The sequence below is a fragment of the Nannobrachium achirus genome (genome assembly GCF_963921795.1).
Source record: "Nannobrachium achirus genome assembly, chromosome: 18".
In the NCBI taxonomy this organism is placed as follows: domain Eukaryota; kingdom Metazoa; phylum Chordata; class Actinopteri; order Myctophiformes; family Myctophidae; genus Nannobrachium; species Nannobrachium achirus.
The window spans coordinates 21,688,844-21,935,583 of record NC_137825.1 but is presented as its reverse complement, the minus strand read 5'-3'; the positions used below and the strand labels follow the sequence as shown (position 1 = coordinate 21,935,583).

At 42.8% G+C, this 246,740-nt stretch overlaps 5 protein-coding genes across 5 annotated transcripts; 4 read left to right on the top strand and 1 right to left on the bottom strand.

Moving 5' to 3' along the window:
* Positions 1–44,705: 44,705 nt before the first annotated feature.
* lrrc20 (leucine rich repeat containing 20) lies at positions 44,706–47,758 on the top strand (the record flags this gene model as incomplete). Its single annotated transcript, XM_080747594.1, has 4 exons — positions 44,706–44,775; positions 46,235–46,384; positions 47,131–47,298; positions 47,622–47,758. 4 exons carry the CDS (start codon positions 44,706–44,708, stop codon positions 47,756–47,758), a joined length of 525 nt encoding a protein of 174 aa, XP_080603720.1.
* Positions 47,759–50,920: 3,162 nt separating this feature from the next.
* ppa1a (inorganic pyrophosphatase 1a) lies at positions 50,921–56,144 on the top strand (the record flags this gene model as incomplete). The annotated part of the gene is made up of 11 exons (XM_080747285.1): positions 50,921–50,981; positions 51,248–51,312; positions 52,293–52,346; positions 52,486–52,605; positions 53,318–53,404; positions 53,694–53,820; positions 54,373–54,500; positions 54,742–54,827; positions 55,674–55,743; positions 55,957–55,996; positions 56,116–56,144. The coding sequence occupies 11 exons, from the start codon at positions 50,921–50,923 to the stop codon at positions 56,142–56,144; spliced, it is 867 nt and encodes a 288-aa protein (XP_080603411.1).
* A 4,509-nt stretch (positions 56,145–60,653) lies between these two features.
* On the top strand, positions 60,654–70,115 carry sar1aa (secretion associated, Ras related GTPase 1Aa). The gene is made up of 7 exons (XM_080747097.1): positions 60,654–60,738; positions 65,425–65,487; positions 65,834–65,953; positions 67,189–67,254; positions 67,356–67,459; positions 67,815–67,946; positions 68,644–70,115. The coding sequence occupies exons 2-7, from the start codon at positions 65,430–65,432 to the stop codon at positions 68,758–68,760; spliced, it is 597 nt and encodes a 198-aa protein (XP_080603223.1). The 5' UTR covers positions 60,654–60,738; positions 65,425–65,429; the 3' UTR covers positions 68,761–70,115.
* Positions 70,116–77,682: 7,567 nt separating this feature from the next.
* On the bottom strand, positions 77,683–83,088 carry ndr2 (nodal-related 2; the record flags this gene model as incomplete). Its single annotated transcript, XM_080747644.1, has 3 exons — positions 77,683–77,835; positions 78,420–79,219; positions 82,776–83,088. 3 exons carry the CDS (start codon positions 83,086–83,088, stop codon positions 77,683–77,685), a joined length of 1,266 nt encoding a protein of 421 aa, XP_080603770.1.
* A 31,370-nt stretch (positions 83,089–114,458) lies between these two features.
* pald1a (phosphatase domain containing paladin 1a) lies at positions 114,459–224,832 on the top strand (the record flags this gene model as incomplete). The annotated part of the gene is made up of 19 exons (XM_080747691.1): positions 114,459–114,676; positions 117,670–117,772; positions 119,691–119,870; positions 127,038–127,205; positions 129,569–129,729; positions 133,479–133,554; positions 140,432–140,589; positions 141,225–141,321; positions 141,642–141,746; positions 142,586–142,681; positions 143,848–143,982; positions 145,207–145,323; positions 146,555–146,734; positions 148,366–148,563; positions 150,621–150,761; positions 150,933–151,004; positions 161,996–162,136; positions 203,040–203,195; positions 224,683–224,832. The coding sequence occupies exons 1-19, from the start codon at positions 114,477–114,479 to the stop codon at positions 224,830–224,832; spliced, it is 2,634 nt and encodes an 877-aa protein (XP_080603817.1). The 5' UTR covers positions 114,459–114,476.
* Positions 224,833–246,740: the final 21,908 nt, after the last annotated feature.

The following is a 246,740-nucleotide window of genomic DNA, read 5'->3' as shown; positions in this document are numbered from 1 at the left end:
TTTAATTGTTTAATTCGTTTTTGTATGTATTTTGTAAGATAAACCATGTAAATAACCATATAATAACCAATTCAAGTTAAATGCTGCACTTTGTCAAAAATGACATGACGCGTTGAATTTTTGTGGGACCCATAAAATATCCCTGGGACTCATCCGAAAGACCCTTCTTGGGTCCCGGGACTCATTACATTAAAAACCTATTAACATCACTGCCTCTTCCTCCCCATACACACCCATTGTAACTTCAAACTCCATTTTAACCATGATAGGTTCATTAAAAACACCTATTATTTTTTTCTGTTGACTCATAATACCCTCCTAGCTGGCCATGGTCGATAACTTTTTTCATTTATTTTTAATAATTCTTTGGAAAATGGAAAAAATGTAATACAAAAAAAAATAAAAATAAAATAAAAACACGGCCAGCTCACATAGTAGGAGGGTATATGAGTCACCAGAAAAACACGGTCCCGCCCGTGTATGCCTTAGTTGTTTACAGTATATGAAATTTGCTTTTGACTACTGTAGCTGTCCCAGCAATGGGGGGGCTAGGTTAATATTTTATTTTATTGTTGGTTTAGCTGGTTAAGTGTAAATGGTGAATATATTTTGATTTGGGTGACATTTGAGTTTATTTGGGTGAAATTGTGTAATTCATTGCCATCTGGTGGTTCATAGTGTTGTATGGCACAGGCCTAGAGGTCATGTGACTCAATTAGGAGTGTAAGTGTTTTTTTTTGATTGAAGAATTTATTAGAAGTTTGCAATAGAAAAAAGTACAGTTTCATGACAGTACAAATCACTGGTACAAGGTCAACTAAAAGGAGATCCTAGAAAGCCGAGGCTTATTTCCACAGGAACCACACTTTAAGTATCTCATACCAGTAAGACTCCCTAATCGGGAGATAAGCAACCGTAGGTGGCTTATCTCCACAAATAGGGCAAAAATGTGTTTTTCCAAAATCGTCCTGATCCATGTTGATGACATGAGTGTAGACATGCTGTGTAGTGATATTTGTGATTTTAGGGCAAAAACTGTAGGAGCAGTGTCCAAAAATGTGTTTTAAAAATCGGCCTGAAGGTGGCGCTAGAATAGGGCCATGTGAGAAATGAGGGGTGGGGTCTCCGCGTTGCCTTGGCGGACGAATAGGTACCGGCACCGGCTCTCCCGGACGCTCCTAGCCCGAGTTACGGCATTTTATGTGCGCTGCAGTGGCAGGGGGTCCTCCACTGGGGGCGCCACCACTTTTGCATCCGTTCTGGAGCACCAGGAGTCGGTGGTCCCCGGGAATTCCCCGTGAGCAGCCCCGTTGGGGTGGTCATTTGGTCATTTTTGCACATTTGGTCATTTTTTACATCTGGGGGTCCCCTGGGGCTCCGGGGGTCCTTGGAGGTTGTAGTTTGGCAGGCAAGGAGTGTGTGTGTAAAATCTGGCATGGATCGGGTCAACGGGTGCGGAGATATAAGCAGGGAAAAAGTGTGACGTGTGAGCACATTTGGGCATTTTTTACATCTGGGGGTCCCCCAGGGACCTGGGGGTCCCTGGGGCTCCGGGGGTCCTTGGAGGTTGTAGTTTGGCAGTCAAGGAGTGTGTGTGCAAAATGTGGCATGGATCGGGGCAACGGTTGTGGAGATATGAGCAGGGCAAAAGTGTGACGTGTGACGTGTGACTGACTCACTCACTCACTCACTCACAGACAGCCGGTGGAGGTTTTGGTAGTAAATGCGACCTACGGTCGCAATAACATTGAAAGACAGACGGATAGAACATAATACTTTATCTAGGATAATATCAGTTTCAAAAGCATAACATCAAATACAAAGGCAGAAAAAAGAAAAAAAAAGGGGGAGGGGGGGAGCATGGGGGCTTAATCTATTTACAAGTCACGGGTAGCAGCTGTCTGAAGGTGACTTTTCATACCAATTTTGAAGGAGGCTAGGGATTTGCTCTCCTTTAGGGCTTGAGGAAGGGCGTTCCACATGTTGATGGTGTAGCAGGAGAACGAGTTAGAGCCTTGTTTAGTGTTAAATCTACGTTGATGATGATTAGTGGCGCTGCCTCTGGTGTTGTGATCGTGAACATCCTTGACCTTTAAGAAGTAGTTTGTCAGGTACAGGGAATCTTGGAGGTGTAGTGTATCTTGTACACCAGGCCCATTGCAAGATGCTGTACTCTGTCAGCTACTTTGAGCCATCCCACGCTTTCGTGGTGATGATCGGTAAGGTGGGTCAGAGGAGGGAGACCAAGCACAACCCTAATTAGTTTGTTTTGGGCTGTTTGGAGCTTTAACTTTAAGGCAGCTGGGGCGTCGCGATACCAGACAAGGACTCCGTAATCAATGAGGGGCCCAATAAGAGCACCTCCTAGTGTCTTTAGGGATTTAATATTGATCAGCGGGGCAACCCTTTGCAAGAAGCGAATTCGTTGGTTGACTTTATTGATTACCTTGGTGGTCATTTTTTCACTGGATAGGTTAGCCTCCAGGATGCAACCCAGGTAGCAGATGTAGTTTTTTCTTTCTATCACAGTGTCACCTACTTTAATTGTGAAGTTCTCAACTAGGCTAAGTTTCTGACTAGATCCAAAGAGGATACATTCAGTTTTGCCTAGGTGAATTGAGAGTCTGTTGTCATTGAGCCAGGTGCAGATCTTGTTAAGTTCACAGTTAAGGGCCTTTTCAACCTGCGATATGTCTCTGCCTGAGACTAGGAGAGCAGAGTCATCCGCGAACAGAAACAGATTGCAGTCACAAGCAGATGACATGTCGTTTACGTATATTAAGAACAACAGTGGTCCTAGTATACTCCCTTGAGGTACTCCACAGTTTACTGGGAGGGGGGGGGACAGGGTTCCGTTGACTTCCACCATCTGTTCCCTCCCCACCAAGTAAGAGTGCATCCATCTCACTGCTGTGCTATCAAGACCAATAGCTTTGAGTTTTTCAATCAGAATAGAATGATCGACGGTGTCAAATGCCTTCTGGAGGTCCAGCATGACCATGCCGCAATATTTGCCATCGTGAATTTCACGTTTGATGTAATCATTCAAATAGATGAGGCATGTATCTGTGGAATGGGACTCTCTGAAGCCAGACTGGAACTCGTAGATCAGTTTATTCTCTTCAAGATATTTAGCCACCTGTTCATAGACAATTTTTTCCATTACCTTAGAGATGGAACTAAGGATTGAGATTGGCCTGTAGTTGCCAGGGTCAAGTTTACTGCCTTTTTTGTGCATGGGGGGTTACTTTAGCTAATTTGAAGTCCTGGGGGACATAACCCTGCATGATAGATAGATTAATAATATGGGTAATGATTGGGGCAATGGTGGCAGCTGAGTCTATGAGAAATTTGGGGGCGATTTTATCATGGCCAGCGGCCTTGAATTGAGGTAGGGTGCGCAGTTTTTTAAACACTTCATCAGTTGTCACCGTGGCAAGTTTAAAATTGTCTTTGCGTACCCCAAGGTTCCTGTAGAATTTCAAGATGTGCCTAACACCAAACAGCCCAGATGGAGCGGGCAGTTTATTGACCAGATTTTTGGCCATGGAGGTGAAGTAGATGTTGAGATTTTTGGCTACATCAGTGAGGAGGGTTATGGGAGTTTGGATGGATATGTTGCTGGCTATGGATCTAAGTTTAGCACCACAGCCTAGCTGGGTTTTAAATAGCTTCCATAGGTCTCGTGGTTTGTGGATGTTTTCCTCAACTTTCTCATCCAAGTAGTGTTTTTTGGCAGAAAGGATTAAGGAGGTTGTCCGATTTCTCAGTTTATTAGCCTCTAAACTGACTATTTCTAATTTGGCTTCAAGGTGTTTATTGGGGCCTTTTTTGAGTTTGTGATTATATTTGCGTTTCTCAGAGTATTTTTTGTCTCTGAGTTTCATTGATTCACAGATTTCCGAATTCCACCATGGCTGTGAGCGGGCTTTAACCCTGATCCTACGCAAAGGAGCCACTTCGTCTAGGGTAGTGTTGAAAATGGATTTAAAGCCCAGCCAGGCTTCATCGACCTGAGTGCTAGCTAGTACTGGGGACCAGTCAGATTTCTCCAGTTTGTGATTAAAGGCTTCGCTAGAGTAGGTTTTGAGGTTTCTAGCTTCAACTGTTTTGTGGCCGTCAGCTTTGGACTTATGTATTTTACGGGTGCAGTAAATGATATTATGGTCGCTTAGGCCACCACATTCAATAGTCCCACTCACGGAGACTTTAGATTTGTCTGTGGTTACAATGAGATCTATGGTGGTTTGAGAGTTATCTGTAACCCTAGTTGGCTTGCTGATGAGCGGAGTGAAACCCTGTTGATTACATAGCTTATTGAATTTTTTGAATAGAGGAGCTTCTTTACGAAGCATGTCTATGTTCCAATCTCCAATAATGTATTTTTCAACATTGTCCACCGGTGCAAGGCTCTCCTCCAGTAACTCACAGAAATCATTTTGGTCGGGCGGTCTATAGATGGCACCGATTAGTATGTTTTTAGCTTTCTTAAGAATCACTTCCACCCATACAGTTTCTAAAGAGCTGTGTTGTAGGTCAGGGCGGGGGATATACTTAATACTGTTATGAACATACATGCATACACTACCACCAGATCTGTTTCTATCATTTCTGATGACCGAGTAGTTGTCAATTTCGATCTGAGAGTCAGTGATGGAGGCATCAAGTTTGGTCTCTGAGAAGGTTAGAAAATGAACCTTACTTCGAGAACCATATGCTTGATTTGTTCATATTTAGCAAACAAACTGTTAATGTTTAAGTGCATAATATGAATTCCTCTTTTCACAAAGCAACTGGCAAAGTCCATGGCAAGGTCCATGGAAGTGGTGTTTGCATCGGCGTCGGTGGGGGAGGGGGGGTTGGTTGTAGTCTCTGGTGGCTTCAGAGGGGGACAAAGGGACAAAGGGGTCTCCATGTAAAGTTGGGGGATGGGGTGGTGGGGGGTCGTGGTAACCGATTTAACCCAGGTTGAGAAAAGCGCTCAGGCCTTCTCGGTCAGCCAGCGAGGAGCAGAGTTAATGTAGACTCTGTTCTGGGGTGCTGGGTCCACGAGGGGGTCCGTCGGGTCCATACAGGGGTCCGCCGGGTGCATCTGCAGGTCGGGTGGGTCGGGGGGGGCGCCGGGGTCCGGTGTTGCGTGACTTGCGTCGATGATGCTGGTCTCGTGCTGAGCTAGTCATGCGGGGGCGATCGCAGAGGGTTCTCCGGGGGTCCGTGAGCCAGGGGGTCCTTCGACGATCCTTGAGTCCGCGGAGGCGACTGCCGAGTAATCGTCGGGGATCCGCTGGTCAGGACAGCTGGAGTAGCCCGTTGTAAGTCCCTCGGGATTCATCAGTGAGGGGCTAGCTAAGCTAGCATCGTTAGCTTCGCTGATCACTGACAAAGAAGGATCTGCCGTCGTCAAACCAACTGCAGTAGCGAGAGCAGCTAGTCTTCGGGTCATCTGTCGGGTAGCTACAGGACCCGGATTTAATTCTATATCTCCTGATTGCAGTAATAATAAGAAGATCAAAGATCGACTCATACAACCATTCAGGGGTTTGTCTCTTTTGTTCCGGTTAGCAGCCAACAAAGATTGAATAACATGAGATCCAAAGCTCGGGTGCTTAGCTACCGTTTTGGCAAGAAGATATAACTCACTGTGTTTTTCGTCCGTTTCCCATAAAAGATTCTCGTATTCCAGTGGTGTTAGGATCTGTGGTGATTTATAGCATAAATCCGTGATCCATAGTAGAAATAGAAGAAAATGTGGGATGAACCAAGCCTTTGGTGTTTTGGTTCCGGGGCGAGAGCGAAAAACAATGCGACTTGCCATGGTGAAGTCCGGAAGCGAAAAATGAAAAAGCGAAAAAGTGTACAGTATATAGAGTCCACCTGGTAAGGTGCATTCATGGTGACAGCTGATAGAACAGGAGCTCTGTCTCTGCATGAGAGGAGTCTCAATACAAACGATTAAGAAGGGCCAACAAGGGTCTCTACAAGATAAGATGATAGAATAAGAGAAGCAAGAACATTTAACTCTCCTAAATATTTGGGTCCAGAAGGCGCACACGGTATGTCACATTTTATTGTTTGCAGCTTTTATTGTTTGTCATTTGTTTGTACATGTTTTATTGTTATAATGGTCATTGTATTGTTTGCATTGTCTGTAAATTCATGGTGGCTAAAATGTGTTTATTTGTATGTATTTTCAGTTTTTCACTGTGTTTGGTCAATGAAAAATAAAGATTCCTGTGAACCTCATCAGTCAGAGCGTAGTCCTTATCTGTACCTGAAACCACTGTTTAGGGGGAGTTACAGTGAAAAATGTCCGCCACTCACTGCCAGGCCGAGTCGAAGACCGTGTTGGAAGCCCCAAAACGACGTCAAGGCCAGACGGAGTCTCCTTGCCGGGAGAGCGCCGGCCATTCAACTGGCAGCGGCAGTGAACAAGCGAGACACTGCGGTCCACTTCATATCTACAACAACATGGCCTTGGGAGAGGAGCGTCTTCCAGTGCCACACGCATATGAACTTCACCTAAACAACGGAGCGGAGAGGGCAGAGGAACAATAAGTTGGTGCTGCTGCAGGGGTCGAGTTGGCTACAAGAAGGCAGCATCGTCTCCTCTGGTCCTTTGGTCGCTACTCGCTACAAAAGAAAGTTGGAGGTTCTTTGCAAGAGTCAGAACATTGGCTTGGGATTTCAGGTCAAACTGTGTGTGTAGGAAAAGGAAAAAAAGGCACTTTAACAAGATTAAGTTTTATTGTTGAAGTTTGATTATTTGAGTTGGTAGATCATTTTGTACGTTGATTTTTATTGTTGGTCGAATATTTATTAATTAAAATATTAGATATTCCACTGCAATATTTATTTATAACTAGGAGTCTCATAAAACATTTTGAGGTTCTCTAATAAGGTTTGATAAAGACTGCCTTTGTTAAGAGTCATTCCAAATGTAGGCCTAATACACTTTGATTTAATTCAAGTGTGATGGTTTAAAACTAGCCTTGACTCCAAGTGTTCTGAGTTGTGCAATAATAATCTTGAGCTAGTCACTTTGTTCTGGGGTGTGAATAATACACTTTAAGTTGAGAACTTTAACTTAAACTTAAGCACTCTAAAGCAAGATGGATTGTTTTACCCCAGAACAAATCGTGGCAGCTTTAGGAGAGGAAAAATTATACCTAGAGGAGATTTTGGAAAATTAAACAGATTGTTCAGAAAGACAAATTATTCAAGAAAGAATAATGGAGATAACTGATTACTTTGCACAGTCTGTAACGCAGCCTGGGCCTAAACCTGAAAGCAAAAGGAGTGCACTATCAGAAGTGGAAACCCACCCAACCCAATTGGTAAATCATGAGATACAAAAAAGAGAAAAAGGGTTCTTGTCTTTATACCTTGACTTTAAGACAGAGGTTAAAAATATCAGATTAAAACTAGAAGAAGTGCTCTTCCGAGCACAGGTCTCCACCAGCCACGTGTACTGGTGGTGGTATAATAGGCCAATGTAAAAAGGGTGTTCTTCACCAATCTTAGGCCTTTCATGGTGCCACCATGAGGCTGATTTGAACATTTTGTAGTGTAATTTCTTCCTTGGCCTTTTGCGAATATGCGTGCACAATTTCATTACAATTTCACGCTGTGTTTGATTTGAGGCATTTTGTTTGAAACGGATCAATCCTGCAAAGTTTGTAGGCCAATCTTAGCCAATCAGGATGGAATATTTAATACAGGACAGATCCCGATTTGATGTTAATTGCACTCTGCGCATTTGAGGCATTTTGTCCAAAACTGACCAATCTTACATATGACTGTAAAGATACAGTGTACTGATTTGTGTTCATTTTGGGTAAAATCTGAAGGAGTAATATCAAAAAATGTGTCTTACATAAGTCGGCCTCCAGGCATGGACGGATTAACCCCCGCGAGGGCCCCCCACCCTCCACCATAACCCCTCCTCCCTCCTGACGCACACTATCCAGCTTGGATTTTAAGCCATGATGATCATCAGTGGACCAAGAAAGCGAACAGAGGAGGGGCCCACACATTTGATTTTAGCTTGAAATATAAATTAATTTTTTGTAAATTGTCATTGACCACGCGGGCCAGTTTCCCCAAGGGCCCCTGAGAGCCAAGGGCCCCTGGCAACGGCCCCACCGGCCCAATGGTTAATAAAATGCAAGGAAAGGGTTTTTCCTTGGCCTATAGGGAGTGCGCTTACAAAGTTTGAAACTGATCGGTGGAGTTATAGGTAAAACCACGAATTGGCCGGTTATAGCGCCACCATGAGGCTGATTTTAAAAAATTGAAGTGGCATTTCTTCCTCATCCTAGTGGGAACGTGTGTGCGCGATTTCATGTTAATTGCACTCTGCGCATTTGAGGCATTTTGTCCAAAACGGACCAATCTTACAAACTTTGAAAGCCAATCTCAGCCAATCAGGATGGAATATGGACAATCAGGGAGATCCATGTCGATCACATGACTGTAGAGATGCTGTCTACCGATTTGCGTGATTTTTGGCCAAAATCTGCAGGAGTAGTGTACAGAAATGTGTTTTGCAAACATCGGCCTCATGGTGGCGCTAGAACAGGGCCATTTGAAAAATGTGGGGCAGAGGTTCTGAATTGGCATCCAGGTAGTGTGTGAGCTCATTTTGGCAGCGCCCGGGCCAACGGCGCCGGAGATTAGCTGTAAACAAACTCAGAGGACGGACGCACGGACGCACGCACGGATGCACGGACGCACGGACAGGGGCGAAAACATACTCTCCCCCTGCCTTCTGGCTGGTGGAGACAACTAAAAGAAGTGTGTTCAAAATGTGAACTGGAGGAATGGGTAATTAAGCTGAGGAAGTTGGAGTCAGACCTAAAACTGGACTTTGGCCCAGAGAGAGCCCAGAAAGAAAGGTTGGACAATTTGGAGACACAAAATGAATTGCAAGTAGAATCTGAAGTGATTTTACTAAACGATGCACCCATAACTTTGTCCTCCCAAGTTACGGAGACTGCTAAGGTGTCAGAGTCCCTGGAGGCTAATAAGGTCACCTCCACACATATTCCGGGGCTAGCAGCTCTGGCTAAAGTGAAGGCAGAGGAGGCTTATTTTTGTGCAGTGGAGACCACCACCTCGGGGGGCCCCTGCTACTGTGACAGAGCGGGATCACTTACCGGTTACCATGTTGTGTGAAGGGGGCACTCTTGTGTACCTTTCTTTGGAATTCATTAAGAAACCCTTGACACCTGCACCTGCATTCCAGTATGTCATTACAAAAATGGAGTTTGAAGTTACAATGGGTGTGTATGGGGAGGGGTCCTGGAGGAGGTGGGCCTGATAACATTTACATCAAATATCTAAATATTGAATCAAACCAATTAAAATATGTCCATGGTGTTCATAAAAGCCCGATTAGATGATAAAATGACCAAAAGTTTTTTTGAAAGTTAAATATCCCTTTAAGCCATTATGCTCTTAAGGCATGAATTCTTTTAACTTTTCAGATAAAATGGTTTGAGGAAAAGTACTTAATGTGTTCGTTTCTATAATGATTTCTATAGGCTGGACACACATGTGATCATTTAGATAACTGTATTAACACACTTTTTATCACCAGATGGTTCACATGCTACCACCTCGGCTGCGTAAGCGTTGTAGGCTGAACAAAGGCAAAAACAAATTCGCTGTCTCTGTAATCTGGAGTATCCCACCAAATGCGAAGGTATGCTGCGCACACACACACACACACACGCACGCAACACACCCACACACGCACGCACACGCACGCACACACACACACACACACACACACACACACACACACACACACACACACACACACACACACACACACTGTACACTCCACCACTGTATTGTGTAACACTTCCCGGTATCCCCTAGGAATGGGGAACGCCTCGATTCTGTCGCTCTAGGATACGCTCCCGTGCAAGGCTGAACTACGACGAAGCACAGCGCCTGCTCGATAGCCCAGATGGACAGCTGCCTCTCGAGAAGTCCCGCATCCATAGACGCATCCAACGGGCGCTGCAATCCATCATCAAGGTCCTCCAACCTGAAATACCAAATATCAACATGAGGCGGGTGGTGGAGATACTAATGAAGAAGACGAACAAAGCTGTAGCCAAACAGATCTTCCCAGAAAAGGTTCGAAACAGAAAGATTAGAAAAATATGTCTGATAAAAGTAATAGCAAATATCTAAATACTGAACCAAGCAACTTTCTAGGGTGTTCAAAATAGCCTGAGTAGATGATACAATTATTTTAATTAAAGAAATTTAAGAAATTATTATTATCTCACAACCCACGTTCAGCAGTTGTTCAATTGTCTAAATTGTCAAGTTTGTTATTTCCATGTACATAATGCAATGATCAATAACGCATATGCCTTGCTCACCATCTACTTTTCCACCTTCAGTCTCTACTTCTCATAATCCCAAAATTGTTTACAATATTTCCCAAAATTTTGGCCTGTAGGCGGCGCAGGGCCAGGCTGGGGCACCACACAGTACAGGCAGGGCCAGACTGGGCCACCACACAGTATAGGCAGTGCAGGGCCAGAATGGGGCACCACGCAGTATAGGCACTGCAGGGCCAGACTGGGCCACCACACAGTAGGCAGTGCAGGGCGGAACTGGCCCACCACACAGTAGGCCACACAGTAGGCGGTGCAGGGCCAGACTCTGGCACCACACAATAGGCGCACACACACACGCACACACGCACGCACACACACACACACACACACACACACACACACACACACACACACACACACACACACACACATACACACACACAAATGTAAAAATATAGATATAGCACACAGAATCAAAAACATAGATCTAGAACACATAGAACATGTACAGTACAGAACCGGCCGAACTGGGCCCCCACACAGTAGGTGGTGCAGGGCCGGACTGGCAGTGCAGAGCCAGACTGGGCCACCTCACAGTAGGCGTTGCAGGGCCGTACTGGGGCACCACACAGTAGGCGGTGCAGGGACGGACTGGGCCCCCACACAGTAGGCGTTGCAGGACCGGACATGGCCCCCACGCGGTAGGCGTTGCATGGCCGGACTGGGCCCCCACACAGTAGGTGTTGCAGGGCCGTATCAGTTGGATCACTGCTGCAACGTAGCTGTGAGCGCCTGCAGGCGTGATCTCTAGATGTGCGAACTTCTAGTAATTATTATTGACTAGCCCTTACCCGTTCAAAGATATGAGCTCCAAAATGATGTGCAGTGTGTGGGTTATGGGATGTGCACTGTGCACACAGTATATGAGGGATGGAAAGTAACTTTAACTGGTGCTTGCATGATGTAGGAGCATCAATGTAAGAAACCCGTTTCGTTTAATGGCTACAGAGATACTGTTCCCCCCCAGCCCGCCCGCCCACCCGCCTGCACACACACCCGCCTGCCTGCACACACACACACACACACACACACACACACACACACACACACACATACACACACACACACACACACACAGAGCTGGTTAAACATTTTGCCTCAAGCTAGATGCAGAATAGATGTGCCTCATGCTAGATGCAGAATAGATAGTAGATACACCATAAAAATGCTAATATACAGCATACGATTTGTGAAAGTGACAAACGGGCTTCACAGTTATGTCAGGTGTGTTCATATGCTTATGGTGATGCGATTTCAGATCAATTGCTCCAGCCACTGAGGAGAAACGCTGTGACAGACAGACACTCAGACAGACAGACAGACAGACAGACAGACACTCACTCAGACAGACATTCGCAAAATTATAGTATAGATAATATTGATTGATAATAATAATATTTCTTTCATTTTGTTATGAAATTAATAGGATTTCTGCGCTGGTGATCTGAGGGAGAAAACCCTCAGTGAGTTCATTCGCTCCACTCGCTTCACTGCTCCTATGCGCAGATACACTGATGTGATCACCCACAGACAGCTGATTGCCTTCCTATAGTAGGTAGGTTATTTAAGCAATATTATCATTTCTTCCTGCCCCACCTAGTGCTAAAGGCTAGATCCGGCCCTGCATTGTATCCACATAAAACAAATATGCAACCATCTCTGAAGTAGCATCTATTCTACACTGTTCAGAATGATACTGTCACAGATCTACGAGATAACAATGTGTGGCATTGTGACAAGTTGCACCCCACAACTGACACATGCTATGTGGACTATGTCCGCCTTTGTTTGTTTCTGTATTGTTTGTTTGTTTATTTATTTATGTTGCTATGGACCAAGTGTCCTTAATAAAGTTTGATTGATTGATTGACACAACACTGGTGCACACTTTTCCATTCCAGGGTGCATATTATTGCATATTTATTGTTCATCGTTCACTAATGCACTACCACTTTGGCAGTATAGGTTTCTCATCTGATGCAAATAAAACTAATTTGAATTTAAAAAATAATTATTGCATTATTGTAACCCAGGGCCGGCTTCTAGTCCGTTATAATTATAAAATCGCTATGATTTATCACTCGTTTTCCACCGCAGATCACTTCCCCATTTACTTAAAGCGGAGAGCAGCAGGAGTCACCCTCCACGTCATTTTGAGACGCCGGAGGGCCCGGCGAGATCTGCTGGGCAGCATAGAATGTGCCGCATTAGGTTAGACTAATACTTAGGTGACATCACAAAATAAAGCATTAGATAAGTACTAGATAATTGATTGTTTAAATTAAATACATTGCATGTACAGCCCTGACACTACAACACAGAGAGCAGACACAGATAGGCTTATATAGTGGGGCGGTTAACCAAACCAATTGTGCATTTTATGATAGAAGCATGAAACTTTCTAGAGTGTTTCTATATACTATGAAGTTTGTTTTCAGACGTGGAACCACTTCTGAATTGACCTCTGCGGCCCCCAAAATCCAAGATGTCCGTCCAACAAAGTGTTTTTACCTTTATAACTCCAAATGCATTGATTTTAAGACCCATAAATGTATTAAAGTTGAATGTAAAATCAGGCATTGCGGACATTTTGGTACCAGGTACGTGTCTGTATCAATTTCAGTTCTTGAGATACAGCATATAGGTACACCTGAGTCTGTAAAAGTACCTCTATGTTGTATCTCAAAAACTGTAATAGATACAGACACATACTTGGTACCAAAATATCCGCAATGCCCAACTTTATATTCAACTATAATATGTTTATGGGTCTTAAAACCAATGCTTTTGGAGTTATAAAGGAAAAAACACTTTTTTGGACGGACATCTTGGATTTTGGGGGCCGCCATCTTGGATTTTCACGTGGCTCGGCTTCTTAAATCAAAGAGTGGCCTCAAAAGATGATGTGTACCAATTTTCACGCTTGTATCAACGAGTGAATGATTGCTCTTATTATTTCCTGTACTATGAGGCAAGATTCCTGATCAAGATCTAATTCTTCATTGTCAGTTTCTTCATTGTCAAATTAGTTTTTGTAACAAGCTGGCAAGCTGCACAGGCACATCCATATGCTCCACTTCAGTAAAGCCCTCTTTTATGACAGAGACAATGCCCTATACTGCACTGGTTTACACTTGCCTATAAGTGGAAACCAGTGCACAAACTGGTCAATCCAAGCATCTGGCCTGAAGAGGTTCTTAAGTTTAAAGCTGGGGGACCAACCTGCCTTCTACCATGTGCCAGCCACAATTCATTGGTGAGGGCTTTGGATACCCTTGTTGATAGTGGGTCCTCATGATGTGCAGGGCATCACTTGTTGGCGGCATTGTATCAATATTGGCTTTCAGTTTTCAAAACAGGCCACAGAAACTGCATGAATTGATTTGCTGTTGATTTGGGGTCATAGAGTGTGCATACAAACTGCCAATGAGATAGGGGTAATAATAATAATAAGGGTAATAATAATAATAATAATAATAATAATAAGATTAAGATAGTAGCTGTACTTGGTACTTCATCCTCACCAAAGTTATGGAGAAGTTGAGGGCTGGAACAATTTCCAGGCTCTCTTTTTTCCTATAGTGAACTGGCAGTGAGAGCACTCTGCACTGTAGAGGCTTGAGGATGTTTTTGAAGAGGCTGTCGTGGAAGTCTTTTGTGGAAGTCTTTATTCTTTGTGACCAGTTGGTTCCCAACAAATTAAGTGATAATGTTCTTGCCAGACTGCAGCATTTCCAAGGTCCTTCAGTGTATCTTCTGAATCAACATCACCAGTTGTCAGAGACACTAGATCATAAACATTCTCCTATTGGAAGATGTGATATATTTTGATTCTTGGTGTCTTCATCATCATGTGTCAGTCCAAAACATGATCTGGTATCCTCTGCCAAGGTTGCACAAACACCTTCATTGTAGGTGATGGACCAACGGTTTATAACTGTCTCATGTCTGTGATCATAAACAGCAAACCAGGGCATCATGCTCTTGAAATAATATTCACCATTACTCTTGCCAGCATCAACTAATATTAGCTTTGCTACCTGCATTTTCATTACATTACCACATTAGCAGTACATATACATATGCAACTTTGCTCAACATTATTGCAGCACATTTAAAATAAATGGTCAGTACTGATTTGTGAGAATACAACCAGGAGGTGTTATCTTAGGTCAAGTCAATATCAGCTTTGGCCCCCTGACAACCAGGTATGACTGCACACACAGAATCAGCCATATCCTCCATCACACCCAAAGACAATTATATTCATTATCACTTTTGCCAGCATCAACTGATATTTGCTTTGCTACTTGCATTTTCATTTCACTACCACATTAGCAGTAATACGTTTGGAAATTCACTCAACATTATAGCAGCACAATCTGTTTTTACCACTTTTAAGTATACAGTGAGGATCCACTATCAACAAGGGTATCCAAAACCCTCACCAATGAATTGTGGCTGGCACATGGTAGAAGGCAGGTAGGTTGGTCCCCCAGCTTTAAACGTAAGAACCTCTTCAGGCCAGATGCTTGGATTGACCAGTTTGTGCACTGGTTTCCACTTACAGGCAAGTGTAAACCAGTGCAGTATAGGGCATTGTCTCTGTCATAAAAGAGTGCTTTACTGAAGTGGAGCATATGGATGAGCCTGTGCAGCTGGTACAAAAACTAATTTGACAATGAAGAAACTGACAATGAAGAATTAGATCAGGAGTCTTGCCTCATAGTACAGGAAATAATAAGAGCAACCGTTCACTCGGTGATACAAGCGTGAAAATTGGTACACATCATCTTTGGAGGCCACTTTTTGATTTAAGAAGCCGAGCCACGTGAAAATCAAAGATGGCGGCCCCCGAAATCCAAGTTGTCCGTCCAAAAAAGTGTTATTTCCTTTATAACTCCAAAAGCATTGGTTTTAAGACCCATACACATATTTTTTCCAGTCGGCAGCGCCCAATTGTCACTTCCCTGTCCTAACATAATGTTACATCACTGCTTTACAGTAGCAAACAACATTTGTGACCTTATGACTGGTCACTTCCCTGTCCTAACACAATGTTACATCACTGCTTTACAGCAGCAAACAACACTTGTGACTTTGTGACCTCTTCGGTGAACCTGGTTACATCGACTGAAAAGTACAAATACATATACATTATACATATAATATATATATAGAAATCCTGACCTTTAAAGATTTAGAAGGTACAAATACATATAAAGTCTGGACTAACTCAACACACATTTATAACCTCTAGAAATTAGTGCAATAGAATAGTAGCAAAACAACACATCAACTCTGATGAGCCTCCACTTCTCCTATTCCGTTCTCCCTCCAACTCCTCCTCCTCTCTATTCAGAGTCTGGTTTGTACGGTGCTCCCCACATGTCGTCCTCCTGGACCCCTTGCTGTTGACTGTCCTCGTGTGCACCTGCATCGAACACTGCATCGTATACCCCTGCGCCAGTATGCCCCTCGCTATCACTGTCCCTGTCACTGTCAATCAATATTGGTGACCCTCCTATGGGAATCTGCATTCTATCTTGCCCAACCGTTAATGGGCCCTCTCCGGGGTTTAGCGGGGCCGCACCTGCCTGGTTTGTCGAGGGGCCCTCCCCGGGGTCCTGTATATTCTGAGTTTGGTCCGGCGGGGCCATTTGAGACTGTAATTTCGGCCTCACGATCATCATCGGCCTCTCGTATGGGGTATTTGCCTCACGGCACCATTTTATCAACAAATGCCTTCTCAAATCGTCGTCCAGTGGGTCTCCTGCAGTCCAGACTAGCGGAGGCTCCGCGACATAGTTGAAATAAAGTTGGGCATTGCGGATATTTTGGTACCAAGTATGTGTCTGTATCTATTACAGTTTTTGAGATACAACATATAGGTACTTTTACAGACTCAGGTGTACCTATATGCTGTATCTCAAGAACTGAAATGGATACAGACACGTACCTGGTACCAAAATGTCCACAATGCCTGATTTTATATTCAACTTTAATACATTTATGGGTCTTAAAATCAATGCATTTGGAGTTATAAAGGTAAAACACTTTTTTGGACGGACATATTGGATTTCGGGGGCCGCAGAGGTCAATTCAGAAGTGGTTCCACGTCTGAAAACAAACTTCATAGTATATAGAAACACTGTAGAAAGTTTCATGCTTCTATCATAAAATGCACAATACCTTCCATATAATGAGCTTAACAGCCCCACTAATATAGCCTTTTGTCTTTAGGCCAACAGCACACAGCTGTGAAACCAGTTCTACAAATTCAACAACTTCTCAGTCACAAGACAGGAGGGGAGGGGCAAGCAGAGTGGGAAAGGTGTGACACCGAATGTGACATCACCTTTAAAACCCTGTAAGACCCCAAAATCGAAATACTTGAACAAAAAAAAAATTGACCTGTCAGACGTGTGGTAGGAGTATTTTGGAGTGGAAAATGTAATGTTTTTTTTTTTTTGTTATGTTTTTGTAAGGTTTTATAGCCATAAATCATAAATCATTCTCTGTAACGGCCCCGCAGGGAGGTTTTCATGTTTGGAAATGTTAATCTTTGAATCTTTTACTTTGAAGGGCTTCCTGCCCAGAAGTTGGGACTCAGACCTTTAAATTGACATGGTTTACAAGATGCAGGGCTGAGCATGGATTAGATTGTAAATACCATCATTTATCTATTTCACTGCAGATTAGGTTATCATCCTATCCCTTAAATTCAACAAATTCATGTTTTATTGGATGGCCTTCCTGCCCTGGCATTAGGCCTTTGTGCCCTCAAAAAATGGAAGTCTACTTGCCAGCCCATAGAGCCCCATTGTGAACCCGGACATATTGAGTACACCAATGTTTTATGTTAGAAATGTTGAGTATGGGTCCCCAGCATGTAGAAACAGCCGGATGCTAACTTGCATATGTTGAGCAATTTTCATAATTTGCATAATTCGATTTATTTAGCATAATCCCCCATAATAATTTGAACAATATTAGAGTGGTTTTGGGGGTTATTGAGGATGCTGAATCCATTTTCTAAATTCAAAATGACTTTTTTGTTGATTTTCCAGTTGGTATATGGCCTTTTCCGGTTTAAAACGGCCATTTTGAATTTAGAAAATTTCAGAAATGGATTCAGCATCCTCAATAACCCCCAAAACCACTCCAATATTGTTCAAATCGGCCAATCAGTTTTTGACATATTATCCATTATTATGGGGGATTATGCTAAATAAATCGAATTATGCAAATTATGAAAATTGCTCAACATATGCAAGTTAGCATCCGGCAGTTTCTACATGCTGGGGACCCATACTCAACATTTCTAACATAAAACCTTGGTGTACTCAATATGCCAGGGTTCAGATTCTGGCAAGTGGACTCCCTAAAATGACGAAATTCCAGGCCTGGTGGGGGGTATTCAATTCATATGCAAATATCGTGGCCAATGGAATTGTAATACTAAACAATAGGATCCAATGGTGATGTTTAGGTGGTAGGGGGAGCAAAAATAAAATAATTTAAACCTTTTTTTTTGGGATAAAATACAAATGTTGTAATATTACAACAGTGGGTCTTACAGGGTTAATAACTTGCCACTGAAAATGAAAAATAACTATAAGTAAAAAAGGTTCAAGGCTCAAAATGTTATAGTGAGGGAGCCAAATGGTGATTTTTGGCTGAACGTGGAATCGGCTGATAAAGTTTTTTTCTCAACTGATTCTTGTAGCTTGGGGTCACCTCTTAAGGATTCAAGACGATGACCAGCGATATCCATTGAGCATTTTTTATTATTAATAATAAAAATGCTCAATGGATATCACTGGTCATCATCTTGAATCCTTAAGAGGTGACCCCAAGCTACAAGAATCAGTTGAGAAAAAAACTTTATCAGCCGATTCCACGTTCACCCCCACGGCTCCCGGACTATTAATTTACATACATACATACATACATACATACATACATACACATTTTCTAGTTTTATAAACGTAATGGCTATAATTATTGGGTATTAGGCTAAAATTAGTCAAACCTACCTGGCTTGAAATGACGAGTCCGTTAGAAGTCCTTAAGGGGAATGGAGTATAAAAGGAAATCACATGATCACATGACTCTGTTTATTGTACGCCGTGTACGAATGTCAGATGAGCCATAACAGACACCCAGTGACTCATGCTTCCTCTTTTTTTTTCTTATATTAATTTTTATTATGATTTTTTGAAAGACAGGACATCACAGACATCAACAAAACATAACAAGACAAACACACCAGATTATCATGCTTCCTCTTTTAATGGTGCCGAGATCTCACCCATGGACTATTAACCTAAAAACTTAAGCTCACAAAAAGCAAAGCATAAACCTAATCTAGATTGGCTTTTAAAACAATGCTTATATTTCTTTGTAGCTCATTTGTGGTTAATGCAGATACATCTATCATTGAAAAAGGTGTAGCATATTTGTATATGGCACATTAGGAGTTCATTAGTATTTCTGGTATGGTACGGTATGTCTGTGGTAAAAAAATAATATCAATGAAAATGTGTGTGTGTGTGTGTGTGTGTGTGTGTGTGTGTGTGTGTGTGTGTGTGTGTGTGTGTGTGTGTGTGTGTGTGTGTGTGTGTGTGTGTGTGTGTGTGTGTGTGTGTGTGTGTGTGTGTGCATATTTGCTTGCTTTCTGGCTTCAATCTAATACTCAACATGTCTGTGCGCAGGTTTGTAGGCTTTGCACACAGCCTACAAAGGATATGTTACCCGGCATCCCACATCAATGAGATGACAGACCGCAAGAGAGGCCAGGGACAAAGAAGAAAAGCACTTCCGCCACAGGTCTTGCCCAGGGTGCCTGTCTGACTGGTTGGCCCCTCCTCCCATTGGACCATGCATTGGACCTGTGTTATTTAGCCTTGTTTCAGATGATGATTAGCGATATTAATATCAATAAATAACATTTATATTACAATAATGCCAAAACTGTACTTCCTATGCAACCTTCTGATAAATTCTTCAATCAATCAGTCAATTAGTGTCTTTCGAAGTTCCCTTTTTCAGCACCAATTGATATCATCAGCAATTTATTATTCCCAGATTTAATGAGAACATTCTGGAAATGTTCTTGTTTGAAGGTGTTGCTGGTCATGGAATTGGCTTGGATCATTGTGGGCTCGCCTGGAAGGCGAGCACACGTATGTTATCTTCATTATTGTGGGCTCGCCTGGAAGGCGAGCACACGTATGTTATCTTCATTATTGTGGGCTCGCCTGGAAGGCGAGCACACGTATGTTATCTTCATTATTTATTTCTATATATACTAGTCAGTATCTCCTCAAAACTTTGGCGCGCTTCATCTCTTAAACGCTTACACCTTTCAACACCATTCAAATTTTTATGTGTTCAGCTTACTGAGGACACGTGTGCTTGTACTTTTGGTTTTGAAATGTTTTGTAGTATAAATATAAAAAAATAAAAATGTTTAACTTTAAGCACCCAATGCATTTCCAATGGGTTTAGTGAGTGGGGACAGAGTGGAGAGAAGGATAATAGACCCATGTTTATGTTAAGGCGCTGTGGCTGCAGTGTTCACACTTCAGATATGCTATCTATATCATTGCGTTCACACAGGTCTGCTCTCTGATTTGATCCAAATGTCTAAGCTGTGTGATGTATAAAACTATAGTTATAGTTAAAACTATAAATAAATGTCCCTCTCCACTCTACTGATTACACAGCTGTGATCAAGAATCAAGTCCGGGCGATGGGATGTAAATCCCATAGCCATATATCCTAGAGCCCGCAGGGACAGTCAGCCATATTAGTGGTTGTTGTTGGTTGTCAGGGAGATATCAAAACCAATGCATTTCCAAGTCAGATCCACAAACACAATAAAAGCCATGCTCCACTCCTCAGTCTGGAGTGGCCACATAGAAGAACGCCTTGGTTATAGACATAGTGGAGGACAGATGTGATCTGGGATTGTTAGCCTACAGTATATGCACTCAATATACTCCACTACAGTTGGAGTCCATTTGACAGTTGCTGGTTCCCAAACACAGAATCAAAAATGTAGATCTAGAACACATAGAATATGTACAGTACAGTAAGGTTCAGTAGAGTACAGTAAAAGTACAGTAAGGTTCAGTAGAGTACAGTAAAGTACAGTAAGGTACAGAAAGGTACAGTACAGAAAGGTACAGTAGAGTACAGTACAGTAAGGTACAGTAAAGTACAATACAGTACAGTAAGGTACAGTAGAGTACAGTAAAGTACAATAAAGTACAGTAAAGTAGAATAAAGTACAGTAAGGTACAGTGGAGTACAGTAAAGTACAGTAGAGTACAGTAAAGTACAGTATAGTAAGGTACAGTAGAGTACAGTAAAGTACAATAAAGTACAGTAAAGTAGAATAAAGTACAGTAAGGTACAGTGGAGTACAGTAAAGTACAGTAGAGTACAGTAAAGTACAGTATAGTAAGGTACAGTAGAGTACAGTACAGTACAGTAAGGTACAGTACGGTACAGTAGAGTACAGTATAGTATAGTACAGTAAGGTACAGTACAGTACAGTAAGGTACAGTAGAGTACAGTACAGTAAGGTACAGTAGAGTACAGTAAAGTACAGTAAGTTACAGTAGAATACAGTAAAGTACAGTACAGTAGAGTACAGTAAAGTACAGTAAGTTACAGTACAGTACAGTACAGTACAGTACAGTACAGTACAGTAAGGTGCAGTACAGTATAGTAAGGTACAGTACAATACTGTAAGGTACTGTACCTTACAGTACCTTAAAGTATCCTATTTGTTGGGTTGGAATCGAGCCCACACTGTTTCGAAGGAACAGTATTTCTAGTTTATTTCTATATTTATATACTAGTCAGTATCTCCTCAAAACTTTGGCGCGCTTCATCTCTTAAACGCTTACACCTTTCAACACCATTCAAATTTTTATGTGTTCAGCTTACTGAGGACACGTGTGCTTGTACTTTTGGTTTTGAAATGTTTTGTAGTTTAATTATAAAAAAATAAAAATGTTTAACTTTAAGCACCCAATGCATTTCCAATGGGTTTAGTGAGTGGGGAGAGAGTGAGACAGAGGAAAGGGACCCATGTTTATATTAAGTCGCTGTGGCTGCAATATTCACACTTCAGATATGCTATTTATATCAATGCGTTCACACAGGTCTGCTGTCTGATTTGATCCAAATGTCTAAGCTGTGTGATGTATAAAACTATAGTTATAGTTAAAACTATAAATAAATGTCCCTCTCCACTCTACTGATTGACACAGCTGTGATTAAAGGCTTGGCTGTCATTGGCTGTTCTGTGGTGATGTAGCCTTACATAAGTCGACCCTGCAGTGACAATGCGAAAGTCTCGGCAGAAACGTCTTAATGTAAGGCTAGTGGTGCTGCAAAGTAACCAAGTACATTTACTCAAGTATATACAAACAAGTACTTGTACCTACAGTACAATTTTTAGGTACTTTTACTCTAATTTCCATTTTTGTTACTTATACTCTACTATAAATACAGCATTTGACAGCTTCAGTTACTTTTTATTTAGCAGATTTTATTATTAATAATAATAATAATTATTAACACGCACGCACGCACGCACGCACACACGCACACACACACGCATACACACACACTGACACACAAACAACTGTTACTGTGTTACTGTGGAGACGTTTGCTTGTATTTGTCTTTGACACATGTTTTGTAGTGTTTTAGAAATTTAACTTAAAAAGAATAAGGTTCCCGGGCGATGGGCTTTACAGTATATATCCTAGAACCCGCAGGGGCACTCTGTGTGGTTGTTGTTGGTTGTCAGGGAGATATCACAACCAATGCATTTCCAAATCAGACGATCAACCGAAGTGGACCCACCTGGCAAAACCACACCCCAAACACTTTAAAAGCCATGAATTTCAGCCTGTCTGCATTTGAATCCTAGTATATCCCATATGCGGCAACAGTCCGCCATTCCGAAACACCGCTATTCCGAAGCAGGGTTAGGGTTAGGTTTAGGTTTAGGGTTAGGGTTAGGGGTAGGGTTAGGGGTAGGGTTAGGGTTAGTTGGGGTTAGGGTTAGGGTTAGGGTAAGGGTTAGGGTTAGGGTTAGGGTTGTTACTTATACTCCACTGCAATTGCATTTGGCAGCTTTAGTTACTTGTTACTTTGCAGATTTTATTATTAATACAAAACATACGGTAGATGAATCACGTAGAAGCTGATCTACAATGTGACATTGCGACATGTTGTGATCTTGTAGATCTGCTGTTTTTAAAAAGCTTGTCAATATTAGGACCATCTGCGTACTCCATCCATCGTTGGATGTATCACTGACGACAAGGATGAGGAGTACAGAGGTGTGGTGATGGACTTCGTCAGATGGGCTGAGCAGAATCACCTACTGCTGAATATTAGGAAGACAAAAGAGCTGGTGATCGATGCAAGACGGAGCAACAAGAGGACCCCAGTGCCCATCACCATCCAGGGGGAAGAGGTGGAGATTGTGGACTCTTACAAATTCCTAGGTGTCCACCTGAACAAGGAACTGGACTGGAGAGACAATACGGAGGCTGTCTATAAAAAGGGACAGAGCAGACTGTACCTCCTGAGGAGACTAAGGTCCTTTAATGTGTGCAGCAGGCTGCTGCACATGTTTTACCAGTCTGTGTTAGCCAGCATTCTGCTCTATGCAGTAGTTTGCTGGGGAGGTGGCATTAAGGCCTGGGAGCTGAACAAGCTCAACAAAACCATTAAGAAGGCCAGCTCAGTAGTTGGCCTCCAAATGGAAGGGCTGCAGTCAGTAGCAGAGAGGAGGATAAGGGACAAACTAAACGCCATCATGGTTAACCCCTCCCATCCTCTCTATGATGATCTGCAGGACAGGAAGAGCACCTTCAGTCAGAGGCTCACTTTCCCCCCGAAAATGCACACAGAGCGGTATAGACTCTCTTTCCTGCCCACTGCCATTAGACTGCATAACTTACATGTTTAAGAACTTTCTCCCTCGTGCATAGTCATGGGCTGACTCTGGTTGTGTGTGATTGGTGTCCATCAAATGTTTGTCTGTGTCTTTTTTGTCTAGTTGTTTATTTGTTTTGTGTACACTATGCTGCTGTAATGCCTCAATTTCCCCTCGGGGATTAATAAAGTATATCTCATCTCATCTCATCTCATCTCTCATGTACTATTACTTTGATGTGGTTTGCTGGTTTGCAAAGTGTAGTTCAGGGACCCCTAGGACAGACACACACACACACACACACACACACACACACACACACACACACACGCGCGCGCGCGCGCACACACACACACACACACACACACACACACACACACACACACACACACACACACACACACACACACACACAGGTTCCCCATCTTTCTTCCCAGGCTTTAAACAGCCATAACTTCAGTTCCCAACATGCTACTGGTCTCGAACTTTTGTTGTTGGTTACCCGTCCACATTATATTTTAATTTTATTTTGATTTAATTGTCCATACCTTTAAAGGACCAGGTCACCTCTGGGACAACCAGATCTTATTTTATTGTTGTGTGGGACACGATCAACACAATCCTGTAATTTCTTGTGTTCAATCTGTGTTTTTAGATATTTTATTATTTCAGCATGCTACAACTGGTCATATGATGCTTTGTAGCATGATATTGCATCATCTCATGCATCATATGATGCAAAATGCATCATATGACCAGTTGTAGCATACTGAAATACTAAAATATCTAAAAACACAGATTGAACACAAAAAATAACTCAACATTGTGTTGATCGTGTCCCCACACAACAATAAAATAAGATCTGGTTGTCCCAAAGGTGACCTGGTCCTTTAAGTTCATGTAATAACACTGCTTGTCTACATTGTATTTGCCAGTGACGATTTAAGAATCCCCGGGCCCTGGCGCTTCTCCAAATCAAAGGGCCCCCCCGCTGCCGCCGCCCGACCCGACTGACCGACCGACCAAAGATCTAAGCTGTGTGATGTATATATTTTGAGTTAAAACCATAAATATCAACGCATGTCCCTCTCCACTCTACTGATTGTCACACCTGCGACGGCAGGCCTGTCTGTCATTGGCTGTTCTGTGGTGCTGCAAAGTAACCAAGCACATTTACTCAAGTATATACGGTACAAGTACTTGTACCTTCAGTTTTTTAGGTACTTTTACTTTACTTTCCATTTTTGTTACTTATATTTCATTACAATTAGAGTATTTGACAGCTTCAGTTACTTGTTACTTTGCAGATTTTATAATTAATACAAAACATAGATGAACCACTTAATACTAATTGTAAGAAGCTGATCTACAATGTGCAGTGTCTTTTCAGCTTACTGTGGAGATGTGTGCTTGTACTTTTCTTTGAGAAATGTTGTGTAGTTTTTTAGAAATTTTACTTTAAAAGAATCAAGTTTTAGGATCCCGGGCTATGGGATTTACAGTATATCCTAGAGCCCGCAGGGACAGTCAGCCGTATTAGTGGTTGTTGTTGGTTGTCAGGGAGATACCACAACCAATGCATTTCCTACTTTACATTTGTGTTACCATACTTAATATACGCCACTACCATTGCATTTGACAGTTGCTGGTTCCCCAAGTGTGGTTCAGGGAACCCCGGAGGATCCTTGAGGGGTTTACAGGGGGTCAATGGTTTGTTGCCAAAGTGTGGTTTGGGGACCTCTGGGCGTCCCTGAGCTGTTTTCTAGGGGATCCATCCCTGGTTCCCAAAGTGTGGTTCGGGGACCCCCGCAGGGGTCCCTGAGGGGTTTCCGGGGGATCCATTGCTGGTTCCCAAAGTGTGATTCGAGGACCCCTAGGGTCACACAGGACACAAACAGTAACACACACACACACACACACATGTCCGTCTGTTACCAGCTAATCTCCGGCGCCGTTGGCTTGTTCTCTGCCAAACTGTGCACACACACTCCCTGGATGCCAATTCAGAACCTCTGCCCCAAATGTCTCACGTGGCCCTGTTCTAGCGCCACCATGAGGCCGATGTTTTCAAAACACATTTATGTACACTACTTCTAGAGATTTTGTCCACAAATCATGCAAATCGGTAGACAGTATCTCTACAGTCATGTGATCAACATGGATCTGTCCAATTTTCCATATTCCATCATGATTGGCTACAATTAACTTCCAACGTTTGCAGGATTGCTCCATTTTGAACAAAATGCCTCAAATCATGAACACATTATGCAATCTTGGTGAAATTACGCACGCACGTTCCCACGCACGAAATGCCACTTCAAATTTCTCAAATCAGCCACATGGTGGTGCTATAACAGGCCAATTTGTGTTTATACCTTTAACTCCACCGATAAGTGGAAAACTTTGTATGCGCATTCCCTAGAGGCTAAGGATAAACCTTTGCCCTGCATTTTTCACATTTGCCTTTATAGCACCACAAGGAGGCCAACTATTGTAAAACACTTTCTTTGCTAAGACTCCATCAGATTTTCTCCAACAATTACGCACATTTACACAGTATCTCTATAGTCAAGTGATCAAGACCATTCCATCTGCTATTTCATATTTCATCCTAATTGGCTAATATTGGCTTCCAAAGTTCGCAGGATTGCTCAGTTTTTGAACAAAATGCCTCAAATCGTCAACGCAGCTTGCGATACCATGAAATTTGCCACACATATTCCCAATAGGTCAAGGAACAAATGCTACCCTTTTCACATTGGCCTGTTATAGCGCCACCAGCAGGTAAACTTTAGCGAAACACTTTTTTGGAACACAGTGCCTCAAATCATGCATGCAGCGTCCGATTGCCATGAAAGGTCTAAGATTGGCGAAGAACACATGCCACCCTTTTTACATTGGCCTATCATAGCGCCACCAGGACGTCTGGCCTGGTGGAGACCTGTGCTCGGAAGAGCACTGCTTCTAGTTTTATTTTGCTTTAATTGTCCATACTGTTAAGTTCATTTAATAACACTGCTTGTCTGCATTGTAGTTCCATTACCATTTTACGTCAGTAAAATGAAAGAGAGCATTGCCTGGGACCTTGACACTTTACTATTATTTTTTGGGTTGAAGCGAGCCCACACTGTTTCATAGGAACATTATTTCTAGTTAGCATAATGATTAGCAACTTGCCGGGAGTTTATTTTTTTGGGGTGTTTTCACATGCCCTCATTGGCAGCAAAAATGCTGGTATTGCCGTAAAATACATCGTTTTCACTAAACCATTGTGGCGGCATGAATGACCAGTTGCCAGACTTTGCGAGAAAAATAAGCAACCAGGTGTACGAAAATAAGCCCCAAAAAGTGATATTATCTAGGCCACACAAGCTTTAAAACTATATGCATTGCCGCATCAGCTACTTGAAGATTGCCAATCTACAAGCTCACAACAAATAAAAAGCAACCGGCAACTATCAATATTTACAAGAAACTTTACGGAAAACAAGCCCAGAGTCGCGCTTATAATTAACAGACATGGCAGCGGCCCCAAACTGGTCGCTTACTCGAGTCGCTTCGGTTTGGTCTGTCTTTCTCTCTCTCATCCTGAAACCTACAATTGGAGTTTTAACAATTAGTTACAAGACATATTCTTCATGCAACAACACATAAGGTTCAGAAAGGATCACTTATGCAACTTGTTGCACTTTTTTTTCTAACCCTCCGCGATACTCCAGTCTAGGTTAACTGGGGGATAGAGCGCTCGTTTTCACCAGCGTCGGCAGGTTAGCATTCACCAGGTTAGCATTCACTAGCGTTAGTTTTACTGAGGTTAGGGTTAAGGTTAGGGTTAGGGTTAAGGTTAGGGTTAGGGTTAGGGTTAGGGTTAAGGTTAGGTTTAGGTTTTGGTGCACCTCTCCAAGTGACTACAATGGAGAGCTCCCTACCTTTGGTTCAGCCAATCACAAGCTTCAAAAATGAGTCCGGGGCGTGGTTTTCCCCCAGTGCGCCTAGAGTTTCTAAACTTGCCTCCGGTCCCGCCACTGATGAATATCTTAAGGTTTAATAGACCTACATTCGAATGCAATGCAATTCAAACTAGAAGCAGTGCTCTTCCGAGCACAGGTCTCCACCAGGCCAGGCGTTCTGGTGGTGCTACTGTATAATAGGCCAGTGTAAAAAGGGTGGCATATGTTTTTCACCTTAGACCTTTCATGGCAATCGGACGCTGCATGCATGATTTGAAGCATTGTGTTCCAAAAATGTGTTTTGCTTAAGTCTACCTGCTGGTGGCGCTATAACAGGCCAATGTGAAAAGGGTAGCATTTGTTCCTTGACCTAGTGGGAATATGTGTGGCAAATTTCACAGTAATTGCAAGCTGCGTTGATGATTTGAGGCATTTTGTTCAAAAACGGAGCAATCCTGCAAACTTTGGAAGCTAATATTAGCCAATCAGGATGGAATATGAAATATCAGAAGGATCAGACTTGATCAGATGACTATAGAGATACTGTGTACTGATTTGTGTTATTTTTCGAGAAAATCTGAAGGATTAATATCCAAAAATGTGTTTTACATAAGTCGGCCCAAAGGTGGCGCTATAAAAGGCTGATGTGAAAAATGCAGGGCAAAGGTTTATCCTTAGACTCTAGGGAGTGCGCTTACAAAGTTTGAAACTGATCGGTGGAGTTATAGGTAAAACCACAAATTGGCCTGTTATAGCGCCACCATGAGGCTGATTTAAAAAAATGTAAGTGGCATTTCTTCCTCTGCCTAGTGGGAACGTGTGTGTGCGATTTCATGATAATTGCACTTTGCGTTTTTGATTGGAGGCATTTTGTTCAAAACGGCTCAATCCTACAAACTTTGGAAGCCAATGTTAGCCAGTCAGGATGGAATATGCAAAATTGGACAGATCCGTGTCGATCACATGACTGTCGAGATACTGCCTACCAATTTGTAGGATTTTTGGACAAAATCTGTAAGAGTAGTGTACAGAAATGTGTTTTGCGAACATCGGTTACTAGGTGGCGCTAGAACAGGCCCATTTGAAAAATGTGGGGCAGAGGTTCTGAATTGGCATCCAGGGAATGTGTGTGCTCACTTTGGCAGCGACCGGGCCAACGGCGACTGAGATTAGGTGGTCACAAACTGCGAGGACGCACGGACGCACGCACGCACGCACGCACGCACGCACGCACACGCGGACGGACGGACGGACGAAGGGGAAAACATACTCTCCCCCATGCCTTCGGCTGGTGGAGACAATAATGAATCCCCTTATGCAAGGTGAATCTGGATTTTATTTCTCTATTATATATTCCCTTACATTCAGATCGTTTTCAATCCCAAATACAATGCTTTAACTGTTATTTTCGACCAAGTCTTGTGGTCCTATCTTCAGGAAGTACTTAAGCGGTTTGGATTTGGAGAATATTTTTGTAAATGGATTGACATCCTTACTGTTGACTCATCGGCAATGGTGTACTGTGTACAAATGACCTGACCTCCTTGCCGTTTAGCTTTAACTGTTATTATTGGCTCCTTTCATGCACCTGCTTGACAAAAAACTGTCAAAAATCACGGTATGCATTTTCACTGCAGGGAAATTTGTATTATCCCGGTACTTTCAGCAAAAATTACTAGCTAGTTTGTAGTGACATTTCGGACACCGAAACCAAATAAAGAAAAAGGAAGTTTAACTTCATTCCCCTTTCTGTGTTTTTCACTGGGCGAAACGAAACAAAACATAGAAAGGGGAAGTACATTATTTCCTAATAATGCACTTCCCGTGCGGGGAGGGCTTGGGCGATAAAAAAACACTGCTTCCATACAGCACCTCCAAGTTTCTGAGGAACTGCGTGGGAGAAGGGGGGGGGGGGGGGTGAAGGCGGGTGTGTGGTTGTGTGTGTGTGTGCGTGTTAGTCTGAGAGTCATGTTTGTGTTAAGCCCTTTGCACACAGGACAGTTGCGTTTTTTGGAGCTGTGGAACACAAGCTCCCAATAGACAGGTATGTCCGTGGGTATGTGGCTGGGTGGCTGGGTGGCTGGCCGTGTCCGTAGTCTGGCAATACCTTGAGTGGCCACACACAACACACTAGTTAAAGGAGGGGCGCTGTTTTGTGCAGGCCAGGCACACTCACCACTCACTCATAGGAACAGTTTACAGTTCACACACACACACACACACACACACACACACACACACACACACACACACACACACACACACACACACACACACACACACACACACATCATTTATAGATCTAGAACACATAGAATTTATATATAGAACACTTAGAATTCATAGATCTAAAACACATAGAATCAAAAGCATAGATCTGGAACTGCTCAAATTCACAGCTCCACTTCGAACGAGGTTTGATTTTTTCGTTTGCGGCATGAATAAAACGCATTGGATTTGGTGTGCAAGGCTGTGCGGAATCGGCGCTGCGGATCCAAAAAGGAGTCATAAAAGGAGTGATGAGTTTTTCACCGCATGCGACAAGACGCACAAATCGAACTGGGTTCGATCGAGAAAAAAACGCACGGCGGCAGCCACTCGTCGCACGGCTAATTCGGAGCCGGTGTGCATGAGGTCATAGAGAATCATTGTTTTCTTTTCAAAAAATGATATTGTCCGTTTTATCCGTGCGGTTAAACGCGCCTGTGTGCAAAGGGCTTTAGTGTAAGTCTGTGTAGAAGCTTCCAGATGACAGCCTAGGTCAAAATGTATTTTCGCTGGTGTCAGTGCGATAACACAGCAGTGCTGTGTAGACGTCCTTGAGCATGACTAATTTAGAAAGGGAAAGTTAGCCTATTGCTACATCAATCTGAGAACTAAATCTAAATCACTAGCTTTCTTCACAAATGTGTTCATAAAGGTGTATACTATCACCTCTGAACTTTGTCAAACCCAACTCCCTTGACATACTTTGTGGGAGCCAATCAAAGTTGGGGGTATCGGGATACCCAGGGCCTGGGATTAAAGGGGGAAAAATAAAAAATGGCCAATATGAACGCATGAAGTGTGTAATTAGGGTATTATTGGGCTGCTGAATCCATTCCAACCATTAGTTATAATAATAAAAATGACTCCTTGGCCATAAAAAAGGTCTAATTGGCTAAGGCTTAGCCAATCATGTCATTCGAGTTCACCTGTGTCCTGTTAGTCCCTATGTTTTAAACCCTGTGTTTGAATGTTCCTTGTCAGATTGTATCATGTTATCCTGTGTGTGATTACCCACCTGATCTGAATAGTTTTCATGAATTCAAACACTACTCCAACCTTTTTTTTTATTGCCAATATTATATGTCTCATGGACACATGAGACAACATTAGGTGTGGCCTATTTTATGGCCAAGGAGTTGGAATGGATTCAGCAGCCCAAAAATACCCAAATTACACACCTCATACGCTCATATTGGCTATTTTTTATTTTTCCCCCTTTAATCCCAGGCCCTCGGGATACCCAATAACTTTGATTGGCTCCCACAAAGTATGTCAAGGTAGTTGGGTTTGACAAAGTTCAGAGGTGATAGTAGACACCTTTATGAACACATTTGTGAAGAAAGCTAGTGATTTAGATTTAGTTCCCAGATTGATGTAGCAATAGGCTAACTTTCTCTTACTAATTGGGTTGTGCCGGGTTGGGAGAGGCTTGGATGTGTTGAAACTAGCCGCAAATTGCAACACTAAGAGTTTACTAGAGAACACACAGAAGCGTTTCGCTGTTACTACGTGTCAACTGTTAACACACCCAACTCTAACCCTTACCCTAAACCTAACCTCCGTGGGGTGAGTCGCTAACCCTCCCGACGCTCCTTTGTCGAAATGACGGTCGTTCGAAAGAGCGAGATTTCCTCAGAACACACTGCTCTACTTCACCATTCTGAGGTTTGAGGTTTTCACATTGTCAGGCATGTTTAAGAACTTAACGGTATGTGTCTAGTCAGGAGATTTTACTTCTCCAAATGAACTGCACAGAGCTGGCTGAATTTCAATGACGACGTCTGGGTTGTGAGCTGTACAGAATGTTAAGGTTCTATTAAAGGCTACAATGCAAGCGCCATTCACGTTTCTTTATGACAGAATGGAAAGCAGTCTAAGAAATAAGAATATACAGTATGGGGTTGTCACGGTCCACACCGCAGGCCTTGGACAGCCTGTCCGTATTATTATAATTTTTTTGTCATTCATGTTTTTGGACTTTATGATTATGATACGTTTCTGCCGACTGTACATATTATGTGTTGGTCTTGGTATGATATGTTGAATTGATGCAATTCTGTATGTTCTGGACTCTTGACTGTCCTTATTTAGGTTTTGGACTTATTTAAAGGCTAGAAGCTCGTCTAGTCTGCGCCCTGGCCAACTCGGGAACAATGTAAATAGGGAATGAATGCCCCGCCCTTTAATGCAAACCCCATTATACCTGTTGTCATAGGACCCGTTTTGACCAGTTTGCCTGTGTCCATTTATGCCCATTGACTCATGTGGTGTACGTGATGTCAGAGCCTTTTATGAAGTGATGTCACAATAAGTCAGCGCTTGCGCCGATTTCCTCCGGAACAGCCTGATGTCAACAATCAGCTCCGCATAAGGAGATTCCAAACGTTTTGCGCCGGTTCTGGAAAACCGCGCATCGGGTCGGGTCGAGGCCCGGCACTGCACTCCGCGCCGCGGCGGGGAACACGCGTGCCGAATCTGAAGCCGGTGGGACGAACGGTTTTCGAGATACGCGGATTACATACACACACACACACACAGACACGCAGAGATTTCTCGCAATATGTCACAATGAGTCAGCGCTTGCGCCGATTTCCTCCGGAACAGCCTGATGTCAACAATCATCTCTGCAAAAAAGATTGTTACTGTTTTGTTTTGGTGTTCTGTATCTTATTTTGCAGTAGCGTTGTGTGAATTTGTTTCGTGCATAGGGTTGCCCCGCTGATCAATATTAAATCACGAAAGACCCTAGAAGGTGCTCTTATTGGGCCCCTCATTGATTACGCCCAGAACAAACTGATTATGGGTTGTGCTTGGTCTTCCTCCTCGGGCCCACCATAAAGTTCATCATCACGAAAGCGTGGGGTGGCTCAAAGTAGCTGACAGAGTACAGCATCTTGCAATGGGCCTGGTGTACAAGATACACTACCCCTCCAAGATACCCATGTACCTGACAAACTACTTCCTAAAGGTCATAACACCAGAGGCAGCTCCACTAATCATATTCGACCTAGATTTAACATTATAAAAGGCTCTAATTCGTTCTCCAGCTATACCACCAACATGTGGAACGCCCTTCTGCAAGCCTTAAAGGAGTGCAAATCCCTAGTCTCCTTCAAAATTGGTACGAAAAGTCACCTTCAGGTGGCTGCTACTCGAAACTTGTAAATAGACTAAGCCCCCATGTTTCCACCCCCCCCCCCTTTCTCACCCTTTTCTGCTTTTGTAATTGATGTTATCCTATGTAAAGAACTATGTTCTATCCGTCTGTCTTTCAATGTTATATGAGATGCATAAAGTGGTTCCTGTGTAAATAAGCCGTAAAGCATACTAGGATCTCCTTTTAGTTTACCTTGTACCAGTGCTTTGTACTGTCATGAAACTGTCTGTACTTTCTTCTATTGCAAACTGCTAATAAACTCTTCAATCAATAAAACAATTGCCTTTTTCTTTTAAAGGGATATTTCACTTTCAAAATACTTTTGGTCATTTTATGGTCTAATCAGGCTCTTGGGAACACCCAGGACAGTTTTTTAATTTATTCATTCAGTATTTAGATATTTGATAATTCATAATTCAATATGTGAGCAGGCTGAGTTTTTTTCAATAACTTTTTGAGCGGTGCAAACCGCTCCTATATTTCACTTTCGGTTTATTTAGCTAAAACATATTAGCACGGGACGATTCTTTCATTCTTCATCGATTGGCTAGTTGAGTAACTAAACATTAGAATCGACCAATCAGAAACCGTTCTACTCATGACGACATGTGTTAGCCAAACAGAACAGACCAATCAAATGCTGTGTTGTTCATGCTAATTTAGATCTGTCTTGGCCATTACATTTGCACTTGAGACCGGTCTAAAGTTCATGAAAGGTCCAGGCGTAATGGCCAGGTTGTTTCATATCCTGGACTTTTCCTAAACCCCCTATCCGTTCTGCCCTCTGTCTGTTTTGTTTGAGCTTCTGGTCTGGACTGCATTTTATTGAGCGGTGCTAACCGCTCCTATAGACCGCTTAAAAAAAAACATGATGTCACAAATGATGATGACATGAGTCCGCTAGACCAATGAAACACTTCGATTCTGTTGATCTGTCCATGATGTCATAGTCACATAGGCACCCGATTGGTTAACTCTGATTTAGAACGCGTTTAGGCCGCCTAAATTACGTCATAAAAAATTATTGAGCGGTGCTAACCTTGAATTTCAAAATTGTATGAGTCATGTATTTATTATCTATAATACATGAAAACAAACCACACCTTTAGACAGAGCGCTTTAATCACAGGGCCCTGTCTAAAAGTGTGGTTTATTTTCATGTATTATAGAGATATCCAGCTCAAGACAATTTTGAAATTCAAAGAATATAAATAAACAGCTTATAATTATCATGTAGATCGAAGTACGAGCTTTACCATGCCTAACCAACCCTATATCCTGGACACTTCATGGGAGCGAAAATACAGTACAGCCATCATTTTGCAAGAAGACATCAAATATCGTCCCAACAGAAATAACACTCTGCCACATGCCAGACTTGTCATTTCGAATGACTTTGTCTTCAAAGTATCTGAACATGACCTTTCAGGGTCATTAGAATGCACTATCCTCATCTATCATATAATTATCGAGGTCAGTCAGTAGGTCAGTCAGTCAGTCAGTCAGTCAGTCAGTAAATGCTACCACCCACCAACAGGGGGTGGTGATGTGCGGACTGAAGTATCAGACTAACACACACCAATCTCACAGTTAGGAATGTCTCTCTCTCTCTCTCTCTCTCTCTCTCTCTCTCTCTCTCTCTCTCTCTCTCTCTCTCTCTCTCTCTCTCTCTCTCTCTCTCTGCATGCACGGGTCACTAATGCACCGGGTGCATTTGATTATCTTCCATCCCCATACTTCTATTCACCTAATTTTAATATTTGTATCCATCAAAAAATATACACTCCTCCATGGGTTGCTCCTTACATTATGATGCTCCCACATATTCTCACACACGCACCAGTTACAGTTAATTTCTCCATAACCCACACTCTGCACATATCTTCAAACGGGTAAGGTCTAGTGTATTCTAATTGAGCGGTGCTAACCGCTCCTATAGACCGTTTTTCTACCAAAACCATGATGTCACAAATGATGATGACATGAGTCCGCTAGACCAATGAAACACTTCGATTCTGTTGATCTGTCCATGATGTCATAGTCACATAGGCACCCGATTGGTTAACTCTGATTTAGAACGCGTTTAGGCCGCCTAAATACGTCATAAAAAACTATTGAGCGGTGCTAACCTTGAATTTCAAAATTGTATTAGATCAGGACAGGACAGGAGTCAGGTCAGGACGTTCTTTGAATTTCTCTATAATACATGAAAACAAACCACACTTTTAGACAGGGCCCTGTGATTAAAGCGCAAGACAATTTTGAAATTCAAAGAATATAAATAAACAGCTTATGATTATCATGTAGATCGAAGTACGAGCTTTACCACGCCTAACCAACCCCATATCCTGGACACTTCATGGGAGCGAAAATACAGTAGAACCTCCCAGTAGAACCTCCTTCTCCTCTTTGGATCTGCAACTACTGTTGAATTTTGTACAATCGGTCTCTCATCTTGCCGGCCTTCTGGCTAAACTGGGACAGTGATCATGAAGGTGATACCTATAATAATGTAATGCAAATCGTGGTATGAAATTCAAATACTTCGGCTTTGCCGAAATAATTAGTATAGGGTCATAAACAAAATCTAAAGGCAAATAAGGTCCCTGGTTGCCTAACTGGCTCTGGTGGTAGAGCTGGTTCTGTCCAGAGATGGTTCCGTCCTCTATATGGATTCGTCGTTTGATTGCTCTTAGGGCTACTAGCATGGCTCTTACCATTTACCATCTAAGAAAGAGAAAGAAAGAGAGAGTGATATCTTCTAAGACAGTTCGGGCACTTACAGAAGGTCTTCTTGAAAGATTCAGTCAAGTCAGTGGTCTTGAACATAGCTGACAGCTGTTGTACCTGGCTGACAGCTGTTGTACTTGGTTGTACAGCTGTTGCTGCAAGGTCTGTGGTTCCAGAACATACAAGGCCTGCTCCTCTGGAGCCTCCTGACCCAGGTCCTGTTGCTCTGGATCCTCCTCACCCATGCTCTTCTATGGTTCGACCCTCCACCATCTTGAAGAAGGATCTTTTTTCTAGAACATCCTGACTCAAGGTCTGTGGTTCTGGAATCTCCTTGACAAGGGTCTATGGTTCTTTTGTATTCTTGCCCAGTTCTTCGGGCTCTTCGGGCCCAGCTCTTCGGGCCTGCAATTCTGGAGCCTCCTGACCCAGGTTCTGTTGCTCTGGATCCTCCTCATTCTTTTGGGAGTATTCTGGTTACCTCCAACATTGAATGACTTAATAACTCTTAACCTTTAATTGTATCTATTATTTATGTTGTGAATGATGTAAGACCTATGTCATATCTTCTAATATAATATTTTGAAAGCTTTATTAAATGTGTTTCTCAATATATACACCATTAGTATTAACCAATTAAACTTCATCTGAGAGATGACGTTATTGTGATATCACAATAAATGTTATATAATAGGTTAATCATAGAAAAGGATACATTGGTAAATGTTATGGGAATTTGTATTAATGCAGAAGAGGCTATCTATCTATAAATGCGACAAATCTCTGTCTGTCTGTTTGTTTGTTTGTTTGTAATCCGCGTATCTCGAGAACCGTTCGTCCCACCGGCTTCAGATTCGGCACCCGCGTTCCCCGCTGCGGCGCGGAGTGCAGTGCCGGGCCTCGGCCCGACTCGGCATGCGGTTTTCCCGAAGCGGCGCGAAACGTTCGGAATCTCCTTAAGCGGAGCTGATTGTTAACATCAGGCTGTTCCTGAGGAAATCGGCACAATCGCTGACTCATTGTGACATCACTTCATAAAAGGCTCTGACATCACGTACGCCAGGAGTCAACAAAAAATCTCTGTGAATGTGTATGTATGTATGTGAATCTCGAGAACCGTTCTTCCCACCGGCACGCGCGTTCTCCAGATATGGGCATAAAATGAATCCCCGAATACGGAGCTGATGTCTGACATCAGAGTTTTCCGCAACCGGTACTGTGTGTGCAGAGATCTCCATATATTGGGGTTTGCATTAAAGGGTGGGGACAAAGGCTAACAGAAGGCAAACAGATGGTCAAAACGGGTCCTATATGACAACATGACAACAGGTATATTGGGGTTTGCATTAAAGGGTGGGGACAAAGGCTAACAGAAGGCAAACAGATGGTCAAAACGGGTCCTATGACAACAGGTATATTGGGGTTTGCATTAAAGGGTGGGGACAAAGGCTAACAGATGGTCAAAACGGGTCCTATGACAACAGGTATATTGGGGTTTGCATTAAAGGGTGGGGCAGGCATAAAATGGACGCAAATAGACAGATATCTCCATATATGGGCATATGGGCATAAAATGGACCCAGAACTATATCTGCAGTGATCTCCATATATGGACATAAAATGGACGCCGACAGACAGACAGATACAGATATCTCCATATATGGGCATAAATGGACACAGGCAAACAGATGGTCAAAACAGGTCCTATGACAACAGGTATAATGGGGTTTGCATTAAAGGGCGGGGCATTCATTCTCTATTTACATCGTTCCCGAGTTGGCCAGGTCGCCGACTAGACGCTTCTAGTATTATCAAATACACAACGTTCCAAACTGATATTATTTAATATATTCAATTTAAAAGGGAAAAACATTTATGATTATTTAAAGAAAAGGCTTGAAAATCAAAGTCCACAGTATATCATACTCCCTAAATATTTTGCACCGCTCACTTCGCACGGGTGCGATTTTTTTTCTCTTCTATTCACTCTTTGACAGCCACCAGGCTGTTAATGGCCAGGCTGTTTGTCTGACCTCCTGTCTGTTCTCCCTCTGTCTCCCCCTTGCTTTATAACTCACAAGAAGCTCTATTTGGCTCTATCTGGTTTCAGACAGCGACAATTAGGAGTTTCTCCTGCATCTCGGCTACTCAAAATGGAGTTTCTGGTGACACATAAATGTGCACATGAATGTGCACGATAAATTGTTATTAGCCTTTGGTCTGGTCAAGGATACTAACAAACCTGGCTGGTATGTTGCGCATAATATACTCCCGACATAATCTGTTTCCAAGAGGCAACCCAGCACTTGGCCGTCAGTCAAAGTTAGAGGGAAAAAGTCTGACCAACCGCATATCCTGGAACTTTCTGGTGCAAATCTACGACCACCCAGGATTCAAGACAGCGACCACGCTACATTAAACCCTGTAGTCTATGGTTGCTGTTTCGAATCCTGGTTGGTGTTCAATTTGAGCCGGTGTAAAGGTCAGGACACACGAAAACCTTATATAGTCTGAGCAGACCTCCAGACTGACATCATACACAACACAAAGAATATTGCCATGCATGCCTATCAACACTGATTCGCGCAGGCGCCCTTGCAGGAATTAGTTTGCACCGCTCACTTCGCACGGGTGCGATTTTTTCATTTATTTTTTATAATCTTTTTATTGTATTTAATAATTTTCATTTCCCCAAAATATTCTTTGTGAATGTTGGACCTAATTTAGCAAAACAGATACACCTGTTTCAGGAGGCAGTGCTCAAACCGCTTTTGAAAGAAATCCATCCACTATCTTTTTATATAGCACAAACAAAAAGGAGATTATTGACATTGTCCACAAGTTTAAAAATAAAACATCAACTGATGGAAATGGTATAAACATGGCACTCTTAAAAAAGGTTATTACCGAGGTGGCAGAACCATTAACATATATTTGTAATCTGTCACTAAAAACTGTCTCCTTTCCCAAACAAATGAAAATGGCAAAGGTAATTCCAGTTTACAAATCGGGTGACAAACATCTTTTAACAAATTATAGGCCTATCTCATTGTTATCACAGTTTTCAAAAATTCTGGAAAAAGAAGTGTCTATAAGATTGGATAGCTTCATAGAGAAACATAATATACTAACAGATAGTCAGTATGGTTTCAGAACTGGATGGTCTACCAACATGGCACTGGTGGAGCTAGCTGAAAAACTTTGACTTTTATGAAATTATGATATACTACTGGAAAAATGGAAAGATATGGAATTAGAGTGATTGGGCTAAATTGGGTAAAAGGTTACATTGAAAATAGACAGCAATATGTTCAAATTGGCAAACATAAGTCAGCGTACTCGAGCATCACCTGTGGGGTTCCGCAAGGATCAATACTTGGTCCTAAACTATTTATATTATACATAAATGATATTTGTAAGGTATCACGTATTCTAAACTATGTTGTTTTTGCCGACGATACAAACAAAATTGTACTGGGGAGAACATCCAACAACTGTTGGATGAGGCCTCAGTTAAACTAAAGCAGAGGTTTGACTTAAATAAATTTAATCTAAAAAAAAAAGAATTCTCTCCTAACACCCAAGTGGAACTAAAAATTGACGGTGTTAAATTGGAGTTTACGCAAGTATGTTTTTGGGCGTATTAATAGATCATAAATTAAACTGGAAATCCCACATACAGTATGTGCTGGCAAAATTTGCAAAGAGTGCTGGTGTCTTAGGTAAAACAAGAGACATTCTAAACTACACGTCTCTGCTAACCCTGTATAACAGGCTTATACTACCATATCTGACTTACTGTTTGGAAGTGTGGGGAAATGCATACAGTAGTAATCTTCATCCTTTATCCATATTACAAAAGAGGGCAATCAGAATAGTACATAAGGTAGGGTACTATGAACATACAAATAATCTATTTTTGAGGTCTTGTACATTGAAGCTTCCTGACCTAGTTGAATTCAAAACTGCTCAACTAATAATTTCATTATAATTTTCATTGTCATTATCATTATCTCTAGAAGGTAAAATTGTATAGGCCTACTCTTATAACATATTTCTGATTCTTGAATTGCTATTGTTGATGTACATGGGAATTCCAATATGTTTCCTTTATCTCCATTTAAATTTCATTATTTTCTCATAATCTGCTATTAGCCCGATGTATCCTTGAATTTTAAACACTTCTATAACTATCAATGTATTTTACTCCATGAATACGTAGGATAGGCATGCATCCATAAGCTCTCAGCTTCAGCCTATTCCTTGTGATCACCTGTAACAATGACAAAGTGAATGTATGATTTGTATAAATGTATGTGAGTGATCAAATAAACTAAGCTAAACTAAATTAAACTAAACAAAAAAAACTATATTAGGCTATACCAAACACAATAAAGTAAATTGAACATTCTCTTTCACACATGAATGATGCAGAGAAGTAGGGAGGAGGAAGTAGGAACACTAATTCACTTACGTGGCACTGCCCTCTAGTGAGTTTTTCTTTTCTTTTTTGGAACTAGGTCATCTCCACAATTACACACACACACACACACACACACACACACACACACACACACACACACAGACAGACAGACAGACAGACAGACAGACAGACAGACAGACAGACAGACAGACAGACAGACAGACAGACAGACAGACAGACAGACAGACAGACAGACACACACACACACACACACACACACACACACACACACACACACACACACACACACACATACAGAGGTGCCCGCTGGCCTACTGGTCCAGGCCCATACCACTTAGGCGGCGCCGGTTCGATTCCCGATCCGGACTACCTTTGTGCCGTGTCACTCCCCATCTCCCTCTCATTCTCTCTCTCTCTCTCTCTCTCTCTCTCTCTACATTGGGGGAAGAGTGAGGCCTTAGCATTGGGGAGGTGGGCTGGTGGGCTCCCAAAATTACCAGGAGGGCTAAGTTGGAAGAGAGGGGGCATAAAGTATTTGGGTGTGTATATGGGGGATGACGCAACCGTGAACAAGAACTGGGATGGTGTGTTGGAAAAAGTACAAGGTAAACTAAATAAATGGAGATGGTTATTGGATACATTCAAGCTCCTTGGAATACAGCTCTCCACTGACCTGAAATGGGATGCACAAGTTCAGTTTATGCGAAAGAAGGCTCAGCCAAGGGTTCACTATCTGAGCGTGGCCAGACGAGCACAGCTCCCCCCAGATGTGTTGACCCAGGTATACGTGACCTTCATCAGACCAGTGCTGGAATATGCATCACCTGTCTGGGCCGGCCTTCCAAAACACCTGACCCAGGAACTGGAGTGTCTGCAGAGAAGGTGTTGCCGCATTATTGGGATACCAACTAATTCCTTCCCTACTCTGGAGGCGAGGAGAGAGGAGGCCACTCTTAGAGAATTCAATCGTCTACTGCATACATGGGCAACAGGCGGCCCGGGGGCCACATGCGGCCCCCACCTACACTTAATGCGGCCCTCGGGTTAATACTGGAATACTGATATATTATTGATTTCAGCTGTTACAATTCCAAACATGAGCTGCTTTAATTCCTTCAGTCTATATTAGTAGCTTAATGACTAGTTTAGTAGAATTAAAATGTATTTCTTTTTATGTCCAATGTATTTGTATTCAAGTTCATAAAGTTAACATGACTATATAATTAAACGTGTTTGAAATTAAATCAAAATGTTACATTTCAGGATTCCAATTCAAAAATAACAAAAAAATATTCAGGATTCCAATTCAAAAGAAGCAAAAAATAGCTGATCTACAAGCTCAAAACGCATCGCGCTGTTTGAGCTTGTAGATCTGCTATTTTTTGCTTCTTTTGTATGAGATACTAGAATGACAAAGTAGGATGTAGCAATATGAATTGTGGCCCTCTGGAGTGAAGGTGGAAATATAGTGGCCCTCGCCATCATCAAAGTTGCCCACCCCTGGTCTACTGAGAGAAGGGACCAGTCCGATGATACAGAGCCTGTCTGCAAACAAAAGTCGCTACAACCTAAGGAACGGGAGGACACTCACACAACCTGTGAGTCACACACAAAGGCACCAGATGTCATTCCTCCCAAGAGCATACAAGCTTTACCAGAAGTAATATAAATGTTTTTATTGTTGTATTTTCATATTTGATGATTTGTTTTTATTTTTTTAATAGAGCGGTCCTCTTGTTTTATTTTTCTGAACTGTAAGAAACATCAAAATTCATACTGTTATGCTATGATGTTTTCTAATAAAACTTGAACTTGAACTTTCAGGGGGAGAACTCTGGTAATCAATAATCTGGTGGCCTCTACTTTGTGGCACTGTGTATCTTGTATGGAGCCACCCAGGGATCTAGTTAAAAATAAGATACAAGCCATTTTGGTAGATTTCTTCTGGGATAGGTTACATTGGGTACCCCAGGGAGTTTTGTTTTTGCCCAAGGAAGAAGGGGCCGGGGGGCAAGGACTAATCCATATTGAGAGCAGAGTTGCAACCTTTCAAGTACAGTTTGTACAGAGGTATCTCACAACTGGAAGTAAGTATCTGGTCTGGAAGGATGTTGCCAGCACATTCTCAGGAGAGTAATTGGTCTTGGGATTGATGCTGCTTTGTTTTTAATGGACACGAACTTTATTAACTTAACTGAACTGTCACCTTTCTATAAAGGGGTGTTTAAAGCATGGGCTCTGTTTAACAGGACATTAATGGAGCCTATACTAGTACCGCATCCCTGTACTAAAGTTTTTAATAAAAGGGTTTTAAGTGTGTTTTAAGTTAAAAAACTCCTTTTTACATTGTACATGTGTTAAAGATGTGTTAAAGATGCTCCCTTCCCATTAGACCCTGAACTTTGCCTTTTATAAAACCAAAATATTAAAACAAATAAGTGTAATATAGTAGCATAATAGGTGTAATAATGTAATAGGTGTAATAGGTAGGTGTAGTAAGTCAAGTGAAATGGTGTAATAATGTTGTATTAGTGTAATAGGGAGTGGAGGTGTGTGGTGGAGGGTTAAAGTGGGTGCAGACTGCAGATGGGTGAAATTGGCAAGAGGTGGGTGGATGAGGTTTTCTTTCAAGTTCAATCTTCCATATTTCTATGGCTTATAGTGCATATCGCTTATAGTATTTCCCCTGTGTGCCTTAGTTTATAGCTTGCTTGCATCGCTGCTTGCAGCTCTGCTGCCATCTTGTGCTAACAGTACACCAGTAGCCTTGCTTCCTCATGTCAAAACTTTGACATGCTTCTTGAATGCAATTAAACATTTGTATTTGTCAACATATAATGTTCTCTGACCACAGAAAATTGCAAAATCCACATCATCATCATAATGGGCATGTGGATAAGCAAATATACACATTTCCAGAGGCAAATACATTTACTGTATGCGTTATGTACACCTTGTGACAGCAGGTTTCTGGAGGCAGTCAGTGATGCTGTTCTCTCTGTGTCAGGCCCAGAGCCAGTGGCATGCTGAGCCATGTTGTCACCTGCAGTGATGGAATAAGTAGACAAATGTTTTACTTAAGTAAAAGTATCAATTCTGCAATGTAGATAATACTCTGTTACAAGTAAAGTCCCGAATTTACTTGAGTAAAAGTTCAAAAGTATTGGCGTCAAAAGGTTATGTGGTATATTGATATTACTATATGAAAATAAATTTAAAAAAAATCTTTCCACCACTGCAGGTACTCACAGCAAAAATCACTGATGCACCCGATTTAATAATGGAGAATTGTAAAAGGAATATCAATTAATTATAGAAACCGGTTTTGTTCTTTATGAATCTTGGTGAATAGAGGAATTTGCCTGCACAATCCACAGGGCTGGAGCGGATGGTCAGCTGTAGGCAGCCAGAATGCTCACTCTAAAGGCCTTTGAAAACACAATAAAAGGGTGACCAACCAGGCCTTTTCCAGTCAATACCATAGCAATGGTCAAGAGAGAGAGATAGTATATCTATGGGCTTATGTTATTGCATCTGACCAGGACTTAAAGGTAAGACAACATTTGAATTTTGTTTTGAAGAGTTAAGGCAAGGGCTAAAGGAGTAGCTCACCACCAAAATAACTTTTTTTCTATCGATTATTCACCCCATGGAGACTTGAGTTCAATAATAATGTTTTAGTTTTGTGGAATTCCTAAGATAATAATTTGATTATAATAAATGTACCCCCATTGATTCCGTATGGAGACACAAATGCATTTGTGTCCATCCGGAATCAATGGGGGTCAATTTATTATGATCAAATTATTGTCTTAGGAATGTGACGAAAACATATATTTTTAATTGAACTCAAGTCTCCATTGGGCATGGGGTGAGTAATGCTGGTAGACGTGAAGATCACAGGATAGGTGGGCACTGCCACTGGGCACCAAGGAAAGGAAGAGTGGGCACCTCAGTGTTAAAATAGATATTTTTTTCCCAAAATGTAAAAAGAATTGTATAGCCTATACAGTAGTTGATTTTTTTTGGACAAAATAATAATTGTGCCCACGTATCATGTATGTATCTGTGAGGCGGTTGGTGTATTCGACTAATCGTCTGCAACTTCACAGCGCAGGTTTGAGTCATATGAATACAAAGTCAAATGTAGGAAGTGTGTCAAGTCAAGTGTGCGCTGGTTTGCTTCTGCTATCAGCTTAAAGTAGCCAGTACAGTAGCTACTAGTTTATAAAAGACGTGGGATCATTCGGATACATTCTTCTTATGAACTCGGGGTTCCGTGAGGGATCGAGTTGAAAGTAGATCACTGGGATCGAGTCGAGCCGGGGCTGAATTGAACCCGACTCGGTCTAAAAATATACAATCGCCAAATTTGACAGACCCCTGTTTTACTCTAGAATGAATGGATCTGATTGGTCACAGCAGTGAGTTGACCTGGTAACCTAGCCTACCGTTCACTGCAGCTGTTAAACTCTGTAGCCTAGTATTCTGGTGTAAGCGTGGTGGGTGAGTCGTTAACTTCTCTTCTACGGTTTGTTATGAAACATAGATAGATAAATAAAAAACGTTCATTTCAGACGTCGGTGTCCTCCGTGGCAGGACAGCAGGTCATATCAGGTTTGTGTCCATTCATATATTGCATTAATATCCAGCTTACTTGCATATTATGCATTCATTTCACAAAGTTCCTCCCATACCGCTGTTTAAAATGCACGTTTGTTTAGTGACATTATCTAATATCTTCAGGTTTTTCCTCAGGTAAACCATGGCTGAAGCGGTGGCAAAAGTGGCTAGGAGGGTCAATGCTATTGTAGAGGAGGGGACAAATACTTTAGGTAAGTAAGAACATTATTTCCTAAACCGTTCACCACACCAACCACACAACACAAGGCCATCACCACTAGGTGGTGGCAAAGGCCTAACATACAGCAGTCATCACCAGTGTCAGTGAACAGTGCACATTACAGTGATGGAAAAAGTACTAAAATATTTTAGTACTTTTTTTTTTTACTTTTTAGTATTTTTTTGTAAAAGCATCAGTACCTCATTGTATAAAATAGTCTATTACAAGTGCAAGTTCTGTATTAATTTGCTGAGTAAAAGTACAAAAGTATTTGCACAAGTTTTCAAATGTATAAAATGTATACAAATCCTTTGAAAATAGCAGATCTACATGTGAACTTGTAGATCTGTTAGTTTTGAGCTTGTAGATCAGCTATTTTCAAATTGCCAAAGTATATATGTCTATACCGGTAGGTCAGAAGTGTTTTATTTTATTTTATATATAATCAAAATCTACAAAGTCACTAGTAAATTAAGTTTTCAAATAGGCTAAAGGTAGAGTAAAAGTACAACATTTTCCTTTGAGTAAAATTATAGACGATTGGAAGTAAAAATACCTCAAAATTGTTAAAGGAGTAGTTCACCCTCACCATGGGGACTTGAGTTCAATACTATTTCTTTGTATTTGTCACATTCCTAAGACAATAATTTGATTACAATAAATTTACCCCCATTGATTCCGGATGGGGACCCAAATGCATTTGGGGTCAGAATCAATGGGGGTAAATTTACTATAATACATTTTCTTTTGTCTTAGGAATGCGACAAATGCTAAAAAAATATTATTTAACTTGAGTCTCCATGGCATGAGCAATCGATTGAAAAAAATAAGTCATTTTGGGGGTGACTTTTAGTACAGTACTTAAGTAGACTAAATGTATTTCCACCACCAGATTAGCCTGATTTCAGACTCAGCTCACGCTTTAGTCTGAAACTGTGCCCTATTCTGAGCGATTTACAGGGGAGGGACTTTTTTGCAAGCGTGTGAGTGATCGCGACGCACGGTGAACGTGACGCACGGTGAACGTGACGCACCGTCGCGGTGTGTGTGTGTGTGTGATTGTGTGTGTGTCTCTGTGCCAGTGACTGCTTCCACACAGAACTGCGACCAGAAACATGTAATCAACATTAACAGCTCGGTAAAATCAGCGCGCGCGTGTGTGTGTGTGTGTGTGTGTGTGTGTGTGCCTGCCTCAGCCTGCCTGTGTGTGTGTGTGAACTTTGTTTGAATCGTTTCAATTGATTGGATATTCATTAAACCCACCCCCACCCCCACGCTCATTGGATCAGCCGCAGTTTTTGGCTGCTAAACTGCCGATTCATGTACTCAGCTCCAGACCAGAGAAAACAGTCCACTCTGAGAGTGGGCGGGTCTATGGTCTGGAACCAGGCAACCACCAGATGACTAAAACCCTGAATACATACATATTTCCCTCCCTCTGTCTATTCTAGATCTGTCAGACTGCAAGCTGATTAATTTCCCAGACGGTGTGTTCAAGGTGCTGACGAGCGTAACAGAAAACATTCATGTCATCTTATTGGCCGACAACGAGATGAAGGCCGTTTCCGGCAAAATCTTTGCAACATTCAGCCAGCTGAGAGGTACTTTGTGTGTCATGTCTATGATTGTAATATCAGCTCAGTGGCCTTGTGGTTAGAGTGTCTGCCCTGGGACTGGGAGGTTGGCGGTACATATTGAATAACATTGTGTTGGAGATTAAAAATGTTCATAGATTTCTTAGACAGAGTAGACTTGTTTGACAGCGCTATCATCAGTGTAGGACGGTGGTTGGTCTAATGTGTATTTTTAGACATTTAACCACTTGAACCATCAGTACTTAGTCTGACTGCTCCTTTTCCCCTCTACAGTCTACACCAAACCTCTTTGCCAAGAATAGCAGATCTACAAGCTCACAACGCCTCACAGCGCGAGGCGTTGTGAGCTTGTAGATCAGCTATTCTTGCAGATTGGTTATTCTTGGCTAATGTTCCACACATAATAGGGATACTAGGGTTCAAGTGGTAATGTAGAAAAGGGGGTCCTCAGAGTTACTACAGGGGGCGTAGTAACTCTGAGTACCCCCTTGGGGTCCCGGACCCCCTGTTTAAGACCCCTGCCCTGACCCAATGCTTCCTGCTTGGCACTCAGCATCAAGGGCTGGATTGGGGTTAGTCCCTGCAAAATACTAGCGTGATGTCCAAGGTGTGTACTTCAAGTAAGGCAGCTTGTACATCAAGCTGCCTCACGCTAAAGGAAACGGGAGATTCAAAAGACTAATGATGACTACACTAAATCAAAATTTGCTGTCAAAATCGACCTGTGACTCTTGTCTTGAAATGCCTTGCAGAGTTGGACGCGCGAGGCAACGTTCTCAAAAAGCTCCCTGACGCCGTGGCAGAAGCGGAGCATCTGACCAGCATCAACCTGGCTAACAACCGCTTCTCCCTCTTCCCTGAGAAGCTGACTGAAATAAGAACACTAGAGAGCATCGACTTGGAGGGAAACAGCATCACTGGTAAATAATTACACATTCTGTATAAATCTCATATTATGACCTTTTTGTCTGATATTTAGTTTTAATCTCCTTCCTCATCTGCATATGATCCTAATGTCTCTGGGGGAATATGTACAGCACACACCTGCATATGACGCTAATGTTCTAAACATCATGTTTTCTCCTATTTATGTATCCATATGCATCTTTATTTTTTATTTCTTTTGCCATGTTTGTATCTCTTTCCCTTCTGCTCTCACTCTATCCCCTCTCCTCGCAGAATGCTACAAAATGATGTAAACCTGTGAATAAAGCTGATTCTGACTCTTGCTTCTGATCCACAGAAATCCCAATGGAGAAGTTACTTGCTATGCCAGCACTGAAATGGATCAACGTGAAGTCAAATCCTTTGGACCCAGATACTCTGACTGCTATGCAGTCTCCTCACACCTTTGACATCTTGTTCTCTAATGATGCCTAAACAAAGTTCTACGCTTGAACTTTTCATTTTACAAACACCCAGGGATGTGATTGCATGCAGTGTGCCTTCCATAGTATGTTCCGCCTCACAGCTAAAGAAAGAATATACATCACTGTGCCTCTAAACATCCAACTGCTGTCCAAGAACCAGGAAACCGGAGGGCGTGGGACTGTGAACACAGGGTTCTCTTACACATTGTTTGCTCTTGTCTGTCTGAACTGGCAGGAATGGATATTTTGGTTACCAAACGTTTCTGATTCAGGGTCCACTAGAGAATCCTGATAGTGTTCACAGCCCACCCATCTGAACACGATGTAAGGTGGTCAGATGGGTGGGCCAAGTGCATTTTCAGAGCATGTTATTTTTAACGATCAATCAATCCATTGTCTTCTTTTTGGCTTGGATCAATGGAACTAATGTAGTATACTTTAAGTTCATATTTATTGATATCACAATGAAAACTAATTTTCGAGGTTTTAAAGAAGAAGATACCATGTCATTTTTTAAACATCTTTTATGTTATATTATCATTATATAATAGGTTGGGAATGGCATTTACAGATGGTTGGAATATGGACTGTTTGAGTGGTGTACAGAAAGATTAATAACATAAGACCAGATGGAGACCATTTTATATGCACCTGGCCCATTTGACATGCCTTTTATTTATGACTTTTGATAGTATGACAAGTATTTCTTGTATTTAAATATAAACTACTGGCAATGATACAGACTGCATTTTTCTCACACAGAAGGTAGCTATCACTCGTATATTAATCTGTATATCCTAATTTCTTTCAAGAACTAAATCATCAGTCACGGTGGATAAGAACTTATGCTAAATGCCTAAATTGTCAACTACTGTAAGCCTAGTTTACAGAGGCTAATAATTATATAATAGGGGCCGTTCAAGTGAGGGGTCACTAGAGGAAAATAGTGGTAATGCTGTGTTTTCATTTTAGTCCAACTTCATAGATAATTTATTTATCAGATTTTTATTTTTTTACTACAGCTTTTTGGAATTCATCAGAACTACGTTCAGTTGGTCAACGACTCCTGACCAAACAGCCAGACTCGTTCAGCTGCTTGATATGATATATTCTGTCATATAATGTTCCTTCAACAGTCTGAAACCTGATAACAGTCCTCTGCCTATTGCCCATTGAACAATACTTGTAATTAAATCTAACAATCAGACTTTTGTGCTCAGTAATCTCTGGTCAGACTGATGCCATGCAACTTGAGTTCATGGCATTTTGAGTTCAAGGTGTTACATTTGTATTGAATTGTATTGACCATGCCCATGCATTTATTCCAAATGGTTCAAGAACAACAAGCTTTGGGTATGCTGTTTTTAGCCAAAGATTATACAGGATTGTTACTACCAAAGTACCAAAAGTAGTATTTTGGAATAGAGAAGATGGGGCCTAATTTGGATTCAGGGGGACAAAACATTCTTAGGAGTTGAGGGAACATATAGGCATAACCTTTATTCTATGTTTGACGTTTCTTTGCTCCCAGCATTCAACACTACAATAAAACACAATGACCTGCCACAATTACAGGTCAAACTTCGTTAGCGAGCTCTTTGCCTGGAAGTCAAAGAGCTTTAAGTCCAGCTGCATTGGGTTTCTAGCAGAAACAGAGGCTGGACTGGCGTCAGCCAATCACAGGCTCAGCCTACCGCTCCATGGGATTGATGTGAATGCAATGACCCACTGCCCTGTGCCTGCACTGCACCTCACAGGGGGAGAGAGAGAGAGAGAGAGGGGCACTTCACACTGCTAGGCAGAGAGAGAGAGAGGCAGTGAAGCACATTTGTTATTGTATTGCCTACCGTATTTTCAGATGCATATTTTAGTGTATTGTGTATAGGACTGTTGGTAATGCACCGGCCGGACGTCATCCTGGATTAGATTGGGAAGAGAGCTGCAGCAGACCTGGTTCTCCATGATGACAAACAGCTGGAGGAATGGGAATCCCACAGGTAGGTTATGACAACATGCAGGTGAATGATATAATTATCCAAATAATATATCTCCATTGTGATCATGGATGTGCTCTAGACTAGGATTGTGGAAAAACACATTTTTCCGCAAAGTTGTCAATTTAATGCTCATTTGACCCCAAAAGTCTGTCAATTTTGGGGTCAGAGTTCACTCATTTGGGCATTTCATGAATAAAACAGACAGACATCATTGAGGTGAGGGGAAAAATGTTTTCCAATCAAAAGGTAATCGTTTTCTTCCTTGTATAGCTATTATACTTCTATGCTATTAATGTATCTAAACAATTGTATTTGAAAACTGAACTGAGACATCATGTCTGATGGATTTTTATTTTAATAGCTTCAACAACGTGGTCTCATCAACAATTTTATCAAAAGTAAATTTTGGGGCATAGGCCATGGCTTTGCAACGATGCATGCTGTATAGACCATGTTATTTTAGTCAAACCATGAGATATTTTTGTACACAACCATTCTAAACATGGAAACTATAAGTACATTATCAAATGGTTACGGTTTAACTGGAGAGGCAAAAAGTCATGACATGGGCACAGAACCTAATCCTGTCTTTTAATTGGTTTAGTGCTAACCCCCAGGTCAGCTCCATCTGTTTCTGTCTGCATGTTTGAATGAAAGGCGTCTCCATTATTAATACCACTACTACGTACTACTCTAGACCTATACAATATATCCGACATGGATGAAATAAACAATAATGCGTAGTGCAAAGTGGAAAACATAACTTCTCCATCCAGTTTGTCTCTGAACAGAAGGTTGAGTGGAATATAACGGAGAGGGATTAAGTGAGGCTATTGGTGATTACTGCTCTGAACTATCTTGGTAGTCCCACACACAGTCCTGTTTTATAAACAGCAGGTCACAGATGCTGTTACTGTACCTACTGTAGTGAACATACTAAACAACTGCTCCATCCTATGACCATATATGGCAACCAGGGACCTGTCGCATGGTCCTTTCACCCTGGTGTATCTCCCCTGTTGTCATACAAGCAGATCAAGGCTATTAGACACATGTAACCCCCCCATGGCTCCAGAAATGCGCATGCCCACTCCTCACACTGACAGCAGCCTTCTTCCTTTCTGAACCAGTCCACTCACTCGAAGAGCAGCGCAGGGACATCTACACCAGAAAATATGAGCTTCACCATCGAGGAGAGGGGCAGGCCAAACACCCTGGACTACAGAGTATTCTTCAGTAAGTGGCTTCTGTAAATTGACATTGCAAGTTTGTGCTAGATGTTGTGTTAGATTTGTCTACTCAGTGTTCCTGAGTTATTGTCATAGTCCTGTATGCATAGCGATATATTATTGTCATCATACTCATCATTGCCATCAGCTCATTGAAGTTGCATGTAGGATGCAGTGTTTAATTGCTGCAAATCTGTATTGATGACTTATTGACTAATAATGACTTCTGACTAAAGAAGTACTAAATGAAGGATACATTTCTCCCACTGACAGAAAACTCTGAGGGCAAATACGTCTCTCCTTTCCACGACATACCCATCTACGCAGATGAATCTAAGGTAATGACCTCTTAAATCAAAGTCTTAATGCTTTGTATGGGCTTTTACCATGGTGACAAGTTCTCTGATTCAAGATTCACAGTACAAGCATCGAAATGTTGGTGTGGAATGCTCCACAGACTATGTTAAGATGAACTATATACAACAACAAGTCACATATAACACTGTGTGTTTATATACCGTGTGTAGACATATGAGCAAATGGGGATTTTTACAGATTCACAGAAGTTTTTATTTACTATTTATTCTTGTCCTTGTCAGGGCTCTGATATGGGTCCCAAGCCAGTGTTTGGGAAACAGTGCCAACAAATTAACAATATAATCAGTTCTGTAACCTCACTCAACAGTGTTACTTAGGAATAGAAAAGACGCCATAGAAGTAGTGTATTGGTGTCATACGGAGCTTTCAGTTGTTTTTAAAGCAGGGGTCTTCAACAGGGGGTCCATGACCCCTAGGGGGTACTCAGAATAATTACAGGGGGTCCACCAAACCATTGTGTGATGGGGAACGCTGCATGGCGTTGTGAGCTTGTAGATCGGCTATTTTCGGAGAGTGTATAGGGGAAAAAGAGCAGATCAAGTACAGAGCCAACGGTAAAGTTGACTAATATTTGAGAGTTTAAAATGTTAACTGTCTGACACTACATGAATCCAACATAGTAATAGTAAAAATAAATAATTTTCACAACACTATGATGATGTCAAACAATTCTATGAAACTATCTATGAAATCTATGAAAGTTACATCTGCAACACTATTTTGTACACTATAGGGGGGGTCCCTACTTCAGCGCTCTCTCAGCTAAGGGGTCTCTTTGCCTGAAAAACATTGAAGACCGCTGTTCTAAAGAATACTGCGCAGCACTGTGAAAGTATGGCCTTAATTGCTGAGGAAAGGCTCTGTATATTAAGATTATTGACAGATTTTGTAACACAAGAGAATAACAGCAAAGTCTTTGTCTTATGTTTCTTCTGTCTAGAATATCTTTCATGCAGTTGTTGAGGTTCCACGGTGGACAAATGCCAAAATGGAGGTAAATGTCAAATGTGTAAAAAATACAATGTGTTAAATTATAATGATTCATTTGCTTATTCATGCCATATTTATGAATGTGCGCCTGCCTTCACATACAGTATTCCGTCTTTCTTAATACTATGATAATTGTGTCACAGATTGCCACCACAGATCCTATGAATCCACTGAAGCAAGATGTAAAGAAAGGGAATCTTCGTTACGTGGCCAACGTATTTCCTCACAAAGGATATATCTGGAATTATGGGGCGATCCCACAGGCAAGTTCACTTCTACTGTGATAATGCAAACCAATGTTAATTGCAAATTTTGATTTAGTTTTAGTCATAGTCATTTGAATAACATCTAACTATTAATTTACGCTATGACCGTCCGCCGTCTGTCCGCATGCTGACATCACTGATACTAAACAGTGTCGCTGCCATGGTAACATCGGCATGCTGAAACAATGCCCGACATCACTGACTAACATCATGGAACACCATATATGGGCATAAACGGGTGAAACAGTCTGCATGCTGAAACAATGCCCAAATAATGTCTGTCTGACATGATGAAACAACTAACAAGTGACCACATTTGGAGAGATGACTGACATCACTGACTGACATCACTACAGTGCCCAAATTTGGAGATGACATCATAGACTGGCCTGGCTGGAACACCATATATGGGCATAAAGGAGCCAGACAGACAGAGATAAGAGATCTCCATTATAATGTATGGGCATGAAAGGGAGACAGACAGACAGACAGACAGACAGACAGACAGACAGACAGACAGACAGACAGACAGACAGACAGACAGACAGACAGACAGACAGACAGACAGACAGACGGATACAACGGGTATTGAACAACCTCACGTCAATGGTGACCTTGATGCCGTTGTAATGGCTGATTAGTAAAACATTTGAGAACTTTTTCCACCACTGGTCACATGTTTCATTAACCATACATTCTGCACAGACAGACATGGGAGGACCCTGGACACAAGGATGGGGACACAGGCTGCTGCGGTGACAATGACCCAATTGACATATGTGACATCGGAAACAAGGTACTGCTGACAAAAAAAACGACCTGTGTTCTAATGCAGTGGTTACCAAACCTATTTTCACTGTTTCTTAAACGTTTTTTATTCAGTTATGAAATTATTTGTACATTTATTAACAATGTTGAGGAATTACAAGATTTCTGCTTGACAATAACAATTATACTCCTAGTGAGGAAGTGTGTTAGAATCTGACAAAAACTGTCTTGTCTTGAATGTCTTTCCTGTCTTTCTTCTACACTGAACTACAGTATCTGAAAATGAAAAGTATCTGTCTTGTCTCTCCACCTTTCAGGTGTGCTCTCGAGGTGAGGTGATCAAGGTCAAGGTTCTGGGAACCCTTGCTTTGATTGATGAAGGTGAAACGGACTGGAAGGTCATTGTGATCAATGTGGAAGATCCTGAGGCCACTGACTTCAATGGTATACAAGCATGTCTGATTGGGAATAGGGCTGCAACTAATTACCGTATGTCTTAGCGATATAATCGAGAAGTGCGTATTTTTAAAACAAACTCTATATCCATAAGTGTGATTTTATACTTTGTCGCACATCGGTGTTGTTAAAAAATAGTGAAAACAGCCATTCTACAAGCTCATAATGCCATGTGACGCGTTGTAAACTTGTTTTACAACGCCTTGACGTGAATAATGAGACAATAGGGATCAATTACAATTAGTAACCGATTATTTCATTGTATTATCAATAATCGATTATTTTTCATAATCGATTAAATTGATTAGTTCGATTAAATGTTGCACCCCTAATTGGGATCATTGTTAATTTCAGAAATTTCAAAATGCCTGATGAAGACCACATGTGGTCGAAACGTTGCTAACTAAATAAACTTACCTGGGAGCCTATTGAACGGTGTGCGAGCTTCTCCTTCTCTCCTGTACGTACAATTTCAGAAATTGGGCCACAGCTCATTGTGAGGACATAATGGAGTTCTCTGGTCTTGTTGGTTTTATACAGATATTGATGACGTAAGAAGACTCAAACCAGGCTACCTTGAGGCAACATTTGATTGGTTTAAAAGATACAAAGTCCCTGATGGAAAACCTGAAAACCAGTTTGCTTTCAATGGAGAGTTCAAGGACAGGGTAAACCATTTCATCTTTAAATTCATAATATTTTGTTTCCTAATAAGTAAAACGTGTCTATAAAATGCTATTTCACACCATGTTGAGTATTTATTATGTTTAAAGAACCTTAACTTATACATAATTTCATTTTTATTCCTGAATACTAGTATTAAGATATTAAGATGATTGAAAATATTCACACTGTACTTGTAGCCTACTTGCTTGTTGTAATATTGTAAATATAAATTGTATATTGCAGGATTTTGCCATCAGAACTGTGAAGAGCACCCATGAGTTTTGGAAAGCGCTGATGTCTAAGAAGACCGATGCAGGAGGAATAAATTGGTGAGCAACACATATGGACAATAATGCCCTCTTTGCCATTTTGTAGACATAATTTCACTATTTGGAATTTATTATGATCATTCCCTCTAAATATGAAGCACACCTTCCATTATTCAACAAGTGCAAATTAACACAAGTAGTCCAATTTTCTTCCTGTAAAAACCTGAATCTGATGAAAGCAAGAGATCTCTACTGTAGAGTGACCACTTGTCAACCTGAAGGTTCCCAGTTCGATCCCGGGCTCCCCCAGAGTTAGTCTCAAAGTGTCCTTGAGCAAGACACTTGAAGCCCTAATTGCTCCCGATGAGTAGGTTGGTGCCTTGCATGGTTTCCTCTGCCATCAGTGATTGAATGTGTGTGTGCATGGGTGAATATAATGCACAATCTATGTCAAACACCTTGTATAAAGGCGCTATATAAATGCACCATTTACATAGCTAACATTTTGGCTACACACCTTGTACAGTACTGTATGTCCAAAACAGTTACTTTTCGCATAATAGAAAAAATAACCTGTGGATCCTACCCTTGTTCCGGATCCAATGTAGTTTCATTATGTAGTCACAGCTTTAGGTATTCTTTTAATTGGTTAAATATTTATCAAACCCACAGACACACTTAACCACGTTCAAACTGTCCTGCCGTCCCTATTTTGGGCATGTCCAAAGTAACAATGGGAGAAGCTCAAAACGCACCACAATTGTGAGCTTCTAGATCGGATATTACCACTACTTTTATGCAAAAGTATAAAAATCTGGAAATAATTTGAGACAAATGAAAAGATGCAATGTCGACATAGCTTCTTCTTTTGGCTGATGTGGTTGTCTTTGTTTTGTCTTCTATCAGCATGAACACCAGTGTGCCAGATAGCCCTTTCTGCTGCTCTGGCAAGGCTGCGGAGGCTATCGTTGATGCTGTGAGTTCATATCACTTTACTATTTATTTGTCATATCAGCTAGACTGAAAACCTGTGAATATACCTTGTTTAATGAGAAAAGCATCCATCTTTATTCTACATATTTATAGGATGTGTAGCCTCCTGGGTAAAGTATACAGGGAAAGGAAAAAGCATGATAAAATAACTGACTCGATGACCAGATGAACTACATAACTAATTTGTGAATTACAGGCATGTGCTTCTGGACCTGAAGATCCCATTCCAAGTTCAGGTACATAGTATGCATTTGTGCGAGAGCGTTGCATTCTTGTCATTATGCATGTTATTTATTATTGTTCATTTGTGTTATTTTACATATTATTTGTGTATTCCTTCTATTTTCCTTTTCAGTGGACAAGTGGTTCTACTACAAGAAGTAGCTACAGTAAATACCCTGGACAGATTGGAGGATGGAGCTGCTATCTTGTACAACTGAATTGAATACAACTGATTCAGACATTATAGTTGACTATTAGTCTGTGTCTGTAGCATTTAAACACATAAGATTCCTATTCAAAGGCGTTCAAAAAAAATAGCCGATTTACAAGCTTGTGTAGCTTGAAGGCTATTTTTGCTCATTTGTGGAATTGTTGGTAGCCTTTCAAAAATCTTCACCCTTAATAACATACCTGACACACCAGTGTGAAAGTGGTTAACACGTTTCTTACAGTTACCTAGCTCTCATTCAGTGGTTCTCAAAGTGTGATCCTTAGTGGGGTTCCAGAGGGTCTGTAGCAACTCATAATGTAATAACGGCTCATAATGTAATAAGGGCTCATAATGTAATAAGAAAAATGTAATAAAAACTCATAATGTAATAATCAGCTCATAATGTAATAAAAAAAACGAGCGCATAACGTAATAATGGATTTTTCAATAATGTAATAATGTAATAATGTGTTACATTAAGAACCTCCACATAGGAGGCTCATAATGTAATACAACTTCATAATGTAATAATGTATTTGTTATTACATTATGAGCTGATTATTACATTATGAGCTTTTATTACATTTTAATTATTACATTATGCGCTTGTTTTTATTACATTATGAGCTGATTATTACATTGTGAGTTTTTATTACATGTTTTTATTACATTATGAGCCCTTATTACATTATGAGTTGCTACACACCCTGCCAACTTTGTTGATGAAGAATGGAGCAACTATCTGCTAAACATGCAGCAAATGAATACAAATAGGGATCATTTAGCTGTACAAAGCTGTTCAACATACAGTTTGTGATTGTATCGACACTGGGTGTTGATGCAACATCGATAATATCCCCATGTGGTCAGTATGACGACAGCTAGTTCTGGGCCACTTTGCCGAAGGTCATGTGGACCATTATGTAAGCCTTGATGGACCAGTCACACACTTGATTCAAAGAGTCCAGGAAGCAGAGGAGAGCGCACCACTTCGATCTGTCCCTCACTCTGGCCCTAAGTCTAGCCCTCACTCTGGCCCTGACTCGGTACCTCACTTTGGCCCTGACTCGGTCCCTCACTCTGGCCCAGGGCCGGATTTATAATAGGGCTTGACGTGCTGAAGCACAGGGCATCAACAACCACAGGAGGGCACCAGAGGATCAACTGTAAACAAAAGATATTCACATGAGCTAAGCTAAGCTAAGCTAACGTTGCTGTCTGTAATGACTGGTTACACTTAAGGGTTTTGAAGAAACGTTAGGCTCTGCAGCCTCAGTGCGGCTGCAGAGTTAAGGTGCTATCTATCCCTGATTGATTGATTGATTGATTGATTGATTGATTGATTGATTGATTGATAAAAGACTTTATTACAAGTTTGCATAGGAAAAGTTTCATGACAGTACAGTTCACTGTTACAAGGTCAACTAAATGGAGATCTTAGTAAGCTTTTCGGCTTATTTGCACAGGAAACCTTCATGTATCTCATATAACAACTGAGACCACACTATTAAGTAGGGTGACCAGACGTCCTCGTTTTCAAGCTGCATGTCCAGGTGTCCCGACAAATATCTCTAAAACACTAATATGTCCTGCTTTTCAATATTCACTACAAAATTGTGCCAATAATATTATCTCTTTTCAGTGGTTGCATAGACATTTATCATATTCTTTTCAGGAAAACATGCTCACCTAACCAATCAGAAAACATGTACAAATTCATTGCGCGTCTGAATTCAACGCTGAGGCTGTTTGTCAATCACTCACTGCCGCGTGATTATGGATCCCACTGGGAAAGATGGATAACCACGCCCCGGACTCATTTTTGAAGCTTGTGATTGGCTGAACCGGACGTAGGGAGCGCTCCGTTGTAGTCTCTTGGACCGCGCGAGGTGCACCAAACCCCAATTATCATTGCGTTTATCGTGCGCTTGCCCAGGCCTTACGGCCTGGGCATAAATAGAACGATTGCATTCACCACGGCTTCGTAACTGCGGCGCTCGGGGGCGAAGAGCAGGACCAAGGTCCGCTGGCCTTCGCGCCGCTTGCAGTGTCGTGGACAATAACTGTGAAAACGAGCGCTCTATGCCGTTTCCATCCATCTTTCCCAGTGGGATCCATAATCACGCCTCACTGCCTGTTTGCAACCCTGCGGTGTATGTGCGCTTGCATGAACGTTAGAGAATGGGCACACATGTGCGCGATAACGTGCGCATTGCTTTTAGGGTCCCGGTTTTAGGCAACAGTGGTTCGTCCCGGTTTGAGCGGCTGAAAATATGGTCACCCTACAATTAAGTCATTATGCTAATGTATGTACGTCTCTGTTGTTTCATACACCATCTTTGGGCATATTCAACACTATTGTTATTTATAATTTAATTTCAGCTTGACTGTGATACATGTGGCTACCTGTTTGATTGATGTTTTTGTGGGATAGAGAAGCTAGGGCTTGTAGTTACTGGACTGTCCTGATACTGTATGCTGGTTGAGAAGGGGGAAAAAATCAAACCAAGTTTGAAGTGAGAGGTGGTGCGTGTGTGCGTCCTCATAATGACATTATCCGTTCCTATCTATGTCTAAGTGGCCGTGTGTGTGTTTGTGCACCAGCGGCTACCACAGGTCACCAGGGGGAAGATCGAAGTGGTGCGCTCTTTGAATCAAGTGTGTGACTGGTCCATCAAGGCTTACATAATGGTCCCCATGACCTTCGGCAAAGTGGCCCAGAACTAGCAATGGCAGACTGTCGTCATACTGACCACATGGGGATATTATCGATGTTGCATCAACACCCAGTGTCGATACAATCACAAACTATATGTTGAACATTGTAGATGCTCTTTGCAGCTAAATGATCCCCATATGTATTCATTTGCTACATGTTTAGCAGATAGTTGCTCCACTCTTCATCAACAAAGTTGGCAGGGTGTGTAGCAACTCATAATGTAATAAGGGCTCATAATGTAATAAAAACTTGTAATAAAAACTCATAATGTAATAATCAGCTCATAATGTAATAAAAAACAAGCGCATAATGTAATAATTAAAATGTAATAAAAGCTCATAATGTAATAATCAGCTCATAATGTAATAAAAAATACATTATTACATTATGAATTTTTATTACATTATGAGCCTCCTATGTGGAGGTTCTTAATGTAACACATTATTACATTATTACATTATTGAAAAATCCATTATTACGTTATGTGCTCGTTTTTTTATTACATTATGAGCTGATTATTACATTATGAGTTTTTATTACATTTTTCTTATTACATTATGAGCCCTTATTACATTATGAGCCGTTATTACATTATGAGTTGCTACAGGGTCGCTAGTGAAATAACTGGTGATTCAGAGAGCATGCCAATGGAATGGTGGAGTTTATGTGGGTCTGTGGGCCTAATGCATAGTAAACTGGGGGTCCTTGAAATGAAAACATTTGAGAATTACTGCTCTTATGGATATTTTTTGTTGTTAAAACTGCTCTCTGTGATTGTGGTGTCTTCAATAATATTTGATTATCGTATGTGATTTTTTGATCAATAAACTTTGTGTCAAACTTTGAATTCAATTCAATTCAAAGGGGCGTTATTGGCATGAAAAGAAACTATGCTTACATTGCCAAAGCAAGTTTCAAAATATAATAAAAACAGTTGAAACGGGAACATAATACAGTTGGAGGGAGTACAACATTGTGTAAACAGAGCTATGTCACATTAGTGTTGTTTTATATACAGGGTATAAAGATTTTTGGAGAAAATAGCAGCACTCCTTTGCAGTCACTTTGGAACAAATGGCAGCATTTCTTTTTTTGTAAATGCAATATAAATAATATACGCAAAAAATGTCTCATATTTAAAATGTGTTCAGGTCAGCTCTGAGGACACCAGTGGTGGAAGTACTCACATTTATTTAAATAAAATTATCAATAGGCTACTGCAATGTAGAAATAGGCTACTCTGTTACAAGTAAAAGTCCAGAATAGAAAATTGACTTGAGTTAATGTACAAAATGTACTTAAAGTACCAAAAGTAAATGCAGAATATCCCATTTCAAGTTTTCAAATGCATACACATCTTTTGTATATATAGGGCTGAAGTGGTTAATGTATGTTTTGTAATAATAATAAAAAGAAATCTACAAAGTCACTCGTAACTAAAGTTTTCAAATAATTGTACTACAATATTTGCATCCGATTTGGATTGGAGATGTTGTGGAGTTGAAGTAAAACGTATTGGAAATCAGAAATACTCAAGTAGAATACAAATACCTCAAAACGACTTAAGTACAGTACTTAAGTAAATCATAAATGTACTTAGTTACTTTACACCAACACCACTGGCTGTCACTCAACCATAAGAGTTCATGATTCAAGTTACATCACTTGAGGGCCATGGCATGCCATTCCCTTCACATCCGCACGGGGCCGCTACTGCACCTGCACCGCGGCTCTCTACTGTCTGGGATGCAGGCATTATTAAAGGACTGCCCGTTTCCAAGGATACCACAGTTAGCTTGCTAGCGGCTCGTCCATTGCCATCTTAGGTAAGTGAGCATCTCACAGCCAAAAGCTATTGTTTAAAATAAGCCGTGGACTACAAACACGCGTTGGCCGCAATAAACGAGCCCTGTCCCGTCTGCCATTCTCTTGGCAAACACGGTTTGCGGAGCTACAATGTGCTAGAGTCAGGGGCTTTACCTAGCAGCATGCTAATGCTACGTTGCTACTAGTTAGTTAACGTCAGATTAATGTAATGGTAAACTCTGCTCTCATGTACCTTCAACAGTTTTGTGCAGTAATGTATTACTTAGTAATAATGTAATAGTATTACTTTACCCAGTAACGAGTAGTGTGAAGGAAATACTTTGCCAAAACAGTAATTTTATACCATATTACTTTGTAAAAAAAATAAGGTATATATAATATATTACTTACATATTACTTTTGTTGGCTTCCTCTTGAAAACATTTAGTTTAAAGGGTCAAGATAGATTGATGCTTTATGTTGTAGCCTTTTTGTGTAATATGTATTATAATAATTAGGGATGGTCCGATCAGGTTTTTTGGAACCGATCACTGACACTGAGCACCGATCACAAAAGTTTGATCACCCCGATACCGATCAATCACCGATCCGATCAAGTTAATATTTATTTATTATTTATATTTTCTAAATGTTAATGTTTTAACTTTAAATAATTAATTCACTCATGAATTCATTTATATATTTGCCTTATAGTTATTTACCAGCATTACTATGTATTTATTATCATAGCAGTAACTAATTATTCCTTCAGCACTGTGGAAATCAATACCCCAAAATGGCCTCAAGTGGGCATACTGAACGGCTGGTTGATCGGATGCACCGATCCGATCGGATCGGTGAATTTACCTTTTGATCTAAACCACCGATTATCGCCGATCACGCTTTGATCGGCCCGATCCGATCCATTGCCGATTGATCGGTAACATCTCTAATAATAATATGTAATGTAATATTACTCTTGATTCCAAGTAATAAGTAATATTATTACTTTTTAAGGAGTAATATGTAATACCATATTACTCTCCTGATCGAGTAATATTGCCCAACACTGACTGTTAATGCAATTCATTGTCTGCTAACCTAGTCAGGTCCACTATGTATTTGTGTTGGATTTTTTTGGAGATTAGTAAAACTATACATTTCTGGAATCTTCAGACCATGGGGAATCCAAAAATCTTTGTTTGCATTTGCACAGACACCTGCAAAGCTGCCATTTTGGACGTTCAAAATGGCCGACATAAAATACATAATTTGTGCTTTCTTGGCTTCTAGACAACCTAGAAACTTAATTAAACATGCCAATCCTATGTTTTCTGGGTCAAGGAATCGACTGAGTAAATGATGGGTGTAAAATGTTCCGGACCCCCACCCCCTTTCTTGGGGTTATCTATTTTGGGACCTCCCAGAACAGTACGCTAGCCAGTTAATGTCTTTTTCATAATATTAGAGTTTTGTAGGTTTTAAAACATCCTGAGTTGATTCATTAGACTTTTAAAGCAGCCAGAATAACCGTTCTGACTTTTGGTTGGGGTCTTTCCTCACCTGGGACCCCCTAGACAGACCCATGAGCCTATCACAGTAATCGCTCTGCTCCTGCTCCAGAACAGTGTTAAATTAGATCATAATTGAAGCATAAAAGTTGTTGTAGCTGGGCTCTGAAAACAAAAATGAGAAAGCAAAATACCAGAGGTCTTCCTCAGGGGGTCCGGGACCCTTGGGGGGTCCTCATAGTTACTACAGGGGGCCCACCAAATCTTAATGGGAAAGGATTTTCTTTTTTATGTATGTTTTTATGTATCCTGGGTTCATGTATTGTACTTCGATGATTTATTAGTATTCTCAGTATTATTTATACATTTCTTGTGTTAGACAGTTATGGTTGACAGGTGTTACTGCAGGGATTAAGGTATTGCAACTTCTCACTTTGGGTGTGCAGACTAACGTGTCCATTTATTGCACTGCACTCACACTGACAAAACACACACACACACACACACACACACACACACACACACACACACACACACACACACACACACACACACACACACACACACACACACACACACACACCCTCTTTGTTAATCGTCACCCCAAAACCCTCACCCTATCCTCTTAAAGAGCTCATGGTCAATTATGCCCAAAGAGATTCACTAAAATACTGTACATGTCCTCCCTAATTTGCAAGACATATGTGTTGACAGTCTCCACCATAGCATTTGCAGGGAGGAGTGCAACCTGCTTTGCAGCCAAATGTGATGGGCTCAAGTACTGCCTTTGGAGCAGGGAGGGCAAGACACCTGACTGGAACATTCCCTCCACTCTCTAAATGCCATCTATTTTCTTCGATTGATCGAAGCTTGGGGCAACTTGTCAGGTATGACAAAGTAGGCATCATAATACGATACCTTCATCAAGGGACATGATGGAAGTGCACATATTCAAGCAAGTTCAAGTTATTGGATGTCACAAATGTCAAGGGTTCCTTGGCCTACATGATTTTTCTGGTGCTGGCTGGGGAAGAGAATTTTGTTGGAATCTCCAAAAAGTCATGGGTCAATGCCTACTTGAAGCCTGGTGATGATGACCAAGTCATTAACCACTTCAAGGACCTTAAAGGGTTCCATTCCTCCTGAGCTTCTTATTATTGGTGAGCTTCCATCAACATTGCAGTCATTAGAGCATTTTGCATGCCATGTTTACAGTTCAAAAGGTCCAACAACCCTGCGATTACTCAGATGGGAACTATTTCTGTCAAATAACTGAGGGTGAGATGCTACCTCCAACTCGTGCTGCACTGCTACCACATCCGTGCCAACTACGTCACAATGCAGGATAAATCATACCTGACAAATTGCCCTGAGCTTCCACCAATCGAAGAAAATAGATGGAATTCAGAGAGTGGAGGGTATGTTCCAGTCAGGTGTCTTGCCCTCCCTGCTCCAAAGGCAGTACTTGAGCTCATCAAATATGGCTGCAAGGGACGGTGCAGCTGCTCAAGTAACCTGCCTTTCACTCCATGGTGGAGACTGTGTCAACACTATTAGGTTGGACATTAAAGATGACAATGATGAAGACAATAGATCCTGCATGTCTGAAATGACTGCATTGTAGTGAATCCTTTTGGGCATAATTGACCATGGGCTCTTTAAGAGGACAGGGTGAGGGTTTTGGGGTGACAATAACAAAGAAGTGTGTATGTGTGTGTGTTGTGTTGTCAGTGTGAGTGCAGTGCAATAAATGGACACGTTAGTCTGCACAAGTGAGAAGTTGCAATACTTTCATTATGTCAAATTCTGGGTCTGGCCCTTGCCCTTCCCCTGTTCTACCACACTTTGCTCGCACCCTCCCCTCCTGTGAACCTGATTGTCAATCTGAACTCCTCCCGGCTTCACAGCTGTGAGCTGTTGCCGGATGACTACCTAGTTGTCCTTTTATGGTTCCCCTGGCATCACAGGGATCTCCATATATGGGCATAAAGGGGATTTGGTTCCCCTGACATCACAGTGATGTCAGAGCGGGATGCCAGAGTGTGAGAGTTAATCAACAAAAAAGCGTTACCCGTCCAGACAGACAGATAGATAGGGTCAAGATGTGACGGTTCTGATAGTAAACTGTGACCTATGGTTGCAAACTGCGACCTATAAACCCAGGATACATAAAAACATTCAAAGTTTCAGTTTCAAATGTGAAAAAAAAAGATCCCATCAAGATTGGCGGGCCCCCTGTAGTAACTCTGAGGACCCAGCAGGGGTCCCGGACCCCCTGTGGAAGACCCCTGGTATTTGCTACTACTCATTTTTGTTTTCAGAGCCCAGCTACAACAACTTTTATGCTTCAATTATGATCTAATTTAACATTGTTCTGGAGCAGTAGCAGAGCGATTACTGAGACAGACCCCTAGACAGGGGTCTGTCTAGGGGGTCCCAGGTGAGGAAAGACCCCAACCAAAAGTCAGAAAGGTTATTCTGGCTGCTTTAAAAGTCTAATAAATGAACTCGGGATGTTTTAAAACAAAACAACTCTAATATTATGAAAATCGGATATTAACTGGCTAGCGTACTGTTCTGGGAGGTCCCAAAATAGATAACCCCCAGAAAGGGGTGGGGGTCCAGAACATTTTACATCCATAATTCATTCATTCGATTCCTTGACCCAGAAAACATAGGATTGGCATGTTTAATTACGTTTCTAGGTTGTCTAGAAGCCAAGATAGCACAAATTGTGTATTTTATGTCGGCCATTTTGAACGTCCAAAATGGAGGCTTTGCAGGTGTCTGTGCAAATGCAAACAAAGATTTTTGGATTCCCCATGGTCTGAAGATTCCAAAAATGTATAGTTTTACAAATCTCCAAAAAATCCAACGAATAAACCTTTATTAACACAGCGAACCTGACTAACCCGGTGGTTCTCTACGTGAGGTCAAATCTTATATGGGGGGTCCCTGGCACAACATATTTCAGATGGGGTCACTACATTTTAATTTGGGGCAGGGGGTCCTTGACATGAAAAAGTTTGATAACCACATGATGTGTTTGGCAATCAGACAACTTTTTCTATTAAAGTTATCGAATTAATCGTGTCACTATACTCTTGATACTCTAATTAACAGTTAGTAATACCTCATGTTACATTTGTTACTGATATCGCCTTAACCTTCTCATCCATTTTGTCTTTGTTCCAGGCAAAATGTCATTCTTATTTGACTGGATCTACAGGGGTTTTAGTGGTGTTTTACAGTTCTTAGGTAAGCATTGTTGTCTGGCAAGTTTACTAGGCTAATATAAACATGTGTTTCTCAAAGCCTGAGGTTCCATGGGGTCCCTAGCAAAAGTATTTAATAAGCATCAACACAGTATGACCAATTTAGCCCAATATACAATTTGTACAACACTTGTATATATGCTATCTTCAAAAAAGAAGAAATCTTGAGAAATTTAGAATATCTTGAATACAGGGGGTCCCTGGCACCAACTATTTTCAAATAGGGGTTAATTTGGCGATCCTCCTTGGCATGGAAAAAGTGTGAGAACCGCTGCTTATAAACAGTGCTTTAGTTTGTAAGAACACGTTTTTTGAAATCACCATTTCAGGTCTATACAAAAAGTCTGGGAAGCTGGTGTTCCTGGGGCTGGACAACGCTGGCAAAACCACACTCTTACACATGTTGAAAGACGACAGATTGGGACAACATGTACCCACACTGCATCCAAGTAAGGAGCTTCACTGAGTGGGAAGGTGCTTAAACCTCACAAAAGGACAGTTCTGCGTGCACAGATCTTTGAGGTGGTCTTTTTGTGACAGTCCCTCGTGCCATTATACACCAGAAATGTAGCTAGTACATAGACTAGACTTAGCATGATTTCTGTCCCTCTCAAATAAAGTTGTTTGCAGCTGCAAGGCTAACGAGGTGGGAGGGCACTTGACATCTCTGCATCAGGTGAAACTGACTGATGGCAGCCAGCTCATTTAAGTTATAATTATAAATTATTATTATTGTCTTGATATGGGCCACGGATGTTGGACAGGTCGTTTGTCTTTCTTTGCCCAAGTACCCAAAGCCAACCCCCTTCTGCACGTGCCTGGAGCTTCAATTGAAAGGTTGCGGTGCACCTGTTTCGAATGATATAAACGCACTTAATGCGAAATATTCACGTGCTTTCAGACTCTTCAATGCAGAGGTATCCATGGATACTTGGATACTGGGTATCCAAGTATCTCACCAATGCAGAGATATTAGTAGTAAAATGTCGACATCTAGTGGTCAACCTCAGAGGTGCACAACAATAAAACCTGAGCTGAATCCCAGCATCGAACCAGATGCCATGGATTCTCTGTTCCCCGGTGTAACGCTCCACGCCACAGACCCCGACGGAGCGGCGCGGTATTGGGCGCCGATGACCCCCGTGAGTCGCCACCGAGGCGAGCGCTAGCGAGCCGAGTTGCCGCGTCGAGCGGTGGGAACGGCGGCCAATCCCACTCAGCCGCGTTACCGAGATATGTGCCGTTATGGACAGAATAGTAAATATTCAGTCCCTCACTATCCACGTCTACCCCACTGCACGTCTACCCCACTATCCACGTCAAAGATAAATGCACAAAAAAGGAGTCACATTAGCTCAGTCAGTAGAGCACGGATGCAACAAACCCACGGTTTGGGTTCGATTCCCCTGAGGGGAATAATATTCGAGGCGACAGATATCGGCGCATGCGTACATCAAAGTGCACGGAAACGAGTATCCCGTGGATACTCCTCCGTGGATACCCTGTGGATACTCTCTGCATTCAAATGCATGATAAATGGTGAAAAAGTCCGATTGAATGCGAAGAGAGCAGTCGAAGCTGGTGGGAAGAGCGGGCACCTGAGAACTCTGAGAAAATGGGGGGCCAAATACAGTAGTAATATATGAAATTACATATTACTTTTACCTTTTTCTTTTGCTTGAAGCTTCTGAAGAGCTGACCATTGCTGGAATGACCTTCACCACCTTTGATTTGGGGGGCCATGTACAAGGTGAGACTATTTTGCTGTACAGTTTGTCAATTTATTTTGCTGTTCGTCATGAGTCACAACACACCATTTTTAACATATTTCTCCCCTGTGTGTACTTGCAGCAAGAAGAGTTTGGAAGAACTACCTGCCAGCTGTGAATGGAGTCGTCTTTCTCGTAGACTGCGCAGATCATGACAGACTCTCCGAGTCCAAGGTTGAACTTGATGTAAGGTTTCAAATCACCCAAACCTACGTACGCCTCGGCCTCACTGAGTAGTGCCCATTTCCCACAGTAGTAATGCCTCTGGAATGGAAAGTTCTACCAGAGGCGGTGGAACATTTTTTTTTGTGCGACACCGTTGTACGACAACATTTAAAATAAAGCATTAGTGGTTAATCAGATTTTGCGATTTATCACACATTTTCCTAGATTCATTGATGTAACAAAAATATTCAAATTAATTACAAAAATTGGTTCTCGATTGTTCGATTAATCGGAAAACTAAATGATACAATAATCGGTAGTTGCGTCCCAACATTCTACTAAGCTCCACATCTTTTCTTACTTTCCTGGTATCTAGGCTCTACTATCAGACGAGACCATTGTCAACGTGCCAGTGTTGGTGTTGGGGAACAAGATCGACCGTCCCGAGGCCATCAGTGAAGGGGGGTTGAGAGGAGCATTCGCTCTCGACTGTCAGGTCACTGGAAAGGTAAAACTACCGTATCTCTAAAAAGAGCTAAAAACACAGTGAAAGATTGCTGTTGCTGGGGAATTAATGTCCATGGGTTGGAGGGATACAGGAAAAGTGGTGCACCTAAACGGGCGCAATTTCGGTTGTGAGAATCTTTTCTGAAACCTGGTATGGAATGGATTAAAGCTCTCAGTCACCACGACTGATTTCAGTCATTTGGATTCCATAGAAGCCAGCATGTCTTCTATAAAAGCGGGTTGCGCAGCAAAAATAGCCGATCTACAAGCTCTCAGAGACGCACTGAGAGCTTGCAGATGAGCTATTTTTGCTTGATGGTTGGTGTGTGTGTTTTTTTTTTCTTTTTTCCATAAAACCCAAATGGTCTCTGATATCTCATAAAAGAATAGCATAAAGGCTGTGAATTCTGTGAAAAGTGGGAACAATATTACTAAAACATCATCATTTTACGTATTGTGTTAACTGTTTAGGAAACAACGCTAGTGTGTGTGGGGTGAGGCCCCTTTCACACAGTTTTTTCACAAATCAATGCTGGATCAACAATGGACTTGGCCATACAAATTATTTTCCGTCATGAGATTGTACCGGTATTTAGCTTTAATCCATGGAAACACGTTAACATGGCGTGGTACAGTTCACTTATTTCTTATAGTGGGGAAAGAGCCTCACGTTGATTTGTTTCTCATCATGTCTGTAGGGCAGCGTGTCGGCAAAGGACCTGAACAGCCGGCCGCTGGAAGTGTTCATGTGCAGCGTGTTGAAGAGACAGGGCTACGGGGAAGGCTTCCGATGGCTGTCACAGTACATCGACTGACAGCTGGGAAGACACCGTTCATCTGAAGAAACGAGGGCACAGATTGATAGATGGTTATTTTTTAATTTCCCCTTTTTCTCCCAGTTTAGTGGTTCTGTCAATAGGCTCTATGCACAGCAGCCATGTTGGAAAGAAACTGGGCCTCTTCCTTACTTCCTTCACAGGTTTTTACCAATGATACTGATTTGAAGACACAGAGCAGGTTCTCAATAGTGATGTGTCGTTCATGAGTGATTCGTTCACAACAATCGAATCATTAGCAAGACTGGTGAACGATTCGTTCAAATCCCTGAAATGTGTCGTTCATAGTTTTGTTCACACCTCCGCCCCCTCCCCCTAATAGACCCCGGCACACAGGACGCAACGGCGGGCTGTACTCGCGACATAATTAAAAATGCTCCCGCGATAGTGTTTTTCACGCAACGATCGCGCTATGAACGGTGAATGTGAACGAATCTTTTGAACGGATCATTACCGTGAGCGTGAACGAAATGATTCGTTCTCTGAAATGAACGGGAATTGCCCATCACTAGTTCTCAAACTGTTTAATTTCAAGGACCCTCGGGTTCTGAGAACCTTATCTGAAACCTGGTATGTGGAAACTAATCCAAGGTTCTCAGTCGCCACGACTGATTTCACAATAGGGATGGGACAATATGAAACTTTCATATCACCATTATTGTGACAAAAGAAATCGTGATTTACGATATTATCGCGATAATCAAAATCCATTATCCTGGGCGAAACATTTAGCAAAATTATTTTTTTGGAAAAAACATTTGATAGAGTGATAAAAAGAATGTATCAAGTACGTATATTATAAGTACCTTTTGCCAATTATAGAGGGTTTAAGTGGTACCGGATATGCAGCTCAGCAAATAAAAGGTGAATTGATCCCAGTGCATGACGGAGGATGATATCACGCTAAATAAAATCTCCACGATACGATTATCATGAGTGTTTTTTTATCACGATATATGATAATATCGCTTATCGTCCCATCCCTATTTCACAGAAGCCTCGCTGCTGTCTTCTATGAAAGCATGTCGCAGACACATAAGGGGCCATTTGGAACGCCCTCAAGGACATGTTGAGACCTACTGGTGTAGCAGAGTGTTTCCAGTGAGCCAACAACAACATGCACAATATCAGCACCCTGACTCTGTTTGACCAGATTGGCACCGAGCCTCCATTAGTATCATTGGTGAACACCTGTGAAGGAATTAAGGAAGAGGCTCAATTTCCTTCCAGTATGGCTGCTCTGCATAGAGCCTATTCCAAAGGCGTGTGCGGGTTTCCCAACTGGTCTTGGGCCTTAAGCTAGATGCAGAATAGACCCAAATTTAGAGTGAACATCCTTAACTAAAATCTTTGCTTCTGGGGGTCCCCGGAACAAAATATTTTGAGATGGGGGTCCTTGGCCAAATACATACTATTTTGGGGGTCCTTGACATGAAGTTTGAGAACCACTGATATAGCAACAGAAAGCAAATATTTGTGTTAAAAATGTTCACTCTGAATTTGGGTCTTGCCTTAAGCTAGATGCAGAATAGATACACGCAGCTCAGACCCGTTTGAAAGGTTGCATTCCAAAGTCCCCCTTGTGCTGTTCTCCCTTCTCGCTGCTGACCCCTACTGGTTTGTCTCTGCAGTGATGGGCAGGTACTTTACCCCGTTTTAGCCGAACGACACAGATTTTTCTTCTTCTTCTTTTCTCCCCCGTAGGATTACAGTGAAAATGGTCACCCCTCCTTACTTTCACGTGTGGAAAATGAAGGCCTCGATTGACATCGGCGGATCCACACATTTTTTATGTTCTTAGTCAGGTTTTTTAAAGGTTTCTATGCAAACTTTTAAAAGTGGTTCATGGTGAACTATCCTATGTGTATGTTATTAATGTACTGCTATTCAATTAGTTGAGTGTGATTTCCTGGCAAGCTTTTAATCAAGATACATTTGACAGGTTGCATAATATCTGATTTATAGTCAGGGCAGGTGGTACGTTATGCAACAATGTAGAGGCTCTCTGCCGGGCGGAAACCATGTGTGTTTCTTTTCAGGAGATGGAGAACAGAACCTGTGTTCTGATGGATCCATTGTAGTTCTTATTTAGTCACAAGCTTGTTAATACTTTTCATTGGTTAAATATTTTGAATAACCCAGACAGACTTAACCACATTCAATTTAAAAAATGATCAAAAACAGAAGCTCTACAAGCTATTGGCTATTTTTGGCTACGGAAAGTACAATGGCTTTGGTCATTTTACCATCGGCGAGAGTAGAGGGCGATTCAGTTGACCAGATTCTGCGGAAGAAGATCAAGTGCAAACAATGGGTCCATTGTTTTGTTATTACAGTAGGTTCCCTTATGCAGATGTCTACTACACAACACAACACAACACACTCAGCCAAAGATGTGCGCAATCTCTGCTCATGATTTTAAAAGCTATAGGTGGAAGGGAAGTGTGCGTCCGCAACATTCTTTTCTGGAGGAGTGCAAAATACATTACTGTTAAATACACTGTTGAATACACTACTGGATATGAGTGATATTGTGATAGTGATGATCTCCCATATTCAGGATGGAACACACATAATGGAACACTTAAGCACGGATAACATATGGTCGTTGTCATGTATGTCCAAAACCATTACCTTTCAGGGAAATGGAATTCCCTGAAATGGAATTCAAAAATATAGCGAAAATGGCAGGTATACAAGCTCACAATGCTTTGAGATTGTGAGCCCTACTTTTGAAGGGCATTAGTTTATGAGGGGAAAAACATCAAAAGTTGAAATATGGATAATATATAACATTTTGTTTTGGCACATAGAACGACAAATTGTTTACTGGTTTGGCGCACCGAACATAATCGATCTCCACCTGGAAGAATATCTTCGATATTGTAATGTTGATGCTGGGAATAAATTAGAAAGGCTATGAAGATAATAGTCATAAGTATGCAATAACCTAAACATAAATATACAGACCATATAGTATATTGTACCAGAAATGACCTTACTCCACGGCATTTATGAAAGTATTGTTTTAACACTTGATACCCTACTTTGTTACCTTTTCACCAGTTTGGATTTACATTGTTCAGAAATATTTAATCGCAAGGCAGTAGCACTTTGTCCAAGATCTGCATTAATTATCTGTCTTGATTGTTTTAATGTTGTGATCAAAGAGCTTATTGTGGGCAAAATTCACGCCATCTCCTACCATCAAAAAGCTTGAAATGCTGCTAGTTGATGTACTTTTTGACTGTCTGTATAGACATGAGAGTGCACTTGTAAACACTGACTTGGATCACATGCAAACTGTGACTAATATTATTCAGGATACTGAAGTATTCAACTCTTTTTGTTGGAGTTGCACACCATTTTCTGTGACTCGGATAAGCTTATGCATTTATAAAAAATGGAATAGCTGCATATGCATATTAGGCCTGTCACAATGTTTTGAGATATTTGTAATTATTTTTGGCATAATCACCAGAATTGTTTGTAATCTGTATAAATTATTATGTTGGAAAATAGTGAAAATAGCCAATCTATGAGCTCACTGGCTATTTTAGCTATTTTTGAAGATTCCTTTCAAATATAAAATGATTATATATGGCCTGACTGTTTTAAGCCATAATGCGTTATTTATTTTGGTCATTGGCACTGGTCGTTGTCAGTCATTTCTGTGTATTTAATTTATTTGTTATCTCTGCCCTGTGCATTCTCTGTTTACAAAGCCTAAGAATGTAAAAGAAGAAAGAACTGTATGTTTTGTTCATGTGTTCCAATGTTCAATGCCAAAAAACAATTAAATCTTAAAGTTATTGTAGTAATAACAGGCATCTGACTGTATTAGTAAGTCTTATAGGTTTAAATAGAAGATCTACAATCTCACATTGCATCACAAATTTGCTATTTAAAAAATGTTATTTAAGTATAAAATAGTATTTAATTTTAAAGTAGTTTATTTAATTTAAAAGTAGTTAAAGGAAAACTCCTCCCTAAAACACTTTTAGGCCAATTTTCCTACTTATATTGATCCCAAAAGACTGTCCATGGCAGGGGTGGGCAACTTTGATGATGGTGAGGGCCACAAACGCATCGCGCTGCGATGCGTTTTGAGCTTGTAGATCGGCTATTTTTGCTTCTTTTGAATTGGAATCCTGAATAATTTTTTGTTATTTCTTAATTGGAATTCTGAAATGTAACATTTTGATTTAATTTCAAACACATTTAGTTATATACTCATGTTAACTTTATGAACCTAAATACAAATACATTGGACATAAAAAAAAATATATATACTACTATACTAGTCATTAAGCTACTTATATAGACTGACGGAATTAAAGCAGGTCTAACAGCTGAAATCAGTAATATATACAGTATTCCAGTATTAACCTGCGGGCCGCATTAAGTGAAGGTGGGGGGCGCATGTGGCCCCCGGGCCGCCAGTTGCCCATGTATGGTCCATGGGGTCTATTAGGCACAAATGCCCCTGTTGTCCAGTTTCCCCAGCAGAACCTAGCAGCTCTCATAGCATAGAGTGGAGCCTAAATAAGCCTATCGCTTTTACACTATTTGTTGTGTTCAAAAGTGATTTTCTTTTTCATGAATGTGTTACTAGTTGCCATTACAAACACATCCATGCCTTGGTTGTCCAACACAAGCCACCACAATCTCATAAATAATGTTTTGGAGTGAGCATTCGGCACAGGTGCCAATCAAAGTGACTGTACTGGCCAATCACAGGGCATCTTTTCCGGGGCTTGGCAAAACACATAAGAGAACTAGAAATACTGTTCCTTCGAAACAGTGTGGGCTCGATTCCAACCCAAAACAATAATAGTAAAAGTGTCAAGTTCCCAGGCAATGCTCTCTTTCATTTTACTGACGTAAAATGGTAATGCAAATACAATGTAGACAAGCAGTGTTATTACATGAACTTAAAGGACCAGGTCACCTTTGGGACAACCAGATCTTATTTTATTGTTGTGTGGGGACACGATCAACACAATGTTGAGTTATTTTTTGTGTTCAATCTGTGTTTTTAGATATTTTAGTATTTCAGTATGCTACAACTGGTCATATGATGCATTTTGCATCATATGATGCATGAGATGATGCAATATCATGCTACAAAGCATCATATGACCAGTTGTAGCATGCTGAAATAATAAAATATCTAAAAACACAGATTGAACACAAGAAATTACAGGATTGTGTTGATCGTGTCCCACACAACAATAAAATAAGATCTGGTTGTCCCAGAGGTGACCTGGTCCTTTAAAGGTATGGACAATTAAATCAAAATAAAATTAAAATATAATGTGGACGGGTAACCAACAACAAAAGTTCGAGACCAGTAGCATGTTGGGAACTGAAGTTATGGCTGTTTAAAGCCTGGGAAGAAAGATGGGGAACCTGTGTGTGTGTGTGTGTGTGTGTGTGTGTGTGTGTGTGTGTGTGTGTGTGTGTGTGTGTGTGTGTGTGTGTGTGTGTGTGTGTGTGTGTGTGTGTGTGTGTGTGTGTGTCCTAGGGGTCCCTGAACTACACTTTGCAAACCAGCAAACCACATCAAAGTAATAGTACGCAGATGGTCCTAATATTGACAAGCTTTTTAAAAACAGCAGATCTACAAGATCACAACATGTCGCAATGTCACATTGTAGATCAGCTTCTACGTGATTCATCTACCGTATGTTTTGTATTAATAATAAAATCTGCAAAGTAACAAGTAACTAAAGCTGCCAAATGCAATTGCAGTGGAGTATAAGTAACAAAAGTGTAAAGTAAAAGTTGGTATACAGTACGGGACATACTGATCCAAATGCATATGGGATATACTAGGATTCAAATGCAGACAGGCTGAAATTCATGGCTTTTAAAGTGTTTGGGGTGTGGTTTTGCCAGGTGGGTCCACTTCGGTTGATCGTCTGATTTGGAAATGCATTGGTTGTGATATCTCCCTGACAACCAACAACAACCACACAGAGTGCCCCTGCGGGTTCTAGGATATATACTGTAAAGCCCATCGCCCGGGAACCTTATTCTTTTTAAGTTAAATTTCTAAAACACTACAAAACATGTGTCAAAGACAAATACAAGCAAACGTCTCCACAGTAACACAGTAACAGTTGTTTGTGTGTCAGTGTGTGTGTATGCGTGTGTGTGTGTGTGTGTGCGTGTGTGCGTGCGTGCGTGCGTGCGTGTTAATAATTATTATTATTATTAATAATAAAATCTGCTAAATAAAAAGTAACTGAAGCTGTCAAATGCTGTATTTATAGTAGAGTATAAGTAACAAAAATGGAAATTAGAGTAAAAGTACCTAAAAATTGTACTGTAGGTACAAGTACTTGTTTGTATATACTTGAGTAAATGTACTTGGTTACTTTGCAGCACCACTAGCCTTACATTAAGACGTCTCTGCCGAGACTTTCGCATTGTCACTGCAGGGCCGACTTATGTAAGGCTACATCACCACAGAACAGCCAATGACAGCCAAGCCTTTAATCACAGCTGTGTCAATCAGTAGAGTGGAGAGGGACATTTATTTATAGTTTTAACTATAACTATAGTTTTATACATCACACAGCTTAGACATTTGGATCAAATCAGACAGCAGACCTGTGTGAAGTGTGAACGCATTGATATAAATAGCATATCTGAAGTGTGAATATTGCAGCCACAGCGACTTAATATAAACATGGGTCCCTTTCCTCTGTCTCACTCTCTCCCCACTCACTAAACCCATTGGAAATGCATTGGGTGCTTAAAGTTAAACATTTTTATTTTTTTATAATTAAACTACAAAACATTTCAAAACCAAAAGTACAAGCACACGTGTCCTCAGTAAGCTGAACACATAAAAATTTGAATGGTGTTGAAAGGTGTAAGCGTTTAAGAGATGAAGCGCGCCAAAGTTTTGAGGAGATACTGACTGACTGACTGACTGACTGATAGATAAATAATGAAGATAACATACGTGTGCTCGCCTTCCAGGCGAGCCCACAATAACATCTGTTTAGCAGAGTGTGATGGCTTGTGTGGGACAACGATGACATGGATGTGTTTGTAATGACAACTAGTAACACATTCATGAAAAATAAAAACACTTTTTACCACAACAAATAGTGTAAAAGCGATAGGCTTATAGGCTCCACTCTATGCTATGAGAGCTGCTGGGTTCTGCTGGGGAAACTGGACAACATGGGCATTTCTGCCTAATAGACCCCATGGACTGTCTTTTTGGATCAATATAAGTAGGAAAATTAGCCTAGAAGTGTTTTAGGGAGGAGTTGTCCTTTAATTTCCTCTTGCTCACATAGTACATGCATATTGTGTCCACTAGGTGGGGTTAATGTGCCAATAGTCAATGATGAGTGTGCAGGCATGTGTCTCTCTCTCTCCATTCTCTTGAGACAGTCTGTAGCTAGCTACTCAAGGAATAGGGACAAACCGAGTGGGCGTTCCCTTTTCTTTGAAGATGGCTAGCCAGATTGCTCTCTCTCTCTCACACGCACACACATTTCAGTAGTAGTGGAAGTAAGAGTGTGTCAAAGTGTCTCAAAATTGAATGTAAAAGCATTTCAGTTGTAAGCACAAGGCCCCTCATAGTCCAGGGGCCTTCATGGTTCTTTGAGGGGGTTCCAAAGGGCCCCTTGCGGGCGTGTAACTCTGAAAGTGTACAAATGTATACACGCTCAGAGTTATGGGGTCCTTGAAGTTGAAGAACCACTGTGCTACACTAAATAGTACAGAGCCTTCATAGAATCATTGGTAATGGTAACACTTGTTAAGGAAGTAAGGAAGGGGCCCAATTTATTCCCAGTGTCGCAGGCAAACATCCAACCAGACCTGTCAGTGTGGACAGCTGGAGACAGTACAGTGCAACATGTCTTGTTCTCATCATCTCATATTTTCAGACATTTAACTACTTAACAGTATATTTCACTTTCAAACATGTTTTGGGTCATTTTAACCTCTACTCAAGCTCCTGTGAGCACCGTTTGTAAATTGCTGAATTAAGCAACTTAAAAACTGTCTGGGGCGCAAACAAAATCCTCCTGAGTATATGTTAAAAGACCCCAAACATATTTGAAAGTGAAATATCCCTTTGAACCCAAAATATTAGAATGGCTCGGTACTTGGTTTGCTCTTTTTTCCCTCGACACCAAAGCTCTTTAGTCTTTGCCGAAAATAGCCGATCTACAAACTCATAACGCATCGCAGCACGAGGTGTTGTGTGCTTGTAGATCTGCTATTTTCGGTCAGTGTTCCCCTCAGAATAGGGATGCTAGGGTTGAGACCAAGCAAGGGAGTCCCGGACCCCCTGTTGAAGACCCCTGCCCTAAAGGGCCCTTGGTGGTCCCCAGACCTCACATGGAGAACCACTGATATATAAACGGACAATTCAATTTGGAAGAAAAGAAGAAAAAAAAAACAGATACTGTCAAATGTACATAAATAGCCACACATTTTATTATTTACAATATAATCAATTTACATTTATACAAGTAGATATATAATGTACATAGTATACACGAGAAACAGTGCTCATTTAATGAACAATATCACCATTTCATTGTAGCTAGTTTACATAAATTAAATGGCTACATTTAAGCATAAAATAGGAATAGGCCTACCCTCGCTACGCACCATATAGTTCACATAAGAAATCGAAATCACATTTCTGTACATATATCCCCTATAATATTGAACGGTGAAAATCATCAAAGAGCTTTTTTGTCTGTCTAAGTGTTCCCTTTTCTTTCGGTTGTTCTCGAGTTGCTGACACAGAATTTACGCTCCGTCAGACAACGGTCGACGAAATATGAATCAGGTTTAATGTCACACTGAGCACCAAATTCCATTCTCTGCTGTCCACTGGAGAAGAGAGAGTTGCCATCATCACTGGCAGCCACACTCATCCACAATCATGTCTTCATGGTGCCGAAGGAGCATCTCCCCGTTCTCATAGTACAGCATGCTTAAGGGGCTCATTTTGGTCGGGGCGCAGCAGGGCGACAAGACTCTGTCTGGGTGGTAGTGTTTCAGCAGACTCTAGAAGAGGAAGAGATCAAATACATGGAGTTATTATGTTTGTCAAAATGTAGCTTATCATAAAATATTTCATTAATAAAGATAACGTCATCTCGCGCCCCAGGGACACTACGTTTCAAGTAGCCTATAAGTTAAGACAATGGTTCTCAACCTGTGGGTCGGGAAAATTATATATCCCCAGATTTTGGGGGGTCCCCAGATGATTTAACATAATGTGCAATGTTGTTTTCTCACTGAACAGTAAACAAACCAACATAAAGTGACAATTTAAGGACTTTTTACTACCTCTAAAATGAAACATTAAACATTGGCCAAATTGTCAAATATTAGGGGCAGAAATTGTGAAAATATCCGATCTACATGCTCACAACGCCTCGCAACGCGAGGCGTTGTGAGCATGTAGACCTGCTATTTTCAAAATAGAACCATGTTATACAAAATGTAATGGCTCAACTCTTAGTGCTCGTCAGGGTTGGGGGGTCCCCAGTTAAAATATGATTATGTTGGGGGTCGCGGCCTGAAAAGGTTGAGAAGTTAAGATAAGATTAACCATGAGTGTTGTTTGACATTTTGCACGTGCTCACCTGCATATAAGCGTGATTTGTGGGATTCAGGTCCTCTCCGAGAGGACTCGGACAAGTCCCCTCACAGCGGTAGGCGTTATATCTTTTAGGGAAGATGATCCACGATCCCCAGCCGATGTGATTAAAGTCTACCTGCAGATCAACTCTGCGGCAGAGGGATTCTTCGTTCCCTCGCTTGGACACCTGCGGCCCTCGAATCGTGTGTTCCTTCTGGCCCCTTTTGCTTCTGTGCCTTTTTGGACGTCTGGCCTTTTTAACCTCGGTGGGGGACAGGAACTTTGACTGTTCCGCCGTGTGCAGGAGGCTCGCCTTGGCCCTCGAGCTCTCGCTGGACCCCGTGTGCGAGAAGACAACCAGCAGAGCCCTCTCGCTCATACTCGGCTCAGCTCCTCTCATGGAGCTCAGCAGATGAGCCGGCGGATCGGGCAGCGTCAGACCCCTCATCTTTATGCCCATCTTCCTCTTCCTCAACACCCGTTTGCTGCGGCTCCTCGACGCCCGCTTCCCTTCCATCCAGCTCAGCAGAGGGCTCGTGGTGTTGAACACTCTCCAGTTGTGCGACGACGTCGTCATCATGGAGGTGGCGGGGAGTAGTCCGACCAGCTGGCGCTCCTCCTGGCAGGCCCAGCGCGCGCGGCACGGGCGCTCGTGCTGGTGGTAGATCTCCACGGAGAGGTTGGAGGAGGCGCCCGCCGCCCGCGGAAGCCTGATCCTGAGCTCCGCCGCCTGGATCTGCTCGTCGGCCAGCAGCGCGTGGAGGTCGAAGGTTGCGATCCAGCGTCCGTGTCTCCGCGTCAAGCCTATAATGGAGATGGAGAGAGAGAGAGAGAAAAGTTTGCTTTAGAACATGACTGTCAGTGGACTGGTGTAAAGAAACATGTACATGTACACACGTGCTGTAATTAACACATCTGGTGCCAACCCCGGGTTTCCCGAGTTTGAAAAGGTACCACCCCTGTGCCAACCCCGAGTTTCCCGAGTTTGGGCCGTTTTTGAAAAAAAAAAAATTGCATGTTTAACCCCCATACCAACCCATTCTTTCAAACATGGCAGCCATGTTTGTTTACATCTGAAGAAAACATAATGGCTAATAAATCATGAATGCCTAAACGGATTTCCAAGCGGATTTTTTTGTTTGAAAGCTGTGAACAGTGTGCACACACGTGGTGCATCATCTAGGCATGGGCGTGCACGATCCGTGCACTATAAATTACATGGAAGTCTATGGAGACCATGGCATCGCGGGCCATTGAAGAGAAAAAATCATTGCAACTTAAGTGTTAAGTATTTCTATTTACTTTCTTCAGTAAATTTTCCATAGGCCTACTTTTACTTCTACTCCTCTACATCTCAAAGGTAAATAGTGTACTTATACTTCACTACAATGAAAACTTTAGTTACTTTGTAGGTTTTGATTATTATTACAAAACAAACTAACCACTTCAGGCCATGTGAAAATAGCAGATCTGTGAGACACATTGTGAGCTTGTACATCAGCTATTTTCAAATGATTTTTATACATTTTGAACTTGTGAAATTGGACATTCTGCACAATGAGTAGCCTATACTCATACTAGACTTTTACTGTCTTGTAACTTAGTATCTCCAAATGTTGGTAAATAATCTGAGTAGCCTACTTCTCCCACCCCTGCAGACTTTATCCAGATCGCCACTGTTGAAAGCTGACACTTTACATAAGTCTCAAATTAAATCCACTATCAGCATTCTGTACATAATATCCGTTCATTGGACGATAGATGTAGGCCAGGGATCTTCAACAGGGGGTCCGGGACCCCTAGGGGGTCCTCAGAGTTACTACAGGGGGTCCTCCAAATCTTTGTGTGATAGAAACTTTTTTTCCTTTTTTATATTCACCACTTGAACCCTAGCGTCCATATTCTGAGAACTTTAGCCAAAAATAGCAGATCTACAAGCTTTGGTGGTTTGGTGTACAGTAGAGGGGGAAAAGAGCAGACAGAGTGTGTATAGTGTGGTTAAATATCTGACATGAATCCAAAATACAGTGATGCTTGAGCTGTCAAACGATGAACCTAGGAAAAGTTGTGGGGGTCCCTGCTTCATCTCTCTCTCAACCAACTTAGGGGTCCTTTTGGCCTGAAAACGTTGAAGACCACTGATAGGCTATATTCATATTCACTGGTGATAGCCTGATATAATTCAACAATTTTTATTATATTTTGACACTTGCTTTGGCAATGTAAACGTATGTTTTCTCATGCCAATAACGCTCCTTGAATTTAATTGAATTGAATGAACTGATTTTATCTGTGCAGATGTATAAGACCAGACAATCTATTCTATTCTCATCTCATCTCATATAATCTTAACCTGTACATCAGAATTTCCCCACAGGACCAATAAGGCATCATGTCATGTCATATCATATCTAACTTATAACACAAATTGTAAAGTCTATAGCCTATGTTGAATTAGGCTTGACATAAATCCCAATTTACATAACATAATGTGCCTTGGATTATTCATCAAGAATCGTTCATCATAACTCATCATAATAGATACAATTATGGATTAAACTAAACTGCAATGACACCTGGCAGCATACATATAGCAACCGATTTACATAATGACACCAGGTCAGTGTAGCCTAATACTCATTCAAAGAAAGGGTGTGTGGTGGGCTACTTAATTAATGAAAAAAGATTAAAGGCTGTTATAAATACGTTTTTCTACGGCATTGTTCAGTGTATATTGGGGGCTATTCGTTCTCTCTGTTGATCAAAGGTGCAAAGGATGGCCCTATTCACTACAAGGGGAGGGGGGGGGGGGTGCGTTGTTCCTGAGACCCCTCTTGCAAAGCAACTAATCTTCTCATGTCAAACACTGTTGAAAACCAATCGTTTAACACGTTCTTGGCCTTTTTTTCTGGCTTCTGCATATCCTCAGTCAAACAAATAGGTAAGAACTCTAACACCTAGAAGTGATGTGAGATTGGATTCGGCAGGGAGGGAGGCAGTGGTGTAAAGTAACTAAGTAGAGTAGCCTACATTTTACTCAAGTAGGCTACTTAAGTACACTGCAGTTTTGAGATATTTTTACATTAGTGGAATATTTCCAATTGTTAGTATTTTTACATATAGGCTACTCCACTACATATAAGATCCACATATTGTAGGCTTTTACATTTATTTGCAAACTTTAGTTACTTTGTAGGTTTTGATTATTAGCCTAAATAGGCCTACTGCAAAACATAGGCTACATAAAAACTTCGGCCCTATATATGCCCCTACATTTCGGCCAAAAAGATTTGTATACATTTGAAAACTTTTAGTGGGACATTCTGCATAGCTAATGAGTATTGAGTAGGCCAACTTTTACTTTTGGACTCCTACTTGTAACAGAGACAGTGTATTTCTACATTGCAAGTAAAACATGTGCACAGCGCACCATGTTAAATCCCCTTGCCGAGGAGGGGTCCGAGCACTCTAATCTAATCAAGGGACGTGTGAAAAGAAGCGAGGGAAATTGTTTATTTGAGTTAACAAGAGATTTGTATAGGGGATGTCTGGCCACGACATCTAATCAACATCGCCCGTTTAAAGAAGAAGCTGGTTTGCTTTGAGAATTAGTGAATTAGTAAAACCAGTCTTTTCACACCACGTTGATCCCCCTCCTTCACCCACATGGATGTGGATTGGAGGCCGCTGAGGTCGTCTGGACCTTGGGAACGCTGATCTGACAGCACGGCCAGGTCCGACCAGTCTTACAAAACACATCCAACATTTAGCCCAAGACAGTGGTTCTCAAAGTGGATTCTGGCTTCCTTTAAGGAGTTCAAAATTGACCCTTACAAGTCTGTAACGGGTCCATTTGATTCCATGTGTATCCCTACACTGACTGTCAGAGACGAGTTAAGGGGAGACCTTGACGTTTAGGCTAATTAAAGTTTGAGAACCACTGGCCTAAGATATATTCAATGTTATGGGATTTTAAGTGTCTGTCACTGTGGGATGCACATTCTCAGGAATTCTTTCAAATCTTTCAAATCACATTTCAAAACGAGAGTAAACGTGCTATGGAACCGTGGCTCGCAATGTTTTACTCTATGTCCTTCCAAACCTATAGGCCTAGCCTACTAGCCCACTATTCTACATGCAATAGGCCTGGCTACAATCCAGGACCAGATCAACTTGAACAATCTGATAATTAGGCTAAACCAAGCATTTTCTCAAACCTTTAAATGTTCAACGTCTCCTGACTCCTCTTAACTCTGCAGTGCAGTACAAATGGAACCAAATGGACCCGTCCATTTTATACACTGTCAGAGTTCAGTTACTTGCAAGGGTCAATTTAGAGCCCCTAGGCCTAGATACTTACTTTTGGCCATTACACTTTTGACAGTGTCCGCTTGCTTGGTGCTGGTGGTCTGATGCTCCAGTGAATAATCCACGGGTCGAGATAGATTCGACTTGAAATTCCTGTAGAGGTCCATCATGTAGGAGGGTGGCAGCAGGTGGTATCCCGAGGTACGGTGGTCCATCAGGGCGAAGGGATGCAACGACGACCTGGTGCTGGTGCTGCTGTTATAAACTCCTTCGATCCGTGCCCTGTGGACCCCTTGGGCCACAGCGAGCAGAACGAGCAGGGATGCGTGCAGCGCTAAACCCAGGGCTCCTCCGAATGAACGCATCATGTTTCTTGTTCTTTCAGCCACGTTTAATGACAAATTCCAGTCAGGAGAGATTATGTGGTCTTATATATACCTCCCCCCCCACCGCCCGCACCCACCCCTTGCATATTAACAAGTAGCTGAGAACATTAAAGGAAATTGACGTGAGTCCTTCAAGACTTGTGTGACATGACAGGTCCATCGGTCCATTCACTTGCTAATGAGACAGATGCAACTTTTCTTTATAGGCCCGGGCGGCTACGCTTGTTTCTGATGACGATTTCTCCATCCATCTCCCTTAATTCGGCCCGCACTTGTTATCCTTTCCTAAAAAGAAAGAGCCAGGCCACGCCATGCATAATTGTAACATTTTCATGTCAAGGACATGTGCCTATGCATGCCCTATTTGGCCGAAACCCCCATATGACATGATTTTTTGCAAAGCATAGCCTATACCAGGGGCCCCCTGAAAGATGTTTGCAGTGTAGCCTACACTATTTCAAAATAAAAAATAATAATAAAAAATAATAGGCCTATATGTCGATGGTGTGCATTTAATTGCCTTCAAAATTGGGACACATGAGTCCAGTGGTTATGGGTAATTAGCCTATTAATGGTTCTCAAAACGTGGGGTCCTCTGCAGCGATCCTTGAGATGCTTTATTTTGTTGATGGAAAGTGCCACATAAATGGGTCTATAACTTGAGTATGGGAGGATGCTTTGCATAAATACATAAAAAAACATAAATAGCGTTAATTATTATTATTACACTTGTAGATTTTTTAAATAATAATAATGGTTATGGGAAGGGGGATGTGAGGAGAAGAAGAAAGCAAGGGCTTCTATTCTGCCGAGCCAAGTGCGCATGCTCCGCCCGTTCTCTTCATCCAGATAGTGGAAATCCTTTCCTTTCCTTCTAATATTTCTGGAGAGGAAAAGCAGAGAAAAGCCTGCAGTCAGGGGTTCATTGTGGTGGTAACTGAAGGAACAAGCAGCCAGTGCATAGAAAACACCTCTTCTTCTACTGCTGCTGCACACCGGCGACAAACAGTGAAACAATATTCCGTTTAGATTTAGAACACAAGAAGCCACGTTTCTACGCCAGAGCGCTGAAATGGTGAGTACTAGTATAATGATAGTGAAGTTGTTTCCCCCGTGTGTGTGTGTGTGTGTGTGTGTGTGTGTGTGTGCCTGCGACAATGTTTCGGTGAATTTGGTGCGCGCGTGTGTGTGCACGCAGAGAGGCTTTAAGCAGCGAAAATTGTTGTTTTCGTGATTTGTATTCGGTGTGTGTGTGTGTGTGTGCGTGTGTGTGTGTGTGTGTGTGTGTGTGTGTGTGCGCGTGCGTGCGTGCGTGCGTGCGTGTGTGTGTGTGTGTGTGTGTGTGTGTGTGTGTGTGTGCGCGCGCAGCGTGCATGTGCTTGGCAGTGGCACCCCCATCGTTGCCTCCTCCATGAGGTCTTTTTACTGAGGAAACTCAACTGCATGTTCAGAAGATGTCACTGTTGTTGTTGGTCTGTGATTTCCTGGAGTGGTGGGTCTTTAGCGTGGTGGAAAAAAGTACTGAGATGTAGAGGAGAGGAGTAGAAGTAAACGTTTTGGGAAATTGGTAATACTCAAACAAAGTCCAAATAACTCAAAATTGTACCTAAAGTAGGGCACTTGAGTACATGTTCTTAATTATTTTTGCACCACTGGTTGTTGGCCAGTGATTTCCTTGTTGGTCCTTTTTTTGTTGTGGAGGTGGTGAGAGTGGTGGGGGAGTCGTGGGACCCCCTCTCTGTCCCTCACTTGGCACAGAGAAGATGCTGTCATTTTCTGCTATTTCCTATTTTCCTTATAACCCATGGCATACATCAAGAAGTCACATGTGTCGTGTTGTTGTTGTTTTTAGCAAATAGACGGGGAATTAAAAGGATAGTAAAGTAATGTCACGTGTTGGACATTCATGACATATCAAAACAAGCTTCCTTAACCTTGAGAATCCTACAGCATCACAAGACCAGGGTAGTAACCACAAACACACTGTTCCCTTTGATGTTGTCTGTTTTGTGAGGGTTTAGCCTGTTCTGTTCTAAGTTCTTTTTTATTCACATAACTTTTCCTTGCATCTTTAAAGATTGAAACTGAAGCGTATCAACACGTTAAGAGAGATCAATCATTGGACATCACTATTAATCAAGCCCTGATCCCCTGATATCCGACTGATCACTGAATGCAGTCATTGCACCCGCTTTACAACCCACTTGTTCTCCATTTGTATTGATATTAACTACAACAGGGTGTGTTTTTCAAGATGGATCCATTATAGCAGTGTTTCTCCAACATTTCATGTCAAGAAGGACCCCCAAAAAACCCCAAAACCCCCCCAAAAAAAGGTAAATACTTTGATGTTGCTATATCAGTGGTGCTCAAACCTTTTCATGTCAAGGACCACTCAAAATAAGATAAGATAAGATACTTGGTGCCAGGGAAGCTCTTGTTTGAAATTAAAAAAAGAATTCTATGAGGACAGAGAAACCTGTGATTATGAATATTCTCATTCTTATATCCTATAGTATAGTACATTCTCTCAATGGATTCAATTCTAGTGAAATTAAAGCGTAACTATGTAACCTTTTTTATGAATAAAATTTAATTTTGTGTTCATACAATATAACTTATACAATTGGGGTGGTTGTACTTTGTCTCCCTGCTCCTCTATTAAGACATTTAGATCGCAGGCATTGACACTAAAGGCCTGTCCATACTCCGAAACCTAACCTTTCGTCGTAAAGGTCCGGTTCAACTACAAAATGACGCCACTCGGAACTTCTGAAAATCATTACCCCTAATTTAGAGTTCGAAAAGCTGCACATCAGAAAGTCGGAACTCTCAGACGAAAAGTTCAGTTTCTGAGAGAGTATGGACTTGCCTTTAGGCTTGCCCACCTGCCAGGTAAATAAAACTTTTGGGCAGGTGGAGTTTGCTTTCATGTTGCCCGACCGGGCAAGTGCTCGTTTGAGAGAGGGGACGCAACCGTCTATAAAAACAACACGAGATATCTGTCTAAACACCTGAACGTAGCCAGAGCGCTCTGTCTTCTGGTCTGTGGAATGTAAAATAAGAGCATTGTTTACTTATAATGTGCTGTTTTCACTGTTGCTACACTTGGTGTGAACCCATAGTCATATTTAATCATAGCTATGTAGGTATTTGGATACAAATTTAGGTATGACATGTTTTAATCGCACAGCCGCAGAAAGTAAAACCAATTAAGTGTTAAATAGGACCTGTTTTGACCATCTGTTTGCCTGTGTCCATTTATGCCCATTGACTCATGTGGCGTACGTGATGTCAAGTGAGCCTTTTATCAAGTGATGTCACAATGAGTCAGCGCTTGCGCCGATTTCCTCCGGAATGTCAACAATCAGTTCCGCATACGGAGATTCCGAACGTTTCGCACCGGTTCGGGAAAACCGTGCATCGGGTCGAGGCCCGGCACTGCACTCCGCGCCGCGGGGAACGCGCGTGCCGAATCTGAAGCCGGTGGGACGAACGGTTCTCGACATACACGGATTACAGACAGACCGACAGACACGCACGCACGCAGAGACTTCTCACATTTATAGATAGATGTATTACCTGCTTATTGTCTCCACCAGCCGAAGGCTGAGGGAGAGTATGTTTTCCCCTCCGTCCGTCCGTGCGTCCGTGCGTGCGTCCGTCCGTGTGTGCGTCCTCGCAGTTTGTGAACAGCTAATCTCAGTCACCGTTGGCCCGATCGCTGCCAAACTGAGCACACACACTCCCTGGATGCCAATCTAGAACCTCTGCCCCACATTTTTCAAATCAGCCTCATGGTGGCGCTATAACAGGCCGATTTGTGTGGCCTGGTTGTTACCAGCTAATCTCCGGCGCCTTTGGCCCGATCGCTGCCAAACTGAGCACACACACTCCCTGGATGCTAATTCAGAACCTCTGCCCCACATTTTTTAAATCAGCCTCATGGTGGCGCTATAACAGGCCGATTTGTGTGGCCTGGTGGAGACCTGTGCTCGGAAGAGCACTGCTTCTAGTTGTAAATCGCTTTGGTTTAAAAGTGTCTGCTAAATGCCTGAACTGTAAACTGTTGTGGAAACCATTTATAGCCTCCATGGGCAGCAATGGGTCATTTCTACCACAAGGTGTCACGTTCTTCTTCCTTAAAAAATCACTTTAGAGCTGGATTGAATTATAATTAAATTAGATAATTTTGTGACCCAAAGTATGTCAATCTTTCAATCCACTATTTCTCAATTTTGGGTCTGGGGGCCACCAGGGGTCCAAATCATAGGCGTCTAACTCTGAGCAGCACACACACATATGGTTCCATTTGCACACACTCAAATGGTTCCATTTGCACACCATTTGCGCACACCCAGAGTCGAGTAAAGATTGATGATTTTTAAATTGGGGTTGACAACGACAACAGCATGGTACCAAATGGAGGTCAGAGACCTATTATTATTGCATATCAGACGGGTCCTTGAAATAAAAAAGCTTTATAATCACTGCTTTATAATCCCACACTTTTTTACTGATGAATGCGGACCATTAATTTTTATCTGAGGGCCTTGAGGATATCTGGCTTTAGAGAGAAAATATCCACCAGCAGCTGTGAACCCCCCTCCTCCCACACACACACAAAAACACTTTTATACAGTTGTGACACGTTGTTGTCTCCACCAGCCGAAGGCTGAGGGAGAGTATGTTTTCCCGTCCGTCCGTGCGTCCGTCCGTGTGTCCGTGTGTCCGTGTGTCCGTGTGTCCTCGCAGTTTGTGTGCAGCTAATCTCAGTCGCCGTTGGCCCGATCGCTGCCAAACTGAGCACACACACTCCCTGGATGCCAATCTAGAACCTCTGCCCCACATTTTTCAAATCAGCCTCATGGTGGCGCTATAACAGGCCGATTTGTGTGGCCTGGTTGTTACCAGCTAATCTCCGGCGCCGTTGGCCCGATCGCTGCCAAACTGAGCACACACACTCCCTGGATGCTAATTCAGAACCTCTGCCCCACATTTTTTAAATCAGCCTCATGGTGGCGCTATAACAGGCCGATTTGTGTGGCCTGGTGGAGACCTGTGCTCGGAAGAGCACTGCTTCTAGTTTACTCTCAGTTACAGACCTGTAAGTGTCCATTACTCCATTTGGACACCTGGTGGTCCCGAAACTGGTTGATAGACCCCAAGGGGCCCCAGTTCATGAAGTATATGGGGTGTAAGTGGTTAAGCGTGAACTTTTTGCTTGATTGATTGATTGAAAGCATCTGTGTCACATGCGACCTGACGGTCGCTTATCTCCCGATTAGGGAGTCTTACTGGTTGAAAGCATCAGTGTCACTTTTAACCACTTTAACCATTATTTTACACTTTCTCTATTCCACAATAGCAGATATACAACCTCATTTGTAACTCAAATCTTTGCTTCTGGGGGTCCCTGGAGCAAAATATTTTGAGATGGCGGTCCGTGGCCAAATACATACTGTATACCGTAATTCTGAGGGTCCTTGAATTTAAAAACGTATCTAGTATGAAAACCTGCAGATCATGTCCATCCGTCATGCCTCACATCATGCTTAATATTATGGCCAAGATCCCTGAATATTAAGCCCATATCTGGGAACGCCTATATATGGACATATTGTGTGTGTCAGTCCCATGACAACCAGTGTGGTTGTCGCGACGCAAGTCACACTTTTATGCCCATATACTGTATGGAGATCCCTGATGTCATCAATATTAAGCCCATATCTGGGAATGCCCATAAACTATATATGGACATATTGTGTCAATCTCTCTCGTTTCAGCGCGACCTCGCCGTCGCTTCTCGCCCTTAGGGCGTCTTACTGGTATAGCAACATACGTTTTTCAGAAAGCTGTTAGGATTTAGAAGCATGTGCGGGTGACATTACTCTTGTACTCTGTCAACGTTTGAGCATTGAACCGGACAGCAGAGAGGATGTTATTTTCAATCTGTCACACCGAACATATCTCCTTCATCCTCTTCACCACTTTATACTCTGCTTATAATTTGGTCCCCACTCCTTTTGGGGTATTTCTGTCACTTTATATTTGCACGTATGTGAAATTTGTCATCTGCTTTTACCCAACCTAAATATTAGGGGCTGCGGAAGAAATTATATGGCTGCATATGTATAACCCTTTTATATTTACCATCTCTTAAAATACTTCTACAATACATTATGACAGGGGTCTTCAACAGGGGGTCCGGGACCCCTAGGCGGTGCTCAGAGTTACCACAGGGGGTCCTTCAAATCTTTGTGTGATAGAAACTTTCTTCTCCTTTTTTATATTAACCACTTGAACCCTAGCGTCCATATTCTGAGAGCTTTAGCCAAAAATAGCCGATCTACAAGCTCACAAAGCCTTGTGCTGCGAGGCATTGTGAGCTTGTAGATCGGCTATTTTCGGCAAAGAGGTTTGGTGTAGAGGGGAAAAAAGAGCAGACTAAGTACAGAGTGAAAGGTCAAGTTTATTATGTATTGATGGTTCAGTGGGTTAAATACCCTGTATATGAAGATACAAAATGACTTGAATCCAAAATACACTGACGATTGCGCTGTCAAACGATGAAACCATATGGGATCTATGAAAAGTTTGTGGGGGTCCCTGGCTCATCTCTCTCTCAACTAAGGGGTCCTTGGCCTGAAAACGTTGAAGACCCCTGCATTATGATATTTGATAGGATAGGGTTAGGTTGTCCACTATGGCTGATATTGTTTTTGTACAGCCTATCTTGTTGTGGTTCAGCTCGTCCTTGAAGCAGCGACAGTAAAACTGTGATCTCTGACTTGTGCCTCCTGGCAGCACTACCGTACCACCACTGACATGAGTGTACTTCTTCCCATGATATCATGATGTACAGCAGGGGTCTTCATCATTTTCAGGCCAAGGACCCCTTAGTTGAGGGTGAGATGAAGCAGGGATCCCCAGATTCCCCACAACCTGTTCATAGATTCCATATAGTTTCATCGTTTGACAGCATAATCATCAGTATATTCATGTACATTTGTGTTTTCCGATATTTAACCACTTGAACCGTCAAAACCTAATAAACTTGACCTTTCACTCTTTTTGCCCTCTACACCAAACCTTTGCCAAAAATAGCCGATCTACAAGCTCACAACATCTCGCGCTGCAAGGCGTTGTGAGCTTGTAGATCTGCTATTTTTGTCTACAGTTCTCAGAATATGGACATTAGGGTTCAATAGTTAAGTGCCTTGAAAATGTTTGAGAACCACTGGAATAGATTACCTGAGAAAAGCACTTTCCAGGCGTGAATGTTGGTTCATGTGAATCATTGCTTCATTCATGTTTATGTTTCACATTCATGGTGTTGCAAGAACTTCATCAAAGTCTTGCAGTTTGCATGAAGGAAGGAAGGAACAGGTGTGGCTGTTCATTTGATATCATTTTGATATCAGTGCAAACTGCCAGCACTTTAGATTTAGATGTTATGTTCATAGCAGTACAAACCGCGCCTCGTGCCACAACCCTGAAATAGTGGTAAATCAGCCAACAACCCACTCCCTCTCATGGTAAATGGCTTACTTTTCAAATAGCCTAGGTATAAAATAGGGCTGAAGTTGTTTATGTATGTTTTATAATATTATAATTTATATCTGCAAAGTAACTAGTAACTAAAGTAGAGATGTTACCGATCAATCGGCAATGGATCGGATCGGGCCGATCAAAGTGTGATCGGCGATAATCGGTGGTTTAGATCAAAAGGTAAATTCACCGATAGGATCGGATCGGTGCATCCGATCAACCAGCAGTTCAGTATGCCCACTTGAGGCCATTTTGGGGTATTGATTTCCACAGTGCTGAAGGAATAATTAGTTACTGCTATGATAATAAATACATAGTAATGCTGGTAAATAACTATAAGGCAAATATATAAATGAATTAATGAGTGAATGAATGAATTAAAGTTAAAACATTAACATTTAGAAAATATAAATAATAACTTGATCGGATCGGTGATTGATCGGTATCGGGTGATCAAACTTTTGTGATCGGTGATCGGTTCCAAAAAACCTGATCGGACCATCCCTAAACTAAAGTGTTCAAATAAATGTAGCCCACTGGAGTTAGTAAAAGTACAATATTTAGATCCGAGATGTAGTGGAGTAGAAGTAAAAGTATTGCAAATTGGAAATACTCCAGTAAAGTACAAACACCTCAAAACTGTACTTAAGTGGATGTACTTAGTTACTTTACACCACTGCATTGTATGTTGATATGACGTGTTCTTCTTGTCGCGGCTGCTCTGCTATACAAGTCAAAACAGAATCTGTTAGCTTAGGTCAGGCACTGTGAACTGAGAGAGAGGTGGAGCAGTCAGACCTTCTAGCTTAAGTCTGAGGTATTTGCCCAGCTGTAAGTCTATTTGTCCTCTAGCGTGGCATGTGTTAACTGCTAATGAATGAAGTAATTAGGACATCATAGTGAATTAGGCTTTACGCAATGTCACCTGCATGCTGTTTAGTTGCCTTGAAGCTGATTGTCTCGTCTCCTCGAGTGCTCTGATATTGTTTAGATCAGTGGTGTTCAAAGTTGGGTCTGGGGACCCCCCGACCCCACCCCAGGGGTCCTTTGAGGGGATTCCAGGGCGATCCCCAGCTAAATTAGTTAATACATAGCATCAAGATCACTTTAACCACTTTAATCCTTTTTAATACTTGTTTGGCTATTCCGAAATGGAAATATAGCTGATGTACGAGCTCACAACGCGTTGTTAATTAATGCTTTGTGAGTGTGCAGATCTGCTATTTTTGTGTTTATTTTTTCTTTTATTACTTTGACAAAAAAAGAAAAGAAATGTGTATATATAAAAGAATAAATCTCTTATTCAAGTCTGTCACAAAATCTTTTCAGATGGGGGTCCACGGCCAACAAAAATAACAATTTAAGGGTCCTTGGCATAAAAATGTTTGAGGACCACTGGTGTAGCTCTGCATGGTAGCTCTGCATGGTATTGCATTAGTGTGAGCTAGTTGCTTTGGCTCATTCCAGTTGAGCTTGAATTAGCCAGTGTTTTGAGACGGTTGGCACTTAGCAGACTGTGGTATTTATCATGTTTTTTTGGCCATGTGTGAGAGGCATTGTGTCACTGGGGGGGGGGCTCTGATAGTGTTGCCAGATTTTGCGAGAGAGAGATAAGCGACCAGGTCTATGAAAACGAGTCAAAAAGAATACTACAGGCCATATGAGAACACGCGCAAACTATTTGAAAATAGCAGATCTACAAGCTCACAGCGTGGCACGATTGACATGTTGTGAGCTTGTAGATCTGCTATTTTCAAAAGAAATCTAGAATATAATGTCATTGAGACATTTGTAATATATTTGAAATCTTTTATATATGTTCATCACTTGTACAAATTCATATTAATTTGGGGGTCCTTGACATGAAAATGTTGGAAAATCACTGGTTTAAACATATGGCAACAAGTCCAAATGAGCTACATTTTACAAACAAGCCCTCCCCCAAAAGTGAACTACCAATATTTATATTTAAAAAAAAAGCCCAGGCCGAAGCCCAAATCGCTTATTTTATGCAGACCTGGCAACACTGGCCTCTGATAGTGAGAGGGAACTGGTTGATGAGTAAGCCTCACCAGGTCCACCCACACATCCTCTTTTACACACACGCGCGCGCACACACACACACACACACACACACACACACACACACACACACACACACACACACACACACACACACACACACACACACACACACACACACACACACACACCCTCGTTCACCATGCATGTGAGTACATTTGTATTTCTATAATTGTGAGGGCAGCCATACATATCTTTAGAACGCCAATTTTTATGAATGGCATTTTATTTTCTTCTTTGACATTTTCAACCCGGCTAAAGGTCTAAAACATGGTGACACCGGTGTGGAACTAAGTTTAAACCCCAAAGGACGTTTTTTGATTGATTGACTTCTTTATTGACATTTTAGCATATGTGCCTACAAATAGCCATACGTATGAACACAAGAAAGCTTGCAGGCTTATTTCCATTACGGTCCATTAAACTACACAACATTACTACATAAAAGTGACCTCTGTGATATTACAATACAAATAGGGCATAGCTATGAAAAAAAAGTACTGTTTTCATTCAGCCATCTTTTGTGCGCAGATTTAAAATTGTCCTTTGAGACTATGGATTTAAGACTTTTAGGGAGCTCATTCCTCATAACAGCTGCTGAGTATCCACAAGTTTCCAACATCCCATCCTGCATTGCGCAGAAGTTGGAAGGAACTTCCGGCACCGCAGCCGAGTGTGATCTACAAGCTCACAGCGGTTGCATCTGCGACGCGACGTGAGCTTGTATGTCTGCTGTTAACCGGAATTGTGGTGCAAATAATTCTCCAGTAAATTCCCATGGAAAGAGGTGGATATGAACTTTATCCTTACAGCTGTTAAATGTGTGTGGTGCAAAGTCTGTATAGAGCTACCTCTGGTGTTATACCGATGGGTGTAAAAAGTACTTGACTAGATTTGGCCCTCACAAGTGTAATAACACACATGTACACACACACACACACACACACACACACACACACACACACACACACACACACACACACACACACACACACACACACACACAACCACGCTGTCTGCGATCCGTGCCTGATTTCTAAAGTGGAGCTCTGCTTCCCTCTTCTCTCTCTCTCTCTCTCTCTCTCTCTCTCTCTCTCTCTATGTCTCTCTCTCTCTATGTCTCTCTGTCTCTCTCCCCCGCTGGGTCCCGCTGCCAGCCTGCGTGCCGTCCTCCTCCTGCTCGCTGCATGAAGGGCACTTTTCATTGAGTCATTCCGCGCTTTATAAGGACGCGTTAATGATGCGAGACCGCTAGCCTGCCGTACCGTAGCAGAGTGACGCCGGGCGAGAACGGACAGGCAGGCAGACAGACAGACAGACAGACAGACATTAGGGAGAAGCTGGAGAAGGATGTCTGACTAAAGACCGCTGCTGCTGCTGCTGCTGCCGCTGCTGTTTGGAGAGCTGCCGTGCTCCGAATTCTTTTTTTTTTTTTCAACCCAACATATTTTCTTTCGTGGGTTATTTTTTTTCTTCCTGTGTGTGTGTCTGTGTGTGTGTGTGTGGTTGTGTGTTCATCAGAGACAGGAGCACTCCTTTGGATGGTGTGCAGAACAGCAGAGAGTCAGGTACTGTCTGTCGCAGTGATGTGTGTGTTTTTGTTTTTAAATGTACTTTCGGATTTGGGCACGTTGCTGCTTGAACAACATGCAATCTGTATCTCCTTGATGAAGGATGTTGTTGAGCTCTGAGGGCTATCGAGCACATGTTATTTATCTTGGTATTTCTAAGCACCGGCAGCACCTATCGAGATGAGCAGCAAGATGCCTGTGATGATACCATAGCCCCGGTATAAGCCGGAAACCTAAACATTGCACTAGTCCAGACTGCAAAAGACATGATTATTATTACAGTACAGCAGCCTGCACTGTATTTCAGTATCAAAGCACATGGCTTGGATGTGTTCCAATATGGATTGTGGGTGGGTGGATGGGTCTGAGTCTAAATAGTTTACATTTAACATGGCATTCCTGACCTTGTAACTGGGCTGTGTGCACATGGAGATTGGAGACATAATTCCCTTGCTGCAAAAAAGAAATACAACTTCAAATGGGAGAGTTTTCTTTTGCTGTACACACACATTGACATACAGTACCACGTCACTCTGCAATAACAAATGACAACTATTTTTATCCAAGGAAATCAATATTGGCTCAGGGGTGCAACAGTTAAGGGCTTTGCACACAGACACGTTTTTTTTGCACGGAAAAAACAGACTATTTCATTTAAAAAAAAAAAACAATGATTCTCTATGACCTTTTGCACACCGGCTCCAAATTTGCCATGCGACAGGTGGATGCGGCAGTGCGTTCTTTTCCCAATCAAACCCAGTTCGATTAGTGCGTCTTGTCGCATGCGGTAAAAACTCATTGACTCCTTTTATGACTCCTTTCCGGATCCGCAATGTGGATTCTTCACAGCCTTAAGTTGCACACCAAATCCAATGCGTTTTAATCATGCAGCAAACGGAAAAAACGCAACGGTCCTGTGTGCAAAGCCCTTTAGTTGAACTAATTACTTTAATTGATTGTAAAAAATATCGGTTTTAAAAAAAAAGCTTTTTTTCTTTCAAACATTATTGATCGACAGAGTAATCGATAGGATCATCACTGAGAAAATAATTGATGGTTGCAGACCTGATCTCGACCTTGGCTTGGATAGTCATAGCTTCAGTATGACATGTACATGAGTAGAGTGCTGTCAGATTGTCTCATGGCACTGACAGCATGCTGTGGTCAGACACACTGCTCTGGAGAAAAAATGAAAGCCACATTACTTCAGCCTTGAAATCATAGGGGATTAAATTGCCATCCCGAAATGAAATAAATTACAGGCACGGCGTTAAAAATAGATTTGTGCCGTGCACTGCCGTCTCCTTTTTAGCTGCCTGATGTCGAGCCTTCCAGCGGGAAAGGAATGCACTGGTTTAGCTGTTTGTTCAGATATACAGTGGTTCTCAAAGTGGGGTCCAGGGATTCAAATTAAAATGACGCCCAATTTGAATTGGTTAAAGGAGCTATAGTCAACTTTTTCATTTTGGGCCGTTGTCAGGCTGACTTTGTTTACATCCCTCTTCTATTATTTTATACTAGCCCTTACCCGTTCAAAGATATGAGCTCCAAAATGATGTGCAGTGTGTGGGTTATGGGATGTGCACTGTGCACACAGTATATGAGGGATGGAAAGTAACTTTAACTGGTGCTTGCATGATGTACTGTAGGAGCATCAATGTAAGAAACCCGTTTCGTTTAATGGCTACAGAGATACTGTCCCCCCCCCCCCCCCCCCCCCCCCGCCGCCCACCCGCCTGCACACACACCCGCCTGCCTGCCACACACACACACACACACACACACACACACACACACACACACACACACACACACACACACACACACACACACACACACACAGAGCTGGTTAAACATTTTTGCCTCATGCTAGATGCAGAATAGATGTGCCTCAAGCTAGATGCAGAATAGATAGTAGATACACCATAAAAATGCTAATATACAGCATATGATTTGTGAAAGTGACAAACGGGCTTCACAGTTATGTCAGGTGTGTTCATATGCTTATGGTGATGCGATTTCAGATCAATTGCTCCAGCCACTGAGGAGAAACGCTGTGACAGACACTCAGACAGACACTCACTCAGACATTCGCAAAATTATAGTATAGATGGAATCCATATAAAAGAATAGAAGAGGGATGTAAACAAAGTCAGCCTGACAACAGCCAAAATTATTATTTTATCATTATTTTACGCTTTTTGTGGTCATTTTTTGAAAAGAAACACATATGAAGTGTAATTCGTTTTTTAAATATTTTCGAAACATTATTTTTATTTTAGCATACGTTTTTTTCAAGAAAAAGTTGACTATAGCTCCTTTAATATAGCATCAAAATAGGTTTAACCACCTGTACTGCAGTAATTCGCAAACCTTTTTTTGTTTCAAGGACCCCCAAATTGGCCCAGACTGCTAGCTTAGCGGCCCGGATACTTAGGCTCTAATGCAGCCGCGGGTTCGAGTCCCGTTCCCTGAGACCTTTGCTGTGTGTCACTCCTGGTCTCTCTCTGCCTGTTTTCTGTCTCCCCCCCCCCCCCCCCCCCCAAAAAAGCCCCCCCAAATGGATATATATTTGGCCATGGACCCCCACTTGAAAATGTTTTCTGCCATGGATGGACCCCCAGAAGAGAGGATTTGTGTACCCACCTGTCACATTGTGAGCTTGTAGGTCGGGTATTTTCGAATCTATTCTTTCACATTTCAAAAGCACAACCTTTTAGTTGGATGTAAAACATGTCAAGACATAATGGTAATAATTCATAATATTCATAACAGAATCGGTGAGGAACTTTGAGTATGAGGAGATTGAGATTCATCTGATCTCCCATCTGTCCTCTCGATGATAATCAGCTATTTGTGGCAGTATGATATATAGTGTCTTTATTGACCGGCTTATGGATGTTTTCCTTTGGAAAAGCTCCAAAACGCCACATCAAAAACGTAAGCCGACACAATTGCACAATGCGGCCTATGCAGCAGCTCCAAAGTAAAAAATAAAAAGAACAAAAACAAAACGCTTTGGAGGAAGTATACTGAGCTCATTTCCATGTGATCAACACTGTGATATTCAGTTCAGGAACTGGCAGTGTCCTGTGGAGTTACGGAACGTCTCTTAACCCTGTGTCCCCGTCGCTGACAGACTCGTACAGCTGCACAGAGGAAGTTTCAAACACTCACAACGAAGCATTTCCCCCCAAGGTGTGCTTATCCTTCCTGTGTGTGTGTGTATGCGCGTGCGTGCGCGTGTGTGCGTGTGTGACTAGTTCCATTCAACGGTTTTGGACAGAGTATCCTGTGATGATGAATGTGATCTGACTTGACTTGGCCTTTGGTAATCCTCACCATTCTGAACCCATCACATACCACATCATAAGTCAAACAGACTTTCTTTGAGCAGTGCCAGAGAATCTGTGAGATGTCTCCGTAAAAACACATCAACACAGTGCTTTTACGCTCCTGCTTGCCATGTTGTTGGCAGCAAAACCGCTTTTGTGAGCGCCTCGCGCCACTGCCGTGTCAAGGACTTGTTCCATTTGCTTTTTTCAATTTGACCCCTTCCAACCTGGTATCCTGCGACTTTAGGCATGTCCTTATTGTAAAAGAAAATCTAATATGTTCTAAATGTTTAAAAGATAGCAAACTTTAGAACACATGAGCATGAAGATCATTTTCGCTGAAACAAAGTAAAGCAGGGCTTAAGTTGTTAAAAAGGTCTATTAAAGGTCTTATGACATCAAAAAGAAAAAAAATGTGTGTCTTTTTTCATGTTTCCTGACCTCAGTTACACCACAAAAAAATTAACATTCAACATTCAGTGGTTTTTCTGTAATCTGTAGTTTTTGGAATAATTAGGCTCAGAAAAGTGGGTTCATTTGCCTCTGGACTAACGCATCATCATCCATGGGGAGGATGTGGTTGTAGGTGAGGGTGAACGCAACAACTGAACTGGTAAATGGTAAATGGTGCATTGAAACGATACAAACACAATGGAAAGTAACATCAAAGGTGATACACCCTCCCCTACAACCACACCCTCCCCTGGATGATGATGCGTACGTCCAGAGGAAAATTAACTCACTTTTTATAAAAAAAAAACTGAGCCTAATTATTCAAAAAACTACAGATTACAGAAAAAACACTGAATCTTGAATGTTCCGAGTGTAATTGAGGTCAGGAAACCTCACATTTGTTTTTTGTTTTTTTTATGTCATAAGACCTTTAAACAGGGTAATGCTCAGCGATGGCCCAACTCAAAGCAACGGCACTGAAACAAAATTAAACCAATGTTAATTTTACAGTTTTGATCTGGGAAGAGTGTAGCTTTACTTGACATGAATGTGAGAGCACCAGACTTTATAGTGTCTCCTCCTACTTGAGTGCTCTGTTCCCTTGGAGAAGCATTGGCATGACCATGACCAAGACAGGCTGGCATTATCAGACTGAATGATAGGCCTCCATGGAGACTTGCCATGCCCCTTGGGCTCTGTGGATAAAGGAACGCTACGGACAGAGAGCCTGAGACATATTTTGTCCGATATGTCGGTCATTATTACGTGACTTAGTTTCTTTGATTACGTCGGGAATTGGCAATTGTGCAGTCTTGATTTTGTTTATTTTGGGCATGTTTATTAGAGACATTCTTTCACAGGGGTTTTCCTTATTATAATTATATAAGCTTAGGGTTGGAACCAATTTAGAATCAATTACGAGTACAACGTAATCTTGGTCGTGTCGGTTAATTGAATAACCGAGAAGCGGTTTTCTTTCCCTGATTATATCAATGGTCCAATTGTCATGAACCAATTTTGAATAGATTTTTGTATTTGTCTAATCTAATTAACTACTTAACTCTATGCTAGATCATGGGCGGTGTGTGTAAAAAAATTAAAAAAGAAGATCTACCATGGTCACAACAGCGATGCATTGTGAGCTCTTGGATCTGCCAATTTCAATATCTACAAAAAAAATCCATTTAATTTTAATAGTAAGTCTAGTTTTAAACAACTTTATTCAACTAAATCTACAGTTAATTTATTTGACTAAAATATATTTTGCCAGGCCTTAATGACGCCGTAATGCCTGATTTTACACTTGGTTGCATGCTGAATATAGCCGATCTACAAGCTCACAACGTGTCGCAGTGCGACTTGAGATTGTAGATCTGCTGTTTTCAGAGTGCAACGCCAGTGCGCAACCAAACGTAACATGACTTGTCTTTTAGTTTTACTGGATCTCTTCTTCTCGTCTAGTTTTTATTTGTTGACAAAATTGTCAACATATTTATTTCAAAATATGCCCATCTCTGCCTACGTGTAGGCACATGCACACAACATCATCAAAGGGGGCTTGAGCCCCTGCCCTTTTTAGCTGCCTGTAAAAAGTGCCCTCTCCAGACCATGAATGCAGTTTTTGAGCGGTGGTCACAACGCTCCTATACGTGGCCGTGTGTGTGGGTCTGTCTGTCTGCGTGTCTGTCTGTCTGTCTGTCTGTAGCCTGCAGTAACCTTTTCTGACCACACATGTTAAGGGAGGGGCGCTGTTGTTCAGGCCAGGCCAGACCAGGCACACACACACACACACACACACACACACACACACACACACACACACACACACACAAGGGGGGAAGGGGGGGGGGAACCACCGCTCAGTTCACACGGGTGTGATTTTACTATGGTGAAAGAAATGCAAACGCCCTCTTTCCATGTCATACCTGAGGGCAGCATTCAAGAGAATTGCCTTTTCCAAATGCTCCTGAACTTGAATGCAGCATCTTATGTTGAAAGAATTGCCTTCTCTGTCTAGAAATCCATGCCGTTACGCCACATCACCAGTATTCACTTGATTATGCTTAGTTCAGTGTGGTATCAATCAAGCACCGAAAATAGCCGGCCTCCAAGCTCTGCGACGCGTTGTGAGCTTGGAGGTCTGCTATTTTCGATATTTTATATATATGTTATACTTTAGCTATTGAAAAATAGCAGATATACAAGCTCACAGCGCGGCATTTTTGAAAAGTGGTGAAAATGTGTGCAAATCTTTGAATATATGTGTTTTTTAAGCAAACATTTGTAACTCAAATTTTGCTTCTGGGGGGTCCCTGGAATTAAATGTTTTGAGATTGATTATGCTTAGTTCAGTGTGGTATCAAGCACCGAAAATAGCCGGCCTCCAAGCTCTGCGACGAGTTGTGAGCTAGGCGGTCTGCTATTTTCGATATTTTCAAATAGAAATGTCAGCCCCTGCCTCTCTAAAATTCTCTGCACGTCCCTGCCTACACAAACCCATCTCGGAGCCTCCCCGCTGCATCTCTGGTGCGTTGGAGGAGCACATATATCGGCATCCTTCCTCTTGTTCGAAGCGGTTCCACCAACAGATGCATCCTGCAGCTGCAGCGCTACGCCTTCCTGTCTGCATTTAGAAGCCTTTTGTCTGGACAAGTTGCTACGGCAAAGTGGGGACGCTGGCTGAATTTAAATGGGGAAGGGAACGACCCTGAATGGGAGCAGTGCTGGCAATTCGGAATGGAAGTTGCTGTGTGTGTGTGTGTGTGTGTGTGTGTGTGTGTGTGTGTGGGGGGGGGGGGGGGGGTGATGGTAACCAAGTATATCGTCACTGTCGGGCAGAAACCTTGTATCTCCAAGTTTCAAATTTGTACATTTTTTCGCAAAGTACAGCACTGCTTCATCACACAAGGCCGTCGCACAAAAGTAGTGAAAACAGCCGATCTACAAGCACACAACGCCTCTTTGTGCGAGGCGTTGTGTGCTTGTAGATCGGCTGTTTTCACTAGTTTTTCACTAATTTTAAATGATAAATGCAAAACGAACGGTTTTGGACATACACCCGACAATGACGATATTTTACTTTTACTCCACTACAATTATTTGAAAACTTTAGTTACTTTGTATATTTTGGTTATTATCACAAAACATACATTAACCACAGATCTGCTATTTTAAAAGATTTCTTTAGACATTTCATACATTTGAAAACTTTCTACCTTGGGTACTTTTAAGTACATTTTGATACCAATACTTTTGTACTTTTCTTCAGTGTTTTCGTTTGGCCCAAATAAACCCCTATGTAAGGGCTTATTCTTTCTTTTTTTAACACTCCCAGGGCTCAATTAGTGCTGAGGATTTTCCTGTGCTGTTCTGTTCCCCCCTGGTCGTATTATTGTGACTACAGTGATCCCTGATCCCTGATACATGGTTAACGATACGATACATGGACGATAATTGGTTCATTCATGGCGATATGTTACGATTCGATTCAATGATTTAAAATCGATATAGTAACTATTTAGCAAAGAAATGAAATCTGTGTAAAACGTGTAAAAAAATCTATTATTATGGAAGCTGTGATTATCTAGCAAATACATGGACATTATATTTCTACACATATGGACAAACCCACCTTGACATGAACACAGAGATTACACTCATTTATCGGTAGACCAAGAGTAGCTATATGGAATGGAAAGGTAATTAGACCCCTCTTTTTAATTTTCCCTATTAAAATTGCCAAATACAAGGCACAAATACTTAGTTTCTATAAAATCAATTATTTGCATTGCAAAACTATTCGATAGAGATTACCTCATTTTAAAACAATACGATACGATACAAAGCCAAAACGGTACGATATTTTGCTTTTGCAAACGATCTAGTAGATTTTTCGATTCAGTTACTATATCGGTACACCCCTAGCGTCCAGTCAAATATATTATCTTTTTGTCTTTTTGACTTTAAATATGTAACAAAAATAGGCTAATGTGTTCACTTCCGGCAGAAAGCGTGAAAATTTGCACCTAGGGGTATTTTTGTGCGCCGAATTCAAAAATTGACGGTCCCAAGCACTTTTCCCATGGGATCTGGTGGCTCTAATTCACTTACCATACTAGGGAAAAATACGCCCAAAAAATCTTTTAAATAGCATGTGAGGGGTCTATCTAGGGGGTTTTCATGATTCTGAATCCATTATAAGCATTTGTTTTGCACGAAAAACATTCCTTGGGCTAAAAATGGACCCTACACAACTGTGAAAAGTGATGACTCATCACAAAACCATAGTTTTGGGGGGTCTTTTTTCCCTGTATGGTAAGTGAATTAGAGAAAAGTGAATTTGAGAAAAGTGCTTGGGACCGTCAATTTTTGAATTCAGCGCACAAAAATACCCCTAGTTGCAAATTTTCACGCTTTCTGACGGAAGTGAACACCTTTTTCACATATTTCTCCCACTATAGTTTACAGTAGACTGACATGGGAAATGGGGAGAGAGGGAAGGGAAGTGACACGCAGTAAAAGGTCGATCTACTATTTTCAAATAGCCGATATACAGTAGATTTATAGTGCTCGTGTGGCTTGGGCTTGTTTTCATAGACCTGGTTTCTTATTTCTCTCACAAAATCTGGCAACACTGATCCTGGCTGGGCTAATGTTTTAAAAGGCAGTGATTTTTGGCCTGAACTTGGCTAGCTGTGATCGGTGTTCTGCATTCTGCATTATCTTCATGCAGATGGTTTCTGGGAAGCTGCTAAGAAGCCGTTCACAACTTCACATCCATGGTGGTGCAGTTTAGTAGTAGTTCCCAAACCTTTTAGTGCCAAGGCCCCCCCTATATCTGCCATTTTTGAATGGTCACTTAAGCCTCTATCTATCAAGAGTCTGCGGTGAAGAGCTATCACATCAAATTTTAGGTGATAAGCTATCACCTAAAAACGAGATAACAAGTGGAGGCCATCATAGTCTGTCATGGTGAAGGCGTATCACCCTCGCTCGTGCTGCTCCCCATTTTGCGCTTCTGTGGCTCTGAAACCAGGGGGCACACTGATTGGTCTAGATCGACCAATCAGTGAACGGGGTGATGGGGAGATTGTCTGATAGTAAAAACAGAGGAGATGTGTCGGGGTTCGCGGTGAAGGCTCTTCACCGCGGGTAATGACGTAATGTTGTAGTTTTATGACTTAAAAAGACTACACCACGGTGATAGCTTATCACCGCGGTGCCTACTATGATAAGGGCATAACCTCATGGCCTTATCAGAGTGTGCGGTGAAGAGCTATCACCTCAACCTTTAGGTGATAAGCTATCACCTAAAAATGAGAAAACAAGTGGAGGCCATCATAGTCAGTCACGGTGAAGTCCTATCACCGTGACTGGTCTAGATCGACCAGTGAACAGGGTGATATGGGCCGATCTGTCTGAAAGTAAAAACAGAGGAGAGCTGTCTAGGTGATGGCACCACGGCTAATGACGTAATGCAATCGTTTTCTGACTTTAAAAGACTACACCGTGGTGATAACCCATCACCGTGGCCTACACTATGATAAGGCCATTACCCTCCCCCTGACCCTTCTTTGTAAACACCTTTTATTTGCATTGTTGTTTTCTATCTACTGGATAGTACTGTGTTCTATCTGTCTGTCATTCAATGTTCTGAGTTAAAGAGAAGGATCTCAATGGAAATAAACCGCAAGGCTTACCTGAGTTTCCTTTTAGTTGACCTTGTACCAGTGAACCGTGCTGTCATGAAACTGTACCTTTCCCTATGCAAACTTCTAATAAATACTTCAATCAATCAATCAAGTCAACGTATAATTGGATAAAGTGGTTAAAACGATTGTGATGCTATATTAACTACTTTGGCTGGGGACCCCCGGTATCACCACAAGGACCCCTGGGGGTGCCCAGACCCCACTTTTAAGAACCAATGCAGTATGCCAGTGGTCTGCAATGTTTTTAGGCCATGGACCCCTTAGTTGAGAGAGAGATGAAGCAGGGACCCCCCCACAACCTTTTCAGAGATTCCATATCGTTTCATTGTTTGACAGTATTTTGGATTCATGTCAATTTGTGTTTTCAGTGCGAGGTGTTATGAGCTTGTAGATCTGCTATTTTTGGCTACGTTTCTCAGAATATGGACACTAGGGTTTAAGTTGTTAATATAAAAAGGATTGGAAGATTTGGAGGACCCCCTGTAGTAACTCTGAGGACCCCCTAGTTGTCCCGGACCCCCTGTTGAAGACCCCTGCAGTATACAGTAGTAGCTATTACAGGCATTTCACATTTGGTGAGCGGCACCATATAAAGTTAGGTTAAGATGACTCCAAGATGCTCTTATTCTTTTGAATGCAGCACGAGTCGCTCTCATTGTTTTAATTGACATCCCTCCCTGTGTATTTCTTTTTACTAGAGGAAGTCCCAGTTTGTCCCAGTGTTTTATTGGCCACATGAGTGGTGCAGCAGTAGCTGCTCCCCGGGTCGACATGTGGAATAAACAGCTCCCTCTCTGATGAGTTGCCTTTGATTGGCTCCTCCAGGAGGATGTTTATGACTCCAGGGCTATTTCTACTGTATAGGCCTCCGCCCAGGCCGCCCCAGATCCCCGTGCCCGGCCCAGGGATGTCGCACCAAATTCTGGGCCCTGGGTGGGTACAAGGATTCACTGGCGGGCCCCTCATGGATGTTCTTCATAAAGGGAGGGGGTTTAAACCATTTAGACCGGGAACGCATTATAACGCGATATTTTGTGCTTTAACTATTGAAAAATAGCAGATATACAAGCTCGCAGCACGGCACTCGAGTGCCGCGCTGCGAGCTTGTAGATCTGCTATTTTTGAAAAATCGTGAAGATTTGTGCAAGTATTTGAATATTTTTGACACGATTCTATAAACGTCTTCTAAATCCTTCTAAGGTTTAAAAAAAAGAGAAAAATATGTTTCTATGTCAGTGGTGCTCAAACCTTTTCACATGAAGGACCCCCAAAATGATATGCATCAAAATATTTAGTTCCAGCGACCCCACAGAAGCAAAACTTTAGTTACAAATCTTTGCTTAAAAAATACACATATTCAAAGATTTGCACACATTTTCCAGACTTCCAAAAATAGCAGATCTACAAGCTCCCGCTCTGTGAGCTTGTATATCTGCTATTTTTCAATAGCTAAAGTATAAAACAATTAAGGCCCCTCCTTGGGCCCTAGTAACTCAGTCCCACTTCCTCCCCCCCTTGTGACTTCCCTGTGCCCGGCCCATGCTGAAATGGACCTGGGAGAGAGAGCGCATAGAAGGGAGCATGATGTAGCAGGGGATTCATATGAGGCGGTGTTGTTTCGTTTGCTCCTCTGCGTCTCTCAAGAAGAGAGGGAGGCTGAAAACCAAAGGTAAGGCCGTGTCTTACCTTTTGTGATTGTTCAGGTACGGTACAGCCGAGTCCGTCGCACCTGAACAATCGGCACATCCGGTTTACCCGAGTGGTCTTAGCGTTTATCATGCATCAGTGACCGGCCGGCTTAAACCTGGCTCCCTGCTGGCAGTGTGTCCGTTGGCATCACGTTTGGACATTTTTGCAAAGGTTAGTGATGGGAAGTCATTATGACTGAGTGAGCTTTTTTTTCTTTTTGGCTTTTTCTGCCTTTATTGACAGAGAGAGATAGTAGACTGACAGGAAATGGGGAGAGAGAGATGGGGGAGTGGCACGCAGCAAAGGTCGGGATCGGGAGTCGAACCCGCGACACACTGTCAGGCGTCATTAGCACCCTAGGTGCCCGGGCAGTTACGCCAACCGTCCAGCCTGGCTGTGGCAGTTGTTTTTATAGGTGGTTTCAATTTGACAACAACACATCTTTGCACTGACAACAGTTGACTTCGGGTGACCTGTTACGTTGGATCAGAAACGACTTCTTGTTGACTATTGCTGACATGAAAAGATATGACATGGGGAAAACTTAATTTTTTTTATTTTTTTATTTTTTATTTTCTTTCACTGAAAATAGTCGAATTATCGATCTACTGTTTTCCCCACAATGCGGACACTGGGGTTCAAGTGGTTAAGCTTAGAATGGTAGAGTTTTGCCTCTCTATCAAACAGTGATGTAATAATATGAACTGCAAGCTTCTGACTAACAAGTAATGCATTAAGGTTTACCTCATTCTCTGACCAAATTCATTTGATAATTGGCCGACTTACGAGAAATAAAGTTGAAGTCCCCCCCACCGTCTATTAGCACGGGTCCAATATTATATGATGACCTCGTGATTTTCAAGTTTAACATGAGTGGAGGTCATCTGCACTGCAGCTGTCAGCGACAGATCAAACATTCCACTGAAACCTTCTCTAGTCTGGGGAGTTTCCTTAGCAAAGGACAACTTTAGTTTTTTACAACAAAGGTTCATATTTTAGATTGTAATTAGAGAAAAGAAAAGATGAGGGTTAAAATGATTTCATTTACTGCTTTCTATTGTTTTAGCGATTTTAGTATTTTGATTTCAGTGGGTGGGGGCATGCATACAAGTGGCTAAATATGTCTTTTTAGACTCAATAAGCCGGCAATTTCTTTGTTACTATTTACACCAGCCCCCATAAGTCACATCTGCCCTTGACGGATTGTGATGCATCTTGGGAATGGGCTTATTGTGTCTAAAAAGACATATTTAGCCACTTGCATGCATGTCAGGCAAATCGTTAAAATCACTAAAACGATAGAAGTAAATGAAAACATTTAACACTCTTCTTTTCTCTAATGACTGTTCTCAAAGTGGGTGTTCCTTGAGGGGGTTCCAAATGGACCCTTACAGGTCTCTAACTGAGCTTTGGGGGTCCTTGAAATTCAAAGCGTCTGAGACCCACTGTCATAAAGTGATGGATTCATGGTGTTTTGTATGTCGAGTAAGGCTCACTTTACACGGCAACGATCAGAACAGAAAACGGCGCGGCTAGGTGGTGGTGAGGAGAGGCAGAGCGTCTTCAAAGATTTCCACTCTGGAAGGGGTTTCACTTTGTTGCGGATTCAACCTTACGAAAACGCAGTTTGTTGTCTAAACGGACAGACTTATCTCACATTTTATTTTGCAGTCTTCTCTTGAGAACGTCACTGTGAAACGGCGCCTTAGTGTCCTATGCAATGAATGATGTGTGTTCAAATCAAATCACGAGGATGCAACCTGGGATGTACAGTAGATTTGGAGATTCTAGGGAAGCGACTTCATATTTCTCTCGAAAGGCATTACTCCGGTTGCCAACAGAGACATTCATTGGTGGATTCCCATCACAGTGGTCACCTAAACCCTATAAACTTCATTGATAAGGGGTCCATATTTGGTACAATCTTTTCCCAAATGTCTTTGTCGGAAATAGCCGCTGACAATGCCTACGCGTTGTAGGCTTGTAGATATGGCTACTTGTATGCCTATGTTTGCCTAATTGTGCCACGATGCCCCAGGAAGTGGGACTGCTGTAGGGGTTCATGTGGTTTAATCACACTGTCCGTCCATAAAGGGGATGTTTCATCTGCGTTCATAAAGGATCTCTTTTCATGTGGATGTTGCAGAGAGAGAGGAGCACATGACACACTCCTTTGGTTTCAGCAGTCTGTCTCCCTGGTGCTTTTTTCTTTTACTGTATACAAGAGAGCCGACTGTTGTCGTAGTGCGTGGCCTTTTCCCTGCGAAAGAAAGCCCAGTTTAAAAGCCATCTGGCTACCAGATGTACCTCTGTTTTCCCCTCTCTGGCCGCGTCCCCCCTTCGAGACACGAGTTCCTATGAATCTCTCTCTCCCCCTGTGTAAGATAGCAGGACACTGGGGTCTCCACACAGTCGCGTCCCAGGTCAGGGACCCACGGCACTGTTGATTTTGACAGCAAATCCTTTTATTTAGTTTAGTTTATAACTAGTTTAGTCAGTCTTTGGAATAAAATCTAATTTAGCTTTAGTAATCTAAAAGGTTTTAGCCTTGTTTCAGTCAACTAAATATCAAAAGACTTTAGTCGACTAAATGTACAGTTGATTTGTACGACAGAAATGTATGTTAGCGGGCCTTGATGGTGTCCGTAATGCCTGATTTTAAACAATTGGTTGCATACTGAAAATAGCAGATCTACAAGCATGTGGATCTGCTATTTTCAGAGCGCAACACCCAAGCACAACCAAACGTATTTTAGTTCTACTGGATCTCTCCTCCACTAGAGCCCTGCCTAACATTTTACTTCCATTTGTATGCTCCCAAGAGTTAGATTAACATGTGAGGATTTTACAGTAGCTATTGAATGCTTCCGATTGTACACTCCCGGCGTTACAGATCCGTAAGGAGTTAGACATCTGCGACGCTGAGAACCAAGTGAGATAAGGAAGAGGGAACGGTCCCGTGTGGGAGTTTTAAACTTGCACAGGCCGAGTGGGTTTGTCCCTTGCCAACTGCCCAGCGGCGGGACGGGGCACTCTCTAGACTCTGCTGTTGCACAAGGGGTGTTTCCCACAGAGCGGGGGTGGGAGAAGAGAGAGAGAGAGAGAGATTGGGAGGAGGGGGAAGAGATTTTGTTTTCGGGGACGGGAGGTGATGCCAAGTTCACACACTTCCATTTGGACCATGGAGGAGAACAAGCGGCACAGGAAAGGCTCGGGGCATGCAACGGGGCGCTCACCTTCCAAGACGTAAGATCTCCTCCTTATAGTCCTTCACTGGCCGTCAGGGAGGCTGTTGTTGCGGTGTCTTTTTTTTCTTTCTTCCTTTTTTCCTCCTTTTTTTTGAGTCGCGAAAACCACCAGGGAACAGAAATGCCTCTGGCAATGCGGTCCGGACTTAAATAGAATTGGGGCGGCTGGAAGGCACAGAGAACAAACATAACTTTGCTCTCTTTCTTGAAATGTGGGGGAGAGTGTCTCTCTGAATCTCTCTCTCTGCCTATAACTGCTGCCACTCTTATTTCCTTTTTCCTTTAAAACACAACTAAAGACCTTTCTGTTGGCCACTGCTTTTGATTTAGTTGCCTTTCTTTTTTCTTTCTCTCCTGCACCCTTAGTGTTTTTTTGCTTTGTTTTTTTTTTAACTTGTCATTGTACAATCGTTTCCTTTGCTTGATGTTCTGTGTAAAGCATCTTGAATTTCCTTCTTGAAATGTTGCATACAATTAAAGCTGCCATGCCTGCCTATAACGTACATCACTTTTTGAAGAACCAATTCATTTAGGCTTAACCTTTGCCTGTTTTCCCTCTTGTCTCCTGACAGTAAAGTCACTTTTATTATAGCATGACACCAGTGATGGAAAGTACTGTACTTAAGTACACTTTTTGAAGCACTTTGCCTTCATTTGAGTATTCCCATTTGCTTTTAAATACTGTACTTTCATACTTCTACTCCACTCAATACTGCATCTGAGGCGAATGCACTAGAGCTCTTTACTGCACTACAATTATTTGACAGCTTTAGTTACTGTTTACTTAGCAGATTTGGATCATTAACACAAAAATAGTAACTTTTAAGTACCACTTGAACCCCAGCATCCTTTCTTTTTGTGTAGGGGGAAAAAATACTGTAAATAGCATTGTCAGGTCCAGTTTACTACGTCTCTAGAGGGTTTAAGTAGTTGAAGGCAGTTTTGGCAAAAACAAATAGTTTTGCAGCGGTGGTGTGTAGTAGAGAATGCAGAGAAGTAAGGCTGCATTACCTCATCCTTACTTTGATTTTCAGAGGAGAAGCTTTTCAGAGGAGTTCAGCTCTCTGCCTCTCTTGTTAAGCGGCAGGCAGGCTGACCCGCGGCCCACTCACTTCCAGACACAACAAAGGCGAGGAGACGTGGAGTGACTCACTAGTCCCTTCTCTTCCATCCTCTGTAGCTGCACAGTGAGTGGGCAAGATCCAGAGTAGGGACGGGACGATATGAAAATGTCACATCACGATTGTTGTGACAAAAGAAATCGCGATTTACGATATTATCGCGACAATCAAAATCCATTATCCTGGGGCGGAACATTTGCCAAAAAATAGCCGATCTACAAGCTCACAAAGCGTCGCATCGCGATGCGTTGTGAGCTTGTAGATCGGCTATTTTTTGGCAAAGACATTTGATAGAGAGTGAAAAAAAGACAAATCAAGTATCAACTATGTATATTTTAAGTACCTTTTATCAATTATAGAGGGTTTAAGTGGTACCGGATATGCAGCTCGGCAAATAAAAGGTGAATTGATCCCAGTGCATGACGGAGGACAATATCACGATAAATGAAATCTCCACCATACGATTATCGTGAGTGTTTTTTATCCCGATAAACGATAATATTGTGTATTGTCCCATCCCTAATCCAGGGCTGGACATCACTTCAGTGTCAGCTTTGAGCCAGTGTTGATTTCGTTGAATGAAAACTATGACAAAAAATTTCCGTCGACTACCTTTTTTTCACTGACGAGAACTAAATAAAAAGCTATGATGACTATAACTATCGACAAAATATACTGACAGTTTTGTCAACAAATAAAAACTTGACTAAAACGTTAGCGAGGGACTAGTGGAGAAGATATCCATTAGAACTAAAAGACAAGTCATTTTATGTTTGGTTGCACTCTGAAAATGGCAGATCTACAAGCTCGCAACACGTCGTGCCATAGAATATTATGCATCACAACGATCGGTCCGCGGATGGTTTCAAACGACGCACACAGGAGAAAAAATGGTCCGGCCATGATAATCCGTTGTAGAGTTATTATAGCCAGTTGAATGTGGCTTGTTTTTGCCAAAAAGCAGCACAAAGCAGAGAATTTTAATTGTATTTTTTTTTTTTTTTGGGAAACGAAAGTAAACCATCTTTTGGCTGTACTCTTCTTTGGTGATGCTGGGATCATACACAGACTGTGGATAAGAGCCCTCTATCTAGGGTGACCAGACATCCCGGTTTGGCCGGGACTGTCCCGTTTTCAAGCTGCGTGTCCCGGTGTCCTGACAAATCTATACTATAATTTTGCGAATGTCTGAGTGAGTGTCTGTCTGTCTGTCTGTCTGAAACAGCGTTTCTCCTCAGTGGCTGGAGCAATTGATCTGAAATCGCATCACAATTAGCATATGAACACACCTAACATAACTGTGAAGCCCGTTTGTCACTTTCACAAATCGTATGCTGTATATTAGCATTTTTATGGTGTATCTACTATCTATTCTGCATCTAGCTTGAGGCTAATCTATTCTGCATCTAGCATGAGGCAATATGTTTAACCAGCTGTGTGTGTGTGTGTGTGTGTGTGTGTGTGTGTGTGTGTGTGTGTGTGTTAAACGAAACGGGTATTTCTTACATTGATGCTCCTACATATTATCATGCAAGCACCAGTTAAAGTTACTTTCCATCCCTCATATACTGTATGCACAGTGCACATCCCATAACCCACACACTGCACATCATTTTGGAGCTCATATCTTTGAACGGGTAAGGGCTAGTATTTCTAAAACACTAATAGGCCCGGTTTTCAACATTCACTACAAAATTGTCCAGTTTCTTGCCAGAATAAAAATAACTTGGCTGTTTTCAGTGGTTGCGTAGACATTTAACATGCTCTTTTCATGAAAACATGCTCACCTAACCAATCAGAAAACATGAACAAATTCATTGCGTGTCTGAATTCAACGCTGAGGCTGTTTGTCAATCACTCACTGCGTGTATGTGTGGATTGTGCGCATGCACAAACTTTAGAGAATGGGCACGCGTGCGCGTGGTAACGTGCACATTGCTTTTAGGGTCCCGGTTTTAGGCAACAGTGGTTCGCGTCCCGGTTTGAGTTTGACGAGTATACTCGACTTTGGCGGTAAAAGAGTTAGTTAATGTCTGATTTAACATACTCACAATAAATAATGATATATCCTATTTTTTTCAAACCATTTTTTTTAAAGATATGATTTTGGGCTTTTATGCGTTTGTTGATAGGGCAGTAGACTGACAGGAAATGGGGAGTGACATGCAGCAAAGGTAGATGCGATCGGGACTCGAACCAGTGATACGCTGTCAGGCTACACTGAGCCTATGTGGTATGTGCCTGGACCGGTAGGACAGCGGGCGCCCCAAAACCTTTTGTTAATAAATTAAGCTTCCCCCACAGCCCAAATGGAATGATCCTCTATTGCATACATTTCTTTTTATTGTTACTATCAAAACCTCCACCGGCTGTCTCTGTCTGTCTGTCACGCCACACTTTTGCCTCTATCCATGCCAAACTTTGCCCACACACTCCTTGGCTGGCAAACCACAACTTCCAGCCCTGATTTCTCACATGGTCCTCTTCTAGCGCCACCATCAGGCCGATTCTTGCAAAACAATTTTTTTGGACACTGCTCCTACAGATTTTGTCATAAAATCACGCAACGCGGTACACAGTATCTCAACATGGATCTGTCCCATTTCCCATATTCCCTCCTGATTGGCCACGATTGCCTTCAAAAGTTTGTGTATGCGACGTGACGGTCGCTTATCTTCCGATTAGGGAGTCTTACTGGTGTCATCTACTGCCAATCTCTCAGTCAAAACATTTTCAATAGTCTACTGCCAGTCGACTAATTGGCATTAGTCGGGCCAATCAGATTTCACTATAGAAATCCTTTAGTCAGGGACAAGCCTAGTGTGAGTGCATGCATGTCTCTCTCCATCTGTTTGCGGTGGTTTGGGAGTGACAGTTTTGTTGTGTGACGTGTGATGTGGAGGACCGCTGTTGGTGGGCTCCTGACGCTACAGCCGCGTTAGACGCCTCGTTCGTTTGTCTGCAGAGCACGGTGCAAAGACTCTGTTTGTACTGAGGGAGGGAGGGAGGGGCCGGCATACCTGGTTGAATGGCAGTGGTGTGAACTAACTAAGTACATGTACTCAAGTAGCATTTTGAGTTTCTTTTAACTTTCTTCAGTATTCAAAATTTTCAATTATTTTTTTGTTTTGTTTTTACTTCTACCCCACTGTAGGCAAATATTGTACTTTGACTCTGCTACATTGTAATGAAAATATAATTGAGATTTTGATTATTATTACAAAACACACTAACCCCTTTAGCCTTTTTTTTTTCATAACAGACTCATGTGACTGTCTGTGTGTTGTTTTCATTGAATGTGATTTCCCAACCAGCCACAACAAACGGCATGCGATGCCCTCATTCAGTTTTGAACACACCAAAATATAGCCTACGTGTACCCATCACCGCAGTCGGCTATGAATGTGTGTGTGTGTGTGTGTGTGTGTGTGTGTGTGTGTGTGTGTGTGTGTGTGTGTGTGTGTGTGTGTGTGTGTGTGTGTGTGTGTGTGTGTGTGTGTGTGTGTGTGTGTGTGTGTGTGTGTGTGTGTGTGTGTGTGTGTGTGTGTGTGTGTGTGTGTGTGAAAGTGTGTTTGCTTCCTGTGTGTTGAGTGTGATGTCATTCACATGGATTAAAGTTCTCAGTCGCCTCGACTGATTTCAGTCATTTGGATTCCATATAGAAGTCAGCAATATCTTCTATGGAAGCATGTAAAATCTTGTAGATCAGCTATTTTGTTATTATTTTAAGATGATATGAAAGCATTTGAAGTGGTCAAACTAGCAAGATATTTATATATTAATTTGGGGGTCCTTAGAATCGAAAGGTTTGAGAACTACTGGTTTAGAAGGCCTTTGTAGAATCAGCTTTCATCGGTTTCATGTCTAGTGTGTAGCGCCTCCATTCACATTATTTCACAAATCACATTTGGGGCTGCTTGTTTGTCATAAATAAATAAATATTGTTAAAATAGCAGATCCACACTCACTGCCCTGCAGATTGTCTATTTTAACAATTTAAATCTCTTCCTTATATTATTTGTCAATTTGGCCAATGTTTGACCAGTTATTATCTAGGCTAGTATAGTTTGTTCATTACTTTTGATGCGGTAACAAGTCTTTTTTTACTCTTTTTTTTTTTTTTAGGGGGGGGGTCTTAAATGTCATTAAATTGTCACTTTACTGTCATCTAGGGCAGTGTTTACCAAACTTTTCAGGTGGAGACCCGAAAGAACGTAAACGTTTTCCCGGGACCCAAACTAGTGGAAATAGTAGCTCTACTCTACATGCTTGCATCGCGCCCTGTTTGCGAGTTTGTAGATTGGCTATTTTCACTACTTAGATTTTTTGTTTTATGTTTTTAAAATGTATATTATTTAAAAAAAGAAAAGTATGAAATATATTTAAAAAAAAAAATAATGTAGGAAAAGAAAATGGGATTTTTACTCGAGTCGTGACCCATCAAAATCGGTCCGTGACCCACAAATAGGTCCCGACCCACTGTTTGGGAAACAGTGATCTATAGGGACAATCATGTGAGGGACCCCGACCTGCAGGTTGAGAACCAACATGCTTTATATAACCCATGTTTGTGGTTGTCTTCCGTCTGTGCAGCAGCTTGTGGAGCATGGGTACAACCGCCAGTGCCGCACCGCAGCCCCCTGCAGTGTCCCTGGAGCCACAGCCCGCTGAGAGAGTCCATCTCCATGGCAACGGCATGGCGGACAGCCGGCAGTCTCTGAACTCCTCCTTCCAGACGGTCAGCATCCACAGCAACCACAAGACCAAGTCCATCATCACCAACAAGGTGGCACCCGTGGTCATCACGTAAGTCTGTCCGTCCCCGTAGGTTATGACATTTTACATGGCGATTAATTAACACTCAAATAATTGGGTTTTTCTCGTTGACAATAAAATTTCTGTTTGGCTTGTAGGCTTTTTTTTTTAAAGATTTGTTTTGGGCTTATATGCCTTTATTGATAGGACAGTAGACTGACAGGAAATGGGGGTGAGATGGGGTGTAACACTCGGCAAAGGTCGTCCGGATCGGGAATCGGGAACCAGCGACACTGCATGGCATCCATGCCTATGTGGCAATGCCTATTGGTATGCGCCTGGACCAGTAGGCCAGCAGGTGCCCCTGGCTTGTAGGCTTTGAAGTTGCATATGGCAGATATGACACTTAACCTAAATATACAAATAAATGACTGACAACTGATTTGACAATTTTATACTTAAAAAAATAACATTGATAGTGGAAATAGCCGATCTATAGCGACGCGTTGTGAGCTTGTAGATCTGCTATTTCCACTACTTTTGGAAATGTTTGAAAATATATGAACATTTTTCAACATGGAAACGATTATGACAAAAAAAAAATTGCGATTAGACGATTGTGTAATAATTGTGACAGGTTATCACATAAGTCTGTCCGTCCCCGTCCCCCCAATGTTAGTTTTGTCGCCTAAAAACAGTGGTTCTCAACCTTTTTCACATCAAGGTCCATTTTTTATTTGGCATCTGAGCCACGGACCACCATTTGACCTTGAATATTTTGTCGTTGGTTGATGTTGATCAAAACTGAGATGAAATATATTGACAATTTCAATTGAAACTAGACTAAAATGTTAGGGAGGGACTTGTGGAGAAGAGAACCAGTAGAACTAAAAGATGATTCATATTATGTTTGCTTGCACTCGGAGTGATGCACTCTGAAAATAGCAGATCTACAAGCTTGTTAGCTATCTTCTGCATTCACCCAAGTCTAAAATCAGCCATTACGACGCCATCAAGGCCTGCCGAAATATATTTTTTGTCAACAAACTGTAGATTTAGTCGACTGAAACTAGACTAAAACCAAAACCTTTCAGATGACTAAAATATGTCTAAAACTAAATACATTTTCAGTCAAAAGACTGACTCAACTACATAAAAAATAGCTGTCAAAATTAACAGCGCCTCCCCCGCACCACCCTCCCCTCCCCGCCCCCGAATCCACGTTCTCGCAATTGGGTGTTATAATCCTCTTTGATCACTGCAATGACGATGACACCCACCTCCACCCAACACCACCTCCCTGCCAGAGGTTGTTTGCCCCCCGTTATCATCTCATTTGTTAATCCGGGATTGAGGAGATGGAGGATCAGTTCCTGGCAAATAGGATCTGATAATTGATTAGATCAGAGGTCTGTCAGACCACTTTCAATCTGGGCGTCTCTCTCTCTCTCCCTCTATCTATTGGGGCATGTCATAGCATGTCATCGTCAGGGGTCATTGACATGCTGTCTTGTGGTGGACATTTTGGTCAAAATATTTTTTTATCAAAATATGTTTTAGAACAGGCCAATTTCTGTTTTTACCTATAACTCCACCAATCAGTGTAAAAATGTGTATGTACACTCCCTAGAGGCCAAGGAAAAACCTTTGCCCTGCCTTTTTCACATCTGCCTTTTATAGGGCCACCAGGATGCCGACTTATGTAAAACTCATTTTTTGATATTACTCCTTCAGAGTTTATCCCAAAATCATGCAAATTGCCAGACAGTATTGTCATGTGATCAAGACGGATCTGTCCAATATTTCACATTGTATAATTCATTGTGAACGCAGTGTGCGATTTCTGTGAATTATTCCCACAAGGTTGAGGAAAAAATGCTGGCCTTTTCACATTGGCCTGTTATAGCGCCACCAGCTGGTCAACTTTAGCAAAAACTATTTTTTGGAACAAAATGCCTCAAATCATGAATACATCGTCTTTTTGCAATGAAATGCAGAAGAAGACATGGCACCCTTTTCATATTGGCCTATTATAGCGCCACCACAAGGCTACAATAACCTACCTGACCTGGCGGAGACCTGTGCTCGAAAGAACACTGCTTCTAGTTACCCATGTTTTTGACCAATATACCAGACAACAAACAAAAGAAACTAGGTGATGTTGTAGATCTGCTATTTTTCTGTAATAAAATGCCCAAAATAGGGATGCAAGGTTGAAAGTGGTTACAAATCAGCTGCACACCTGCTGATACAGAGGAAGTAAAATAAAGATAAACAATGGGTGATATGTTGGCCAAACCGATGTATTGCTCCCACGATGCAACACATTGTGAGCTCGTAGATATGCTCATGTTTTGCCACATGACACCATTATAATGATGAATTGTAGTGGTTAACTGTTAAATGTTGGATTTCTGCCATTGGAAATGTTTTTTGGTGAAGCCTGGAGAGAATCCTATGGACGCAGTGTTTCCCAAAATATGCTATTTTTTATATATGATTATTTTAACTGCCATGTTAGAATTCTGTCGTCGTAAATGTTTTTTAGTGAAGTGTGGTCGAATCGGATGCAATTTGTTTCCTACAAATGTAAATCATTATTTTAAGATATTTTAGAAATCTTAAAAGAAATCTAAATAAATCCAGTAAACCTTTAAGAATGAGAAAACATTGCTGATCTACAAGCTCACCACATTCCACTGTGAGCTTGTGCTGTAGATCATTTATTTTACAGTTTTTGTCATAGGGCTGAATTTATTAATCGTCTGTCGGGTGCAAATCATACATGACCAGAACTGTTACTTTTAAGGGTTAAAATTCAAAAATAGCAAAAGTAGCAGATTGCTACTTTAAATTATTTTTGTGATGTTAAACAAAAATGGAGATAAGAAGTTTCTGCATGACAGCAACTTAATTCATAATGTATTTCTTAAACTTGTGTCCCAGGGAGACCTAAGAATGATCTTGGAAACGTACAATACGTGAAAAAAGAGTGGATGTGTTGAATGGACCCAGGCTCAGTGTGGATGTGTTGTGCTTTGCAGGTATAATTGCAGACAGGAATTTCAGATCCACGATGACGTCCTCAAGACCAACTACAAAGTTGGACGGATATCTGACAGCATGCCTGAGCACTACTTGGTACAGGTAGGATATTTGACTGATATTAAACCAGTTACCCATATATGGAGATCCATGGATATATGCTGTGAGACCCCAAACATGCCTAATCAGTTATTCGTTATGTGACAATCCTATGACGTCTATCACATCCCCTCTGATGAGTCTGAGTTACAGTGATGTCAGAGCATGAGAAACAATTAGAGAAATGTCTGAAGAAACTTTCTGAAGTCAGAGTTGTTTGAAGTACTGTGGGAAGTTTCCGCAGTCAGTGATGTTTTGGGATGCTATGGCATCTGCTGATTCCAATGCTTTTTACACACACACACACACACACACACACACACACACACACACACACACACACACACACACACACACACACACACATATATATATTGTTTTTTTAGCTGTTTAATGCATTAGGCATATAACCTGTATAATCCTGGTTATAAGAATTCATAAGACCTGACTTATAAGGTCAAGTATTATAATACCTCACTCAGAGACTTTAGTTGTTGTTGCAAGGATCATAGTTTATAATAACTAGAAGCCCTCACATCTAGAGTACAGTACGCGATGCAGCGAAGCAGCCCTCAAAGTTACGATGTACTGTGTAGTTGTGTACATGTAGTGAGTTAGGAAGGTGTTGGTTTGAGCAATGAGTATGAATGATACATGTGGACAATTGGGTATAAATGCATATGGACAGTTGTTGATGGAAACGAGTAAGCGTTTGTTGTTAGATGTCATGGTTTGTCATGTTGTAATATAGGACGGTGTTTGTTGCAACATAATATATACAAATAAGAAAGGAAATGGTACTATAGACACGGGGATGTATGCTTATTGTGCATTATAGACATGGGATGCATAGAAAGTGTTAGCCCTTCTTACACCACTGTATTCAGCCAGTATCACCTTTTTCAAGAATTCCGCTAATGCCGGGTTCCCCAATAGGCGGCCCGCGGGCCATTTGCGGCCCGCGGGGGGCTACTGTCAGGCCCCCACCAACCCCAGTAATAATGGTGGTATAAGAGCAGCAACAACACAAGTATATCGTCGTTGTCGGGTGGAAAACCCGTATCTCAAAATGTGTACGTTCTTTCGCAAAGTAAAGCCCTGCTTCACATCATACTGCCCTGCTTCAAGGCCGTCGCACAAAAGTAGTGAAAACAGCAGATCTACAAGCACACAACGCCTCGCGGTGCGAGGCGTTGTGTGCTTGTAGATCGGCTGTTTTCACTAGTTTTAAGTCATTTTTAAAATGATAAATGCAAAACGGTTTTGGACATACAAGATTTTCACCCCACAACGCCACCGTCGCCCCCTGCAATGTTGTGGCCCTCGGGTAGACATAATTTGGCCCTTGGGGAAAACTAATTGGAGAACTCTGCGCTAATGAATGCCTGGCTGAACGTGGGAAACACGCTTCAACATGTACTGCATGTAGAAAGGTCTATAGTAGCTGCTTAATCCTTGAGCCCAAGTATCTAATCGATTGTCACAAAACAGGTTTACAGGTGTAAAGACGTGGGTGAAATAAATTCTTTTTTTCTCTCTTTTTTTTTTTTGCTCAAAGTCTAGTTGTTGTCTTTCAGATAGTGAATGAGAAAAAAAAGAGTGGGGAGAGTGAGATTGCTGAATTGAATACATAGGACCGCAATGGGAAAACAAGCCCTCAGGGCTTTTAGTGTTATCCTATTATTAGCAACATTGTATAATTGTACCACTGTACTTTTTGAAAACTGTTAATTCATTGACTTCTTTCTTTGCATTTAGACTTCCCTGCCAAGATTTCACTAACCTTTGAAAATTATCGGATTTGGTGTGTACAAATGGAAATGGACCCATTTCATTTGTACTCACCCAAACTTTGGGTTGATAATCACTGATCTGGGATAAACGATCAGCCATAAATGACAGTTGTTCTTCCACGTTGCAGGGGGAGTTCTTCATGGTCCAAGACGTGTACAACAAGGCGGACGTCCTGAACACCACGGCCAGCTACGGGGCCCCCAACTTCCGCCAGGTCAAAGGGTCCTATCCGCTGTACGGCATGGGTCAGGCCAGCCTGGGGGGCTTCAAACGGGTCCTCCAGAGGCTACAGGCACAGGGCCATGAGGTAGGTTATCCTATTAGGGCAATCCTACAATTCCAAACATGTTTCGAGCGAGTGGAATCTGCTGCTTTTTGATGCTTTCGAATTTGAGCCCTGAAATGTACGTTTTGGACATACAAGGTTTCGTTGGTTGTTTACGGGTTTCACTGGGGTGCGTTCTAGGGCAGTGGTTCCCAGACTTTTCAGGTCGAGACCCAAAAGGGAGATTAAACGTTTGCCTGGGACCCAAACTAGTTAAAATAGCTGATCTACAACTACACAACAAGCTTGTAGGCTAGCTATTTTACTTAATTATTATTTATTTTTTATTTATAGAATTTCTTTCTTCTTTTTTTTTAACACATATGGTGCCAACCCCGAGTTTCCCGAGTTTGTATTGGTACCAACGCTGTGCCAACCCCGAGTTTCCCGAGTTTGGGCCGTTTTTGAAGATTTATTTATTTATTTATTTTTCATTTTTTTTTTTTTTCAAAAATGTTTTTTGGACCTCCAGAAATGTGTTAGGCATGATCGCGATCGCGAAATTGCATGTTTAACCCCCATACCAACCCATTCTTTCAAACATGGCAGCCATGTTTGTTTACATCCTCACAACCTAATCAGAATGGGGTAGTGTGTGTGTATGTATGTGCATCTGCAACTCCACGTTCAGCAGTTGTTCAATTGTCTAAAAAACATAATACAAAAATCAATAACGCATATTCCTTGCTGACCATCAACTTTTCCACCTTCAAATGCGTCTCTACTTTTCATAATCACAGAATGTTTGTGTTTGTATGCTTATTTCGCAATACCTATTGCGCAATCCTCTGTAGAGTGAGTTTGTCATTATCATCACGAAAGTATCGGGTTTCAACAGGGAAGGGGGGGTCAGATGGAGAGAGAGAGAGAGAGAGAGAGAGAGAGAGAGAGAGAGAGAGACAGAGAGACAGAGAGAGAGAGAGAGAGATGTACAGTAGGGTACAGTAAAGTACAGTACAGTACAGTAAGTGGATGGATGGATGGATGGATGGATGTGGATGGATGGATGTGGTTCAGGTTCAGGTTTATTAGTCACATGCATATCCATACAGGTACAGACATACAATGAAATGCTTGTGCCAGGAGCACTCTCAGCCTTATTACACACAAAAACATCAACCCACAACAACAAGACAACAACAAGTCACCCAAGACAACCCAAAAACAACAAAAACCATACAGTGTAACAGTGTACAGTTTAAAAAACTGCGTACAGTGCACATGACTACCTACGTCTCGCTTTCATCTCTTCGTTAAGCAACCTGATTGCTTGAACATAAAAACTATTACTGAGACGGGTGGTGTGCGATGAGATGCTCTGGTAACGTTTTTTGGATGGGAGGAGATAGAACAGGGAATGGGCGGGATGACTGCTGTCCTTTAAGATGTTCTCTGTCTTTTTCTTACAGCGTGTGTTATAGATTGTGTGTAGCTGTGGTAATTCTGTGCCAATGATTTTGGCAGCTCTCTTCACAATTCTCTGTAACTGTTTACTGTCTTGAACAGTCACGTTACCAAACCACATCACACTTTCTATGGTACAGCGATAGAAATTTACAAGAGCCTTGGTGCTCAGGCCAAATCTCCTGAGGCGCCTCAGAAAGTACAATCGCTGCTGCGCTTTCTTAAGGATACCTTTGCTGTTTAGAGACCATGTGAGTGAGTTTGTTATGTGAACACCCAGGAATTTGAAACTGTCCACTATGTCTACAGGTGAACCATTTATGGTTAAGGGACTGTGATTGACTTTAGACTTCCTAAAGTCAACGATGATCTCTTTTGTTTTACTAACATTTAGAGAGAGATTGTTATTCTGGCACCATAGGGTTAGCTCTTCAATTTCCCTCCTATAGGCCCTCTCATCATCGTTGGATATTAGTCCTATAACCGTGGTGTCATCTGCAAACTTGAGAATAGAATTATTGCCACACCTGGCAACACAATCATAGGTGAACAGACTATACAACAAGGGACTGAGGCAGCAGCCCTGGGGCGCTCCAGTCCTGGTCAATATCTTAGATGAATGCTTGTTCCCTATTCGTACAGATTGTGGCCTGCCTGTCAAAAAGTCAAACAGCCAGTTGCAGATACTACTGCCAAGACCAAGACCCCTGAGTTTCAACACAAGCTTAGATGGTACAATCGTGTTAAAGGCAGAGCTATAATCTATGAAGAGTAGTCTGACATAAGAGTTCTTTTTCTCCAGATGTTTCAAGGCAATGTGTAGTGCGAGAGAAATAGCATCATCGACTGATCTATTAGCACAGTATGCAAACTGTAGTGGATCAGTATTGGCAGGGATAATGTGCGTTATATGTGATATAACCATTTTTTCCAGACACTTCATAAGAACAGAGGTCAGAGCCACAGGGCGATAATCATTAAGACAGGCGACAGGTTTTTTCTTTGCTATGGGTACAATTATGGTTTCCTTGAAACACAACGGTACCACACACAATGACAGGGACATATTAAAAATGTCAGTAAAGACCCCCGAAAGCTGGTCGTAACACAACTTAAGGACACGTGAGGCTATCCCGTCAGGGCCGGCCGCCTTATGAGTCCCAACGCTTTTAAAAGTTTTACTCACATCTCGTTGTGTCACCTGCAGCTCCACCGCACCGGGTGTTCCCCGCACCGGTGTAACTGGGTCCGTGTTGTGAGTTTCAAAGCGGGCGAAAAAGTTATTCAATTCGTCCGGTAGAGAGTCCGAGGTGTTAATAACAGCCGGCTTCGGTTTGTAATCCGTAATCGCCTGCAGCCCTCTCCACATACGCCGTGCGTCACAGCCACTGTAGTTGTTCTCCAGTTTGTCCCTATATTGTCTCTTAGCGTCTCTGATCGCCTTTCTCAGGTCGTATCTGGATTTTTTATAGTGTTCCTCGTCCCCAGATTGAAAGGCGGCTCAGCGCTCTCTCAACTTCAGACGAGTGTCATAGTTCATCCACGGCTTCTCGTTGGGATAGGAGCGAACGGTTCGCGCTGGAATGCAATTATCCACACAGAATTTAACGTAGCTGGTGACAGTGTCAGCGTAGTCATCCAAACTTGTGGCTGAGTCTTTGAAGATGGACCATTCTGTCGATTTAAAGCAGCCCTGGAGTTTAGATACATTATCTGTGGACCAGCACTGAACAGACCTCACCTTGGGTTGCTCGGACTTCATTCTCTGCTTGTAGGCAGGTAGAAGCAGCACAGCTCGATGGTCAGATTTCCCAAAGTGGGGCCGTTGGATCGCTCTGTAGGCAGCCTTGATGGTGGAATAACAGTGATCGAGCGTCTTGTCTATCCTTGTTGAGCACTTAACGTGCTGGTAGAAGTGTGGCAACACCGATTTCAAGTTGCAGTGATTAAAGTCCCCCGCCACGATTGATATGGCCTCCGGGTGCTTATTCTCCTGCTTGCCGATGACATCGCTCAGCTCGTCCATAGCCTCCGATGCATTCACTTCTGGTGGGATGTATACAGCCGTTAGCAACACACAAGGAAACTCCCTGGGTAAGTAGAACGGTCTACACCGTAGTGTTAGATGTTCCAACACCGGCGAGCAGTGCTGGGAGACTATGTCCACATTAGTACACCAAGAGTCGTTGATGTGAAACAGAACACCGCCCGCTTTTGTCTTCCCTGTGTTTACCATGGAACGGTCCGTGCGGAACACAGAGAAGCCATCTAGCTGTACCGCCCTGTCAGGGACGTCAGCATTCAACCACGTCTCCGTGAAACAAAACACACAGCAGTTCTTTATATCCCTTTGAGAGCGCAACCGGTTTCGGAGGTCGTCCATCTTGTTGTCGATAGATTGGATGTTGGCCAACAATATGCTGGGAATGGGTGGTCGAGAGGGGCGTCCTCGTAGTTTCACTAGGGCAAGACCTCGCTTTCCCCTCTTCCTCCTGTGGCCACGCCATGGTGGAACCGGGTTGTTGTTGTTGTGTAGCTCTCTCGGCAAATCCCGAGGCATCAAAACGTCTGAAGCAACAAATCTCATGTCCAGTAAAGTCTGGCGATCATAGGTCATCGTACAAGACGCGTTTCGTGCAAAGACAGTGACATACAACATTAAGACAAGCAATAAGGCGAGAGCAGCTCTCAGCGTGTCGCCCTGAAACGGTGCCATCTTCGCCCCCCCGACTTATGTGAGCGGCCCAAAGGGCCGCGAACCTCTAGTCTGAAGAAAACATAATGGCTGATAAATCATGAATGCCTGAACGGATTTCCAAGCGGATTTTTTTGTTTGAAAGCTGTGAACAGTGGGCACACACGTGGTGCATCATCTAGGCATGGGCGTGCACGATCCGTGCACTATAAATTACATGGAAGTCTATGGAGACCATGGCATCAAGGGACATTGAAGAGAAAAATCATGGCACCAAAAAAGTTAATATATTTTTTGGGGCTTTTTCTGCCTTTATTGATAGGTGTTCAGTAGGCTGACAGGAAACGGGGTGAGAGATGGGGGGGTGATACGCAGCAAAGGTCATCAGGATCGGGACTCGATCCTGCGACGTTGCAAGTGCTGGATTACCAGCCTAGGTGCCTGCACCACTACCCTGTGGCCCAGGCCATTTATAGAATTTCTTAAATTTCTTCTTATTCTATTAATATATTTTGAAGAAAAAAAAGAAGATATGTATATATTTTAATGTAGGGAAAGAAAATGGGATTTTTACTTGAGACGTGTCACGTGACCCATAAAAGTTGTCTGTGACCCACAAATGGGTCCCGACCCAGTGTTTAGGAAACAGGAGGGCAAGATCTAAACAAAACAAAAAGCAGATCTACAAGCTCGTATGTGGTATTTATGGGCTCTTGTATGGGCAGAGAGTCCTGGAGTTTGTTCCATGTGTCTGCTGGGGCATAGAAAATGAAAGCAGTCTTTCCTTGTTCACCGTTCTTTCTGTGTCATACGTTATCCTCTTTCTTGCAGTGTTGTCAGTAAATATCTGAGAAGTCAAGTCCTCAGTCTGGGTGAAATGCAGAACTGAGCAACAGGGGCGTCGCACCAAATTCTGGGCCCTGGGTACAAGGATTCACTGCGGGTCCCCCATGGGAGGGTGGTTTAAACCATTTAGACTGGGAACGCATTATTACGCATTACTTTGTGCTTTAACTATTGAAAAATAGCAGATATACAAGCTCACAGCGCAGCACCGAGCGCTATGTTTCTATGTCAGTGGTGCTCAAACTTTTTCATGTGAAGGACCCCCAAAATGATATGTATTTGGCCACGGACCCCCATCTCAAAATATTTAATTCCAGGGATCCCCCCCAGAAGTTTTGAGTTACAAATGTTCGCTTAAAAAATACATTATATTCAAAGATTTGCACACATTCCTACGATCTTTCAAAAATAGCAGATCTACAAGCTCGCTGTGAGCTTGTATATACGCTATTTGTCAATAGCTAAAGCATAAAATAATTAACCCATTTAGGCCTAGAATTATTGAATGCTTTAACCAGTGAAAAATAGCAGATATACAAGCTCACAGCGCGGCACCGAGTGCCGCGCTGCGAGCTTGTAGATCTGCTATTTTTGGAAAAAGTCGTTAAAATGTGTGCAAATCTTTGAATATATGTATTTTTAAAGCAAACTTTTGTAATTTATTATTTTAGTATTTTGCTTCTGGGGGGTCCCTGGAACTAAATATTTTGAGACGGGGGTCCGTGGCCAAATAAATATCATTTTGGGGGTCCTTCACATAAAGGTTTGAGCACCACTGACATAGTAGTCTCTCAAGAACAGACTAACTGAGCTCCAGTTGAAGTGAAAAGGACCTTTTGTTTGACGATGGCTCGCCAGATTGCTGACATAGAAACATAGGTTTTACAAAAAACCTTAGAAGGATTCAAAAGGCAAAATTCTAATTTTCACGATTTTGGGCCCAAGATTTTCCTCCTTGGGCCCTGGTAACTCAATCCCACTTTTCCCCCCCTTGTGACGCCCCTGCTGAGCAAACACAAACTCACAGTCATGCGGACGGACGGAAAATAAAAATATCCATCTGCCTTGCAGCAAGACGGAAACTGACCCGTAATCGAAATCAAACTGGAGAAAATTATATAGCTGCTGCTCATTCTGAATTCCTTACCCATGCACCACAAATCACATGACAACTAGAACATTTCCAGTTGCTCGTATGTGGCAGAGATGGTCGAGGGATTAAGCCTTCCATTTACAGAGGCTATTATTTAATCTCCATCACTCATGTTGAAATAGCTGCAGTATTTGATTTGGTTTTGGTAAAAGAAATACGTGATCACAATATAATTTTAATTCAGACACATAAAAGCGTAACGAAACACTTATTTTCCAACGTGGTCCAGTAAGTGATGTTGTTTTGTATTAAATATGTGTCAAGTAGCTTCACATTCCCATAGTATCATTGCAATAGTGTTTGTTCAGTAACACAGGTTTACGTGATGTGACAAGAAAGCTGATAACGGGGCTCTCTCCCCATCTCTCTAGCTCTTTAGTTAACATAACATACATTTAGGTTGGGATACCATTTCTGTCCTATAAGGCAGGGGGTTTCAAAGTGGGTGACGGGGCACCCTGGGGCCCAGTCCAGGGGTGCCGTGAGATAATATTTGGAATTTATTTGGACACTTGAAAAAATATTTAGCATAATAAAGTAATAATAAAGTACAAAGTTATTTTCAGTCAGTTCTAACCAAAATGGCTATTATCTCAATGTTTTCCTCGCAACATAATCACTAAAATATCGTCACTGTCGGGCAGAAACCTTGTATGTCCAAGTTTCAAATGTGTACGTCTTTTGTTAAAGCAAAGCCCTGCTTCATCATACAAGACTGTCGCACAACACTAGTGAAAACAGCCGATCTACAAATGTGTGCTTGTAGATCTGCTGTTTTCACTAGTTTAGTACATTTTATAGATGATAAATACAAAACAGACAGTTTTGGACATACAAGGTTTCCACCCGACAACGACGATATGCTATAAATATAAGTTGCTGGGAGTAAAAATTGTAATGTAGGGGTGCCTCGGATTAAAAAAATATTCATGGTCCTGAGACAAAAAAGTTTGGGAACCCCTGCTCAAGCTGATGAATGATCATAGTACTGGGTTCTCTCTCCTGATGGGGAAAAAAAAATCGGAATACTTTTGTTTTTTGTTGCGACCAGGAGGTGGTGTTCTTCTGCGTCAGGGAGGAGCCGGTGGTGTTCCTGCACAAGGAGGGCGACTTTGTGGCGTACACGCCCAGGAGGAAGGAGAACCTCCACGAGAACCTGCACGGCATGGAGCAGGAGGAGCTGCAGGGGGAGAGCCTGGAGCTCACCATCAGGAAGGAGGTGAGCAAACCGGCCTACTCACAATACAAGTGTCACACAACAGTAGCAACAATGGCCAATCTGCAAAAAATGGAATTGGAACAAAATGAAAAACTGATAAATGATTTTTATGGGTTGCTTGTAAATATTCCTTTATTTTGTTTCCTGAATCTTTTATTAAAGGACAACTTTGTTTTTTTTACAACAAGATTGTAATTAAAGAATATACAAGATAAAATTATTTCATTTACTTCTTTCTATTGTTTTAGAGATTTTTATTTCAGTGGCTGGGGGCATGCGTACAGGTACTAAATATGTCATTTTACACAGAATAAGCCCATTACCAAGATACAACGCAAACTTTCATGGTTGGATGTGACTTATGGGGGCTAGTAGTCTTACTGTAAATAGCAATAAAGAAACTGCTGGCTTATTGTGTCTAAAAAGATATATTTAGACACTTGTACGCATGCCCCCATGCGTACGCATGCCCCACATTTTAGCACGGTAAACGTGATAAAACGATAGAACGAAGCAAATGAAAACATTTTAACACTCACATTTTCTATTCCCTAATTAGAATCTAAAATAAGTACCCTTGTTGTAAAAAAAACAAAGTAGTCCTTTAATTATTATTATTCTAAAAGATCTTCTTAGAATTTCCACCAAAAAAATCACACATTTTCATGAGTTGAAATCAAAAATAATTTCATAAATAAAATAAATTCCCTAAAGTAGAGTAGTTTAAGGAGTAGTGAAAATGGCAGATATGCAAGCTCAAGATTTGCTATTTTCACTTGTTTTGGTCCCGGGCGAAAGGTCTAATTTCCCTTTTGGTCTTGAGCTAAATAGTTTGGGAGCCACTGGCATAGTGTATAGGCCACTCCAGGTCTCACTTGCAAAACAGGTGTCCAACCTCACTGTGACTGTTCTGGTTAAAGACAGCTTAGATACAATAGATGGAAATACTGACATTTGCATTCAATCGCCACCAACAACGACATACTGTAAATAGACTCAAAGTACCTAAGTACTGTCCTGGCACCTGCACTAGGCATAGCCGGATATTACAAATGGAAATGAATATAATGTGCAAGCTGTCACAGTTAAAAGGCATGTAGTAGTGCATGAGTGCAATTAGTAATCATATCTCATACTGTATGTCCAAAACTGTCAACGTCAAATAGATTGACGAGCTCAAAACATGTCGCTTTGCGCAACGTTTTGAGCTTGTGGATCTGCTACTTTTGATGCTATTGTGTGACGCTGCAGTATGATCAAGCAGGGCGTTAGTTTAACAATGTGTTATTTATTATCATTCACATCTTAGTGTTTTGCCAATGATTTGTGGTGGCCCACTAGCAACAGCATCCTCATGGCCCACATACACTGTTGTTGCGACCGTAGGTCGCATTTACTATCAAACCCTGCACAAAGTGTAAGTAACTCCGTCCGTCCCTCCGTCTGTCTGTCACACCTCACACGTCACACTCTTGCCCTGCTCATATCTCCGCAACCGTTGCCCCGATCCATGCCAAATTTTGAACACACGTTCCTTACCTGCCAAACTACAACCTCCAAGGACCCCCGGAGCTCCAGGGACCCCCAGATGTAAAAAATGACCAAATGTGCAAAAATGACCAAATGACCACCCCAACGGGGCTGCTCACGGGGAATTCCCGGGGACCACCGACTCCTGGTGCTCCAGAACGGATGCAAAAGTGGTGGCGCCCCCAGTGGAGGACCCCCTCCACTGCAGCTCACATAAAATGCCGTAACTCGGGCTAGGAGGGTCCGGGAGAGCCGGGGCCGGTACCTATTCGTCCGCCAAGGCAACGCGGACACCCCACCCCTCATTTCTCACATGGCCCTCCTCTAGCGCCACCATGAGGCCGATTTTTAAAACACATTTTTGGACACTGCTCCTACAGTTTTTGCCCTAAAATCACGCAAATCGCTACACAGTATGTCTACACTCATCCCATCACCATGAATCTGTCCCATATAGCGCCACCTTCAGGCCGATTTTTAAAAACACATTTTTGGACACTGCTCCTACAGATTTTGCCCTAAAATCACGAAAATCACTACACAGCATGTCTACACTCATGTCATCAACATGGATCAGGAAGATTTTGGAAAAACAAATTTTTGCCCTATTTGTGGAGATAAGCGACCTACGGTCGCTTATCTCCCGATTAGGGAGTCTTACTGGTGTATTGTATCCTATCCTATCTAGAAATCTAGAAATGGAAGCTTAGTCTTACTGTCGGGACTCATTCTAATCCCCCCCCCTGCTTGATTAACAGCAACGATAACACACACCTAAACCACACAATGTCTCGCTTTTCCTCTCTCTCTCTCTCACACACACACACACACAGCTCCACGACTTCGCCAAGCTCAACGAGAACGTGTTCTTCGTCTACAACGACATCGAATACTTCAAGGACGAGCCGCAGAAGATCAGCATATCGTGCGAGGAGGACATCCACGTGACGGAGGAGGTCTACAAGAGGCCCATGTTCACCTCGCCACTCTACAGGTAAGAGAGAGGCCCCAGATGACAGTGAAGTGACACAATTTAAGGACTTTTAAGGCCTTTTTTAATGCCAAAAAGAAAAGAAGAAAGAATAGAAAAAGATAATTACTGCGTCCTAAAAACTGGTCCAACATTATCAAATAATATAAGAAAGAGGCAAAAAAAATGAAAATAGTAGATCCACAAGCTCGCCTCGCAGTGTGACAAACTCCTAATGCCCGATCATGAACTTGGTTGCATGCTGAAAATAGCCGATCTACAAGTAGTGAGCTCGTAAATCTGCTATTTTCAGAGCAGGATCTCTTCTCCATTAGTCCCTCCACAAAATTTTAGCCTAGTTTTTACTTTGTCAGTATATTTAGTCTTAGTTTAAAGTTGTACCATGTAACTTTTTTTATAAAACAAATCTTAAAATTGTCCTAACTGTTAAATCGCTAAAGTTTTAGAACACCCACTCTGTGAATTTCAGCCTGTAAAGCCTTCTCTATATATGTAAACTGCGATCCTTGCCGTGGACCGGATCTCGCGCCAAAATTGCGTCATCACACTACCGGCCAATCACAGCGAGGGTTATACAACTGCCGGCCAATCACAGCGCATCTTGAAGTGGGGTCGCTATGGCAGCCATATTTGTTGTCGCCCGTTTGTACCATCCCTTCTCTAGGTAATTTCGCCTACCAGGCAGGGTGAAGGAGTCCGTATCTCTGGAATTACTGAACGCACAGGAACAAGGGACCCCTCAAAAGATAGATCTCAGCGAGGTGGAGGCAGACGCGGGGGTCTGAGGGTACGAAAAACGGCCGAAAGACGCGGACGCGACCGCGGTTTGCTATAGGGCTAATGACCACTAGTTGGGCATCTTACACAGTATAGCTTTAAGTCATCATAGCTAGCTTTTATTTCATTTTCGTCAGTGAACAAAGGTTGCCGACGAAATAGTTCGCCAATGTTCGAAATCAACACTGCTGCGTTGCATAGCGGCCGGCTCCACTCAGTCCCCAGCAGCAGCATGTGTTTGCCAGGAGAAGAAAGGCTGGTCGTAAATAGACAGCGGTGGACAGAGTATCTTGTTGCCGTCGGGTGGTAACCTTGTATGTCCACAACCGTTCCCTTTTTATTAGTATTCTTAAAACATCTTAAAGTAGTGAAAATAACCGGCCCACAAGCTCAAGTTGGTGAGCTTGTAGAAAATATAGAGAAAACAGCTGGCATACAATCGTCGCAATTGGATTTGTTCAAAAATTGCATATTTATTTTTGTTTAAGCAAAGCACTCCATTACAGTGACTCAAGTACAAATTTGACTGAGCAACCTTTCACTTATAGTTGAATAATATCAGACCAGTATCTGTACTGTGATTCAAGTTCTGTGGTTGAGTACTTGTTCCACCACTGACTGTAAATGGGGAGTTTTTTATACATTTTCATTTTTTGCTTGTTTGTGCTGAGTTGCACTACTGCTGTGTTTTGCGAGAGAAGAGATCTTGGCATGCTGTCTGCAATCAGATCGGAGCAGAGTCAGTCGCTTGTTTTATTGAGATGTCGGGAGACATTTCTAGGCCAAGAGAATATACGATTCCCCAAGCGGAGCACTGAAGACTTTGCACAGCAGCTCTTTGAAGATCCAATGCACTGTGTAGTTGTTGTTGCTGGATCTCAAAGAGGAATAAAATAAGGCCCGTCCCAAAACACGCCCTCCCCGGTGTCAAATCCGGGCGAACTCTGAACGTGCCTTCCTCAACATAGCCTCAGTATAACTTCCTGCGCAAACTGCACATGTACAATTTATACATTTGAAAACCTGTGAAACGAGACATTCTCGTTCTGAGTCCTTTATACTTTGGGTACTTTTGAGTGCATTTCTATACCAATACTTTTGTACTTTTACTCAAGCAGTGTTGATTTCGTCGACTAAAACTATGACGAAAAATGTTTGTCGACTGCGTTTTTTTCACTGACGAAAACTAAATAAAAACTAAATAAAAACTAAGCTGTGATGACTAAAACTAAGACTAAATATATTGACAATTTCGGCAAACAAAATAAAAACTAGACTAAAACGTTAGAGAGGGACTGGTGGAGAAGAGAGTCATTTTGGTTGCTCTCAGGTTGTTGCATGCTGAAAATAGCCGATCTACAAGCTCACAACCTGCTATTTTCAGCACACAACCAAGTGTAAACCAAGTCATTATGATGTCATCAAGGCCTGCAAAAATACATTTTAGTCGACTAAATCAACTGTAGATTTAGTCAACTAAAATCATATGATATTTAGTCGACTAAAATTAGACTAAAACAAAAACCTTTCACGTGACTAAATTATGACTAAAACTAAATTAAATTTTATTCAAAAGACTATGACTAAAACTAAATCAAAAGTTGCTGTCAAAAACAACACTGTACTCAAGTAAATATTGAATTCCGGACTTTTACTTACAGACTATTTGTACATTGATTGAAGTATTGATACTTTTGCATAAGTAAAAAAAAAAAAAGAGATATGAGTATTTTTCCCACCACTGGTGTTGTGAAGAGGTGTTTTTAATTCAGGTCAGCCTGATACAGCGTGATGTTGTGACCTACATAGAGAGGCTGTTGACACAACACAGATTGAGAACAGTAACAATGTGTCGTCCCTCTTCTTTAGTCAGGGAATATTAATAAAAATCTGGGTATAAATTCCTTACCAAACGATTTCTTCACCAATGTGTTCGTAAAGGTGTCTAGTAACATATCTAACAAAGATTGAAATTCAACATCCCTAGGAAAATCTTTGACAGCTAGGGTAATTCTGGGTCTCATTCACTCACTATACACTATACTATAAGTATAAGGGAACAAATTACTCCCAAAAAATATGCTTTAAGTGGGATGTGAGGGGTCTAACTAGGTGTTTTTAACTCATTGAATGCCCTTTTCAAGATGGCCGCCAAGTACCAGGATGCCACGTTCCTAGATTTCTAGTGCACGGATCAATTTTTAGTGCACGGATCGTGCACGCCCATGCACCATATGCACCATATGTGTAGTACTTTTTAACAGCTTTCAAACAAAAAAATCCGCTTGGAAATCCGTTCAGGCATTCATGAGATAGAAGCCTTCAAAGTCAGACAAAACAAACACTGCCACCTTCCTAAATTTCTAGTGCACGGATCAATTTTTTGTGCACGGATCGTGCACGCCCATGCACCATATATGCACCATATGTGTAGTACTTTTTAACAGCTTTCAAACAAAAAAATCCGCTTGGAAATCCGTTCAGGCATTCATGAGATAGAAGCCTTCAAAGTCAGACAAAACAGCCATTTTTGCCATTTTGAAAGATGTGTTTGTTATGGGGCTAACCATGCAATTTCGCGATTGCAATCATGCCTAATACATTTTAGGCATTTTTAGAAATTCTTTTATAAAAACAAATTTTGAAAAAAAAAAAAAAAAAGTTTTTTTTTTTTCTTTTTCAAAATGGCTTCCAACTCGGGAAACTCGGGCTGTGGCAGCCTGTTACTACTGTAATAACTCGGGAAACTCGGGCCTTGGCAGTCAATGAGTTAATTATTCTGAATCCATTGCAAGCATTTGCTTTGCATCACTAAACCATCATTTTTATGGTCTGTTTTTAGCCCAATGAATGTTTTTCGTGCAAAACAAATGCTTGCACACCTTTACGAACGCATTGGTGAAGAAATTGTTTGGTAAGGAATTTATTCCCAGATTTGACAGGTATTCTGCTCATTTTCCCTGACTATCTTGCAGGTACTACAGGTTACCTCTGCCCATGGAGGGAGCGCCTCTGGAGGAAGACTTTGACGCCTTTGTGAGCATACTTAGGGTAAGTTAGAGTGCAGTGGTTCTCAACCTTTTTACACCAAGTACCACCTCAGAAAAGATCTGTACCACCACCGTAATAACTGATGCTAAAATACAGGTGCGTAGCCCTCCCCCATCCTATTCAGCTACGGTACAGTTAACACAGGAGGCCGATTTATTCCTTGAATTCATTTCATTGTTTTTGTTGCATTCCTAAGCCAATAATTTGATGACCGGGTCATCTGCCAGATTTAGCTACTACTGTACATCTGTATACAGTAATTACTGTTACCCTAGGTGGGGTTGGCGATAGAGCCTTCCTGTGTGGAGTTTGCATGTTCTCCCCGTGTCTCCTAGGGTTGATACCCTCACAAAAACATGCAGTAATCCTGGTCTCAATAATGCCTCCCCCTGGCCAGCAGGGGCGCCTGATGGAGGGGAAAGGAACTGGTTGGAATAACGTGTTCCTTCCACACGCTACGACCAAACTGGGGAAATCTCCACTGTCAGGTGAAAAGAAGCAACTTGGGCTCCTCATGCATAGAAGGAAGCATGAGGTCAGTCCGTTGTCTCCCCAGGCGCAGCATAGGGAGAGCAGAGCCCAGGATTACATAGGCAATTGGCACTGGGTGAAAAATGGGTTACAAAATACAAAATACAAAATAAAAATTATAAAAAAGGAGTAAATACTGTTACTAATTCTAGTCATGCCTTGAGAGTTTGACTTGCACTTTATTAGTGTATATCAGTGGTTCTGAAACCTTTTTAATTTCAAAGACCCCCAGTTTGTTCTGCATATTTGGCCCCCGGACCACCATAACTCTTGACAGTTGGTTCTGTTTTAAATGTGTACATAGTCAAGAGTTGCAGACCTCCAAGGTTCCATATTCTGTTCCTAAATATCAGTCATTTTGCTGGGGACCCACCAGCGCCCTGCCTGAGGAGCTCGCGGTTCGAGCTCCTCCCCTGGACAACCACAGTGTTATTTTATTACCCTGACCTTCACCGTGCTGGACGGAAACCCACCAATCAAAAGCAGCCACTGCTCGGGTTCTGCTGGAGATTAATTTCACCCGGTTGCTGCTTTCACTGGGGGCTTTGTTTTGATGTGCCATAAAATATATTAATGGAAAAAAGATGGCGAAATGGCGAAAAGATAAGCTCCATGTCTCCTTGGATATTTTTCGTATCTCCCTCGCAGCCTATCACAGAGCAGTAAAAACTGCCAAATCAGCATATATTTCCAATCTGGTCACTAAAAATAGCAATAAACCTCAGGTCCTCTTCAACATTTTCAATTCACTCACGAACCCCCGGGATATCCCACCTGTTACCCCATCACTCCCACTCTGCATGAAATTCCAAGAATTTTTTACTAACAGAATCACCGAGCTCAGATCGGTGCACTCCCTCAGGCCTACCGTGCTAGACCCTGCCTCTCCCATGCCCCGGCTCACTCCCACTCTTTCTCTTTTCGTACCGGTCACTCTCTCCTCACTCACTGAAGTGGTCATGCACTTACGGCCCACTAATTGTCAGTCCGACTCCATGCCCTCCCGGCTTCTCAAAGAGGTCTTTGATACAATCGGCCCCACTGTCCTCCAAATTATCAACTCCTCCCTCCTCTCCGGTTCCGTCCCAGTCACCTTAAAACATGCCATCATTCATCCTCTTCTCAAGAAGAAAAACTTAGATGCCACCACCATGTCCAATTTCAGGCCCATTTCACTACTACCGTTTTTGTCAAAAATTCTGGAAAAAGTCATTTATACACAACTTCAATCATTTTTAATTATGCATGGCTTACATGAAAAATTTCAGTCAGGTTTTAAACCCATGCATAGTACTGAATCGGCCCTCCTGCGTGTTTTTAATGACCTACTTTTAACAGCTGACATTGGAAAAACCTCAGTCCTAGTTCTTCTAGATCTCTCAGCCGCCTTTGACACCGTCCATCATGACATACTTCTCTCCCGCCTAGAACACCATGTGGGTATTACTGGCCTTGCCTTAGCTTGGTTTCGATCCTACCTCTCTGGCAGAACCTTTTCTGTCCAGCTAGGGGAGTTCACGTCACCCGCAGCTCCACTTACCTCAGGTGTGCCCCAAGGCTCAATCCTGGGCCCTATTCTCTTCCTCCTATATATGCTTCCCCTAGGTGCCATTTTCAATAAACATAATATCCCCTTCCACTGCTATGCAGATGATGTCCAAATTTATCTTCCCCTTACTGTTAATACAAATGACTCCCTCCAATTATTACTCAACTGCCTAAATGAAGTAAAAGCCTGGATGGCTACTAACTTCCTCAACCTCAATGACAGCAAGACAGAAATCATATTTTTTGGCAATAACACTCCACCTTCCTCCAACATACTCGGTCCCCTAACCTCCAATATCTGTCCCTCTGTTAAAAACCTTGGCGTCATATTAGATAGTAATTTATCCCTCAACAAACACATTAGCTCTGTCATCAAAAGCAGTTTCTTTCAATTAAGACTCCTAGCCAAAGTCAAAGCCTATCTCCCCCCTAAGCAACTTGAAATGGCCATCCATGCCTTTATATCCTCCAGGCTCGACTATTGCAATGCACTTTACATTGGCATTGAACAATCGGCACTAAGGCGTTTGCAGCTAGTGCAAAACGCTGCCGCCCGCCTCCTCACAGGCACTAAAAAGCGAGAACACATCACTCCAGTCTTAGCTGATCTCCACTGGCTTCCAGTCCATTTTAGAATTCATTTTAAAGTTCTTTTATTTGCTTTTAAATCCCTAAATGGGCTGGCCCCGCCCTACATCACTGAGCTCATTGAGCCCTATCGCCCAACCAGGGCTCTGAGGTCTGCTGACCAGTCACTCCTGGTGGCTCCCACAATGAACCTCAGGACCAAGGGTGACCGTGCCTTTTCTGCTGCTGCCCCTGCTCTCTGGAACGCCCTTCCTCTAACTATTCGAAGGGCTCAGTCCATTGGTGTTTTTAAATCTCTTCTTAAGACTCACCTTTTCTCCCTAGCTTTTAATGTTCCTTAAACTAGTCTCATCTTATGCTTTGCTTTTATAATGTGTTTTGCTGTTTTATTAATTATATTACATGTTTTGTTACTTGATGCACCCTGTACAGCACTTTGGGCAATGGTTTTTGTTGTAAATGTGCTATATAAATAAAGGTTGATTTGATTTGATTTGATGGAGCTATAAAAGACACTAAGTGATGGAATCGCCAGCCCAGACTATCACCAGTAGTCTGGGCTGTCTCACGGAGGCTATAGGGAGGACCAAGATGCCTTTTTTGGGCCTCAAATACCTGTTGTTTTGACTCTGAGAGCTGATATGATATGATATAGTACTTTATTGTCAGTTCACAGTGAAATTTGTCTTGTGACACAGCAGCCATGTATGCGAAACATATATACAAACATTTGACACAAGGGAACAAAAACAAGACAGGTTTACATACATAAGGATAATATAGACAAGAGCAATGTCCACCGCCAAGCCTACCTATGGCCAAACTCCTGATTAAGCCTTAAAGTCGACTCATGGACAAAGGACCTTTTTAGTCTGACCTTATTGTATTCTGGAACACTGTATCTCCTTCCTGAAGGCAGCTACTCGGATATCGTTGCTGTCGTGAAGAAACCTCTTGTCTCCATATTTTAAAGCGGCATGTAACTTTATGAATAAAATATAGTTTTGTCCAATCTGTATGATAGAACAAGGGTCTTCAACAAGGGGTCTGGGACCCCTAGGAGAGTTACTACAGGAGGTCCTCCAAATCTTTGTGTGATAGAAACTTTTGTCTCCTCTTTTTAACCACGTGAACCCTAGTGTCCTTATTCTGAGAACTAAGTGCATAGTGAAAGGTCAACTTTATTAAGTATTGACGGTTCAATCAAGTGGTTAAATATCTGAAAACACAAATTGAATCCAAAATACACTAATGATTGTGCTGTCAAATAATGAAACTATATGGAATCTATGAAAAGGTTGTGGGGGTCCCTGCTTCATCTCTCTCTCTCAACTAAGGGGTCCTTGGCCTGAAAACGTTGAAGACCCCTGTGTTTAGAGTATAATTGGATGGATGGTTGTATTTTGTCACAGGATCTGACACGAATTCTGACCTGAAGGTGAAGATACAATTCATCCCCCGAGCAAGCAGGCTGGCTCGTTTTCTTTTAGACGTTTCTATTGAAAATACCTGATGGTCACCGCATGAATGTGATTTTCTAATAGCCGACCTACATGTATATCACAGGGCTTAAGTGGTTAATGTACAGTATGCTTTGTGTTAATAATCTATACCTGCAAAGTTCTGTAACCAGTAGCTAAATGTATCACATAATTGTAGTGGGTAACTGGGGATATAGTGGAGTACAAACATTTACATACAGTACTTGGGTATAAGTTTGTACTTTCTGCACATGTGTGTGCGTGCGCCATCCATCACCAATAACCATAATAGCCATGACAACGAACAGATCTCCTCTCTGTGATCAGTTTATGTCTACTATATGACATATCGTCTGTCTGTCGGTTGGAAACCTTGTATGTCCAAAACGGTTACTTTTTTCAGGATTCAAATTCAAAAGCATCAAACCTAGCCGATCTACAAGCTTTCTTGTGACGCTGTAGTTATGATCAAGTAGGGCTGTTAACCCATTTAGGCCTAGAATTATTGAATGCTTTAACCAGTGAAAAATAGCAGATATACAAGCTCACAGCGCGGCACCGAGTGCCGCGCTGCGAGCTTGTAGATCTGCTATTTTTGATAAAGTCGTGAAAATGTGTGCAAATCTTTGAATATATGTATTTTCAAAGCGAACGTTTGCAACTCAAATTTTGCTTCTGGGGGGGCCCTGGAACTAAATATTTTGAGATGGGGGTCCGTGGCCAAATACATATCATTTTGGGCGTCCTTGACATGAAAAGGTTCGAACACCACTGACATAGTAGTCTCTCAAGAACAGACTAACTGAGCTCCAGTTAAGTGAAAAGGACCGTTTCTTTGACGATGGCGAGCCAGATTGCTGACATAGAAACATGGGTTTTTCAAAAAATCTTTGAAGGATTCAAAAGACACTAATAGAATCGGGTCTAAATTCTAATTTTCACGGTTTTTCAAAAATAGCAGATCTACAAGCTCGCAGCGCTGTGAGCTTGTAGATCTGCTATTTTTCAATAGTTAAAGCATAAAATAATGATACACAATAATGTGTTCCCGTTCTGATTAATTTATGGGGAAAAAAAACACCAAAGGTTAGGATATGGAGATGAGAGGTTTCTGCCATGACAGCATTGATTTGGGAGCAGCCAGGGCTGTCAGAGTCTGGTTTCCATCTGCTCCTTCACTCACACAGGAAGATCCCTTTTCTGTTTTGTTTAGTTTTTATCCTCTGACTTCCATATTTAGCCAGTGGTGGAAACCAACTAAGTAGTAGTATTATCAAGATGGACATTTTAGGCCTAGAATTATTGAATGTTTGAAAAACGCACTCGCGCTGCAAGCTTGTAGATCTGCAATTTAAAACCGTGATATATATCTTTATTTTTATTTTTATTTTTTTTATTTTTTTTGAATATATCTTTTTCAAAGTGAACATTTGTAACTCAAATATTTGCTTCTGGGGGGTCCCTGATGAAATATTTTGAGATGGGGGGGGTCCCTGGAACAACATATTTTGAGATGGGGGTCCGTGGCCAAATACATGTAGTTTTGGGGGTCCTTGGCATGAAACATTTTGAGAACCACTGACAGAAACATAGTTAAAAAAAAAAAAAAAAACTTTGCACAAATTTTCAAGATTTTTCAAAAATAGCAGATCTACAAGCTTGCAGCGCGGCACTCGGTGCCGCGCTGTGAGCTTGTATATCTGCTATTTTTTTTATATTTAAAGCATAAAATATTGCGTAATAATGTGTTCAGGCCTAAATGGGTTAATTTACAAATAAAACCTAAAAGGTTAGAATATGGAGATAAGAGGTTTCTGCTCGACAGCGTCGATATGACTCTGAAATGGGACTTTGAAGTCGATGTATATTTTTTATGCTAATACATTTGTACTTTTACCTAAAGTCTAAACCCGAGTAGTTATTCCAGCATTGCACGCGCACAACCAAGTACATCTTCAGATTGCTGATCCACAGGCTTCTTTAAAAAAATCAAACCTCGGTTCGAAGTGGAGCGGTGAATCTGTGTGTGTGTGTGTGTGTGTGTGTGTGTGTGTGTGTGTGTGTGTGTGTGTGTGTGTGTGCGTGTGCGTGTGTGTTTGTGCCTGCACAACAGCGCCCCTCCTTTAACTTGTGTGGCCACTCAAGGTATTGCCAGGCTACAGACATAGCCAGCCAGCCACAGACATACCTGTCTATTGGGAGCGCTTTCACCGCTCCAAAAAACACCAACCACTTTCCAACCACAGGGAACTGGACAGCCTGCTGCTACTACTAGGGAAGTCAGCAGAACAAAAACAAAGCAGTGTTGGAAGAAGTCATCAGGGTTTTTACTTGAGTACAAGTAGCCAGTGGTGGAAAAGGTTTCTACTTAACTTTACTGGGGACCCCTAGAACCCCTGGGGGTCCCCGGGCCCCACTTTGTGAACCACTGGTGTAAAGGCCTAGTCCACACTAATGCAAACTCCTTGCAACTGCCATTTGGGATAATGGTTGCTAGGAGTTGTGTCGCAGATCATTGTTGTTGACTGGCCTTAAGGCAGCAACACCTGCCATGGTAACACTTGGCCATGTTCTACAGTAGGCATAATTACATGGTTAATCACACAGCCATTACCACATGTGTTGTAAGTAACAGTTGCGTGTGTATGTTTGTGTTATTTTTCCACCCCGCTGTCCCTCTCTCTCTCTTTCTCTATTTTAAGCACCGTTTCCATTCCCATGTCTTCCAGGAGACTCCTGGCCTATCTCTGAGTCAGAGGAACGCGTCCAGAGCGCTGCCCGCCTTGCTCTTCAGCTGCCAGGTGGGCGTGGGCCGCACCAACCTGGCCATGATCCTGGGCACCCTGGTCATGAACCGCCTGACGGAGGCCTCCCAGCCACAGCCACAGTACGAACTCCTGTCCCGTTGCAAAAATCATCCTCACACCAAAGCGCGACAATGATAACTTTAACTATGTTGTTGACTATTATAGACCAGTGGTTTTCAACATCAGATTTTGTTATCAAGGTCCATTATATATTCAGCATTTGATCCGCAGACCACCATTTCTTTTTTTTTTTTAAGATTTGTTTTTGGGCTTTTTATGCCTTTATTTTATAGGATAGTAGACTGACAGGAAATGGCGAGAGAGATGGGGAATGACATGTGGCAAAGGTTGTCTGGATCGGGAATCGAACCGGCGACGCCAGCAGGCATATGTGGTATGCGCCTTGACCACTAGGCCAGCGGGTGCCCCCGCGGACCACCATTTGATGAAATATAGCCTCTCAGACGACCCAAAATGTAGAATATTTTGTTTTTGTTGGATAAGATTTTGTCCACAATTCCATTCCATCAAAATTCAACAATTCTTCAACAGTACATTGTCTAATTGTGTAGAATTCTTATAAATTAAGCAATGCAGATGTGTTTAACAATAACTCTTGAGAGCGTAAAATGAAACCAGGTTTTGGTTTATTCCATTTGGTCTAAACGGGTTGAGACAGAAGAGGTTGACGTGCTTTGTCTTTGTTTTGTTGCAGAGTTGAGGAGACGGCGGCCCCAGAGCCCAGGCCACTGTTCCAGGTCATTCATTCTCTGATCAACAAGCTGACCAATGGACAGCAGCTCATGGAGGAGGTACTGACTGGACACACAGTGGTTCTCTGACTTTTTTTGTGTGTCGATGACCTCCAAATTAATCGTACTATTCCACAGGGGCGTCACAAGAGGGGGGAAAGTGGGACTGAGTTACTAGGGCCCAAGGTGGAGGGGCCTTCATTGTTTTATACTTTAGCTATTGAAAAATAGCAGATCTACAAGCTCACAGCTGTACAATGCTGTACACACAAGATGATGAGCACAGTGTCAGTACAGTGTCACACCTGACATCCTGGCTCGAAAACAAATAGAATCTTTTTGATTCGATTTCACGTCTTCTTCCCTTCCTGACCGTTTAGGTTGACCAAGCTATCTCCCTGTGTTCTGAAATGCACAACATCAAAGAAGCGATCTACGAAAACAAAATCAAGCTGGAGGGGATCGGAGAGGACTATCAAATACAGGTCAGTGATGTTCTACGTTCTTTAAAAAATCAAACCTTGGTTCGAAGTGGAGCCGTGAAATTGAGCACTTCCAGATCTATGTTTTTGATTCTATGTGTTCCCCCCTGTGTGTGTGTGTGTGCGTGTGTGTGCCTGGCCTGAAAACAGCGCCCCTCCCTTAACATGTGTGGTCATAAAAGGTACTGTTCGAACTCAACGGGACATTTCTCACTGGTGAGACAGGACACACAAAGCCACTCAGAGGGAGACCATGGGCTCCGCCCACGGCTCCAAAAAAACACCTTCACAGTCCAAAACTAAGTAAACTATGCCTGTGGCGATGCAACAGTATTATAACTCCACTTGAAAGTTAAAATATCTGAAAAAGTACCTGTTGTAAAAGCTTTAGATCCGGGGCAAAGGACCCCTTAGCTCAGAGAGAGATGAAGCAGCGTCACTTAAACCCTCAATACTTTGTAAACATGACCTTTGTTTCTGTACTTGGTCTGTACACCAAACATCCGATCTCCAATATACAATTTACAATTTAGGCATTTAGCTTTTAATCTTTTAAGCTTTTTAAATAAAAGGCTGGTTGTGGTGTGCTGACAATGCAGAAGAGGAAGTCCCATTTCAAGCTGAACCACATTGGAGAAGTTGCGGAGAGCTCTAAAGCCAATATTTGACGGTTGGATTGTACCATTCATATAAAGGCCAAATTCAGGGTGACAGCGACAGCTAAAATTGAGCAAAACAGTAGTATTCGGAGAAAGACAAACTGTGTGCACTGGGAATATCATTGTATTTCACAACTTGTTATTTGACCGTGCTGTAAATGCTGCTTGTTTTGTTTGTTTCAGGGGAGCAGCACAAAAGACTACTTTCTGCACAGGACCATGCAGAGCTTGGAGCGCTATTTCTACTTGATCGTGTTCAATGCATATCTTCATGAACAGGTTTGATTTCTTACTTGAAATGATAATATTATTTTTTGTTATCTAGTACAGTGGGTCGGAGAACTCTCAGGGGTCTATAAATGTATTGAGAAAAAACAAATAACTGTCACAGCCGTTCCTACTACGGCAGAAGCTACCACGTCTGCTGCATAGACGCGTCACCATGGGAACCAAAGAGTTCAGTGAAAGGGGTGGGAACCCGTCTGCGACGGCTGTTTGCTTAACGATTTTGACTGCTACGGTGATCGCTTCATAGCAGCTGTACTTCCGCCTGACGGAGCCGTCCTGAAAACCGTGCTCCCTATCGTTTCCAGATGGGGGTCCGCAGAGGTGCGGCCAAATAATACGCCCATTCTGAAAAGGTTTCGTGCCAGGGACCCCCAGAGGAGAACATTTGTGTTTAAAAGAAAATCTTTTTGGTCCGTGGTCCATGACCTACAAATGGGTCCCGACCCAGTGTTTTGGAACCTGTGCTCTATTGTTCATATTATAATTATGGTTATGCACATGATTCTGTAATCACATGTAAATCGTTGTTGTCGGGTGGAAACCTTGTATGTCCAAGACCGTTCGTTTTGTATTTATCATTTTAAAAATGAATCAAAGTAGTGAAAATAGCTGATCTTGTGCCTTCCATTAGAAAGAATCACATACACTCTCAAAAACAAACAAGAGCTGTTTGAGAAAATATGGGGGAACTTTATTCAGTATATAAAGGGCAATGACCTTTCTCACTTGATGGAGGAATCGGAGGTGGGGTAATTGCACTCTCTGCAGGCACTTGTTCGGCCTTGTGGCTTGGGACTCTGTAAGTGTTAATTGTATATGTGCTCATTTTTGTTTGTTTTTATTTTTGTAAGCTGATGTTTTTTTTTTGTTTCTCGTTTGTAGTGTCATTCAAGTTATTTTATTGCAGTTTGTATTTTCATTTTCATTGTCATGTATTTGTATTTGTTGTGTGTCTCACAACGCCTTGCACCGCTTGCAGATCAGCTATTTTATTTTCACTAGTTCAGTGCAACAGTCTCGTACGATGAAGCAGGACTTTACTTTACGAAAAAAAAAATGCAAATCTGAAAGTCGGAGATACGAGGTTTCTGCCCGACAGTGACGAAATGCTGCTAGTTTGCCGGGTCAACCGGTGTAAACCAATGTGTGTGTTGCAGTATCCGCTGGCCTTCGCCTCCAACTTCAGCCAGTGGATGTGTTACCATGCCTGGTTGTACAGGCTGCTGGCGCGCATGAACCTCTCTGAGCTGTCTGCCCCGCCCGCCCTGGTCACCAAGGGAGCCCGCGTACTGGTGAGAACACAACACACACACACACACACAAACACACACACACACACACACACACACACACACACACACACACACACACACACACACACACACACACACACACACACACACTCTCTCTCTCTATTAAATAAACCAGTAAGACGCCCTAAGGTCACAGGTCAGCTACAGGTCAGCTATATCCATATCTGGAGTGCGTGAGGTCAGATGTAGAGGTATTGGCCAGCTCTATATATGGAGATCTAGGAGATGATCCAGTCGTCTCCATGTATGGCTATCCAGGGTTTGATGAGGTCGGTGTATGCAGATCCAGGTGATTATAGTCAGCTCCACATATGGAGATCCATGTGTTGTACCAACTTTCTGTCTGGGCCATACAGTATATGGAGCATGACATGAGGCGTGACTGATGCATGGGAGGTTTTCATAGTAAATACAACCTACGGTCGCAAATACAGTATGTGTGTGTATTTGTTTGACAGGGACAATACATAGAACAATGTATAAAGTTATAAGAACAATCAAAATATTATTATTATACTCCTTTTCCCCCATAGAAAATGACTTGTTATTGTCAAAACAGACGCACGCGCGCGCGCGCACACACACACACACACACACACACACACACACACACACACACACACACACACACACACACACACACACACACACACACACACACACACACACACACACACACACACACACGCCTATGAGGTTTAGGCATAAGGGATGGGGCCCTTGAATGTGCTGTTTTTGCTTTTCCGCTCTTGATGAGGTCATGTTTTGGTCCTAAAGAAGCTTTTGATTATATGTTTTTTTTTCTCCAGTAAAGTGAAGAGCATAAGCTGCTACACTGAAGGCACAGCATGTGTGTGTGTGTGTGTGTGTGTGTGTGTGTGTGTGTGTGTGTGTGTGTGTGTGTGTGCACCTACAGTAGCTGTTCCTGTATGTGTCATAAATCAAAATACCAGATATACAAGCTCACAGTGCTGCGCTGTGAGCTTGTATATTTGCACACCGTTTCACAAATCGCATAATAGGACAAACTCTTTCAGTCGAGAGAATTGATTTAGCTGTGTGTGTGTGTGTGTGTGTGTGTGTGTGTGTGTGTGTGTGTGTGTGTGTGTGTGTGTGTGTGTGTGTGTGTGTGTGTGTGTGTGTGTGTGTGTGTGTGTGTGTGTGTGTGTGTGTGTGTGTGTGTGTGTGTGTGTTCGTGCGCAGGTGGCTGACGAGTACTTGGCCCCAGACGTGCTGAGTACAGTTAAGGACATGAAGGTGGCCAACTTCAGGAGAGTTCCGAAGATGCCTATTTATGGAATGGCCCAGCCGACGTCCGAGGTAACTGCAAACGGCCAAAATAATCTTGTAATGTAAAAGGACTTATTTATTGCTGATTCATATTAGGATAATTAGCTCATTTTACCCCAGGCCATTAGGTTCATCTTGCCCCACGGCCACCATTTTGACAAAACCTGGCTAGCTTAATGCTTCAGGCTGATCTTTAGCTAAATGTTTCACATAGTTTCATACATTGGAATGTCAACGATATGCATGATATATAAGTTTAGACCTGGGTACATTTGCTTTAACATAAAACATAATTATACCAGAAAAAGTAAAACATGAACAAAAAACACTTTTTTGTGTAGAAATATGCTTGGCACTTTGCCCATGTGTCTGTCAACTCCACAGCCAGGTGGAAATGATGGTTGTGTCCTTATTTTAAGGTCACATGATAACTCATGTGTATAGTTTTAAAGACACAGGGGGTGGTTCAACTTACCCACAGGTTCATCTTACCCCGTTCTCCCCTATACAGTATGTGCAGTTTTGCGTTTAAAACACATCCTCTAAGAAAGGTGAGTTTATGTCTAAATAAGGTTGGTCAACAGGAAGCATGAGCCTCAGGAATGTTAGTAATTCTGTTTATACTTGGCAATCATAAACACGTCCTTGACATGTATTTACACCTCGGTGTCAAACAACCATTAGATGTGCATATTTCTGGCCTGATGAGTGACTGGACAGCTAAACGGAGAACAATATTTTCCCTCCATTGAGTAATTCATTCCTAAGTACAGGGACAGCCTAGTAGCCTCTGGGGCACGGGGACATTTAGCGAGAATCACAGCATGTCATCGTTCCAAATGCTCTAGATACACTTTCTTAATTATATGAATACTTTTAGCAAAACAAGTCTGACAGCAGGAGTGGCGTAACTGTGTTTTCTGATGTCATAATGATGAGGACCTGATGATGAGGACCTCTACAATTACATGTATTTGGCCGCGGACCCCCCATCTCAAAACATGTTGTTCCAGAGACCCCCAGAGAAGCACATATTTGAGTTACAAATGTTCGCTTTAAAAATACATATATTCAATGATTTGCACCAATTTTCACGACTTTTCAAAAATAGCAGATATACAAGCTCGCAGCGCAGCACTCGGTGCCGTGCTGTGAGCTTGTATATCTGCTATTTTTCAATATATAAAGCATAAAATATTGCTTAAAGTGGTCCCTGGTCTTAATGGGTTTTGCAAACTGTGCATCATTTTGGGGGTGGCAGGCGACCGGTGCAGTGCTGGCCCACCTGACGGACGAGAAGAGGAGACACGGCCACGTGCTGTGGGTCAACCTGCAGGAGGAGCTGGTGCTGGAGGGCAACGGCCAGGTCTTCACCCCCCGAGAGCCCTCCTGTCTGGAGCAACACATCCCCGTGCCTACCAACGACCCACAGACCATAGAGGTACACATTTATACCCACATCTGACCCCCAGACCATAGAGGTACACACAGGGTTCCCACGGTCATGAAATTCCTGGAAATATTTTGATTTTCTTTTTTTTTTCCTTTTTTTCAGTACTGGAAAAGTTTTGGGATTTATCAAGAGTCCGGGAAGGTCCTGGAATAAATAGCTATGCATTGTCTTTGGTTATTGATTTTGTTAATACCTCTGAAATGACAAATTAAACATGGGCCAAATTGTCAAATTAGAGGCAGAAATTGTGAAAATAGCCGATCTACATGCTCACAACGCCTCGCAACACAAGGCGTTGTGAGCATGTAGATCTGCTATTTTCACAATAGAACAGTGTTATACAAAATTCCTCAACTCTTAGTGCTCGTCAGTCGTCAGGGTGCCAGGTCCCCAGTTAAAACATGATTATTTCAGGGGTCACAGCCTGAAAAGCATACACTACCTGTCTTTGGGCATTGCGCATAGGAGTAAGTGACCTGCTATTGAGCTGAATTATATAGTCCTGGAAATTGGGTTAAATATTCTGGAAAGGTTTTGGAAAACTTTTGGAAATTAATTGGTAAAAATGTGTGGGAACCCTGTATACACTAACCCTAACCCCCAGATCATAGAGGTACACACTTATACCCACCTCCGACCCCCAGACCATAGAGGTACACACTTACACCTCCGACCCCCAGACCATAGAGGTACACATTTATACCCACCTCCGACCCCCAGACCATAGAGGTACACACTTACACCTCCGACCCCCAGACCATAGAGGTACACATTTATACCCACCTCCGACCCCCAGACCATAGAGGTACACATTTATACCCACCTCCGACCCCCAGACCATAGAGGTACACATTTATACCCACCTCCGACCCCCAGACCATAGAGGTACACATTTATACCCACCTCCGACCCACAGACCATAGAGGTACACACTTACACCCACCTCCGACCCCCAGACCATAGAGGTACACATTTATACCCACCTCCGACCCCCACACCATAGAGGTACACATTTATACCCACCTCCGACCCCCAGACCATAGAGGTACACACTTACACCTCCGACCCCCAGACCATAGAGGTACACACTTACACCTCCGACCCCCAGACCATAGAGGTACAGTACACACTTACCGGTATACCTTGTCCCCAGCTCATATAGGTACACATTTATATCCTGTCCCCACCTCCAGTGGTGTAAAGTAACTTACTTACTAAAGTACAATTGTGAGGAATTTGTACTTATTTCCAATTTCCGATACTTATACTTCTACTCTGCTACATCTCGGATCCAAATATTGTACTTTTACTCCACTACATTTATTTGAAAACTTTAGTTACTAGTTACTTGGTAAATTTGTATTATTATTATTACAAATCATACATTAACAACTTCAGCCCTGTATACATTTAGTCTTCTTTCGTCCGGGTTTTGTCATTTACTATGGGGTGTATCAGACTCATATTAAACAATGAAACGGACGATGTACGCATTTTGGCATATATGGCGGGCAAGTGCGGTAATATCTAAAAACACGTGTTGGAGTAAACGCCGGCTAAAGTGTTAAGTAAAACATCTGGATGATTCTGGATACTTTTTCTCCCGCCACCGGTTCTAGAAGCTGGAGGTGTCCCTGGCGGAGGAGACGGCGGGCTGTGGGAAGTGGCTGGAGGTGACCCTGGAGCAGGAGAAGCAGATGAGGATGTTTAAGAGCTGCGTCAGCGTGAGGGACACCTTCACCCAGCAGAGGTGCTCCCACCAGGCCCTGCAATACACACGCATCCCCCTGCCCGACTGCAGCGCGCCCACTGAGGAGGTAACACACGTTGTCCCATTAGGACTGAAAGGCCTAACATTATTGAATGCTTTAACTATTGAAAATAGCAGATCTACAAGCTCACAGCGCGGCACCGAGTGCCGCGCTGCGACTTGTAGATCTGCTATTTTTGGAAAAAAGTCGTGAAAATGTGTGCAAATCTTTGAATATATGTATTTTCCAAGTAAACGTTTGTAACTCAAATTTTGCTTCTGGGTGGTCCCTGGAACTAGATATTTTGAGATGCGGGTCCGTGGCCAAATAAATATCAGTTTGGGGGTCCTTCACATGAAAAGTTTTGAGAACCACTAACATAGTAGTCTCTCAAGATCAGACTAACTGAGCTCCAGTTAAGTGAAACCGACTAACTGAGCTCCAGTTAAGTGAAAAGGACCTTTTCTTTGACAACGGCGAGCCAGATTGCTGACATAGAAACATAGGTTTTTTCAAAAAATCTTAGAAGGATTCAAAAGACACTTATAGAATCGGGTCCAAATTAAAATTTTCATGATTTTTCAAAAAATAGCAGATCTACAAGCTCGCAGCGTTTGCTTCTGGGTGGTCCCTGGAACTAGATATTTTGAGATGCGGGTCCGTGGCCAAATAAATATCAGTTTGGGGGTCCTTCACATGAAAAGGTTTGAGAACCACTAACATAGTAGTCTCTCAAGATCAGACTAACTGAGCTCCAGTTAAGTGAAACCGACTAACTGAGCTCCAGTTAAGTGAAAAGGACCTTTTCTTTGACAACGGCGAGCCAGATTGCTGACATAGAAACATAGGTTTCTTAGAAGGATTCAAAAGACACTTATAGAATCGGGTCCAAATTAAAATTTTCATGATTTTTCAAAAAATAGCAGATCTACAAGCTCGCAGCGCGGCACTCGGTGCCGCGCTGTAAGCTTGTATATCTGCCATTTTTTGTTAAAAAGCATTCAATAATCCTAAGCCTAAATGGGTTAAAAAATAAATAATAGATATATTCAAAGCATTAAATAATGGTTTAAATGTTGCTTTCAAAAATATATATTCAAACATTTGGTAACGTTTTCACGATCTTTCAAAAATGGCAGATATACAAGCTCGCTGTGGGCTTGTATATCTGCTATTTTTTATAGTTAAAGCTAAATAATGGTTAAAGTGGGACTAGGACTGAAAAATACATAAAGATGTCTTCTAAATCCTACTGGTTTTCTGAAAGATTTATGTTTCTTAATCTGTGGTGATCAAAGTTTTTAATGTCAAGGACCCCTATAATTATACGTATTTGACCGTGGACCCCCATCTCAAAATATCTTGTTCCAGGGACCCTGAGAGAGAAAGATTTTAGTTTCAAATGTTCACTTTAAATATATATATATATTCAAAGGTTTTTCAAAAATAGCAGATCTACAAGCTTGCCGGTGGTGGTGGTGTGTCATGCAGTTTGTAGACTGAGGCTGTGGCATTGACTATGCTTTTGGCGCCCTCTAGTGGCATATAGTGCCAATTACCAAGCATTCTGAAAATGATGACCAAAATCTTGCACTCATAAGTTGAGCTATAATGATGCTAAAAATTTAGTTTTTCAGTATTTGAGGTACACTTAAGTAAACTTGTTATGCTTATTCACATTTGATTTGTATTGTCAATAACGGGACATCTTTTTATACAACAAGATTTATTTCTATATTTATCTTTCGGGGGTTTGGGTTTTTTCTTCAATCGAATAATCAAGAAGCAAGGTTTTTATATCAACTATTCAACAAATCTACTTGAAAAAAGAATGGATTTTATTTTTATAAAAGAACTTCAAATATTTATTCAGAAATTAAATAAATAGCCTATATATATGTTGTACTGTACATAGCAACAAGAACCCCAAAAGGGATTCCTGTCTTGTAAGCAACCTCCAACATTTACATTTTACAAGCAAGCATTTACAGAAAAAAACAAGCTCATAACTCGCTTAATAAGGGGACATGGTAACACTGGCCTCAACCCTAGTGTGGTGTTTTATGTTCCACTGTTTGACCGCCTGTTTCTTCCCACACACACACACACACACACACACTCAGGACTTTGACCGGCTGATGGAGGCCATGAAGGGAGCCTTGGCCGAAGACTCCCGATCCGCCTTCGTCTTCAACTGCTCCAACGGCAAGGGCCGCACCACCACCGCCATGGTCACCGCCGCCCTCACCCTGTGGCACTTTAACGTACGTACAGGGGCGTCACAACAAGGGGGGGGGAAAGTGGGACTGAGTTACTAGGTCCCAAAGTGGAGGGGCCTTAATTATTTTTTACTTTAGCTATTGAATAATAGCAGATATACAAGCTGTTGTTTGTCTTTTTTGCACATCTGTGAATCATATGTTTTCTCCCTACAGGGGTTTCCTGAGTTTGGGGATGATGAGATTGTGAGCGTTCCAGATGCCAAGTACACAAAGGGAGAATTTGAGGTAGGTACAATAATTATTATTTATTTCCTGCTGTCCAATGTAGCCCTAATTTGTACGACAAATAGCAAAAAAAAAAAAAAAATAGAAGAGCGCTTCGGATATCATGCCGTCCAGAGCGCTACACCTCAAAGTATGACAAGTACAGGGTGTTAATTTATACAAAAACGCCAGCAAAAAAGTTAGAATATGAGATTTCTGCCCGATTACGGCGAGACATGCTTTCGTCACTGTCCACTGGCTGGCCTGATGATGATGTGAGTACATTATGTACAGCACACATAAGGCTAGAGGGAATGGGCCACAGCCCTCTAAAGTGACCTACTTTACAACCGTGTCATGTAACGTCCACATTCACTCACGATTTGTAGGTTACACACACGCACACAAACACAAACAGGTCATCTGTCTATTGAATTGGGTCATTGTCGTGAGACACCTCTGCTCAATATTGTGGGTGTATATAATCTCCAACCCCCTGTGTAGTAGTAGGAGTAGTAGCCTAGTAGTGGCAGCAGCAGCAAATGGAAATGAATGTTATTGGCTGCAACCGCAGCTAGGTAGGGTCTTCCCTCAGCAGAAACCCTAGAAACATACTCTACTTGTTTTTGTTTAGAAAAGAATGGGACTGTAATTTGCTAAACGCATATCATGATGATTTGAAAAGGATTTTAAACTAGCGATTGAAAACATAAAGTGCTTATGAAAATGTAATAAAAGGTAATAGGTAATAAAATAATGAGGTAATAAAATCAAGTGTAGAGTTCACCCAAAACCTCATTGACTTGAGTATTGAGATTGTAATCTATTGCGACCGGTAACAGGTGGAATAGCATCATCTGCTTGGCCTTTAATAGGAACAGCAGGCTGAAAGAGAACCTGGAAGTGAGCTTCAATTCCAGCTGAGGTTCCTTGGGGCTTGGGGTGGAGTGCAAGATCTACTACCATCAGCTCCCAGTACTTAATTAACACACGACTTGCTGCACGCAAACCGTGCTACTCATATGCTGAGTTGGCTTAAAGTGTTTCAAGTGCCGTATTGAATCATGATTCTCAACAGGGTGATTTGTCTCCACAGTCTCCACACGAATGCTAGTGAGATACGTTTTAAAATGTGTGCCCAGATCTGCTAACTAAAGTATATAAACTGTGAACCTGTATTTGGGCCGCAAAGCCATGGGGGGAAAAAAGGAGGAAAAAAACTGGGGACACAGGGGACACTCCAGAAACAGCCAATTGGAAGAAGTCTCTGTACGCGCACGCACGCGCGCACACACAGTGTGTGCTCCGCACAGCGACAATAGGCACATGACATGCCAATCACAGCAACCCTGCAATGGGGGCATTACACAAATGGGGTTGCTATGGAAACCTTTACCGAACGCCAATTCAGCCTTTGAGCGGAGTGGGATGTTGCCTTTCTAACAACAACAACAACAACAACACCACACCACCAACAACACAAAGAGTCACTGTGGCTACCAGTGGTGGAAAGCAACATTTATTGATGTAGGCCTATTATCATTTTACCTCCACTACATCTTGAGGCATATATTGTTACGTTAGTTATTTGAAAACTTTACTTTGTAGATTTTGATTATTATTACAAATCTCTCTCTCTCTCTCTCTCTCCATCATCCATCCCGGTATAAATACTTTGGCAATTCGAAAACTGCAGATCTACAAGCTGACAATGTCAATGTAATTTTCAAAGGATTTTTTTAAAACTTGTGAAACGGTGTGGCCCGTAACTACTTAAACTTCAAAGGGATAGTTCAGCCCCACCATGACAACAGTAACATCAGTTTACTGTCAATATTCCAGGATGACCTCCCACTTGGGTAATGACGCCCCCTGGCGATCATTCAGAGAAACTACTTCAGCTCCCGTACTAACGTAGGTAGGAAGGGCCTGTCACTCAAACCGGAGTGACCCGCCTCCAGGCTATATAAGCCCCCGGAGGCGGAAGTAACATCCTCTTTTCACTCTCTGCGATATCACATTCAGATAAGTTGAAACTCAGCCTTTGTATTATTATTCTTCGCGCATTAGCCTAAAGCGGTGGCATTGGAGTCGCCCACCGGCGAGTGTTGAATTAACCCGTACTTAAGAATACTTATTCTTGTCCCGTCCTAAAACGACGGTTATTTCCTTCTATAACAAAGGGTTATTACTGCTTGTTCAGGCCTCCGCCGAAGCAAGCGTGGCATAGCATTAGCCGTTAGCTTGTTAGCTCGTCTGCTCTTTGTTAACGTTAGCTACACTGCTTACCGCTTGTTCAGGCCCTGCCCGAATCAAGCGTGGCCTAGCCTTAGCCGTTAGCTTGTTAGCTCGTCTGCTTCTTGTTAACTCTAGCTACAGTGCTTCGCCATGGATCCTCTGGCCTTCCTGCCGAGGCAATGTCCAGGCTGTCCAGGACTCATCGACGGACAGGATCTTCACCCTCTCTGTGTCGGCTGCATGGGCGTTGCACACGCCTTCTCTGCACTGAGTCCTCAGGGGAGAGCAGGACCCTTCTGTGACTTCTGCGTGGCCTACGACCACGATGTACTGGTACACCGGTTCTACCTAGCCAGGGCAGGCCTCGGGGCCTGCGCTCCACCAGGTGGGTCCACTGCTCTCAACCCCACAGCCCAGTCTTTCCTTCCCCAGGCGGCCCGCACCGTTGGTCAAGGTGCGGCGCTGCCTTCCGGAGATCCGTTTGGCAAACAGCGCGCCATTCCAAGTCAAGATGGCGCCGTGCTACATGAGACACCGCCTGCCGCGCAACCGACCGCAGCTAGCTCCACTGTCACTGGAGCTGGCGGGTCTGGTGAAGTCGCCGCTAAGAAGGCGACCAAGAAGGCTAACATCCCTCCGGTAGCCTTTTCCCCTTCGGGCGCGGTGCCCAAAAAGAAACGCTCGGATGTGACCGTCGGGGACGTTCCCCTCAACGTGAGCATCGCCAAAACAGTCCAGACTTTCAGGCGAGAGTCGGACCTGAGCTCCTGTCAGAGCGAGGGTTCTGGTTCTGAATACTCTGGATACACGGCCGAGGAGGAGGAGGACTCCGTCGAGGACGATGGTTCTCGACTCACGGTCACAGTGAAAGGTAATGCCCCTGCGGCTCCAGCACGTCAACTGGACGCCGCAGGGAGCTCCCAGTCCTCCTCAGGCACCACTGCCCCTCCACCCGCCAGTCAAGCGGGTGAAGCGGGAGCAGAGGACGTCGATTCTGCAGCAGAAATGCTGGATCATCTCACGGTCTACATGAGAGCTCTTGCCAGAGTTGGAGAGGAGTTGCCACCTCCTCTCCCCTCTGAAGAGGCCGAGGATGATGACGAAATGCCCGGGCAGGAGCCTTCGGTTCCCGCCCCGTATGTCCTCTCCAGGCTGCCGCTGGTGAAAGGATTCACCAAGGCCCTCCATTCCTCATGGAAGACACACAAAGACCCCAGGAAGCTGCCTTTTTCTGTGTTGGATTTGGTTGGCGGTGCGGAGGCAGGCATGTCCACCTGCCCTAACCTGGACCACCTGTTGGCACAATCCTTTCTGGGTTCCGTCAGACCCCAGTACAAGGATGTAGGCACGGCTAAAAACGGGCCGTTTGTCGGCCCCGTCGGCACCAACCCGCCGGGGTTCACTGTCCTGGAGGACAAGCTGCAGTCGGACAGGGCTCGTAACGCCTACCGGTCCGCTGCTCTGGCTGCTAAGGACCTTAATCTTATCCAGCTCTTGCTAGCTTCCACCAAAGACCTGGTCAAAGGTCTGCCCACGGGGGAGCACACTGCGGAGCTAAACACCCTATTCGACATCATGCTGAAGGTCAATTGGCATGCGGTCAAGTGGATGGGCAGGTCCATGGATTATAACCTCCAAGCTGAGAGAGCCCGCTGGCTCGACTATGTCGACCTCGAGCCTAAGAGGGACGTGGGCGAGAAGCCTGTGGGTCCTCGCGGGGAGATGTATAAATCCCTCATCAACATGGAGAACAGTCCCACCACACTCATGGGCGGCGGTTTGGAGCTGCTGCAGGGCAGAGTCACGTTCTTTAAGGCTGCTAAGGACATTGTCGAGTCCACCACAGTGCCACAGGAAGAACCGCAGCAAGCTAGGAGGGCGTCCCGCTCCTCCCGCGTCAAGGAAAGGGGCCGCTCTGCTTCTTTTAAGAAGCACTCGTCTTCCTCCAGGGGAGCCTCTGCAGCCAGGGCGCCTGACAGGCCCCGCAGCAAGGTTGTGGTTCCCGAGCGCGCTCAGCCGCGCCGCCCGTCCAAGGATGGCAGGCAGCAGTCTTCCTACCGCGGTGGCCGCGGTAGGGGACAGCGCAAATGACACTCGGAAGAGGGGGATTGTGCTGGGGCGGGGGTCCGAGGTGTCTCTCGGTCCCCCTCCCCCCAAACGAGGGCGTTTTTCTGTACCCCGTGTCGGGGAAATGAAAATGTTGAATTTGATGCCTCCTGTGTCGGCAATAAATATGTTGAAAGAGCAAAGTCTGTCTCTGTCCAACTCTCTCGCACTAGCACAGACGACCCCATCGTGCATGCCTCCTGTAGTAATGATGAAGTCCTGTCAGGACTCGATAATCAATCACAGGTTTTATCAGCAACCAGTAATGTTATTGTCAAACAATTATGTGGTTCCTCAAGCGCGCGAGTGGGATATCCCTCGCGTCGACAATATGACTCCTTTATGCATGCCTCCTGTAAGAATGATGAAGTCCCGTCAGGACTCTTTAATCAGTCACAGGTTTTATCAGCAACCAGTAATGTTAACGTCAAACAATTATGTGGTTCCTCATGCGCGCGAGTGGATTTTCCCTCGCGTGAGCGATGCTATGAATTTAACCTTGAGTCAGAAATTCTGTCGGCCTACTATGAGCCCGGGTCAAGGGACAAGCATAAAGGCCTTAGAGCAGGTATTAAACGTAAAAGTTCCTCTCCTGTCAGGGGAGAATGCTTTAGTTGTGGGCGAGTCTGTTTATCAGTCGAATCGCTTTGCTCTTCCTGTTGCTCTATCGAGCGAAAACCGAACGCTTCCGGTTTCACCGGATACGGATTCGCTAGCTCCCCGCTTCCGGTCCGGCCGCAAAAAAGCTCCGCTAGTCAAGCGGTACAATCAGAAGGTGTTCCCGCCTTGCGGCCTATTGAACCCCTGCGCTCCGCATCCGGGTGTTCCGGATACGGATACGCAGGTTCCCCACTTCCGGTCCCGCCGCAAAATAGCTCCGCTAGTCAAGCGGTACAACCAGAAGGTGTTTCCGCCATGCGGCCTATTGAACCCTTGCGCTCCGCATCCGGTCGTTCCGGATACGGATACGCAGGTTCCCCACTTCCGGTCCGGCCGCCAAAAAGCTCCGCCGTCACGGAAGCACAGTGGTGGGGTTTCTCTCGCTCAAAACACGCTAGCACGCTGCGCGCGACAGTGGAAGTTATGCAACCCGAGCCATTGGGTATTTCGAATGATAACCAGGGGTTACAGGTTACAGTTCGCAGACATACCCCCGCTTTCGAGCAGGGTTATTCATACCAGGGCGCGTGGTTTAAAAGCAAATCTTTTGAGAGAAGAGATCAGCTCCTTGCTAAGCAAGGGTGCTATAGTGGAGCTGGACAGGACCCAATCCCGCATGGGATTTTGGAGCCGTTATTTCCTGGTGCCCAAAAAGGGGGGGGGCTACGTCCCATCCTGGACCTAAAGGCACTAAACGTGTACCTGAAGAAATACGTTTTCAGGATGCTAACTGTACCCACCATGTTACGGTCGGTCAGGCAAGGGGATTTCCACTGTTCAGTGGATCTGAAGGATGCTTATCAGCACGTCCAGATTTATCCCCCACACAGGAAATTCCTACGGTTCGCCTTCGAGGGTCGCCTGTACGAGTACACAGTACTCCCTTTCGGTCTGTCACTGAGCCCGAGGGTTTTCGTGAAAGTGACCGAAGCAGCCATCGCCCCGCTGAGACAGCAGGGCGTCAGGTTGGCGACGTACATCGACGATTGGATGATTTCAGCGAGCTCCGCCCACGAAGTGGCGCGTCACACACAAGTGGTTTTGGCTCACCTGAAGGCCTTAGGTTTCATAGTCAACCACGGCAAGAGCATGCTGACTCCAGCAAGTCGTCTTACATTCATTGGGGTCCTTCTGGACTCATCCGACATGTCGGCCCGTCTCTCAGAGGAGAGGGTGGACAGGTTTCGGGAATGTCTCGACTCCTTTCAAGTGGGCCAGGAGGTCACTTACAGGAGTTGCATGGTACTGACGGGAATGATGGCTTCCGCAGTACATCTGTTGCGTTTGGGCAGGTTTCATATGAGACCTTTTCAAAGATGGATGTTATCCCTCGGGATCCCGCCCTCCTTGAAGTACAAGAAGGTTACGGTTTCCCCTTCCTGCGCGATCGCCCTGTCTCCGTGGCTGGTGGAGGGGTTCCTCACCAGCGGAGTCTCGATTGGCGAGGTGGTTTCCCGCAAGTCGATCACGACAGACGCCAGTCTCAGTGGATGGGGAGCCACTTTCGAGGGGCGCACAGCGCAGGGGCTTTGGCCTCTGGAGATGAGGGGTCGTCACATCAACTATTTGGAGTTGATGGCTATACTCCTGGCGCTCAAGCATTTCGAGCCTTGGATTTTGCATTGTCACGTCCTGGTCAGGACAGACAATACGACGGCCATGTTTTATGTCAACAAACAGGGGGGCCTGTCGTCGTTGCCACTGGACCGTCTGGCTCGAGAATTGACGGTTTGGTGCCTGTCGCGCCTCAAGTCGATCAGGGCCTTACACGTCCCAGGTCTCCTCAACAGCGGAGCAGATCTCCTGTCCAGGGGAGGTTCTCGCTACGAGGATTGGTCTCTCCACCCCAGGGTGGCGAACCAGATTTTTCGCAAGTTCGGTCAGCCAGTGGCGGACCTGTTTGCGTCAGCGGAGAATACGAAGTGTCCGTTGTTCTTCGCGGTGAAGGGCAGTCCTCCCTTGGGGTTGGACGCCTTAGCGCACACGTGGCCGAGAGGTCTACTGTACGCGTTTCCCCCCTTCGACTTAATCCGACCCACTCTGGAGAGAGTCAGGAGGTTCGGTCTGGAGATGCTCCTGGTGGCTCCCTACAAGGGCACGTGGAGGTCGGCGATCGCCCCTCTCCTTTGCGAACCGGGTTGGCAGCTGCCTCAGTGCAGGGATCTGTTGAGTCAGGCCAGGGGGGAGATCTTCCACCAAGACCTGCAGGTCCTAGACCTGTGGGTTTGGCACGTGAAAGGTTAAACCTGCTGGCGGCTGGTTTTTCTTCTGAAGTGGTTGCTACCATTCAGAGTGCTAAGGCGCCTTCTACGAGGACGTCTTATGATGGAAGGTGGAATGCCTTTGAGGACTGGTGTGAGTCGCGTGTTCCACCGGTGGTGGCCCATGTGGCGTCAGCCCAGGAAATTCTGGAATTTATGCAGGACCGCTTGAGAAGTGGTCTTGCATTTTCTACCCTTAGGGGGTATTTGGCGGCTATTAATGCCTGTCACCTGGGGGTGGCGGGCAAGGCACCTTCTAAAGTCCCGGAGGTCATCAAGTTCATGCAAGGAGTTGAACGTTTGAGGCCGGTGACTAGGTCTTTGTTCCCAGTTTGGGATCTGCAGGTGGTTCTAGGGGGCCTATGTCGGGCTCCCTTTGAGCCGCTTGTAGGGATGCCTTTGAAACTTTTGAGTTTCAAGACGGCTCTTTTGCTGGCTTTGGCCACGGCTAAAAGAGTTGGTGACCTGCAAGCTCTCTCGGTGTCTGCGGAGTGCATGCAGTTTATGAACAATGATCTCAAGGTGTTGCTCAAGCCTCATCTTAAGTTTGTTCCTAAGAACATGGTGGTTCCTAAGGAGCCTGTTGTTCTTCTGGCTTTTCATCCTCCTCCGTTTGTCTCGGTGGAGGATGAACGGCTGAATTGCCTTTGTCCTGTCAGGGCATTGAAGGCCTACTGTGACAGGACTGCTGGTTCTAGAGCTTCTTCTCAGCTCTTCGTGGAAATGGGCAATGTTCTTGTCAGAAAGCCGGTGTCTAGACCCACTCTTTCGAGGTGGATTGTGGATGCTATTAGGCTGGCTTACTCTAGTGCGGGTGTGGAAGTGCCGGCGGCACTTAAAGCCCATAGCACTAGAGGTGTGGCTACTTCGTGGGCACTGGCAAAGGGAGTCTCCGTTCAGGAGATTTGTGTTTCGGCTAATTGGTCTTCGCCTTCTACCTTTGCAGCCTACTATCACCTGGATATCGAATCCTCTTCGCTAGCGCATTCGGTTCTGGGTGTAGTTGCCTCCTCTACGTCATAGAGGAGTCGGATCTTCCCCTCCCACAGGTGGGCATGTAGCCACCTGGGGTATTTTGGGGGGGACCCTGTGTTTTCCTTATATAGTGTGTCTTACTTATAAGGCGGACTTGTCCTTTTCATTTAGTTGAATGAGGCGGACTTCGGTCTGTCAGGGTCTCTCCTTATTTTCTCATGCCTTCACACCCAGGTCCGGTGGGCCTGGGACCTTCTGGGTGATGGGTCACGCCCGTTTGGGCTGTGCTCACCCGTATGAGGGGTGTGTGGGGGTATGAGAGTAGGTTGTGGCTTAGAGGGGAGTTTAAGAATCCCAAGTGGGAGGTCATCCTGGAATATTGACAGTAAACGGTAGGTTCCGTACGGAACCATTGTTTACTTAGATATGGAAGGATGACCTCCCACGTAATGCCCCTCTGTTTCACTGAATGTGGCAGAGAGGGGTATTAAGAGGATGTTACTTCCGCCTCCGGGGGCTTATATAGCCTGGAGGCGGGTCACTCCGGTTTGAGTGACAGGCCCTTCCTACCTACGTTAGTACGGGAGCTGAAGTAGTTTCTCTGAATGATCGCCAGGGGGCGTCATTACCCAAGTGGGAGGTCATCCTTCCATATCTAAGTAAACAATGGTTCCGTACGGAACCTACCGTTACACACAATGGTAACAACATTCCAAATGTCCCCCTTTTTTTCCCCCCAAGATTTCCTTTTTGAAAATAGCATGCGATGCGCTGTGAGCTTGTAGATCAGGGTTCCCCAATTAGTTTTCCCCAAGGGCCGAATTATGTCTAGGGTACCAAGCCGAGGGCCACAACATTGCAGGGGGTGACGGTGGCGTTCCCACTACTCCAGCGACAGTCTTCGTCGTTGTCGGGTGAAAATCTTGTATGTCCAAAACCGTTTGTTTTGAATTTATCATTTTAAAAATGATTTAAACTAGTGAAAACAGACGATCTACAAGCACACAACGCGGTGCGAGGTGTTGTGTGCTTGTAGATCGGCTGTTCTCACTACCTTTGTGCAACGGCCCCAAATTTGGAGATACGAGATTTCCACCCGACAACGACGATATACTAGTGTTGTTGCTGCTCTTATACCACCATTATTACTGGGGTTGGTGTGGGCCAGACAGTAGCCCCCCGTGGGCCGCAAATGGCCCGCAGGCCACCTATTGGGGAACCCTGTTGTAGATCCTCAAAATGCCGATGTTTAATAGGCATATATATAAGTGCCCGTGCTTTGCCTAACGGTCGCTTCTTTAGAGCTTTTGTTTTCATAGACCTGGTTGCCTGTTTGTTCCTCTCGCAAAATCCGGCAACACTTGGCTTATTGCGTCTGCAACATCTGCAGCACAGACCTGCTGACACACATATTAGTGAGTGTAGGGCATGGATGATGGATGGATGGATGGATGGATGGATGGATGGATGGGTGGGTGGATGGATGGATGGATGGATGGATGGATGGATGGGGTGTTGCCTCGAGGCCAGTTGTGTTCCCTGCTGTCCCTTTTCAGCCTCAGTGCCTGGCCAGTCTGTCTGTCTGTCTGTATGTCTGTCTGTCTGTCTGTCTGTCTGTCTGTCTGTCTGTCTGTCTGTCTGTCTGTCTGACTACCTCCTAGTAGAGCTGGGTGCGATTATATGACTTCAAATCAATATCACTTTTATTTTGTTGCTGTCACAGGCAGAAACCTCTAACTATTCTCCTTGTAGATGGGCTATTTTAACTATTTTAAATAGCTTTTTGAGCGGTGGTCACACCGTCTCCATAGCATGGCTGTGTGTGTATGCGTGCGTGTATCTGTGTATGTAGCCTGAGTACTGCTGAGTGACCAGAGAGGTGCTGTTGAGCAGCCTTGAAATGTACATGCATGCATGCATGGATATTACACGCGCACACACACACAGTGACACAGCCTTGAAATGAATGGTGTGAATTTTAAATAATAACAAGAAAAGGAAGGTTTTGGACATACTTACAAGGTTGTCATTGTCCACCGCTGGCTGGCCTGATGATGTGTGTGTAACAGTATGTACAGTACACATAAGGCTGGAGGGAATGGGCCACATCCCTATGAGTGACCTACTGTAGTACATGGACACTAGACCAACGCAGTTTTGTAAACGGCAGCTTACAGCATGTCACGTAACGTCCACGGTGGCACGGTCGCTCATGATTTAAACATAAACAGGTCATCCGTCTATTCAACTGGGTAGTTTTTGTTGCCAACGCGGTCCATCGCTGGATTTAGGCCACAGGAGGATGACCACAAGATGTTTCCTTTGCATGAAAGTTAAAAACTCTGTGTTTGTTTTAATTTAGAGATGTTGTTGACCCGGAAGATGATCTGGCAAGGCATGTTTTACATTAGTTCAACTCAGCGACAACAATCACATTTTGATTCTGTTTTTCTCTCTCTATTTGTTTTTCCTTTTCTTTTCTTTCTTTGAGAGAGTACTTTCGTTATGTTTTGTCTGAAATGTCACATGAAAAGGGTAGGCACAATAAGCCTTTTTGGTCTAATATTTCATAGGAAATGAAATGAATACAGGCCTATTGTCATTTCAAAATGTTAGGACCAAATACATTAGTACTACTACTAACCTCCTCAAAATCCCCATGACCAACCTACGTTACCATGGGCGACCAGGCCTTATTATAGTATTATTAGTTCTATTAAGACAACATGATTTCCAATTGGACAGTAATACAGAGAGTTGAACCATCCACAGGTGGTGATGCGGCTAGTTCGCCTGCTCCCCGACGGCCACCGGATGAAGAGAGAGGTGGACATGGCTCTGGACGCGGTCAGCGAGACCATGACCCCCATGCACTACCACCTGAGAGAGATCATCATCTGCACCTACAGACAGGTAGGACCACCACCCGTCCTGGAACCCATGGGGACACTAGCCTTGCGTAGCCAGACTGTGTGGATATGAGTCTGGTACTAATAATATGGAAACATTTTTGGAGCGGTGATAGCCGCTTCCTACATTTGACTTGTGTGTCCCTATGTCCCTACTGTATGTGTGGTGCAGCACAAGTGTGGTGCAGCACGAACAGCTGCAATACCGCTGGTTGACCAAGTGGCGCTGTTGAGACACACACACACACACACACACACACACACACACACAAATGCAGTTTCACACGTGCTGTCATGAACGGTTCTTTTTTCTATTGCAAAGTGCAAACTGCTAATAAACTCTTCAATCAATCAACACGGTATAGCTGCTCAAATGCACCGCTCCACTTCAAACTGATGTTTTGTTTTTTTAGTTTTTTTCCAAGGGGCGGGTTAAAAAAGGAAAAAAAGGTCTTCGGACACAATTGGTTACGCCAGACCAATACTGATTACCCTGATTAGTTACCAAACTCTTCGTGAGGAGTGAGGAAATGGATACACAATTGAGCGTGGCTGGCGGATTTGTCTGATTCCAGGCTATGGGGATTGGGGACGCCACATTCCTTTTTGTGTTGAAACAGGAACTCTTGTTAGTGTCCTCGTCTTTCTTAGCACCACAGCCTCCCCAGTGCTGTGCTGCGTTTATTCCGACTAACTTAGAGGAGAAATAGAGGGAGGAATGGTCTTCCCAACGACACGCAGTAGGGAGAAGTTCAACTTTTAGCATTTGTGGCAGAAGTGAAAGTTTTTTTGTGCCCCCTGAACATGCAATCCCGATTTCGAGTTTATTTGATGTTGCGTTCATGATTTCCGAAACGTGAGAGGCCGAAACGTTGTGTTTTTTATACCGCTTGGTTAATACAGTTATTTGGGGAGCATTAAGACCTGTGTTTGGATCTATTCTTTTCTTCAGAATTCCATTTTTGATCCAGCACCCGTCGCAATATTGTGGATGTGCGTGTATCTCTTGACCGCTAGCGTTCATGATATGTGCCATTTTGTTTTGTAAGAAATGGGTCCCTCTCGTTAATTGTCTTAGCCAATTAGAGGCAAACTATATGGAATATCAAAAAGATGGTTTGATGCTCATTGCCACAGGACTCCTGAGAAATTAATGTGTGTGTACCCGATTTGGTGGAAAAATCACATGTATTATCTGCAACAAACTGTGACATTTGTTGCATTCGTGTTGCAATCTCCTCGGAAATCGTTATATCCGATGGAAAATAGAAGAGAAAAATATAGAATTTAGACGTTTGCCCTGAGGTGGGACCCAGACGAGACCCATACAAATGTGTCCGCGACCCACTGTTTGGGAAACTGGGACCCCAATCTACATCCTTGTTGTTTATCTAACTCTGAGGCTTTACAAATGGAACAAAACGGAGGGTTCCATTGCACACTCTCAGAGTTACAGACCCATATAAAGGTCAATTTGGACCGCTGGCTTTGACCTGAGATTGAGAATGAGAGAATAATTTTTACTTTGCTCTAACTTTGCAGGCCTGCATTGGCTGCAGTTCCACAGGTGTCCCATAGAGGGCAGCAATAACTTAATTCTGTCATGGCAGACACTGCAGAGACTTGGGGACACATGAATCAAACTGTACAAGTCACTGATCTAAATTACTGTCTGGAGTTGCTGTTGCCAAGGGGGGGGGGGGGGGGGGGGGGGAAGCGCTAAGGTGAAACATACTGTAATTAATGTAACATATTATCATTATAAATCCCATTCTAAGGAAATTCAAGTGGGCAGTAAACGCTCTGGAATGGAAAACAGCAGTGCAGATAGAGAGGATGGAACAACATTGATTGCTTGTGGGATTTTGAGACTTTCACTTTCCAAGCGGAGTCTTGTAAACACATTGGCACTCATGGTACAATGAACAGCGAGTAGTGTGGAGGCGAGGGGGTTCGATTTACCTGCTTTCTTTTGTAATGACTTATGATGGCAAACTGGAGAAAAGCACGTATTTCTCCCGTGTCTGGGGTCCTGATGGAAGTCTGGTGCTATCCCCCCCCCTCCCCCCCTGGGTCACGAGAGTTATTCATTCTATTGAAAATCCATGTAGACAAATCTTAGATCGCGTCATGTAAGAACTCTGAAGTAGAAGTCAGTTTTTTTTCCGTAAATGATGAATGCCTTAATTGATCATATCATCAGTGGTGTAAAGTAACTAAGTACATTTATTTAAGTACTGTACTTAAGTGCAGTTTTGAGGTATTTGTACTTTACTTGAGTATTTCCAGTTTTCAGTACTTTTACTTCTACTCCACTATATCTCAGAGGCAAATATTATACTTTTACTCCACTACATTTATTTGAAAACTTTAGTTACTAGCTACTTTGCAGATATAAATTATGATATTGTAAAAAATACATTAATCCACTATTTCACTATTTTATGCGTATGCTATTTGAAAATAGCCGATCTACAAGCTCACAATGCATCTGTACTTTTACTTTTGGTACTTTAAGGACATTTGGATGCGAATACTTTCATACTTTTTACTCAAGTACATATTGAATTCTGGACTTTTACTTGTAACCGAGTTGTTCTACCCTGCTGTATTGATACTTTAACTTGAGTACTTTTTCCACCACTGCACATCATACTATCCAAAAGTATCCAAAATAGCAGTTCTACGAGCACTAAAGGTAAATAGTGAAAATACCTGCAATGCCCCCCCCCCAACCCTCTCCCCCCACAAGTAATCATTTAAAAATAGTTAAAAAAGGTGGACATTTACACACAACCCATCAAATATAATCCCACAACCCCCACCCCCAAAAGTCAGGTCTTGACGACCCCATTGTTTTGGGAACACCTAACTGCACCACCACCGGTACCATTTGCTCTGTTTTAGCCATTTGTAACAACAGACCATAATACTCAGCTGTGTGTGCGTGCGTGTGTGCGTGCAGCTAGGGGCGTCACACCAAATTCTGGGCCCTGGGTACAAGGATTCACTGCGGGCCCCCCATTAATGTTAACTATTGAAAAATAACAGATATACAAGCTCACAGCACGGCACCGAGTGCCGCGCTGCAAGCTTGTAGATCTGCTATTTTTGAAAAATCGTGAAAATGTGTGCAAGAAACTTATGTTTCTATGTCAGTGGTGCTCAAACTTTTTCATGTGAAGGACCCCCAATATGATATGTATTTGGCCACGGACCCCCATCTCAAAATATTTAGTTCCAGGGACCCCCAGAAGCAAAATTTGAGTTACAAATGTTTGCACACACTTTCACGTCTTTTCAAAAATAGCAGATCTACAAGCTTGCAGCGCGGCACTCGGTGCCGCGCTGTGAGGTTGTATATCTGCTATTTTTCAATAGCTAAAGTTACTAGGGCCCCTCCACCTTGGGCCCTAGTAACTCAGTCCCACTCCCCCCACTCCCCCCACTCCCCCCCCCCCCCTTGTGACGCCCCTGCGTGCAGCAGCCAGCCTAGTCTTACGCGACACGGGTCTGCATGGAGGTACCCAGCCCCGTCTCCACAATATCAATGGACCTCATTGTCCTGAAAACCCTGCTCTGTCTTTCTGCCTTATTTCCTCTTGCCTCTCTCTCTCTCTCTCTTTCTCTCTAGCTCTCTAGCCCCACCTCTCCCCCCTTAAAACCCATTTAGGCCTAGAATCATTGAATGCATTAACCAGTGAAAAATAGCAGATCTACAAGCTCACAGCGCGGCACCAAGTGCCGCGCTGCGAGCTTGTAGATGGGGGTTCCAACTTCATCTCTCTCTCAGCTAAGGGGTCATTGGACTGAAACACATAGAAGACCCCTGCCATAGATAAATAAGAATAATGGCATAGTGAGCTGCTGTAGCCCTAGATATCTGCACTGCACATGTCTCATCATCCCTCTGCCAAAAAGCACTGCCCCTCAGGCCTTCCTTCTCAGTCCCAGGAGTGTCCGCCGTAGAATTTTACTTTTTATTTATTTAAAATAAAAGAGAAACTTTAACGTGCAACCTTCTGATGGCCTGCATCTATCTATAGCATATCCGTGCTGTCATTGGGTGGAAACCTTGTATCTCCACATTGAAAACAAGTCGATCTGTAAGCTCACAACGTGCCAAGCTTGTAGGCCTCCATCTCCCCCTCTACCGCACTTTGTGAAAGTGGTTGTATATGTAGGTTTTATGAATATCGAACCAATGAAATGTATCATCAAGAGCTTGTGACTAAAGAACAACTACATTGGATGCACACAGATATTTTTTTTCCCCATCTCCCTTAAAAGTAAAGTGTTTTGGACATACAAGGTTTCCACACGACGCAATAAAATCACAGATGGCTGTGGTTTCTATTTTGATCTCCCAATGCTGGAGTTGGAAAGGGTGAATTTATTCTGCTCTTCTTCCTTCCCGGTGTCCGCTGTCCGGGTCCTGTGTGCACGGAACAGGAAGACCTCAGGTCGGCACCACGTCCCCTTCCAGCCCGTTTAAGTCCCCGCCTCCTCTGTGGGCTGACCGGCGGGGCCAGGTGGTAAACAGAGACAGATGTTCCCGGGCCCGGCACCATTTCAGGCACCACCAGTTCAGGCTGTGACCCCCAAAATAAAATTATCCTATTTTAACTTGGGACCCAACACCCTGATGACCACTAAGATAACATGGTTCTATTGTGAAAATATTTTCACAATTTCTGCCTCTAATATTTGACAATTTGTCCAATGTTTAATTTGTCATTTTAGAGGTAGTATTAAAAAGTCCTTAAATTGTCACTTTAGAAATGTGCAAATACCTTCTATACACTTAAACTTTATGTTGGTTTGTTTACTGTTGAGTGAGAAAACAATGTTTCACATTAAGTTAATCATTTGGGGGGATCCCGACCCACAGGTTGAGAACCACTGGTTTAAAGCACTGTTTCCAAAACAGTGGGTCGGGGACCCTTTTGTGGGCCACAGACCAATTTGTGTGGGTCACGGCAAAAAAAATCACATAGCCCTGCCCCCCCCCCCTCCAGTCCTGGGTCACGGCTAAAAAAATCACATAGCCCTGCCCCCCCCCCCCCTCCAGTCCTCTAATCAGCAGTTGTGAAAAAGTACTCACATTTGTTTTTAAGTAAAAGTATTAATACTGCAATTTAGAAATACTTAAGTCCAGAAGCTCACAATTCGTTGAAATATAGGGTAATAATCAAAATCTACATAGTAACTAGCAACTAAAGTTTTCAAATAAATGTAGTGGGCTGGGGCACTAACCCATGCTGCTCCCGGGTGCCCTCTACATGATAAACACATGTGGATCTCTGCCGTCATGGTGATGATGTTATATTGATGACATCACTCTTGCCCAAATATGGAGGGGCACACGACTGTCTTGTGAGTGAGGTCAGACCAAAGCTCTGCTCAGCATATATGAGGTGTGAATACAGTCCAGACTTCCACCTCATTCCACTGAGACCAGAGGGGGCTGTGTCCACATAATGTTGTTGTGAGAGAAGGGGGTACAGAGAGGTAGAGAGAGGACAAATTGTCCGGCCTCAACAGAACCTACACCTCTGTCCCCATCACAGTCCATGTATAGCAGCAGCTTTGACAATGAACAGCCAGCTCTCCTGATCTGAGTGCATCTGAGCCACGGCGACCTCAACTGCAAAACGCTGTGGAATGGACAAATCTGTTCAGTCAGCGCCAGTCAGCAAATCGTCCGCTCTGTAACCAGCCGGAAACGAGTAGACACAAAACCTCGACGTCGTCAACGGTTTAAAGAGATTTTGTCTCAACCAACAGGAGACGCAAAGAAACATCAGATCATTTACACAGGAAAGAAAACACACACTTGTGAACAGTGTGAGAAAAGTTTCAGTAGGTTAAGTAACCTGAAGACACACCGGCGTGTGCACACGGGAGAAAAACCTTTCTACTGTAAACTGTGACAAGAGTTTCGGTGAGCTACATATTCTTAAGACTCACAAGTGTATCCACACAGGTGAACAACCTTTCCACATGTGACAAGAGTTTCAATCACTCAAGTAATCTGAGGAGACACCAGTGCGTGTCTACGAGGGAGGAAAACCTCTCCACTGTAAACAGGGTGACAAGAGTTTCAGTAGTTTAGATCAGGGGTCTTCAAGTTTTCAGGCCAAGGACCCCTTAGTTGAGAGAGAGATAAAGCAGCGACCCCCACAACATTTTCATAGATTCCATATAGTTTCATTGTTTGACAGCACGATCATCGTGTATTTTGGATTCATGACAATTTGTGTTTTCAGATATTTAACCACTTGAACCGTCAATACGTAATAAACTTGACCTTGCACTCTGTACATTTTTCCTCTCTACACCAAAACTCTTTGCCGAAAATAGCCGATCTACAAGCTCACAACGCCTTGCAGCGTGAGGCGTTGTGAGCTTGTAGATCTGCTATTTTTGGCTAAAGTTCTCAGTATGGACACTAGGGTTCAAGTGGTTGATATAAAAAAGGAGGAAAAAAAGCTTCTATCACACAAAGATTTGGGGGACCCCCTGTAGTAACTCTAATGACCCCCTAGGGGTCCTGGACAGCCTGTTGAAGACCCCTGGTTTAGATAGTCTCAAGACACACCAGCATTTGTGAAACATGTATGATCCATAATGATCTCCCAGTGCTTTTAAATCCACACTGTAGGCTACTATCTCTCAGTCAGGCTGCTAACTGCATGCTTACAGGGAGTGAAGAGCAATGATCCGGAGTGAGAACGCAACCGTAATGCTTCATTTGTGCACGTGCCGCAGTGCCACACCACTTGTGGATGCAATGCATTGTGAGCTTGTAGATTTGCGGTACTTGCAGATTCTAGTCGACTAAAATGTATTTTGGCGTTGAAATGCCTGATTTATACTCATCTGTATGCCGAAAATACAGATCTACAAGCTCAAAGTTTTTTTCTTTTCTTTCTGCCAAGGAATCCCCAAATGTATATGTAGTTGGACCTCCATCTGAAAAAGTGTTGCGCCAGTGAAGATTTCCCCCAGAATTGAAGATTTGTGTTGAAAAATTCAAAAACATGTTCTTGAAACTTGTAGAGTATTTTCCCAAAAAAAATACAGATGCACAAGCTTCTGTCATCTGCCATTTTTGAAAGTGTTTGCCCTTAATGACATAAGCCAAAACGGGGCCAGGGGGGGGAAGGGGGCTGCAGAACACCCCTGCAGACAACCCCCCCCTGCCCCCGCGGCTGTGCTGGCCGCCATGAAACCAAGGTGAATCATGCTGTGTGTATGCGTGTCCGCGAGAAAGGCCCTCACGGTTTGGACGGGGCAGTGGAAAAATATTTTCAGAAAGCGGAGAATGCAGCGAGCAGTTTTTCTTTTTCTTTTTTTCTTTTTTTTTACAGAGGGGACAACGGTAAGGCAGCAGGTTCTCAGACTGGGGGTCCGGGGGACCGCCTCTTCAGGGGTCCTTGAGGGAGTTCCAGGACCCCCCATCCCGCCAGCTAAATGGAGGTGGGGGTCCATTTGGTTCCATTGGTACGCTCTCAAAGTTAACGCAGGATCCGTACGTGGCCCCCTAATGCGTACCAAACTAGGGGTCCTTGAAATTAAAACTTTTTTTTCCCCCCCTTTTTTTTTAGAGCAGTGGTTCTCAACCTGTGGGCCGGGACTGGGTCCCCAAATTATTTTGGGGGGGTCCCCAGATGATTCACTTAATGTGCAACATTGTTTTCTCACTCAACAGTAAACACAAAGTGTATAGAGGTTATATACACATTTCTAAAGTGACAATCTATGGACTTTTTAATACCTCTAAAATAACAATTTAAATCGTCAAATATTAGAGGCTGAAATTGTGAAAATATCCGATCTACATGCTCACAATGCCTCGGGTTGCGAACATGTAGATCTGCTATTTTCACAACTTTTAGTGCTCGTCAGGGTGATGGGTCATGGCCTGAAAAGGTTGAGAACCACTGTTTTAGAGAACCACTGAGGTATGGGGGACGACCTTGGACAGGCACTGGTGTAGGGGGAGGAAGCGTGGGCTAAAAAGGGGGAGGGTTGAGGAGAGAGAGAGAGAGGCCCGAGGATGAGACAGACGACCACAATGCTGGCAGACCTTTTCTTTATTTTCATTTAACCAAAGAAAAAACTAACAATGAATTTGGGTAAAGAATGGAAGAAACGAGAGAGAAGGAAGACATTGCTGAATAGGCCAGTATGCATCGCCACTGACCGGCGGTGGTCTTGTGCTGTGTATAATGTACGTCCATATCGGTTAACTTGGTCTTTTGAATCAAATTCCATTTAGTTTTTGTCATATTTTAGTCATCTGAAATGTTTTAGTTTCAGTCTAGTTTTGGTTGACTAAATACCCCACGATTCTAGTCGACTGAAATGTATTTTGGCGGGCCTTAGTGGCGTTGAAATGCCTGATTTATACTCATCTGTATGTCGAAAATAGCAGCTCTACAAGCTCGAGCTTGTAGATTGGCTTGACACCTGCACACAACCAAGCATAAAATCAACACCATGAGGCCGATTCTTGCAAGACACATTTTTGGACACTGCTCCGTGCTCCTACAGATTTTGCCCTAAAATCATGCAAACCGGTACACAGTATCTCTACAGTCATTTCATCAAAATGCATCTGTCCCATCTAGCGCCACCATCTGGCTGATTCTTGAAAAACACATTTTTGGACACTGCTCCTACAGATTTTGCCCTAAAATCACGCAAAGCAGCAGTATTTCTGCAGTCATGTCATCAACATGGATCTGTCCCATATTCCCTCCTGATTGGCTACCATTGCCTTCCAAAGTCCTACTAGTCCCTCCCTAATATTTTAGTCTTTTTTTTTTTTTTTTGCGAAAGTCATGGTTTTAGCCATCATAGCTTACGTTTTTAGTTCATTTTTTATGTTGTTTTCGTCATTGGGGAAAAAAAAGCATGTCTAGACAACATTTTTCGTCATAGTCATTTCTTCTTTTTCTTTTTTTTTTTAGGAATAGAAACGCTGGTGGTTTTTGCGTCCTTATGGGGATCATTGAGCGTACTACTCCGTGTTTACACTCCTCTCCTCTCTTTTAGGATGCCTGCTTGACATAAGTGGGCCAATTACAACGTGGAGATCTATGCGCACGGTGGCCAAGGGAAACATTGGCGTAGAAATGAACCCGGCTGAACCAGAGGCAGGTTGTCCTGCGTGCAGGGGCGTCACAAGGGGGGGGGGAGTGGGACTGAGTTACTAGGGCCCAATGTGGAGGGCCTGCCTTAATTATTTTATGCTTTAACTATTGAAAAATAGCAGATATACAAGCTCACAGCCACGCTGCGAGCTTGTAGATCTGCTATTATTGAAAAGTCGTGAAAATTTGTGCAAATCTTTGAATATAAGTATTTTTTTAAGCGAACATTTGTAACAAAAATGTTGCTTCTGGGGGGTCCCTGGAACTAAATATTTTGAGATGGGGGTGGTCTGTGGTCAAATACATATCATTTTGGGGGTCCTTGACATGAAAAGGTTTGAGAACCACTGACCTTAGAAGGATTTGAAATATTTCCAGATTCAAAAATAGCAGATCTACAAGCGCGGTGCCGCGCTGCGAGCTTGTAGATCTGCTATTTTTTCAATAGTTAAAACACAAAATAATGCGTTCCCGGTCTAAATGGGTTAAACCCCCTCCCCTATGAAGAACATTCATGGGGGGCCCACAGTGAATCCTTGTACCCAGGGCCCAGAATTTGGTGTGACACCCCTGCCGGCGTGGACTGAGGCGCGAGGTTAGCCCCTCTGAAAGAGCCCTCTCACACATAGGACAGAGCGCCGCTCAGAGCGCCAGTGGTGGAAAAAGTACTCACTTTTTAACTTGAGTAAAAATATCAATACTGTAAGGTAGAGAGTAGAGACACTCTGTTACAAGTAAAAGTCCCGAATTCAAAATGTACTTGTGTACAAGTAAAAAAGTATTGGTATCAAAATGTACTTAAAGGGGAAGACCACCCATTTTCAATATTGAACTATGTCATTAATATACCTTAGAGGAGTTGTGTGGAAATAGAAAAAAAGTTCCCCCCCTTCTGTGTTGCCTAGAACTGGAGGATTGATTTTGGGGTTTGTATTGTAAATTACAATGTGTGATGTCATCAAGTTGTAATTTACAATACAAACCCCAAAATCAATCCTCCAGTTCTAGGCAACACAGAAGGGGGGGAACTTTTTTTCTATTTCCACACAACTCCTCTAAGGTATATTAATGACATAGTTCAATGTTGAAAATGGGTGGTCTTCCCCTTTAAGTCACCAAAAGTATAAGGCGCTCATTGTGCAGAATGTGCCGTTTCACACGTTTTCAAATATATGAAATGTATAAAGAAAATCTTTTGAAAACAGCAGATCTACATGCTTGTAGATCTGCTATTTTCAAATGGCCAACATTGATATACGGCTGAAGTGGTCACTGTATGTTTTCTCATAATCTAAATCAATAAATTAACTAGTAAATAACGTTTACAAATAATTACAGTGGAGTAAAAGCACAATGTTTGCCTACTGAGATGTAGTGAAGTAGAAGTAAAAGTACTGAAAATTAGTAAAGTAAAGTAGTAAAGTAAAGAAAATACCTCAAAACTGTATGTACTGTACAGTACTTGAGTAAACTTGAGTACATAGTTACTTTACCCCACTGCAGAGTGGTGGAAGGTGGGTGGGTGAGTATGAGGAGAGGAGGGGGGGGTGGTTAGATGTTTTCCTTTCTAATTCCCAGCCTCTCTCATGCCCCTGCCAACTGCAATATTTGCGGCGGTGCCGTCTACGAATCAACATTTTTTATTTTTGCCAGGCTCTTAAATCACATCTTATAAGCAGGTGCAACAACCATGCAGGTGAGCTTATTTGGACGCCCGCCGCTATAACGTTAAGCCCCCTTCCCTTCCCATTTCAAAAACAGACCCAGACAGGGAGGGATTTGTGTGTTTCGTGGCCTGCTGTGCTCCCCTAGCCCCGAGCCTAGTGCAGTCAGTGTGGTGGTGGTGCTGTGTAAGCAGCAGTGGAGAGAGGAGGGGAATACACCGGGATATATTTAAAGAATCCCTAGGGACCTCCAGGGTAGGGGGTTAGGGGGGGGGGAGACTAGGATGCACAGCTGTTAAAAGGCCAAATGTTTATTCAGAAGCATTTTTTATTTTCGTGGACTTTTCCACTACTTTAATTTACATAAAACGATGCTCGGTTAAACCCGTTTAAGTCATCTCGATTCTAAGTGAAACAGGCCCCGAGTTGGCTCTGTACTTTCTTCCCTGTCTACACCAAATGTTTTCGCCAAAAGAAATGCCGATATACAAGCTCTCAACGCGTCGCAATATCGGCTATTTTTTTGGCCGTTGCCTCCCCCCTACCTCTCCCAGAATACAGATCGTCGTTGTCGGGTGAAAACTATGTCCAAGACGGTTTGTTTTGTATTCATCATTTTAAAAATGAACTAAACTTGTGAAAATAGCAGATCTGCAAGCACACAACGCCTCGCGTTTGGGTGCTTGTAGATCGGCTGTTTTCACTGCTTTTGTGCGACAGCCTTGTATGATGAAGCAGGGCTTTACTTGGTGAAAAAAAATACACATTTGAATCTTGGAGATACGAGGCTTCTGCCCGACAGTGACGAGATGCTGGGTTTCAGGTGTTTAATACATCTAGTCCTCGTCGCTATTCCCCATTGATGTCTCCATGACATGACCCATTATGCCATGTTCAGCTGGAGCCATAGAACGCCAGACCGTGTAAACATTAGTCGCAGGAAAATGCTGTCTGAAAAAGACATGGATTTGGTTTGCTTACAGCTATTCCTCCAAAATGCACTTTACTTTTTGACTTGAGGTCTGGTGAAATCCTGCTTGTTTTTTTGTATTGACCAATCTGACCAATCTGATACAATCTGAAGGTTTCTTGTCACAACATAATAGTATGTCAAAAGGATCACATAAACAGCTTGAGAGCAAGTGCAAAAAATTTGTGAGAAAACTGAGCATGGGGGCTGCAGAGACCTACAGAAAACTTGAATCAACCAGTAAGACTCCCTAATCGGGAGATAAGCGCCCGTCAGGTAGGGCTGTCACGATATGACATTTTACATGACGATTAATTGTCACTCAAATAATTGCGATTAACGATTTAATTGTGTTTTTGTCGTTGACAATTACATTTCTGTTTGTCTTTTAGGCTTTGTCGTTGCACATGGTAGATATGACACATAACCTAAATATACAAAGAAATTACTGACATATTTGTCCACTTTATACTTAAAAAAATAACATTGGTAGTGGAAATAGCCGATCTACAAGCTCATCGCGACGCGTTGTGAGCTTGTAGATCGGCTATTTCCGCTATTTTTTACTTAAAAAAAATATATGAACATTTTTTTAACATGGAAACGATTATGACGATTATGAAAAATAATCACGATTATGTCAAATAATTGCGATTAGACGATTATGTAATAATTGTGACAGCCCCACCGTCAGGTCACATACACAAACTTTAGAAGGCAATGGTAGCCAATCAGGAGGGAATATGGGAAATGTTACAGATCCATGTTGATGACATGACTTTAGAGATACTGTGTACCGCTTTGTGTGATTTCGGGGCAAAATCTGTAGGAGCAGTGTCCAAAAATGTTTTTGCAAGAATCGGCCTCATGGTGGCGCTAGAAGAGCCATGTGAGAAATGAGGGGTGGAGGTTGTGGTTTGGCAGCCAAGGAGTGTGTGTGTGCATAGTTTGGCATGGATCGGGGCAACGGTGGCGGAGATATGAGTAGGGGAAAATTGTGACGTGACTGACTGACTGACTGACAGACTGATTGACTGACAGAGAGCTGGTGGAGGTTTTTCAATACATTCATACAATTTCAACATACAGTACTAGACCATCCCTACTCTTAAGTGGTGTCCGGGGACCCCCAAGGTTAATTGGTGTGGTTCCAGGGGGTCCTCCAGGATAATTATTTGATAGCATCACAACCATTTTAACCCGGAACCCCCTCTAGTAGGACCACTGGTCGAGCTCAACGGAAGAGAACGTACAATCCTTTACACTGTAAAGGATTGTCCCTTCTCTTCCGTGAGGCGGGTGGTGCAGGTCAATTAAAGGCTAGATAGGAGCAGATGCCTCGCAGTTAAAACGCTACATCAGGATCACGCACCACCACAGGCCAAAGTCGCCAACCTCTGGCTGTTGCAGCTCTGAATGGAAACTCATGCCGTGTGTGTGTGTGAGGGGTAGGGATGGGACGATACGCGATATTATCGTTTATCGTGATAAAAAACACTCATGATAATCGTATCGAAGAGATTTAATTTATCGTGATATCGTCCTCCGTCATGCACTGGGATCAATTCACCTTTTATTTGCCGAGCTGCAATACCCGCTACCACTTAAACCCTCTATAATTGGTAAAGGTACTTATAATATATGTACTTGATACAGTCTTTTTTTCACTCTCTATCAAATGTCTTTGCCAAAAAATAGCCGATCTACAAGCTCACAACGCGTCACAACAACATGTCACGTTGTGACGCGTTTTTGTGAGCTTGTAGATCTGCTATTTTTTGGCAATTGTTCCGCCCCAGGATAATGGATTTTGATTATCGTGATAATATTGTAAATCGCGATTTCTTTTGTCACAATAATCGTGAATTTTCATACCGTCCCATCCCTAGTGTGTGGCTGTGCAGCTGACGTGGAGAGGCTGCATTACAGTCGGTTAGCATAATGTCACGCGTTCAGTTCACTCTATAAACCCCCCTGTTCTAAATGGGACTGCACTCTCGTGCTCCAAGCCTCTCTCTCTCTCTCTCTCTCTGTGATCACTTTGGAAATCGTTATGGGCCAGCAGCGCGTGTGTTTCCTAGACTATATCCTCCCGTTTGCCCCCCTTCTGTCCAAATAACTGAGCTGCCCTCGCCTGGCCCCTGCAGGGCTTGACCTTACTCACCGTTAACCCCCCACAGCCCCTGGACGGTACTTCCAACCTCACTGGGCACTTGCCATATCCTGCCCCCCACCCCTCACCCCGACAGACAGACACACACACATACACACACGCGCGCGCACGCACGCACGCACGCACGCACGCACGCACGCACGCACGCACGCACGCACGCACGCACGCACGCACGCACGCACGCACGCACGCACGCACGCACGCACGCACGCACGCACGCACGCACGCACGCACGCACGCACGCACGCACGCACGCACACACGCACACACACACACACACACACACTAACACACACACACTAACACACTAACACACTAAACCTATCATTGCCCCCAGAGACCTGGAGACGAGAAAAAAGAACAAAAACATGTGCTTGAGTGTTTACCCACTTTAAACCTCATTATGGTTGAGCGGAGTCCCCCAGGGCTCTATGCTAGTACTGTATATTTTCTGTTATTGTGGGCAAAGCTTTCGCTGAAATTAGGCGGTCCACAAGCTCATCGCATCGTGAGCGTCCAGCCGTCCACTCTTTTGCCACAGCTTTCTCTGTAGACCATGGGTCTTCAACAGGGGGTCCTCAGAGTTACTTCAGGGGGTCCTCCAAATCTTTGAGTGATAGAAACTTTTTTCTTCTTTTTTTATTTTAACCACTTGAACCCAGCGTCCATATTCTGAGAACTTTAGACAACAATAGCAGATCTACAAGCTCACAACGCCTTGCGCGCGAGAGCAGTGCAAGGCTAGAGCAGGCTAGAGCAGACACAGAGTACAGAGTGAAAGGTCAAGTTTATTAAGTATCGACGGTTCAAGTGGTTAAATATCTGAAAACACAAATTGACAAGAATCTAAAATACACTGATGATTGTGCTGTCAGACAATGAAACTATATGGAATGAATCTATGATAAGGTATAGTGGGGATCCCTGCTTCATCTCTTTCTCAAATAAGGGGTCCTTGGCCTGAAAACATTGAAGACCCCTGCTCTAGACACTACCAGAGCTGAACAGAAATGTTTGCCTGTTTGGAATACAGCTGGAATACCAATCATGGCCTAAAGTGGCTGAAATTCCAAGCTAGCATTTGGGATGTTACGCAGAAAGTTGTGACTGGGGCGGAGTTCAGCTCCCAGGAATGACACTTTGACTGTGCATGTCGACTTGTCTGTTAGGGGGGAGGGAGAGCGGAAAGCTGTGTTTGGTAATCGAGGACAGTTGAGCCCCAACAGATGAGTATCTGTTTAATGAGAGCGGAAGCAACGTCTCAGTTTTCGCTCCCTCGAGCAGCACCAAAACCTGCCTCATATCTGCCTTCAGGAAGCCTGAGCTCATTTCATTTTAGAGATGTTTTTCGATACCATTACCGGTATCTGAAAAGCTGTCGATGCTGCCTAGAATACTGGTCTGGGAAGAACACCAGTCTCTGCCGTTCCGTTACCTGCACATCATGTATCAATCACATGATGATAGTTCATTTACAGACACATTTTGATTGCTTCAGTTGATATTGTTCTCCTGTTTTATACTCTAAAGGTCGTTGCACACTGCTATGTTTTTTGGGCCGAATATAGGAGCGAATTTCGGAGCACGTAAATAAAGAAATCGACCTCACGTTATATCATTCACGTTTGCACACTGCCGCCCGTTTCGTATTTATTTTCGGACCACTGGGTCCCTTGCTTTCTCTATCTCTCTCTCTCTCCTTGCCCTGAAAAACGCATTTTGCAACGAAAAAACGCAGCAGTGTGCAACCAGCTTTACTGTACTATTTGCATTATAATTTTACTAACTTGTAGCTATGCATTAATCATCATTAATTCCATCTTTATATATTCCTAGATCAGTGGTTCTCAAACCTTTTAATTTCAAGGACAGCCATAACTCTTGAGCGCGCGCAAATACATTTGTACACTGTCAGAGTTACAGACTCTGTGAGGGTCCATAAGATAACAGCAAATGTCGGAGCAGCTTGGCCTCATGTTGGGGCAGCATGGCCTCTAGGGGGCGCTCACAGGCCTTTTTAGACTCTCGATCGTGCTTTTGTGAACATCCTCGCTCGCGGGGATCCGTGGGGGCGCCGTCTGTGCGTCCGTCCCAACGCGGGACCACTCTGCATCACATTATATAAGAGATTGGGTTTCATTGGTATCACTGACAAACCATGTGCATTCTGAGTCTCGACCGCAAGCTGTATACGACCTCCCCCCCCATTCATTCTTCAGCAATGACATGATAGAAATATTAGTTGAAGGCAGATCTGTGTGTGTGTGTGTGTGTGTGTGTGTGTGTGTGTGTGTGTGTGTGTGTGTGTGTGTGTGTGTGTGTGTGTGTGTGTGTGTGTGTGTGTGTGTGTGTGTGTGTGTGTGTGTGTGTGTGTGTGTGTGTGTGTGTATCTGGATTGACACAGCTGGTCTCCCAAGCCCCCTCCTCCTCCTCGACTTTTTCATGATTTCATCAGCACTGGAAAAAGAGAGACAGAGGGTTGGAATCTGTGAAAACCATTAACGTAAAGGCGTCTCCATCCCCTCTCCTCTCCTCTCTCCTGCCTGCCTGGCTGCCGCTGCATTGGCCCCTGTGTTCCTTTAAAAAAGCTGCGCTGGGCACCACTGTGATCCATAAAGATCAGGCATGCAGCTTGAGGCCAGATGATATATAACTTTGATTACTACAGCTACCGGCTGGCTGGCTGGCTGGCTGGATAGCAGGATAGCTGGATGGCTGGCTGGCTGGCTGGCTGACTGACTGGATATATGGATGGATGACTTGTTAAAACCCGTCTTTTTATGAACCACTTTCAACCCTCTTTTTTAAGCATCGCATCGTGGTGTCGGATCGGCTATTTCTGCTATTCGCCTCGCAGTATGACAAGGTATATACGGCTTAGGTTGTTAAGAAGAAGGCCGATATAAGAATGTGCGCGCTAGCCTCTCGTAAATGTGCGTGCCCGTACATTACTATATTATAAGTTCTTGTCCCTTTTATGGGCATAAATCGAGATCCCTGATGTCATTAGTATCCTACCGCCCGCCTTTCCTCCCTTAAGCCAATTTTGATATAGGATTAGTGTATTGTACTATTAGTGGTAGTTTAACCTTTATTGGAATAATAATTACTAATGAGAATGTGAAATAATAAAACGTTTAACGTATATAATATATCTAGATATATATATATAACTTTAGGTTTTATAATCTGTCATTAACATTTTCAGATTCTTCTAGAATTATGAGTTAACATCCTTTGAAAAGTTACGATTTATTTCCCATTCCAAGTGGCCAAGACTGCCTTACAAAGTGTGCGGGCTACGGGTAGACAACCCTGCTTGGCGGAGATCTGCGCTGAGGAAGATTTGCACCGTTGTAGTTAAGGCTATCAATTGTACAACATGGTTCAGCCCTTCTCTTGCCTTCATTTAGCATACATCTGTGTGTGTGTGTGTGTGTGTGTGTGTGTGTGTGTGTGTGTGTGTGTGTGTGTGTGTGTGTGTGTGTGTGTGTGTGTGTGTGTGTGTGTGTGTGTGTGTGTGTGTGTGTGTGTGTGTGTGTGCGCGTGCGTGCGTGCACGGATGTGCATTTGTAGACTCTCAAGAGTCCTCGGGAACCACCACGGTATTATATTTGCATCTCTGTCTCATTTGCAGACCTCTCTAGGTATGGGGCCTGGACACACTCCCAGCCTGCTGTGGATTAGGTGGAGATAGATCTGACTCGCCTGTCTGTCTCCCTGGCGCGCGCGTGTGTGTGTGCGCGCGCGCATGCACACATAGACATGAAAGGGGGCTTGAGCCCCTGCCCTTTTATCTGTCTGAGTGCCCTCTCTAGACCATGAATGCAGTTTTTACTACAGTGAAAGAAATGCAAATGCCCTCTTTCCATGCAAGAGAATTGCCTGTCCGAACTCTCCTAAACTTGAATCTTGTGTTGCAATAATTGCCCTCTCCAGTATTCACTTGATTATGCTTAGTTCAGTGTGGTATCAAGCACCGAAAATAGCCGACCACCAAGCTTGCGCGACGCGTTGTGAGCTTGGAGGTCTGCTATTTTCGCCATTTTCACCCTAAAGGCCCTTTTAAAAATGTCAGCCCCTGCCTCTCTAACATTCTCTGCATGTGTGTGTGTGTGTGTGTGTGTGTGTGTGTGTGTGTGTGTGTGTGTGTGTGTGTGTGTGTGTGTGTGTGTGTGTGTGTGTGTGTGCGTGCGTGTGCGTGCAGGCACATGCACACATAGACATGAAAGGGGGCTTGAGCCCCTGCCCTTTTATCTGTCTGTAAAAAGTGCCCTCTCTAGACCATGAATGCAGTTTTTACTACGGTGAAAGAAATGCAAATGCCCTCTTTCCATACCATACATGAAGGCAGCATTCAAGAGAATTGCCTTGTCCGAACTCTCCTAAACTTGAATCTTATGTTGCAATAATTGCCCTCTCCAGTATTCACTTGATTATGCTTAGTTCAGTGTGGTATCAAGCACCGGAAATAGCCGACCACCAAGCTTGTGCGACGCGTTGTGAGCTTGGAGGTCTGCTATTTTCGCCATTTTCACCAAAAGGCCCTTTTATAAATGTCAGCCCCTGCCTCGCTAACATTCTCTGCCCGTCCCTGTGTGTGTGTGTGTGTGCGTGCGTGCGTGCGTGCGTGCGTGCGTGCGTGCGTGCGTGCATGCTTATTTTCTGTTGTGGATGGAAGCTGCTTCATTCAATTTCTGACGTTTTTTATGCAGAGTGGGAACAATAGGATGATTAAGGATGAGCTACTGCTGCCTTGCTTCTGTTGGCTGCCTGGCCTACAACTTTACGCTATAAATCACATGGCGCAGTGGTGGACAGTGACGGAGTACATTCACCTCAGTTTTTCCGTAGATATACCTTTACTGCTCCTAGTACTGGTGATTCCTTGTACGTAAGCCCTCTGGGCTTTTTGGGTTATCCTTTTAGCATTATTGTAGCTGTTAATTGTACAAAAAATAGCCAATCTACAAGCGTACAAAATCGCTCATTACTTGTCGTAACCGAGGCAAAGGTTAGAATCAATCGTGATATATTGATTTGAAGTCATTTCGCCCAGCTCCAGTATAGTAGCGGCCGTCAGTCTCGAGAGACCATGGCACAAGCGCACTTGATTAGATCAGGTGGTACTGAGGGAGCATTTCTTAGTGTGGCTGTACAGTCCCACTTGCGAATGACAGTCTCTCTGGCAGTGATTGCACTTGAATGTGCTGCTGTCACCTGCTGACGATAATGACTGAGGTGCCTTTCGCCGTGCTCATACATACTAAATCCCCCAAGACAGTTTGAGAGGGATGAAACAGGGACCCCCACAACCTTTTCCTAGATTCCATATAGTTTCATCGTTTGACAGCACAATCATCAGTTTATTTTGGATTTGTAATTTGTGTTTTCAGATAACACTTATAAAACTTAACCTTTCACTCTGTACTTGGTACTTGCTCTTTTTCCCCTATAAACCAAAACTCTTTGCCGGAAATAGCCGATCTACAAGCTCTGTGAGCTCGTAGATCTGCTATTTTTGGCTAAAGTTCTCAGAATATGGACACTAGGGTTCAAGTGCATGCATAGAAAAGATGCAAGGAGAAAAACATTTTCTATCACACAGAGATTTGTAGGACCCCCCTTAGTAACTCTGAGGACCACCTAGTGTTCCCGGACCCCCCGTTAAAGACCCTTGCCCTAAGATTCTGAAAAGACACTCTAGCAATAATAATGATAGCTGGCCAGGAATACTACTAGTGAGAGACTGGGGTTGTGAGTTGGGGGACAATCGAAAGGGCTTTTGTATGACTTTGCCAAACGCAGAAACCATATCCTGAGCAGAGCTAATAATAAAAATGGCACCGTGAGCCCTGCAGGGGGATCTGGGTTTTCATTACTTGTGAGGCTAGACAGTGCAGAGTCTCAACCACTTAAACCCCAGCTCACAACGGGCCAGCACTGCAACACGTTGTTGTGAGTCTTGTCGATCGGCTATTTTGAGCAAAAGCTTAAAACAGAATAGACACCAGCATAGAGCCCTGAGGGACTCTGTTCTTAACACTTAAGTTGCAATCAATTAAATCTCTTTGAAGGTCCAAGATGCCATAGTCTCCATAGACTTCCATGTAATTCATAGTGCAGGGATCGTGCACGCCCATGCCTAGATCATGCACCATGTGTGTGCACGCTGTTCACAGCTTTCAAACAAAAAAAATCTGCTTGGAAATCCGTTCAGGCATTCATGATATAGCAGCCATTATGTTTTCTTCAGATGTAAACAAACATGGCTGCCATGTTTGAAAGAATGGGTTGGTATGGGGGTTAAACATGCAATTTTGCGATCGCGATCATGCCTATTACATTTCTGGAGGTCCAAAAAGAATAGTAGAAAAAAATATAAAAAAAAAAAAAAACTTGGGAAACTCGGGGTTGGCACAGGTAGGCTACCTATACAAACTCGGGGAACTCAGGGTTGGCAACAGAAGTGTTAAGTGGAAGAAAAGGTGGCTCTGCAAAAATCTGTGTGTTTGTGTCTGAGTGTCTATTACTGTAGAGTTAATCTCGCAAACCCATTGGACTGATCACCGCTAAGCTTTGTATGCACGCACAAACAGCCAGTATAGGCCACAGAAGTACCAACAGTCATTTCTGTTCTCTTGTATTATATACTTTTTGAAATATGTAACCTTTTTTATTGGAGCTCAATGAGGGCTCTCCAGATTTGGAGTCATTCACCATAGATACAGTATTGTGTCTGTCGGGTGGCACATCCAAAGCTGTTTCAAATTCATAAGTATCAAAAGTAGCAGATCCCGCTTGTGGATCTGCTACTTTTGTAACGCTGTAGCATTATCAAGTAGTAAGTAAGGGCATTCATTTGGCCTGGGCAGCTCTAAAGTAGCCTGCATCGCAGCCGTGTGTTCGAGTCTCATTCCCGACGAACTCTACCGCGTTTGTCTCTCCATCTCTCTCCCTGTTTTCTCTGTCCATCTACATTGTAAACGTATCAATTAAAGGCAGAGAAGCCCCCAAAAATATATTTGAAAGAAAAAAGTAGGGCCTTAATTTACAGGGGGGGAAAAAACACACAAAAAGTAAAGAAGTAAAACATTTCTGACACCCTCCTGCTTTTGATATGGTAGGTTGCAAAAGTGCGTCTACTCTATTCTTTGTAATTGAGTCATATCCACAGGTGAAGTGACCTTTTCTTCCTACACAAAATGCTACAACCGCTGGCTACATTCTTCTTCTAGTTATTAGATTCATGCGACATTGACTTCGACATTCAAAAGCGTGGCGCTCACTGTGTGCAGCAGTGCGCATAACCTGCCCTTTTCCACATTTCATGCACTTTCCCTAGGAGTATTACTGTATATCTTCATTCAATAGGAAATGTGTCACGATTTGGTCGCAAAAGAAATTGGGCGATTATGGAAATCTTTTATCTTGAATTCCAGACTTCTGCTTGTAAATAACAGTATTTCTGCATTATTGCCTCTCACAATTTCTCGTTTTCAAACCAAAGTAACAGTGTTGATAAACCTTCCTAAAACATGTGTTAATGGTAATTCTCCGGCTTCACTTTGGAAGCTGTCACCACCACCACCAACAGTCTCCTCTCCACACGGGATTAAAGGAGCCATGGTTCTGGCTTGACTCTCTGCACAAGCAAGACAGGTTGCAGTTTGGGGTTTCTTCTTTTATTTTGTTGGGGGGTCTGTAAAAAGTGCTCCCTCCAGACCATGAATTCAGTTTTTACTATGGTGAAAGAAATGCAAATGCCCCCCCTTTTCCATGCCATACCTGAAGGCAGCATTCAAGAGAATTAACTTTTCCAAACTCTCCTAAACTTGAATGCAGCATCTTATGTTGAAAGAATTGCCCTCTCTGTGTCAAAATCCATGCCGTCACGCCACATCTCCAGTATTCACTTGATTATGGTCAGTTTAGTGAAAATATCCGACCTCCAAGCTCACAACGCGTCGTGCAAGCGGTCTGCTATTTTCAATATTTCCACCAAAAGGCCCCTGCCTCTCTAACGTCTCTCTGCACGTCCCTGTCACGGCCTGATGAATGGCTGCTTGTGCTGAACCTGGGTGGGAAGGGCCAATATGGAGGTACTTGGATTGGCCTTTTTACCTCGACAACCCCTAGCAGCTGGTAATTGGCACCATATGTCAAGCAGACAGACCTCTTCATAGTGTGCAAACGTCTCAGTTCAGCCTTCCCTGAGCCTTATTAGCTCAGAGGGAAAGGGAAGGGAAGGGGTCGCGCTCCCCGCCCCCGCCCCAACCTTTCCCAACGTTTTGGCTGCCTCCATTCAGCCACTAAAGACACTGCTCCCTCTCCAGTCCGGCCCTGTTTAGCTCCTTTAATAGATGAGTCATGCTCCCTCTTTCTCAAAGGGATGTTTTGAAGAAGAGAAATAGCCCGTGTGTACATGAGAAATTATCCAGTACATTAAACTGCGCCGAGACACTATTAAATCCGCAGACACTTAACTCTGCCCCCGAGTAAATACATAAATAATCCAGCCACTGACGCCGATTTTCAGTTTTTCTTACCTTTTCCAAGTCGTCGCAGAATATTTATCTCCTTCACGATCGATACTCCGATTATTGAGGGAGAACAAAAAATTGTTATTTTGACCATCGGTTCTCCAGCGTTTCAAAATAACAGGAAGCCGACAATGATCTCCATGTTGCGATGTTTGGAATTGTAACAGCTGAAATCAATAATATATCAGTATTCCGATATTAACCTGCGGGCCGCATCAAGTGAAGGTGGGGGCCACATGTGGTCCCCGGGCCACCCGTTGCCCATGTATGCTCTAGTTCATATAGCTTAATGAAATGGCGAAGGCACTGCTCACTTCACAATCAATTCTGCAATGAAGAAACACTCTGTTATAAGTTAGTCTGATAATAAAAATGGACTCAAGTAAAAGTACAAAAGTATATATCAAACTATACGTAAAGTACCAAAAGTAAAAGTAGTCACAATGCCAAATGTCCCATTTCACAATGTTATCATACGGGTAAAATGTATTCAAGCACACGACACGTGTTGTGAGCTTGTAGATCTGCTATTTTCAAATAGCCAAAGTTTGAATGGGGCTGAAGTGGTTATTATATGTTTTTAATAATCCAAATCTACAAAGTAACTAGTAACTAAAAGTTTCAAAAAATGTAGTGCAGTAAAAAGTACAATATTTGTGGTGGAGCAGAAGTAAAATCACTGAAACTGGGAAATACTCTAGTAAAGTGAAAGTACCTCACAATTGTACTGAGGTACAGTACTTGAGTTATGTTCAGCTGCCCTCAATGGAAAGCAGAGGTTTGGTTCGGATGAACTATTAACGAAAGAGCACAGGCCCTTAATCACACCTAATAAAATTTAAACAGTTTAAATTGGATTAGCAATTACAGCCAAATAGATTTAACGCTTACTAATTCAAGTGGGCCACTTATTGTTAATCTTTCATCAGGAATTTAATAAGAGTAGAAGAGCAACGGTCTATGAAAGAGACCTTGAAATGTGAACGTTTGAGAAACACTGAATGTGTATGGCATTCATTTGGCCCGGACTGCTGGCCTAGCTGTACGGGCACCTAAGCTCCAAGGTAGCCTGACAGTGCATCGCGGGTTTGAGTCCCGTTCCCGACGATCTTTACAGCATGTCTCTTCCCATCTAAAAAAAGAAAGAAAAACCTTCATACATGTATAATCCCATAAAAGCTTGTTTTGAGTGTTTTCTTTCTGGATGAGATAAACAATGGCTTATTCTATACATGACTGTTGTTTTGGATCTCCATGATTGAGGGGAATCTGCCAAGTATACAGTAGCCTCTCACCAGTGTTGCCATGTGTGCCTATTATAAGCGACTTGGGGCTTAGTTGCTTGTAAATATTGGTGGTTGCGGGTTTGTTTGGGCTTGTTTCTAAATGTAGTTGCTTATTCAGGCTTGCTTCCAATTTCTTCTTTTTTTTTGTCATGGTTGAAACCAGTGGTTGACCAGAGGAGTAGAATATGCACATCCCCACAACTTTGTTTACGGTGCTGGATCCAGGAACAAACAGTGAATAAAAAGGGCAATGTCCGCACACAATATAATTCTCTCCCGTCTTTTCTTTTCTTTCTCAACCAAAAACAGTGGTTCTCACTATATTCCTGTCAAGGACCCCCCAAGATTAATGTAGGTTTAAAGTCTGACCCCGTCGCTTGTTTTCATAGACCTTTGCTCTGGGGCAGACTATCCACGAGTTTCCAACGCCCCATAGTGCATTGCGCAGACGCTGTACCGAGGCTGCATCTGCGATGCGACGTGAGCTTGTATGTCTGCTGTTAAACCGGAAGTGTGGTGCAAACAGGTCCAAATAATCTCCAGTAAACTCCCGTGGAAACAGGTGGATAGCAGTGATGGAAAAAGTACCCCATTGTTTTACCTAAGTAAAAGTATCATTTCTGCAATATAGATACACTCTGTTACAAGTAAAAGTCCGGAATTCAAAATGTAATCGAGTAAAAGTACAAAACTATCTGCATCAAAATGTACTTAAAATACCAAAAGTAGAAAGTATTCAGAATCTCAACATTTCAAATGTCTAAAAATCTTTTGATCCTTTGCTCTAAAACATGATTATCAGGTATTATGGTTATACTAGGAGGAAGATTTTTTCCCAAAAAGTATACAGAAAGATTTAAAATTGGGTTTTTATGTGGCCACACCCCCAGTTTATTAAGTATGCATGGATGTCATGGTGGGTGGTGACCCAGCTGAAGTTAGCCACACCCCACAGTGTTGGGTGAATGGTAATTAGGGAGGAGTTGATATCTGTGTTTTTTAACTGAAACTTTTGACCACAAGGTGGCAGCCTCCAAGAGAAAACAAACAAATACCAAGAGAATACATAATTGCTCATAAAGACCACACCAGGGGGGTCCAATGATGTACTTTCAACCTCCTATACACATGAAAAACAGAAAAAGTACAAAACTATGGCACCACCTCTTTAAAATTAGAGTATTTGAGTAACTCTACTCAGTTACTTTACACCACTGCAGACAGAAGACTAGACAGTGGAAGGTGCTACAGTATGTGTAGTGCTCAGCTCTCTGGGTCAGACTAGACAGGGGAATAGTGGAGAGCCACAAGGCTGCGTCTCAAGGCTCTGTGAGAAAGGACAGACGTCAGTCTGAGGATGTTGTCTGGCTCCGGGGTACAAGGTAAAGACAGAGGTTATTTCTGTGCTTAAGTGGAGAAAGAAAGCGAGTGATTCTGTGGTTCTTGAGTTATGTCTCGTTGGAGCAGCGTGATTTGTTTTCACTTGCACTGCATAACACGGCAGCAGAGTTGTGGCCGTTTCCGCGAAAACAATAGAACGGAAGCGGATCTGACTTTTAGATCATGTTCCATTTTATATGAGCTGGGGCTCATATCGTCAACTCTAACAACTTTAAAAAAAAAAAAGAGAGAGAAAGAAATTGGAAGTGATGACACAAAGAAATGAGCAGACAAAAATGTTGTCACCTACCTGAAATTGTAACACTATACCAGGGGTCTTCAACATTTTCAGGCCAAAGACCCCTTAGTTGAGGGAGAGATGAAGCAGGGACAACAGGGGGACAACCTTTTCAGAGATTCCATATTATGTCATTATTTGACAGCACAATCATCAGTGTATTTTGGATTCGTGTCAATTTGTGTATTTAACCACTTGAACCGTCAATACTTAATAAAGTTGACCTTTCACTCTGTACTTAGTCTTCTCTTTTCCCCTCTACACCAAACCTCTTTGCCAAAAATAGCCGATCTACAAGCTCACAACGCCTTGCAGCGCGAGGCATTGTGAGCTTGTAGATCTGCTATTTTTGGTTAAAATTCTCAGAATAAGGATTAGGAATAAGGACACTAGGGTTCAAGTGGTTAATATAAAAAAGGTGAAGATTTTTTTATCACACAAAGATTTGAAGGACCCCCTATAGTAACTCTAAGGACCCCCGAGGGGTCGCGGACCCCGTGTTGAAGACCTCTGCTCTATACTGTGGAAATGATTAAAATCAGAATATAGTGCTTTAACCTTAAAAAATAAATTACCACTTTAACTACAGGTACTTCAACTTTCATATTCAAATGCTTCCAAAAGTAACGAAAACAAAGCCTGTAGATTGGCTATTCTTACTATTGTTGCAACTATCAGTACAATGAAGTAGGGTATTTTTTAATGAAAAAAAAATAAATAGTTGAAATACGGAGATACAAGGTTTCTGCCCCATGTATAGAAACTACGTAGGTCTTGTCTGCTGACTTGTTTTATTCCATTTGATCCTGCCGGGGTTGCATTGCCTACATTCCAGTGTGCATTAGTATGCAATTATAAGGAGTAATCATAGTTGGCCAATCGCCAGACTTGGTGTTATGTAGCAATGCCCAGATGCTTTATACCAGTGGTCCCCAAACAGTGGGTTGCGGACCTTTTTACGTTTGTTACTTGAGCACTTACAACATGTCTTTAGTTATACTAGTTACTTTGTAAATGTGGACTGTTAATACAAAACATGCAATAAAATGTTTTCAATGTGGGGGGCAAAAAGCATCCATCAACAATAGTATACTAGTGACCCCTGTTTCACCAGCCTGTTTTCTCACATGGGGGGACGACCTCATGTGTTGTCTTGGTGATATTATGTTCCTTTTGACCAGATGCTCAAATAATGAGCCCTGATCCAGACAGAAGTTGAGAGTTAATGGCTTTCACCTTTGACAGTGAACAAGGGCTGACCATGCACTTCCTTTTGTTCTGAAAGACTGCGCTGGATGGTCAGCATACCAGCGGTTTCTCTTTCTCTCTCTCTCTCTCTCTCTCTCTCTCTCTCTCTCTCTCTCTCTCTCTCTCTCTCTCTCTCTCTCTCTCTCTCAATTTCAATATTTCAATTTCAAGAGCTTTATTGGCATGATAAAATATTTCTTACATATACATAAACCAAATCATAACATTGGACACAAGTGAACTATAAACATCCTAACAACAATAAATAATAATTAAAACAAGTAAATAACAAGCAAAGACACAAAGATAACAGTTATATGCCACATTTGTATCCAGATGTACTTGGTTCTTCTGTCCACTGGCTGTCCGTCAGTTGATGACAACTCCACACATATTGTGCAGCCAAAAAGGTGCATTTAGACTGTTCTCCCAGAACATATTGAAGTGACGATGTATTAATGGTGGAATCAAATTCGTTATATTTTTCTTTAATTTTAGGGAAGAATGAAGCTCTAATCTTCTTTATATTTGTCACAGTGTAACAGGAAGTTTAGCTCTGTCTCTCTCTCTCTCTCTCTCTCTCTCTCTCTCTCTCTCTCTCTCTCTCTCTCTCTCTCTCTCTCTCTCTCTCTCTCTCTGTCTCTCCAGGGGAAAGAATATACTGTGCTACAGACCCGTTTCCTTTTCTTTACGTTTTTTTTTTCCGTCCCTGCTGATGAACTTAACTTCCATTTGAAAACGGATAAATATAAACCCTCCATCTGGTCGGTGCGCATGCAGCGATAAAGGCTTTTCCATTAACGCTATGAGCCACAGCGCTGTCGGCCTATAGCGTTGCTAGGGAACGTCTTGCGTCCAAGTTCACTTCCTGACAGCTACTGATAATCACACATGGGGCTGCAACTTTCCGTTATTATCTTCGCGATAAATATGTGAAATACTTTACTGATTAATCCAGAAAGCATGTTTATATACAGTATATATATTATATACTGAGTGAGTGAGTCAGAGAGAGAGAGAGAGAGAGCGAGAGAGAGAGAGAGAGAGCGAGAGAGAGAGAGAGAGTATTTACGGTTAACAACTGAACAACTTTAATTAACCCTATATACCAAGGGTCTTCAACAGGGAGTCTGGGACCCCTTCAACAGGGGGTCCTCATAATCTTTGAGTGATAGAATGTTTTTTTTCTCCTATTTTATATTAACTACTTGAACCCTAGTGTCCATATTCTGATAACTTTAGCCAAAAATAGCAGATCTACTAGCTTACAACGACTCGCGCTGCGGGGCGTTGTGAGCTTGTAGATCGGCTATTTTCGGCAAAGAGCTTTGGTGTAGAGGAGAAAAAGAGCAGACAGTTACCAGAAGTGGTTAAATATCTGAAAACACAAATTGACATGAATCCAAAATACACTGACGATTGTGCTGTCCAACAATGACACTATATGGAATCTATGAAAAGTCCCTGCTTCATCTCTCCCAACTAAGGGGTCCTTGGCCTGAAAACGTCAAAGACCCCTGCTATATACAGTATATGGTTGAGTCCCCCAGAAAACAGAAAGGATCAATAGTACAGAGCCGGGGAAAACCTTCGCTGAAACTAGCAGATCGACAAGCTTGCTACAAACACTTTATCCATTTACATGTTGGCTATTCAAAAATTGCAGACCTCCAGCAAAACATTTTTTAACATAAATATTCTCTTCTGGGGGTCCCTGGCACCAGACCTTCTTTCAGATGGGGGGTCCGCCGAGGCCAGATACATCATCATTTTGGGGGTCCTTGACATGAAAAGGTTTGAGAACCACTGCATATGGGAGCAGACACACAGACGCAGAAATATGCAATCCTCTCATACCTAGAGCACCCAAACCCATCACACACACACACACACACACACACACACACACACACACACACACACACACACACACACACACACGGAATGGAAAGAATTCTCCACATCCTCCCCAACATTGTTTTTTCTGAGGGAATTTTCTACTGAGTGCACGTGAGGCTCCTCCGAGCACGCGCACACACACACACACACACACACACACACACACACACACACACACACACACACACACACACACACACACACACACACAGGGTTGGACTGGGCATCTGGCGGGTCTTGATGGGTCCTGCAGTTCATTGGCTACGACTGATCACGTAGCACACTGTTACGCCAGAGTTGCTTGCCTCTCGAATTCAGTTACCTACCCGCCCGTTGTAACACCAGAGTTACTTACCTATCAAATTCAGATACCTACCCGGATGTTGTGGTTCTATTGCATGCTCTCGCATGCTGTTTACAACGCAAGATTGCACACGACATTCGGTCACGTAATGGCCACAAACGCACGCCTGTGTGTGCGAGTGAGCATGCGTGCATGTGGATCGAGCGAGCGTGCGTACATGTGGATCTCTCGCTGTTTTCACAGTTCACCCAGCTCCTCCAACTGTTTATATCAGCTGTTCTCAAAGTATTGGTCGAGGTTCGCGACCCAAAGCGGGGTAGCGGGTAGGTGCCGTTGGGGTCCTGTATTAGAGCCGACACTCTCACCTCAGTACTGTAGTACAGTACATCACAACAACGCAAGATTGGTCACGACATTCAGACACGTAATGTGAGCGCGCAGAGCACGCCAACTCTAAAAATGAGCGGCCGACCTTCCAATATAAATACAATCGCCAAGTGGTTGGACTTCCGAGTCATCTCTTGGGATGTTGTGTTTTTTTTATTATTATTATTTTTTATCCTAAAAAGTATATCGTCGTTGTCGGAAACCTTGTATGTCCAAAACCGTGTGTTTTTATTTATGATTTTAAAAGTGATTTAAGCTAGTGAAAACAGCCGATCTACAAGCACACAACGCCTCGCGCTGCGAGGCGTTGTGTGCTTGTAGATCTGCTGTTTTCACTACTTTTGTGCGACTGCCTTGTATGATGAAGCAGGGCTTTACTTTACGAAAGAACGTACAAATTTGAAACTTACGAGGTTTCCGCTCGACAACGATGATATGTTCCAGTTTTGGAACATAAGTTATCACCCAACAGAGATGACATACAACTGGGGGTCCTTGAACTTAACTTAAAAACAAAAAAGTTTGAGAATGGCTGGCTGTTTTGATGTTCTTTCCCTCAGTTATAGTGGAGGTTGTGGAGGCCATTTTTCACATGGTTACATAATGCACAGATGGGTTTGATGGCACGCTCCAGAGACTGTGGTTTCTTTGCCTCTTGTCGAGCACATCGGAGGATGAAGTCAATTGAATTGTATCTTTTTTTTTCTCTCTCTCTCTCTCCCTCAATTTTCTCGTGGAAAACATCTCTTGGAGGCAAGCCGACTATTTGCACTGGTTCTCAAACAAGGACCCCCAATGTGCTTTCTTTTTTTCTTTCTTCTTTATATAAATCTTCTCTTCTGGTGGTCCCTGATGGGGGGTCCGCCAAGACCAAATTCATACATGTACCGTAATTGCTGGACTATAAGCCGCACCTGAATATAAGCCGCACCATCAAAATTTAGAACAAAAAACAAATGTTTACATATATAAGCCGCACCTGACTATAAGCCGCAGGTGTCCTTCCTGCTAGAGTGCCCCTGGTGGCTGTTAGCTGTAAAGATCTATATATAAATCCTTGTTAAAGACCATTGTAAAACGAACTAACTGGCCGCTGGCTGTAAAAATCAATATATAAGCCGCACCGCCAGGCGCGTCACAACCATTCATTGTGAGTACGACGGGACACCCCCACTTTCATAAAACCGAGATCTCACCCCCCCCCCCCCCCACCTTTTTGGCCAGGTCCTTTTTTTTTTTTTTTTTCCCTCCCCTCCGCACACAAACGTAACCTCTCAGTGGCATGTAGGGGCTATTTGGCTACTATTTTCCAGGACAATTTCAAAATAAACATGCTGAATGATCGATTGTATAGATGAAAAAAATAAAATAAAGACTCTTGTTTTGAAATGCGCTTCTGTTCAGAGAGGAAATGGCTTTCATAGGACGTCCCTTTAACGGTCGTCCACTCTGTCGTCAGTGCGTATCTGGACTCGTGGTGAAATTAACAACACAGGCATAAATTAAAGGAATATAAACAGAACACCAATACAAGACCATGTAGGCTATAAAGGCATTAAACATCGTCCTGCTCGTCTCATCGTCACTCAATCAGGCAGCAATTGGTGAGTCTGTGGCTCCGTGGCTGTGGCTGTATTAGAGTTTGAGTAATGTTTAGGCTAGCGTTGTGGACACATTGTATGGGTCCTGAAAATAGCAGATCTAGAAATTCACAACGCAGCGCGAAGCAACTCGTTGTGAGCTTGTAGATCGGCTATTTTCACATCTACTTGTTTGGGTTTAGTTTCTCTTGGTTCACGGGCTAAAACGTTTGGGAAGCAATACCATCATGCTTGCTGTAGTAGACAGAGTGGTGTAAAATTAAGTAGATTAACTGAAAAGCTTTTGGAACTGAATGATTATATGATACTGGTGTTGTCTGTCTGTTGGAGTGTTGGTACCAAGAATTCCATCTACTATAGACTATCTTGCTGGCTGGTGCATGTGGAGAGAGGCAAAGGGAAAGTGTTGTGTGCCGTTCCCGATTGTTTAGCAAAAAAATAAACCGCGGAAACCTTTATTGTTTATGTCGGACTTCTGCGTTGTTTGCGGCGTGAGTTTCGGTGCTATAATCAAATGGTTTGCGGATTCGGAATCACAAGAATCTTAGCTTTAAAATGGTATACAGCTTGCAAAGAAATAAACCGCGGAAACCCGAATAAAACGCGATCAAATCCGCGAAAAACCACCATTTTAGCGATTTTTCGTGCTTCGCGCGCGTGCATGAGCCCCCCCCCATGTCAACCCCCCCACTCTGTAAGAGGCTATAACGCCCCTGCGCACCGCTGTATAAGCCGCAGGGTTCAAACCATGGGAAAAAAGCAGCGGCTTATAGTCCGACAATTACGGTAATATACATGCAGTACATTTGGGGGTCCTTATGGCGCGAAAAAAGCTTACTGCGCCTTTTTTAAGTGAAGCTTACCCATTTAGGCCTATGAATGCTTTAACCAGTGAAAAATAGCAGATATACAAGCTCACAACGCGGCACCGAGTGCCACGCTGCGAGCTTGTAGATCTGCTATTTTTGAAAAAGTCGTGAAAATGTGTGCAAATCTTTGAATATATGTATTTTCAAAGCGAACGTTTGTAACTCAAATTTTGTTTCTGGGTGGTCCCTGGAACTAAATATTTTGAGATGGGTGTCCGTGGCCAAATAAATATCATTTTGGGGGTCCTTCACATGAAAAGGTTTGAGAACCACTGGCATAGTAGTCTCTCAAGAACAGACTAACTGAGCTCCATTTAAGTGAAAAGGATGATGGCCGGCCAGATTGCTGGCATAGAAACATAGGTTTTTCAAAAAATCTTAGAAGGATTCAAAAGACACTTATAGAATCGGGTCAAAATTCTAATTTTCACTTTTCAAAAATAGCAGATCTACAAGCTCGCAGCGCGGCACTCGGTGCCGCGCTGTGAGCTTGTATATCTGCTATTTTTCAATAGTTAAAGTGTACCCGTTCTAAATGGGTTAAGGAGACGTTGTGTTGATAATGGGGGGCTGGAGGTGTTGGAGACTACATCAAGAGAAACTGTTAGTTTTAATGGGTGTTCCTGTTGTGATGGAGTCGTCATGTGTTGTTGTTTAGTGGAGGTGTGAAAGCTTCATCTGAAGCCATGCGTCTGCACCGCTGGAAAAGACTAACTTAAGTACGTTTTAGTCAAGAAAGAACTCAACTCAACCCCTTTAAAATCCCATAATGTTTGAGCCGAGTGCCTCTTAAAGCTCTTTGCTTGTGTCTTTTCTGTTTTCTGTAGTTGTGGGGAAAAGTGGGAAAAGCTCACAATGCGTGCTTTTTTAAAGAATCAACACATCTTGACACATTTTTATAAAATGGGACAATCTGCATAACGAGTACTTCTACTTTTGGACAAGCATCAAGCATAATCGTCACTGTCGGGCAGAAACCTCGTATCTCCAAGTTTCAAATTTGTACATTTTTTCATACAAGGCCATCGCACAGTGAAATAGCAGTAGTGAAAACAGCGGATCTACAAGCACACAACGCCTGGCGGTGCGAGGCGTCGTGTGCTTGTAGATCGTCTGTTTTCACTAGTTTAAATCATGTTTTAAATGATCATTTCAAAACGAACGGTTTTGGACATACAAGGTTTCCACCCGACAACGACGATATTCTGATGCAAATACTTTTGTACTTTTATGCGAGTAAAATTCTTAATACAGGCCTTGTACTTTTAACAGTTTCTTCACTGTGGGTATTGATACTTTTATTTAAGTTGACAAATCTGAGTACTTTTTCAATTCCTGTGCGTGCGTGCGTGCGTGCGTGCGTGTGTGTGTGTGTGTGCGCGTGTTATGAGTTGGGTGTCTGGCCGTTGCCTGTGCACAGATGGCTGCCAGGTTTGGCACTGCAGATTCTTTTTTTATTTTTTTCTCATGCAAAGAATTGAGAGAGGGGTGTGCAATGGAAGCGTAGATAGAGCCCCCCGGGAGAACAGGGTGCAGAGGGGGATCAAGGTTAGCCCCTGGTATTCACCTGTATGCTTGAAGTGGTCCCTGGGGGGTCCCCCGATCCCCCACTCCCTCCCTCCCCCCAGCTAAATGAATGCTAGTTAGGACAGCGGTTCTCAAACCTTTTCATATCAAGGCCCCTATAGGGCCGCAAAGCGTCATGGGTAATGTAGTGTTTTTTGCTAATCTGGCAATAAAATAGTAATATTGATTATTATTTATTGGTAGAAACGCCAGGAATGCCAATTTTGATATAAAGCCGTTTCCAGACGTCTTTTTGGCTATTTTCGCAGCCAAAGTGTTAATAGCAGATCTACAAGCTCACAGTGCGGCACTCGGTGCCGCGCTGTGAGCTTGTATATCTGCAATTTTTTAAGCATTAAATAATGGTTCAAGTGGTTCCAGATCTTCGGAGACAGAGAGCTTTGGAGACACCGAGCTGGGAGACTCACAGACGGACAGACGTCTGCGAAGCGTCTCTGCCTCGGCGTATAGTTTTCCCCTCCTCCTCCTCCTCCTCCTCCTCCTCTCAGAGCCCTGGAAAAGTGCTGTTCCCAACGCTCCTGTTTGGAGAACGCACAGGAAGCCCCACTTTACTTTACCTCTCCCTTTTCCCCAGCGCTGGGAGTAAAGTACCTCACATTCTGTACTTGGGAAGTAAAAGTGCCATTACCACAATGTAGAAATACTGTACCACTGTTCGGTATTAAAAACAAAAGTACAAAAACATTTGCATTAAAATATACTTAAATACTGAAAGTAAAACATCTTTGCAGAAAGTCCCATTTCACAAGTTTTCCGATTGTGGCCTACGCGTTGTGAGCTCGTTGATCGGCTATTTTCAAATAGCCTAAATATGCAAACAATTGTAGTGGAGTAAAAGTATTATATTTTCCTCTGAAAGTAAAAACACTCCAGTAAAAAGTAAAAATCCCTCAAAAGCGTACTGAATTGCCGCACTTGAGTAAATGTACTTAGTTACTTTACATCACTGCCCTTCTCTGTCTGTGTCTCCGTCTGTCTGTCTGTCTCTCTCTCTCTCTCTCTCTCTCTCTCTCTGTCTCTCTCTCTCTGTCTGTTTCTCTCTCTCTCTCTCGGTCTCTCTCTCGGTCTCTCTCTCTCTCTGTCTGTTTCTCTCTCTCTCTCTCTCTCTCTCTCTCTCTCTCTCTCTCTCTCTGTGTGTCTGTTGCGTCATTCAGCTCTGGAATGACCATATTATGGTGCACTGTTGCACATTTCAAATGGCTCCAGCTGCCAGCCCACCTACTTAGAGAGGTTTCACTATACTCCCTCCTCCCTGCACTGCAGCCCAGAGGAAATGTCTTTAATACAGTTGTCCTCTCAACCTTTTGAGTTTCAAGGACCCCTGGTTCAACTTCTCCGTGTCTAGGACCCCCCCCCCCCCCATTGATGCATATTTTGGCCACGTATCAAATTAAGTAAAACGTATCATAACCCCCCCAGAAGAGAAGATTTATGTTATAAGAATTGATCCAAAACGTTCCAAAGATTTCCAATATTTTTTCTGAAGTTCTTCGAGAATAGCAGATATACGAGCTCACAGGCGGACTTGTTCATCTGCTATTTTTGAAGACTAGAAGTTTGCGATGCTACGCGGCCCTCACATCTACAGAGTCATGGGGGGGGTCAGAGTACCCGTTGTACCTGTCTGTCTGTGTCCCTTTTGTGTATCTGTTTGTCTATTTATGTCCATTCTATGATATGGAGGTCTCTGTCTACCTGTGTGCCTTTTACGCTCATATGGAGAATGGAGATCTCTGTATCTGCCAGTCCTTGTCCATTTTATGTCCATATATGGAGATCCCTGATGCCATCAGTATATGCCCATTATGTTGGCATGCCCATATGGGGATATCAGTGAGATCGGCGGTTCGGGACAACTGGATATCCGAACAACTCTACAAGAGTCACCGCTCTCCCTCGAGTGAAGTCGGTCGGTCCCATACAGAATAATGCTGTGGGCGCTACTAGCGTGACGGACGGACAGATGGACAGACAGACATGAGCTGCAGGTTTTCATAGTAACCGCAATCAGTGTGGGGGTCCTTGACATGAAACAAAAGTTTGAAAAGCACTGCTCTATGCATGGTTACCACCAGGCTCTCCACCTGGTGGAAGATTCAATGGCAGGGAGTCAGTCCAGACAGGCAGACAGACAGGCAAACAGACAGACAGACAGTAGTCTGACCTTGGTTCTAAAGGGCTGAGTGAGTCAGCAGGGACACCACAGTATCCACAACACACAGCCTTTACATCCAAAGCTTCCACAGCTAGTGTCTCTCATCATCATCCACCACCACCACCACCATGGTAAATTCTGACTGTAAATGTCATACGTGCTTCTCAAAACTTTTATTTCAAGGAACCCCAGTTTGTCATGGGTTAGGCCATTCCTGAAAATATTTTGAAATTAGAAAAATATTTTTCCAGTACTGGAAAAGTTTTGGAATTGATCAAGGATCCTGGAAGGTCCTGAAAAAAAAATAGCCATTTATTGTCTTTTGGTTTATTCTATTTGGTTATTATTTTGTTAATACCTCTGAAATGACAAATTCAACATTGGCCAAATTGTCAAATATTAGAGGCAGAAATTGTGAAAATAGCCGATCTACATGCTCACAACGCCTCGCAAACTGTGTTATACAAAATTCCTCACTCTTAGTGCTCGTCAGGGTGGGGGGTCCCCAGTTAAAATATGATTATTTCGGGGGTCACGGCCTGAAAATGTTGAGAACCCCTGGTATACACTACCTGTCTTTAAGGCATATTGCACATAGGAGTAAGCAACTCGTTATTGAGCTGAATTATTCTTATATAGTCCTGGAAATCGGGTTAAATATTCTGGAAAAGTTTTGGAAAAGTTTTGGAAATTAATTGGTAAGGATGTGTGGGATCCCTGCTAATTGTGCTGCACAATATATTGTTATCTTGGTATGACCATGCGCAATATCCGTATCGCAAAAGGCAACCATATGGGCGATATATTGTTGCCTTTTGCCCTTTATCGTTGCCATTTTCAATGAGCACATGCACTTAGTTACTTTCCACCAGGGGTGTCGCACCAAATTCTGGGCCCTGGGTACTTTAACTATTGAAAAATAGCAGATATACAAGCTCACAGCGCGGCACCGAGTGCAAGTCTTTGAATATTTCAAGTCCTTCTAAGGTTTTTTTAAAAAAAACCTATGTTTCCATGTCAGTGGTGCTCAAACCTTTTCATGTGAAGGACCCCCAAAATGATATGCATTTGGCCACGGACCCCCCATCTCAAAATATTTAGTTCCAGGGACCCCCCAGGGTCGCGCTGTGAGCTTGTAGATCTGTTATTTTTCAATAGCTAAAGTATAACATAATTCCAGGCCCCTCCACCTTGGCCCCTAGTAACTCAGTCCCACTCCCCCCCCCCCCCCCCCCCCCCCTTAATTGTGACAACCCCTGGGTACATATATTTCGTTACTTTACACCAGTGTTTCTCATTCTTTATTCTGCATGGGCACACTTTTCATGTCCCAAGAATCCATGGGCACATGAACATAATACGGGGGGTGTAAATATCGTCACTGTCGGGAAGAAACTTTGTATTTCCAAGTTTCAAATTTGTACGTTTCTTCGCAAAGTAAAGCCCTGCTTCATCATACAAGGCTGTCGCACAACAGTAGTGAAAACGTGCGAGGCGTTGTGTGCTTGTAGATCTGCTGTTTTCACTAGTTTAAATCATTTTAAACTAGTGAAAACAGCAAATGATAAATACAATACTGGCTTTCAAGCAGTTTCAAGAGGCACACTTGACCCTTCTCAGGGGCACACCAAAGGTCCCCAGGCACAGTGGTTGAGAAACACTGCTTTACACCGCTGCATATGACCATAATATTACCCCCGTCTTCCTCTTCACCTTCCCTAACCCCCCGACAACCCTTCCCTCCACCCCCTCCCCTCCACAACCTTACAGCTGCATGACAGACCTTGCCACCGAAAACAGCTCCTCCTGAGTCCGTGCCAGACTGACTGACCTCAAGGCCCCGAAGCAATCAAGGCCCCCCCACAAAGGAACTAACTCCCCCCACCCGCCCGCCCTCCCACCCATCCACCCCCGGCCCGGCCGTTCCACGACTTTGAGTCACCGACCGACCAGACCGTGCCGAAGCGGCCTCGTCAGCGCTAAGTGCCTTTTCGCTAAGCTTTAGCGGCCCCCCACCGTTAATGAAGTTCTCCCTGCGGTTCAAAGAAGGAGCCAAGCTGGGATGATGTCAGTGGACCAATGCTTCACTGGTCCTCAGACGTTTTCGTGTCAAGGACCCCCACAGTGATAACGTATTTGCTGCGGACTCATAGATGTACAAGCATGAGCGTGTTTATACAGCCAGGGGGTCAGGGCTCAGAGTTACTATAGGGGGTCCTCCAAATCTTTGTGTGATAGAAACTTTTTTTGTTATTTTTTTTATATTAACCACTTGAACCCTAGCGTCCTTATTCTGAGAAAAATAACAGATCTACAAGCTCACAACTCCTCGCCGCGTTGTGAGCTTGTAGATCGGCTATTTTCGGAAAAGACGTTTGGCATAGAGGGGAAAAAGAGCAGACTAAGTACAGAGTGAGAAGTATTGACAGTTCAAGTTGTTAAATACGTATCTGAAAAAACAAATTGACATGAATCCAAAATACACTGATTGTGCTGTCAAACAATGAAACTATATGGAATCTATGACAAGGTTGTGGGGGTCCCTGCTTCATCTCTCTCTCAAATAAGGGGTCCTTGGCCTGAAAACGTTGAAGACCCCTAATATACAGCATATCTGCTAATTTTGAATAGCAGATATTAGATTACAACATAAGACGGTGGACCTTTTTTTTTTTGTAAATACAAAATAAGAAAAAGATGAGGTTTAACGTCTCCTGCCATGTGCATGTACGGGAATAGGATGCCCCAGTGGCATCAGTTCAGCAAAAGCTAGGGTATGGCAAAGATGGGAGTCCTCATGGAAAAGAGGCATTGTATTTTGTATAACACGGTTCCATTGTGAAAATAACAGATCTACATGCTCACAACGCCTTGCGCTGCGAGGCGTTGTGAGCATGTAGATCGGCTATTTTCACAATGTCTGAAAACAAACGATTTTTGTCAGTTTTTTACACAGGTTTCTGCGGTTTCTTGGGCTGGATATGGCAGCCCAGAATGGTTATTCAAGTGCAGCAAAACTTAGCATGTTAGTAAACGTGCCACAATTAACAATAATGCATTGCACTTGTGCAGCTGACCTGCGGAACCTGGGAATATACCATCTTGTCAAGATGGGGAGAATACAAGTGTGGAGAATATAATTATAATGCCTTGTTAAAGTTACCATTTTGTTAAATTTTGCATTTTTTTATTTGCACTTTTATTTTCCCCCTGGACCCAGGGTATGGTAGCTGCATACCCCTGCCATACCCAATTGACGCCCCTGGGATGCCCTTCACTTTGTTGTCGTTTTAAGGTCGTAGACAGTAGGCGTAGTATTTATTTTCTCAGCTTTGTTCTTCTGAAAATTGTGTGTCACAATGAATTGAATTTAATGACGGGGGAACGCACAGGAATGTTGTGATGGAGGTTTCATCATTACTCCTGCATCAAAGATGCTCAATAAGCGTTCATCTTCATCATACACATTCTACATGCAGGAAATAATTAGAGAAAGAAGAAGGTAATTACAGAGATGGGATTGTGGGCTTCTCTCCTCTTATTAGAGTCAAGCTACCTGACCTTTTCAACGGCTCTAGGCAGCCTTTATGCCTGCCTGCTTTTGGCCTTTTGTGCGCTGTTGTAGCAGTAAGGAGAGGGTATGCACGTCCACTGGGACCCGGCCCCCCTAATCTAGACTGAGTGGCAAAACATTGAGCAGCAAGGAGAATTGGAGTTTGGAAGTGCTAGTTGCAATTTCACGCGCATACCCTCTATACTGGGAAAGACACATACAATCAATTATCAATCTTCTAGGGCTGCAACTGCCCAGTGTTTTCTCAGCGATTATTTTATCGGTCACTAACAATCTGTCCTCGGTTCTGGTGACTGATATTGTGCGTACTGCCCTCCTAATATGTGTGAAGGCTGTGTTTTTTTAAGTACTTTTTTTCATTTATTTGTAATATTTTTGGGAGAAAACAGTTATCTCTTATAGGAAGAGGGCGTGTCTGATCAAATTAATATCGAATATTGAAATACTGAATAAAGCAACTTTAAAACCATCCGGGGTGTTCACAAAAGCCTGATCAGACGATGAAAAGACCCAAGAATGTTAGAGAGGCGGGCTGAAATTTCGAAAAGGGCCTTTTGGTGAAAATATGGAAAATAGCACACATCCAAGCTCACAACGCGTCACGCCGCGACGTGTTGTGAGCTTGGATGGTCGGCTATTTTCAATGCTTGATAACACACTGAACTAAGCATAATCAATTTCTTTCACCATAGTAAAAAGAATCGAACCTCTGTTTGAAGTGGAGCTGTGTGTGTGTGTGTGTGTGTGTGTGTGTGTGTGTGTGTGTGTGTGTGTGTGTGTGTGTGTGTGTGTGTGTGTGTGTGTGTGTGTGTGTGTGTGTGTGTGTGTGTGTGTGTGTGTGTGTGTGTGTGTGTGTGTGTGTATTGCAGTTGATGCTCAGGGCAGGCTAGACTCAACAGCACCTCTCTGGTCACCCAGGGTTACTACATACAGGCTACATACAGACCCACAGACCCACCCACCCACATACCCACATACCCACCCACATACCTACACACACGGCCAGTCGGCCACGTATAGGGAGCTTGTGTTCCACACAGCTCCAAAAAAAATGCATTCATTCATGGTCTGGAAAGGGCACTTTTTACAGACTGATAAAATGCCAGGGGCTCAAGCCCCCTTTGATGTCTATAGCCATGTTTCCATAAACGTATTCGATTTTGGGAAGCGAATTATCAGAAATGCGTATTAAGACAAAGCGAATTTAGACTGTTTCCATTAAACTGATGAAATGCGATTCTTGGGAGATCCTGCCTGGGTCCGTCTGACTGACTGCTGTAAATACTTCCCGCGGGCTTGCACACAGTGCACAGAGCTGGGATGGGGCTGATTTTTTTCAGACCGAGAGACGTGCAGATGCGAGCTGCTGTGAGCTTGTAGATCGGGCACTTTTGGCACACGCAACACGGTGTGATGACGAAGGGTCACTCCGTGTGTAACAACCGGTTTGTTTCGTGGGCTAACGCTATTAATGGAGGTTAATTAAGCGGCGGGGGAAAGTGTTAAAGGAAGACGATATGGACCAGAACGTCATAATCTATTCGCATTTATTGTCTGACCCGTTTCCATTCACAAATGCGCATTTAGTTTATTCGATAAAGCCTCAAAATCCACCTCCTCCAAGCGGATAATCTTTTTTGCGGATAATGAAAGTTTATTCGCATTTAGAAGTGTTTCCATAAAAAGATTTTGTGAATAAGCCTTAAATGTGCATTAAGAGGCTTTATGGAAACGCCACTTATGTGTGCCTGAATGCGAGTACCTTTCCCATCAGTGGGTGACACTCTGCTCCTCTCCCCCCCATGCAGATCAAGAGCAGTAAGACGGAGAAGGAGGGCCAGCAGTTGCTGCTGCGCAGCCTGCAGTACCTGGAGCGCTACATGTACCTCATTCTCTTCAACACCTACCTGCACCTGGAGAAGAAGGACTCCTGGCAGCGCTGCTTCACACTGTGGATGGAACAGGTAAACGCTTATAGTGCCACGGCCCACTAAAATGGCAGATCTATTATACAGCAGGGGTTTTCAGGGGTTTTGACTCAGGATACCCCTGTAAATAACTTTTTCTACCACTTTTTGTGGTCACATGTTCAGATACCCGTTTTGTCAGGGCTCCTTTTTTTTCCCTCCTCCCACGCAGTTCCTCCCCAACCTGGAAGTGCTGTATGGAAGCAGTGTTTTTTATATCGCCCAAGCATTCCTGCAAACCCCCCCCCCCCCCCCCCCCCCCCCCTCACCCCCACGCACAGCTTGCACCCCCCTCTCTCACAACTCTTTTCTTTTCAAGCAAGTGAAATTTTGGTGCGCTGGTACAGGGGCTGCACCGCGACTCAGCGTGTTCAGTGTGAACTGACAATAAAGTACTATATCATATCATATCATATCATATCATACTAGATTCTGATTGTTTCAGGGTTGTTTGGCACTCGGCTTCGCCTCGTGCCACAACCCTGAAACAGTGGTAAATCAGCCAACAACCCACTCCCTCTCATGGTAAATGGCTTACTTCATCCACGGCACCGCTGAATTACACTGGGACGTCGTCCTCGAGGCGGGTTCCCGGTGGTTGAATTTTAAATTGAATCACTTTAACCACATTTTGTATTTTGGCAGCTTTTTTCTTGATATGTACTTCACTTCTGGGGGTTCCCTGGCACACAATCTTTTGAGGTGGGAGTCCGCAGGCTAAATAAACGCCTATAGACCACCAAAGTCCTGATGTCATGCTGCTAGATGGCACGTTGCAGTAGGGCACTTCAATTAGAAATAGGAGTCCAAAGGGAAGAAGAAGAAAGATTGCACAGGTGCTGGACAACAATACTGTACACTGGAGGGAAGAAAATTAGGAGTATGTGTGTGTGTGTGTGTGTGTGTGTGTGTGTGTCTGTGTCTGTGTGTGTGTGTGTGTGTGTGTGTGTGTGTGTGTGTGTGTGTGTGTGTGTGTGCGTGTGCGTGTGCGTGTGCGTGCGTGTGCGTGTGCGTGTGCGTGTGCGTGTGTGTGTGCGCGCAGACTTCATTTTCTTTCTCGCCACTTAAACTTCACAAAGTAATTTTGTGGAAGAGGGGCACTTCGTTTTGCACCACCTGTTAGTGCAACATAAAAGAAATCAAGAACCAAGGATCAAGAAGGCTTTATTTGTCGCTGCTCTTGAAGTTCAAGAAGCGAAAAGCAATGGCAATAGTAATGATGACTAAGATGAGTTAAGAATAAAAAATAAAAATAAATGTTGAAGCCTACAGCAGGGGTCTTCAACAGGGGGTGCGGGACCCCTAGGGGGTCCTCAGAGTTACTACAGGGAGGCCGCCAAATCTTTGTGATAGGATCAATCTTTTAACAACTTGAAACATCGCATCCCTCTCAATGCCTCGCAGCGCGAGGCGTTGAGAGCTTGTAGATCTGCTATTTTCGGGAAATAGGTTTGGTTTAGTGGTAAAAAAAAGAGCTGACCAAGTACAGAGTGAAAGGTCAAGTTAACCAAACACACAAATCCAACATAAACTGATCACAGTGCCGTCAAACAAGTCTATGAATCTTATCTGTGAAATCGATAAAAATCTGCGTCACACATTTATACAGTACAATATGTAGTTAAATTCGATTTTTTTTTACTTAACTCATATATATTAGGAATTATAAGACATAATACTTATGGAAAGTGGAAAAACAGTATATCTCCAACAATTTGTGGAACAACAGTCTAAGTCCGTACAAGCAATATTCAGCAGACAAAGAGAGCAGATAACATTAAAACCGACAATTAAACAAAATGAGGGGGGATTGCATTAACAAAACAAAATGAGGGGGGATTGCATTAACAAAACAAAATGAGGGGGGATTGCATTAACAATTTAACAGATTAGAAATCACTAGTTTGTGGTTTACAGTCTGGTAAATCCAAAAATATATATATAAAAAAAAAATCAAATATGGACTTATACTGTTATTCATCTCAGGTACTCATATTATTTTGAGTACTTTTTTTTCCACCACTGCTTTTCCACCGCTGGCTCTCTCCAGGGTATGCAGCGCGGCGTGAAGAACCGTCGCCATGAGGTTTCATGTGGATTTTTTCCCCCTCTGGAATTTACAAGCTTATTCTGGTTCTATTGTACGCCGGCTCTTCACACATGGAACTTCATAATGTCCAGACCCGTGTGTTTTTGTTGCCACATTAATCGTTTGGCCAGCTGTGGCCACCTACAGTAAAAAGCGCGGAATTTACGTGCATTCCAAACAAATGAGTTGCCTGTTACCCCCCCACCCCAGACGCTCCTACGTTTTTAACCACTTCAGCTATATTTTATACTTTGCCGTGTGATGGTAATGTGCGACTGAGACAATAGGCAATCTACACAGGGGTCACTCACTAGTGAGCTTGTGGAGATGGTATTTTTGACATTTTAAATGTACAAATTTTAAAAACAATAAAAAAAAAACAGACATTGGAGATCCAATAATCTAGCTATTTTTGAGTGAAAAAAAAAAAAAAGATTTGAAAAACGAACGTGAAATTTATGTGCACATTCCAAAGAAATGACTTGCCTGTACCCCCCACCAGGCCGCCTGCGTTTAAGGAAGAGCTCATTGTCAAGGTTCTCATTATAACGCTAAGCTCATTGGCATTTTGGCATTGGAAATGTTTGTTTTCATGCTCATGCGTGCTGAATTCAGCTAGTTGGCGCAAATAAAGTAGTCAAATTAATCCTTCTGATTCAAATAAAAAAAATATATATTTTGAGCTTGATTTTGGGTCCTCCAAATCTTTGTGTGATAGAAGCTTTTTTTCTCCTTTTCTATATTAACCACTTGAACCCTAGCGTCCATATTCTGAGAAATAGCAGATCTACAAGCTACATGGGTCACTAACGGTGAGTTTGTAGATCAGCTATTTTTGGCAAAGAGGTTTCGTGTAGAGCAGACTACGTACAGAGTGAAAGGTCAAGTTTATTAAGTATTGACGGTTCAAGTGGTTAAATATCTGGAAACATTTTACATGAACCCAAAATACACTGATGAATGTGCTGTCAAACAATGAAACTATGGAATCCAAGATAAGGTTGTGGCGGTCCCTGCTTCATCTCTCTCTGAACTAAGGGGTCCTTGGCCTGAAAACGTTGAAGACCCCTGCATTATAGAAGCAGGAAGGAAGCACGAGCGGGACTCTCCCAGGTTGTCAGAGGGAGTGTAGCGCCCAGGATTGGCAATTGGCACCGGGTGAAAAAGGTGTTACAAAATAATGATATGAATAAAATAAAAAGAAGTAGATCCACAAGCTCAAAATGCATAGTTTTGCGCTGCAATTTGAGCTTGTACATCTACTACCTTTGATGCTTTTGTGTGAGGCTGTTGTATGATCAAGTAGGGCGTTAGTTTACAATAAAATAAAATAATAAAAGATTTGGATAAGAGGTTTCTGCCCGACGGCAACGATATAGGTAAAAATCCATGTAAAAACATGCAAGCTGACCGTCGTGTGGCCGAAACATGACCGAGAGGCTGGAATGTTTGGAAATCAATGAATGAATATCTCTTTGTCCTTATTGAGGTGGAATAAACTGAGTGAAAAAACAGGGAATTCCAAAATAGACTGGAACAATCGGTATGAAAACAATTGTCACAGAAATATGTGCGGTCAATCGGGGCATATTCTTCCTGTTATGAAAAGAGGAAAATATGTGGTGCATCAGAGTGGCTCTAATGGCCCAGTTATGCCATGAGAAAATACAGACCCAATGCACCCAGTGGTGGAGGAGCGACTCCCATTGCTTTAAAACAGGGGTTTTCAACGTTTTCAGGCCAAGGACCCCTTATAGTTGAAAGAGAGATGAAGCAGGAACCCCCACAACCTTTCCATGAATTCCGTATCGTTTCATTGTTTGACAGCACAATCGTCAGTGTATTTTGGATTCATATAAATCGGTGTTTTCAGATATTTAACCACTTGAACCGTCAATTCTTAATAAACATAGTCGCATAGTATCACCCATAGTCTGCTCTTTTTCCCCTCTGCACCAAAGCTCTTTGCTGAAAATACTGCGAGGCATTGTGAGCTTGTACTGTAGATCTGCTATTTTTGGCCAAAGTTCTCGGAATTTGGACACTAGGGTTCAAGTGGTAAATATAAAGGAGAAAAAATGTTGTATCACACAAACATTTGGAGGACCCCCTGTAGTAACTCTGACGACCCCTAGGGGTCCAGGACCCCCTGTTGAAGACCTTTGCTTTAAAAAAATTAAAAAAGTAAATGGTATTCAAATTTTTGGAAAACAAACAAACTATTTTTGAATGTTCCAAGTACAAAATAGAGCTTTTGCTTTGTGTTAATAATAATAATCCAAAATCTAAGTAACAAATAGCTAAAGCTGTCAAATATTTAAAAGTAGTGGAGTAAAAAGTGAGATATAGAAGTACAAGGGGTCCAGAAATGTAAACACCCTAGTAAAATAAGAGACCACAGAATTGTACAGTAGCCGTACTTGAAGTGATGTAAAGTAACTAAGTACATTTACTCAAGTACTCAAGTATATTTTGATGCCAATACTTTTGTACTTTTACTCAAGAACATTTTCATTGCCAGTCTTTTACTTGTAACAAGAGTATTTCTACGCTGCAGTATTGACACTTTTACTTAACCCATTCAGAACGGGTACACAGTATTGTGTATCATTATTTTATGTTTTAATTATTGAAAAATAGCAGATATACAAGCTCACAGTGCCGCGCTGCGAGCTTGTAGATCTGCTATTTTTTTTAAATCGTGAAAATTTGAATTTTGTCAGATTCTATAAGTGTCTTTTGAATCTTTCTAAGGTTTTTTGAAAAACCTTATGTTTCTATGTCTGCAATCTGGCCAGCCATCGTCAAAGAAAAGGTCCTTTTCACTCAACTGGAGCTCAGTTAGTCTGTTCTTGAGAGACTACTATGTCAGTGGTTCTGAAATGTTTTCATGTGAAGGACCCCCAAAATGATATGTATTTGGCCAAGGACCCGCATCTCAAAATATCTAGTTCCAGGGACCACCCAGAAGCAAAATTTGAGATACAAACGTTCGCTTTAAAAATACACATGTTCAAAGATTTGCACACATTTTCAAAAACACTTTTTCAAAAATAGCAGATCTACAAGCTCGCAGCGCGGCACTCGGTGCCGCGCTGTGAGCTTGTATATCTGCTATTTTTTCACTGGTTAAAGCATTCAATAATTCTAGGCCTAAATGGGTTTTAAGTAAAGACAATTGAGTAACGTTTTCCATCACCGGTATACTTAGTTACTTTCTACCGCTGACATACAGAGACATGATGGGGCCCAGGGGACAAGAGACCACATGGTGAAGCTATGCAGCAGTCCACTAGATGTTAGAACGTGATAATTATAGCTTTGTGTTCTGATCCCCATGATATTCCATCCATGCACAACTATTTGACGATGTGCTAAATGTATTTATTTATTTATTCTTCGATGGGCTGTGCAGCGGTGAAAAAACACTGGTTACCACAGTGTTCTTTTTGTTCTGAATGCCGCGATATGAATTGCAGTGCTCGACAACGCGGCTTACTGTATTTTAACCACTCAAAGCTGCACTTTGTGACTTTCCTTTCTTTCTTTTCTCTTTTACCCCGGATTTGAATCCAAAATCATGGGGGTAAATTTACTATAAATATTTTTTTTTGTCTTAGGAATGCTACAAATACAAAAACACATTATTGAACTCAAGTCTCCATGTTGTGACTAATCAATAGAAGAAAGGTCATTTTGGGGGTGAACTACTCCTTTAGAGCATCAAAAGTAGCAGATCAGTACCAGCTCGAAATGATTTGAAAACTTTAACTACTAGTTACTTTTTAAAAATGTGATTATTATTACAAAACATCCATTTCCAACTTCAGCCCTATATACAGTACATTTCGGCCTTTTGGTGAGCTCTATTTTTAAAAGTACATTTTGATACCAATACTTCTGTACTTTTACTCAAGTAGTATTCCGGACTTTTACTTGTAACAGAGCATTTCTACATTGCAAGTCAGAAACGTGTGAGTACTTTTTCCACCACAGTTTTTTTCTTTTCTTTTTTTCGCTTGTAGAAAGAAAACACTCCAAGTTGCACGAGGACAGGGTAATAATTTTCCTCTGTCTTGAGTACAAAATGAAGGAGCTTCTCTGACATGCACTTCATTGAGCAGGGACCGTATCCAGCATGAGATAACCGTGTGTACAGTAAGCTCTCTGAAATACACTTGGCTCTAAATCACAGGGGAATTATGGTTTAGTGTCTGGTGAAGAGATGGGAACCACCAGACAGCTTTTAATAGATGATTATGTCAGCCGTGCGTGTGCGTGTGCGTGTGTGTGTGTGTGTGTGTGTGTGTGTGCGCGCGCGCGTGGTAACATTTTCACACACTGGGCTGTACGTACCCTTGGCTGTTGTGCAGAAACCTTATACCTCCATATTTCATCTCTTTACGTTTTTTCCCCCGGAGAAAATAGCAGATCTACAAGCTCAACCTGTGACATAAGGGTTATGTGCCGCGTTGCAAACTTGTAGATCTTTTTTTTTCCATTTTATTGTAAAATCTTAAATGAAGTACGAAAAAGTTTGAGAACTTGTGAAAAAAAAGACCTCTATGCCTAAACCCAAACCCTAAACCTAACCTCAGTAACCCTGACTCTGGTGAGTAGCTAACCTGCCGACGCTGGTGACCCGAAAACAAGTGCTCCTCCCCCCACCGTCTCCTACGGGTTCCATAATAGAGGGTATGCATGTCCACTGGGACACGCCCCCAAATCTAGACTGAGTGGCAAAACATTGAGCAGCATGGAGCATTGGAGTTTGGAGGTGCTCGTTGCAAATCACTCAACGGCCCTGCTTACCACCTGTTTCTAATTTGCACATAATGCAGGAGGCAGCAGGATGTTGTGTTGTAGAAAACGAGTGCTTCCAAACTCTGACACTTGGAAAAATAAAAACCTGCAAAGAACGTCTTGACAGAAAGTAGCTCATAACATGCCTATGGTGGATTTTTATGAAACAAAAACTTTGCAGATAAAAAGAGGATAATTCAAGCTTTCAGTACAGCCGCAATGTTGGCGAGTTAACTTTGTTTAATACAATCAGATAGGACTTTTCTGTTTGGATGTATGGGCTGTCAATGTAGAGAGTGCCGCCGACATTTCTGTGGTGTGAACTGCAGCCAGTGGTGGAGTAGAAGTAAAATTATTGAAAAATGGGAAACACTCGAGTAAAGTACAAATACTCAAAATTAAGTACACTTAAGTACAGTACTTAAAGGAGCTATAGTCAACTTTTTCTTGAAAAACGGATGCTAAAATAAAAATAATGTTTCGAAAATATTTTATAAAAAAATAAGCTTCATATATGTGTTTCAATTAAAAAATGACCACAAAAAGCGTAAAATAATGATAAAATAATCATTTTGGCCCTTTGTTTACATTTACAGGGCCCGTACTTTGTTTACATCCTAGTCTGTAGACTAGGATGTACACCTACAATGAAAAAGTTGACTATAGCTCCTTTAAAGCAAATGTAGGCTACACGTTACTTAGTCTTGCTCAAGGACTCTTCGACACTAACTCTGTGGGAGCCGGGATCGAACTGGGAACCCTTCAGGAACCCTCCATGTTCTATGATGTTCTATGATGTTCTATGATGACAACTCTACACTTGAGCCACTGCCGCCCTGCCCTATCAAACATATAATTTTCCAAATGTCTGTCTGTCTGAGTGTCTGTCTGTCTGAGTGAGTGTCTGTCACAGCGTTTCTCCTCAGTGGCTGGAGCAATTGATCTGAAATCGCATCACCATTAGCATATGAACACACCTAACATAACTGTGAAGCCCGTTTGTCACTTTCACAAATCATATGCTGTATATTAGCATTTTTATGGTGTATCTATATCTATTCTGCATCAAGCTTGAGGCATATCTATTCTGCATCTAGCATGAGGCAACATGTTTAACCAGCTGTGTGTGTGTGTGTGTGTGTGTGTGTGTGTGTGTGTGTGTGTGTGTGTGTGTGTGTGTGTGTGTGTGTGTGTGTGTGTGTGTGTGTGTGTGTGTGTGTGTGGGCGGGGGGGGGGGGGTCTGTTGTCTGGCCCTGTTACAGATTTTGTCCAAAAATCATGCAGATCGGTACACAGTATCTCTGTAGCCATTAAACGAAACGGGTATTTCTTACATTGATGCTCCTACATATTACCAGTAAGGCTCCCTAATCGGGAGATAAGCGACCGTAGGTCACTTATCTCCACAAATAGGGCAAAAATGTGTTTTGCCAAAATCTTCCTGATCCATGTTGATGACATGAGTGTAGACATACTGTGTAGTGATTTTCGTGATTTTAGGGCAAAATCTGTAGGAGCAGTGTCCAAAAACGTGTTTTTAAAAATCGGCCTGGAGGTGGCGCTATATGGGAGAGATTCATGTTGATGGGATGAGTGTAGACATACTGTGTACCGATTTGCGTGATTTTAGGGCAAAAATTGTAGGAGCAGTGTCCTAAAATGTGTTTTGCAAGAATCGGCCTCATGGTGGCGCTAGAAGAGGGCCATGTGAGAAATGAGGGGTGGGGTCTCCGCGCCGGCAAGGCGGACGAATAGGTACCGGCCCCGGCTGTCCCGGTCGCTCCTAGCCGGAGTTACGGCATGTTATGTGAGCTGCAGTGTAGGGGGTCCTCCACTGGGGGCGCCACCACTTTTGCATCCGTTCTGGAGCACCAGGAGTGGGTGGTCCCCGGGAATACCCCGTGAGCAGCCCCGTTGGGGTGGTCATTTGGTCAGTTTAGCACATTTGGTCATTTTTTACATCTGGCGGTCCCCCAGGGACCTGGGGGTCCCTGGAGCTCCGGGGGTCCTTGGATGTTGTAGTTTGGCAGGTAAGGAGTGTGTGTGCAAAATTTGGCATGGATCGGGGCAACGGTTGCGGAGATATGAGCAGGGCAAGAGTGTGACGTGTGAGGTGTGACAGACAGACTGACGGACTGACTTACACTTTGTGCAGGGTTTGATAGTAAATGCGACCTACGGTCGCAATCATGCAAGCACCAGTTAAAGTTACTTTCCATCCTTCATATACTGTGTGCACAGTGCACATCCCATAACCCACACACTGCACATCATTTCAGAGCTCATATCTTTGAACGGGTAAGGACTAGTATATATATAACACAGTGTTGTGGACATACAAGGTTTCCACCTGACCGCAACAATAAAAAAGTAAAACGTCTTTCTCTTCTTTCCCCCCCCCCCCCCCCCCTTTTTTATTTTTTTAACCAGGATGTTGGTATATAATAAAACCATACAAAGGACTCCATAATAAACTAAAGAATCCTTGGGGAACAGTGAAAGACTTCAGTGTCTCTATTTCTGGAGGACATTCTTAAGTAAACAAAGCATGCGTTGCCTTCAATAAATCAATCACTTATTCACACATGCATAGAAAAAGTACTGTAAGCTTAAGCAAACAGATGTCGTTCAATAAATCAAACTCTTCATGTGCACAGAGATGGACTTAAACAAACTAAATGTAACATTTCCTTTAATTAATCGACACATTCTTCACACGTGTTGAAGTAGCCAGTGGTGGAAAAAGTACTCACATTCTTTACTTAAGTAAAAGTATCAATACTGCAATGTAGATCTCTTACAAGTAAAAGTCCAGAATTCAAAATGTACTTGAATAAAAGTATAAAAGTATTGGCATCAAAAAGTATTTAAAGTACCAAAAGTACAAAGTACAAAATGTTTGAAAATAGGCGATCTACAAGCTCACAACGCGGCGCATTGCGACGCGTTGTGAGCTTGTCCTGCATTTCTCCCATTAGTGGCTCAAGTTCAAAAGTTCAAGTTCACAAGTTCAGCTGGCGTTATCTTCTCAGACAAAAGGGGATCGCATTTCAGCGCAAAGGGAAAATATTTTGTTCAAATCATTAGATCAGCTCTCTCACCCTTTTAATCCATTTAGACTGGCTGAGGCCGATTCTACAGTACATACCTCCAAAAAAAAAATCGAAAAATCCTAACAGCCAATATACAATGCACCATATACCGTTTCACTACTGGACATTTCCACGTACAGTAAGTATACCATGCCATTAGAACCTGAGCCCTTGTCAGCCTTCTACTGTTGTTCACCCAATTTTTTTTCAAAGTACTATTTTCTATCAATTACACACTCCATGAAGCCTTGAGTTCATTGTGGGTTTTTTGACCGACTCCAACTCCGGTCATCAAATTATTGGCTTAGCTGTGCGACAAAAACAAAAAAGAAAATCTCCATGAATTCTTGGCTTCATGGAGAGTCAAATTGATAGAAAATAAGTCATGTTTTGGGGTGAACTACTCCTCTAACCGTTTTTAGTCGTGCCCCTCAAGTCAAGTCATGTTTATTTATGTTGTTATATTGCCATATTTCAAATTTGTATTTGTATTTTTCCCCCAAATGTATACGCTACTTCATCATGCAAGAATGTAGTTTTTTTTACTGTATATAATATTAATAAAAATGAAGGTTACTTTGGTCATACAATGTTTCCACCCGACAGTGTAGACGATATAGCAGCACATGGCACAACAACGGCAGTTAAGCTAAAGTGCTCTCTAATCACCATATCAAGTACACCGGGCTCCATAAAGATATTGTCCTCAACTCAAGTGGATGGTAGCGTCCACACCACAACGATAACGCCAACGTAATTGATGTGAACGCCGACATAGCGTTATAATTATCTTCATCGTGCCCGGTGGGAATGACTCTTTACTCCGTAAACACATAGGCTACTAACACATCATTTATGGAATGTTATTAACCACTTATGGATATTTATGTACTCTGGGTCAACTCCTGTGCTATATAGATACAGATGACATGACTTGAACCCTAGCCCATAATAGACACAGAATAAAATAGGTCTTAATGTATGACATGCAATAATAATCTAAACCTACAAAGTAACTTGTAACTGACGTTTTTTCAAATGACTGTGGTGGAGCATGTGGAAAATGTATTAAATATTAAAGTAAAAGTTCCCCAAATAAATTGTACTTTGCAGTACTTGAGTAAATGTACTTAGTTACTGTCCACCACTGCTGTATGGATCGTACTGACCTCCTCCTGTCTAGTGATCCATGTATCCCCCCCCCCCCCCCCCCCCCCCCGGCATAATCATTAAGCACACGCACGCACACGCACACACACACACACACACACACACACACACACACACACACCACTGACCGTTGCTGGATCATTATAGGCAGGGCTCAGAGGGTCATCATCACCATTAGTAGCGCATTAGAGGGCCAGCACTGCTACTGTGCTGTTCCCAACATCCTGTTGGGTGTGCTGTCTGTCTGTCTGTCTGTCTGTCTGGCACACAGTTCGCCCTCACGGCTAACACCTGCTCTTTTTGCCTTTTATTGAACTCGATGTGAGAAAACCTTGTCCATGCCATTCATCTGTGACTACTGTAACGGTGTCTCTCTGTACAGGTCTACTGAAAACATCGATCAGGCGACTGCAGTTCATTCAGAACGCTGCTGCTTTTCAGTGCTTGAATTGACTTAATAATACCAAGAAAGTGGAGCATACTGTATCTCTCTAGTTTGGAGGCCCTGTGTCAGAACACCCACTTATAGCAATGATTACTATTTCTACTGGCTCCCTGTGCTGTGTGTCAAAAGGTTGATTTCAAAATGCTACTGTAGGTTGAATGGTGTATAAGGCCAAAACGCGTGTCTGATCTTTGTCCGATATCATGAACCAAACAGACCTCTCAGGTTGACTGGGAAAAGTCTGCTTTCTGTCAGAACTAAAGTGGGGAGAAGCAACGTTCAGTTTTTATGCACCCAGGGGCGAAATTAGATCTTATTCTGCATGGGTTTTCAGATCAAAAGGGCCCTGTACTGCTGTGAGGGGGGCCCATAGATTAGGAGATTAGAGACCCCTAATATATTGGAAATGACAAAATACATATCGTCGTTGTCAGGTGTAAACCTTGTATCTCCAAGTATCACATTTGTATGTTCTTTCGCAAAGCAAAGCCCTGCTTCATCAGACAAGGCCGTCGCACAAAAGTAGTGAAAACAGCAGATCTACAAGCACACAACGCCTCGCGATGCGAGGCGTTGTGTGCTTGTAGATCGGCTGTTTTCACTAGATATAATAGCCTATGAATTTTATAATACATTCACCAGTTCGGGGGCCCTTGGGTTTATTAAACCCATCAACCCTATACAAATTATGCTTGTGTATGCACCACATATCTGGAACAAACTCCCAGAAAACGTGCAGGTCTTCAAGTTTTCTGTTTGCCGCTGCCTTATCGAGAGCATTTATTTATTCTCCTACGTTTTATTTTTACTCTTAAGTTGTATCTCTACTTATTTTGTTTTACTGTATTCAAAGGTCCTTATACAGTATATTGTCTTTTATATTTAATGTGGTTACCAGACTAGTCCAACTTAATTTCTTTCTTTCCATCTTTCCGGATTGACTTTATTTTGCCATGCTACTCCTCCCACAGTTAGGGTGGCACGCACTTGGGCCATATGTCAAATCGACCTTCATCGGGTTCAGCTAGGTGTTTAATTATTTCTAATCGGCGAAAACACCTACGTCTAATTGCCCCCATGTAATGATGTCGCGTGTGTGCAAAAAAAAGCAGCGTGTCATATTAACGGCGACAGAGCGCACATTGTAAGGCGTAAAAAAACAAACAAATATTGCCGCTGGCAGTCATTAGCCTACATTTCTTCGTCAGGGAGAGGGGCGACGACGTAGAAGAGATCAGAGTCAAACATCAGAGGGGGAGTAGAACGTACGTGAATTTGTGAAATCCAAAGTTTTTGGGGGAAACCACAAACACGGCGGACGATACAATGGCCAGACTTGTGTACAGTGCATACCAGGGATGCCTGGAGAAGAGGTACCCTATCAGTCACTCCAGCTGTTTTGATGTGGGGCAACAGAGGCCTCCCTGTCCCCCCCCCCCCCTGCTGTAGCTGTATACGGGTCCTGGTTGGTATGTGAGGCCTTTGAGATAGCCGACTGTGGGAAAGACCATGCCCCTCTCGTTGCCGGGACCCCTCCCAGTGGCGTCAGTTCAGCAAAAGCTAGGGTATGGCAAAGATGGGAGTCCTCATGGAAAAGAGGCATTACATTTTGGATAACACGGTTCTATTGTGAAAATAGCAGATCTACATGTGGTAGATCGGCTATTTTCACAATGTCTGAAAAAAAAAAAACAGACTTTTGTCCGTTTTTTACACGGGTTTCTACGGTTTCTTGGGCTGGATATGGCAGCCTGGAACGGTTGTTCAAGTGCAGCCAAACTTGGCATTTTAGTAAATGTGCCACAATTAACAATAAATGCATTGCACCTGTACAGCTGACCTGCGGAACCTGGTAATATACCATTCTGTCAAGATGGGGAGAATACAAGTGTGGAGAATATAATTATAATACCTTGTTAAAGTGACCATTTTGTAAAATGTTGCATTTGTAGTTATTTTACTGTAATTTAACAACATAATAACCAGAACAGATAGACAAAGAGACATTCATGTATTTATATTTAAAAGTAGCTTTTATCTTCCCCCCCCTGGACCCAGGGTATGGCAGCTGCATACCCCTGCCATACCCAATTGACGCCCCTGACCCCCTGAAAGAGGAGTTTTAAGTAAAAAACCACCACTACTTAATAACTTAAGCATTTTTCACACGCTTCCTATAATACATGGTCCAGCTGGGTGATGGAAGAGATGATTCAGGTTAAGTGCTCTGCTTAACGCCACAAAACCAGATATTGTACTGACTAATGCTTCCGCTGTGCCCACACACACGTTTCCCAGAAAACACCTCCTACGACAGCTAGGTTGGCGTTACTGTACGGAAGATTTTACTCAGATAAAAAACAAAAATGCTTATTGGACAGAAAGGTACAGTCATCTTTAGTGTTGTGTGGTGTCAAGGCAAGGGCTCTGGCCTTTGTTTTGGTTGAGACAGCCAGTACGACTAATGCTTTTTGATTGTGACCTGTTATATTTATATGCTGTAGGTATTATATACTGTAGGGCTGTAACTATCGATTATTCTGTCAATTACTTTTTGGATTAATTTAATAATCGAGAAGTGACGATTTTTTATATTGAACTTTTTCTTTAACTCATTCCCTGCCAGGCCCGATAGTCCCGAGATTATTCCAATGTCTTTCCCCGCCAGGCCCGATAGTCCCGAGAATTTAAAAAAAAAAAAAAAAGCAAAATTTTTTTTTTTCAAAAAATTTTTTTGACCCCCAAAAATGGAGTAGGCATGATAGCAATCGCGAAATTGCATGTTTAACCCCCATAGCAACCCCATCTTTCAAGCATGGCAGCCATTTTGGCAGCCATCTTTGTTAAACATAGTGGCTGTTATCTCATGAATGCCTGAACGGATTTCCATTCGGATTTTTTTGTTTGAAAGCTGTGAGCAATGTGGACACACGTGGTGCATTATCTAGGCATGGGTGTGCATGATCCGTGCACACCCAATTACATGGAAGTCTATGGAGACGAATGGCAGGTGGGAGTACGGAGGTATGTTAAAATGGCGGTCAATGTGTTAAGCATTACTTTATACTATAAAATTGTAAAAATGGCCGATCCACATGTTCGTTTGTTTTCTTTTATACTTTTCACCCATAATTAATGCCCAAAATAGTGATTGGGGCTGGGACCCCTAGGGGGTCCTCAGAGTTACCACAGGGGGTCCTCCAAATGTTTGTGTGATATAAAACTTTTTTCCTCCTTTATATTAACCACTTGAACCCTAGTGTCCAAATTCAGAAAACTTTAGCCAAAAATAGCAGATCTACAAGCTCACAACGCCTTGCAGCGCAAGGCGTTTTCGGAAAAGAGCTTTGGTGTAGAGGGGATAAAGAGCAGACTAAGTACAGAGTAAAAGGTCAAGTTTATCAAGTATTGACGGTTCAAGTGGTTAAATATCTGAAAACACCAATTTACATGAATCCAAAATACATGATGATGATTGTGCTGTCAAAAATAATGCAACGATAGGGAATTTATGAAAAGGTTTTGGGGGTCCCTGCTTCATCTCTCTCTCAACTAAGGGGTCCTAGCTTGGCCTGAAAACTTTGAAGACCCCTGCTCTATTCTATAAACATGACATTTTTCATGGTCAGGGAGTGTGGGTACTTGCACTGACCACACTCTGTAGTGTCTGTGGTTTCATTTCTGGGGTTTTGCGCCACGGCCAGTTTTGGCCAAAGAAGCTATAATCAGCGCTAGGAGAGTAAGGCATATTTTCATACTATTATTTCTGCCATTGTTCCATTAAGTTCTTCCTCAGCATGTTTCACATGACAAAACCCATTGGCAACAATTCTCATGATAACCTCCGGAGCAGTAGTGCTGTTATCCCCACAAGCCCCCGGACAACATTACCATAAATGTTTAAAATTTTCATGAGGGGTAATAAGATAGCAGCGGATTCTAGGAAGAAATCTGTTCCGCTATACAGGCGTAGTATGCAAAGTATGTGTTCCTACAATACATAATATTCTGTTTTACCCAAGTGCATAGTATCCGGCTTGCAAGTTGAGGCGATATAGGAAGTGAATTCAACAGAAAGTTCATATGAATGGCCGCTAGTTTCGCTGTCCTCCCCCCCCCCCCCCCACCCCCCTGCTGGTATCAAAAAGTATTATGCTCCATTCAAGTGAATGCTTTGTTGCCGAACTTTACATTTGATTTTGTTACCTATACTTTATGCTTCCAGTCACTTGTTTAAAGTCTTCTTTCAATCACCATGATATGTGTTTTGTTAAATTATGGTCCCATGTTAATTTAGAATTGGTGATAAAATAGCGTATGCCGTAGGAGGGGCGTGGCTAGCTTGATTGACAAGCTCCCAACGAATAGCATGTATTGACCCAACCAATAGAATCATTTCCATTTTCAGGACAGGATGTAGAAAGTTGGCAGTATGCACATAGCCTGATTTCAGACTCATAGTCGGGGGATATCTTCAGAAATGGTGTCATATCCTGGAATAAATTCCTTACCAAAATATTTCTTCACCAATGTGTTTGTAAAGGTGTCTAGTATAGTAACACATCTCACAAAGACTGAAATTCAGTTTCCCTTGGAGAATCCGTTACAGCTGCTGAAAGTTGGGCTCCCATTAAATTAACTATACAGGATAAAACACACCAGTAGAGTATATGTGCGTAGCTTTGTCCATCTCTCTTTTTTTTTTACTGTCTATGGTTTTACCCCCTGAAGTATCCGGGTATTTGAAATAATAAAAAAAAGTTTGAGAACCACTGTTGTAAAACAGCCGGCTGAGTAAACTGGACAAGCTGTGGCAGTTTAATCAGTGTTTGTGGTGGTGGTGGTGGGACGACTGTCCAGTGTATTGTCCTGCCTCTACAGTTTAATCAGTGTTTGTGGTGGTGGTGGGACAACTGTCCAGTGCATTGTCCTGCCTCTGCAGCCACATGTCTGTGGTCGTCCATGGCGTTTCCCATCACTCTTTTTATTCTCTTTCTGTTTCTTCTTTTTTTTCCCCCTTCGGACATGGCCATGGCCATGAGCAGGGGTGTCGCACCAAATTCTGGGCCCTGGGTACTTTAACTATTGAAAAACTATTTTGAAAAATCGTGAATAGAATATTTCAAATCCTTCTAAGGTTTTTTGAAAACCTGTTTCTATGTCAGTGGTGCTCAAACCTTTTCATGTGAAGGACCCCCAAAATGAAATGTATTTGGCCACGGACTCCCATCTCCAAATATTTAGTTCCAGGGACCCCCCCCCCCCCCCACAGCAGATCTACAAGCTCACAGTGCGTCACTCGCGCCGCACTGTGAGCTTGTATAACTGCTATTTTCCAATAGCTAAAGTATAAAATAATTAAGGCCCCTCCACCTTGGGCCCTAGTAACTCAGTCCCACTTTACCCCCCTTGTGACGCCCCTGGCCATGAGTCAACTTGCTTTACACCAATGCTCTCTCTCTCTCGCTCTCTTTCTCTCTCTCTCTCGCTTGCTCGTTCTCTGAGGAAATTCTCCAGACAAATAAGCCAGCTTTTCAGCCTGGCTCATACAGTAATCATACAGTAATGACTCAGACCCGGGGCTAATGGAGTGAAGACATGGCCGCAGCATCTCGGCACCGCTTCATGTAAACACTACCAGTTGCTTCAGCTTTCTTTATGAACGTATAACATACTCTGTGTGTGTGTGTGTGTGTGTGTGTGTGTGTGTGTGTGTGTGTGTGTGTGTGTGTGTGTGTGTGTGTGTGTGTGTGTGTGTGTGTGTGTGTGTGTGTGTGTGTGTGTGTTTGTATATATGTATACTGTGTCCCTGTGTGTAACATTAAATTCAATGCTCTTTAGTGGGAGGATTCCCTCTTTTTGTCATTCAAGTATTTTTATGCTCTTACACACAACATAAAAACAAACAAACTAAGAGTAGGATTCCCTTTTTGATGTACAGCATGAAGAAATCATACATAAATGTAATGTTCTCTTTGACAGCCTTGGGGACAGGGAAGAAATATAGAAACCCAATGAAAAAGAGTTTCCAAAAACACGTTCTGGTCTAATCCACCGCAGTGCATCCTGTTTCTATGTGAACACCAGGCATGTGCACACATAGACATCAAAGGGGGCTTGAGCCCCTGCCCTTTTATCCGTCTGTAAAAAGTGCCCTTTCCAGACCATGAATGCCGTTTTTACTATGGTGAAAGAAATGCAAACGCCCTCTTTCCGTGCCATAGCTGAAGGCAGCGTTCAAGAGAATTGCCTTCTCCAAACTCTCCTGAACTTGAATGCAGCATCTTATGTTGAAAGAAATGCCCTGCCTGTGTAGAAATCCATGCCGTTACGCCACATCTCCAGTTCTGACTTGATTATGCTTAGTTCAGTGTGGTATCAAGCACCAAAAATAGCCGACCTCCAAGCTCACACCGCGTCGCAGCGTGGCGCGTTGTGAGCTTGGAGGTCTGCTATTTTTGATATTTTCACCAAAAGGCCCTCAACCCAGACAGGGAGGGAGGGCGAACGTTGTCACTGCAAGGTGCCCCTACGGCAGGGATGGGCAACTTTGATGATGGCGAGGGCCACTATATTTCCACCTTCACTCAGAGGGCCACAATGCATATTCCTATGTCCTACTTTGTCATTCTAGTATCTCATACAAAAGAAGCAAAAATAGCAGATTGTAGATCGGCTATTTTTGCTTCTTTTGAATTGCAATCCCAAATTATTTTTTGTTGTTTTTGAACTGGAATCCAAAAAACTGGAATCCTGAAATGTAACATTTTTATCTAATTTCAAATGCATTTAGTTTTATACTCATGTTAACTTTATGAATCTAAATACAAATACATTGGACATAAAAAAAAAGAAAAAAAGAAAACATTTTATTCCTACTATACTAGTCATTATGCTACTAATATAGAATGACTGAATTAAAGCAGGTCATGTTTGGAATTGTAACAGCTGAAATCAATAATATATCAGTATTCCGGTATTAACTCATTCTGTGCCGATCCCGAACTAGTTCGGCTTTATTTCAATCCAATACAATTTTTTTTTTATTAATTCACTTACCCCGAGCTGCTTGTGAGTCGTGGGTGGTCCTGGCTCGCTAGCCGCTAGCCAGCTAGCCATTCTACTCTGTCCGACGATATATTCCATTAAAAATGGTTTAGAATACATTTTTGAGCTCCCCAATGTTCACCCAATGTTCGGCGCCGCTTCCGATGAGTACACGAGTGTGCCGATCCCGAAGTAGTCCGGCTTTTTTTTTTTTTTTTTTTTTTAAAGATTTGTTTTTGGGCCTTTTATGCCTTTATCGATAGGACAGTAGACTGACAGGAAACGGGGAGAGAGACGGGGAATGACATGCGGCAAAGGTCGTCCGGATCGGGAATCGAACCGGCGACGCCAGCAGGCATCATAGCCTAGTATGTGGTATGCGCCTTGACCACCAGGCCAGCGGGCGCCCCAGTCCGGCTTTTTTTAATTAAATGAATAAAATGATAAGAGGCCTTCTGAAGCCTGGCCTGATTTTTCTAGCTACTAGCCGAAAGCTAGCAACCTCCCGGCCGGCCGTTATTTGCGAACGAAATCGCCAATCTCCGCCTAATCCAATGAAAGACCACATCTTTGAAGGCTTATATCTCTGGATTGTGTCTTTAGGGAAGCGGCGCGAGGTTTATTTACGGCGAAATCGCCCAAAAATGATCTTTTAGATGACAAAATGGGAATAGCCATTCTGTTAGCATTATCATCCGGGACATTTCCATGACGTGCATGAACGTGAGCACGTGAGGTCCTGGAAGGTGAGGTCCTGGAAGCTAAAGCGCTCGCCTATGAGAGATACCCTGGCATTCCTTGGCCCCTAGAGGGCGCTGGCACAGAATGAGTTAACCTGGGGGCCGCATTAAGTGAAGGTGGGGGCCGCATGTGGCCCCCGGGCCGCCAGTTGCCCATGTATGCCCTACGGGCTGGGGGTGGCGTGGCACCTGTCCATGAGGATTGAGGAATGTTAAATGGAAGGACTTGGACGAGGCGCCACAGTATGGCCTCCCGGTGGGGGCTCCTCACTGGCAGGCGAGCCACTACTAGGGTATAACTGCAGTGGCAACACAAGCTGGAACAACAAGATTTTAACCACTTTTTCTTTTCTGCTTTAACTATTGATTACTCACGCCGTGGAGCAGTGGCGAAATTAGACCTTATTCCCCATGGGTTTTCAGATCAAAGGGGCCCTGGGCTCAGGGGCCCAGGGACCAATGTGAGCGGGTCAGTCCGACGGCTAAGACCCACAATTGTCGGGTCTTGTCTAGCACAGATTGACAGCCATACACTACAATGATTAATTCAGAGTGGAAATCATAGGCTAACAATAACTGCTGTGAATAGCCTAATGAACAACTACATGGCAGAGTTCTGTGCATTCGTCTATATTATTTAATTTTAGACAATAAAAGGAGCCAACAAGCCAAAAAGGTGAAGCAGAAGAATCAACCATGAGTGATTGGCATGACAAGCATTCTTATATTGCCAAAGCATACAGTATGATACAAAATAAAATAATCTCCTCATCTCTCTCCCTTTCCATATCACTGCTTTAAAGTGACTCTCACTCACTCACTCACTCTCTCTCACACACACACACACACACACACACACACACACACACACTCCTTGTCTCCCTCTCTTTCATCATGTGCAGTGCCACTGTGCCACGCACCGACACCACGAATCAAACATACACGCGACAACCGAAGCACCGAAATGAAGTGCTGTGCAAGCGCAAACACACGCGAACACTGGAACACCACCACCAACACAATCAAAACAAACACACGCAGGCACGCGGTCACGTTGTTACACAAAAAGACAGACAGCTTAATGGCCCACTGGCTGCACATCAGTGGATTACACTGATTACAGCAAGATAAATTAAATTCAGATAGACCTACCTTGGCTTTAGGTCCAGAGTCTCCTCCAAAAAGCAAAGCAAGCATCCACACCAACAAAATATACGATTTTGTGGTCTTTCCATTTGTTATTTTATATCCTTTGGACGTGCACCCAGTATCTTGACTTCCACGTTTTATCCCGCGAACATGAGCGTTTGTTTCCCTTCCCCAGCTTTCACTTGTTGACAAGTTGGCTGACAAGTTTGAATAGCACATTACCGGATGTTTATGATTGGCGCTTCCTCACGATAATGCGAAAATAAAAGCTTTGTACTTTTATGAGGGGGCCCACAGATTAGGAGAGTAGAGACTCCTAATATATCGGAAATGACAATAGCCTATGAATTTATTATATGTAGGACTATATAATATGGAGCGCATTGGGCGTCTATTGAAAACACATTTTATTTTGCCACTAGGGGGGGCCCTTGGGTTTATAAAACCCAAAAACCCGTCCAAATTACGCTTGTGCCGTGGAGTCTTGAGTTAAATAATATTTATTTTGTATTTGTCGCATTCCTAAGACAAAAATGTGATTATAGTAAATTTACCCTGACGGTTTCCCCATCCAGTGCCATTCATTTGGGTCCCCATCCGGAATCAATGGGGGTAAATGTACTATAATCACATTTTCGTCTTAGGAATGTGACAAATACAAAAAAATATTATTGAACTCAAGTCTCCATGGCATGAGTAATCAATAGAAAATAAGTCATTTTGGGGGTGAACTACTCCTTAAATTCCTAAAGAGCTAAGTGGACACAGTTTTTGTGGTTGCTGTGGCCGTTCTTCAGCATCAGTAACAACAGTTGTTTGGTCACCGGGGGACGTAGAGTACAGTCCACAGGACGACCGGTGCCTCGCGTTGTTGCCTTTTTTGTCCATTAACATTTCCTGTGCTTCTTTTCTGCTTCTTCTTCCTCTGTTTTGGGGGGGGTTTCTCTAGGTGGCCGCCAGAGCCGGGGTTTATGACATCCTCAACCAGCTGTTTTTCTCCGAGTTCGACAACCCCAGGGACCTGCCACTGGCCCGCCTGCGCTGCCGCTGGCTGCAGCAGAGCCTACGACCCCTCCCGTTCCGAGGAGAGTTCATCTGAGAGATGGAAGAAAAAGACCAGACAGACAGGAGAAAAGAAAAATAAAGACAAGAAAGGATCACTGTGAACTTTGCCAAAATGTTTTCTTTTTTTCTTTTCCTTTTTCTTTTTTTTTTTAACACACAGTAAGATCCTCCTCCCAAATGTTTAACCACTTAAAACTAGGGTTGGGATCCGGAAAACCTGGAACCGGAACTGGATCCTGATCTAACTTTGAGGAACCGGATGCAACATTGAGGAACCGGGATCGGTTCAATCACATTTAGAACTGAATTCTGGGACCAGGTTAATATATCACACTGACGGAGCTGGTTATGTGGACTTCACGTCTGATGTGCAATTACGATACTTTACAATAATTACGATACTCAAACCTTTATTGTACGTTTCAAGGACCACCATAACTCTTGAGAGTGTACAAATGGAACCAAACAGAACAGACCCTAAGGGTCCGTTTGGTTCACATGGACCTAAAGGTCCGTTTGGTTCCACTTGTACACTCTCAGGGGCCTTTTCCACCAGAAGAACCTTGGTTCAAGAACCAGTGCCGTTCAACTTTCTTGGAAACTTGGTTCGTTCTTGCGAACCGGCCGCGAACCGGCTTGCGTTTCCACCAGATTGAACCACAGGAACCAAGGATTTTGTCGTCCCCTTTCCGAACCAACTTTTACGGTTCGGAACCAACTCTGTTCTCGGTGGAAAAGCTCACCTCTGGTTCATCCCATAGGTGGGAGAAAGAACCTGAACCAGTTCTTTGCCAGTCGAAAAGCACCCTCAGAGTCACAGACCTGTTAGGGTCCATTTGGAACCCCATATAGGGATAGTTGAACGGTTAAGGAATCGGACTGTTAAGAGGGAATGGTTAAGGAACCGGAATTGTTAAGGTTCCCAACCCTACATAAAAACCCCATGTGGTTGAGCGGAGCCCCTCCCGGCTCTATGCTAGTGCCTTTTCTGTTTCCCGTTATTAGCTTTTTGCCGCGTCGCGCTGTGAGCTTGTCGGTCCCGCTGTTTCCCGCCGAAAGCTTTCCCAGCGAGACGGATGCCCAGGCGTTTAAGTGGTTAATGTAACTCCGGAGAGCTGCGGAAATTGGGTCAGTTTGGTTTGCATTTGTTACGAGTTACGTAGGTGGACAAAGTGAACACAAGCGTACTGATAATGTCATGCTTTGTATATTTGTGCCTACGTTGTGTGCATATCAGCAGATGTCAAGTTGTTTGTGATACTGCTTTTTTTCCCCTTCTCTTTTGCTGTTTTTCTTTTAGATTTTCTGACTCCCAATGTTAACTGTTTTAATTTTCTTTTTCTTTTATTGTCTGTATTCTGTAGTTTTTAGCCCAGTTTTCACATGTTAAAGGGAATCCCTTTAAAAAAAAAGGTTTTTAACAGCATAACATAGGTCAGTGAACTAATATTTGTCGCCACTTTACCAGACCAAAATATATGGTAAAAATCACTTAACATATGTTGCAATGCAGCCCATCTCACTCTACGAAATGTTTTTACATTGTTAAAGGTCAACCTAAGGCCACGACTTGAAACGTCTCAAGATATACAGTAGCCTACAGACCAATGTTATTATGACACTTAACAGTAAACACCAGTTTGTCCGTCTCTGTCAGAGCCAACAATTTTCAGTATTTTTGGAATTGCTTGCTTTGTGTCCCCTGTTATTTTTATTTTTTAGTCCTGTCCTTTTGTTCTTAAAGTGGCTGACAACAATTGCTGCACAGTTGTGTAATTGAAAAGGTTTTTTTTTTTTAGTTTTGTTGTTGCTAAAAGTGCCACCTTGACATGCAATTGCTGTTGAGTCATTCTTAAATGTGTTGCTGCCATTTTAAAAGAGAACTCCAGTTTTGATCCTTGTGATACGAGAGGATCATACAATTTATATGTTGTTCTATTGCTGTCGGGCAGAAACCTTATCTCCATATTGTAACTTTTTGTTTATTTTGTCTCTCTTTTTCATAAATGAACGCCCTACTTGGTTATACTGCCGCGTCACACGTGTTGAGCTTGTAGATCGCACTACTTTTTGCTACTTTTGAATTTGAAATCCTGAAAAGTAACCGTTTTGGACTTATGAAGTTTGCACCCGAAAAAGACGTTTGTGGGGAGAGAAAAATGTGTCATGTGTCTTCTGTGTATTTATCCTGTGAAATAAGGAATTGTACTTTTCCTTCCTTCGACGATGCAAAGATACACACGACGACGACACGAAATGTCAGCGTTGGAGCGGCGCAGAATGTTCTATGATTTCTGGATTTCTGTTTGGTTCCACCACTCTCACAGTTATGGAGGATCAGGGACGTGCTGGCCATTGGGAGAAGCGGGCCAACTCCCGAACGGCCGGTTCATTCCCGGCCGGTCCAGGCCGGCCATTAGGAAAAAATTAAAAATAAAATGTCGGCCTTCGTTCCATTTTGGGGGCTGGGTGGCCAACAAAGTAAATCGTCACTGTCGGGCAGAAACCTCGCATCTCCAAGTTTTAAATGTGTAAATTTTTTCGCAAAGCAAAGCCCTGCTTCATCATACAAGGCCGTCGCACAAAAGTAGTGAAAACAGCCGATCTACAAGCATTGTGTGCTTGTAGATCGGCTGTTTTCACTAGTTTAAATCATTTTTAAATGATAAATACAAAACAAACGGTTTTGGACATACAAGGTTTCCACCCGACAACGACGAATATAACTAATGTAATTGGCCCACTGGCTTGTCACTTGTCATGATCTGAAATGGCAAATCTTTGAGTAACAGCAGCGCTATAGAGAGAGAGATCTTTCTCTCTATAGCGCGCAATGAGGGCCTCTACAACTCTTTTTCCCGGGCTGAATCAGGGGCCCAGCACGTCCCTGTGGAGGATCTTTGACATTGAAACGTGTGAGTAGCCACTGAACAACCTAATGAAGGTACTGTACTATGATTACATGTGTTTCCCGCCTGTCTTGTCCTGTCACAAATTACTTGCTTTATTCACTGTAAGTGCATTCCACTGGGTTCAAACAAAGTCATCGTCTGTGCTGTTTGCAGTCTGCAGCATGGATTATTTTGAAGTTTATATATTTTACATATTCCCTGTCTGCAGACTCTGCACCAAATCGCCTTGCCAAAAATAGCAGATCTACGCTGTGAGCTTGTAGATAATATGCCATGTTTGGCAAATGACTCCCCTCCTCCAGAATATGGATGAATGCTGGGGTTCAAGTGGTTAAAATGGAAAAAAGAGAGGAGGAAAAAAAAGACACTCCGTGTTAACTAAGCAGTAAATATGCAAAATAATTTGTAGCTTGAATGATGTGAATTGAGGAGCCCTCGGATAGAATGTGGTCGTACAGTAATGGCTATAGTATTCTTTGACATCATCAACAGGGCCCCCGGGCAGCACAGGACTCAACCAATTATACGTCTGTATGGGACTGTAAAATGTACGGTTTGGAAAAAGCCGAGCCAGCAAAATAACTTACTGTAAACTTGGAACAACGTATTGCGTCGGTATGAATTGACGGTGGGTAATTACAGGGCCACTCGGTAAAAATGCTGAGTGTTAATTTAACTTCCAGAGTGGTAAGAATGCACCCGGTATTAACTGTTCTGTGACTTTTATACTGTGTGGTTCTCACTGGTGACATTTATGGAATGGGGAAAATGTGGCACTTGTGTGAGTCAGGGTTGAGGACAATATGCTGTAAGTTATACGAAGGCATTGCCCTTCAATGAAAGGCGGGGATGATGTTTTCTTTGCAGCGCTGAAGCGTGTTGTCGTCACTGTCGCGTGGAAACCTTGTATGTCCAAAACTGTTGCTTTTTTCAGGAAATGTGTGTGGGACCTGCGTTCCATTGAATGCAATGTTATTTTTTATTTTAGTCAAAAGCTCTTGTTAATACTTGTCATTGGTTCATTCTTTATACAACCCACAGGCACGGGGTTGAACCGGTTCAGTTCTTTTGGTTCAGAACCCTAAAATTTGGTTCTGAACTTTAATGGAACCAAGAAATGGCTGGCGGTTCCGCTAACACACCAAGGTTTCAAAGAATCTAGAAAGGAAGCAGTTCTAGAAGGAAGGTTATTTTGGTGGAAAAGAGGAAGACAGACCCTATTTTCCCTCTTTTCGCTTTCCAAGAATCTTGGTTACGCGACGCTTTGTGAGCTTGTAGATCAGCTATTTGTGCTACTTTTGTGCGGCACCCTAGTATGGCGAAGTCAGGCATTCATTTACAAAAAATAAATAAATAAAGGGTTGATTTGTAGAGATGCAAGGTTTCTGCCCGACAGCGACAATATCCTAGTTTAATCGTGTTTAATTTTCAGATTTATGCCTAGGCTACTTTATTTTTTATTTTTTTGGTCTTAGTATAAAATGGAGCTTAAGTGGTCAAAACAGGAGTTTCCGTAATGTGCCTCACTTCCTCTTTCACCGATTGAACCAATTTGTCCTTTCCTGAAGATTTGTCCGCAACAGGCACGTGCACACATCAAAAGGCCCCTTTATCTGTCTGTAAAATGTGCCCTCTCCAGACCATGAATTTTACTATGGTGATAGAAATGCAAATGCCCTCTTTCCATGTCATACCTGAAGGCAGCATTCAAGAGAATTGCCTTCTCCAAACGCTACTGAACTTGAATGCAGCATCTTATGTTGAAAGATTTGCCCTCTCTGGGTAGAAATCCATGCCATTACGTGTGGTTTTACACACCGAAAATAGCCGACCTCCAAGCTCGTTGTGAGCTTGGAGGTCTGCTATTTGCGGTGCTTCCTCCAAAAGGCCCTGTTGGAAATTTCAGCCCCTGCCTTTCTAACATTCTCTGCACGTCCCTGGACACAACCCAATACTTTCCTTTTTCTTTTTCACTTTGACAGATCTTCAGTAGGACTGGAGGAAGTAACATAATGAAAAGTGCATGTACAGTACGGACACGGAGCGATGATTCCATGCAAGACATGTTAATATGGTAGCGCTATTAATGATTTCTTTCTTTCTTCCTTTTGAAAAGTAAATTTAAATATTTTCTGTAGCCTACTAGGCATTACCTTTTTTTGTATTCAACGCCTCCTTGTGCCATGTATTTTTTTCAGGATGAATAAATCATGCAAATAGACTTAAATCTTCAATCTGTAACTTATTTTAATGAATAAAACGTTGTTTTAACCAATCTGTATGGTAGAGTATGTTGATACAGTATAACTAATTAGTACATCTGCAGTGGTTGGAGGTGATCTCCCTACTCCATAGGTGGAAAGTAACTAAGAACTTTACATAAAGTAGGCTAAAACTGTAGTTAAGTACAATTTTGAGGATCGAAATAACAATTCTTCTAAGTGTGTAGACTTCTTGCAAATTAAGTAACGCAGTTTAACAATAGTTTTACTCTTGAGAGCGTAAAATTAAACGGTTTCATTTTATGCTCTCAAGAGTTAAAGATCTATAAGGGTCCATTTGGTTACAAACTCTTCATCATTTAGCTGCATGGGGACCACCTGGAACCGCCTCAAGGACCACTAGTGGTCCCCAGAACACTGGTTGAGAACCACTGCCGTAAAGTAATAAATTATTTTGATTGATTGATTATTTTATTAGACAAAAATGGAGAACAGTACAAGTATTGTCAATACAATTGAAATGTAGTACAGTACAAGTACAGTTGAACACCCTGCCTAAAAGGAACATCCCAAATAAGACCTTTTACGGTCGAGAAGTAGCCAAATCTTTTTTCTTTTTTAGTTTTTTTTTTAGGTTAGGAGCTTCAGTGGCTTTTTGATGTTGGAGTACCATGAGGTGCAAGCGTAGTCAAAGTGGGACTGAATGAGGGCCCCAGTAAGAGTCCTGAGGGTACAGTAGCTCATATTTCTAATATTTCTCTGGCTGTTGCGGCTTGCTAAAGGAAGGGGGCTTTCTGACCACACACACACACACACACACAGCGAGCATGCAGCCTCGCTCGGGTTTCTCCCTCTGATAACACGCGGCCAAATAATTGTCTCTTCCTCCCTCTTCTTCCTCTTTCCTTCCTCGTTATCCTGGCATAATTTTTCAGCTCCAGAAACGCATGGCTAAGCGTCCACTCACACATCCGGCCCCCGCTCTGCTCTCTCTGCCTGCATGCATGCTGTCAATGCCAACATCGGTGGTGGCGGAAAAGTATGCTTCGAGGTACTTTCACTTGAGTGTGCGTGTGTATGTATGTGTGCGTGTATATACAATGTGTGTGTGTATACTGTATATGTATATATATATATTGTATATGTATATCGTCACTGTCGGGCAGAAACCTTGTATCTCCAAGTTTAAAATGTGTACGTTATTTCCCAAATTAAAGCCCTGCGTCATCATACAAGGCCGTTGCACAAAAGTAGTGAAAACAGCAGACCTACAAACACACAACGCCTCGCGGTTACAGGTGCAGGTACGATTCCCCGCTCCAGCTATCACTGCTCCCCTCCCCCTCGTGCTCCTTGTGGGCTGCACTGGGTTCAGCTGGGTTAAGCTGAAAAAAAGCAGCTGGGTTGGGCTGCGATATCTGAATTTCCCTCGCCGGAGGAGTAGGTAACTATCGGTGCGAGGCGTTGTGTGCTTGCAGATCGGCTGTTTTCACTAGTTTAAACCATTTTTAAAATGATAAATGCAAAACGAACTGTTTTGGACATACAAGGTTTTCCCCCGCCAACGACAATATAAAGTATACATATACAGTCTTGTGATGTCTTCTCCAAATTTGGGCACTGTAGTGATGTCAGTGATGTTATTTTGGTCCTTGTTATTTGGTCCACACTCCAAGTTTGTTACCAAGGTGTCGACACTGTTTAGTATCAGTGATGTCAGAATGCAGACGGCGATAAGACAGAAACAGACAGAAACATTTGGTATCTCCATACATGGAGTTCCCTGCTCATACGGACACTGATACATACATATTGCCTACACACAAGGCCTGGCATAGGAGCGGTTAGCACCGCTCAAAAACTCACTCATTGTTCATACTCATACCAAAATGTGTTTTAATTGAACAAATATATCGTCACTGTCTGGCCAAAACCTCTTAACTCCATTTTTGAGGTTTTAGGTTTTTTTGGCATGAATCAGGGCTATTGAACACCCTTTACAGCTGAGTGTTGGTGAAGATAATATTGAACCAATGGAAAGTAGTAAAAAGTGCTTGGGACAAAACCTCCTAACTCCACACTTTCTGCCAAACCAGCTAACTCCACCCGAATCACATTAAACATGTGATTCATTCCAATTAATTATTACAAAGCCTCTAATTAATTAATTATTATTTTGTATGAATTATTTTTCAATCGAATCCCATCCCTACACACGCACGCATGCACGCGCACACACACACACGCACGCACGCACGCACGCACGCACGCACACACACACACTTGCGCCTGTTCCACTACTTCTCGAGCTGCACACACACTGGAACGCACTAAGTTGAGTGAGAGTTGTGTGGGGGAGGCGGGGGGCAGAGACAGCACAATGCATTCCGGATGGAAGTCTAGTGGTTTGAAGTCTAGTGCGTGTTGTGTGGTTGCACAGAGCACCATCCAACAAGCACACAACACGCACTAGACTTCAAACCACTAGACTTCCATCCGGAATGCATTGTGCTCTCACTCAACTTAGTGCGTTCCAGTGTGTGTGCAGCCTCAGAGGCAAATACTTGGTGGTGTAATCCACAAAAAAATAAAAACATTTTAAAACTTCAGTAACTGGTTACTTTGCAGATTTAAACAATTATATCACGAAACATTAACCACTTAAGCCCTATTTTATACTCGGGCTGTTCGAACATAGCAGATCTACGAGCGCAGAACGTGTCATGAGGCAACGCATTGTGAGCTTGTAGATTGACTATTTTATTTTTAAGGTTTGACAACATTTGAAAATATTTGGTAATGTAGTACACTTTAACTTTGGCAATGTATACTTTCACTCAAGTAAACTTTTGAATACAGGCCTTTTACTTAATAGTATTTGTATATTGTGGGGGTATTACTTTTACTTAAATTAAAATCTGAGTACTTCATCCAGCAGCACTGGCCAACATCCAAAGTTGTGTCCGGGGGTTATCAACGTAGGGGACGGCATACTTTAAACAGAACATAGATGAAGCATTGTATGACTTGAAACATGGTCCATATACAGTAATAAAGAGCTTACGCAGATCAAAAGACAAATCTGCAATGGCTTTTGATGTTGAAGTAAATCCTAAATGAAAAAAAAAGAAGAAGAAGAAAAAAAGAGAGATGGTCACTCCTTTCAAGAATGGATGACTATGAGGGGATTACGGCCTCCTGAAAGGTACTGGCCGGCACATCAGTGAAGCTTCCGAAGGCTTGGGCCGGCCGGCCGGGCGCGCTTTGAAAGGCTGATATCCCAGATCATTTCCCGTCTTGTAAGTGCAGAGCAGAGGCTTATCTAAGGGAGTGCGGAAGTTGTAAGGATTTTATCACGCCGCAGCCTATCCTGGATTATTGTAAATGAACCCCAAGTGGTTTGATTTCTTCTTCTTCTTTTTTTTGGAGCGTGTAAGATCAGGCACGTGCACACATAGACAAGGAAGGGAGCTTGAGCCCCCTTCCCTTTTATCTGTCTGTAAAAACTGCCCTTTCCAGACCAAAAATGCAATTTTTGACTATGGTGAAAGAAATGCAAATGCCCTCTTTCCATGCCATACCTGAAGGCAGCATTCAATAGAATTGTCTTGTCAAAACTCTCCTGAACTTGAATGCAGCATCTTATGTTGAAATAATTGCCCTCTCTGAGTAGAAATCCATGCCATTACGCCACATCTCCATCTCCAGTATTGACTTGGTTATGCTTAGTTCAGTATGGTTTCACACGCCGAAAATAGCCGACCTCCAAGCTCACAGCGCGTCGCACTATGACGCGTTGTGAGCTTGGAGGTCGGCTATTTTCGGTGCTTCTACCAAAAGGCCCTTTTGGAAATTCCGTCCCCTGCCTCTAACATTCTCTGCACGTCCCTGTGTAAGAGCACGCCATGAGCACGGAACTCCATGTATGGAGATAACTAACATCATGGACAGACGTTACCGACGTCCGTGACAGACACCCATACAAGGAGTTATGCACGTGTGTCTTGTTTGTTTGATACCAGTGCGATTTTATTGGGAAAATGCTAAAACTCACATATTGGCATATCAGCATTCCCATATACAGTATGGGCATATACTGATGACATCAGGGATCTCCACATACCTATATGGGCAAAAATGGACAAGGACTGACAGATATACAGACATCTCCATAGATGGGCATAAAAGGGACAACGACTGACAGATACAGAGATTTCCATATATGGGCAGCATGCTGGTGGGACTCCACCCAGTGTTAAGGGACGGGAATTTCTGAACAGGTTGGTCTTCAATGAGTGAGATCTGCTTCAACTCAGAGCTTCTCTTCTCTAACTGAGTGACCTCCTCTTGCAGCTCTTTGACGAAGCTTTCAGCCTGTTTCTCTGTTTTCTCCTTCTCTTCAATCACATCAATGAGCTCAGCCTGGCTTCTCTCAACACAGCTGACCAGAGCAGTGAAGACCTGGTGCACACTGTCCCCTATCTCTCTGTCTGCATCTTTCCTGCTGAGCTCTACTGAGCGTTTGACCTCCTGAATCGTCTGGCCTGGATCATCTGCTGAACTTCAGCCTCTTCAGTCTTTGCTTCATATTCTTCGTTCAACTTGTGATTCCTGCACTATCAAACCATCTCAGAAATGCAAGTATTGACAGATACTTCTGTTTTGCACATAGTGGACACATCTTTGGTGTCCCAGTAATGTGTGATACAGGCTTTGCAGTAGTTGTGTCCACATGGAGTGGCGACTGGATCAGTGGACTCATCCATACGGGAAGAAAATACAGAACAACGGTATGAGCGTCGCGCTTGGCACAGACATGCGCAGAGCAAGTTCTGTCATTGAACTCAATGCAGTTGTTGCTGGCCTCAGCTCAATGCTTCTATTCTCAACCAAATCACATGCTAGCTTCATAATATAATCACATAATAGAACACTATTTAAATGGGGAAGTTGCATTGCTCGTTCCTTGCTTGCTTTTTGCTGCTGCCTACTGCATCTACTCCATGCCGCTGCTTTAAAACAGCTGCTCACTCCATCCACCACCCCAGCTACCACCTGTAACATGAACAAAAATAAGTTTGAGAAGCGTTGTACTATAATAGATCAAATCCCTGAGGCAGGCACACTCCAAGCCTCAGGGGGGGTCGGTAACTCTGCGTTCATCCATACAAGGAGGCAGGGCGGCAGGGCCGTCACAAGGGGGGGGAAGTGGGACTGAGTTACTAGGGCCCAAGGTGGAGGGGCCTTAATTATTTTTTCTACCACTTTTTCTAGTCACATGTTCAAATACTGGATTCTGATTGGCTAAATTCCGGAGGTTATGGCAGAACAACCGCCGCAGTTGTGTGAGGACGAGATCAATGCGCCTCAGTGTACATCCGGGGACTTCAGGAGGTAGTCGGAACACCTTTCCCCCAACCAACATATGACGGTCGTAGCGGTCCTATGTTTACTAACGTGCGTACGACGTCGCCGATTTATTTGGATCCAATGCAATCCGCCAACTTTAAAGCCCCTTTTCTCTGAACCTATGCCTTTCTGGAAGCGAACAGCCTCTATTTACGGCCGGAACGGTCCTTCTAACTGACGTTAGCTTAGCTGTATGCTAGACATCTTTCTCTGCATGGAGTTGGCGTCATCTGGTGGTGAGTAGAAGATGTTGTTTGTGGAACTATTTGCTGTCGTCGCGGAAGTTTTATAGGCAATAATGATTGTAACTTAATATCCTTGCAAGTTACAACTATGTGTTTTCTTTCATGTATACGGAAAAAAGTGGTAGAAAAGCTATTTACCACTCGGGGTCGGACATTATGCTCTGATAATGTCCTGTGTGAGGGTGTTATCGGACTCGGCTTCGCCTCGTCCGATCACCCCCTCACACAGGACATTATCAGAGCATAATGTCCTCTCACTCGGGGTAAATTGCTTACATATTTAGCTATTGAAAAAGTTGTGAAAATGTGTGCAAATCTTTGAATATATGTATTTTTTAAGCAAACATTTGTAACTCAAATTAGTTCCAGGGACCGGTCCCTGGAACTATTTTGCGATGGGGGTCCGCTGCCAAATACATATCATTTTGGGGTTCCTTGACATGAAAAGGTGTGAGCGCCACTGACATAGAAACATCGTTTTTTCCCCCCAAAAAATCCAGGGCCCAGAATTTGGTGCGACACCCCTGCAAGGAGGAATCAAAGAGAAGCAAGGGGTGCCCACCAGGCACCCTCCTGCCTCCTCTCTCTCATCTCCAAGAGGAGAAGCTTTTCACATGAAGTTCATTACATCCCCTTCTCTAGCCGCTTACCTTCCTCAATGCAGCCCTTTGTCTCCGGCGGTAATCTCGGGATCCCTCAGAACTGCTAGCTTGAGTTACATGTTGGAGTGTATCTCAATGAGTCTGGAAGGCATTTCAAAGGCGAAGGAGGGGGGTGGGGGGTGGTGGTGGTGGTGGGGGCGCCATATCATCCAACCACGGGGTCTTCATGTCCTCCCGGGCTTATCTTGACCCCGGAGTCAAGTTGGCCACATATTGCAACTGAAGAGCCCTCCACACACACGCGCACACGCTCACACACACACACACACACACGCACGTGCACACGCACGCACACACACACACACACACACACACACACACACTCCTCCCCCTCCCGCCACCACCATTCCCCCATATCCTCAATGTTGTTTTTACAGATTCCTCTGAGCCTGATCAGACTTAAAGCCTCAGTTATACTTATGTTCCGTGGCCTGGTGTTGCGCTCAGTAAAGATTGCAGATACAGTATACCAGGGGTTCGCAAACTTTGTTGTCTAAGGAGGCACCCCTACATTATAATTTTCACTCCCAGCACCTTATATTTATAGCATATCGTCGTTGTCGGGTGGAAGCCTTGTATGTCCAAAACCGTTCGTTTTGTATTTATCATCTATAAAATGTACTAAACTAGTGAAAACAGCAGATGCGAGGCGTTGTGTGCTTGTAGATCGGCTGTTTTCACTAGTTTTGTGCGACAGTCTTGTATGATGAAGCAGGGCTTTGCTTTACCAAAAGACGTACACGTTTGAAACCTGGAGATACGAGGTTTCTGCCAGACAGTGACGATATTTTAGTGATTATGTTGCGAGGGAAACGTTGAGATAATAGCCATTTTGGTTAGAACTGACTGAAAATAAACATTTTCAAGTGTTATCAAATGATCTTGCGGCACCCCTGTCATTGCAGTTGCGGCACCCCAGGGTGCCCCGTCACCCACTTTGAAAACCCCTGCATTATACAAGCTCAGTGGGGTCCACTGTGGTGCGCTTGTAGATCTGCTATTTATTTTTCTTTTTATGCTTTTTTTTTTTTTTTCTTTTTAGCTGTGCTAACCCGCTCCTACGTCTGACGAAAACAAATTAAAAACGAAATAAAAGCTAAGCTATGATGTCCAAAACTGGATAGATGCAGTTCTGGGAAATTTCAAGTGTGGTTGCCCTGACGCGAGTCACAAGGAATCCGCTGGGAAATGAATTCCGTCTTAGCATTTGTCCCTTTCATGCCCATACGGATATCTCTGTATCTGTCAGTCCTTTTACCTATTTGAACGGTGCCAACTGCTCCTACACCTGGCTCTGTTAACTTGTTTTTTGTTTTTTTTACAACAAGGGTTCATATTTTATTAGACTGTAATTAGAGAAAAGAAAAGATGAGTGTTAAAATGTTTTCATTTAATTCTTTCTATCGTTTTATCCATCTTAGCGAGTTTTGGATTTCAGTGGGTGGGGGCATGCGTACAAGTGGCTAAATACAGATCCTTCTTGAAGAATTAGAATATTGTGTAAAAGTACGATTTCTTCAAACTTTTCATATATTCTACATACATTGGACATTCAGTGCAATTACAAACCTTTTTTTTTTATCATTAAATCTTTTATTGTTTTCCACATTATATAAAAAACAATAACAACAACATAAATTACAAAATAAACAGTCAACTTCAATCCCCCCTCCAAACCCACCCCTCCATCGTCCACATAAAATTCACACATTCGATCCATAGAATTATCTATTCAGCAGGTTTTTCAGTTCAGATATCAGGTCCGTCCACAATGTAAATGTTCCTTGTTGTGCTTGATTAATCCTTGCAGAAGAAAGCTCCAGATAAGAAATATCCAGAAAGCTCCTCAGCCAATGTGTCTCTGAAATGTCATGAGGAGGATTCCATCTCTGAACTGGCATACAGCTCAAGAATATCAAAAGTCCATCTTTCAAAATATTACAATATATTAGAGAAATGTCAACCTTTTAGACACAATGAGCCCTCCAACATGCACTGCATGGCTAGTAGTGTTGCTCTAAACAATAAAGATCTTTTCTAAAATGGATAAAATGATAGAAAGAAGTAAATGAAAACATTTTAACACCCATCTTTTCTTTTCTCTAATCTAAAATACGAACCCTTAACAAAGTTGTCCTTTAACACTATATATTTATTTTGAGTTATGGCCCATATGGATATCCCTGATCAGTATAAACTTATTTAGGTTTTGTTTTTACACTTTTATCCTCATCCTTGTAGAAATGGCGTCTGCCAACTTGATTCCCGTCTCTGAAGATCACTTCTTATTGTTTTTTCTTGCCTTTGTATTGCTGTATACAACAGTAAATGGTAAATGGTGCATTTATATAGAGCTTTTATCCAAGGCGCATTACAATGTGTATTACATTCACCCATTCACACACACATTCATACACCAAAGGCAGTGGATGAGCAACTAGGGGTTCAGTGTCTTACCCAAGGACCCTTCGACATGTAGACAGGAGGAGCCGGGATTTGAACCGCCGAACTAATGGATCATATTCATTGGCCAACCTGCTCTACCACCTGAGCTACAGCCGCCCCCCCCCCAACAGTGCTTTCCTTACTCTGTAACTGTAACTCTGTGAATCTTAACTGCTGTATGCTGCCTCTGGGTGGCTGGAATTCCCCTTGCGGAATCAATAAAGGTATCTATCTATCTTCTGTTCTTTGTTGGAAATACACTGGAGGGCTTTGCTTCGTTGGGAGTCTCGTCCCACTCTCATGGACTTGTTGTTGAAATTGGTAAAGTGATAGAGGCTGTATTGCAATCATCCTGCTTGAGGCCTCAAGTGCTGAGCTTTGTTTTCTTGCAAAAACAATATCAGCGGAGATAAACTGCAGAGTGGAATGTCCTGATATGATCAGAGTAGAGCGGGATATCTTTTCTCTATCTTTTCATTCTGTGTGTGTGTGGTTTCAGAGCACATTTCCATAGCTCTTTTTTTACTTTTTGTGATCCGTTGATAGAAGAGGCTGGATTAGACTTGATCATGGCCCACACAATGCATTAAAGGAGTAGTTGTGTGCTTGTGGATCTGCTATTTTCACTATAGTTTTGTGCGACAGTCTTGTATGATGAAGCAGGGCTTTACTTTACGAAGGAACGTACAAATTTAAAACTTGGAGATGCGAGGTTTCTGCCCAACAGTGACTGTATGCTTCAGTGGCTGATGGCTGGTATACAGGGAGATGCTGGGTAAAAGAAAAAATACAATATAATATATTGTTTTGTTATGTAATGTTACGACCATTTAAACACCAGTGGCAATAACCTAAAGATCTCACTTGCCGCTTCTTATCACCTGAAGGGGAGTTTCCGCGGTAGGAAGTAGCGAGTGGAAGGAACACGTTATTCCAACCAGTTCCTTTCTCCTCCATCACGTGCCCTGGCTGGCCAGGGCACGTGATGGCTAGGCGGTATAGAGACCAGGATTACTGCATGTTTTTTTTTAGGGTATACCTACCCTAGGGGACACGGGGAGAACATGCAAACTCCACACAGAAAGGCCCTTTTGTCAACCCCACCTAGGGTATGGGCACACTACGACGGAGGAGAGAACCCGCCCCTCAGCGCCCACAGCGTCCTCGGCGGGACTCAAACCCGGGACCTTCTAGCTGTGAGGTAACTTTGATTGATTGAGTATTTTATTAGACAAAAGTGGCGAACATAACAAGTATAGTCCATACATTAAAAGAATGTAGTACAGTACAAGTACAGTTAAACACCCTGCCTAAAAGGAACATTCCAAATTCCAAAAGTCTTTTTTACGCTCTTTTTTTATGTCAGAAGTCCTAGGTATTCAACTCATGGATATAACATAACTAAAAACATTCAAACATCACAGTTATACAAAACCGTATATGTACAGGGTAGACAAGGGGGGTGGGGCTAGGGTAAGGGGCTCACTTCTCACCTGTCTATGGGAGAAGTGATAATTACCTCTGCCTCTGGCCTCCTGAAAGATGAGTTTTCAGGGCAGTCTTGAAGGAAGCCAGCGAGCTACATGTTTTAAGGGAATTATAGTAGTCAAGGAATTCCACGCTTGGGTGGCAGTGTTGTAGAAGGAGAATTTACCCATATTTGTCTTATGGGTTTGTGTTACCAGATCGTTGTGTGCGCTCCCTCTGGTGTTGTGGCTGTGGGTGTCGCTAACTTTTTGGAGATACTTGGTCAGATATGCTTGCACTGAGGGGATTGAGGGCAGATTTGCTTTGACTATTTTTAAAGTCAATCCCATTTTTAGTTGTTTAACCCTGTCTTCCACGTGGAGCCATCTTAGGCTATAGCAAAATGTGTGGGAGAAACGTGGGTCATGGTGGGCCCCAGCGCTATACCGACTGCGCCACCGTGTCCTCTGTACTTAAACTTCTAATCAGAGGCAAATGTTGTACTTTTTACTCCACTACAATTACTTTAGTTACTAGTTACTTTGTAGATTGGGATTATTATTACAAGTTTAATATATTTCAAAACTGCATAATGAGTACTTTCTACTTTTGCTACTTTAAGTACCTTTTGATGCCAATACTTTTGTACTTTCACGTAAGTACATTTAGAATTCCAGACTTTTACTTCTAACAAGAGTATTTCTACATTGCAGTATTGATTGCGACAGGTTGCAGTTTACTATGAGAAACGCCACAGCTTGTCCGTGTCTGTCCGTCTGGACGTGTACACATTTTTACAGTCTATGGGTTTGCCGCTCTGACATCATGCTCTGATGTCATTGTGATGTCAGGGGAACCACTCTAACAGAATGGGTTTGGCGCTCTGGCTTCACTTTTATGCCCATATATGGAGTTCCCTGATGTTGTCAATATTAATGATGCCCTGTAGGGGGAACAAATCCCTTGTATGCCCATATATGGAGATATGGAGATCCCTGTGATGCCAGGGGAACAAATCCCTTTTATGCCCATACATATGGATATCCCTGATGTCCACATCACTGTGGCGCGAGGTCGCTTGTCGCCCTGAGGCGTCTTACTAGTACTTTTACTTACTTTAAGTAAAACATCTGAGTACTTTTCCCACCACTGTGAACACAGGTCAAAGTATACTGTAGTGTGCATACTTACGCATCTAAAGTGTATACTATTGCGGGATGAGAGAGCTTGCATGCAGCATGCAACAGAAGAAAATGGTTTGTGTTTGTGTGTGTGTGTGTGTGTGCATGCGTGCTCGTGTGCACCATGAGCTAAACCACAGCCTGTGACTGTGGCTATTCATCTTAGAAGGGGAAAAAACAAGGCATCTAATTGAATACTATGCCGTATTGTGGAATGTCACCCAGGCCTTTTGGACATACTACAAAATGAAAAACCCACTCTCTCTCTCTCTCTCTCATGGTCTTTTACGCCGTGGATGGAAAAAAAAAGTGCATAAAACTTCTTACAAGGCAGTTAATGGTTTTCATCTCTTAATGCTGTGGTTAGTTTCCACTGCTTATTAATGCAGAACCCTGGACGGCAGTCAAGTCTTCCCCTGTTGCTACGTGATGCCCTTGAGGGATGAAAGCATAAAAACCCACACCTGCTCTACGCTGGCCATCCCAAGGAGCATGGAGATAATTATCCTTCAGACTGAGACTGAGAGAGCATAATATGGGCAATGGGGGAGGTCCTCCAGTCCACAAACCTTTTAATTTCAAGGTCTCTCCTTAACTCTGACAGTGTACAAATGCTGGAACCAAATGGACCAGTGAGACCTGTAATACTAATAAGAGCCCATTTGGAACCCCCTCCTCAAGGAAACCATGAGGTTCCCTGAACCCCCATCTTAAAGAACCACTGGTCCAGGCATTTTTTTCCTTGAGGATCCAAAGTCAAAAACTGTTCAACGTTTTAAGAGAAATTTCTAAAAGGGTGAAAATATTGTACATTTTTGGTGCTTGCTACCACACTAAACTAAGCATAATAAAGTAAATAATGGAGATGTGGCGTACACCATGGATTTCAACATAAAATGCAGCATTCAAGTTCAGGAGAGTTTGGACAAGGAAATTCTCCTGAATGCTGCCTTCGGGTATGGCATGGAAAGGGGGCATTTGCATTTCTTTCACGATAGTAAAAACTGCATTCATGGTCTGGAGAGAGGGCACTTTTTACAGACGGATAAAAGGGCATGGGCTCAAACTCCCTTTGATGTCTATGTGTGCACGTGCCTGGTTCCTGTGTCTGTGTGTGCATGGTCATCATCATCACCATGGTGGTTCAACGTTCATTTCCTCGCATGTCGCGCAGGAAACCTCCTATCTTCATATTCTAACCTTTTTGTGACTTTTTTGGGGGGGTAAATTGACGCCTTACTTGATTGAAATACAGCCAGCGTCACACAAAAGCATCAAAAGCAGATCCGCAACCTCGAAATCTGTTTAGAGCTTGTAGATCTGCAACGTTTTGCTATTTTAGAATTTGAATCCTGAAAAGTTTTTATTTTACATATGAGGTTTACTCCCGACAGAGACTATTTTGATCTGCCATAGCCAAGCCTAAAAATGTGCCTGCAATGTGTTGCAGGCAACGATTCACACGGGCTGTCAGTCCGACTTGGCTGCTGAAATATCCACTGAAATAGTTTTTCACACCTTCCAAAAAAAAAAGATACTTAGATGACCGTTGTTCATTCCCCCCCTTTTTTTCTACAAGTGGAATATGTGTATACACAGTGACATCTGCAGGATTCTCGAGATTCCAATCGTTGGGGCTATGCTGGTTCATGCAAATATATAAATAAGTAAATAGAAGCATTCATTCCTCACTTACTAAATTCACAATTTAACCCATTTAGAACGGGTACAGATTATTGTGTATCATTATTTTATGCTTTAACTATTGAAAAATAGCAGATATACAAGCACGAGATCTGCTATTTTTGAAAAATCGTGAAAATTAGAATTTGACCCGATCTTTTGAATCCTACGATTTTTTGAAAAACCTATGTTTCTATGTCAGTAATCGCCTAGCCATCGTCAAAGAAAAGGTCCTTTTCACTTAACTGGAGCTCAGTTAGTCTGTTCTTGAGAGACTACTATGTCAGTGGTTCTCAAACCTTTTCACGTGAGGGACCCCAAAAATTATATTTATTTGGCCACGGACACCCATCTCAAAATATCTAGTTCCAGGGACCACCCAGAAGCAAAATTTAAGTTACAAACTTTCGCTTTGAAAATACATATATTCAAAGATTTGCACACATTTTCACGACTTTTTCAAAAATAGCAGATCTACAAGCTTGTAGATCTGCTATTTTTCACAGGTTAAAGCATTCAATAATTCTAGGCCTAAATATGGTGCTTTTCACATTTCACTTTGGTCTAACACATCCCGTCTTGAACAAACTGCAAACTTGCACCTGAATTACAGTACATCAAAATGTATATATGATCCATATTCAATATTTATTGTGTCTGGAACGTGTCCAAGTTCTCATAGTTGACACGGTGCCCACTGCCCAGGAACAGACATTCACAAGGCCATAAGTCAGGGGTCTTCAACAGGGGGTCCGGGACCCCTAGGGGGTCCTCAGAGTTACTACAGGGGGTCCTCCAAATATTTTTAAATTGACAACTTGAACTCTTAGTGACAATATTCTGAGAACTGTAGCCGAAAATAGCCGATCTACAAGCTCACAAGTCACAACACCTCGCGCTGTGAGGCGTTGTGAGCTTGTAGATCGGCTATTTTCTGCAAAGAAGTTTGGTGTAGAGGGGAAAAAGAGCAGACTAAGTACAGAGTAAAAGTAAAAGTTTATTAGGTAATGACGGTTCAAGTTAAATATCTGAAAACACAAATTGACATGAATCCAAAATACATGATGATTGTGCTGTCAAACGGTGAAACTGTATGGAATCTATGAAAACTGCTTCATCTCTCTCTCAACTAAGGGGTCCTTGGCCTGAAAACGTTGAAGACCCCTGCCATAAGTAATAGCATGTATGCATATCTACTGTATAAGCTTTACTACTCTGTAGCAGTGGTGGTACACTTTTGAGGTAATGTTACTTTTCTGGAGTATTTGCAATTTTCTATACTTTTACTTCTACTCCACTACATCTCAGAGACAATTATTGTACTTTGTATTGCTACTACACTTAATTGAAAACTTTGGTTACTAGTAGTTACTTTGTTGTTTTTTATTATTATTACACGGTCACACCGCACTAAAGTTTTCAATGGTAGTGGAATATTTTCCTCTGAAGTGTAGTGATATAGATTAGGCTATGAATGAGCAAAACATGAAAATAGCATGCTCAAAAGTACCTGAAAAAAATAAAATAAAGTGTACTTAAAGGTTTAGTTCACTTTCAAACATGTTTGTAACTTCAAACTCATGATTGAAAACACCTGTATAGCTGGAGAACTAATTAGAGACCCTTTTATAGTGTTAAATAAATCTAGGTTGAACATGATTAGTGGAGCTGCCTCTGGTTATGATCGTGGACATCCTTGACCTTTATCTTGGTGGTGTGGTGTATCTTGTACAACAGGTCCGTTGCAAGATGCTGTACTCTGTCAGCTACTTTGAGCCACCCCACGCTTTCGTGGTGGTGGTTCTAGTGAATGCATGAGGAAGGCCGTGATTTTTAAATGTTTATTTTATTTGAAAGTGAAATATCCCTTTAAAGTTATACCATGTAACTTTTTTTATAAAACAAATCTTAAAATGGTCCTAACTGTTAAATCGCTAAAGTTTTAGAACCCCTACTCCGTTAATTTCAGCTTCAAAAGCCTTCTCTTTATATGTTTTCTATGAGCCGTGAGGGGGGGAGAATTTCGCGGCAAAATGACGTCATCATACACTACCGGCCAATCACAGCGAGGGTTATACACTGCCGGCCAATCACAGCGCATCTTGAAGTGGGGTCGCTAGGGCGGCCATATTTGTAGTCTCCCGTGTGTCTCTATACTCGGGTGAACGGTGAAGCATGGGTGAAGGAGTCTGTTTCTCCGGAATGCCTGAACGCACAGGAACCAGGGACCCCTCTAAAGATAGATCTCGGCGAGGTGGAGGCAGACGCGGGGGTGTGAGAACCGGTCCGCGGCGAAAAACGGCCGAAAGACGCGGACGCGACCGAGGTTTGCTATAGAGCTACTGACCACAAGTTGAGCAACTTACACAGTATAGCTTTAAGTATTTGAGTAAATGTATCATATTTAATGGACGACTTCATCACTTTTCAACCAGTAGAAACTGCAGGCTTTCTATTCCTGAACAGTTACTATGCTATGCTATAATGGAAGCCATTGTTCTCACAATAATAAAAGTCAAAATATATATTTTTTAAATCCTGTTTTAAAAAAATGCCTATGGGGCACCCGCCGGCCTACTGGTCCAGGCGCATACCACATGGCCTGTGGTATGCGCGGGTCGCTGGTTCGGTTCCCTAGCCTTCCTGTCTCTCTCCCCGTTAGCTGTCGGTCTACTATCCCGGTGGTTCTCAACCTTTTCAGGCCGCGACCCCCAAAAGAATCCTATTTTAACTGGGGACCCCCCCCCCCCTGACAAGCACTAAGAGTTGAGGCATTACATTTCGTATAACACGGTTCTATTGTGAAAATAGCCGATCTACATGCTCACAATGTTGCGACTTGCGAGGCGTTGTGAGCATGTACTGTAGATCGGCTATTTTCACAATTTACGCCAAACAATTTGGCCAATGTTTAATTTGTCATTTTAGAGCTATTAAAAAGTCCTTAAATTGACACTTTAGAAATATGCAGATACCCTCTATACACTTTAACTTTATGTTGGCTTGTTAACTAGTGAGAAACAATGTTGCACATTTAGTTAATCATCTGGGGACCCCCCAAAATAATTTGGGGACCCCCCTGGGGGCCCCGACCCACAGGTTGAGAACCACTGTCCTATCCTATCAAGAAGCAAAAAGCCAAACAAACATATTAAAAAACTGCCCACAACCCTCCTGAGAGACACAGACTGAATATATAAATGTTTTTCAGTTTCTTTTTTTTTTTTTTTTGCTATTTTATCATGAACATTGGATGGCAAAAAGTGGCGAAGTCGTCCTTTAAGTTAGGCTACTTCCCCTGGCCAAAGGGGAGAATGCGTACATGCATTGCCTGCGCTCAGACTGACCTCTCTGAGGAAAATATGGCCCCGGCCCCCGAGCTCACATCGCGTTGCTGTCGCGACCCGATGTGATAGCTTGTAAATCGGGGCCATATTTTTTCGGCCGCTCGGGGGCTGCAGTGCACGGGCACCACCACCGTCGTACGACCGAGGCATAGAGACATGGGAGCTGTTTAAAGTTGTGGAGTTGCTCCTCTGAGTTGCAGCGGGGCAGCCAGTCCAGTCAGTCAGTACAACTCTGCAGCCCAGCCAGCCAGCCATTGGTGCGTAATGGTGCACGACTGCGCGGCAGATGTTTCATCGTACGGGGACAGTCTGTCTCCGTAGACTGTCTGCATCCCAACCTCCTTTTCTCTTTTCTTTTCTTTATTTTTT

Coding starts and splice junctions, on each gene's coding strand:
- sar1aa (XM_080747097.1), top strand. CDS start 65,430: ATGTCATTCTTATTTGACTGGATCTACAGGGGTTTTAGTGGTGTTTTA. Junction 65,488..65,833: donor TGGTGTTTTACAGTTCTTAG/GTAAGCATTGTT, acceptor TCACCATTTCAG/GTCTATACAAAAAGTCTGGG. Junction 67,460..67,814: donor AGTCCAAGGTTGAACTTGAT/GTAAGGTTTCAA, acceptor CCTGGTATCTAG/GCTCTACTATCAGACGAGAC.